General features: G+C 47.1%; 4 protein-coding genes and 1 pseudogene across 17 annotated transcripts; 2 read left to right on the top strand and 3 right to left on the bottom strand.

Moving 5' to 3' along the window:
• Positions 1–42,116: 42,116 nt before the first annotated feature.
• On the top strand, positions 42,117–111,780 carry BCORL1 (BCL6 corepressor like 1). 11 transcript variants are annotated; one of them, XM_084870694.1, is made up of 16 exons: positions 42,782–42,923; positions 43,473–43,551; positions 63,765–63,894; positions 69,448–69,538; positions 69,822–70,127; positions 71,112–73,103; positions 78,675–78,840; positions 80,111–80,191; positions 81,917–82,306; positions 86,470–86,693; positions 92,255–92,476; positions 94,096–94,262; positions 95,436–95,581; positions 104,082–104,159; positions 105,739–105,892; positions 109,408–111,747. In XM_084870694.1, exons 3-16 carry the CDS (start codon positions 63,809–63,811, stop codon positions 109,685–109,687), a joined length of 4,383 nt encoding a protein of 1,460 aa, XP_084726820.1. In that variant the 5' UTR covers positions 42,782–42,923; positions 43,473–43,551; positions 63,765–63,808; the 3' UTR covers positions 109,688–111,747. The 11 variants fall into 11 exon arrangements, with proteins under 11 accessions (XP_084726821.1, XP_084726824.1, XP_084726823.1 ...); XM_084870695.1 differs by lacking the exon at positions 42,782–42,923 and adding an exon at positions 42,117–42,223 and having other exon boundaries at positions 69,822–73,103; positions 109,408–111,779; XM_084870697.1 differs by lacking the exon at positions 42,782–42,923 and adding an exon at positions 42,495–42,539 and having other exon boundaries at positions 69,822–73,103; positions 109,408–111,779.
• A 3,752-nt stretch (positions 111,781–115,532) lies between these two features.
• ELF4 (E74 like ETS transcription factor 4) lies at positions 115,533–165,389 on the bottom strand. 2 transcript variants are annotated; one of them, XM_084870720.1, is made up of 9 exons: positions 165,096–165,389; positions 132,480–132,756; positions 127,508–127,679; positions 126,529–126,621; positions 124,210–124,401; positions 123,279–123,362; positions 123,005–123,197; positions 121,291–121,656; positions 115,533–120,184 (listed from the first exon to the last, which is right to left on the bottom strand). In XM_084870720.1, the coding sequence occupies exons 2-9, from the start codon at positions 132,549–132,551 to the stop codon at positions 119,383–119,385; spliced, it is 1,974 nt and encodes a 657-aa protein (XP_084726846.1). In that variant the 5' UTR covers positions 132,552–132,756; positions 165,096–165,389; the 3' UTR covers positions 115,533–119,382. The 2 variants fall into 2 exon arrangements, with proteins under 2 accessions (XP_084726846.1, XP_084726845.1); XM_084870719.1 differs by lacking the exon at positions 165,096–165,389 and adding an exon at positions 164,812–165,086.
• An 18,570-nt stretch (positions 165,390–183,959) lies between these two features.
• On the bottom strand, positions 183,960–219,419 carry AIFM1 (apoptosis inducing factor mitochondria associated 1). 2 transcript variants are annotated; one of them, XM_084870722.1, is made up of 16 exons: positions 219,211–219,419; positions 210,112–210,242; positions 204,925–205,024; positions 203,900–204,024; positions 203,641–203,771; positions 199,574–199,664; positions 195,999–196,083; positions 194,777–194,853; positions 193,055–193,163; positions 192,172–192,279; positions 191,736–191,824; positions 190,931–191,071; positions 188,353–188,495; positions 186,773–186,897; positions 184,447–184,643; positions 183,960–184,106 (listed from the first exon to the last, which is right to left on the bottom strand). In XM_084870722.1, the coding sequence occupies exons 1-16, from the start codon at positions 219,314–219,316 to the stop codon at positions 184,035–184,037; spliced, it is 1,830 nt and encodes a 609-aa protein (XP_084726848.1). In that variant the 5' UTR covers positions 219,317–219,419; the 3' UTR covers positions 183,960–184,034. The 2 variants fall into 2 exon arrangements, with proteins under 2 accessions (XP_084726848.1, XP_084726847.1); XM_084870721.1 differs by lacking the exon at positions 210,112–210,242 and adding an exon at positions 211,412–211,554 and having other exon boundaries at positions 219,211–219,418.
• Positions 219,420–223,672: 4,253 nt separating this feature from the next.
• RAB33A (RAB33A, member RAS oncogene family) lies at positions 223,673–235,377 on the top strand. The gene is made up of 2 exons (XM_084870754.1): positions 223,673–224,579; positions 234,794–235,377. The coding sequence occupies exons 1-2, from the start codon at positions 224,322–224,324 to the stop codon at positions 235,247–235,249; spliced, it is 714 nt and encodes a 237-aa protein (XP_084726880.1). The 5' UTR covers positions 223,673–224,321; the 3' UTR covers positions 235,250–235,377.
• Positions 235,378–241,047: 5,670 nt separating this feature from the next.
• LOC311614981 (cell division cycle-associated protein 3-like) lies at positions 241,048–242,230 on the bottom strand (annotated as a pseudogene). Its single transcript has one exon. The product of its transcript is annotated as a cell division cycle-associated protein 3-like (transcript).
• Positions 242,231–243,563: the final 1,333 nt, after the last annotated feature.

Raw genomic sequence — 243,563 nt, 5'->3', positions numbered from 1 at the left:
CATTCTTAATGTAATGAGGTTTTACCCATATTTTACAGATGAGGCACGAGAGTTTTCTGAAGCTCTATTCCCTTCCTAACTCAGGGCCAGCTCCTTCGAATTGATTTGATTCAAGCATTAGTCTGCTCTATGACAGTTCACCTGGGCTTCTCAACTCTGAGGAACCTGCCTTCTTTGGGTGACAAGAAATAGATTTATCGACAGGGTCCCTGCAGCCAAGATTCCCAACAAGGAATTGGAGAACCCCTCTCCCCTGATTTCCAAGGAGGTAGCACTATTGTACTTCGCCTGCCTTGAAGGTTGGTGCTTCCAGCCTTTTTAGACCAAGGCGGGGGGGGGGGGGGGGGGGGTGTATTTTTGTGTATTCCAGACCCCTCTGAGAATTAAATGATGAACCCTCCCCAGAAAAATGAACATATACACCATCTTGCGTACAGTTTGCGGAGCTTTACAGGCATTCAGAATCCCTGGGCCAAAAGCTCTCCACCATTGAGTTTTCTTTTGCAATTTCTCCCATCAACAAGCTCCTCTTTTTCCAAGCATACCACTCTCCAAACAGTTTCCAAAATGTTTACATCTCCAATGTAACTAGTCCTGATGCCTTTATTTTATAGACAAGGTTTCAGGGTGGAGATCTCCAGTGTTACACATTGAATTAGTGGCTGAGTAGGCACTAGGACCTCAGACTAACTTTGAAGCCCAAAAGCCACGCCATAAATGTCTATGGAATTCCCGCGGTAGCTGTGGGCTCCTATTACTATTGCTTATCCTCTCAAAAACCAGCCCGGAGCTGGGAATTAAAAATAAGCACGTTCGTGTTTAGAGCCCAGGGGGCATTTTAAAGTTACCCACTGGGTTGATGTTATCAGCGATCTTCTTGCTGGATAGATACCTAAGTCAGTGGCCAGTGGGGGAAGGGGAGATGGGTAACTCCTGCCTCCGTTTAAAACACCATAAACTTCTCTTTAGAGTACAAAGCTGCCACCTCCGTTCCCCCCCCCCCCCCAAATTGAAGCGTCCAATCAAGTGCCCCCAGTAAACGGCCAATCCCCGTGTGCTTTCCCGGGACCCTCCTCAGCTCCCCGTACTCCCCGAAGCCAGGAGTGATGCAAGTGACCCCATCCTTCAAAGGGGAAGGCAGGCGCCAGAACATTTATAAACGACGCCCACTTCCAGCCTTCTAAAGCCCCCAAACGGATTCCACTGTTGTTCGGTGGGGCTTTTTTTTTTTTTTTTCTTCCTCCGAACCTCCGAAGTGTTCTCCCTTCCCATTGGACAAAGCTGCCCCTTGACGCCACCCTGGCTTTGCTTGTTGATTGGTCCATTCTGGATGTGCCCAAGCCTTTTTCCCAGGGTGTGGCCCCCCCCCCGCCCCCAACGGGGCTCTGACCCCTGGCTCCTCCCTTCCCCCCCAAGCCCCCCTCTCTGGTCCGAATGGTATTGCCCTGGCTTCGCTCCCCCACGGCCCAAGCCGCTGCCCTTAGGGCCCCCGGACGGGGCGGGGCACGCTGGGGACGGGCAGAGGGCGGTGGTGGCGCCTTCCTGCCGAGCCCAAGGCCGCCCCCGCTACCCTTCTCCAGCCCTCGCAGGTCCCACTTTCTCCGAGGCAGTCTTCGTCCTGCCTCGGTAGCCCCGTGCCGTCTTCACGGCCCCCACCGTGCTCTTTGGGTCATCCCGCTCAGCAGCGCTAAATCCCTGCCCTCGGCGCTCCCCACACGCCCGTCTGCCTCCGCCCTCAGGTCGTCGCTGCACTCCCTTTCGCAGTGTCTGCTCACCCATACCCTCCCGAGCCTGCTGAAGCCCTGAGCTCCCCTTCCTCGCGGACTGACCATCAGCAGGGGACCCCTCCCTGTGTGTGGCCATTCCTCCCAGCGGCCTCCCCTCCTGTCTGCAGCCAACGTGGTGGAGCACTCCCTGCCACCCCCCAACACCCCCATGGTCCCGTACCCCCGCGATCCCTTCGTGTGCAGTCCCTTCGCGTCCCTAAGCCCCTCCCTCTCAGGCGTCCCTCGGTGCCCCTCCCCTACCCCTGCTAGCCTAAGCCCCTCCCACCCACCCCGTCCTTTTGTCTCCTCTTTGGTCTCTAAGTCCCCCGCCCCTCCCTCCAGCCCTCGCTCCCCGCGAGCGAGCTCTTATCACTCCCAGGTCCCGGAGCCCCGCCCCCGGGCCGCGCCCCGCGGGCCCCCTCCCTCCAGCGGCCCCTTCTCCGCCCCCCGGGCTCCGCCTCCCTCCCCCAACCCCCAGCGCGGCTCGCCTGCCCGCCCTGCGGACCGCCCAGGTTCCCCGCTCGCTCCTCCCGCCGCCGCTGCCGCCGCTGCCGCTCCCTGACCCGCCCTTCCCGGGCCAGCTTTTCGCGCGCCCGCGCTGCCCCCTCCCGCACCCGCGCCCCCTCTGCCCCGATCGCCGGGCCCTCAGGCGGCCCCGCGCGGCGTGCAGCCCGCCTTCGGACAGCCTGGGCACCGCACGGCCACGGGCACCGCGGGGGCCAGCGCACAGCCCGGAATGCGAACCTGGCCCGGGTCGCTCCCTCCCAGCCCGGCCCTTGCAAGCGGCCCGGGACGCAGGCGCCCGTCGGAAGTGTTTGGGGGACGGGCCTCCCGCGCCCAGGCCTGACAGGCGCGCCCTGCGGAGGGACACGGTGACCCGACCTCCGGGGATGACTTTACCCTGAGCCTCCTCCGTGGCTCCCGCCCCAAACCCGTGCCAGAAGCGCAAGGCGCGCAGCTGGGATTCGCAGCTAGCGGAACGGGGTTGGAGGACTGACTATCCCGAAAATGCCACGAGCAGCCTTTGCTTCGGACTCTGCGGCCCAACGAGGCGAGGGCCGGTGACACGCCCCGGCCACCCACGGAGAAAGGGCGAGCCCACGCCGGGCGCCTGAGCCCCCAGCCTCCTGGCCCTGGTCTCCCCACCAGAGGCGCAGAGCGAAGTTGCCTCTGGTCCTTTGTATGGACACGCGCGATCACAAGGCTGGAATTACACCCTCAATCGAGGGTGGGGCGCGGCTCAAGTGGACAGAAAACCCAGACATGTCAATGGGCACTTTTTAAAAAAGCTATTAGAGAATGCCCAGGTTCACCATGTTTCCTCCCCTGAACCTCTCCTCCCAAGCCCTCAGTCAGGCTTACCTATTTACCCACCAGACTGGAAGCTGTTTGAACGGGGCCCAGTTTGTTGCTGCAGCTCACTCAATGGATTCCTTGTGATTGGCAGACAAGTGGATGCATGTGTGAACTGCCCACCTTTGGGATCTGTGTCATTATTGTGTGACTTAAGGTTGTAAACTCGAAAGGGCCACAGCTGGGTCGGGATTACTAGCTCATGCCAGGCACAGCATGATGCCCAAAAGGACCAGCGATCAAAAAAAAAATTTTTTTTTTTAAAGACTGATGTAGCTAATTGTGCAGGAGACAGATGCCTACCTCCTCTTGGTTCCCAGAACCGGCAGTTCTGGAGCTGGAGGTCCTGAGTGAGGAAGAAACTAAGAAGCTGCCTTAGCTCTTTCCCAATCCAGGCCAACTTGCTGGGGCCATATCCCGCTGCACTCACCATCTGAACACAGAGTGATGTGACTTTCTAATACTTGGAATGGGTTTGCAGGGAGCCCTAAACTCCGCACTTTAACTCCCAAGAGTTGGCAACTGGAGCTGAGAGCCAGTGTTAGCTCAGTGTGAAATAAACTGTCCCATGTAAGGATCAAACCTGTAGCTCTTCAACCATTTACCCCAAGGTTGAGCTGCATCCAGTGTGTCAGAGGAATGAGGCTGCAGGCAAAGGGGACCGGTCAACAGCAGTTAACTCCCGTGCTCTTTCCTCCCATTCCACTACTCCTCTGTAACCTGGCCACTCTAGAGTCAGTCCAAGTTCCCTGCCCACCTCACACATCAGCCCCTAACCAGAGAGGTTCTCTCTGTCCTTCCTGAGCCCTCCACTGTCTTCACCCAAGCCAGTCTGCTCTAAATGGACACGGTCAGTGATCCAAGCAGAAACTGAAACAGTAACAATCGGACAGTGTCAAGAGACTTGGGCAGAGATGCCTCGGAGCGCCCAGCCTCCTCCTCTGCCTTGGCACAGATGTTCTTATTGTCCTGGAAAGAAATACGAAATTCCCTCCCCAGGCATTGAGTGGGGACACTCCAGGACTTAGCCCCCAAGGACAGAGTTGCCGACCCAGCACTGCCTCCCTGCGCCCTAATCATTCAGAATGGGACTGTCACCGTGCCTCTCCCCCATCCTAGCTAAGACTGGCCCTCTGGACCATTTGTTCTCCTCACCAAGGAGTTTAAGGGGAGTGGGGCTGGAGCTGCATGAGATTACTAAACTGTTCCTCAGTCCTCTTCAGGTACCGTTAGCACATCAAAATACATATGTGGAAAAAGCTCGCAGTTAACACTGGAAGCAAAACAGTAAACACGGTGTCACTTTGCCAGGTTCAACAGTTTTGTTTTGTTTTGTTTAAATGCTAATGGCCTCAAATGGAGAGCAGCATCCATCAGTTAAATAAACAAGCCATTAGACAGAGACTAGAAGTGTCAACACATGACTAATCTACTAATTGGGAGATCACTAGTGGAGGAGCGAGGCAGCAAAGCACGCTGGAGACTGGAGCAGACTGGTGAAGCACATGGTATGTGGGTGTTGGAGCCAACATGACCTGCATTTGAATCCTGCCTCTCCACCAGTTGTTGGCTGTGTGGCCTTCGGTGAGTTGTTACAGTTTTTACTTCCCCGGGCCTCTGTTTTCAATTCTGTAAAATGGGGACAATAACAGTATCTACAGCACAGGGCTGTTACGGGGATGAATAGATAATATAAGTTCTTAGTACTGAACCTGCCATATCATGTGTTCGATATCTCAACTATTATTGATCTTACTGAAGTACCTGGCACATGGTAGACACTCATAAATGTTAGCAATGAAAATGAAAAAGACGGGTGCCAGATATTAGCCATAAAAAGTGAAGATGAACCCAGACCCCCCGCCCTCCCCCAATACAAGTGACAAAGGGATACTTTGGGTTAGTTAATTCGAAACTTCTTATGACATCCCTTTAACCTGGGATTAGGTCCAGCCCTTAAGGATCACTATCCTGTCCCAGGGTTGCTATATTGTGGGGCCTTCTCTCCTATCACCTGCCTAAGAAGCTTGGCCTTCACAGGCCAAGACCAACCTGGCAGCATCCTGGGCATCCTTCCCCAGCCATCCAGACCCATCCTGTAGAGTAGGGGTGTCGAACTCAATCAGAGAAGGGGCCAAAATCTAAAATCCAGCCTAAATCGCGGGCCGAATGGTTTACTGAACAGTCATAAACTGCCAATGTCATAAACTGACAGCGGAGTGCAGTGATGACAGCGCGATGCGGGCCACATTGCAAGGCCTGGCAGGCTGGATTTGGCCCGCGGGCCTTGTGTTTGACACATGTGCTGTAGAGAGTATTCTGAGCTGTTCTTGATTGTATCCTTCCTGTTGTGTGTGGAGAGAGGTGGGGATGTTAGAATTGAGAGGGGCCAGAGTGAGGAAGAAGGGGGCACAGAGGGGCACACAGGGCCACCAGGATAAATAACTGACCTAGACAAAGTTGTTGGTCTAGGCTTCCTTGCCCATTTCCTTCCCTTTCCTTTTGAAGCCCACTGCGCTTCCTCCCTGTCACCTGCCAAGAAGGATTCTTCCTCTTGATTTGCCAGCCCCGTTCTGCACCGACACGCTCCTCTCCCCTCCTCCCTTACTGTTTGTTCCCAGAGAGTATTGCTCTTATCTGAAAGGTTGGTTAAGTACTGGTTTAGAGAAGTCCCTCTGCATAGGTAAGGAGTTAAGCTAATAGTGGCTTAACGTGCCACCCCCTCTTCAGGTCTTGTAATTGCATAGGAGCCTCTTTAACTTGAAAAAAAAAATCCTCAAGGTACCTGGAAAAGAATGAAAACAGATGGCCGGGGATTTCTGGGCCTTCCAGGCTGAGGTGGCATGTGCAAGAGAAATCGTTTACCCTTCGTTGTCCATCATGTTGTTGTGCCTCCTTTTAAGTTCTGCCTTGAGCTCTTGGGAGTTGAGCAGACTCACCTGACCCCACCAGGGACTCTCCGCTCCAGTTCTACACCTGAAGTACTGCGCCCTCACACACACACACACACACACACACACACACACACACCTTCCCCACACACACACACACACACACTCTTATATCCCAGTAACTAGTTTAGTTAGCAAGCTCCATTCTCCTTCCTCCACATCTCCCAGCTAAGCCCTGACATAGAAACCCTCCTGGCTCTGCACTTAACTAGCAAAAAGCAGGTTAACCTGATAAATTAAGCCCTCAGCACAACTTTTGATTGAATGCTAAGGGGTTAATGCATGCTCCCTCCTGCCACACCCAATTGGACTGCAGTTCTCAAAGCACACCAGTCACGTTCTGTTCCAGAGCCTGTGCTGTTACAACTACTCTCTGAGCCTGGACCACTGTAACCGGGTCCCCCATCCCGTTCTCTGCAGATCAAACTCTCTTTCTCAAAGGAGCTGCTCCTGCCTCCAAGAATATGCCCTCCCCTTCCCCCCACTCCATCCCCACCCCCATCCCCTCCCCCACCCCATGGGTTTACAGCACTTCAAAGTCCCTCTTGGAGGGCCTCCTTGCACATTCGGCCTGGCATAAAAATTAGTTGCAGGCTTTTTTTTTTTCTTTTTTTTTTTTTTTTTTTTTTTTTTTTATCTCCTAAGAAATATACATAACCTTCTTGAGGACAACAAATCCTTTCTCTTCTTTAGTTTGTTTGGGTTCAAATCTACACAAACAAGTAGACCCCATCACTTGAGTCCCACAACTTTGCTACATTTGTTTCAGCTTCATGTTTTTATCTCCCAAACACACAAACAGTGCCTAGCACTGCCTTGAACAGCATTTTCAACAAGGGCACTGGGACTTGGGGGGGGGGGGGCGGGGAATGGTGAGCATTCAGGCTTGTAGGACAGGCTTCTGGGGGTGACATAGGCTGGGGGGATGGGGAACTAATATCAAAAGTTATCCATGCTGAGTAGCTATGATGAGCCAGGTGCTTTTCAATTTATCTCATTTCATCCTCGCCACCTTATGGGACAGGTACTGTTATCCTCATTTCACAGAAGAGGGAATGAGACTTATAGAGGTGAAGGTCTCCCAGATGGGTAATGGCTGAGCAGAGATTTGAATCCAAACCCTGAGCTCTTCTCACTGTGCTATGCAGCCTGCCTCAGAGGGGACCAAACAGGCTGCCACCTGCTCTGCTTCAGTTATAGACAGTACAAGACATGCTTTGTGTGTGTCCCTGCAGAATAGCATACACACACACAAGCATGCACACCCACAGGTTCACAGTAGGACTATAAAATCATTGCACCAGTTTTTGTTTGTGGGGTCAGTCTCCTCATCCTGTAGGTACCCCTTAGTCTTACAAGACTGGAATGGAGGGGAGAAGTGGAAGGGGGCTGAGGGCTGAGCCTGTGGGAAGGAGCAGAAGTTCAGGGAATTGGTGAAGGCTCCACCAAGGTCTCCTGGGACCACGTGGTTTTCAAAGGGGAAACAAAGTCTCTTTCCTCCTACTAGCACAGTACATTCTCTTCAGATCTCTACAATGACCTTGCAGCCGCATCGTCCTCTTCAGCCATGCTACCTCCCTCGACAAACATTGCTCTTTGCAGCCTTTGTTCTGTCACAACACCCCGCACCCCACACTGATTCATGTTGTTCGTCTAGCCTCGGATACCTTCTCCACCACTCTCCATACCTAGATTCTCCAACTCAAGGTTCAAGACTCACTTCCTCCCAGAAGTCTTCTCTGATTCTGACCACTTCTTAACTTTCCCATCTGATACAATTTTTTTTAAAATATATTTTTATTGATTTTAGGGGGAGGGGACATCCATGAGAGAGATTGATGCTTTGCTCTCTGGTCTTGTTCTCTAGTTGTTTCTTTCTTTTTTTATTTCAGAGAGGAAGGCAGAGAGGGACAGAGAGACAGAAACATAAATGATGAGAGAGAATCATTGATCAGTTGCCTTCTACCAGGGATTGAGCTCACAATCTGGTCATGTCCCCCTGACTGAAATTGAACCTGGGACCCTTCATTCCACAGGGAAATGCTTTATCCACTGAGCCAAACCAGCGAGGGCTCTCTAGTTGTTTCTTTAAAGCTATTTCCTGGCCTCTTGAGCTCACAGTTTCTGCTACAAAGAAATAAAGTCTTTATTTTTTTAAAAAAATTATTGATTGCTTTTTCAGACAGAGAGAGGAAAGGGGTGGAGAGGGAGAGACATAAGTTGTTGGTTCCGCTTATTCATGCATTCATTAGTTGCTTTTTATATGTGCTAAGCTTATGGGGCAGACACTCGAACCAATTGAACTACCTGGCCAGAGCAGGAAAGTCTTTCAAAAAAGACATGTGCCAGGCCAGCATGGCTCGGTGGTTGAGCTTCGATCTGACCTATAAGCCAGGATGGTGGTAGGCAAACTGCGACTCTCCAGCCACATGCAGCTCTTTGGCCCCTTGAATGTGGCTCTTCCACAAAATACCACAGCCTGGGCAAGTCTATTTTGAAGAAGTGGCATTAGAAGAAGTTTAAGTTTAAAAAAAATTGGCTCTCAAAAGGAATTTCAGCCCTAACCAGTTTGGCTCAGTGGATAGAGTGTAGGCCTGTGGACTGAAAGGTCCCAGGTTCGATTCCAGTCAAGGGCATGTACCTGGGTTGTGGGCACATACCTAGTGGGGTATGTGCAGGAGGCAGCTAATCCTTGTTTCTCTCTCATCGATGTTTCTACCTCTCTCTTCCTTTCCCTTCCTCTCTGTAAAAAATTTAATAATATACATATATTTTTAAAGGAATTTCAATCGTTGTGCTGTTGATATTTGGCTCTGTTGACTAATGAGTTTGCCAACCACTGAGCCAAGAGGTCACGGTTCAATTCCCAGACAGGGAACAAGCCCCTCCTGGGGGGGTGGCCCTCCGTTGTGGGCTGGATCCCCATTGTGGGACATGCAGGAGGCAGCCAATCAATGACTCTCTTCATTGGTGTTTCTCTCTCTCCGTCTTCCTTACTCTCTGAAATCAATAAAAATATATTTATTTTTTTAAGAAAGCCATGTGGCCGAAACCGGTTTGGCTCAGTTGTAGAGCGTCGGTCTGTGGACTGAAGGGTCCCAGGTTCGATTCTGCTCAAGGGCATGTACCTTGGTTGCAGGCACATCTCCAGTAGGGGGTGTGCAAGAGGCAACTGATCAATGACTCTCTCTCATCGATGTTTCTAACTCTCTATCCCTCTCTCTTCCTCTCTGTAAAAAATCAATAAAATATAAAATTTAAAAAAAAAAGAAAGCCATGTGATTAGCTTCCCTTTTCCTCCCATGTTCCTCTTGCTTCCTCCATGTTGTCTCCTGGGTTTCTAGTTTTGCTGCCACTGACGTCTTTTCTACAAAGATCTGAGATTAAAAAGGAGATTTACATGTTTACCTGGATCTCTTAAACCACAGAAAATTCCTCCTGAAGTTACTCTCCGGGCTTTGCTACTCTTTTTGTCCAAGCATTTATAGAAGGGGAAACAATCTAGTGGGCATGTTAATATATACAACCCTAGCTTCCACTTCCCTCCCCTTTATCTACCTCAGCCCCTCCCCTTTCCTCCTCACCAGTCTCACAATAAACAACACCCCCCTTTAGATAGTTACAGCTAGAAGGAACGGCCCATTTTCCAGATTTGAGGAACAAACAGGGAGGTGTTAGGCAACAATGGTCCACAGGCTCAAGATGAGGCCAACTCATGCCACCAAAGGAATGATTTTCAGTTGGCAAAATGCTGGGCATTGAGGGGTCACCTTAATCTCTGAGCAGTGACAGTTGGGATAGGTCTCCCCTAGTAGGCTACAGAAGATAAAGAGACAAGACTTGAGCCCCCTTCTCACTCCCCACCTCTGAAATTTAAGGGGGGAGGCATATGCTAGCCCTTAAAATGCTTAGGCCAAATGCCCAGTCTTCCAGTGCCTGTCGGTAAAGGCACCAAAATTGATTGTAACTCTCTTAGTGTTCCGTGTATCTTCCTCTCAGCTGATCCTGAACTGAGATGCCTCAAGAATGTTGTCCCTGCTGAAACCGGTTTGGCTCAGTGGATAGAGCCTCGGCCTGTGGACTGAAAGGTTGCGGGCACATCCCCAGTGGGGGATGTGCAAGAGGCAGCTAATCGATGTTTCTCTGTCATCAATGTTTCTAACTCTATCCCTCTTTCTTCCCCTGTAAAAAATCAATAAAATATATATTTTTTAAAAGAATGTTGTTCCTGATTATGTCTTATACATACTCACATATCCAATCCCCCTCCCCCCACACACACACAAACCAGGAAGGCTGTTGCTACCCCAATGTGCAGATAGGGGTAACTGAGGCAGTGAGGGAGACAAGACTGCCCAATTTTCTTGAAGGAAGGGAAATGCCTTTCTATCTTTGGGGACCTCCTTATTCCTGAGGCAATGCCAGTCACCTCCGCTGGGGTTCCCAGCACTGAGGAGTTCTGACAGAGCTTCCAGAAACAGAGGTGAAGAGGGAATGGATGGTCCACTGTTTACTGTCCCCCCAGTTCTTTAAGCAGGCATCAGGGGTCGCATCTTTCCCCCCCCGCCCCCCCCTCCCGCAATCTTTTCTGGTGCTCCTACAGCAGCTCTCAAGACTCCCTGCCCCACTGAAACTGGTTTGGCTCAGTGGATAGAGTGTTGGCCTGCATACTGAAGGGTCCCGGGTTCGATTCCGGTCAAGGGCATGTACCTTGGTTGCGGGTGCGTCCCCAGTGGGTGGTGTGCAGGAGGCAGCTGATGGATGTTTCTCTCTCATCTATGTTTCTAGCTCTCTATTCCTCTCTCTTCCTCTCAGTAAAAAAATCAATAAAATATATATATATATTTTTAAAAAGACTCCCTGCCCCTGTTTCCTAAAGGCCTTTCAAGAACCACCCTATGCCTGGCCACTCTCTCCCCTCAGCTAATTCAGGGACCTAGGATGACTGAACAAACTGAGAGCCCCAAATGGGCACATAGACTAGTGAGAGAGATGTTCCCAAAAAAGCTAGGCTCCCCCCACTTAGAATGTTGGTTCTGAGCATCCTCTATAGGAGCTGTGGACTTGCCCTTCTAGTGAAAAGGTGCCTGTCTGCCTGTAAATTCCAGTTAAACCCTAGTAGCCTGATCAGTCAGGTTCTTGGTTGCAAACCACAGAATCTGATTCTAACTAACCAGCAGAAAAGGACTTTGTTGGAAGGCTGGTGGGGGTCTCACTGTGACTGGAAATTTGAAGAACCTGCTTCAGGAAAAGGATAGGAACCAAGGGAAGCAGGCAGTCAGGACTGGCTCACTCAGGGTGCCTTTATCACACAGAACCCTTCAGAGACTTGCCCCTGCACTTCTGGACGCCTGGTTTCTGAGACCTCCAGGAGTAACTGCTTGTCCCCCTACAGAGCTGTAATACTCAAGTTCCAAAGTCCAGAGGGAGAGCTAGCAAAGGACAGGCAGACCCTGGGCCACATCCCTATGCCCAGTTGTCAGTGGATAGGGAGATTGAATATCTGCCTCCGTGCCTCTCAGGATTCTCTTCAGATTGTCAGGGTGTTTGGATGCTGAACAACCAAACCCCAAAGTGTCCCAATTAAAGTCACTGATGTTACTGGCTATGTACTAGGTGCTGGGCCAACTGCTTTACATATATTGTTTCATTTAATCCTGAAAACAACCCTGTAAGTTGGAAACTATTATTATCCCCACTTTATACAGGAGAAAGCTGAAGATGCCTTTGGTCACACAGCTGGTAAGTAACGGGGGTGGAGCTGAAATTTGGTCCTAGGTCCCTCTGACTCCAGAGTGGAAACGTTTGCTTATCCACTCGGCTCCAGAGTGGTGAAGAATGGCAAACAATAAGGCCATAAGCAACCCAGAAGAAAATAGATGAGTGTTCCTCTGGTCTTGAGAATAGGAAAAATCTTTCTAGACATAAAAGTAAATGAGTAAATGATAAAGGACACAAAAAATATAGACATGGCTATATAAAAATGTCAAACTTCTGCATTTTAACCACCACCCATTTCTCTCACCTCCACAAACACTGGCAACCCCCAATCTGTTCTCTCTTTTTTTTATTGATTAAGGTATTATATATGTGTCCTCACCCCCTTGCTGTCTCTGCCCATTGGTTATGCTTATATGCATGCATATAAGTCTTTTGGTTGATCTCTCCACCTAACCCCCACCCTCCCCTACCTTCCCAATCTGTTCTCTTAATCTATGAGCTTCTTAAAAAGATTCCACATAAAAAGAAATTATATGATATTTGTCTTTGACAAAAAAATCAACTTCTATATTTTAAAAATGATAACACATTAGAAGGCCTAGTAGCAAGGAGTATTTGCAATATATTACCAAGTGTTCATATCTCTGATATGTAAAGAAGACATACAAATCCATAAGAGAAAAAAACATTTCATTAGAAAACTAGACAAAAGACATGAATTGACAATTCACAAAACCAGAAATACTAGTGGCCAATAAACTAGGAAAAACATTCAATATCACTAGAGAAGCACAAATTCAAATATTGAGATATCAATATACAATTTTTTGCCCGTCAAGTTAGCAAATACATATGTAATCTTATTTTGTTTTATTTTATTATTTTTAAATATATATATTTTATTGACTTTTTACAGAGAGGAAGAGAGAGGGATAGAGAGTTAGAAACATCAATGAGAGAGAAACATCGATCAGCTGCCTCCTGCACACCCCCCACCGGGGATGTGCCCACAACCACAGTACATGCCCTTGACTGGAATCTAACCCGGGACCTTACAGTCTGCAGGCCGATGCTCTATCCATTGAGCCAAACTGGTTTCGGCTGTAATCTCTGGGGTTTGGTTGTTCAGCATCCAAACACCCTGACAATCTGAAGAGAATCCTGAGAAGCACGGAGGCAGATATTCAATCTCCCTATCCACTGACAACTGGGCATAGGGATGTGGCCCAGGGTCTGCCTGTCCTTTGCTAGCTCTCCCTCTGGACTTTGGAACTTGAGTATTTCAGCTCTGCAGGGGGACAAGCATGCCTGCTTCCCTTGGTTCCAATCCTTTTCCTGAAGCAGGTTCTTCAAATTTCCAGTCACAGTGAGACCCCCACCAGCCTTCCAACAAAGTCCTTTTCTGCTGGTTAGTTAAATCAGATTCTGTGGTTTGCAACCAAGAACCTGACTGATCAGGCTACTAGGGTTTAACTCTGGAATTTACTTTGGCAGATGGCATGACGTGCTCTTTTCCCCCAAATAATCAGATATCCCCAGAACATTTGTTAAATAACCCATTCTTTTCCCACTGATTTGAAGTGGGTGGCATTTTCCATTGAATGAGCACTAACTCTTGAGACTGTCCCATTTGCTAGAATTCCATACATCTCCTAGAATCCCAGAGAGTTTTTTACTCTCTTCTCCCCAAAGAAAGTGTCATGTTCTAGAACCCCTGAATGCCTGCTTGATACTGACCCCTCTGGGCATCTAAGGATTTCCCTGTCTTGAAGCTTGAAGACTGCATTCAGAAATATGTCTCTGCCTTTAGTTGTCTATTTGACAATTCCAGCCCCAATTTGGAAAATCTCAGGGGGGGTCAAAGAAATGGCCCAAGACAAGTACCCATTCCCACTCCACGTCCCTCACTGGCTCTCTGTAATTCTCATTCTCACCTGTGGCAAGGTGAGAATCAAACTGATTGACCTTCTTCCAGACACGGGAGTTGATCTGACCCTCCCAAGACCTGTCGGTGTCTACAGTGCTCACCTCTTGGCCTACTTTCTGGGTGACATAAAAAAAAAAAAACAAGTTTGTGCCCAGCTGGCATGGATTAGTGGTTGAGCATGGACCTATGAACCAGGAAGCCATGGTTTGATTCCCGGTCAGGGCACATGACTGAGTTGCAGGCTTGATCCCCAGTTTGGGGCGCGCGGGAGCAGCTGATCAATGCTTCTCTCTCATCATTGATGTTTCTATCTTTACTTCCTCTCCGTTCCTCTCTGAAATCAATAATATATTTTAAATACGTTTAAAATAAACAGAATTTATAAAGCAGTGGAGGTGCCATCTCTGGCTGGAAGGATGGAAATGGGATGATGTCCAGAGAATCCTTGAAGAACCGTTAACCCAGGCTTAGCGGGGAGGGAGAGGCAAAGATGCCCAGAGGAAGGAAGAGAGGGTCCTCTGAAATGGAGATTGTGTTGAGTTACAACACAGTACCACAGATCTGAAAATGTCTTAGTTGCCCATGAGTCTATGGAAGGATAGACACTTATGGAAATGGCTAAATAAAAGGACCCATCCTAACCAACGTCTCAGGAAATAACTGGCATTGAATGTGGTGTTGAGGAACAGGTTGTTCCATCATTGTCTTCCCCAAGAACCTGGTATGACAGGGGTGGTCCTGGATAAAAGATAAAGGAAACAAAAAATGAAAAATAAATTGACAAGTTAATAATAATTAAAAAAAAAAAGAATAAAGGAAACAGTAGTCCTAGGAGCTTTTATTCTTTATTTTCCAGCTTTATTGAGATATAATTAACATATAACTTGGGAGCTTTAAAAAGCAACAGAAATCTACACAATGGACTACTATGTGGTCACTAAAATGGTATTTACAAGGACATTTTAATAACATGAAAAATTCTTGCTATAATTTGAAGTAAAAATTTTAAAAGGCAAGCTATACAACATTATATTGAATTGAATCACAAACTGTATGGGAAAAGTGGGTTTTAAAAAAGATTGGAAGGAAATGCACCAAAATGTTAACAAGAGTTTAGTGGGGGTTTTTTTTTGGATGGTAGTTATGTAACAGTACTAAATACATGCAAAATATTAAGGGTCTATTAAATTCCAGATTCTATGCATGGCATTTAAAAAAAACATATGTGTTGATTTGAGAGAGAGACACACACACATCAATGTGTTCCACCTATGTATGCATTTCACTGGCTGATTTTTGTATGTGCCCTGACCAGGGATCGAACCCACAATATTGGCATATAGGGACAATACTCTAACCAACTGAGCTACCTGGCCAGGGCTATGCATGGCATTTCACTTACATAAATTATCACATGTTTACACAATAACAATGTGAGTCAATTACTTCTACTTTACAGGCTAGAATACTGAAGTTCCTGAGGCTAACTAAAATCCATACAGCTCAGAAGTGGCATAATTGGAAATTATTGGTTAAATTTTTTGTTTCTGCTTTTATCTGTTTTCCAAAATTTTGTTTGTTAATCCTCACCTGAGGAAAAGATGGAAACATCAATGTGAGTGAAACATATCGATTGGTTGCCTCCTTCATGCGCCCCACCAGGCATGTGTGCAACCAAGCCATGTGTCCTTGACCAGAATTGAACCGGGGACCCTTTGATTTGCAGGCCAATGCTCTAACCACTGAGCAACCGGCTAGGACTATTTTCCAATATTTTTACAATGAGCCTGGGCCTTTCTGCCTTTATCCATTATCACTTTCTTTATATAATTAATCCTTTTTGGATTAGAACTAAGTGAAGCATTCTCTCCTGCTCCTTAGGGTTTGTAATTGCTTTCTCAGTAGAGCAGGAGCTCCTGGTGTGGAGGCACCCAGTCCCCAGACATGAGCAGAGTGGTATATAGTGATGCTGAATAGATGTTTGTGGAATACAGGACTGAATGAAGGAATAAATGAGGAACAGTCATGAAAAGTTAATTGAAAGAATGTTGCTGTCTTGAATACACAAGGTGTTGGGGGAAGAGACAGTCTTTTTAAAAATATATATATTTTAATTGATTTCAGATTGGAAGGGAGAGGGAGAGAGAGATAGATATATCAGCTGCCTCTTGTAGTCCCCACACTGGGATCCAGCCCACAACCTGGGCATGTGCCCTGACCAGAATAGAACTGTGACCTCCCGGTTCATAGGTCAATGCTCAACCTCTGAGCCACACTGGGCTGGGTGAAGTGATAGCCTTTTAAGAAAAAGCAATTTTTTCTTTTCTTTTTTTATATTTTTATTTCTTTCAGAGAGGAAGGGAGAGGGAGAGAGCAATAGAAATATTAATGATGAGAGAGAATCATTGAGTGGCTGCCTCCTACATGCTCCCTCCTGGGGATGGAGCCAGCAACCTGGGCATGTGCTCTTGACCGGAATCAAACCCAAGACCTTTCAGTCTGCAGGCTGATGCTCTATCCACTAAGCCAAACCAGCTAGGACGGGGCAGCCTTTTTACCAGGATGTTGAGAAGGGTGCCTCTCGGATTCTAACCTTCCTGTGAGACTTGGGTCTCCTTGTCTGATAAATCCAGCCAGCCATACCTCAAGTGATATTCCTAGCCTTAAAGACCCTTCCATGTAATGGTCCTGCCCTCCCAGGTTTGTAACTACCATGCCCCTTCCCCTAATGAAATATCCCTTTGCTTGTCAGCCCGCAAGAATAAGGTGACCAGATGTCCCGCTTTTGGCGGGACAGTCCCGATTTTGAACAATTTGTGCAGCGGCGTTTAATTGGTACTTTTTTATTTATTTATTTATTTATTTATTTTTATTTTTTTTTAAACTATATTTTATTGATTTTGTACAGAGAGGAAGGGAGAGAGATAGAGAGTTAGAAACATCGATGAGAGAGAGTCATCGATCAGCTGCCTCTTGCATACCCCCTACTGGGGATATGCCGGCAACCAAGGTACATGCCCTTGACCGGAATCGAACCCGGGACCTTTCAGTCCCCAAGCCGACGCTCTATCCATTGAGCCAAACCGGTTTCGGCTAATCGGTACTTTTTTAAAACGCCACGGGATGCGGGACAAATTGTTCAAAATCGGGACTGTCCCGCCAAAAGCGGGACGTCTGGTCACCTTATCCAAGAACCACAGTGACTGGAGGAGGGAGGGGCTCAGGTGAGAGAGATGCTGGAATCTCTGAGCACCCTGGTAGCCTTTGTAGATAACAGGGAGTTGACTATATTTTGCCAGCTATAAAGGATGACAGATAAAGGAATTCACGCTTAAAATGCAATAAGTAAGGACCAGCCCATGCGCCTGGCCCACATGGCTCAGTGGTTGAGCATGGACCTATGAACAACGAGGTCACCATTAGATTCCAGGTTGGGGCACATGTCGGGGTTTCAGGCTCAATCCCTAGTGTGGGGTGTACAGGAGACAGATGATCAGCGATTCTCATCATTGATGTTTCTCTCTCTCTCTCCCTCTCCCTTCCTCTCTGAAACCAGGGCGGCCAAGGAACACCTAACCTGCTCACAGGGACCTGGAATCTGGATGTAGAATCCCTTCCCAGTGATGCCAATGTTTGTGATGAGAGGGAAGGGCCAAGCCAAGAAAAACTTCCTGGTGCCCCTGGTCCATGCTTACTGAGTGGCTGACCACCTCCTAACTCTGTGGGGCAAGGGAAAAGGGTACAGGATACGGACTTTGTTTCCTCCTGCCCCCTGTTCCCCAAAGCAAAAAATTGGGCTGAGGAAGCTTTTCATTGAACTGGCAGCACTTTGGAAAATTATAGCAAATTCCCAGTAATGAGCACCAACAAGGGGTCAGCAATAGGGCCTGCCATTAGATAAAGAAAAAGAGCAATGTTCACCATCTACTTTGTTTTAAAACGACAGACTTGCCTTTATAATTATGAGCCAGTGCAGGTTCCTGCTAGAAGAAGCTGGCCAGGGACTCAGGCCTTGTACTCTCCACCTGCACCTGAAACCAGGGACTCCAGAGCTGTCCTTGGGCCTCAAGGCCTTGCTCAAATCCTACTTCCTCCAAGAAGCCTTGTGGTTCCTCGGTCATTTCTCCTTCCTCCAAGTGCCCTGTAACACTCATTAGAGCCCCTTTCAAGATCAGCTCTGTCTGTGACCTCCTCTCCCTCAGTATAAGCCCCAGAAGGGAGGTCATAGCCTTTCATCTATGCTGTCCATCTCAGCAGCTGCCGGTACCTAAGCACAGCGCCCAGCACGGTGAACCCCACATCTGAGCCTCATTTGTTATTACCCAGTGGACTGGACTCACCTTGTCAGGGCCCCAACGCCCAGTGGACTTGGGGTGGGGGCAGCTCTAAGGTCTGGGAGATTCCCGATTTCCAGGCAGGGGGTGCGAGGAGCCCCCTGCGGATAACGGGGAGTTGCCCTTACTTTGCTAGCTACGGAGGAGTATTTACTAGGATCAATTACAGCTGACTTTGTCGGTCAGGGAGTGGAGGAGACGCCAGCTGAGCTGCAGGGGCAAAGTGAGTCAGCGGGGAATAAAGGGTTCCTATGTTGGGCGGACAGGGGTCCCCGGGCCCCGTTTGGTCACGTCCCCCACCCCCCATGTGACACCAGAGAGTTGAGGCAGGAGAGCGTCAGGAAATGGGGGGGAGGGGGGGCGGTGCTGCCCTCCTCCCTCTCGCTCTTCCTTTCTCTTGCTGTCCCTGCTGGCCCCCCTCCTGGGCTCTTTGTCGGTCTGTCTGTTGGCTTTCTCTCAGCCGGCTGTATGGACGCTCACTCGCGCCTCTCTCTCTCTCTCTCTCTCTCTCTCTCTCTCTCTCTCTCTCTCTCTCTCTCTCTCTCTCTCTCTCTCCTCAGCTCACGTGACCATCTGCTCTCAACGGCTCCGATCACCTCTTCCTGAGGCTGCACCTTCGGTTGGTAACAGGAGACACTCGGTGTTGGGGGCAGGATGGGTTTCCTTCCTCCGCGTTTTCCTCCTCGCCTTCTGGGGCAGCTTCTGCCGCACCTCGGGCTCAGCCTCGGCCAGCCGCCCCTCCCGCCCAGCCCAGCCCCTACTGAGCTGATACCTTCCTTCCCCTCCCCCCTGCCAAGGCCTCCCTCCTCCCCTGCCGCCTCTTTAGGGAGGGGGCTTCGGCTCTGGGGACAGACAAAAAGACCTGGACAACTCGGGGGCACCCTGTGAGGCGCCCCACCACGTGGCCCCTCCCTCTGCGGGCGGCGAGCTGCTCCCTCCTCCCCAGCGGGAGGTCTGGGAAGCTGGCGAGGGCGGGGGGGAGGGGGGGGGGCGGCCATAGGCGTAGTTCTTTCGGGGCCCAGATCGCGCCACTTGCTCAGCCTCGGTGCTGAGCCTCCGGGCACCTCCACCTCGAACACCAGGTGCCAGTGAGGCAGCCGCTCAGAGGGCTGAGGCCGTTCTCTTGTTTCCCAGGCTAAGGGGGGAGCCTCGGCCGCCGTCGGAAGGCTCCTGGTCCTGTGGGGGTGACAAGGTCTCCAACCTCAGGGAGCCTGGGTCTGATGGGAGAGACTCAAGTCACCTTCCCCTTTGCAGTACAAACTCAGTTTTGTTTTGTTTTTTTAAAAAGGGGGGGGGGGGGTCCAAAAGTGTGATGAAAGTGCACAGCTGGACAATGCATGTTCGTGAACTTCTGACAGAACCAGATTGCGTTCCTGCCCATCTTGCCCAGCACCAAGTGAGTTGCTGCTTCCCAGTCTACCAGCCCCCAAAGCCGAAATTTGGAGAGAAAAAAAAAGTGAACTCTCCTCTCCTTCCATACCAGGGTAAGGTTCTCAACAAGAGCCATTTAGGATAGGAGCTCTCAAGAAATTGGACACACTGTTTTCAAAACTGTCACTGCAAATGCACACTTAGCTGGTGGCCATAACCAGGGGACTAGCCTGGTTCCAGACACATTGTGAGCCTATGGAGGAGGGACAACTTCCCTGGGCCCCCCAGCTGAGCCCTTAAAACCGTTTCAGGCAATAAAGCCAAATGCCCTCAGGGTGTATTGCCTGTGGCCAGAGCCACACTCGCTGCACCTTTGGCATACCCCAGGCCAATCCTGATAACAAATTATCCAGATTCTGGGAGTGGAGGGGTGCCAAGAGAAATTCCATCTCCCTGTGATCTGAGGGAGGGACTTGGGCTGAAAAATGTTCCAGGCTTGACAGGTACCAGGCGGAACAGTACTTGCTTTCAAAAACATCTAAAAAGAATGGTCACCACAGCTACCATTTACTGAGCACTTACCAAGCGCCATGCACATAGTGCACATCGTATTTAATCCCACTAAGTCTCATGTGGTAGGTAGTATTAGTATCCCTTTGTAGCAGATAAGAAAACTACGGCTCAGAGAAGGTAACTGAAAGAGGACACAGAGCTGGCTAGTGGCAGAACTGAGTTTGGAATCCCAGTCTGGCCATTGCCCAAGTCTACGTCCTCAACTACTATAGTATCCTGCCTCTTTCCCACAGGCAGTGATTCTAAAATTCTCCCCGAAGGAAGGGGAGCAATCATGGGCTAAGTCATATTCTTGCTGGAAATGAGCTATTTACCAAAATGTGGAAGGGTCAACAGGGGCCCAGAGTCATCCTCCTGGCTTTGTAAATGCCACAGACTCTCAACTAAAAGTCCAGACCGTTAGATTCCTAACCTAGCATCCAAAGGACATGTCCTATCTGCCCATCCCCACAGAAGTCATCCCATTTCCGGTCTCTGTTGTTTGTGGGTAGTGTTGAGATTTGCAGGCTGCCTGGCCCTGAGTGAGCTTCTTGGAGACAGCGCTACTGGGGTGGGGGTGGGCTTGATAATGGACCCCCACTGCCCTCCCCCCAGTCCTCCCTGGAGGGAGGACAAATAGGCGCATTGATTTGAAACTCTCCCAGAGGGCATTAGAGTAATGACTCTGGACTGTGTGATGCCTACACCCCCTTTGACCTCCTGACTGACCCCTGCCCTGGGAGGTTCCAAAGGCCACAAATCTCTGTTGCTTGTGGGCCATGTGGTTTGTGGCTGTTTGTAGTTTTGGAAGGGAGGGGGAAATGACAGGGCTAGGGGACACTTCTTCTCACTGTGCTGGGCTTCCCCAGAGAACTAGTAAAGGGGCTGGCAGGGCCCCTTCCAAACCTTGCCAAGACACACTGCAACTACTGATATGGCTCCATCATTTATTTTTGAAAGCAGCAGGGCTCTTGGCTCATTTGCATACATGTTTGCACGGCCTGCTATATTTTGGTTCCAGAGAAGGGCACCAGGGCACAGACCATACAGATTTGTAACTGGGCAGCTCAAGCCTGCCCCTGACTAGGTGAGTTAACCAGCCAGCCACGGATGGCCCTTCACCTTCTGCGTTCTACTTTTGAAATCCCCTCTGAGTGTAGAGTCCAGCGTGAGGATAAGTGGCAATAGTGAGATCTTGCCCTTAAAGGGGTGCTTCTAAGCCAGGTGTGTAGGTGAATAGGTAGATAAGAGCATTTTGACTTAAAAACATCTGGGAGTCTGGACTCTTGATTTCTACTGTTCAACAAAGAAACATTTATTGAGTGTCATCTATGTGCCAAACACTTGTAGGTAGGCACAAGATAACAAACATCAAGATCCTGTCTCCGTTATTGAGGCATTCATAGTCTAGCATGGGTGACAGAAACATAATCAAATAACCTTAGTGCAGTGTGGCATCAGAGAGATGAGAGGATTGCTAAAGCAGCTCTCACCTAGTCAGAGTCTGAAGAGACTTGGTGGGAGAATGTAATTGCTAAATCTGAGTCTTAAGCATAACCTCCCCCCCCCATCTCCAAGCTGTTTTACCTTCTCTAACTGACTCCCTGTGTGAGCTCAGCAAATGTTTAAACTCTCTGGGCTGCCTTCGTTTCTTCACCTTCAAAATGGGAGCAATAATCTGGAAAGTGGGCCCCCGTTATGCCCTACCTCCCGCCTTGCTTGGTCCAACAGCGGCCCCAGAGCGAGAACATAACTTTCAGATTCCTCAGGATCTAAAAGTTACACGCAGGGGCATGGGCCAAAGGGAGGTGCGGGTACAGACGGGGGTAACCTTCTATTCTGACATAACCATCTTTATGTACCAGCATTGGGCGGGGGGGGGGGGGGGGGGAGGCGAGTGGGGCTGCTGGGGCGGAGGCAGTTTAGGGTTAGCAGTCAAGTGTTGCCTGCTTCAGCACCCCCTCACCCCCACCACGCAGTCCATTTTGAAGACGGGCCACTGAGGGGACGGGCTGCCATGCTCCGACCTCCATCCCTCAATGATTGTGATTGCCTTAGTTTCTCTGTGGAGTTAGCATTAGCCCGCACTTGTAAAAAAAAAAAAAAAAAAAAAAAAAAAAATCCTAAATCTGTTCCATCTTTGGGTAGAGATTCACCAGTTCCGTTATGTGCTCCCCACGCAGAGTAAAGGACTTCCTTTTACTTGTCCTCCGCCACCCCCTTAGGGCTCCGGGGTGGTACGGGAGCTTAGGGCCCCATGGGGGCCGAGCCGGCCACGCTGCCCCTCCAGGATTTCCTGCCCTCCGCGCGCCGGCCCGGATCGAACTTCGGCCTCCACCGAAAGCAACTTGGCTTCCCTTTAAAAAGGCACCAACCCCAGGGCCCCGTCCCTGGGGCCGCCCCCGCCCCTCCCCCTTCGCCCCCACCCCGCGAGGCTCCGCCCCGAGCCCTCGGCGTGGGGGCCTCCCCGCCACCTGCCCGCTGCCCATCCCACATACAAAGCGTGACCGCCGGGGACCACGGCCGCGCGCGCTGACAGCGGCCCCGCGCCGCGGCCACCACCGGCAGCTCGCCCGCCCGGGCCGTCGCGCTTACCCAGCATGCACTTCCAGGCCCCAGCTATCTCGGAGCTGCAGCCCCGGGGTCAGAGCGGCCGGAAGAAACAGGAAGTTTGGGACTGTCCTAGGCGTGTGGGCCGGGAGTCCCAAACAGCAGGCCCTGCGCCCGGCGCTACCTCGCCCTTCCCCGCCCCCAACCGCTGGCAGACTTCCCTGGGGTCCGTTTAGGGGCTGGCCGGAGCTCCAGAAATCCAGATGTGTTTGTGGGTCATTCAGGCACGTTCCCAGGGTTCCCTTCGCTGTAGCATCTCCGCGATTTCTGGACGAAAGGGTGGCAGGGGAGGTGTGCCGCCGCCCCGGTGGGGTGGTAGGCCCCTCTTGTGTCCCTGAAGGGGGAGAAAGATGCTAGATTGGGTGGAGGAATAGAGCTGGAAATGAGCCTCTCACAGAGGGCTCTTGGGCAGGTAGGATAGGGGTTGGAGCTTGGTGCTGAGGCCAGGGTTATTGTCTCCCTTCCCCTCCGCCAGTTAACGTGGCTCTAATCTGCCCTCCACATTGCCTAAGGCTGCCCCATTATCCTCAGTAACAATCTCACTAACCAGCACTGCCGTTAATGAAGGACACCGGACAAGTAGAGGGGATGCCTGTTCTCTATTTGCACACCCTTTTCTCCAGGCAGGTAGGGCTGGAATCTCAGTTCCCTTGGCCTCCCTGTCAGTCTCAACAGCTTCCCCAAGATGAGCTAAACCAGTGCCACAGGCAACCACAACTGTCCACACTTGAACCTCTTGCTGGTCTATATCTGAGAGGTGAGGGGTCATGATGGATTCCAGCGGGACGTGTTGATCATCACATGCCACTTAGCTAATCCTTTCTAGCTGTTCAGACAGACCCCTTGTGTGGACATGCTCGTTTTCTCCCATAGCCTCATACTCCCAGCTTACTAAGGATTTCTAAGGTTTCCTGGTGACCTTGACTCAGTTTGCATCTTCCTCGATTTCTGGAGACGACGAAGTGGGGGCAAGCAGAACAAGAATGACTATTTTGGAAGTGGGAAAGTGAAGGTAAAAACTCATTGGCTGTAGAATGATTGTGTGACTGTCACAGACATAGTTTCTGTCTAAGACACCCCCCAGGCAGAATTAATTGGTCTTTCCTCTGTGCTCCCATAGCATAGGATTTATACCTCTATTATCGCATTGTATTGTAATTATTTGTTTCCATGTTTCTCCCCCCTGCTAGACAGTGAGCTCCTGGAGGGCAGAAATGATGCCTTATTTATCTCTGCAGCTCCCTGCACAGATCCTGGCTCACAAAAGGGCTGTTGGATAAACGAACTAGAAGTGGGAGGGATTCGATTAAATGACCTCCAGGATCTCCTTCAGCTCCAATATTCTGTGACGCAATTTACACATGCACCCGTAGGTACACTCACATACATGTAAAGACACAAACAGCAAAAAGACAAGCACCATCATGTCATAGTCCCCGTGTCAGTGTAAGACCGCTCCTTGGAAAGCGAACAGATGTTATATGATGCCAAGTAACTGGCCTTTTGAAAGTTAAATCTCCAAACCTAAACATCTGAAGTGTTGACAGCCAACGTCACAACTGGTTTGGCTGATTTCCCTCCCCACTGCCTTGACTTTTAAAGCAGCCTCAGCCATACATGTAGGAACAGTGAACGTTCCAGCTCAAAGTGCCTTTCGAGATGCTCTGGTACAAGTCTCTCTGTTTCACAGATGAGACAGTCCAAAGACAGACAGGAGCAGAAATGTCAGTCCCGCATTCTCACCACATGGAGCATGCACATGTAGGGCACATGTTTGCGTGCAGACACCTGCTTGGACCTGCGCACATGACTGATGACATGCATAACTATGATTGTATCCCTAAAACATGTGCCACCAAGACACCAAGGCAACCCCTCCCCCAACTTCCCCCCTAGCAAATGAGGATGGCCCCATATCCGTGGGGGTGCTAATCAGGGAAGGGAGTGCAGGGACCACCAGGGCATAGGCAGTCCTTGATAGAATGTGAAGGAAATGGAGCAGCCTACAGGTTTGCAGCTGTCATTTAACGCGCTCGGCTAGCCCAGCTCCCCTCAGCTCGCCTCTGTCTGCAGAGGGCGAGGAGAGGAGACATTCCGGGCTCATTCCAGCGAGCAGTGTGTACGCTGCAGGAGTGGTATGCAAGTAAGCAGCGCGCTTCCAGCTGCTGCCTTACACTCGGAGGACTGACAGGCAACCCCCTCCCCCCAGACAAAACTCTCTCTACCCACCGCTGGCCTCTCTTCACGTGGGCATGATTAAGGCAACCGGGCTGCTGCAAGCCCTTCTCAAAAAAGAGAGAACTGATGGCTTTTTTCCCACGTAGCCTGCCCACTTTTTCTTAGGGGATCTCCTCTCTCAGACCTACCTCTGACTGGAAGAGAGACTGACCCACTTCACATTCCACCCGCCTCTGGTCGCCCCATTATAGAGTGTTCCTCTAGCTCCCCTGGCTGCTTTGCACTAATCATTGGTGCCTAGTCATTGTTCCCCAGGAGGGTCCTCTCTCCCACCTCCACCCCACTTAGCATGAGCATCCCATCCTTGCCTTTGTAAGCATTTTATAGCTTCCAAAGCACTTTCCCACGTGTGTCTTATTTCACCTTTACCACAGTCAGGAGACTGAAGCTCAGAGAAGATAAGCCAAATGCCCAAAGTCACACAGCTAATACTTGGGGTTGAGGCAGCCACACCCCCGTCTCTGACTACAAAGTGCAGGCTTTGCGCATGCTACCAACCTAATGCCCAGTTGATGTCCCAGCCCCCAAAGAGAGGGAGCCTTCTTTCTGCTGCATTTGAACCCCCAGAGTACCTGAGGTAGGACTGGCTCTGCACATGCTGAGGTCTGGGTAGTCAGACAGATGAACCAGCCAGCAAATTCTGCAAGTTCCAGAAAGGGAGAAGCACCAGACTAATATTGTGGTGTACCACCCAGTCTTTCCAGCAGCCCTCACCCCTCATGTCTTCTCTGCCCTTACTAACTCAGAGCAGTGCCAAGGCCAGAGGGGGATACATCCCTATGGTGGGGACTCCAGCTCTCCTCTCCCCCTCTCCTTTGGGTCTTCAGAGTGTACATAGCTCATGAATAAAGTGAATATTGGAATTAGTAAAACACTAGTCAGAGTATTGTCTAGCTCCTTCTTTGCACTAACGGATGGATTGTGCCAATAGAATGCCCCGAGGCCCCAGCCCTTTCATGTGACTTGTTAGAACTGAGGGCACCTCCCACCATTTTATGAGTTTCAGCTGATTTCCTTTGAGGACAGCCCCCACCTCAATCAGACTCCCTCTTGGTACCTGGGTCCCACCCCAACTGTCCTCAGGGACTGGGCCAGCCCTAGGGCAAGCTGGGGCAGGAAGTGGTTGCAATTACACATGCCCGCCCACCCTGCACTGGCTGCCACTGCCTGAGTAACAGTGCTAGCTGAGTTGGCCTGGGATGCCAGGGTGGGGGATGGAAGAGGGCTCTGCTGGGGGATCCTGGGCTGGAATGGAGCTCCTTTCCTGAAGGAAAGGAATTTCCAAGGCTGCGTGAGGCTGGAAGGTTCAATTGACTGCTAATTACATCAAGGGATGAGAGGAAGGGGCCCTGGGTCTCCATCTCTACCCCAGCAAGGCAGCCACTCTGCACTGTCATTTCTTTTCTTTTCTTTTTCCCCCCAAAATATATTTTATTTATTTATTTATTTATTTATTTATTTATTTATTTTTTTTTTTACAGAGAGGAAGAGAGAGGGATAGAGAGTTAGAAACATCAATGAGAGAGAATCATCGATTAGCTGCCTCTTGCACACCCCTTACTGGGGATGTGCCCACAACCAAGGTGCATGCCCTTGACCGGAATTGAACCTGGGACTTTTCAGTTCACAGGCCGATGCTCTATCCACTGAGCCAAACCGGTTTCGGCTGCACCATCATTTCTTTTTAGAAGCCTGGACACTAGCTAAAAGCAGCTTTCCCCTACTGTGTGGGTTCCCTGCCTGCAACTGCTAGGACAATCTGCCTTGACAGCCCCTACCAGGAGAGGACAGGGTTTGACCCTTTGCTGCTGCAAACCAGTAGAGCACAGTGACTTTATAACCTCCACTGCTCCTTAGTTTCTTGGGCATTCCCATGAGGGTAGGCTCTGGACCAGGCAGAGGGTGTGAATGGTGTAGTCACAACCACGGGCTACACAGAGAGGGATGGGGGAGTTTGAGAATGTTTGCGTGGGATGGCTTCAGAACTCTCTGGGGTAAGCTTTCACTGAAAGCACCTTCGGCTCAGAACATTGGGGCTACATTGGAAGAATGGAGGTAGAACAGGACTCAGTGGAGAGACTGGAGAAATGAAGAAGATATGGGGGGAGGGGATGAGTGACATAGTTAACAAAAAGTTCGAGAAAAAAAGTCCGAGGACCCAGGGGTTACAACAAGGCTTCTCTTTGCCTTCACCAGCATCTTCTCCTGCAAGCCCCAGGGTTTTGGTTTTGTTTGCGTCCTACAAAGCCTGCACTTAGCTTCAGAGCCCCATTTTACATCCTACTATAAAAGCTTCACTTCACCCTCCATTCCTTGTCCATTGATACTGCTCTCCTCCTAGGCCAGGCCTGCCCAATTGGCTGAGGTGAGCTGGGGCTAACTTTGGAGCTGCCCAAAGAGGATGGTCTCACCTCCCCATCCCGCCCATTTAGACAGGAGTCAAAGGCTTTTTGACCTAGCTTGGCGGGGGAAGGAGGAGGGGGAAGCTAGTTATAAGCATCCATTTTCCCTGAAACTGGGAAACTATTGTGGGAAATTTAGGGCTCCACAGACAAAGGAGTGTAACGAGGGAAAGAGAAAAGAAAAGAAAAAAAAGTGCAAAAAGACAAACCCATCGTGCTGTCTGTTGCTAGAGGGCTGGAGGAATTCATATATATATATATATTTGATTTTTTACAGAGAGGAAGAGAGAGGGATAGAGAGAAATATTGATGAGAGAGAAACATTGATCAGCTACCTCCTGCACACCCCCCACTGGGGATGTGCCTGAAACCAAGGTATATGCCCTTGACCGGAATCGAACCTGGGACCCTTGAGTTCGCAGGCCAATGCTCTATCCACTGAGGCAAACCAGTTAGGGCAGGAGGGAATCTTTTTTTAAAAAATATATGTATACGTGTTAATTGATTTCAGAGAGGAAGGGAGAAGGAGCGAGAGATAGAAACATCAATGATGAGAAAGAATCATTGATCGGCTGCCTCCCGCACATCTCCCACTGGGAATTAAACTTGCAACCCAGCAACCTTCAACCTTCTGGTCAACCTTCTGGTCGACGCTCAACCACTGAGTCACACTGGCTGGGCTGGAGTGATTCTTAACCCTGTTTAGTCTTGCTTCATTCAATGAAAGAGATCACAATCAGAAAATTGTCTTTGAATATGAAAAATGATGACAGGACACAGGATCAAATAAAGGAAAGGGGATGGAAGTATTTTTGTAAACTATTAAATTCTATACAGGTGTGAGGGATTACTCATATTACTATGCATTACAAATTTTCATTTTGCTCCCATAGATCTGGTTTACTCCATATTCTCCTTAATAGAGGAACATAACACAGCCAGGTTAGCTCTGGGGTATTTGTGGCCGAGTGAAGCATCGTGTGTGTGTGTGTGTGTGTGTGTGTGTGTGTGTGTGTGTGTGTGAGAGAGAGAGAGAGAGAGAGAGAGAGAGAGAGAGAGCGCAATGGGAAGGAGTGATTGGTTAGAACCCCTTCTCTCAACATTTGTCCCCTGGCAAAAATGAGATATAATGAGCAAGGAGAAACTTAAAGGAGAGAAAACCTAACAAATCCCATGGTCAGAGACATCTAGGAGACAAGTCTTGTTTTCTCTGTACCCTCAATACCCAGAACAAGCCAGGTGGCGGGGAGCTCGATCTCCTGATATCTGCCAAAATGAGGGAGGGGCACTCCAACACTTCTGTCTCCACTGCTGCCACCACAGTGCAGATGAGTCTCAGCTCCTTACAGCTGCAGGAGTCACATTCTACCAGCCCAGTCTCCCAAGTGCTGCTATGTCCCTGCAAGTCTGTGGCAGCAAGTCACTATGTCTCTGCCATAGTAAGAGGCCTGGTGCTCAGAGGCCCAGCACACAGCCAAGCCACTCACAGCACACAAGTCACTGCTCTTTGATTCTTCACAAGGCCCTCCAGGCTATAGTAAAGCCTCAGGACCTGTCTGAACACCAATCAACAAACAAATGGGGTCACGGATAGGGAAGCACTTGGTGACCCGCAAAGCCCCATACAAATGTAAGGGATTATTGCATTGTATTGCAAAAAGAGATTCAGATTCTTAGAGGGTTGTGGTTATTTGGATTTTGGCAAACAGGAGTTGACTGTGTTATAAGATGAGCATGTGTGGAAAGTGTCTGCACGTGTGTGTTCAGTGATAAGACCCATAGATAGAAACCTACCTGGCCAAATGGCACAAAGACTCATTTAGACTATGCAAAACCAATATTGGTAAGTTAGCAATAAGTCCCTGGCCCTTTTTCAATATGATTTTTATAGAGGTGCTCTCATCAGTCTCCCCACAACACTATGCCACTCTTATGTCCCTCAGACTTGAGTTCAGTGGAATAAAGCACACAGTGAGCTTGGAGGAGTCTACTTTTGAGACTTTCAGGCTCTGAGAACTTTTCCTGGGAGAAGATTTCAGGCACAGAAAACATGGTCTGTGTAGGTCCTGGCAGGGCACTCCAGACCCATGCCAACTTCCCTCCATTTTCTGTCCCCACAGAGCAGTTCCACATGCCTCCATAATGAACCCTAGAACAAGAGGGCTCCCTTTAAGTTAGTCATTCAATTGACAAGCATGTTTCAAATGCTTTCCCACTGGTGCTGGTGCCAGGCCTTCAGCTAGGCCCTGGGGCTATAAAAATGAAGATCCCTTCATCGCTTACCATTCATTTCTCACCTCTAAAGCAACATGTTTTGTGGCATCTCTTCCCCTTCAAGGCTTTTCTTGATGCTCATTTTATTCTGCTAAGTGAAGCCAGTGCCAATGCTTTTGGATCCAGCATGGTTGTTTGGTCTCTGACTAGGCAGCAAGGGACAGTGCTCAGTATCAAATGGCGCTTTTGGAATTCAAGGAGAAATCAAGATGGTGGCATAGGTAAACATCTGAACTTGCTGCCTCACACAACAACTTCAAAACTACAACTAAAAGACAAAACGGACATCATCCAGAACCACAGGAAGGCTGGCTAAGTGGAAATTCTACAACTAGAAGGGAAGAGAAAAGCACACTGAGACTCAGGGAGCTATAGAAGTAAAGTGCAGAGGTACAGAGGCACATGAGCAGAGAGGGCTGGCAACTAAGTACGTGGCTGGATTTTTCAATCCACAGGGAGACAGAAACTCCCAACTGCTCTGAACTCCAGTTCTGGGCAAGACTCTGGGGACCCAGACTCATACGGGGAGAAACTGGACTGTCTGGCAGCAGGCAGAACTTGAGGACGGCTTTCTCTCATAGGTGCTTGCAGAGATTACCAAGGGACACTGAGACATGGGGGCCTCTTAGGGCAGGGCTGACGGGAAGCCATTGCTGTTTGCTCCACCCTGAGACTCTGCCCCATCCAAGCTGTGTGTATATAAATGGCCTGGTCCTTTGAAATCTAAAATTACCTAACAAACTGCAGCTGAGTCAGAGAGACCCAGAACATCCAAAAGAAAGCCCAAGGCCCCACAGCAGCTTGCATTGCTTCAGAGATGGGCCTCATCTGGTTATCTCCAAACCCCAAACAAAGAAGAGGAATCTGCAGATCTCTCTGTAGCTCCTGCTGAGTGGCCTCAGGAAGAGACTAAATTAGCACCTCCTTGGAGATCCAAGAACCAGTGTACCCAGGGGTCAGAGTAGGACCATCCAGATTACAACTCCTCAGATCCATAAGGGACACACTCAGGGGGCAGACTCAGTGAGAACCAAAGCCCCACTGAAGCAAGTTTTGCCTCATAAGGGGCACAGAAGTTCTCCCATTGTAGACACAGCTGATCCTCACAGCCAATTGGCCTGGAGGTCAGTTCCTCCCAGTGATACCAACAACAATCAAGGCTTAACTACAACAAGATTGCACACACAGCCCACAAAGGTGTGCACCAAGAGTATCCACCTCAGGTAACTGGGGAGGCTGAGCCACTGGGCCCTATAGGACACCTAGCACAAAAGCCACTCTATCAATTCAGGGAAGCAGCCAAAATGTGGAGTCAAATAAACAGGTCACAAATGAAAGAAATGGAGGAAAGCAAATAACTAGATATGGAGTTCAAAACCACAGTTATAAGGTTTTTCAAGAATTTTCTTGAAAAGGCCAATAAATTTAGTGACATCCTTGAGTAAATGAAAAAGGACCAACTAGAAATTAAGCACACACTGACTGAAATAAAAATAATATACAGGGATCCAACAGCAGACTAGAGGATCACAAGAATCAAGTCAAAGATATGAAATACAAAGAAGCAAAAACCACCCAACTGGAAAAGAAAAAAAATTATCCAAAAATATGAAGATAGTATAAGGTGCCTCTGGGACAACCTCAAGCATACCAACATCCGAATTATGGGGTTTCCAGAAGAAGAGAGATGGTTAGATACTGAAAACCTATTTGTAGGAATAATGTTAGAAAACTTCCCCACCTGGTGAAAGAAATAGACTTACAAGTCCAGGAAGCTCACAGAATCACAAACAAAAGGAATCCAAGGAGGACCACACCAAGACACATCATAATTAAAATGCCAGAGCAAAAGACAAAGAGAGAATCTTAGGATCTGCAAGAGAAAAACAGCTAGTTACCTACAAGGGAGCACCCATACAACTGTTAGCTGATTTCTTAACAGAAACTATGCATGCCAGATGGGAGTGGCTAGAAATATTCAAAGTGATGAATAGCAAGAACCTGCAACCAAGATTACTCTACCCAGAAAAGCTATCATTCAGAATTGAAGGTCAGATAAAGAGCAGATAAGAAAAAGCTAAAGGAGTTCATCACCACCAAACCAGTATTATGGTGAAAGGTATTCTTTAAGAAGAGGAAGAAGAAAAAAGTAAAGATAAAAATTATGAACAACAAATACATATCTATCAGCAAGTGAATCTAAAAATCAAGTGAATAAAAAATCTGATGAACAGAATAAACTGGTGAATAATAGAATCAGGGGCATACATAGATTGACAATTCTCAGGCAGAAAGGGGTATTAAGGGTGAGGGAAGAGACTGGACAAAAATCGTACACCTATGGATGGGGACAGTGGTGGGAGTAAGAGCAGAGAATGGGGTGGGCTGGGAACCAAGTAGAGGGGAGCTATGGGCGGGGGGGGGGGGGAGAGGAATAATTATAATAATCTGAACAATCAAGATTTATTTTTATAAAATGGGGCTTTTGGGCATGTGGATCAGGTATCACAAACCTCCAGAGGAGGTTCAAGCGAGCCTGATTCTTTGTGTGTCCACACTCTTGAAAAGTCAGGAGAAAAATCATGTGATCAGGGTTGTGTTGGAACAGCATTCTCATCTCAGGTTCTATCAGAGCATACCCTTGGGTTTGGAAGGCCAGTTTAAGGGCTATCTTATTGGTGGTCCCCAGTACATGACTATGTGCATTCTTTTTTGAAAATATATTTTTATTGATTTCAGAGAGGAAAGGAGAGGAAGAGAGAGATAGAAATATCAATGATGAGAGAAACTCATTGATAGGCTGCCCCCTATACACACCCTACTGGGGATAGAGCTCACAACCCAGGCATGTGCCCTTATCTGGAATTGAATCCAGGACCTTTCAGTCTGCAGGCTGATGCTCTATCTACTGAGCCAAACCAGCTAGGGCAGGTATGTGCATTCTCGATAGAGAAACTCTAGTTAGTTAATTAGAACATTCAGGTAGAATGACTTTCTGGATTTTGGAATTTTCTAATTTATTGAAGGTTCACCTCCAACTCCTTTCTTGTTTGGCTGCTTGGTGTGGAAAATCTAACACTCATGAACCCACTTTCTAGATGGCCAATAGAGTCTATGGAACAACTTGGTGGTATATGTTGGCTGGGTGTCTTGCAATGATTTGCAATCAATGGATCCCAAACTGAGGTTCTTGAACTCATAAAAGACTGGGAGATGGTCTATGAATTACATCTGTTATTTCATAAAGTCTAGTTAAATGTGCCTGCATGAGACTGCTGTGGTTAACTATAACATCAAATGTTTTTGGCTTTGGCTAGAATTAAATGACCTCCATGTGGCTGTCTGAGGCTGATTGGAAGCACTGGTATAGTTTTATATGTATCTGATACATTTTTAAAATTTTATTTATTTCCCTGGATGGTGTTCCTCAGTGGTTGAGTGTTGGCTCTTGCACCGAAGAGTCAATGGGCTGGATTCCTGGTCAAGGGCACAGACCTGGGTTGTAGGTTTAATCCCTGACCCTAGTTGGGGCATATGTGGGAGGTAACCAATTCTCTCTCTCTGTCTCTCTCAATCAATGGGGAAAAGTATCCTCAGGGGAGGATTAACAAAAAAAAAATCTCTATATATAAAAGCCTAAGGGACCAGATGACCGGAAGGTAGCTATGACGTGCACTGACCATCAGGGGGCAGATGTTCAATGCAGGAGCTGCCCCCTGGTGGTCAGTGTGCTCCCATAGCAGGAGCGCTGCTCATTTGACAGATGGGTGCCAGATGCTGGGCTCATGGCTGCCGAGTGCAGCTGCTCTACCGTGGACACTCCCCCTGCATGCCTGATGGGGTATCAGCAGGCACAGTGTGGCTAGGATGTGCAGGAGTGGCGCCCAGCCCAGGCTCAGGCTCCTTCCAGCCACCTGCTGCTTTTCACACTACTTCATGCTATGAGGGATCAGAGTGGACAGAGGGCTAGAGCCCAACAAGCTGACAGGTAAGACCAGGCTGTCATGGAGGTCCACAGATCCCTGCAGGCCAGGCAGAGGGACCCCACTGATGCACAAATCTGTGCATTGGGCCTCTAGTAATAAAAATAAATGAATATGTTATTTATTGATTTTAGAGGGAAGGAGGAAGGAAGGGAGGGATATATTGACTTGTTGTTTCACTTATTTATGCATTTATTGGTTGCTTCTTGTATGTGCCCTGACTGGAGATCAAACCTGCAACCTTGGCATATCAGGATGATACTCTAACATACTTAACTACCTGGCCAGGGCCCATATCTGATATATTTTTAAATAGCAAATTATTACTTGCAAATATATCCTCTTTAAGGAAGATAAGTATTTTGAACACAGAGAGTTAAGAACGTGGATTCTAGAACCAGACTGCTTGGATTCAGATACTGACTTAAAAACTTCCCTGCCAGGAATGGGTAAACAAAATGTGGTACACCTATACGATGGACTATTATCTTTTAAAATATATTTTTATTTATTTCAGAGAGAAAGGGAGAGGTAGAGAGAGATAGAAACATCAATGGTGAGAAAGAACACCAATTAGCTGCTTCCTGCACACCCTCCACCCAGGATCAAGCCCACACCTAGGCATGTGCCCTTGACCGGAATTGAACCTAGGACCCGTCAGTTCACAGGCCAATGCTTCATCCACTGAGCCAAACCAGCTAGAGCTGGAATATTATTCAGCCATAAAAAGGAATGAAGCGCTGATACGTGCTACAATGCAGATGAACTTTGACAATATCATGCTAAGTGAAAGAAGCCAGAAAGAAAAGGCTTCATATCATATCATATCATATCATATCATATCATTTCATATATCATATCAATATTATATTAAATGAAGTATCTGGAATAAGTAAATCCATAGAAACAGAAAGCAGATAGGTGGTTACCAGAGTCTGGAGGAGACGGGAGAAAAGTGAAGCAACTGCTTAACAGGTATAAAGTTTCATTTTAGGATAATGAAAATGTTTTGGAACTAAGTAGGGGTGGTAACTGCACAATGTTGTGAATGTATTAAATTTCACTGAATTATCCAAAATGGTTAATTTTATGTTATGGGAATTTGACCTCAATTAAAAAAAAAACAACTTACTAGCTGGGCAACTTTGGACAATTCACTGAACCTCTCTCTACCTCAATGTCTTTATCTATAAAATGGGAAAATGCTAACATTTACCTTATGGGGTTGTTATGAGGTTTAAATGGATTACTATTTGTAAAATCCTTAGGACAATGTCTGGCACATACTAAATGACATATAACTGTGTGATAAATGGAGTTCATGCCCGGCTAGTGTGGCTTAGTGGTTGAGCATCTATCTATGAACCAGGAGGTCAATGGTTTGATTTCTGGTCAGGGTACGAGCCTGGGTTGCAGGCTTGATCCCCAGTGTGTGGTGTTCAGGCAATCAGTGATTCTCTCTCATCATTGATGTTTCTATCTCTCTCCTCCTCTCCCTTACTCTCTGAAATGAATAAAAATTTAAATAAATAAATAAATGAGGTCCTTGAGGGGAAATAAACATTAAAGCCCTTGGTAGTGAACAGTTTGGGAATCTCTGATGAAGGTGAAAAAGTGCTCAGTATCGCTGAAACTGGTTTGGCTCAGTGGATAGAGCGTTGGCCTGCGGACTAAAAGGTCCCAGGTTCGATTCCAGTCAAGGGCATGTACCTTGGTTGCGGGCACATCCCCAGTAGGGGAGGTGTGCAAGAGGCAGCTGATCGATGATTCTCTCTCATCGATGTTTCTAACTCTCTCTCCTCTCTGTAAAAAAATCAATTATATATATATATATATATATATATATATATATATATATATATATATATATATATATTTTTTTTTTTTTTTAAGTGTTCAGTATCTTTCAAGGTGGAGTCCCCTCTTGTTGCCAATTCCTAGTAGAGATTGCTAGAAATTCAGAGTATGAGGTACCACCCCAGACCTATTCAATAAGACCCTGGGTGGGAGTGTGCCTTGGCATCTGACTTTTAACAAGCTTCCTCCAATTATTCTTCTGTATATTGAGGTTTGAAAAATGTTGGTGTGAGAGTACGTGTACTGAACGCAGAACACTGGCTTCCTGGATTAAAAAAAAAAAAAATCTACATCTTAGTTTTCACCTTGTTTTTTAATCATCTTGTAACTTTTTCCCTGAAACGGGACAGTTATTCCTCTGGAGCCCCTTACAGTTTAACGAGCAAGAACACACACACCAGGATGCATATAAACTCGCATGACTGAAATAAGAATGGTATCTTCACTGAGTTATCTATAGCAGCAAAACTATGTGCTTACTCTATTCTGTTCATGTCGGAAGTGCTATGTTGGGCTGCGTGGAGGACACAGTAAAACATGACCCTTGCCTCTAGATACAAATTCTAAGAGACAAGATGGCTATTGAAAAGGCTAGTTGATTTGAGAAGTGTGGTGTGCCGGGGGAGTGGAGGGTTGGGAGACAGCAAGTTGGGCAGGACGTGAGGGGCCCCAGTTTCCCATTGAATGCCTAGTGTCAATCAGTCCCAAAGTATTCAAGCAGTGCGTGCTGCTCAAAAGCAGCCAGGCAGTGTGGTGGATGCCCCCTTCTATGTTAAGGAGGCAGCCCTCAGATGGGGAAGTAGAGTTAAGGCACAGAGCACAGAAAAGCACTAAGTGCTAAGTTGTGTGCAGTACTTACCCACAGGGCCAAGGATTCACGGGCAAAAGCGTTCTGTGAAATCTCCATGGAGGTGAGGCTTGAAGGACTTGGCCAGGTGGAGGAGAGCTAAAGTGCAGGCACATGGATAGGAGCGAGAATGGTATGCGTGCGTCCTGTGCCAACATCTCTACGCCTACACACAATCATTACCACAGCCATAGGAACACAGCAGCTCCAGGGACTGGAGTCAGGTGAGCACCCCCTTGCCAAAAATATCTCCCTGTTTCTTGATATTATGCCTGTGACTTTTATTTCCGGACTTGAATTAAGCAGGTGCTCCCAAGTTCTGAACTCTTTAAAAAGTTCTCACGTTAAAACAAAATCAAACTGCTATGGGGCATCTACTGGGTGTCAGGCACTGTTTGAAGAGCTTAACGTACAAGAACTCATTTGATCCTTTATTTTGAATTTTATTTTTGTTTAACTCATTTTTATTTTTTAATAATAGTTGACATACATGATTATATTAGTTTCAGGTGTACACCCCAGTGATTAGACATTACATAACTTCCTAAGTGATCATCCTGATAAATCTCGCACCCATCTGGCACCATGCATAGTTATTAGAATATTGTTGACTATATTCCCCATGCTGTGCTTTACATCCCAATGATCATCCATTTGATCCTTATAACATTTTCAGGAGGGGTTTAGCTGCCATTTTATAAATGAGGAAACTGAGGCTTGCAGAGAAGTTAAGTGTCCAAGGTGATATCTCTAGGAAGTGGTGGAGCCAGGATTCAAACCACCATGTGTGTGTAAATTCAGAGACTGTGTGTTTAACCACTAAATGGGAGGGAAAAGGCAAAAAGAGACCAAGATGTAAACTGAGTCTTTAAATGGCAAGAAGGGAAGCCAGGTATCAGTCTCAGCTTCCCCACTATAAAATAAGGGGGTTGGATTAGATCATCCATGCATTCATTCACTTAACAAACATGTGCAGAGGTCCAGGGTGGGGGGCGCTGGGGGAGAGGAAGGAGACTGTGAGAGACAGATGAGAAAGATTGGATCCCTGCCATACAAGGAAGTTAAAATCTAGTTGGGGAGACAGGCAGAGCATAGAAGTGCTAAATAAAGGACCAAGTTCAGTACTGTGGGGGTACCCTGTGGGGAGGAAGTGGGGATCAGGGAAGATAGCATGAAAGAACTGGCTGGAGTAATGATTGAGTGGGATTTCAACAAGCTGAGAAGGACATAGAAAAAGCTGAGGGTGCAATCAAGAAAGCCTCTGCTGGCCAGAGGGCTGGTTGGTTGATAACAGAGGACTTGTGAGGGACATGGGATGAAAGGAGACTGCAACCCAATCAGGGAGGGCCCTGAAAACTAGGTGAAAGCTTATGGACTTGATTTTGTCAGTGAGTAGTCAACGCCAGCTTTTTTTTTTTTTAATATTTTTTATTGATTTTTTACAGAGAAGAAGAGAGAGGGACAGAGAGTTAGAAACATCGATGAGAGAGAAACATCGATCAGCTGCCTCCTGCACACCCCCCACCGGGGATGTGCCCGCAACCAAGGCACATGCCCTTGACCGGAATCGAACCCAGGACCCTTCAGTCCGAAGGCTGATGCTCTATCCACTGAGCCAAACCGGTTTCGGCTCAATGCCAGCTTTTGTTGTTGTTTGTTTGTTAATCCTCACCCGAGGATATTTTTCAATTGCTTTTTAGAAAGAGAGGAAGAGAGAGAAAGACAGAGAGAAACATCATGTGAGAGAAACTCATTGGTTGCTTCCTGCATGCGCCCTGACCAGGGCCTGTGCCCCAGGGAGAAGCCTGCAACCTAGGTACGTGCCCTTGACTGGAATCAAACCCAGACCCTTTAGTCCACAGGCAGATGCTCTTTCACTGAGTCAAACCTACTAGGGCCACTGCCAGTTTTTCAGGAGGGCTTGAAAAATTTTTCTTATAGTCCTCTCTACCTCTACTACTGTCTGCTTGATTCAGAACCTTGTTAAGTGTCTAGGAGTTTTAGCGAAGGTGTGGTTAATCTGGAGAGCTTCTGGGATGATTTTAGCTCCCTTCCTCAATTCCCCCTCCCCTTGGCTATAAAATCTAGAAAGATTGTTGGTTGTTTACAGAGTTAAGTTTAACCAGACATACTGTCTCCCCATCTAGACCTGGGGCTCTGAGAGGGCAGAGACCAGGCCTCCCTCAGCATGCCTCTCCAGCAGCCACCTGCTGCACTAGGGATTGTGCATTTGAAATTTACAAAAAGTGAGTAGAGGCACCAAATTCTTCCCTTCATCTTCTCTCAGGGCATAAAGTGAAACATTAGAGAACACTTAGTGTCTCTAACTCATTGTCAGCTTTTTTTTTTTTTAATATATTTTATTGATTTTGTACAGAGAGGAAGGGAGAGAGATAGAGAGTTAGAAACATCGATGAGAGAGAGTCATCAATCAGCTGCCTCTTGCACACCCCCTACTGGGGATATTCCCGCAACCAAGGTACATGCCCTTGACCGGAATCGAACCTGGGACCCTTCAGTCCCCAAGCCAACGCTCTATCCATTGAGCCAAACCAGTCTTGGCTCATTGTCAGCTTTGATGACCGAGTACCAGCTTCACTCCTTCCCTGAGTACCAGCTTCACTTCTCTCCCCCTCTCTCCCCTGATTCCCTTTCAACTGGGGTGACTTAGAATGAACCCTTTGGCAGTCCTGAGATCCAAACCTGACTTCATCTTCAGCTGATTGGGGTGCAGGAGATGAAGGGACAGCCAGAAGCTTCAAATTTGCTACATTCTGACACTCTAAAAATTTAAGTCACTGGAATATTGTTGCTGTCCTGGGTTGGGTTATCAGATAGAGAACTGAGGCAATTATCCAATAAATTTAATCAGAGGTTGGTTTGGGGCCTAAATTACACTGGGACCCTCCAAATGCCATTTTACTTGGTAAGCTTTGGGAGGGCAGGACCCAGACAGGTGTCACCCTTAGGTATCTGAGCTGTGCCTAGGGAATCTACACTAATGACAATAAATTGTGCACGAGCCCAGTAGTTTAGCGTGTACAAAATTATTTCCCTTTCATTATCTCATTTAACACTCAATGGTGTCCCTGTGAGGAAGGTAGGACAAGTGCAGTGATTTCCATATTTTAGAGTGTGTGTGTGTGTGTGTGGGAAAGACCCAAAACACCTAGCATCAGGCTGGTACTACTCAATTAGGGCTTGGCTGAGGTCCCACTGCTAGTTATACATAAGATAGGACTAGAATCTGGTTCTTAGAACTCCCCAAACAATCTTCTCCATTATACCAATCTTAAGGTGACCAGACATCCCGCTTTTGGCGGGGCAGTCCCGATTTTTAACAATTTGTCCTGCGTCCCATGGTGTTTAAAAAAAAAAGTCCCGATTTTTGGAAAGAATAATTGGGACTTTTTTAAAATGCCGTGGGGCATGGGATAAATTGTTAAAAATTGGGACTGTCCCGCCAAAAGCGGGACGTCTAGTCACCTTAACCAAGCTCCCTCTCCAAGAGTCCAGGCCCAGGCCAGTAGCTGTTACTGATGAGGAAAAACTGCCTGCAAAGGGATATTTTGGCAATAAATGGAGGTGCCATACCACATTGAAAAGAACTATGGATGTGGAGTGAGGACTCCTGTGGTTGAGTCCTAGCTCGAGAGATCACTAGCCACGTGTCCATGAGCAAACCACTCACAGACATTCATAGACTCAGTTTCCTCAATTACAAAATTGAGAGTTGTAGTGAGAAACAAATGAAACAATACAAGTGAAAGGGCTTTGTAAACACTCTGATGGTGTACAAAGGTAAGATATTATTACGTTGATTCCGCTGTGGTTCTAGCCTCAAATAAAATAATCATTAATATCTACATTCTCTACAAGCTTTCCCCACCCTGCTCCTTGGTTTCCCATCGTCTCCTGTAGGGCAGGAAGGGTGGCCCCCAACAGGAAAGGGCTCAGAGAAGCTAGAGCTTCAGTCAGGAAACAACCATCTTGCCCCAACCTTCATTTCACCAGATGAATGATGCAGCCAAATGGTAGGACAGATGCGTGGGAACAAAGGGCTTCAGGATCCATTTCAGCCTCAAAACAAGGAGCAAAGTAGCCCTTAGGCCCTAAGGGCCTTCAGCAGAAATTTAGTACTTACCAGGTTAATTAAAATTAGTGGAGACAACCTTACCCAAATCAAAGCAGAACTGGTGGGGCCTGCATTCTCAGGCTCAATAGAGGTGATTTCCAGCCCCTACCCACACATAATAATGCATTTTTTGTTGATTAGCTTAAACAAATCACTTCCAAAACTTCACTTTTTCTTAGTGCTCCTTAAGGCCACAAACTTTTTAAGGGGTGTGTGTGGGGTGCGCGGCAAGGTGAGAGTTGTCAAGTAAAACAGATGTTCCAAGCTCAATAAAATGACAAGCGTTATGTCCCCATTGCTGGCAAAAGATTTGAGGTTGGTGAGGACAGCAAGTGGGCCTCAGACTGCAGCAAAGCCACTGCAGCCTTAGTGGCTTGCCATCCTCTGCACTACTCTCTCACACACACATCCTTTACTAGTAAACCAGGTGAGGGAGACATACCAGGCAAGTCTCAACTGCCATCTCGAGAAAGTCCTTCCAAAGGAGAGAAGATACCCTATAGCTTAGAGGTGAATCTTTGGGCCTATGACAAAGAAGTGGGGGCAGGGAGGAGGAGGAGGAAGACATTAATCCAGCAGGGTTTCCTTCTAGTCCAAATGACCTTCTGGCTTCCTTCGTATAGATAAGTATATAATAAATTATATCAATATATGTGCACATAAAGATTTTTTTTTTCAAATTCCTGCTATTCATTTCACATTCCGTTTACAAAGCCCTGAACCCTCCTGGAACTGCGGGGCACCTCCCCTAATACCCTGTGGGCTGAGGCGCTGCCTTTGAAGTCCCCTAGCCTGGCTCAGGGTTGGAGCTGCTAAGAAACACCCTAAGAGTGAAAGGAAGTTTGCCGGCAGCTTCGGCACCTTAGCAAGCTGCTCTCCTCGGAGCTATCAGAGTTCCACTGTGGACCACAGGCTTCTCAGCCCTTCAGTCCTGGGGATGGTCTGGGATGTAAACATGTACGAGGATTTATTCCTCCGGCCAGACTCGGAGTCGTTAGGGTAAAGGGTAAGGGTCAAGGGGCTGGGTTTGATGACTGAGGAGCCTGGGAAGAACGGGCAGAAGCCCAGTCCTCTTGGAGCCAGGTTTTCAACCCCAAGTCCTGCAGGCATCCCCCTTTACAGACCTTTCCTCCTCCTCCTTCTTCCTCCCTGGGGCCTCTCACTCCCGCCCCCGCTCCCGAGATGCCTCCACGCCCAGGCCAGGGGCTGCCTTTGGAGGGCGACCTAGGGGGTTTGCAGCCCCGGAGGTTGCCACGAAGGGTGGGCCGCCCCAGAGACGAGAGGCGAGGCAGCAAGCCCCGGCATTTTTCTTCCCCAGCACCTGTCCCACTTCGGCGCGGGGGCTGGGGCTGCTCCCGCGAGCTGCCTCGGTGCCCGAGCGCTGGAGCCGTGCACCGAGGTCGCCGGGGTTAGGGAAGTGGGGGGCCGGGAGAGGGGCGGGGCGTCCGGCGAGGGCGTCCCCCCCCCCCCACGCATGCAAGACCCTAAGCTCCCCCCCGGCTACACTGAATCTCAAGGGAGAGAGAATCGCACATAAAGCACTAGCAAAAACGCTCGATCTCCGACCGGAGCGGCGTTGCTCGCGCCCCCCCCCCCCCTTCCTGGAGCCGGGGGCTGGCAGGGGAAGGTGGCTCTGTTCTTCCCCCGTGGCCAGTGCGGGGTCTGCGGCTGCCTGGCGAGGTTCCGGCTTCCCCGGGGCTGGCAGGGGGAGCCCCGAGAACTGCAGGCCCGCCCCCCCCTTCCTCCTCCTCCTCCTTCCCCTCCTCCCCCACGTGTCCTCCCTGAGCCCAGCGGCCTGATCCCAGCACCCTCGCCCCACCTCCCTCCTCCTCCCGCGTCGCCCGCTTCCCCGGCGGCGTGGAGAAGAGCAAAGTTGCGACAGCGGTTGGGGGCTCTGTCCAGGTAAAGGGGGTGCGGTGGGGGGTGGGGGGACGGTGCGGCCCTGCGGCGGGGGCGGAGGGAAGATAAAGAAACTTGCTTTCCGCGGCCCCCACCCTGCGCGGGTTCGGATCTTGCGTGGACCGAGCCCTCGTGGCGAGACGCGGCAACGGCGCCCGGACCCGGACCGCCCGCCTGGGCCAGATCGGCGGTTGCAGGCAGCGGGCCAGGCCAGCACCCAGGCAAGGGCGGGGTGGGTGACGGTACACCGGACCGAACGGGGGGACTCCGGTGGCCTGGGCGCGGGCCGAATCCGGACCGGGCCGAGTTGGGTGGCGAAGTAGGACGTGGATTCGGGGGCGGGGCGCCGCGGGAGGGGGAAACCAGGCCCGGCCGGACCGGCCTGGGCGTGGGGGTGGGGGGCGAGTTCGGGGCACTTGCTGGGCTCGGGACCGAGCCGTAGGGCGGGGCGGTGCTAAGGGCTGGGCCGGACCCGTGGGGAGAGGGCGAGGGGAGGGGGAGCCGGGGGTGGAGTAGGGGCGTGGAGTTGGGAGCGGGGTCTGGCCTCTGCCGGGGGCGAAGGTAGATCCGCGGGGCCGCCAGCGGAGGGAGGGAGGCCCGCGGCAGCGCAGCGGCGGGGAAGGCCGGCTTCCGCGGAGTTTGTGCCTGGGCTTCTCGGGCTCCCGCCTCCTCAGGCGCACAAATGGGGCGAGGGGACCGACTGGTAAGCAACCGCGAGCGTTAGACGGGGTTCAGCGGCAATTCGGGGAAAATCGAGGAAAAGACACCGTCTGCAGTTATGCCAAACCTCCCACCCACTTCTTAGCATCTGGATTCTGCTCTCAGGGGACCGCATACCCTCCTCGACCCAACCCTCTGACTCTCCCCCCCCCTTCCTTGGCCATCTGACCTCTTAGGGGTATGTGTTTGGGGGTGAACGGTGGCGGGGGGGGGGGGGGGGGAGTGTACTTTCCCTCCCGCCAAGGCAGCCTAGTTCATATCTTATTCCTACATGTAGCGTCACTTCGAGTCGCGTGGACATTAAGGTTTAGATAACCTACTGCCCACTATCCCCTCACCAAGTGATTTGATGGCTTTTAAGGAAAGGGGTGAACCCCTGGATTTCCATGCCCTGGGTGAGGTTTGAGGATTGCGGTTCACCCCCAGCTTATTTCCACTATCAACCGTTTTCCTTATGAGCTATTCCCATGGGAATTCGAACTTGGGTGGGGGGGAAACGGGAGTATTAATATGCTTCTCTATCTCTACACAGGGTCGGCGTGCCAAGGACGTCTAGTCTCAGAGGGAAAGTAGACACCAGTCCAACTCGGGTCGTCCCCACTACTACCTCGGTGAGGGGGGCAACGATAAAAGGGGGATACTGGTGGGCAGGGGCCCATCATAAGGGAACTGGCTGGGTAGTTGCTCCTAGAGGGACCCCGTTTCTTAGCGGGGAGGGAGACAGGAGCCTAAGGTTTCAGAAAAGGGATTCTGGGGAGGGAGATGGGGGTGACGACGAAGGGGGGGGTAGTGGCGGGAAGAAGGGGGAGTCACGCCCTGCCAGCAAGGGGAGCCTCCCTAAGGCCCTTGGGAGAAGAGGACTCAATGCGTCTGCTCTGTGGTGCCCAGCAGGGAAGATCTGGGGTCTCTGGATTTGTACACTGGATCAGGCACCAGTGGCCTGAGAAAGTCAGGTCGGGCTTTAGGTGGAGAGCCCTGGAAGAAAAAGAGAGAACCCTTAGGCCTTGGTGCCCTGATCTTTTCCTTTCCTCAACCTCTCCCTTCGAGGGGCGTCGAGGGTGGGGGCGTGGGGCTCTCGCAGCCCCGCCGATAGAGCTCCTCCGCCTTTCCAGGGAGTCTAGCTCTTTGGCCGGCTTGTTTCAGCCACCGCCGCCTCCCTCTCCAGAATCGGCTCGGCTCGGTCCTCGTAGTGATCCCCTCCTCCTCCCCTCCCCTCCCAGTGTCACCGGGGCTCTTGGCTCTGCCCCCTTCGCGGCTGCCTGCTCCCAGCTTTCGTCCCTCCCTCTCGCTTACTCCCTCGCTTCTCCTCCTCCTCCCGATTCCACCCCCCCGACAGGAGGCATTCTGGGAGTTGTAGTCCCGCTGAGCCTGGGCTGGCGCCGCCCGCGGACCCCACCGGACTCCACTTCCCGTCGAGCCCTGCGACCGGCACCCACTCCACCAGGCTTCGCTCGCACACACAAGACACACACACACCGCTCTCCCCCTCACTCTTTCGCTCGCCGCGGTTGCTGCCAGTGTGTGGCTCTGTCTCTCCTCCGCTTTGCTGAGCCCTCCCTTCTTCCTCTCAGTTCCTAGAGTCCGACCGCCGCCGCCGCCGCGGAGAGAGACGAGAAGGAGGTCGGTGGCGATAAGGGGCGGAGGGGGGCATCAGATCCGGGCAGTAGGAGGCGGGTGGCGGTACCGAAGGGGTAAGAGAGAGCCCGGGTGGCGGCCTGAGCCTCCCCGCGGAGCCGACCGGAGAACAGGTGCGTCTTTTTTCTCTCTCCCCCAACCCCTCCACCCCTTTTGGCTCCCCGGCTTTCTCGTATCCCCCACCCCCTGCTTCTTTCCATCGTAAGCCTTTTCTCAACCCGGTCCCTTCCTCGCCCCGCGGCCGCTCAACTGTCCCCCGGGGGCGCCGTCCTCTTCGTGTCCCCGGACGTAGTGCTCCCTGGAGCTTGCTCTGGTCTCGCCCCTCCCTTCGGGACTGCTCCTCTCCACTTCGTACCCCATTCCTGCCCTCCCCTACCCCCACCTTACCCCTCTCCCTCAGCCAGGTGAGACTTGTTCGCTAGGATTTGAAAGAGTCTTCTTACCGGCTGGGCGGGGGTCTCCATGGAAACGGGGGGTCTGGTCGATCCTAGGGGGGAAACCATTGGTATTACCCCACTCTTCAGAAAAGGAGGTGGAGGCTATCGTTTTGTTAACTACCTGGCCCCAACCCCCAGATCCAGGAATTCGAGGATCGGAAGGGAGGATGGCTAGCAGGGCAGGGCGAGAAAGGTTTTGTGTGTTTTTTTTTTGTGTGTGTGTTTTTTTCGGGGGGGGGGGGTTACTGTCCGTGATGAAGTCTTTAAGAGACCGGGAGAAAATATCCTCCAACCTTAGAGGGGAGGTGCGACGGGTGCTCCTCAGGGCTGCGTTCTCCCCGGTGTTAGGGTGCAGGAATCGTAGGGTAAGGGGTACCCTTCGGTGGCGGCGGGGCCTGGGTTCGGGAGTGGGGAGTGCTGTGATGGGGGCAGGGGCAATTCTCCGAGTCCCTGGAAAAAAAGGCGGGGGATGACTTCGGAGCGCCCTGGCTCCGCTGCCCTCGCTTTGCGGGCGGGGGCTGCCAGGCCGGGCACGGCGGGGAGGGGTCTTACATGGAAGGGGGGGATGAGATGGGGGCAATTCCCATTAGCCAGGGGGGGAAATCCGGCGTGGAAGCTCTCCACCCGCTTCGCGCCAGGCCTGGAGGCAAGTGGTTTGAGAGCGGAGCCCAGGGCTGGAAGGAGGGAGGCTCCAGTTACGGGGCCGGGTTTCGGGATCAGGGGCAATCCCCCAGCCCTTGGAAAAGGAAGGCGAGGGATGGCCGCGAACCCCAGGGTTCCCCCACCCCGGTCCTTAGGGGCGTGAGGAACGGACAGCAGGCCCAGCGGAGCCGGATTCGAACGGATCGCGGCCGGGGCGTGGGGGGGCTTAGCGGTGGGCTTCTGGGGGAGCAGTCCGGCGGCGGGGCGGGCGGGGCGTGGGGCTCCGGCGGGCGGCGGGGCGGGGCCGGGGCGGTGCTGCCGCCGCCGCCGCCGCTGCTCCTCCTGCTGGGGCCGCCGCAGCCGCTGCCGCCGTCGCCGCCGCTGCCGCCGCTGCTCCTGGGCGGGGAACGGAGGCCAAAGGGAGTCCCGTGCCGGGGCAGAGGGCACAGGCGGTGCACGGTGGGGAGGGGGCAGTCCTGGGGGCGGGAGCAGGCAGAGGGGTGGAGCCCCGACGGGGGGCGGTACGAACCAGGACGAAGACGATGAAGAGCCCCGGGGGCCGGTGCGTGGAGAACGAGGTGCTGGGAGAAGGAAGGGGGGGGGGGGGTTGGTCCCGCGACGGGCCTCGTGGGCTTGACTCCTCGAGGTTCTTCTTCGGGACAGAGCCCCGCAGGGGTGCCCATTAGCCCGGGAAGGGATCGAGAGGTGAACTGGACGGTGGAGGGGGCCTTCCTCGCCAGGGTCCCGCCGAGAGGAAGGCTGGGCCAGAGGGACGTCCGGGGCAAGGCTGGGAGGAGCTGGCCGTACCTTGGCTGGGGATTTCGAGTTATGGAGGTGCGGGCGATTGCTGTAGGGAGAGATGTGGTTGGGGGGAAAGGCGGGAGGGAAGCACACTGCAAACCTGCGAGGCCAATAGCACAGGCCAGCGGGGGTGCCCTTCTATTCCGCCCACACTTCCTCCCTCCCCCAGTGGAAGCGCTATGTTTTTTTGTTTTATTGTTTTGAAATCTTAAACGTGGACTGGAGGAGCTGTCTATGTGGTGATACTTATTCATTCTTGGTGTCTGCCAGACTAGTCGGGAGGTAAGGAAGGAGTCTTTTTGGCTAGGATGCATCTAGCTCAGGGTTTGGGACCTCTTTAGGCGAGTATGGGAAGGGGGTCCTGGAACTTGTGTGACAGCTGAATCTCTCAGGGCAGTTTGGAGGTCATCCCTGTGGCACAGTGGTGGTATATGATTGCAGGATTCTTTGCTCAGACTTCTGGGGGTGCATTTGTAGGCTAGCGTTACCCTGGAAGCCCCATGGTTCATTGGGCTTAGAAGACTTTCTCCAAGTCACATAGTTGGAATGTTTTTTTTGGGGAAATGAAGGGGAATGCATTTATTTGGGGTTGGGAGGGGATTCGGTTGATAATAAAATTCCAAGGTTGAAGGGACTTTAAAAGTCATCTGGTTCTCTGTTTGCCTGTCCTATCCTTGAAGGTTAGGATAGGGGGTGGTTCATTTTGGGGGGAGATGGAGGGCAGCACAATGGAGCAGAGTTTAGTTTAGTACCAGAGTACTCAGATTGGATGGTGATTTCACCACATGGTACCAAAGAGGACAGTATATAGGAAGGAAATTTGGAAGATCCCACTGGGGAGTAAATGGGGTAACCCAATCTCGAGAATCACTCAGAGGCTCCAAATAAGAGCAACAGATCGGGGGAGGAACCTGTAAAATTTTGATTAAGAAGCCAAGTTAGTAGGAAAGCCTGGGGGAGCCAGGAGGAGCAGGGAGCTTGGTGACTCATTCAGAGAATCTGAAGGCTGATAGAGTTTCCGAGGGCCATAGCTGTCTTGACTAAGCCATGTGGATATTGATAGGCAGACTCATCTTTTGCTATGACACCTGAGGCAGCTTCCCTTAAGGTAGATGTGAGGCACAACTCAAATGAACTTTTAAGAGGGCTGCCCCTGTTACCAGCTTTGCAGCAAAGGTAGGTATGTTTCTTTTCATTTTGGCTATGAGAAGTCACTGATAGAGGAAGAGGGGGGGACTCAGATGCTTGGGTTAAAGAGACTAGTTCTTTAGAATAGGTAAACAAAGAAAACATAGCAAATTGTTGGGTTAGGGCAGAGGTAAGCTAAGTCCGTGGGAGACTCTTCTATTGGTGTCGGATTGGGCAGAGTGGAGGGCAGTTCCAAAAGAAATGGCAGCGGTACCAAGGGTACTTCTAGATCTGGTGTTGTGATTTACCAGGTGAGTCGAGGGAGGATCCCTTTTTTTTAATTATTGATTTTTTTACAGAGAGGAAGAGAGAAAGATAGACAGTTAGAGGCATCAATGAGAGAGTCACCGATCAGCTGCCTCTTGCACACCCCCCACTGGGGATGTGCCCACAACCAAGGTACATGCCCTTGACTGGAATCGAACCCGGGACTTTTCAGTCTGAAGGCCGACACTCTATCCACTGAGCCAAATTGGTTTTGGCGAGGATCCTTTTTTTTTCTCTCTCAGTGTCATAGACTTTCTTGGGAAGCAAAGGAGGTTCTCTAGGACCCCTTTGCTTTAATCATGCTGCAGTTCACTGCATAGGGGGGGGGCGGAATTTGTAAAGGTGGCAGAGGATCTCATACAACAAATCTGGATAATGGATTTTAGAGAGGTACTTCTTTCAGGGGAACAGAATTATGGGTGAAAAGGACTTGAACACTAGAAAGAAGGGAGGTAAAAACAGTATCTGGAAGAGGGTTGGTTGGGCAGTGAAGGAGGAAGAAAGGTGATCATCGCTGGTCCCATGTGAGGGCCAACCCAGGGAAAAGTAGAACCTTGAACTCTCCAGGGCAGTGTTTTCCAAAGTAAAGCTGGAAGAAACTTTAAGGCTATTTACACTTCCATGCTAGAATCACTAAGGTTGAGGCAAGGGAGAAGAGTGATCTTGGGTAAAAATAGGATTGAGGAGAAACCGACATATACTACCCTGTTTCCCCGAAAATAAGACAGTGTCTTATATTAATTGTTTCTCCCAAAGTTGCGCTAGGTCTTATTTTTGGAGGCTGTCTTATTTTCGGGGAAACACGGTAGTAGGAAGAAATATAAAAATATTTACCCATGAGGAAATAGAGAATCTACAGATAGTGTATGGCTAAAAAATGCAGAATGTGAAAGAAAGACGTGTACTCAGGTGTTCCCTAGTGTCGGAGAAGGTAAAAACTTGCCTTTGGTAGCCGCTACTTTGGGAGGGAGAGCCCAGGAAGCAGAGGTTAGCCGAGATCCATGGCTTATAAGTTTTAGCATTAATTAGAAAAATCTATACAAAATAAGGATACTGAATGGGGGGAGGAATTCATGGTCTTGAATAAGTAGAATGGCCTTGAAGGAAGGAGAAAGTGGAAATACACCAGGTTTTCCAGCCCGCAAGTGGGAGGAATTCTAGATATAGGGCGGTGAAGGATAGAAATTCCAGAGTGAAATAGGATAAAGAACAGTGAACTGAGAGCCCTGGGCCAGAATTTGAGGGTAGGGTGGGGCGTGGAGAAGAGGTGCTAATCAGGAGTTGAACATCTGGAGCGGTTCATTGATTCTAGGCTGAGTTGAGTTTGAGATGGAATAGAAGGGTCACAGGGGATAGGGAGTTGTTTTCCAACATCAACAGCATATGGAATTGAGAGAGGAAGAGTTCATGGTTGAGTTGGGTGGGAAAGTGAGCCCTAGAGTGGAGCAGAAAAAGCTGGGGAAAATGGACATTATTGATAGGATAAAATAGATGGGAGAAGCCACTGAATGATTATGCAGGGAGTAAGGAAGGCTCTAGACCTTTGAGTTTTTTAAAAGAAAGGAAATTTCACTTTGCTGGAGTTCTAGTTAGGTATGACTTGATGCGTGCCAGAATGTTTGGCTATAAGGAAGGCCAAAGAGGAAGGTAATAAGAGGTAATCTACCTTTCTGCCACTAGGATGCTGGTACCGTGTTTTACATAGTCTGATATGCAAACTAGGCTTTGTTAATGCCAGTTTTTGAATGCTCATCCTTAAAATAATATAGAAACCATTCTCTTTCCAAATCTACCCTTTTTTTTAAAAAAATATATTTTTATTGATTTTTTACAGAGAGGAAGGGAGAGAGATAGAGAGCTAGAAACGTCGATGAGAGAGAAACATTGACCAGCTGCCTCTTGCACACCCCCTACTGGGGATGTGCCCGCAACCAATGTACATGCCCCTGACCGGAATCGAACCTGGGACCTTTCAGTCCGCAGACCGACGCTCTACCACTGAGCCAAACCGGCTTCGGCAAATCTACCCTTTCTTACTGTTCATAACTTAAAAGCCGTTTTTTGTTTTTTTTTATTATTATGAAAACTTTCTTATGTGAACTGAAGTTGAATTCTGGTCAAGAATAAGATTTAACTGTTTCTATTCCCACAATTCATAAATTCATATGTGCTGTTCTGTTTCCCTGTTTGTTTTTAAGCAGAAACCCCTCTTTCCCCATAAAACATTTAAAAATAAATAATTGTATAAAAGGTGGCTGCAGGCTGCATGTCAAGGTCATATTTTCCCTGATCAATGAATGGTGATGAAATTGAAATGAGATGATTTATTATTTGTAAAACGTGGCAATTTTCAGACTTATTTGTGAGGCAGGACACATCTCCATTTGGATTTTAAGAAGACCTTAATTAAGCTAACTGTCAGTGAAGAATTGAGAGTACTGATGGGGCAGGCAAAGCTTTGTGTTGCAGACTTCTTTATCTACTGTCTGCGAAGAAACAAAATTTGGTTACCTCATTGCTAAGGTATGCCTAGAAATCTTAGTGTTAGTGCCATTTAAGGGTACAGTTAAGTTTTGTTATAAGGCTGGTGTCCAGGGATAGGAGCACAAACAGTTTTTTTATTTTTCCAAGTTCTTTAGAGAAATGCACTGTACGTTTCCCTAATCCCAGAGAGGAGTCAATTCACTCTTTACGTGGATCCGAGAGGTATTTTATAGTGATGAGGTTTTACTTGGTTTCATTTGGCCGTACCATTCGCAGGTTAGAATTTGACGGTGGTTCTTAAACTTCAGCATGCATCAGAATTACCTGGGGCTTTGGCGACATACAGCCTCAAGTTAGAGTCCTTTCTCTTCTACTTCCTAGCTGGGTGGCAGGAAGCAGGTCACTTAACTTTCTTGAGCCTTGACTTGCTTCTCTATAAAATGGAGATGATAATCCCAACCTCGTAGGGCTATGAGGATTATATGAGATGCTATGTATATAGTACCAAGACCATAGCAGGTGCCCAATAAATGCCATCTATTATTATGTTATAATGTAGTTTTTCTTATTAAATTGTATCCTATGACAATACCTTTTATAGTACACACGCTCCCTTTATATCACGATTCCCCTTGCTCTTTCTCCACATTCCTGCAGTATTAGTACATATTTAGCATTTACAACATGGTAGGAAGAAATAGCTTGGCTCATCACTGCATTATTGCATCCATCTTTGAGGTGAAAGTGGCAGCTTCTTAAACAGCTGTGCTATAACACTGTCCGACATTTCAGGGCAGGAACTGAAGAGTGTATATCCAGTTGAAACTTCACGGGACATTTTGGGCCATGCTAAAAACATGACCCAAGACTAGTCTACTGGGGTGACATTTAAAAAAACCATTGCTTTCTGCAAAGGACTGCTGTGTTTCATTATGACTGGTTGGGCTTTCCAGCTCTCTGACATCTGGAAGTTCTACAAAAGCTGGTATATAGAGCCTGGGCTTGGTATGGCTCTATGAAAAGGATATTCATCAGCAATTTGATGGGAGAGAATAACATCTCAAATAGCTCAGGTATCACCAAACCAAACTTCTGAGCTGGTGGTGGGCTGTAAAATAGCATCCCTCTCTGCTGCCAGAGTGGACTTTGATGCCAACAATCAGCTCTGCCAGTATAAAGGGAAAGTGATAGCAGCTCAGTTTAAAACACATGCGTTAACAAATTACAATTGACCCTTGGACAACGCAGGGGTTAGGGTGGCCCGACCCTGCAGAGTTGAAAATATTTGCGTATAATTTTTTTTTTAATCCTCACCCGAGAATATTTTTCCATTGATTTTTGGGAAGAGTGGAAGAGAGAGGGAAAGACAGAGAGAAACATCGATGTGAGAGAAACACATCGATTGGTTGCCTCCTGCATGCAACCTGACCAGGACCCGGCCTGGGGATGAACCCGCAACCAAGGTACGTGCCCTTGACCAGAATGGAACCTGGGACCCTTTGGTCCGCAGGTTGATGCTTTATTCACTGAGCCAACCCGGCTGGGGCACCCTGGTGCTTTTTATATAGACTTCTTGGTTGCCGTATGACGTAGAGAGGATTTGTTTTTTTTCCAGTGGTTTAGCAAGTATTTATTGAGTACCTATTGTGTGCCTTGTATGTTGCTAGACATTATGGGGAGGGTGATTAAAAGAAGTATAAAATATTGTGCCCTGGCTGGTGTTGCTAAATGGTTAGAGCATCATCTCATATCCTGAAAGGTTGTGGGTTCTATTCCCAGTCAGGGTACATATGTAGGTTGTGTGTTTGATCCCAGGTCAGGAATGTATGAAAAGCAGCCAGTCAATGTTCTCTGTCACACATATATATATATCTCTCTCTCTCCCCCCCCTCTCTCTCACTCCCTCCCTCTTTCTAAAAATCAATAAATATGTCCTTGGGTGAGGATTTTTAAAAATATATAAAATGTTCTTTCTTGCCTTAAGGAACCTATAGACCTGTAGCAGGTTGAGCCAATATTGACAGTTTGAAATTATGTGAGTTAATTGTATGTATGTGTGTGTATTTGTGTGTGTGTGTATGTGTGTGTGTGTGCGCACATGTGTGTACCTTTGAATGAGTAATATATAAAAAATGAGTTGAGCCCATAGCCTGATAATGACCTCTCGAAATATGTATGTAAGAGGTTCAGGAGACTTTTTAAAAAGGCCAAAGTTTGGTGAGGAGGAATCCTCTTTTGATAGAAAATTCCATATCTCGAGTACAGTATGTTGAAATGGAGATACCTGAGGGCCACTGTCATAGTCCAGGGCAGGGAAGATACAGTAGCATCACAAAAGGGACTCAGGTCTCAAATTATAATGGCTCAACTTTGGAGTGTGAAAGATACACAAAATATTTACATGGTCCTACTGTAAGGTGACCAGGCATCCCGCTTTTGGCGGGACAGTCTAGATTTTTGTCCCGCATTGTGGCATTTTAAAAAGTCCCGATTTTTGGAAAGACAAAAAAATCGGGACTTTTTTAAAACACCGCGGGATGCGGGACAAATGGTTAAAGATCGGGACTGTCCCGCCAAAAGCGGGACGTCTGGTCACCTTATTACTGAAGCCCAAGACTGAGGATATCCAACTCTTATTTTTGATTTAGCAGAAATGAGAAGTGCTCAAAAGAGGACTTGTTACTTAGGGTGACATTTTGAGGTGGCTTTGTATTTTTGAAAAGGACTTATTAATTTTGTAGTGATTGCTTAGGTTTCCTTGATATCTGTGACATCTAAAAGTTATACGAAATCTTGTTTAGATTAGGTCTAGTATAAAGATTTGATGAGGTGTTTTCCTTAAATGGAGTAAAACAATTTCCTTGCAGCAGGAAATGGGAGTGAGTACTATTTGAATAATAGGAAAAAAAGTATCATGTCAGTGGGTATAAGAGCTAAACTGACTTGGTAGCATGAAAATATAAATGAGAGATTAAGCTCTAGCTGGTTTGGCTCAGTGGATAGAGTGTCAGCCCTCAGACTGAAGGATCCCGGGCTTGATTCTGATCAAGGGCATGTACCTCTGTTGCAAGCTCAATCCCTGGCCCTGTCAGGGTACTCGTGGGAGGCAATCAATTGATGTGTCTCTCTCACATTGAAGTTTCTCCCCATCTCTCCTCCTTCCTTTCACTCTCTCTGAAAATCAATGGAAAAATATCCTCAGGTGAGGATTAACCTATAAATAATTAAATAAAAGACAGATTAAAACTTCAGTTTTTTTCCTATTTCATTGTTGGAGTAGATTGCCTTTTAAAAAAATACATTTAAAATATTTTTATTGATTTCAGAGAGAAAGGTAGAGGGAGAGAGAAAGAGAAACATCAATGATGAGATAGAATTATTAATTGGCTGCCTCCTGCATGCCCCCGACTGGGGATCAAGCCCACAACCTGGGCATGTGCCCTTGACCGGAATCGAACCCAGAACCCTTCAGTCTGCAGGCTGATGCTCTGTCCACTGAGCTATACCAGCTAGGGCTGGAGTAGATTACCATTGGTCATTTCAAGTGCTTTCATTATTGTCAGTTTTAGGTAGGTACTAATTTATTGCCATTCTGCATACATAGTAAATGGACATAGTGAGGTATGTGAAGGATGGCTGAGAAGTGGGGGCTGAAGATGCCCTCCAACCCTCCCCCCCACACACACACACACATACAGTTTAGGCTGTGGGAACTGGAGTATATCACTCTTCAAGGGTGTTGTTGCTGTGTGAATAGAAGATTCCAAATGAATTTTGGCAATTTTAAACATCAAATTGAACGGGTAGGGATTCTACCCTAGTGAGGAGATTGAAAAAGGTGTGGTTTGGGTTGAAAAAGGTTTGGATCAAAGGAGAGCTCCAGGGCGATTGCAAGCACTGGCCACTACATTGAGATGAATGTGTGGCCTCCCAAGGTGACTACTGGAAGTAACTACATTCATTTAAATGAGTAAGCTCTCATGTGTTGAACAGATAGTCAACATTCCTTTGTTTCCAGTCTCATAAATGTTTATAGACAAGGTTTTTTAAGATTAATTTTTATTTTTTACATACATCTTTATTGATTTCAGAAAAGGGAGAGGGAGAGAGAGATAGGAAGAAACATCAGTGATGAGAGAGAATCATCGATTGGCTGCCCCTGGCATGCCCCATACTGGGGATCTAGTCCACAGTCGGCATGTGCCCTGACTGGGAATCAAACCTTGACCTCCTGGTTCATAGATTCATGCTCAGCCATTGAGCCATGATGGCTGGGATATTTTTATTTTTACAAATTTTTTTGTTGTTGTTTGTTTTATTTTTTTTATTTTTATTGATTTTTTACAGAGAGGAAGGGAAAGAGATAGAGAGCTAGAAACGTCAATGAGAGAGAAACACCGACCAGCTGCCTCTTGCACACCCCCCACTGGGGATGTGCCCACAACCAATGTACATGCGCCTGACCGGAATCGAACTGGGACCCTTCAGTCCGCAGACCGATGCTCTACCACTGAGCCAAACCGATTTTGGCTGTTTTTTATTTATTGATTTGCGTGAGTGAGAGAGAGAGAGCGCGCACAAATAGATTTGTTGTTCCACTTGTCATGCATTCACACATGTGCCCCAACCTGGGATTGAACCCTCAACCCTGGTGTGGTGGGATAATGCTCCAACCATTGAGTAACCTGGCCAGGTAATAGGCAAGATTTTTTAAGATGGAGGTACCCATGCTACAGCTCTGTACAGGCAACTACTTAGCCTTCTCATTAAATTATAGAAATTAATGTATCTGGGGACAGGATACAATGTCGCTTTTAAGACCTATCCCTTGGGATAGAGCCAGTAGATAGCACAAACAAACAAACAAGCAAACAAACAAAACCAGGGAACTAGAAAGTGCTAAAACAGATTGTCAGGCAGAAGGTTGGGATGAACAGTGCAAAGGGCCCATTCCTTCTTTAAATTGTGCAGTAGATTATTTATAGCTGATTGTGTGTGTGTGTGTGTGTGTGTGTGTGTGTGTGTGTATTGGTGTGTGGTGGTGTGGGTTAGTGGAGGGAAGCAAAGTAAAGTGATTGTGTAGGAAAGTATGGTAGGAAAATATGAGGGGATATAGATACTGTGGGGAATGCTGAGGAGAATATTAGAATACTACCCTCATATGGGAAATTAGTAAATTAGAACAGTTTACATTGGAGAATGTCTTCATTAGGGGATGAGGTTTATAATTAAATAGGGAAAACAGGAATGTTAGTCTCCTATTGAATACACATACAAGAAGGCAGTGACAAGAAAGGTAAAATCTGCGGTAGAGGTCCCATATCTTTTTAAAAAATGTTTTAAAATTGAGTTTTAGAAATAGGAAGGGAGAGGGATAGAGAGATTAAAAACATAAATGAGAGAAATAACATCATTTATTAGCTGCCCCCACCCCCACCCCACTGGAGCCCAAAACCTGGGCATGTGCCCTGACTGGGAATCAGACAGGCAACCTCTTGGTTCCTGGGTCTGTGCCCAACCGCTGAGCCACATTGGCCGGGCAGAGCTTCCATATCTAAAGCCAGGTAAAGTTATCCTCGTTTGGGTATGTGTACACTTTCCTACTGAAAACAATAATTCGGACATGTTTTGACCTCTCTCTTAAAGGCACTGTGGTGATTGGGTAGAAGTCGTGGTCTTTTCACTTTAGCCCAAGGGTCTCAATGCCAGTAATCTCTTGGATCTCCTTGGAGTTGTCTTAGATGCCGCTTTCCCCAAAGTGAGGTAACGGGTGGACTCTCCTTTGCTTCTGTGAAGTTTGAATATGAATGCCTCTGTCCAATGGGCGCTTCACCCAGATCTCTGGATTTCTATCCCAGCAATAGGTCCCAAAGTTGGTTTTCTGTACTCATTAGTCATCACTGACCCAACCCTCCTTCTTAAATTGTCGACTGGCCACGCCTGTCCTCTGGAGGACAGATTCAGGGCCAGGCTTCAAGATGAATATTTTCCGGCTCTTATTTTTTAAAGTCATAATTGCTTCCAGGTCACCAGGCAGTGTGAATCAAAGAAACCTGGGGGAGTATTTCCATATTTAGTTTAACTGAGATCTTCTTAACCTTTAGTTTCTAATTTACTGTCTTTTTAAAAATATATTTTTTTATTGATTTCAGAGAGGAATGGAGAGGAAGAAAGAGATGACAGAAATATCAATGATGAGAAAGAATCATTGATTGGCTGCCTCCTGCATGCCCCACATTGGGGATTGAGCACACAACCTGGGTATGTGCCCTGATGGGGAATCGAGCCATGACCTCCTGGTTCATAGATCGATGCTCAACCAGTGAGCTACACAAGCTGGGCTCTAATTTACTATCTTGATGGTAGAATCCAATTATGAATAAATGGACAGATTTCACATTATGTGTTCATGATTCTGGGGAATTTGTCCACTGGACACATACTCTGGTCATTTTCAAGGTTAACTTTTTAATTAAAAAATAATCCTCACCTGAGGATATACTTAATGATTTTAAAAATATATTTTTATTGATTTTTCACAGAGAGGAAGAGAGAGGGACAGAGAGTTAGAAACATTGATGAGAGACATGCCCTTGACCGGAATCGAACCTGGGACCTTTCAGTCCATAGGCCAGCACTCTATCCACTGAGCCAAACCGGTTTTGGCTATACTTATTGGTTTTAGAAAGAGGGAGAAGAAAGGAAGAAGGGAGGAAGAAAAAGAGAAACATCGCTGTGAGACAGAACATCAATTGGTTGCCTTCCCTACAATCCAACCTGCAAACTTTTGGTATTTCAGACAGTACTCCAACCAACTGAGCCACACCAGCCAGGGCTCAAGGTTAACTTTTTAAACAGTTTCTACCTTGGTAAAAAGCATTTGTCATATATAGATGCTCTATTACCTCATTTTGTGTCCTCCTCTTCCTCATATGCATGACGACCATGCTTTGCTTGTAGTTGTGAAATCTGCTCGTTTGGGTATCTTCATTTCAAAACAAAACCAAAAAAGTCTATCCAATTGTAAAATCTTCTTTGATATTTTAGTGCTGTCCATCCCCTGTGACCAACTCCCCTTAACCATGAAATGGGCTCTAATTTGATGTTCTCTCCCTTTTGATAACATAGTCTCTCGAAACTTTTCTAAAATGTCTGTCTTCAGTTCTTCCCCACAGTGTTTCAGTTTGGCCCATGATGGTGAAATATTTTAGGTTCCCCTATTTCATTTTTTCCCCTTTTGGTTGTTATATCCTATGGGCTTCTCTTTTATGCCTTTCACACTTGCCCTTGTCTTCTAGTTTTTTTGTGTTTTTTTCTTCCTTTTGGATTTTTTTTCCCCCCGAAAAGATTTTTTGCTTTATTTTATGGTTTCTCTTTTGTCTGCTCGCTTTCAGCTTCACTGCTATTTTCACTATTTAAAAGTGATTGTCCTCCTATTAGTCCATTTTCTTTTTGGTTTCTCCTGTTTCATAGTTTGGTGGTTATGTCTGGCTACCTCCTTGCTGCTGCCTGCTTGTTGAATTCATTCTCTTGGATCTTATTTGTACCTTCTACTTATGTGTACATGTGCCTTCTAAATAGAAAAGTTTTATTTATTGTTTTTTTTTTTCCTTCCAACTGCACTTAACACTTTGGGTTGCTGGAGCAAGTGCTCTCCTTTGTTCTCACCACGAGTTGAATGTGTCCTTTGAGTGTTCCTCCACAAAGTGGGGCTAAGTCACTGTGGTCCCACTGCCTTCTAAGTTGTGACAGCATTTGATTCTGGGGCCATGCAGCTGTTCGTTTCTTAACAGTTATATATATGGTTGTGACATCTGGGAAAATCCTTTGAGGTATTTCATATCCTTATGCCTGTGCTTCCTGGGTCACATGGGGTTACCAGGTTTCTTCCAAGTTCCTTTTTAAGAATTTCGCCTTTTGCCTTTGATGTGATGGTTCTCATCAGAGAGAGAGAGAGAGAGAGAGAGAGAGAGAGAGAGAGAGAGAGAGCGAGCGCGAGCGCGCGCAAGTGAGAGGTTGGAGCACATACCACACTTGAGTGTAGGTGCTATTAGCAAAAGCAAGTGGTATACGAGTGTGTACACCAGCGGAACCTACCAAGTATGGTGTATCTGTAAGGATTTTCCTTTACTCTCCTCTCTTTAAGAAGTAGTATACAAATTGAGCGGTTAGTGATTTGATTGGACATGCTAGTAAAACAAAACCCTAGGCCTACTGGATTAAAAACTCCAGGGCTGGGACCTACAATTCTTGTGTTTTGAACAAGCACCTCAGTGATCCTGACCTGGGAAACATTGATGTCTGTTAGCCATCTTGACTCCTTCTATCCTGTGTGGGCATTGGCACCATCAGTGCCTCTTTAAAAGTTCCCTTTGCTCATTCTCCAGCTCAGGAAGACCCATTCTTTTCTCCCTGTGCTTTTTTTTTTTTTTTTTTTTTTTAATATATTTTATTGATTTTTTACAGAGAGGAAGAGAGAGAGGGATAGAGAGCTAGAAACATCAATGAGAGAGAATCATCAATCAGCTGCCTCTTGCACAACCCCCACTGGGGATGTGCCCGCAACCAAGGTACATGCCCTGGACCGAAATCGAACCCAGGGTCTTTCAGTTCCCAGGCCGATGCTCTATCCACTGAGCCAAACCGGTTTTGGCCTCCCTATGCTTTCTATCCCTCCATGTCCCTCTCCTGAAAAGGCTACTGTTAGTTAGCAACAGTGGGCTTCATATAGGAAGAGGTGCTGCTCTGACAAAAGCACAATTCAAGAGTGGGAGACCAAGATTTAAACAGATGTTTCATCTTTGAGAGCTTGTGAAAATGGGGTGGCTGCCTCCTGAATACCCTCCCCCCCCACTGGGTATGGAGCCTGCAACCAGGGCATGTGCCCTGACCAGGAATCGAACTGGTGACCTCCTGGTTCCTAGGTTGACACTCAACCACTGAGCTATACCAGGTGGGCCCTATGATTTTTTGGAGAGAGTGGAAGGGAGAGGAAGAGACAGAGAGAGAGAAACATTGATGTGAGAGAGACACATTGGTTGGTTGCCTCCCACAAGCACCCCAGCGACTCTGGAATGATCCTGCAACCAAAGTAGTATGTGCCCTAGACCAGAATCAAACTGAGGACCCTTTAGTTCATGGGCCGACTCTCCAACCACTGAGCAAAACTGGCTAGGGCCAGTATCAGTTTTGATCTCTAGGTAGTCATAAAATGAGTATTGTGTGGTAATTATTTTGGTTTTTACTTGGTTTTCTTTCAGTGGTTGTTATTTTGTTTTTGGGGACAGGAGTCTAAAAACTCCTCTGCTTAGGTGATGATATTTTTATGTTGTTCTGTTTCCAAATTCCAGGATTTTTCCCTCTGATTTCTGTCCCAGGACCTTACATGACTTTTATCTGTTGCCATTAAAACTCGTAGTTCGTGTTGAAATTTATCTTATGTCAAGAATGACCCCTTCCATAACTGGAGTGTTCCAATGCTTCATAGTGAGAAAAGGCGCAAAAAGTACCTGGTGTATCAGCCAATAGGCGGAGCTGTTGTTTCTTAAACTAGGATATTCCAGGACATTCTAAGAAACAGCCAAAACTTGATTGACCAGGATGTTCAGGGAATGGAATCCTGGTGAACTGATGTGAAGCAGTCAATCTATTTGTCATACTCCTTGTTGAAATCTTTCTAAAATTATGTGTTAACCCATATAACTGTCTTAGTAATATTAAAGATAATTTTCAAAAAAGGCAAAATCATGAGTCTCGTACAGATAGAAAAATGAACACGTGTTAAAGATTTTATTTTACTCATTAATCAACAAGGGAATCAGACAGATGTTATAGATGGTTGAATGTAAAAGTCCGGAAAGCACAAATTTTTACGTAGCAAAGGAATTAAGTTGCAAATGGAGGCAAAACTGATTTTTCCACAGTAGGGAGGGAAGTCGATACAAACTCTATGGGACAAGACAGAGTTTGCATATCCTTAAGTTACCTGCAATTTGCAGAGGTACAAAATAGCTTAAAGACAATGAACCAGGATAGAATCTGGCAGCTCCGAAAAGGTGTGTGCTATAGACCATTCATAGGGTTTTCATTGAAGTACAACAGTTTTGTTTTTTTTTTCTGTATGGTAGATACTTTTTTGGGGGTTGATTTTGCTTCTTGTAATTTTTCAGGGTTATCACCTCAATTCTCATCCAGGATTCAGTTCCATGTAACATGCATTTACTAAGTACTTACTATATGTAAGACATTGCAGAGATACTAGAGACAAAAAAGATGGGCAGTATTTTTTCACCTGAAGTAGCTGATTGCCTGGTGGGGGAGACAGACATGCCACTCCCTCAACTAACCACACTGTGGAGGAGAATAAGAATCAGGGCTGCAGTAGTGGTAGGAATGAAATGCTTTGGAACCGGAGAGGGAAGAGTTAACTGACCAGGGGCTGGGGCTGAGGAGATGACATGATGACATTTAAGCTAGGCTTGAAGGTAACAGGGAGGAAGAGGATGTACAGGAGAGACCATTTTAGGGTGAGGAAACAGCAAAGTCCTGAAACTGCATGGCCTGTTCAGGGAAGGGTTAGGATGACAAGGACAGCAGGGAAATGGCAGGATGTGGCAGAGAAGACAGAGATTTGAGGCTAAGCCATGGAGGGTCCTGAATGCTGTGCTAAGAAACACAGGCTTGCTTCTGAAGACAGAGGAAAGCTATTGAAAGCTTTTGAGGAGGGAGGGGATGACGGGATCGAACTGGTGCCTTAGAAGATGAATTGATTGTAGAATCAAGAGATTGAAGACAGAGGGACCAGTTTAGAGGCTATTGTAATATTCTGGGTGAAAGATGATGAGGACCTGTATCCGGGTAGTGGCCAGAGGGGTAGGAGAGGATGGAGATGGCATAATTTAGGCTTGGCTCCTGATTGGATGTGGGCAATAAGAGAGAGAATGAGTTGGAGATGAGGAAGGTGCTGAAATTTCCAGGCTAGGAGATAGTGGTGCTATTGACTAAGAGACGAAACCCGCTGGGCGTGGGGGTGGGGAGCAGATTTATGGGAACAGATAATGAGTTCAGTTTGAGACACATTGAGTTTGAGGGGTTCTGTGGACATCCAATTAACAGCAAGTTGTTGGCAGCTGGAAATTCTGGTCTGGGTCTAAGAAGAGAGGTCAGGGCTACAGGTATAGATCTGGTTGAGTTGCAACTGTGGGAGCTCATGAGCTGAGAGACAAGAAGGGGCGGGGCTGACACACACACACTGAGGGAGAGAGGTGGGGGTAGCGGAGAGCCAGCGGGAGCCAGACAGACTAGAGGAGGATAAGAGAGGAAGACTGCAGGGTGAGATGTGAGGAAGGAGAGTAGGGGATGAAGGAAGAAGGAGGGGAAGTGGGAGGAGAGAGTGGAGCCTGAGGGAAAAAGAGGAAAGTGAGATAAAGGAGGGAAAGGACTAGGGACTTAGAGAGGCAGGAAGGGAGAGGATGTTGGAGGAAAAGGGGATTGTGCCAGAGAGACATAGGAAACAGGGAGAAGGGAAGCGGGGAAGAGGGAGAGAGAGAGAAATTGTTGGGAGAATATGCAGGGCTGGGCGGGGGGCGCGGGGAAGGAAGGAAAGTGATGAAGAATAGAGGGAAATAGAGAGATTTAGGGGGAAAGGAAAAAGATGCGTGGAGGTAGGAAGAGAAAGAGGGAAGGAAGGGGAAAAGATGGGACAGGGTGGTAGAGGTGAGGAGAGAATGAGCATGATAAGGGCCAGATTTCTGGGGTAGAGATAGAGAAGAGCCCGATAGAAGGCAGCAGGCAGAGTCAGAACAGCTAGGAGAGGGCCAACTACAGGGAAAGAGGTGAAGGCATCAGTAGCCTATGCTGCAGAGAAAGGGAGTTAGGAGAGGACCAAGAAGAGAACAAAAGTGTGCAGCTCTGCTCACCCCTCACTGCCTCTTTCCCTTTGCTTACTTCCTGTGTGCCAGACTGGCCTCCTGGCTCTGCCTTGATTTTAGCAGGCAGCCTTAAGCCTTAGGACCTACGCATAGGTTGCTCCCTTTTCCGGAGCAATAGCGGAATGCTCTTCCGCTAGATAGCTGCATGGGTCCCTTTGCTGTTGAAATGTCTTCTTCTCAGTAAGACCTACCCTGATCACCCACTTTCAAGTTGCAGCCCATTCTGCCTTCCACTTCTGACCATCGCCATGCCCTGTTATGCTCCTTCTAACACCACAATACATATAGAATCATTTAATGTGTTTATTGTCTGTCTCATCCCACTAGAATATAAACTCAATGGAGACGGGGTTGTTGGTTAATTGTTGAATCCCCATTACCTAGGACAATGCTGGCACATAGTAGGAGCTCAATAAGTATTTGTTGAATGAATAGTATAATTGTGTTGAATGTGAGCAGTCTCTGAAAATTGTTTAAAGAATGAATTAAACAAATCCCTAATATGACTATGAGTTGCTTCTTTGGAAGTGGAGAATAGCATAAAATTCTGGTCACTGTAGGGTTTTGTTCAATTGAACCTTGCTGAATAAGGCTTTTGGCTAATAAGTCAAGAGTTTAAGGGTCTCAAGATAAGCTTATTGGGTAAATCTCTTTTTTGATGCCTCATTTTCTCTAGAAAGTGATTGGCTGTGTGGTGGTTGTTAACAGTAAGAGAGAGCTGGACATTGGCTGGTGAAGGGGGTGGTATGTCATGGGGGTGACAGACTGAAGGAACAAGGATAGAAATGTGTGGTTCTTGATGGAACATCGTTGTTTACTTCTTTACTTCTTTGTGGTCACAGTACAAGGAGTATTGCATCTGATTGGAGGAAGCTTTAAAGCAGGTTAGATATATGCATCACCTCGGTATAACTCCCAACTTGAAATCAGAATAGAGTATTTTTGAAGGGCTTATAATGAAAGCGTGTGCTTCCTCTGGAGAGCTTAAATTGGCTACGTCACTCAAATACTTCAGTACCCATGGATTAGAATTGACGAGAAAAAGATCCCCAGTAGTCTTTCACTGTTCGCGTATGGGAATGGCCCTCTAATTGTAGTTGGTTAGGCTAAATGTGTGTAGAAAAATATACTGTCATTTCATTTGTCTGAAATAGATTGAATTTCCTTGAACACTCAAGCATATCTGTCTTTATGATAATTTAAAAATCACTCTAGGTGATTAACAGCATCCTCATCTCCATCCTGAAACCTATGGATTCCTGAAAAGCTGGTGCTCCCTCATCTCCATTTGGACCTTAATTTCCCATGGTAGGCTGGCTTATGAGAGAGACTGCTTTAACATCTGGGTGCTATAATTACCTTTATTTAAGTGTTTCCTTGTTAAAGGTGGTTAAGCAGGTGGTTACAAGTTTTGATTTTTGGGGGATTCTTTTTCCTCAGGGGAAGTGGCCACAGCAGGTCCTATCTGGTGGTGAGTGGCTGTCATGATCTCTACAGCACCGCTCTACAGCGGCGTACACAACTGGACCAGTTCTGACCGGATTCGCATGTGCGGTATCAACGAGGAGAGGTGAGGAGGCTGGGAAGGTGGCTGTTGCCGGCTTCCAGTGAGCGGTGCCTACTCACCAGGGGGTTAGCCGCAGCAGGGACTGGGGAGGGACCCTGGGGATGTGGCTGGTAGTCATTTCTCATTTTCCTGAGATAGGACGGGGCTAGGATGTGTGAGTGGCCTGCTGCCTTGCCATCCCTGTTCAGATGAAGGTGAGGATGCCAACAGATAACTTCACCAATTAGTATTTGTCTATACATTAAAAGCTGTCATGTCCTAGCTGGTTTGGCTAAGTGGATAGAGAGTCAGCCTGCGGACTGAAGGGTCCCGGGTTCAATTCAGGTCAAGGGCGCATGCCCAGGTTGCAAGCTCTGTTCCCAGTAGGGGATGTGCAGGAGGCAGCCGATCAATGATTCTCTCATCATTGATGTTTCTCTCTCTCTCCCTCTCCTTTCCTCTCTAAATCAATAAAAATATATATATTTTTAAAAAGAACTGTCAGATGGTGGAATAAGGGAAAGCTCAGGCAATTACAGTTTTTATTTGCTGCATCCATGTTTGGTGCTCAGGAATGCATACGACATTTTTGACCCTTGATATAAGCCTGGAAGAAAGGCAGTTCTATCACTGAGCTTTATACTGGGTACTGTTAGTAGGTGTTCTGCTAACCAGTGCTTTCCTGCCTCACGAAATTAATGATTCACAGTAGGATCCTTATCTTCATATGGGAGATCAAACTGCTTAACGTAGTTTTTATACGAAATTGAGAGTTGGTGGTGCCTGCTGGATCTGGGTGTGTGTTCAGTTTTCTGTACACCAGAATATTTCATTGACTAACCTATGTCATTTTCTGTATGAAGAACACCCAAAGTGGTCTGCAGATTTTATATTTGACTTTCATAACTCTTGGTCAGAGCTGTGTGTGATGGTTATAATGCCTCTCCCATTTTTAGAGAAGGCATGGCTCCCCCATGCTTGCTGGTGTTTCGTGGTTGTTTCAATCTGTCACCTGTTTACAATTGATCACCTAAAACATACCGTAGAACAATATGGCTTTTCCTAAAATTCAAGATCTGACGTTTTCCTTGGATAAATCTTAGAAGTGTGTGAATGGGTATGTGTCTATATGGGGGGAGTGTTGGCAGTTTTGAAGGGAAAAGAAATAGACATCTTTATGTGGATCTTTCTTTTTCTGTTGTTAACTGGAGAAGTGTGTACTTGTCTGAGGTTCCGGTTAGGAGACTAGACCTTTTTTATTTTTTTAAAAAGCCATCAACACCTGGCAGCCTAATGTTCTTTATACTGGGAGCAAATTAGAGGTGGACTTAAAAGGAATTTAATTTTAGAATATGAAAGTCAAGACCAAGGAAAATAAGACAAAATTCTTCTCAGAGATGCATGAGAAAGGTATTTTCCTTTGCATATGAGGTATGGCCTTAGATAATTATTATGGGATGGTCTGGGGAAGGCAGGGTAGTACTATGATTTGTGTAAGTATTCATTGGCAACTAGTTGTAAGTGGTTGAGACTTTGATACAGAGATCTGGACTAGAGCCTTCAAAAATATCAATGTATAAGTTACTTTCCTTCACTGTCCATTCTAAATGCCTTCTGAGAAAGGAGCAGGAAGTGGGCCTCAAACCTGATTTTCCCTCTTTATGGACCTTTCTTGGGATGTTAAATTACCAAATATGCCTAGGAGTTAAGAGGACGTTTTAAGCGTTGTCACTTCTGATCTCATCTACCCTTTATTGTCACCTTTCCACTGCATTCTAGGCCATGCTACAGCTGATTTCCAAAATGTGATCTCACCTTATTTAAAAGCCATTTCTTCAGCCCTTTACAACTTGTGGAACTTAGACATCTTGGGTATAACGCTGCACCTGTGGCTTAACTCTTTTTATTTTAATATATATTTTTATTGATTTCAGAGAGAAAGGGAGAGGGGGAGAGAGGGAGAGATAGAAACATCAATGATGAGAGAGAATCATTGATCAGCTGCCTCCTGCATACCCCACACTGGAGATCGAGCCTGCAACCCCAGCATGTGCGCTGACTGGGAATCAAACCATGATTTCCTGGTTCATAGGTCGACAATCAACCACTGAACCACGTCGGCCGGACTGTGGCTTAACTTTTATTTATTTTTTTATTTATTTTTATTTTTTTAAAATATATTTTATTGATTTTGTACAGAGAGGAAGGGAGAGAGATAGTTAGAAATATCGATGAGAGAGAGTCATCGATCAGTTGCCTCTTGCACACCCCCTACTGGGGACACGCCCGCAACCAAGGTACATGCCCTTGACCGGAATCGAACCCGGGTCCCTTCAGTCCCCAAGCCAACGCTCTATCCATTGAGCTAAACCGGTCCTGGCTGTGGCTTAACTTTTAAAGTTATGTTTGGGAAGCCTGTCCAGCTTCATCAGTTATAGTGATGGCTGCAGGGACAGTGGGCAGGGGCTTTCTCCTGGCCCCAGGTGGTTGACTGTAGTAAAACCTCCAGCTAAAGCTCTCTGCTTGCTTGCTTGCTTCCTTTTTGCACCCATTCATTCCTGCATTCAACAAACATTCATTAAACCCATTGAGAGCAAATGAGTCATCATGAGACATACGTGATGAGTGCTATAGAGAGACAGATACAGGTCCTATGGGAGTCTATGTGCAAGATTGATAAACGTCCTCGGGGAATAAAGGAAGGGAAGGTTTCCCAGAGGCAGTAGCATTGGAATTGGGGTTTTGAGGGATGAGTAGGAGTTTGAGGTGAAGGTTGTTGGCCTTTCCCATGTGGTGTGTTTGGGGAAGACCCTGTGTGGAATGAAGGTGGTCTTGGGATGTGGTGGGACTGAAGCAGGGAATGTCTGCAGGAGCCGGGAGAGTAGGAGCTTGGTGTGTGTCATGTAGTCAGGGAACTATAAAAGACCTGGTCTGACAGGGGTGCTAGCCCTTAATAATTAGGAAAACGGCCTGGAAAGGCTGTGGCCACTTCTGGTTTAAGTTCAACAAAGCCTTGAGCGTAACAGGGTCATCGCTGTTGGGAAGAAATTGCGGGATTGATTTTCAGTCCTGATTGAAGCCTGCTTTGACCCCTGCTCTCTCCTCCTGGCCACCTGAACCCTCCTAACCTTGCCTCGTTGACCCAGCTCTCCGGTTTTCCCTCGCCCCTACAAGCTATTCCTGTCCCAGGTTCTCTCAATGGAGCAATTTAATGTTTGCTTAGCTTTGCACACCCCTCTTCTCAGAGGATTTGAGATGTGGCCTCACGACATTTTCCCAGAGCCTCGGGGGCTGGCACTCAGGCGTGGGATGGCTGGAGTAGCCAGGACTGCTGCTCCTGCTGCCACTGCTGTCTCTGCCTCGTGTCTCTGGGCTGGCAGCTGGGTCTGTACTCTCTGGTGGAGGGCAGGGTTTCTGCTTTCAAGATGATTTGATGCCAGGTGGGAGCTGAGCAAGGGGGAGAGGGGTGTCGAATACATAGCCAGCTCCCCTTTGCATGGTCAGGAGGGGAAATAATATAAATAAATAGCATTTTTCCTCTGCAGTCCTTCATGTGGATTTGGTGAACAGGGGGCACTGCCGCTTAGTTTTCCTTGTCACACACACACCCAAACCATCCTTGGCAAATCTGGTCAGGACACACTTCTCCTCTCATTCCAAGGCTGGAGGATAAGTCTTGTTTTTTGGGTCTCAGGAGTTGATGTCAAAGTATGTTTTCCCTTTTCCTCAGGCCCCCTTCTGGCCCATCCGTAAGACCCCTGACTGCATTTGTAGCCCTTGCTTCTCCTTACTATCATTCCTGTTTGTCACCAACAGTCATTGCCAGCAATGGGACCCTCTCACTTCCACCAGCTTAGCTTAAGGTGACCAGACGTCCCGGTTTTGGAGGGACAGTCCCGATTTTTAACAATTTGTCCTGCGTCCTGCGGCATTTTTAAAAAGTCCCAATTTTTAAAACGCTGAGGGACGCGGGACAAATTGTTAAAAATTGGGTCTAGTCACCTTAGCTTAGCTGCCTTTTAAAGGGAACAGTCCACCCCTGCCCCCCATTGCCACTTCTGGGGTCCTGAAAAGATGGGGAGAGGCTGTAGTGAACCCCTTGCCTTGCCTTTTTGCTTCTCTTGTCCCAGGTATAAGTTTGGAGTCCATCCATGGTGCCCTGTTCTAGTGAAAGGGAGGAAGTAAGCACAGCCTCCTCTTCTCATGGGCTTGACTGCAGGTGCCCACACCGCCCTTTGGCTAGGATGATGGAGAGGCGGGCATTAGCTACTTTGGGAGCTCAGAGTGAGGGCTCCGAAGAAGGGATCCAAAAAATCTAGGCAGTCTACCTCCCCAGAGGCGCATAGAGTTCCAGTCTTTTGCTCCATAGGAACCACAGCGGGCACTTTTGCTGGAGCTTTATTCTTGCACCCGAACCTCCCACTCAGCCCCCCGAACCATGGCTGCTGCTCTGTTGTGTCTTCCCTAGGGCAGGCTGCTGCTCTGTTGTGTCTTCCCTAGGGCAGGCAGTGGTACGCTCTTTCTGTGGTCAAACCACCAAACTTCCAATGGGTGTTTTCTCTTTAACTTCACCTTCCCAGTCTGAACTTCCTTTCTTTTTCTTTTCTTTTTTTTTCTTTTTCTTTTTTTTTTTTTGTCAGGATATACCATTTTCTAAGGTTCTTATCTGAAATGTAGAGAAGATTTTTGAGCAGGTGGGATGGTACAGTTAAGTTTTCCTCCTTTGGGACCCAGGTCTCTGGCCTTGAGCCCTTCTCCCTGTGGTCTACCAATTTGAATTTGGAGTCTGTGGCTTTAAAGGCCTTGCTTTGGGATGGGAGAGAAGGCGGTGGTTCTGGGAGATCAAGGAGAGAGTGGAGAGTTTGCAGGGGAGAAAGGCAGGAGGAAGGGGCTGGCTGGAGTTCCGTGCTACTCTACAGGGTGGGAAGTGGTACCCTGGAGGGAAAGAAATTATACCCTTGAAATGCCCTTCAGCACCCAGTGACCTGGTGGCCTCCAATCAGTATCATTACATGTAATAAGCATGGATCCGCTCTAGGCAACCCCATCGGGTGACTGGGTGATGAGTCATATTTAGAACATGAAACAGTGGAGGTGGTTATTTGTTTTAGGAAAGGATTACCCTTGTGGTACCTTTATAGACTTAAAATAAGATTGCATTTAAGAGAAAAGCCCAGTTTGCATGCCTTTTGACATCTTCCGTGACTCACCTCTCCCCTTTTTGGCAATGCCCAGTAACTCACCTTGATGTTAGGTAAGCTCTGGAGACAAGGAAAGGTGCTGGGGTGACTTTTACACTCTTGATGAGAGCCCTAGAAAACAGCATACACGACCCAAAGAGGGGAATCTATAGACATCAGACCGGGCTCCTTTGCAAGAATTTGCAAAGCTGGGTTGGGAGGCTCTGGTTTATAACCTGGACCCTCCAGTTCCTTGTGTTTTTCGCCAAGTCAGCAAGGGAAGCAAGGCCAGGAAGGTTTATGGGAGCCCAGGCAGGCAGGGGGCATTCTGGGGAAGATGGCCGGAGCCCAAAGACGAGGCCTCATGTTCCTTCTCTGGTTGTGTCTCCCATGCTAGAAGAGCACCTATTTCTGATGAGGAGTCCACGACAGGTGACTGCCAGCACTTTGGATCTCAGGAGTTTTGTGTCAGCAGCAGCTTTTCCAAGGTAAGGGGCCGTGTGGAGCCACATGCCACCCGCCAAAGGGTGGAGCTAAACTGCCCAGGCAATGTGCCCAGCCTGTCGTCCTCAGAAGAGGGGCAGGAAGGGACAGGGTATTTCCCAGGAGCTGCTGTGTGTGAGACAGAAATTGGCCAGCTGCTCTTTGCTTCTACCGAGACCCTGTTGGTCAAGTTGCAAAAAGGACCAGCCATCGCCTTGCCCAGGCCTTGAGATACTTGAGCCCTCCACAGAGAACTACTAAGATGGGCACGTTGCTCTGTCGTTGCAGGTGGAGCTCACAGCAGTTGGAAGTGGCAGCAATGCCCGGGGGGCAGATGCAGATGGCAGTGCAACAGAAAAACTTGGGCACAAGTCAGAAGACAAGCCCAACAGCCCCCAGCCAAAAATGGACTATGCTGGGAATGTGGCAGAGGCCGAGGGCCTTTTGGTTCCCCTGAGTGGCCCGGAAGACGGGCTCAAGCTTCCCCCTACCGACAGCGCCGAGGCCGGTGGTGGCGGCAGCAGCAGGCCCGACTGCTCCTGGATCCCCCTCAGCACGCAAATGAGCAAACAGGTGGACTGCTCGCCTGCTGGGGTAAAGGCTTTGGACTCTCGGCATGGTGTTGGGGAGAAAAATACTTTCATTTTGGCAACTCTGGGAACTGGAGTGCCCGTGGAGGGAACCCTGCCTCTGGTTACCACTAATTTCAGTCCGCTGCCAGCACCCATCTGCCCCCCTGCTCCCAGTTCTGCCTCCGTCCCCCCATCTGTTCCCGATTCATTCCAGGTTCCCCTCTCTGTCCCCGCCCCAGTGCCCCATTCAGGGCTAGTTCCTGTCCAGGTTGCCACTTCGGTCGCAGCTCCTTCCCCTCCCTTAGCACCAGTCCCATCCCTGGCTCAGGCGCCACCATCAGTGCCCACACTCATCTCTGATTCGAACACCCTCTCAGTTTCAGCCTCAGTCTTGGTGCCTGTGCCGGCTTCTGCTCCCCCTTCAGGCCCCGTTTCCCTGCCGGCTCCAACCCCTTCCCCCATGTCAGTCTCAGTTTCAGCTCCTTCGTTGACCTTGATCCAGGCTCCTGTGCCCCCTTCTGCTCCGACCCTGGTCCTTGCGCCGGTCCCTACTCCAGTTCTGGCTCCCATGCCTGCATCCACACCTCCAGCAGCTCCGGGCCCTCCATCAGTGCCCATGGCCACTCCAACCCCATCCTCTGGCCCACCTTCCACCCCTACCCTCATCCCTGCCTTTGCTCCTACACCAGTGCCTGCACCCACCCCAGCCCCAATCTTTACTCCAGCTCCTACACCCATGCCGGCTGCCACGCCAACTGCCATTCCCACGTCTGCGCCCATCCCGGCCTCCTTTAGTTTGAGTAGAGTGTGTTTTCCGGCAGCTCAGGCACCAGCTATGCAAAAAGTCCCTCTGTCTTTTCAGCCAGGGACAGTACTGACACCGAGCCAGCCACTGGTATATATCCCACCTCCGAGCTGTGGGCAGCCACTCAGTGTGGCTACACTGCCAACCACTCTGGGGGTCTCCTCCACTCTTACACTCCCTGTCCTACCATCCTACCTACAGGACAGGTGTATCCCTGGCGTGCTGGCCTCCCCAGAGCTCCGGTCTTACCCATATGCATTTTCTGTAGCCCGGCCTCTGACTTCAGATTCCAAGGTGGTCTCTCTGGAGGTGAACAGGCTTCCGTGTGCTTCCCCATCCAGCAGCACCAGCACCCAGCCTGCGCCTGATGGGGCCCCCGGGCCTTTGGCAGATACTTCCCTCTCTACTGCTTCTGCCAAGGTGCTTCCAACGCCACAGCCTTTGCTGCCAGCCCCCAGTGTGAGCTCAGCCCCACCGCACCCCGCCAAGATGACAGGTGGCACTGAGCAGCAAGCGGAAGGGACTTCCGTGACCTTCTCTCCCCTCAAGTCACCTCCGCAGCTGGAGCGAGAGATGGCTTCTCCATCTGAGTGCAGCGAGATGCCCCTCGACCTCTCGTCTAAGTCCAACCGCCAGAAGCTTCCATTGCCGAACCAACGCAAGACACCCCCCATGCCCGTGCTGACCCCTGTGCACACCAGCAGCAAGGCCCTCCTCTCCACGGTCCTATCTAGGTCTCAGCGTACTACCCAGGCTGCCGGCAGCAACGTCACCTCATGCCTGGGCTCCACTGCCTCGCCCTTCGTCATCTTTCCTGACATAGTGAGGAACGGGGACCCGAGCACCTGGGTGAAGAACTCAACCGCGCTGATCAGCACCATTCCTGGCACCTACGTGGGAGTGGCCAACCCAGTGCCTGCTTCCCTGCTGCTGAACAAAGAGCCCAACCTGGGCCTCAACCGAGACCCCCGCCATCTCCCCAAGCAGGAGCCCATCTCCATCATCGATCAAGGCGAGCCTAAGAGCACCAGTGCCTCCTGTGGCAAGAAGGGAAGCCAGGCTGGGACTGAAGGACAGCCAAGCACAGTCAAACGTTACACCCCAGCCCGCATTGCCCCAGGGCTGCCGGGCTGCCAAAGCAAGGAGCTCTCTCTGTGGAAGCCCACGGGGCCAGCAAATATTTACCCGCGGTGTTCGGTCAATGGGAAGCCCACCAGCACCCAGGTCCTGCCTGTTGGCTGGCCATCATACCACCAAACATCTCTGCTTTCCATTGGCATATCCAGTGCCGGGCAGCTGACCCCCAGTCAGGGGGTGCCCATCAGGCCCGCCAGCGTTGTTTCCGAGTTCTCTGGTGTGTCATCTGTTGGCCCCAGTGAAACCGTGCACGGACTTCCTGAGGGGCAGCCGCGGCCTGGGGGTCCCTTTGCTCCAGAGCAGGACACTGGCACGAAGAACAAAACTTGCCGGATCGCTGCCAAGCCTTATGAAGAACAAGTCAACCCTGTCCTTCTGACTCTCAGCCCTCAGACTGGGACTCTAGCGCTGTCTGTTCAGCCTAGCAGTGGGGACATAAGAGTGAGTCAGGGGCCAGAGGAATCCGAGAGCCACCTCTGCTCTGATGGCACTCCTAAGACAGAAGGCCCCCAGGGGACTTGTGGCCTGAAGCTGGCAGGAGACACAAAACCTAAGAACCAAGTGCTGGCCACCTACATGTCTCATGAGCTGGTCCTGGCCACCCCCCAGAACCTGCGCAAGATGCCTGAGCTGCCTTTGCTACCTCATGACAGCCGCCCTAAGGAACTCATCTTGGACGTGGTCCCAAGTGGCAAGAGGGGCTCCAGCACAGAGCTTCCACAGCTTGGAAGCCAGGTGGACCTGGGGCGGGTGAAAATGGAGAAGGTGGACGGCGATGTGGTCTTCAATTTATCCACCTGCTTCCGGTCGGATGGCCTCCCAGCAACTCCCCAGAGGAGTCAAGTCGAAGTTCGGAGTAAGGCTGCACAGACTCGAGTGAAACAGGAAAGCGTAGGGGTCTTTGCTTGCAAGAACAAGTGGCAGCCAGACTCAGTGGTGACCGATGGGGTGACCGAATCTCTGCCGTCTAAGAAAATGAAATGTGGCAAAGAGAAGGATGGTGAGGAGCAGCAGCCACAGGCAAAGGTCATAGCCCGGAGTTCTCATGGACCCAAGGTGAGTATTGGACTGAGGTTGAGAGTTGAGGGCAGGGCTGACACACCAGTGGCCTGTTTTGTCCTGCAGGTGTCAACCTTGTTTAACCGTGACAGGATTCTTGAGTAGCTCTGTGACCTGAACTGATTGGAAGGCTTGTATAGAGTGAATAATCTGCTGTCCCCTTTCTAAGTCACATTCTCCATATATGGTGCTCTAGCATGGGGAGGGGCTCTATTTTGTAGGATGTGGGAAATGATTTGGTCCCTGAGGTGAGGGAAGCCATTGTCTCAGATGAGGTTGGAAAGCGGAAGAAGGTATTGGCGAGGGAAATCAATAACAGGCCCTTCCCAGCAAAACCATTCTTCCTTTTCCTTTTCCGAGATGACCTCTGGCCTTGAGAACTTAGGGCCGAGGGAGGGAAGGGGGCTTTGACAGATTGTTGTCTCAACCACTTGGGAGCCTGCTCAGGATTTGCTTGGAGTTTAGTGGGGCTAGAGCCAATTTGGCTTCTGGGCTCATACACCAGTTTTCTACCCCCTCCCAATGCTTAGGGTGGTAGTATTGGGGCTCTGCACATTGGAAATTTGGTGTGCAAGGCAAGTGGGCATCTGGGCCTAGATTCTTTTTTTAATATATATTTTTAAATTGATTTCAGGGAAGAAAGGGGAGGGAGAGAGAGATAGAAACATCAATGATGAGAGACAATCATTGATCAGCTGCTTCCTGCATGCCCCACACTGGGGATTGAGCCCCCACAACCTGGGCATGTTCCCTGACCGGGAGTTGAACCATAACCTCCTGGTTCATAGGTCCACGCTTAACCACTGAGCCATGCCGGCCAGGCTGGGCCTGGATTCTTTATTTTTTTTTATTTATTATTATTTTTTTTAATTTATTGATTTTTTTACAGAGAGGGATAGAGAGTTAGAAACATCGATGAGAGAGAAACATCGATCAGCTGCCTCCTGCACACCCCCCACTGGGGATGTGCCTGTAACCAAGGTACATGCCCTTGACCGGAATTGAACCTGGGACCTTTCAGTCCACAGGCTGACGCTCTATCCACTGAGCCAAATCGGTTTCGGCTGGGCCTGGATTCTTAATAGGTTAAGGATGGTTGCAGGGTTCTAGGCAAAAAGGTGGGCCAAGAGGATTCGACTTAAATCCATTGGTGCTCTAGAGGTGATCCAAAGGCCATTGGTGACCCAAGGAGATTCTTGAAGCAGTTGAGGGATAGGGCTCATTCAGAATATGGAGCAATTTGAAGTTATGTTAACAAGCGTTCAGATTGGATGTTGATATACATACATGAATAGATTTGCAGTCAGAGCATCATGAATTTGTTTGTGAAAGGAGCTTTTAGTGTTTTTGGACTATAGAGTGCTTTGAGAAGTGATGAGAGCTATAGAGCCTGTTCCAGAAACATGACTTCAGAATTTTGACAATAATTTCAAGGGGTTCATGGACATACCCCTTCCCAAACCCACCTATGGACTGCAGGTTAAGAACCCTGGGTATAGAATTTGGTTGAGTTTTGCTCAGTGACCTTACAACCACCTCTGTATGGCAGAGACATTCCAAGTAGGAACATAGGACATGACATAGCAGAGCATTTGCTCAGGTAATTGTGATCTGCCCTTAGGGGTAATAATAATAATAATAATAATCCTATATAATAAAAGTGTAGTATGCAAATTGTCCCTTTGACCGGGAGTTGTCGGGAGTTTGACCAGGGGGCAGGGCCGACCAGGGGAAGGGAGAGAGGCCATGGCCAGCAGCCACTAGGGACCCTACCAGTGCACAACTTTTGTGCACTGGGCCTCTAATAATAACAATAATAATAAATCCATGTCATTATTAGTTATTACCATTTGTTGAACTCCTACTATATACTATGAGCTTCCTATATATGTTATCTAACTTAATCTTTAAAATAATAAAATGAGGTAAACACTACACTCATTTTACAGATAAGAAAATAAATAAAACAGACTAAGTGGGTAAGCTACCCAAAGTTACCCAGCTACTAAATGGCAGAGCCAGAATTCAAACTTAGTTCTCATTGGCTCCGAAGTTCACATTCATCTCAGCTATACCATAGTGCTATACCCTCATGCACAGCTGTTTCACTGACCACTTAGCAAGTGTTTGTTGAGGAGCTCCTACATGCCAGTCCCTCCCAAGCAGTGGGGATACATTGTCAGGAGGGAGGTGTAGCATTTTGTTGAGTGTGATCTCTGGAGCCAGGCACAGTGCCTGAGTTTGAATCTTGGCCCTACTTAGCTGAGTGATGTTAGTCAAGTTACTTACGCTCTCTGGCTCTCAGTTTTCTCATCTATACAATGAGACAATTATATTGCCTATTCTAAAAAAAAATAATAGTGCCTACTCATAGGGCTGTGTAAAGATGAAAGGAGATGATGATGTGAAATGTCCAGAATAGGCAGGCCAGTAGAGACAAAAGTAGATCAGTGGTTGCCTCAGGTTGGTGGGGATGGGAATTTGGGGAGTGATGGCTTCATGAGTATCAGGCTTCCATTTGGGGTGATAAAAAGTTCTGGAACTTGATAGCAATGATGGTAACACAACTCTGTGACTGTTAAAAACAATTGAATTATATGGTGTATCTCAACAAATTATATGTCAACAAAGCTGGTCAAAAAAAGATTAAATGAGGTGATATACATAAATGCTAAGAACAATGCCTGGCACATAGTGAGTAAGTGATGGCGGTCACTGTTATTATTGTTAGTATTGCTAACAAAATAGATGTGCTGTCTGCTCTCATGGAGCTTATGTCTTGCAGATGACTCAATGACAGGCGAGGCACTGCCTATTCCTATCTTGGATGGACAGTTCACTGGGCCCACTGACAGATGCAGAGGCCAGAGAGTAAAGTTACAGGATTAGGGGCCTTGAGGCAGTGCTTAGCAATGGCCTTAATGACTTAATAAGTGCCCATTTTTCAGGAGAGCAAATAACTTTGAACTTTCTTTTCTTATATTCCATTTTCCTGAGGGGGGGGGACATTGATAAGCAAACTATGATCAGGAATTAATTTAAAACAGCCCCTCTCAGGGCATGGCCAAGAATCAGAAGAGTCACCTGTATCCAACTCCACCTGCCCCAGGGCCTTGCAGAACCCTGAAGAGCCTTTTGAATCATCAGAAAAGAATGAGTTCTGCTTCATCTGGCTCTGAGTGTATCTGTCTTCTCATTCCTTGTAAAACTTCTTGGGAAAACCTTTCAAAACCCTGCTCACTGGCCGAAACCGGTTTGGCTTAGTGGATAGAGCGTCGGTCTGCGGACTGAAGGGTCCCAGGACCAATTCCGGTCAAGTGCATGTACCTTAGTTGCGGGCACATCCCCTGTGGGTGGGTGGGGTGCAGGAGGCGGCTGATCAATGTTTCTATCTCATTGATGTTTCTAGCTCTCTATCCCTCTCCCTTCCTCTCTGTAAAAAAAAAAAAAAAAAAAAAAATCAATAAAATATATTAAAAAAACAAAACTTCTGGTCACTGGAACGTTCATCTTACATGGTGGCCCCTCCCTCCCAACTTTTTGCCTAAGTTGGAGTACACAATATATTTTTACTCTTAGTGCTGCCCCTGAAGAAGGTACAGACAGACATCCCTTCTATATGTTGTACTCATTGTCTGTTTCAGTAACTAAAAGTTAATGATCTGTACTTGAAAGAGCCAGCTGAAAAACAATATTCAGAAATAAGTAGGACATATTCAGATTTAAATGCATGGAACTCCCCCCCCCTCCCCCCCCCCGTGGTCCCCATCTCCTTTCCTCCTCAATTATTTTCTTCTCCTAACACGTTAGATTGTAGGAACTGGCAGCAAGCAGAGGGAGGAGCTGAACTTGAATATTCAGCTGAATAAGAAGCAGGCGGTGTTCATGGGTTAGTAGGAGTCCCTGGAATTTGATGGGGAATGGCAACTTCCCTGTCCCTGGAGAATTGAGATCCCCATTCCCATGGAAAATGTTCCATCGATAAGATAACTGCCACCCCCTTAGCTGGAGCTAGACAGTGATAACCTTCTAGATGGTGGTGTATAGGTCTGCTTAGGGCAGTGGTTCTCAACCTTTCTAATGCCACGACCCTTTAATACAGTGACCCCCCAACCATAAAATTATTTTCGTTGCTACTTCATAACTGTAATTTTGCTACTGTTCTGAATCGTAATGTAAATATCTGTTTTCTGATGGGCTTAGGCAATCCTGCTAGCGGTTCTCAACCTGTGGGTCTCGACCCACAGGTTGAGAACCGCTGCTGTACAGTCTAAGACCATCGGAAAACACAGATATTTACATCACAACTCATTAACATTAGCAAAATTACAGTTATGAAGTAGCAACAAAAATAATTTTATGGTTGGGGGTCACCATAACATGAGGAACTGTCGCGGCATTAGAAAGGTTGAGAACCACTGGCTTAGGGGGAAAGAACATTCTTCCTATGGCTTGCTTTGTTAAGACATTTTGCTTATTCTGCATTCCCTGGATACAAGATACTGAAAATCCTTACCCTGTCCTATTTCTTATTTGGTGGAATGAAGAGACCTTGGAGTTTGTGAGAATATGTGACTATTAGGCTGAATGTCCTTAAACAGTGCCTGTCTGATGTATTGAACAGGAGGTGTGAGTTCGGTTGAGCAAAACAGTCGAGGACACAAGTAGGGAAATAGAAGAATGAGAGCTAATGCAAAGAGTCCCAGTATGGGAGCCAGGAGCACTGATCTTAGCTGCCACTCTGTCACTGCAAGCGCAAACATGCTAACTTGCCAGGTTTGCCTGGTAAGTGGCAGCCCCTGAGTGAGCATATGCTGTGGGTTATGTGTTGCACTGGACTAATCATTTAACTTACTCTCTTGGAACCTCAGTTAACTTGTCTTTTTAATGGGGATGATTTTAGCTTCCCTCTCAGGGTTGTTGGGAAGATCAAATCAAATAATAAAGAGGAGAGTATTTTGGAAAACTTGAAAGTGCTACAAAGTATAAAGTGGCTTTATGAAACATGCCTTTCATAAGTGTGGGGAGATTTTGGATTGCTCCTGTGTCAGGCTTTTCTATTTGTTTCAGTTGAATTTGTTCTCAGGTATTAATTTGCACGTGAAAATAGATCATTTTTCTTGAGTTGGCCCGCATAGTGAATTATTTTCAATTGTTGGTGTCAATACCATTCACAGTGAAGTTAGGTGAACAATATAGTCACCGAGCTTGCAGAAGAGGCATTTTTGCTTTCTGCCTGTCTCTCTACTGCTTTTTGGATATAGAGAGTACGGGGCCTGATTTTGCACCTTTTAAAATGACTTTGGGTGTTTATTTAGCATGTGAATGCAGACTCTGTAGACATGTTTAAAATGATGGGATGTAGATGTTTATTAGGATTAGCTAGGGCACAGGTTAAAGTACAAAAAATACCCTCCACATCCAGCTGGGGAAGGCAGCCAGTGGTCCCTTCCCCTGGCCCCCACCTGGGATCCATGTGTCAGAATCGGGGCACAGGGCTCAATATTAGGAGAGCTTTCTTAAGAAGGGAAACTGACCTCAGACCTGACCCTCTCTACCTCTCCACAGTGCCGGAAGCCACCTAGTGACTCCCAGGAAGTCACCAAGAAAAGCCCCAAGGGGGCTGCAGATTCAGGAAAAGAGCACAATGGAGTCAGGGTAAAGCACAAGCACCGGAAGCCAACCAAGCCGGAGTCCCAGTCTCCAGGAACACGAACAGATGGCCAAGAGGAAGGTAGGCCCCTGGGTCCTGGCCCTCTGGGCTGGGCTGGGCCACAGAGGAATCCCTCTGCAGGCCGGAAGGAGGGGCTCTGAGACTGACCAAAACGTGAGACTTCCTCACTCTACAAGGAGGATATAATTGACACCTCTGAAATCAAAGGGAAGAGAGGAGGGAGAAGCAGCTTATTTGCCTCACCCTGGTTGCTAGAATAGAATAAGACATAGTCTGAAGGCCGAAAGAGGTGGTTTTCAGACAGGTAAAAGTCAGTTCTGCAACAGAGGAAACAACCCATTACCCTGCAATAGGTCAGGCTCAGAGAAGAAACAGGCTTAATGAGGATTGATACTAAACAGCAGAATGGGGGTCCGTTACACTATTTTCTTTACCTTGGGTGTACCCATTACAAAAAGCTAAAAATGAACAGCTAGCCACCTAGAAGGGTTTAGAGTAGGGGTGTCAAACTCAATCAGAGAAGGGGTCAAAATCTAAAATCCAGCCTAAATCGCGGGCTGAATGGTTTACTGAACAGTCATAAACTGACAATGTCATAAACTGACAGCGGAGTGCAGTGATGACAGCGCGGTGCGGGCCACATTGCAAGGCCTGGCGGGCTGGATTTGGCCCGCGGGCCTTGTGTTTGACACATGTGGTTTAGAGTAATTCTAAACCCTTATTATTTAGGGACACACAAGATGTTTGGGGTGGGGAGGTACTCTGCCACTAATAGTTAACTTGGCACCCTCATCAGAGAGAGAAGCTCAAGTATTCCTGCCCCCAGTAGCCTGTGTTCATGGCCTTGCCCGTCTGACACGGCCTGCCTCTTTTCTAGTCTGTTCTTACATAGCAGCTTCCCTCTGTCCTCCGCTTCCTGCTCCCCTCTTCCTGCCTCGCTCAGTCCTCTAAGATTCACTGAGGTTGCCCTTCTCTGGGACTTGCTCCAGCTCTGTGAGAACTTTGTGGAGGTACAGCAGCCGCAGAGTCGTACAGGCAGCCTGGCCTTCTCCATTCTGGCATGCTGGCGAATCTATTTGATGCCCTGCCTTTTTTTTGGTGTCAGCAGAAATGACCCAACTCCCATGTTTTCAAAACCACCAGGAAATGCTCCTTCTCGAAAAGAGATACGGAGGTGATAGCAGCCTAACGGGAGCTGATAACTGAAACCAGGGAGAACATACACCCTCCCTTGACTTTCTCACCTGAGCCACTCAGGGGGGGCTTCCCAGTCCTTAGACTCTGACTGTGATATTTCTGCCTTCTGCCCCGAAACCACACATCACTTCAGGTTCCTTGGAGAAGAAAGCAAAGAGCAGTTTCCGTGACTTCATCCCTGTGGTTCTGAGCACCCGGACGCGCAGTCAGTCTGGTGAGTGAGTGCGAGGCTGTGGTCCATCTTGGCACTGCCAAGAGAGAGAGAAATCTAGCCAAGTGATTTTGACATTGGCCCAGTTGGAGATTTGGGAATTTGACTCACTGTGCCAAGATGCCCAGCTCCTGGTGGAGACGAGAGAGCCCAGGGTGGGGATGGGTGGGGGGATTGCCCAAGTTGTGAGGGATATTTACTTAGATTTTTTTAGAACAGGGATTTGATATCTCTTGTTGGCAGCCAATGGTAGAAAGAGGAAAGGCCTGAGCCACTTAGGCAAACTGGCTCTACCTCAAGCTTTGGCATCTCATGATTATTGGGGCCAATCTTGGACACAGACATTTAGCCCTATCCCTAACTCTGGTTCACCCAGATTTTTATGCAAAGTGGATAGATTGGGGAAGCAGGGCACAGTGTAAGCTCAGTTATCTGACATTTTATTAACTGACACTTCAGCACATGGAGAGCACAGTGGTAATTGGGACTCATAATGACAGCCTGGAAGCCTCACAAAATCCTTAAGTGTCCTCTGAATCATCGACGAGGGCTTACATTGTTACCAGCCCTGTTTTCACATTAAACACATTCTACTGCATTTGATTCTGTAGAAATTGGTGATCCTGTGTGATCTCTATGGTGATTCTGTATTATCTAGAATATTAGATTAACCAGAACACTTTGTACCCTGCCTGGTTTGTATAATGGCAAGTTTGCTAGATATTTGCTGCCTTTAAGTGGTGTTACTACTTGAAGCTTTGGTCAAGGGCTGCTCTGTTTGCCTCGAACCATTTCTTTCTTCTGCTGACCTCACTTGGCTTTGGAGATGGTTGAGTTAATAGCCAGGCCTTGGGAGAAAGAGGGTGGTGTCTCAGATCTGCTTCTGAGGGAGATGTCAGATCCCCTGTAGTGCTAAACTGGGCCAATTTAGGATTGTACTTTTGTTGTTAGCAGAACCGAAGGAAGGAGTAGGGAGGAAAATGGCCTCTTGGCAAGGTGGCAGAAGAGGGTAGGGAAGAAACCATCATCCTGGGGTGGTGGGGAGAGAAGGGGGAAATGGTTTGCCAGAGGTATAGAACAGCTGCAGCGGGGCAGGGGGAGGTACCAGGAAGAAAGCTCCACCCCTGGACTCCTGCCACTCAATAGAGGTGGGATCAACATAAGGGAAGAGGGACTGGCTGAGGAGCATTTGGGCGGGACTAACCCAGGCCAGCGCCACAGGAAAGGAACTCCTTCTTGCTTCGCTTTTCCTGAGACCCTTCTTTGTGAATACCCAGATCTGCTTCTTTAGGGTGGCTCTGTCAGCGAGATTGGTGGTCACATAGAAAGCAGGGGCAGGGGACCCCTTGCCAGTCTGCCCTCCCTCACTCTCTTCTAAATCCTAATTTCCCAAGGGGCAAGGACCTGTGGCAACATGGATGAGGAAGGGTGTGTAGTTTGGATACTCAATAGTTGTATGATATATTAGACTCTGTAAAGTGCATATGAGTAAATGGTCTCCTTTGAGCCTCAAAACAGTCCCAAAAGATCATTAAGGCAGAGAATAGTAGCCCCGTTTCATAGATGGGAAAACAGAAGTGAAGGAACCTTCCTACAGCATAGTTAATAACTGCCAGAGCCTGAACTTGAATCCAGACCTTCAGATTTCTAATGCAGGGCACTTGCTTCAACACCATACTTTGTCCTTTGAAGAGGTACCTGACCACCTTCTGTATGTCCTGTCTACAGGAAGCATCTGTAGCTCCTTTACTGGAATGGCAGACAGTGACATGGGAAGCCAGGAAGTCTTCCCCACAGAGGAGGAAATGGAGGTGACCCCCATCCCAGCTAAGCGTCGAAAGGTGAGAAAGACCCAACGGGACACCCAGTATCGCAGCCACCATGCCCAGGATAAGACTCTGCTGAGCCAGGGCCGCAGGCATCTGTGGCGAGCCCGAGAAATGCCCTGGAGGACAGAGGCTGCCCGGCAAATGTGGGACACCAATGAGGAGGAGGAGGAAGATGAGGAGGATGGTCTGATGAAGAGGAAGAAACGGAGACGGCAGAAGAACCGAAAATATCAGACTGGGGAGTACCTGACCGAGCAAGAAGAAGAGCAGCGGCGGAAAGGGAGAGCTGGTAAGGCTGGGTAGAGAGTGCTGCCCAGTGAGCTGCTGTCACCCAAGCTACAATGACTTTAGCTTCTGGGCGCCCTCTGGCATCTTGGGGGTTCCCACCTCTGTCTTCTCTACACCTGTAAAGGCCGCTGCACCCATAGAAACCTGGTGCTATGAGCCTCAGCTGCCAGAGGGGTCATTTAAAATTATATATATATTGATTTCAGAGAGGAAGGGAGAGGGAAAGAGAGAGAAATGTCAATGATGAGAGAGAACCATCAATCAGCTGCCTCCTGCACGCTGCCCACTGGGGATCAAACCTGCAACCGGGCATGTGCCCTGACCAGGAATTGAACTCTTGGTTCATAGGTTAATGCTCAACCACTGAGCCATGCTGACTGGGTGAGAGGGTCATTTAAAAAATATATATGTATGTATGTGTGTGTGTATATATATATATATATGTATATATATATATGTGTGTGTGTGTATGTATATATATATATATTCTAGGGGGAAAGGGAGAGAGATAGAAACATCAATGATGAGAGAGAATCATTGATTGGCTGCTTCCTGCATGCCCCCTACTGAGGATTGACACAACCTGGGCATGTGTCCTGAGTTGAACTGTTATTTCCTGGTTCATAGGTCGATGGTCAACCACTGAGCCACACTGACCAGAGTGGGTCATTTAACACTAGTCATTGGTTTTGGCTTAGGGTTGAAATTGAATGAGTTTGGACTAATTTACAGGTGAGCTGAGGATAAATAGGCCCAAGCCCTTCAACTTGTTATAAAAGTTTGAATCTATGGTCAAGGCGACAGGGACATCCTGGCATGGTACAACTCAATACCAGGGAATTCTTTGGTTGGCTTGAGGAAGTTGGGTTTTTGGGGAGGCTGGGCTCTCTTGCCTAGAATCTTGGGTTCAGGGAGGAGGAGGGCATTAATGGACTTTTCTGGGATGTCTCCAGCTCCTAAACTAAAATAAAGTAAAATGGTTTTCTCAACCCAACAGAAGAACTTCAAGTAGAAGTAGACATAACTTTGCTTTCTCCCTTAAAGCCACAAAGGAAGGTTATTAAGAGGCAGGGTGAAGCCCTAGCCATTTTTCTCAGTGGTTAGAACATCGAAAGGTTGTGGGTTTGATTCTGGTCAAGGGCAAGTACCTTGGTTACAGGTTCAATCCCCAGCCCCCGGCCAGGTGCATGCAGGAGGCAACAAATAAATGTGTCTCTTTCACAATGATGTTTCTCTCTGTCTCTCCCCCTCCCTTCCAATCTAAAAATCAATGAGAAAAATATCCTTGGGTGAGGATTAATAAAATAAAACAAAGAGGCAGGGTGAAGCTTTGAGGTGACCGAGGTGGCATTATTTGTTGGACCCAAGGAGAAAAACAGGCTTTATGTGGCCACATCAGATGCTATAATATGTAATCATGAAGGCACAGCCTGTCACCTACCTAATATCAATGTGTTTCACTAAGTACTGTTCAGGATCATTCCTATAATGGATTTCTAGACGAGCAAAATATGCATCTCTGGGCTCCAAAATAATGTCTCTATCTCGCACTCACTCTCTTTCTCTGACCTCTGCCCTTGAAGCAACAATTGATTGTCTCCTGTTATGTATTCATCCCGAGCTGCTGGCAAATATCTGCAGTTTCCTGATTAGCAAAAACTGAATAACCGCATACTGAGCCGGGAGTAGATATTGGGCTTCTTATAATGCAAAGAAGGCTAGACTTCATTTCCAGCTCTGTTTAAATAGAGACATATAAGATACAGATCTCTACACTTATGAGAGTAATTGAGCTAATTTTCATCAACTATGTGAGAAAATGGGGATAGTTTTTCCTTTTTTCTGTCAGAGCCTTAATGGATTGGTCAGGAATGAGTTGTCAAGCTGTTGGCCTCAGCCACTTGTGTTCAGAGGAAGAAGAGATTTTGTAGCACCAGTCTTCTCTAATGAGGACTAGCTTCCTAGAAACTTGGAAACTTCTTACTGAATTTATGGGCTTTTGAAACCAGAAGAACCTCCAAGGGTGCCTGGTCCAGTTTTCCATCCAATACAGAGATCTTCACAGCACTTGGTAGGTAGTCTTTCCTTATAACAGCTCCAGGAGTATGGAGAACACTGCTTAGCAAGGCCTTTTATTTGACTTGGGGGCAGCTCCAATTGTTAGAAAGTAGGTCATTCTCCCTCCATGTGTGTGTCTAAGGGTTTTCAGTTGAGGTTGTTGGCTTTGTCATATGGTCTGGTCATCTTCCTCCAGATCTGGTAGTGACCTTCATGAAGGAATTGCTTGGCAGAGATCTCCTCAAAAAAGCTCTGATCTCTTCTATTACTACTACCCATTTTTCAGGTGGACATCAGAGAGTCAGGCACAGTCCAAACTAGACAGGTTACCTTACTCCTGTCTGAGCTTCATGACCTTTCCTTTGGTTCTGGGCTTGTGTTATTCCCTTCTTGACCTGCAGAAGAGAGAGGAAGAGCTACTCCCACTCCCATACTCACTACCTCCACTCTCCGTGCCTTTGTGTGCTACCAGGAAGCCCTTGCTCCACCACAATTGTATAAACTCCAGAGCCTGCCCTGGTCTTGGTAACGGGGTAGGGACTGCTGCCTCTTCTGTGGCATTGAATGCTGTAATATGGCTTCCCCGTGTTTCCTGAGGTCCTCACAAGGCACGGTCCGTTCCTTCCTCTTTTGCCTCAGCTCAAACTTGTTGCTTTAAAATTCCTGGTTTAGAATATTTTGACCGGAAGTGCCATTACAACCCATCTAGTACAGCCGTTCTTGGACGGGTGTGGGGACCCACTAGTGGGTTGGGACTAGTTGGGAGAAAGTGGTAGTGCGACTGCTGGCCGCCTAAGAGTTTTAGCATAACCTACTCTCAATTCCTCATGTAATGATGGCTCCCACATCTGGATCTGCCCTTGGTGATGCCACATGTGAGAGCACATGGCCAGGTCCAGGGAGGGAATTGAGAACTCTTGGATCTTGGCCACCCCCTTCCCCCCATTTTACAAATTGGTGAAATCAAGGCTGCAGTTACACATTTGACAGACATACTGATCTTGTGCCATGTGCTAGGTAGGCATGATGGTCAGGCCTGTGAGGGAGATAAAGAACACATGGGCATGGCCCCACGTAAAGAGTTTACACTTAAGTAATGTGTTAACGATGCCTTACTCTTTCTAATACTTTATAAAGGGGTTTTGCATTTGTTGCCTCATTTAATTCTTATATTAAGTCCTTTGATGTGGATTATATTCTCCTCATATTACAGGCATAGAAATGAGGCTTGGGGAGATTATGACTTGCCTCTAGCCAGTCACACAGCTAGTGGCGTGGCCAAGCCATGTAACACTAATATTAGCTAAGAGATAAGGGTAAACCCCGTCTATCCCTTCTACATGTGAGGTTTAGGACTGACCTGGGCGCTGAGGCTCTTGGTAATGGGGTTCCCAGTGCCAATCAGGGATCTCCCTGCTCTGGAGCTGGAATGAGTTGTACGAAATTAGGAAGTGCTTTGTTCAGTGAGCTGTGGGTAGAATTAGAAACGTTACCCAGTCTGTTCCAGTAACTTGATTTCCAACCAGGGGGGCAGCAGGTTTCTGTGATTGTCCACCGGTTGAGTCCCAATGGCACTTTCTGATTTTAGGGAGTTTCTGTGGCTTTGGTCTTTCTGTCCTCACAAGAGTGACCAACAGGGCAATCAGGTAGGTAGAGTTGAGGCTCTGAAGGAAGTCTCCCACCATTTACTCCCCACTCTAATATGCTTCATACTTCACTTCAGCAGAGCTTCTAAATTTGTTTTCTCCATTGGAATGAAGAAAAAGGCAAAGGGGATAGGGAGAAAGCTGAAAAGGAAGTTCTGATTTGCTTTGGGCTTTGGGGAAATATTTAAAAATGACCATCATTTTGGGGACAGCCAGATGGGTCTCCCCCTTCTGGCAGGGCTGAGAGTTGTCACCTGCTTATAGAGGATGGACTGACATTGAAATACAGTGTCCATTTGAGAAGCAGTTAGTGGAATTGTCACCACCAATACAGGTAGATAATTACACAGTTATTTCTGAGGTTCTAATCTCCAAATTCCTCTGATTCATGTGGGAGGAAGGCTTGGTTTTCTGTGTTCTATTTCCCTGACATTCATTCTTTCCTGTTTTGTGCCTTCAGAGTTAAAGGCCCGTAAGCAGAAGACTTCCTCCCAAAATTCGGAGCACCACCTCAGGAACAGGAACCTTCTCTTGCCCAACAAAGCCCAAGGGATCTCGGATTCACCAAATGGCTTTCTCCCGAATAACCTGGAGGAGCCAGCCTGCCTTGAAAATTCAGAAAAGCCATCAGGAAAACGAAAGTGCAAGACCAAGCATATGGTAAACGTCTCAGAAGAGGCAAAGGTGTGTTGCTAGCTATGGGGAGTTGTGGAAGAGGGGAGTGGGCTAGGGTTGCAGGCTTTCCAGAAGCTCCTCTGTCAACAGTTCTCTGAGTGAAACAGTGAGTGAGTGAATGAGTGAATGGGAGGATCACATTAACCCATATTTATTAAAGTATTTTAAATTAGTTCTAGAAGCGTTCAGGGGAGGATCTGAAGTTAGAGCTAACTGTAAGCATTTGCAAAGTATAGGGTTTGGTTCATGATGGCTTTTCCTCCACAAGCCTTGGATCGCTTTTGAGTTAAGATTATGGTAGCCTGAATAGCTTGTTAACATCCAATCAAGAAGCTTTTGTCTGTGCTTAACTCAGTGGAAATCAATCAGGGAGATTTCTGAGTCAATCAAGGTAGCAAATGGGAGCAAGGTAGTTGACGTCTAGACAAAGGTTGCTAAAGGGTGGGGCTGAAGGAATTCCACTTGGGTCCCTTTATATCCACCCATCTCCACACTCACTATCCAGTCACAAAGGAGCAGGTAAGTGGGCAGTCATCATATCAGTAGCCAGGCAAACATTCTAGAAACCCTGTTCAAAATTGACATCTCTTTTGGGTCTGATGTTAACAACATGAGTGTTAGGTTCCACATTAAACAATTTGAAAAAATCACACAGTTTTCATCCTGGATGAGCTATACATTTGAGAGAAGTGAAAGTTTGGGTTCAAATGTGTACTTGTACTATGTACTCATCATTGCCAACAACAAAAATGCGCTTATATTATATTAGGCTTTTTATGATGGCTGTGCTTCTTCTTGCTCTTTCCAGCTCCCAAGCAGGGATCCCTGCAGGGCACTGGCAGAAGGGGAGAGACTAGGTTAAGGTGACTAGATGTCCCGCTTTTGGCGGGATGGTTTCGATTTTCAACAATTTGTCCCGCGTCCTGCAGCCTTTTAAAAGGACAAAGTCCCGATTTAACACTGCGGGATGCGGGACAAATTGTTAAAAATCGGGACGTCTGGTCACCTTAAACTAGGTGCTCGTTTCCCCTTTCAAAAAAAAATATTTGGCGAAACCGGTTTGGCTCAGTGGTAGAGCATCGGTCTGCGGACTGAGGGGTCCCGGGTTCGATTCCGGTCAAGGGCATGTACATTGGTTGCGGGCACATCCCCGGTGGGGGGGGTGCAAGAGGCAGATGGTCGATGTTTCTCTCTCACCGACGTTTCTAGCTCTCTGTCTCTCTCCCTTCCTCCTCTCTGTAAAATAGCAATAAAATATATATATTTAAAAATTTTTTGATTTTTTTTTTTTTTTTACAGAGAGGAAGGGAGAGGGATAGAGAGTTAGAAACATCAATGAGAGAGAAACGTCAATCAGCTGCCTTTTGCACACTCTCCACTGAGTATGTGTCCTCAAACAAGGTACATACCCTTGGCAGGAATCTAACCTGGGACCCTTGAGTCTACAGGCAGACGCTCTGTCTACTGAGCCAAACCAGTTAGTGCTTCTTCCCCCTTCTTTCCCATTCTGGAATCTGGTTCCAGCTTAGATGAAGTACTCAGACATATTTCTTTATCTTTAAAAATAGAGATGAGCCTTAGCTGATTTGGCTAAGTGGATAGAGCATTGGCCTTCCGACTGAAGAGTCCCGGGTTTGACTCCTGTCAAGGGCACATGCCCAGGTTGCGGGCTTGGTCCCCAGTAGGGGGTGTGCAGGAGGCAGCCAATCAATGATTCACCATGGATGTTTCTATCTCTCTCTCCCTCTCCATTCCTCTCTGAAATCAATAAATATATATTTAAGAAAAATAGATGATACTCCTTCCATCTCGAAAGGGTATTTAGGGGAACAAAGGAGGAAGTATGTCTGTTAAAGGCTTTCATCATCCTAAAGTGCTTTCCGAGTTGGTGTACATCCTTGAGCTTTAGCCTAGGCAAGAATGAGGGAGACAGCCAAAGCCAGTTTGGCTCAGTGGGTAGAGTGTCAGTCTGCGGACTGAAGTGTTCTGGGCTCAATTCAGGTCAAGGGCACCTACCTTGGTTGCACATGTGAAAGGCAACCAATCGATGTGTCTCTCTCACATCGATGTTTCTATCTGACTCTCCCCCTCCCTTCTACTCTCTAAAAATGAATGGAAAAATATCCTTGGTTGAGGATTAACAAAAACCAAAGAAACAGCCCTAGCTGGTTTGGCTCAGTGGATAGAGCATTGGCCTGCAGATTGAAGTGTCCCAGGTTCGATTACGGCCAAGGGCACATGCCCAGGTTGTGGGCTCAATCCCCAGTACTGGGTGCGCAAGAGGCAGCCAATCAATGATTCTCTCTCATCATCGATGTTTTTTTAAAAATATATTTTATTGATTTTGTACAGAGAGGAAGGGAGAGAGATAGAGAGTTAGAAACATCGATGAGAGAGAGTCATCGATCAGCTGCCTCTTGCACACCCCCTACTGGGGATATGCCCGCAACCAAGGTACATGCCCTTGACCGGAATCGAACCCGGGACCTTTCAGTCCCCAAGCCGATGCTCTATCCATTGAGCCAAACCAGTCTCAGCGACATCATTGATTTTTTTCTCTCTCCCTCTCTCTCCCTTCCTCTCTGAAATCAAGAAATATTAAAACAAAAAAAAACAAAGAAACAAACAAAAAGAATGAAGGGTCAGAATTACGGAGTAGCAAGGGAGCAGTGATCATTCCCTGCAATTCCCAGAGGGATGTCAGGGGTGCGAGTTGGTGGGGGGTGGGCAGTAAAGTCAGGTCTGTGCTGAGTGCTCCATTCACATAATGGCTTTCAATTCTCACAGAGACTCTTGGAGGTAGGTGGTGCTGTCTTCTTTATAACTAGGAAATTGAGGCTCTTGGAAGTTAAGGGACTTGTGCAAGGTTACTTTGGGGTCCTAAGTGACAGTTGGATCTTGAGGCAGGCCAGGCTGCCCCCTGGAGCCCCACCCCATACCCCACCCACCCTGCTCTTTACATATGCCTCCACCCTGTGAATGGATGGCTGTTCCCTCTATCCAGGAGTCACTGGGGGAGGGGACGGCCAGGGAGGGAAACACTGCAACTCTGAGCAGTTCTGACAAAAGGTGAGAGACATCCTCCCTTCTCCCAGCTCTTCCAGCATTGAGATGGCCTTGTCACACACAAAGGTGACCAGCTGCCTGGCATACTGGAGCACACGCTGTCTGCTTATTCTGCTTGGCGGTGTGTCCACTGAAATGTTCCTCCCAGAGAGCTTTTGTCCCTTCACAGGGCCTCCCTTTTCCCCTCCCACCTTTCTTTCTCCCCCAGTCACTACCACCTACTCCAGTTGCCCCCATGGCACAGGGCTTTGTAGTGGGAAACAAGGTGGTGGGTGGTGGTGGGGGACACGCCTGCAACACTGAAGCTGGGGCATTGGCCATAGGCGGCTTCTCACAGGGGATCCGAGCCAGGATGGAAGGGGGAGGGAAGATGACTCTCATTTACTCTTGTTCCTCCCCCTCTAAGGCAGCCTTCTTTGTCTCTGGCAACTCTGGCCCCTAAAAGGAGAGTTACCCTTTGGCTCCTAGCTTTGCTTAGCAAAAACTTGGGCCCTTTACCCAGCATCCTCCAGTACTGCCATTATACACCACTGTCCTCCTGGCAGCATTCTATACTCAGAGCTAGTGCCTTCCTGCTAGTGATTGTATCTCTCTGCCTCTTTGGGAAGGGGATGGATAGTGGCTCATGTTGTTTTGGGATTTACCAGAGGGAAAAAATGCCCTGGCCCTCCTTTCCTGGCTTCATGTCTTTCTAGGCAACTTTTCTGGCTGTCCAAGGCTTGGCAGGTGGCTCAAGTCAACAAATATTTGTTGCAACTATGTGCCCAGCCCTGAGTTAAATGCTATAAGGAACAAAAGAGATGACAGTATAAACCCTGCTTTCAAGGAGCTTAAAACTTAGCAGGGGAGGCCAGACTTGCCCAAAACATGAGGAAAGGAAATTAAAACAGTCAAACATCAGGCACCAGGTTATGTGATTCAGACTAGGTCTTCTGGGTATGCAGAGGAAGTGGGGACCAGAGTGTTGTAGAATGTTGTAGAATGTTGTAGAAAACAGGATTTAAGTGAGACCTTGATGCTCTGAGAGATTTGGATACACAGGGATGTATTATTTACTGTGGATTAACAGATTACTCTAAAACTTAGTGTGATGATAGACATACATTATCTCACACAGTTTCTGGGGATAAGGAATTCAGAAGCAACCTAGCTGGATTTGTGGGGTCTCATAAGTTTATAGTCAAAGTATCAGCCATGGATGCATTCATCTGAAGGCTTGATTGGGGCTGGGGTTTCCAGGGTGGCTCCCTCACATGGCTGGCAAGTTGATATTAGTTCTTGGCAGAAGGTGTCCTGTCCTTGCCCCCATGGGTTTCTCCAAAGGGCTGCTGGAGTGTCCTTATGATATGGCACTGGCTTCCCCCCAGAGCGAGTGTTCCAAAAGAGAGCAAGGCAGAAACCACATTGTCTTTTAGGACCAAGCCTTGGAGGTCACATATCATCATCTGAGCAATCTATTGGTTACACAAGGTTAGTCCTATCCAGTGTGGGAGGAGGCTATGCAATAGCATGACTATTAGCAAGTGGAGATTGTCAGGGGCCATCTTGGAGCCTGATGAGGGCACAGTCTGGCCTCTGCCTCCCAATGTTCATGTCCCTCCCACGTGCCAGACACACACCCCTGGCATGGGCCTTTCCCAAGGCCCCTCAAAGTCTCCACTAACTATGGCATCAGCTTAAATTTAAAAGCTCATCATCTAACTGAGGTCCAGGCTCAGATGAGGCTTCCTGGGTCTGGTTCATTGAATGCAGCTCCTGGAGCACAGTTCTTCTCAATATGAAGACCCCCTGAACTAAGGAGATAAGTTACTTGTCTCCATAGATGCAATACACCATGGTGGGACAGGCGTGGGAACTTACTCTAGACATTCCAGTTCAAATGGGAGGAAAGAGGAGACACATGGGAGCCATTCATGAAGTAAGGACTCTTAATGTTTTGTGAGCACCCACCCTGTGCATTGTTCTGGAGCCTCTCTAGTTTATGATTTCAAAGACCCTTCAGAGGAGGGGGGAGCAGAGAGTTTGGGCTTTGCAGCTAGTAGATGACAGAGGCAGAATTCAAACCCAGATCTGCCTGAATCCCAAGCCTGAGGCCTTCCAGCACTCCAGGTGGGCCTGAGTGTGGCCTGGGGAGGAGTGTGGTGGAAGATGGGGAAAGCCTGGTGAAGGTTGGATATCGGGGAAGGTTTTTGCAATAAGAGAGAAGGCTTTCACAGCTGTCCCTCTTTAGTCAGTCAGTTGTCTCCACTAATCTTTACTCTCAGAGTTTGCTTCTGCTTATAGAGATGATGTCTAAAAACCTCTATGAATGGAGAGTGAGACAGGTTACAGAAGGCATGCAGAGTACTTGAGAGAAGCTGAGATATCCTATCAGTCTCTGATGTCCAACCCCTTCGTCCTTCCTTGGTTTGTGTGGTTGAGGATGTGAGCCCCTTGGCATCTGCTCTCTGGGGAGAAGTGAATGGGAACCTGTGCTGACCCAGGACTGCACCGCTGCTTTCCAGGGCAAAGGACGTTGGAACCAGCAGAAGACACGATTTCCCAAGTCTCCCGCCTCAGCGAAAGCCACGGAACTGTGCACACCCTCGAAGTGCCGAAGTGCCAGCCTAGAGGAGGCCTCAGAGTCCCCAGCAGCCCTGCAGATTCCCCCAGAGGCACGTCGGCTCATAGTGAACAAAAATGCGGGTGAGACCCTCCTGCAACGGGCGGCACGTCTTGGCTATAAGGTAAGGAACATCCTGCGCAGGATACAATTGCACTAGCACCTGGAGAAACCCTCCCATTGGCTCTTCTGTGGCCTGGGCAGGGCTTTGTTTGGGGCTTGAACCTGGCTGGCCTCTTGTTGTGAATGCAAGCTTATTTGAGTGGCAATTTAAAATGAACATAATTGAAATGTTAACACACAATGGTGTGCGATACATTTCTAGGCCAGAAATGGTTCTGAGGGGGTTATGTTTTTTTGAATGACTTTGTGCAGTGGCTCCCGCACTCAGAGAGGAAGAGGAATGATCACAGAGTAGCCCCTGCTTCTTTTAGGTTTCTGATGCCTCTAACCAACTCTTTTAAAATATCTTTTTTATTGATTTCAGAGAGGAAGGCAGGAGAGAAAAATAGAAACATCAATCATGAGAGTCATTGATCAGCTGCCCCCTGCATGCCCCCTACTGGGGACTGAGCCCGCAACCCAGGCATAAACCCTGACTGGGAATCGAACCATGACCTCCTGGTTCATAGGTTGATGCTCAGTCACTGAGCTATGCATGCCAGGTTATAACCAACTCATTGAATGACAATTGCACTCCCAGAGTCTCACTGGCAAGCTACCATCTTTCCTGAGCACCTAGTGTAGGGGTCTGGAGAACTGCCAAGGACGATCTAAAGAAAAAACTAGGAGTGACCCCTGCCCTCAAGATTAATTTTCTTTAACCTCCTGCCAAACCTCAAACAGGAAACTGCAGGAGAACTAACCAGGACAGGGCCAGAGCAGTAGGGTAGCCTGTTACAGGAAGGAGACAGGGGTGGTCTGAGGCCCGGGAGAGAGGTGAACATTTGCAGTGGTTCCTCTTGCTCCCTGGGACACAAGCAGGAGGCAGCACCCCTGAGGCAGCATCCGCAACGCAGGCACACGTGCTCATGTGCACGCTTGCTTACTCAATCGCCCATCCTGTGAGCTAGCCGTCAATCAGTATGGCTGAGCAGGCCATTTGCACCAGGGCCTGGGAGGGTTGATAATGGACCCCTGGGAGCTCCTATGGCCTCTTTCCTCAGTAGGAGGCTTGCCTCTCCCCTTCCTCACCAGCTTCAGCCCAGACTAGTTAAGGTGCTTCTGGGCCAGGAGTTCTGCTTCTGGTCCTGTCATCTCAGCCCAGGGAAGCTAATAATTACTACATGGACAGATGATCACACTGGATAGTACTCAGAACAGTCTTTTTTGTTGTTGTTAATCTTCACTGGAGGATATTTTTCCAATTAATTTTTAGAGAGCATGGAAGGGAGGGGAGAGACACAGAGAGAAAAACATCAATGTCAGAGAGACACATATATTGGTTGCCTCCCACACGTACCCTGACCAGGGCCGGTGATTGAGCCTGCAACAGAGGTGCGTGCCCTTGATCAGAATCGAATCCAGGACCCTTCAGTCCATGAGCTGACACTCTACCCACTGAGCCAATCTGACTAGGGCAAGGCTAACTTTGACAAAGGAGTTTGAGACTCGCCTGTTGGTCCCCAGAATAAAGAGCAGGCTCTGAGACTCTCCCAGACATTTGGAGAGCTTCGAATTTAACAGGGGTGGTTTCAAGAATTAAGCCACTTTTTGCTCATGGAGCTCTCCTTGTCCCCACAGGATGTTGTTCTCTACTGTCTCCAGAAAGACAGCGAGGATGTGAACCACCGCGACAACGCTGGCTACACAGCCCTGCATGAGGCCTGCTCCCGGGGCTGGACCGATATTCTGAACATCCTGCTGGAACATGGGGCCAATGTGAACTGCAGTGCGCAGGATGGCACCAGGCATGCTCCCCCCCCACTCCCCCCACTCCCACCCTCCCCCAGCTCAGTTCCAGTCTAGACCTATGCGGCACGCCAGGCTGCGAGTTGCACAGAGGCCTTGTCAGGAGGGGTTTCAGGGAGAGATCTGCAGACTGTAGGAGAGACTGGGTTAGGGCAGGGATGGATGTGTTCCCAGCAGGCCAGTCCACAACATTTACCAAGGGGAGACTGAGGTTGTCTAGGGATCACCCCATCAGATGCAGCTTCACCAGGAAGACTGCTCAGGCTTTCCGCAAACCATCCTGGGGGTGTGCCTGTCTCAGGCAGAGTCTCAGGCTTCAGGCACCAGGGTAACATACAGATTTGATTCTTTTTTTATGGCTATACTTTTATTTATTTATTTATTTATTTATTTATTTATTTTTCCTCACCTGAGAGTATTTTTCCATTGAATTTTAGAAAAAGTGGAAGGGAGGGGGAGATACAGAGAGAGACACACACATCGATGTGAGAGAGACACATCAATTGGTTGCCTCCCACATGAACCCCCAAGGGATCGAGCCTGCAACCCAGGTACATGCCCTTGACCAGAGTTGAGCCAGAGACCCTTTAGTCTGCAGGCTGACACTCTGTCCCCTGAGCTAAACCAGTTAGGGCCTGATCTGATTCTTGGTTGATCTCTATACCCTTTCTAAAAAGACACCTTATAGAAATTACACCCATTCTCTTCTGCTCTATCAGAGGGCTTACTTCCTGGCAAAATTGAAACACGAGCCACATACCAAGTGGGGGGACTTGAGTCAAAGGACTCCGGCTCTACTTAGCCACCACCTGGTGTGTGGAGCTGTTCTGCTCATCCCTGTTCATGGGCATTCATTGGGTCCTTCTGTTCATAACCTTAAGCATCTGCTTTAGGTTTATCCTCAGTCAGGGTCCATTCTCTCCAACCCCAGAAGTACCATAGAGACAATATCAAGATATGGGAGGAACGTAAGAGAGAGAAATGGGAGGGAGGAGGAGCACAGGGAGAGATGTTGTGGGGGGTGTAGGCCAGAGATAATTCCTCTGCTCTAAGTCTTATCCACATTGTACTGGGTCATCTCATTTTACTTCTCCCTGACAAGGCCGCCTGAGGTCTAGACACCCAGGTTCCCACTTGGGCCCTATTGTCCTCACCCTGTATCACCTCCACAGGCCAGTTCATGACGCAGTAGTCAACGACAACCTGGAGACCATCTGGCTCTTGCTGTCCTATGGGGCTGACCCGACACTGGCTACCTACTCGGGGCAGACAGCCATGAAGCTGGCCAGCAGCGATACCATGAAGCGCTTTCTCAGCGGTAAGCACGGCCCAGACTTGAAGCCAGCATCCTGGAGGCTGGCTTCTGAGTCTTGAATTCCTGAGGTGATAGTCTTCATCTCCCTCCATCTCAAACAGCTCCCATGAGGGTCGTCAGCTCTTTTCACAGGCTTTCTTTCAAGCATCTCAGAAATCTCTATATACTTTAAAAAGCCCAAAGGCCCATTTCCTCTTATCCTTGTGCTGTGAATGTCCACATTGAATGCATCCTCTTCAGGACCCTGCTAGCCTGCGGGGACCCATTTTCTAGCGAGGCATGTAGGACAGGCCTTCCTATGGGACAGCAGCCTCACTAACAGATTTAATTGGAAAAATATAGTGACCTCTGCGTTGAATGGGATATCAGTTGCAAAGAAGTGGCACAGCGTTTTGTTTCTGGTTTTGCATTTTCTCCTGTTGGTGATCAGAGTAGAACCCTTGGGACCCTTCCTGACACTATTTCTCACAGCCCTTGCCTGTGGTAACTGTGTTGTCCCCTCCCCCCCGCCCCATTCCTTTCTCATCTTCCCTCACCTAACCCCTGTGGAAAAGTGTCTGGTGTTCAGGCCTATGGCAAGGGCCACAAGCCAACAGGCGTTCGTTTTCTCATGAGCAGATGGCAGCTGTTTGTCTGCAGTTAGATAGCTTATAGTGAGTTGGGCAGCAGGAGGAAGATAAGGAGGGAAGTCTAGCTTGGGCATGCTCAGTGGGAATCTCCTCAGACTTGACCTTTAAAGGAAGAAACCCTGCCTCCTCAATGACATCACAGCATGGCCCTCCCTCTAGCAGTTACTTCCTCAGACTGCCTGAGTGACAGACAGACAGACAGCTATATCACTCACCCTCCTCGGAGGTGCTGATGTTTGTGGTAGACCCCCTCTGGGATTGGAAGCCCACAGGACCAAGGTCACTCCTGGTTAGTCTCCCTTCCTCTCCCCGCCCTTACACAACACATGCCCCAGAGAGACAGTTCCGAGCTCCCAACCAGGGGCTCATTTGTTTATCGAACAAAGGTTAACTAGGTAGCTGATGATGGAGGAAGCAACAAAGGAACCAGAACTGAAGATCTTCATGGAAGGAAGACTAGATAGGAAGAGCCACATAGATTAAGGTGACCAGACGTCCCGCTTTTGGTGGACAGTCCCGATTTTTAACAATTTGTTCCGTGTCCCGAGGCGTTTTAAAAAAAAGTCCAAAAGATTTAAAAGAATCTTTCCAAAAATCGGGACTTTTTTAAAACTCCGCGGGACGTGGGACAAATTGTTAAAAATTGGGACATCTGATCATCTTAACCTGGATGCTAATGAAAGCTGGAGGGGGATGATGGAATGCCACTGAGGGAGGCCTTGAGTTCTGCTCAGCCAGCCTCCATTCCATTCCCAGTTAAGTCAACTACACCCTGCAGCTGCTGATCACCTTGTACAGGCCTCAGGCCTCACAGCTGAACCCAGCCTCTCTCTGGCTCAGGGAAGGACTGACTTTTCCTTTCCCCCAGCTCTGGCAGCCCAGGCCCCTGTCATCAAGGGGCAGAGGCACTTTGTGATGGCCATTCAGTCCTTTGTCCTGGGCCAATGATGACTCCTATTCTCTTAGCTCAGGGGTCCTCAAACTTTTTAAAGTGGGGGCCAGATCACGGTCCCTCAGAGAGCTGGAGGGCCGGACTATATGAACTACTAATTCCTACTGTAACACCTCGGCTGCGCTCACTGCCCAAAAAACCTGGCGGGCAGGATCAGACTCCTCTGCGGGCCGCATGTGGCCCGCGGGCCATAGTTTGAAGACCCCTGCCTTAGCTGAACCATTCCCAGAGTGCAGGGCTCGGGGCAAGCATTCTGTGGCCTCCTCCCACTTACCATACCCTACATGTACTCTCTTACATGCACACATGTGGAGGTGTCTACACACCACTCAGTTTCTAGGAAAAGCTGGCACAGGTGACCAGAGCATCTCAACTTGATAAACATACTGCATGAAGCTGTGTCTCTAATCAATAGCTCTAATCCAGGGCCTCTGCGGTCTAGAGACTGAGGGTCTTGGGGCCTTCTGGATCCACATAAAGCTATCTCTGACCACCTGAGTTACCAGATGAACTCTTTTTAAAAAATATGTATGTATATTTATTGATTTCAGAGAGGAAGGAAGACGGAGAGAGAGAAATATCAATGATGAGAGAGAATCATGATCAGCTGCCTCCTGCACGCCCCCCACTGAGCCTGTAACCCAGGCATGTACCCTGACCGGGAATCAAACTGTTAGCTCCTGGTTCATAGGTCAACACTCAACCACTGAACCATACTGGCAGGGCGGCAGATGAACTCTTTACTTCTCTGACCCTTCTCCAAAATCCCAAAGGAATTTGAATGTTGAAATTATTTTAAGTGGTTAAGAAATTAGAAATAAATACATTTTCTCCTCTTCTTCTCATTTCTATGAGAAATAGGTAGCCTTTTGATGCCTCCTGAAATTAACTCGAATACCAGTCCCTGCTACAGAAGCGAGAGAATACTTAATTCCTGCACTTAACTAGCTTGTCCAGGTCGAGCACCTTCATTCAAATATATTTTTAATATATTTTATTGATTTTTTTACAGAGAGGAAGGGAGAGGGATAGAGAGTTAGAAACATCGATGGGAGAGAAATATCGATCAGCTGCCTCTTGCACACCTCCTACTGGAAATGTGCCCACAACCAAGGTACATGCCCTTGACTGGAATCGAACCTGGGACCCTTCAGTCCGCAGGCCGAGGCTCTATCCACTGAGCCAAACCAGTTAGGACCCTTTATTCAAATCTTGATATTGTTTCTCAACATTATGGGATGGAGCTGTAGCTTCATAATGGGGTCCAGGAGCTGAAGGGAATGTTAAAACTGAGCCACATCTTTTCCATGCAAAAATCAAGCAGCGTTAAAGGGAGATGTCTGTCTGGCTGAAGGAGAAAGTGTGAGCAAGCCTGTAGGCCAGGACCTTAGCCGGACACCCCAGGAAGGCAGGCACTGAAAATCAGTGGCTTTCTGGAGGGGCGGGGAGAGACGGACTTGGGTCCAAAGGCTGTTTAGGGGGGATGCGAGAATAATATTCAGGGTCTTTTTTAAAAATCCAGGTACAGTTCACTTAACAACTATTTGGCACTTAATATATTCATAATGTTGTGCAACCATCCTCAGGCGATTTTTAAAATATATATATTTTATTGATTTTTTACAGAGAGGAAGGGAGAGGGATAGAGAGTTAGAAACATCCATGAGAGAGAATCATCGATCAGCTGCCTCCTGCACACAACCTACTGGGGATGTGCCCACAACCAAGGTACGTGCCCTTGACCAGAATTGAACTTGGGACCTTTCAGCCTGCAGGCTGACGCTCTATCCACTGAGCCAAATCGGTTTCGGCCATCAGGCGATTTTTTGGTTCCTTACACTGAGTGTTTCTCTTTTTGTGTTCTGGTATCCCTCTTTCCCAGAGCCCACGAAGCTACTGGGTAGAGTGGTACAGTGGCTCTAGGAAGCACCATGAGGCTGGAGGTTGGAGAGGCAGTTCCCTCCATCCCCCTACTTCCCATTCCCTCTGCCTGGATGCATTTGGGTGGACCTATGGATTTTTCTTTTACCTTTCCTGTCTGGCTGAAGTATTTTCAAAGCTTTTTGCTTTTCTCTCCAAGCATTTGCCTGATCAGACTCTCCATAGGTTGTCTTCTTCCTCCCTTGGTGGGGATCTCACTGGGCAGAAAATGAGGGAGAATTCCAATAGGGTGCAAAGGGCTCGAAGCCGGAAAGGTGAGCAAGAGCATCAGGCTTGCGCCTTATGCAGAGCTTTCCTCATTCTGTGCAAGGCCCTTGTTCAGGAGGAGTCTGGGAATCAAATCCTCTTTTAAATACGCAAAGGAATATTACTATTTACAGGTATCTGTAGTGAATCCTTTCGTAAAGCAGGTTGGTATTCATCTAGGTTATAAGTGTGGATTTCCTGTATTGGGTTGGCTTAGAGCGAGGCCCATTTCTCCTGAGCTCATGATGTAGTGTCATTCCTTCATGCGTTTATTCATCCATGCACTTAGTGATCACCTGTTAAATTTCAGATACAGTGCTGGATACTGGAGGCCAGATAGTGAGCCTTTTCTCTTACAGCCTGGAGCTTTGAGCACCAAGCCATCCAACCCCCTTCCAAAGGCCTTTGGAAGACCTCCTCCTTGGATCATATGACAGGCAGGCACGTGACTGATTTGCCTTTGACCCTTTGAAGGGAAGAATAATATCCAAGCTAGCCAAGGGAAAACGGGCTCATTTTTCCTCCTTTGTTGGAAAGAATGTGGGAGGTGGGGGCATTGTTGCCATTTGGTTTGGGGCATTGGAGGAAGTATCAGGACTGCTTTTCCTTCCACTGATGGAAGGGTTAGCCATTTACCACTTGAGGTCACTGAATCACAGGTTTTTGTTTTTCCTGCCAAAGACCTCTGCTGTATGACCTCATGTTGAAGACCGCTTGTTTTTTGTTTTTCTCCCCTTTCATGTCCCTCAGCTGGCAACTTGGTTGGAGGAGATGGGGAGGGGTCTGTTGGGACCTTGGGAAATAGAGAATCTCTGATTGCCATGGTGACTTAAAACACTGAGTACTTAAAACAATTTTTTTAATCAAGGCAAAATTCACATAAAATTAACCTTTAAAAGTAAACAAGTCAGTGGCATTTAGTGCATTCACAATGTTGAGAGGCACTACCTCTTTCTCATTCCAAGACATTTTCATCACCCCCAAGATGAAACCCCGTGCCCCATTAATCAGTTGCTTTCATTTCCCTCTCTCCCCCGCCTTTGGCAACCACCTATCTACTTTCTGTCTCTATGGATTTGCTCATTCTGGACATTTCATATAAACAGAATTATATAGTATTGGGCCTTTTGTGTCTGACTTCTTTCATGGAGTAACATGTTTTGAAGGCCCATCATATATGTGGTAGCATGTTTCAGTACTTCATTTCTTTTAAGGTTGAATAATATCCTATTGTATGGATGTACCACATTTTCTTTACTCATGCATCAGTTGACTCACATTTGGGTTGTGTCCACCGTTTGGCCATTGTGACTAGAGCTGCTGTAAATGTGCACGTTACAAGCATTTGTTTGCATACCAGTTTTCAGCTTTTTTGTTATATACCTAGGAACAGAATTGCTGGACTGAGGGTATTTTTAAAAACTATGTTTTTATTTATATTTTAGAGAGAGAGGATGGGTGATGGATAGAGAGATAGAAATATCAACATCAATCAGCTTTCCCCTGCTTGCTCCCCACTGGGGATAGAGCCCGTAATGCTGGCATGTGCCCTGATCAGGAATCGAACCGTGACCTTCTGGTTCATAAGTCGACGCTCAACCACTGAGCCATGCCAGCCCAGCTGGACTGGGGGTATTTTTTCAGGAAAGAATAAGAGTAAATGACTGAAAGTTCTGGGAGGGGGCAAGGAAAAGGAAAGTCAGTCTTCATCCTGATTGTATGTGAAGACCTGTGAGGAAATGTGACTCAAAAGCTGCACCTTTGAGCAAGCCTGTAGTTTCTTCCTGTGTTCCACTCCTGGGCCTGTTCGGACTTTTGCATCTTTGTTAACTTTGGCCATCTCAAAGAGGGGAATTCACCTGAAAATGACAAATATTTTCTGTTAGTGAGGAGAATTAGAGGAATGTGCCAGTGGGCTCTGAAGGACTATGTTCCTAGGACTCCTCTCTGAAGTTTCCAGAGAGGAGTCCTAGGAATGTGGTGACCTCGGGCTGCTTTGATGGAGCCCTCCTGTGACCTCTTGGTGGGGACAGCAGTCATATGAATGCATAGGTTTCAGTATGCTGGTTAAGCAAGCACATTACTTTATACTCTGTACTCTTGCCTTGTGGTAATTTCTCCCTCCCTGACTTTATTTTATTTTATTTATTTATTTATTTTTATTATTATTATTATTATTTTGGGGGGGTTAATCCTCGCCCGAGGATATTTTTCTGTTGATTTTTAGAGAGAGTGAAAGAGAGGGGGAGAGACACATGGATTGGTTTCCTCCTGCACACACCCTGGCCAGGGTTGGGGATTGAGCCTGCAACTGAGGTACATGCCCTTGACTGGAATTGAACCTGGGATCCTTCAGTCCGCAGGCCAACGCTCTATCCACTGAGCCAAACTGGCTAGGGCTCCCTCCCTTCCTTTCTTTCCCATATATTATGTTCTTACTATGTTCTAGGCACCTGGGCTTAGATACCAAGGAGACAGCGATGAACAAGACAGATGTGGTTCCTGTCTTTATGATGTCATCCCTGTATCTCCTAGCACACCTAGCACAGGGCTAGGCACAGAACAGATGCCTGCCTAGCTGACCATTGCTTTAGGAAGAAATTACTGTCAACTCTCAAGTGACAGGGTACAGAAGAGCACATAAGCTGGCATTTGTGACCTCAGAATTGTTTCTTAGAATGAACAAAAGATCTAATATACTTGACTAAAGGTTTTCCATTCTGGCTGCTCAGCCATTACTTTGAAAGCTTCTCTCTGGCTGCCTTTTCCTACTGGAAAAAACCCTTTATCTCCTAGAACGCTACTAAAAAAGGACTCCTTTCATCAGGTCACAACAGCTAAGAGGTATTTTTGCTGATATGATATGTGAAGATAAAGGTAGGTTGGAATGGGTAGGACCTTCCATCAGGGGAAAATAGCTCTGCTTCTTTAAGAGTGGCTGCCTGCTCCCTTCCTCCTGGGATTTCATTTTCAAGGGGCACCTTCCCCTCATCTGTGCCCTGTGGACCCTCCCGTCCTGTCGCCCATGTGTCCCTTAAGGGCTGGTGGCATCCATACACAGCTAAATCAGCTTGCCAATTGCACGAGGTGGCGTATTGGTAACCGCAGGGCCATGTGCCCACAGATGACACAATTGAATTTGTCATTAAAGACCTGCTGTTTGTCCACGTGGGGCTGAAAATTGAAACAGTTCCACTAGATGAAGCGTAGCTAGGAAACAAGGAGGCTAAGTGGTGACCTGATGTCTGTCCTCAGATCAAGTAAGCAAAAGGTGGTTTACAATTTTTTTGTGGTAAAGTACTTACAACACAATTCATTACCCTAATAATTTGAAAGTGTACAACTGAGTGGTATTAAGTGTAGTCACAGTGTTGTACAAACATCACCACTATCGAGTGTCAGAACTTTCTCATCACCCCTAAAGGAAACCCCGTACCCATTAGGCAGTCACTGCCTGTTCCCTCCCAACCACCAATCTGCTTTTGTCTCTCTAAATGTGCCTGTTCTGGATATTTCATATACATGGAACCATAAGATATATGGCCTTTTGTGTCTGGCTTACTTCACTTAGTATGGTGTTTTCAAATTTCATCCAAATTGGAGCATGTATTAGCACTTCATTCCTCCCTGTGGCTGAATAATAGTCCATTGTATGGATATACCAATTTGCTTATACCTTTATCAGCTAAATGACATTTGGGTTGTTTCCACTTTGGAGCTATTGTAAATAGAGCTGCTGTGAGCATTTGGGTGTTAGTTTTTGTTTGAACACCCATGTGAAAGGTTTTTGTGAGGATAAACTTGGCCATCTACTAGATTTTTTTTAATTTTGTTTGGTTGTTTTGCTTTTTTGTTAATCCTCACCCAAGAATAGTTTTCCATTTATTTTTTGAGAGTGGAAGGGAGGAAGAGAGACACACAGAAACATCGATGTCAGAGAGACACATCGATTGGTTGCCTCCCACACGGGTCCCTGACCAGGGCAGGGGATCCAGCCTGCAACTGAAGTACGGGCCCTTCACCCCTTGGCCTTCAGTCCACAGGCCGACAAAGTGGCTAGGGCTCCTAGATGGTTTTCAAAGATGAAACAGGAGTTGTGCTTCCTTATCTTAGTTTGAATTGGGGAGATCATGATTTAGATAAATAAACATTATGACCAGCAGGGAATTAAAGCCCTGGGATAGGTCTAGGATTCTGCTGGCAGAGTAATTGCCCTGCAGCATTTAAAGCAGGGATCTGAGACCTAAATGCCTTCAGGCTGATCCTATAAAAGAGCAGAGCAGGCTGGGTGGGGACTATTGAATTGGACAGCAGCACTGGTCACCTCTCCCTCCAGCCAACTGTTGACATACAGGAATGTGGATTCAGTGTTGCCAGATCTTCTAATATTTTTTTTTCAAGAGAAGTTGGAAATCTGGGTTTTTTTGTGTTTTTTTTGAGTGAAAGCTCTCAGTTTTAAAATGACGGACAATAATAATAGTAATTATTATTATTGTTGTTGTTGTTTGTTTAAAACACTGGGCCAACCCCCAGGTGGTCAGTGGGCTAGATTTGGCTCCTGGATGCTGGCTTGAAACTTGTGATTGACAGCCAGAAGGAGATCGCTCTCTCATCACTCCTAACCCCTCTCGTAGTCCTCTCCTTCTCCTATGTGCCTAGGCCCATGTGTACGTACTTTGCTTCAGATTCTTTATTCTGCCTACCCTCCTTGTCTCACTGCCTTCTCTTTTATCAGATCACCTTTCGGATCTTCAGGGCCGTGCAGAGGGTGATCCTGGTGTATCCTGGGACTTCTACAGCAGCTCCGTATTGGGTAAGTTTGTGGTGAGATTCTCCCTCCACCCCCATCCCTATCTATGGCTCAGCGATGCGGGATTTGCTTTGTATTTCACTAATTCTTCTTAAAGGCCAGAGTGACCCTGTGGAAATCGCCTTTCTTCCCCTGTTACTGTTAGGAGCTTATAGACCTTTCAGCCCGAACTCTAGTGCTTGCCTCCCCCAGACTCAGAACTCATTGGCCTAAACTAGGCGATACTGCTTATTTGGAAAAAGCTATCATTAGCCCCCTACCACCCCCACCCTGTGTATTTCTTTTTCTCTGCCCTTGTTTTGTCCTAACCCAGCCAGGAGCACCACCCCCATGCACATTGTCACCTTTTGTGGTATTGCTCGCACTCAAGAGATACCCAGCCCCTCATCTGGCAGCTGCCGCTCCCTCCCTTCCCTGGCCCCACAGTGTGTACAGTTTCTGAGATAGCTGCCATCTCCCGAGCCCTTAGCCTTCTGGCCCAAGCTTTCCTCTCTGAGAAGAGCAGCCAGTCTTTGTCTGTGTCAATCATCTATCATTCACGTCAGGCCAGGGGCTGCGGACTGAGGGAGGCACCAGCTAAGCTTCAGGGAAGCCGGAGCAGGAGAAAGTGGGGACAGAGTGAAAAACACTATACCCAAACACATGTCTGGGTAAGGGAGCTGGCCGAGCCCCCTCTGGGATTTTAGAGATTCCAGCAGGCAGTTGGGGTGGTTTTGGAAAACGGGGGGGAAAGTGAAGAACAGATGTTTTTACCTTGCCTTTGATCGTGATGGTATCTTCAGACTTTCATCTCCAGCAGTGGAGCAGCTCATCCTTTCCATCACCTTGCTTTTTTCCAAATGAAAGGTGGAGTAGTATAATGAATCTCTGGCCTCAAAAGATTACTATCTTCCAGTGCTGGAACTTTCGTGTGCCGCGGCATTATGGAACCTTGGCTCTAGCCAGGGGTCTGTAGGCTTGTTGTTTATCGTCTTATCACCCACCTTCATACCCCTTTGTCTTTTTGTTGTTGTTGTTGTTAATGCTCACCCAAGGATATTTTTCAATTGATTTTTTAGAGAGAATTGAAGGGTGGGGGATAGACAGAGAGAGAGAAACGCATTGACTGATTGCCTTCCGTACATATCCTGACCCGGACTAGGCCAGGGATAGAGCCTGCAACCAAGGTACATGCCCTTGACTGGAATCAACCCGAGAACCTTCAGTCCTCAGGTTCCAACCAGTGAGCCAAATCGGCTAGGGCTGTCTTTTGGGTTTTTTTTTTAATCCTCACCCGAGGGTATGTTTCCATTGATTTTTAGAGAGAGACAAAGGGAGAGGGAGAGAGAAAAACACTGATGTGAGAGAGAAACATCCATCAGTTGCTTCCTATTTGTGCCCCGGCTAGGGATCAAACCTATCTTAATCTGGGCATGTGCCCTGACTGGGAATCAAATCCGAGACCTTTCTGCGCATGGGATGAAGCTCCAACCAACCCAGACACATCAACCAGGGCCATACCCCTTTGTGTTGTTGGAACATTTCTGTTCTTCGGTTTTGTGCATCTAGCTAAATCCCAATTCCCCGTGTGCTGTCCTTACAGATGAAAAAGAAGGGTTTGCCTGTGACCTCCTACATAATCCCCCTGGGAGTTCTGATCAGGAAGGAGATGATGTCGAAAAGGATGACTTTATGTTTGAGCTCTCAGATAAGCCTCTTCTCCCTTGCTACAACCTCCAAGTGTCAGTGTCCCACGGGTAAGTGTCTGAGAGACATATGGGGACTGAGCGCCAGGATCCTGGCAACCCCTGGTCTGCCTTCCTTGGAGGGTGGAATTCTCCAGAAAGAAGCTGAGACCTAGAGACAAATGCTGCAACATGGGAAACATAATATATGACTAAGACCATCCTCACTTTCCGGCCCAGATTGGTTACATGTTCGCAACAGAGGCTGGGCTGTAAGCTCTCCATTCGCTGAGTGTGTTTATTTCCCAAACCCCAAATCTAGATTCACTCTCTGAAGTTTTGTGCTGTTCCCTGGGTGAAAGAGATGATCTAGGAGATATTTGGACTGATGAACTATTAGAATCTCTGGGACATTTTTGTGGTTTCTAGGGACAGCCACACAGAATATTTGAAATCGAGAGTCTAGGAAAGGACAGAACATATGGTTGCCATAGGTATGGGGCCACTGGGGTCCTTCAGTAATCCCCAGGCTGCTTTCTGACATCCTTAATGCTGGGGAAAGGATGGCATCAGTGCCGTCATCTCAGATTAACATGTATTTTATAACAGGGATCAGCCGTCGTCGGAGACTAGAATTTACCTGGCACTTAGTATTAGACTGAACCCAATTTAATCTCTATTTGATGATTCGGAAGGCTGTTGGACAGCCTACAGGGCCACGGTTCTTATCAGGTTCACCGTCCAGCAGCGTGTGGCAGTGCTGGTTAGGATGATGAAGGAAGAATTGTCCTTTTTTTCTTCGTTTTCACCACGTATTTCACTCTGGTCTCTTCTTCACATATTTCAAACACCTTTGCAAACACTTTCAAGGATACTTTTCCTTTGATATCTATTGTTAAAATATCAGATCCCTTTTTTAAGTGAAAACCCACGGTAGGAGGTAGGAGTGGACAGTGGGTCAGGAATCCTTCAAGCGAGCCCCTCCGTTGAGGACTCCAACCATTCCAGCGCAGATTCTTTGCACCCCTTCCCCCATGGCCAGATAAGAATAAAAATAGCCTATATGATGACACTGGTAGGGATCAAGTTTCAGGGGCTTTTGGTCCTTATTCTTCTGGGCATAAGCTGATCCCTGAGGGCGGGGCTGGGCCACTGGGATATAGTATTGCACAGTTAATTAATTCCTCCAAAGTATTCAGCACCTCCTTCTCTGAAACAGGATCTTGGGCCAGGCAGTAAAAGGACCAGGGCAGTGTGCTCTAGGTGTGGACAGAACGCAAGCAACCTGGGCGGCACGCCACTCGACAAACAGGGTGGCAGGGAGGTTGTTTTGTTCAAGAGCTTGGTGTGGGTAATGCCGGTTTTCCTGACGTTCCATCTTCCAGCGCCTCTTCTGAATCTGCCCTTCCCCACAGCTGCAGCACGATGTGAAATTTTGTTTTTCAAGAAGTAGGGGGTTATGGAACAGTGACTTGCCAAGGCGCTGTGGGGTTCAGAAGTACCTTCTGCATCATCAAAACAAACCTGAATTCTGATCACTAGCATCAGTGTTCTAGGGGGATTGCCATTCTTTTTAAAAAATATATTTTTATTGATTCCAGAGAGGGAGGGAGAAGGAGAGAGAGATAGAAACATCAATGGTGAGAGAGAATCATTGATCAGCTGCCTCCTGCGCATCCACAACCCAGGCATGTGCCCTGATTGGGAATCAAACCGTGACCTCCTGGTTCATAGTCATTGCTCAACCATTGAGCCACACTAGCTGGGCTGGGTTTTCCATTCTTTACTGATCCATGTATATGGTATTTATAGTCCCTTTCTCTTAACTCAGAGCATCCCATTCCCTGGTTGTGTAAGATGACAATTCTCACTCATTTGGAAGACATGTTGCATTTTAGGGATAAGAATTGTGGGTCTTGGTAGAAGTTTTAGGCACTATGTAGAACCTTCAATTCCATAAACATGTCTTAAGCAGTTGCACCTTTCCAAAATGGGCTCCATTATAAATAGTACAATAGGAGTATGAACCAAGTGCCAGAGACTGTGGAGGGTGGGACAGGCAAGCAGCTACATTGGTGGAAGGCTTAACAGGTAATATGGCGTCTGATCTGGGCCAGAGAGGAAAGTAGGAGGGAGGGTGTGGCATGAGCAAAGGCACTGAGACACACAAGTTTCAGAAGTTCAGAAAGCAGGGCTAGTCCTTCCCCAAATGACTGGCACTTGGGTGAGGGATACTGTGTGTGTGTGTGTGTGTGTGTGTGTGTGTGTGTGTGTGTGTGTGTGTTGGGTGGTGATTGGCCTGAAGAGGTTGAATAGGGTCATGATGCTTGGAAGGTCTTGCAGAATGTCACGCCAAAGAATTTAAAGGATTTTTTTTTTAAGATTTATTTTATTGATTTTTTACAGAGAGGAAGTGAGAGGGATAGAGAGTTAGGAACATCGATGAGAGAGAAACATCAATCAGCTGCCTCCTGCACACCTCCTACTGGGGATGTGCCCGCAACCAAGGTGCACGCCCTTGACCAGAATCAAACCTGGGACCCTTCAATCCACAGGCCAATGCTCTATCCACTGAGCCAAACCAGTTATGGCGATTTTGATGATTTTTTTTTTTCTGAAGACACTGGGGGTCCATTGAAAGCTGTTTAGGGAACGAGTGAGCAGGTCAGATATTTTAAAGAAAACTAATAGTATCAGAGGGTCCAGTGAGGGTTGGAGGGCAGAAACGTGACTCTTGGCAGCAAGGAAACCAGCTAGGAGGCTGATATAATATGTAATATAGCCCAAGCCAAAAGTGGCGAAGGCTGGCCGTGGGACAGTGAAATGACAAGAAGGGAAAGCCCTGGACGCAGGGACCGCTGACATGGGGCTGCGGCATTTCTTCCCGGTTCAGTCCATGCCAGCGGCTGGCCTGTGACCGGTCTCTCCCGCGCCCCACTCAGCTGTCTCCAGGCTGCCACCCAGCCGGCTGTGCTCGGTGAAGGCCGCCTGGCTGTAACGTGAGCTCCGGCCCCACAGAAACGACAGTGCACTGGAGGAAAAAAAAAAAAAAAAACTTGTCTAATGCATTCCAGAGCCAAAGAGAAATGCCTTTTGGATTACCTGCAGTTTCGGCCGTTCTCCATGGCCCCCCTCTGGTGGGGAAGATCTTGGAGAACGAGGAGGCCGAGGAAGCCGGAGTGCAAACAGGGAAGAGGAACCAATGGGGCTGCAAGGGTCCGTGGCGAGGAGAACTGGTCCCCGCAGATGGTCAGCTCTGGGACGTGGTGCCGGTGAAGGCCTAGGGGAGCCTGCTAAGGGTTTTCGGCTCCAGAAGGCCCTTTCTCTCCTGCTCCCACTTTTTGGGAGAGGTCAGTCATGGGTTGAGTGCTCGCCATTTAGCTGAAAAGCCGGGCCTGTCCGTGGAGCGGGCAGGAGAAAATGTTTGCCTCAGCTACACCCAAGGAGCCTCTGGTTTAGTGGTGAGCGGAGGGCTGGGGCGGGGGGTAGCCAGATGGGCAGCCTTCCTGAGCCTTCCAGAGTGTTCCCTGCACGCCCACCACTTCCCCTCCACCCCCTTCCCTAACTGCCATCCTTGCCTTTTGCAGGCCCTGCAACTGGTTTCTCTTTACTGACGTCCTGAAGAGGCTGAAGCTTTCCTCCAGGATCTTCCAGGCCCGCTTCCCGCACTTTGAAATTATCACCTTGCCCAAGGCTGAGTTCTACAGGCAGGTGGCCTCCAGTCAGCTGCTGACCCCTGCCGAGAGGCCCGGAGCCATGGACGAGTGCCCCCCGGGCTCCTCTGAGACTGTGGAGCTGGTGCGGTATGAGCCCGAGATCCTTCGGCTCCTGGGGTCCGAGGTGGAGTTCCACCCCTGGAACAGTTGATGGGGAAAGCAGCTCCTCCCTTTTCTTCTTTCTCCTCCCAAGTTCACCCTTCCCCACCGCCCGTGTTTTCCCCCCACCCAGCACCAGACTGCAGAATGAGGCAATAATCCGGACCAACAAGAAGCCGCCTTACCAACGCCAGCGTTAGTGACTGGATCTTTTTTGAGGAGGGCGTTACAATTAGTTCTCATCTCCCCCGTCATGGTTCTTGTCGTGTGGTTGATGACGGGGGCGGCAAGGCAAACTCCACGTCTGAGGACAAGAGGTCCCCAGGGCGGTGGGAAGTGGCACCAGGGTCCCTTGGCCTGGCCTCCTTGTATATGACTTAAGACCAAACCTGGGCCCCGGGTGGCCTTGGCCTGTCGGGAGGAGAAAGGAGAAAAGCCTAAATCTCTGAGCGCCCCTTCCATTCCCCTGTGTTCTTCTGTCTTCCATAGTATTTATTTTATTAGTATTTAATTTGTTTTTCATTGGTTTCTGATAAGTCTGTATCACTGTGATAATTTGAGATAACTTGTATTGAGGGACTTTCTTCACCTCCTTTCTTTGTTTTTCTGTCGATAAGCTCTGGAGCTGCTCCCCGCTTCCTCCCTCTGACAGAGTTACTCCCAGGGTCGTCCCCCCCAACACCACTACTGGGGAGGGTTGGAGAGGGCTGGGAGCCATCCGCTTGTGACTAATGGTGGCTGGTGCTGGCCCAGGGCTGGGGGTTTGGGGGTAAATCCTGAGGCTTTGGTGCTCCCCCGCCCCCAGTTTTTTTTCTCTGTTTCCTCGCCCTCTACCCTTTGCAGCAAGCAGCCTCCCTACCTTGATGTTGGTGTTTACTGGGGAAGAGACAGCATCGTGGGAGGGGGAGGGGTTGATGAGAATTGAGAGGGTCTGAAGGATGAGGTCACCTCCTGTGTTTTCTTCACTGCTCCCCTCAGAGCGCACAATATGGGTGTGTTCCTGCAGCTACGCCCCTTGCACCCCCAGCCGCCCACCCCTGTGTGCTCTTACCCCCTGTGGATACTGAGCCTCTCTGCTCCCAACCCTTTCCCCCCGCCCCCCATCTCTCTCCATCACCAGGCTCGCTGGACCCCTTCCTCTCTCTTTTTCCTCCTCCCTCTGCCCCCTATTCTACTTTGGAATCTGCAGAGGGCTCTGGGGTTGACTGCCAGATGTGAAGTCAGGCCCCAGCTGTTTCCTAGGTGAGGGCAGAAGACTGGTTCCGGGCAGGCCCCGGGGCTGAGTGAGCGGCCTCCAGCACTGGGCGTGTTCAGGGAGAGAGAGGGATGAGCTGGGGCTGCTTCCCTGTCCCCACCCACACCCCCACCCCCACCCCCACCCCCACCCCGGCGTGGAACTCTTTCCCACTCTTGTTCTTATTTTTCTACCAATTGCTATTTTTCCGAACAATCCTTGTAGAGAGTATGTGCCATCCAAAGGCAGGAGGGCCCAGCTGCGGCCAGCTCTGGTTGGAGATGGTACAGTTTTATTGTACAGGTGCTAAAACAACAACAACAAAAGAAGAAAATGGAAAAAAAAAAAAAAAAAAAAAAAAAACCTCAAAAAAAAAAAGACAAAAAAAAGCCAGTTTGAGGATGGGGACAATCTGTTCTCTGGAGCCTCCTGACCCATTCAGGAGCATTGGTGGTTATTTTCTTTGTATTGTGTTTGTTCTTTGTTCCCAGGGGAGGGCCTCAGCCCCCTTCTGTAGGACTGCTCCCCACTCCCGTCAAACTGCCCCGTTGGTTTTGAAGTTGTTCTCCCTTTTAAAACAAAACGACAACAAAAAATATATCTATATATATATAAAGTTGAGGGGTTTTGGGTTTTAATTTTTCTGTTCTGTTGGGGTTCATGGTATTTTGTGGTTTGTTTTGTTTGCCTTTACTTTTTTGCATTTGGGTGTATATTCTGGCTGACCTTTATGTTTCATTTTAAGCAACTGGCTGTGGAGTCAAAAACACTTGCATACTGAAAAACCCGTGTCAGGGCTTCTGTCTCCTGTCTCTCTTTACTCTCTGCATTGGCTTCTCCGTGTCTGAAGAAGATGGGCATCGTGGGGAGGACAGAGGGGAAATCCCTGATCCTGCTTTGCAGTTCTGGGTCCTTCAAAGGACAACTAAGCAGGGCAGGTTGGAGTGGCTAGTGAACATTTATGTCACTGGGTCTGGATAAGGAAAGGGAAGGGAAAGGGAGGGGAGCGGAGGGGAGGGGAGGGGAAGAGACGGGAGGGAAGGAGAAGGGAGGGAAGAAGGGGAGGGGAGGGGAGTGAAGGAGAAGGGGAGGGGAGGAGAGGGGAGGGGAAGGGAGGGGAGGAAAAGGGAGGGAAGGGGGGGGAGGGGAGGGAAGAGACAAGTTCTGGGGTACTGGCTGATGGGGAGAATTGATCACCTCCATTGATTGAAGGTGTGTTTGTGTGCTCAGGCTTCTGAGTGCATATGTATGTGTGTGCATGTATATGCATGTTGGAGGGAAGAATACTCTTTTTTTAAAAAAAACAAAAACATTTTATTGATTTTTTACAGGGAGGAAGAGAGAGGGTTAGAGAGTTAGAAACATCCATGAGAGAGAATCATCGATCAGCTGCCTCCTGGGGATGTGCCCGCAACCAAAGTACATGCCCTTGACCGGAATCGAACCTGGGATCCTTCAGTCCAAAGGCCGACTCTCTATCCACTGAGCCAAAACCGTTTCGGCCCATTTTTTTAAAATAAAATATATTTTATTGATTTTTTACAGAGAGGAGGGGAAAGGGACAGAGAATCAGAAACATCGATGAGAGAGAATCATCGATCAGCTGCCTCCTGCACACCCCCTACTGGGGATGTGCCTGCAACCAAGGTACATGCCCTTGACCAGAATCGAACAGGACCTTTCAGTCCATAGGCCAACACTCTATCCACTGAGCCAAACCGGTTTCAGCAAGAATACTCTTTGAGGTGGCTGTGAGGAATGGTCCTCTCTCACTCAAGGAAATCACCTGCCTCCTGCTTCTTTCCTGCCCTGGACCACCCACGTTGGTGTCTGACTGCAGAGCCTTAACCACAGCCCTCACTGTTGGGCCAGTGTCCTGGCTGCCCACCCACATAGCACAGACCTTCCGAGGTTCTGTTTGCCTAAGATCCAGCTGTTATGGGGGCAAGATGCTCCGCTTGCCTGGATGCCCTGGGTTTTATAACTTTTCTCCCCACTTCTGAAAAACAGTGGTGGAAGCCAAGGAGCACAGCTTGGACTTCTGCCTTAGGTGGTACGGAACCGTGGGGAACTTTAAGCTGGGTAGTGACAGTGCTTTGTTTTTGTTTTAATAAACTGCTAAAAAAAAAAAAATGTGTTGAAGGTGGGGCAGGTAGAGAGAGGAATAGGAAACTGCGTGAGATTCCCCCCAAGAAAAAGATGAAGGGAGAGTGGTGGGGGTTGCACAGGATTTCCTTTTACGATAGGAAGCAGATGCTGTGGCAAAGTCAGAATGGCCCGAAGGAATAGTGGTTTGGGGAGTTATGGACAGCTACAGGCATTTGGGTTTGGTTATGTGGGTGCTCACACCCCGTTGGTCCCCCGGAGAAAGGAGGCAGCTAAAAGTGGAACCCGTTTATTTCTTTTCTCAATTTTGGGTTCCTTTCCCCAGACATTTCCTGAGTCCTCTCTCTGCCCTTCTGCCCAGGTTAGGAAGATCAGAGTAGGAGGTATGGACGATGATATGAGATCTGCATCCCTGGTGGAAATCGGGGCAAAGACGGTGGCCTCTTATGAAATGACCTCCTAATCCTTTCAGTGTGGTCTAGGGCCGTGGTCCGCAAACTGCGCTCACAAGCCACATGTGGCTCTTTGGCCCCTTGAGTGTGGCTCTTGCACAAAATACCACGGCCTGGGCAAGTCTATTTTGAAGAAGTGGCCTTAGAAGCAATTTAAGTTTTAAAAAATTGGCTCTCAAAAGAAATTTCAGTCGTTGTACTGTTGGTATTTGGCTCTGTTGACTAATGAGTTTGCCGACCACTGCTCTGGGGGAAGGGCCATCTTCACCACTTACCACCTAGGTTGGTTAACCTTGGGCGAGAGCCTAATGTTTCCGAGCCTTAGTTGCTCCATCTGCCAAATGGGGCTCAATTTACCGACTAGGGAAGAGAGTCCTATTGAGTAAACATGGCTGCTGAGCTCGAAGTTAGTTCCTCCCACACACTCAGGTCATGAACCTACAGTTAATGACGTTCTTACCAGACTTCCTCTTTGGGGTGAGGGGTTGAAACGGAGGTCCTATTCAAGGGTCCAAGGGTCCCTATTCTGGGAGAAAAGAACCATCCACTGTGTCTGCATCCCTATTTGGGTGGCTGGAAGGGGTGGGGTTGGATTGGGTAGTAAACCCCTGCCCCACCCTTATTCTAATCTCCAACGGGAAAGCTCATTAGGTATTTCTCTTGTGTCCTATCCCCTAAAATGTACGCGCGCATGGTGTGTGTGTGTGTGTGTGTGTGTGTGTGTGTGTGTGTGAGGGAGGATGGGGTCTGCCTTCTTAGCTATGGAGGGCTGAGGTTGGGGGGGGGGGCGTACAGTGCTCTGGCTTTCTGCACCCCGGACGGGCCGGGCCAGGCCTCCACGTGTTCCCCTAGAACACGGATTTCCACCTGGGGACGGGGTGGGGGGCTGGCTAGCCTACAGCGTCGGGCTACTGGGCGCAGATACATCCCCGGGCTCATTTAGCGGGAGGTCGGGGCCCTCTGTTGCTAAGCCCATGTAGCGGGCTCCCTGCCCTGATCGCTTTCTGACTTTAAGGTGGAAAGCGGCGCTGCGTGAAAGTGTAGTTAAAGACAGGCTATGGAGGGGAGGGGAGCCAGGCCGGGAACACTCGCGCCCCGGCCAGGAGAGCGTGGCAACTGGGCTGTTGGGCCCGCCTCATGCTCACCTGCTCGTCAGGGAGGCTGGGGGGAGGGGGCGGGACCATGGCACAGCCAGCCAATGGGAGGAAGGCATTCCACCGATCAAGCGCTTCATTTCCCTTGGAAAGTGGAGGGAGGGGACAGGAGCCAGGGAAAGTTTGAAGCTACCCAGCCATGGAAGGCCTTGGCGGGGTGTCAGAGTCACACCGGGATAGTTGGGGGCGCAGGGTCAAGACAGAGACTAAGAGATGCCAGCTCTGACCGCCTCTGCCGGGAGCCGCAGGCCCCGCTCCTGCTGCCTCTCCCCTGGGTTCCTTGGGGCCACCAGCCCACTGTCCTCGGCTGGACAGCGCCCCCTGCTGGACTTAGGCCCCCACGTCCGGTGTGCCAGGGACAGGCTCTGGGAGGCTGCAACGGCCTGGGCCTCCCAGCCCTGGGAGCTGCCTGGAGAGGAATAAGCTCACTCGCCTCAAATCCAGCAACTTTGGAGCTGGGGGCAGTGGCATATTTAAAAATATGCGATGGGGTCAGGAAGACCTGTGCTCGTGAGAATAACTTCTTGCCCTGCCCCTCTCACTGGGCTCGACCTTTCTGTCACTCAGTCCCACTCCGGAATGAGGAAATGAGCGTGAGGCTGTCCCAGGAAGGGGCAGCAGCTAAGGGCAGGAGTTCAGAGTTGCCCACAACACCTGGAGACAGCAAGGCACAGCTGGAAGCAGCCTTGGGCTCCTTGTGGCCACAGACCCAGGCAAAGAAAGCAGATGCCTACAGTGTTACATGAGTAAAAAAAAGCTGTGGTAGCCCCCAAGTACGGGCTGTCCTCTCTCCCCTCTTGCCTGCCACAGCATAGGGCTGCAATCCCCATGGTGATATAGAGGACTCATTCATTCTTTCAATGAACATTTATTGAGCACCTACTGTGTGCCAGGCACCGTGCTAGGCGCTGGGAATACATCAGTGACTAACACACAGTCCCTGAGGAGCTCACAGTCTATTGGAGGGGAAACAAACATATAACTAAGGACCTACATGCGCTAAGTGCTACAGTAAGAGGTATATATAATACAAAGTGCTGTGGGAGCCCAAAGTGGGGAGTAATACATCAGCTGCTGGGGGCGAGAAACGAGTCTCTTGACTCCATTAACCTATCACATAGGCAGGGATGTTCTTGCCACACAACCCTCATTAAAAGAAGCCTGTCTTCTGGTTCTCCTCTAGCCCTCTCCCATAACTCTATCAGCACAGGTTAGTTTATCACATTAGCTAATTTAACGCTTTGAGTTAGGAAAGAAACTGACAGGGAAGTTTCTTTAGGGTTAGGGGACATTCAAAGTAGTAACAACTCTTGAATGTAGAGGCTGGGGGTGGGGAGGCCACGAGGGCACTGAGCCAGGGACTGCGGGCCCTGGGCAGTGGAGCACCTGGGTGAGGGCTTGTGCAAAGGGGAGGTCAGCGTTACCCACCTCACAGTTTGGTCCCCATCACTCACCAGCTCACTCAGTAACCGTTTGCTGATGCTCACTACATGCTTCTTATGTAGTGTGCCCTGCTGTGTGGGGGCTACATACCCCCGCCCCTCAGAAAGCAACACACTAATGGGGGTGATGAAATAAGTCCAGGTCCTTGAAGACTTAAGTAACAGTTTGTGATTATAACAAAGGAGATGTCACAGGCTGTTTGTGATCAGTTGCCAAAAAAGTGGAAATTGCTACGTTAAAAACAAACAAACAAACAAAAAACTGCGGGAAGGCAGCTTCCAGGAACTGAGTTTCGAAGGATGGAGAGCATTCGGTTGGTGCTAGCGGGATGGATGGAGCATTCTGGTTAAGTAGAACCAGGTAAAGCAAGAACACAGAAGTGGGAAACTTGAACACAGAAGTGGGAAACTTAAACGTGTCCAAAGGCCAGCGAGTGTATCAGTTTGGCCGGAGCAATACGTTGGGGGTGGGGGAAGCAATGTGAAAAATGGGAAGTCAGATGGGACCCGATGGTTAAGGACCTTGCTGGAAGGTCAAGGACTTGGGACCTTGTCTGAAGACAGGGCTGATGCTACGCTCAAAATGCTTTTGGAGCTACTGCCCTGAGTCTTAAAGTGTCCCCCTAACCCCTCCTCCAGGACCCCCGACTGCCTCGTAAGTCAGCAAATAAAAAGGTTAATGCCCAGCTGCCTGGAATGGATAAGAGCTTATCCTGAGTCGCACCCTGTAGGCAATGAGGAGCCCCTGAAAGCTTCCTAGCTAGAAGATCAGAATTGGCGCCCTGGCAGCTTGGAGGGGACAGGGCAGGTCACAGTGAGGCTCTGGAAGAGTCTGGGGCTGGAGGGGATTAAGCTCTGGGTAGTCTGAGGCTCTGGGAATGTGGCAGAAAGGTCCGATTTGAGAGACATATTAAATGGCACTGGACTTCAGGAGAAGTGGGAAGGGACAGGGTCAAGTGAAGGCGACCTTCAGATGGCTCTGAAATGTCAAATTTAGAAAGTCAGAAAGATGGTGGCACCATGAACAGAAATAGGCAAGACATGACAGCTTTTTTTTTCCTTTTTCTTGGAAAGGTTTTGTGTGCCTATGTGGGAGCTTTCAAAATTGACTTTTGGGAGGGGGGGTACCTTTGAGGACCTGGCAGGCATCTGGGTGGAAATGTCCAACAGACCCCTGGGCACGGGAGCCAGGAGCTGAGGAGAGACATGGGGGCTGTGGCTCTCGATGTTGGACTCATCCTCGAAATGCTGATTCAGAGCTGAGAGGATGGATGGGACCCTGGGGGACGCCTATACCGAAAGCGGTAGATCCGGAGCCAGCATTGCACAGAGAACAGGGGACAGGGGGCAGAGTTGAGGCCGGCTAGTTCGGAAGGTGACGGGAAGAAATGTGACATGCTGTGAGGGCTCACAGGGACCAAGAAATGTGAACACATTTGGTGTCACCATGAAAATATCAGTGACCTTCAGATGATGAGTTCTATGGAGTTGGTGAGTGAGAGAGGGCCACCCCTAACCCATGCAGTGTCTTTATACAAAAAAAAAAAAAAAGAAAAAAAAAAAAGAAAAGGAAAGAAAGAAACTTTCTCAAAATGCTTTACTTTCCACCATCAGGAAATTGTCATAATAAACGGATTTATTTTTTTTTTAAAAAAGGCACTTTAATGCCAAGTGCTGGAGATGTGTAATAAATACACCTGCACAACCGTATATAGTTTCCCCACCCCCCAGGGGAAAACAAGAATAAAGTGAGAGGATGAGAGCGGGCTTGGCAGTGACCGGAAGGAGAGCGAGAAGAGCAACCTGGGGAGGTAGTTAGATCGAGTGGATGGTTTTGCACCGAGGACATAGCAAAGGTCCTGAGGCACTGATTCACATTAACCAAATTCACCAGATAACAATTGTTTCCAAGGCTGACAGGTCTTAGCTTTGCCCTCCACATTTGGCAGGAGAGAGACAAGCTAATGCACAGGAGGGAGCGTGAGGAGATCCGGCCTTCGGCAGAGGAGTTGACTTTAAGAATCAGTTGCCATTTAGAAAGAGGAAAGCAGGAAGCCAGAAGCCATGGAGAGACAAAAGTGCCAAGGGGGCTCACGTCTCCTGGCTCCCGTCTCCTTGGGGAAGAAGGAATCGGGGTCAGGAGTGGAAGTTGGAGAAGAGGGGTGAAAGTCCATGTGAACATCTGCTGTAGCCACGGTGGGGGCGGGTGGGTTGGCAAACTTAACGAGATGAGTAGAAGACTGGCTGGCTGCGCGGCAGGCACATATGATCAGTGATGGAGGCAGATCCAATTGACATTGCTAACACAACTATCCCCACCATGCCTGGCGGCAGGAAAATATCTGGAGCAAAATTAATTAAGAGGGAACCCAGAATTCGGGGTGTAGGCCAGGCACAAAGCCTGGTCTTACAGCCCCGGCCCTCGGTACAGACATTCAATTAATTCAGCTCTGCCTGGGGACTCTGCTGGGTCTGACCCTGGAGGGGCACTCTACCCCCCTCTAACCTTTCAACACAGCGGTCAAGGTTCCAAGCATGCTGGCAAGTGACTGATGGGCCATGAGGCCACATCCAGGAAGAAAGCCTCAGTCTAGAGTGGGGGGCTGTTCCCCAGGGCTGAGTTCCCTCTCTTTATGCTTTTATCCCGTGTGGCCTTCTCCTGTCCTTTAGAATTGCGTTTGCTCCAATGCATACACCAATGGGAGCTCTTCTATCCAAACCTGCTCCAGCTCTGTGACATCTCTCCAGATTTGGGGGACCCAGCCTGCACCCCCATAGTCTCAGAACAAATGAGTCTTGGTTTGTACAAAGGGGACTAGGGAATGTTTTTCCTTAAAACAAATCCTCATCTCTGCGGCTGATGAGTGCGCGGAGACACATGTTCTTGAAGACCTCACGGCTTCACCCTCGTCCTCTCCAAAGAAACGAAGATACAGTCCCATAAGTACACACGAATACATACTGGGATATTCACATATGGGATAGTCACTTCCCCGCTGAGGGAACATGGATGGTGAAATACAGCCAGGCGAACATGAATCTTCCCACGAAGTTCCTGCTCCCGCCCTGGCCACCAACTTCTCAGGAGGTTATCCCTTCATCATTGCACCATCCCATTTCCCTGGCAAGAGCATATCCCCTAGTGCTCTTGAAGGCTATGGTCTGATTCCAGGAATGCTCAAACTGGGCATAGATTGATCATGTGACCTCAGGCAGAGGTGAGGGATGGGGGAGTCTGGTATATTGACATTCCACCAAAATGGAAGGGCAGGCGAGCTACTTGTTAGTCTGCTAGAGGCAGTCCATATGAAAATGCTGCTCAGCTTTGCCTGGTGGGTCACACTTCCCCAACCCTCTGTTTATATGTTGTGGGGCTCCGTTTTAATGAGCGAAGTGGGGTTGAATGGGAAGGGGGCTGGGGTTGGGGATCTAGTCAGCACGGTCCCAGATGTGGTCACACTAGGCTCAGCCATCACCAGGGACCCTGAGCCTGAGGAGAGCTCAAGTTCAGCCACCGGGGTCAGCCCAACAGTGGGGCGGCTGGGAGGAGAGAAAGTCTGGTTTCCCAGAAGACTCAGATTGTGGGAGCCCCTTGAAACCACATGGGTTGGAAGTGGCTGAAGGTGAGCCTGATCCCTCAGAAGCTCCCTCAGGGTCTCTTCAGGAACCAGCAGCCCCTCCATGGGGGCCCCAGTCACCATGCCCTGCACATATGAGTTGGGTCTCAGCGACCCATCCTTGACCCCAGGGGCTGCTGTGGCACTGGAAGTCCGGATGAAGGCAGCAATGACAGTCCCCGGGGGCTGAGAGCTGGGGCCTGCTACTCCAGCCCCTGCAACAGAGCCTGCCGTTGGATTGGTCGAACGGTTGGCCCCGGCCAGAAGTTGGGGGAGGCCACTGAGAATCAGTGGGGTCCCCGGTGCTGCCACCTGGCCCTCCTGAAAGCTGGCATTTAGGGGGAAAGAGGCCTGCAAAGTGAAGGTGTCCTTGAAGGTCGAAGCAGGTGGAACACTCTGGAGAACGAGCTGGGTTGAAGCAGTAGTACTGGCAGGAGGGCCATTGGTGAGCACTGTAGTCAGGGGGATCGTCTGCAGGGTCAAGGCCGAGGCTGACCCCACAGGGGCCACTCCTAGGTGGATGTTGCCAGGCACTGACGAAGCGCTGAGAAGAAACAGAAAACAGATTTGGTTCAGGCAGCAGGCACCTCCCAACTGGCTAGAAAGGAGGCCACAGGAGGAAAGGAGTCAAAGGTGTTTTGTTTTTGTTTCCGTTAACACTGAGTGCTTAGTCAGGGACACTAAAAATGACTGACATTCGCTATTTCTCTCTATCTTCAAAATACCCCAAGGGCTGCCTGGCCACTGTGGCTCAGTGGATGAGTGAATCAGGAGGTCAGGGTTTAATTCCCAGTCAGGGCACATGCCCGGGTTTCAGGCTCGATCCCCCGGATCCTGCAGGAGGCAGCTTATCAATGATTCTCTCTCATCACTGAGGTTACTCTCTCTTGCTCTCCTTTTCTGAAATCAATAAAAAAAAAAAAAAAAAAGAAAGAAAGAAAAGAAACAAAACAAAAATAGCCCACGAGTTGAATAAGATTAATAATTGGATCTTAGAAACAGCTCAAAGAAACTGGGCCACAGAGAGGTTATGTCACTTGCCCTAGGTCACACAGCTAATAGGAGGGACTCTCATCTAGGCTTTCTGACTCCAGAGCCCGTGTCCTCGCTGCTCCACTCTACCACCTTCTCTTCTTACAAGTGCATCTCAGTGACTCATGCCAGCGGAGTGAGAGCCACACACTAGTACACACAACTCAGACAAAGCCCAACCTTTGCAGGGAAAATTGGAAGCACTTCGCATGGGCAAGAGGTATCAAGAGCTTTCCATGTGCGCCTGAGGAAAGCAGATGGGTGTCCCTGTAACGTTCTCTGTTTGTTGCCTCCTTTTTGGAGTGGAGGAGGCTTAGGGAGAGAGGCCCAGATGTGGAGGCCCCTGCTGGTTGTTTGGGGAGCCCTCTGGGGTAACAGGAATAGCCCCAGCTGGTGACACATGTCCCCCTGGTCAAGAGCTGTCTTTGCCATCACTTTAGTGTGTGAGCTCAGGCAAATTGCTTTTCCTTTCTTGACCAAGTGCCCTACTGGCTTCTCAGGGGTCCTGCCAGGGTCCCATGAAGCTAGACCCACAGCAGAGCTTTGCAAGAAGTTGAAAACTGCTCCCCACAGCACAAGGAACTATGGAAAGACTCATGACAATGTGGGTGCCCTTACCTCACAGCTTTGGTGAGTTTGGCCTGGCCCTCTGGTGGAGAGACCAGCACGGTGGAGGTAGTGGGAATCTCCTCATCTGGAGACAGGCCCAATTCCAGACTTGCAGATGACTGCAGACAGACCTGCTGAACCTTCGGCTTCTCCCAGGGAGGGCTGCCCTTGCCCTGGGGAGCGGCTCTGGATGAGACCCTGGAGCTGGCTCGCCGGGTAGTGCTGGTGGAGGTGGAGGCCTTAGGGGATGCCTCTGCCACTTCGCTTTTCTCGTCCTCGTCTTCAATCACCACTAAATCCTTGGGCATCTCTTTAAACTGGTACACCAGCCTCTGCCCTTCCACTTTGGCAAGGATGCCCCTTTGGTAGTAATATCTGGGGGAAAGGGTTGAGGAGTTAGCCAGGGGCATACCACCCTCAGGGCAGGGCAAACATGAGGAGGAGCCTGGCCAGGAAGCAGATGGGAGCTCAAGGACAAGGGTAGTTGGAAGGCCAACACTTGGATTTGGAAGAATTTTATGACATTTCTGAGATCTCCTGAGGACGCAACGTGTCCATAAAAAGGGGTTTCAAATGCCAACCTCCATCCTGTGTTGGAGCAGAGGACAGGGGGTGAGTGAAGAACAAGAGAGGATGGATGGATGATGTGAGGTTCAGCAGTTTTCCAGTCTGAGACACCAGCTGTGGGTAACTCTGGTCCGTCTCCCTAGATCTCTGGCTTGAAGAATGTGAAGGAATACCTTGACCTAGCTGGTTTGGCTCAGTGGATAGAGCATCAGCCTGCTCTATCCTGGAGGGTCCTGGGCTTGATTCTGATCAAGGGCACATGCCCGGGTTGCAGGCTCGATCCCGTGTGGGGCCTGCAGGAGGCAGCCAATCAATGATTCTCTCTCATCATTGATGTTTCTTATCTCTCTCCCTCTCCCTTCCTCTCTGAAAATCAATAAAAATACTTTTTTTTTTTTAAAAGGAAGACCTTCTTGCCCTAGTTGGTTTGGCTCAGTGGATAGAGCGTCAGCCTGCGGACTCAAGGGTCTCAGGTTCAATTCTGGTCAAGGGCATATACCTTGGTTGCGGGCAGATCCCCAGTAGGGGATGTGCAGGAGGCATCTGATCGATGTTTCTCTCTCATTGATGTTTCTAGCTCTCTATCCCTCTCCCTTCCTCTCTGTAAAAAAAAAATCAATAAAATATATATATTTTTTTAAAATTAAAAATCCTATATAATAAAAGGCTAATATGCAAATCAACCAAATGGGGGGATGACTGGGTCGCTATTATGCACACTGGCAACCAGGGGGCAGACGCTCAATGCAGTTGCTGCCCCCTGGTGGTCAGTGTGCCAGAAGCTGGTCTCATAGCTGGTGAATGCAGCAGCGGAGGTGGGCCTAAGCTGGCAGTTGGACGTTTCCGAGGGTTCCCGGATGGCAAGAGGGCTCAGGCCGGGCTTAGAGACCCCCTGAGTGCAAGAATTTCGTGCACCAGGCCTCTAGTAAATAAATAAAAGGAAGAATTTCTTGGGGATGGGATGCCATAAAATGCTCTTCTAACAAGAAAGAAAAGGCTAGGACAGAGCTGCAAGAGGAAGGAATTGTTCCTTCCAGAGGGGGCCTGGGAGTGGCTTAGGGCAAGCAGATGGGAACATTAGGAAACCCTATAGCAAGAGGGCCTCCTTGCACATGAGGAAGAGCGTTGTAATTCTTCCAGGGCAGGGACCTCCTACCTTAGAGCCCTCCCCATTGTCTCATAATTCATGTCAGGCTTGTTCTTCTGCTTCCCCCAGAGCTTTGACACAGCTTTGGAGTCCACCAGCTTGAAGATGCCTTTCTCTCTCTGGGTCCACTTGATGTACTTGGGGCAGGTGTTCCTGTCTTGCAGAAGTGCCAGGAGGAACTCCCACAAATAGATGGTGTTGCCTGAAAAGGACTAGGTGGTGAGGGGTGGCCCAGGCACCCAGGCTCCCTTTCCACCCCTGCTCCCCTGACTCCCAGCCATACCTTTGCCATCCTTCGATTTCTTCCGAATGGGGATGCTGGGGTCAGTGACAGGCGAGGTACTGCGGTTGCCCTTTGTCTTCCGGACTGAGGAGAAGGGGAGAGCAGGGTGAGGCTGAGACCATGGCAAGTGCTGCAGGCCAGGCTCCCAAGAGGGAGGGCCTGGAGCTTATCAAGTTGGGTGTGACAAGGCAGACAAGGGAGAGCCCAGGATCTTTCTCCTTGGCCACAGCTCCCAGTATGTGCACCTGCCCAATGGGCCACCCTCATTTTCAGGCCCCAGAACAGCATTACAATGTGGGGCAATGAGTCACCTTTAGATCAGAATCCACCTAGGCTAAGTTTTAAAATGAAAAGGCAGCCTAAAGGTGTGACTGTTCTGCAGGTGAGTACACCACTGGGGTTTTGGTTGCCATGATGACGAGGCAGTCTCAACCAGCCATCACCCAAGTAAATCAATAACACAGGGCTTGGGAAAGCCCAAAGTCCTCTCCCATATATGGTCTTGGCTGCATGAGCTCTCAGAAGGAAGATAAGAACACAAAGCACACAGCAGAGGCCCCCAGGGGGCCAGGGACTGGCCATGGGGGCCAGGCCTGGTGTTTGAACACCCAGCCTGGGATCTTATGCATTGGGATCATCGGCACTTCTGGAAGAGTTTACATCTATGCTGGGCAGACAGGAATGGGCTGGGAGATGTCAGGCTATGGGAGGACCAGGTTTTACTTTATGTAAAGGAGGCCTTTCCATCCACCACTGCCATACCAGTGAGCTGACTTCTTAATGTGTCTGTGGGCCTCCACACATTCTGCCCCTCTCTTACCACCCACTCCTTGAAGTCCCTCTCTCTCTCTCTCTCTCTCTCTCTCTCTCTCTCTCACACACACACACACACACACACACACACACACACACAACTTTCTCTCTCTCTTACTTCTCTTCTTTGATTTCCCAGTCTTCTTGGCACTTTCCTCTTTGGAGACCTGCTCCTCCAGGGACTGCCCCTCCTGGTCACCAGTGTTACCAGCGCTGTTCAGGGCATTGGGCTCAGAGACAGGAAACAGGTAGTTGGGCAGAGTGGCGGCTGGCGCAGGGTCTGAGTCCGGAAGCATTTCGGAGGTGCTGACTACAAAAGAAAGGCCAGTGCAGGGTAGGAGCGTGCTCTCCCAGCGCTCCAGAGAAGGATGGGCTCCCGGGGAAAGAGCAGAGGTGCTGTTCCCCTGAGCCCCAAACACGGGAGACACCTGAAAATACCTCATGGATCTCACACCATGAGGAGAACAAACATCTGTAGACCTGTGAGCATGAACCAGCCCCAATGACGGCTGCCACATTTTGAGCCCACTGCTGTTGGGAAGTTCCAGGCGACTCCCAGGATAAAGGGCCACCTTGACTTAGTCATTGACTTATTTTTACAACTGAAGGGGGCCTTAGAAACCCGTTAGCCCGATTCCTCTGCTTTCCTGATGAGGAAACTGAGACTCACACATGGCAGGGCACATGCCCAAGGTCACAGTAAGATGATGCCTGGTACATGTAGCCACTCTGTAACCGTCTGTTGAATCCTGAGTGAATATTAGTGACAGAGTCGGGATCAGAAATGCTGGGACTCTTAACATGCAGCTTCAGGGCTTTCTTTCTCATGGTGTCTCCCAGAGCCCCCTGTGGAGTCAGGGGAAATGCCTGAGGGAGTCCTGGAGGAAAAGCCTCCCTTGGGGGCCTTCTGGGGAGGGATGGCCAACCTCCAATATCAGGAAAGGAATGAGAAGGTACCGAACCCTGTACGTTATAAAATAAGCCACACCCTGCTTAGTCTTCCTCGGAGCCCAGCAAGAGAGTGGGGGGGTGGGCACCTGAAAAGTGACCCTGGCCAATAGTACTCAACCGTAAAAAGCAAGTAGATTCTGACACAGGCTACAACATGGGCAGGCCTTGAGGACATTCTGCTCAGTGAAATAATCCAGTAGTGCCTGGCTGGCGTGGTTCAGTGGTTGAGCGTCAACCTATGAACCAGGAGGTCACGGTTCAATTCTTGGTCAGGGCACATGCCTGGGCTGTGGGCTCAATCCCTGGTAGAAGTCATGCAGGAGGCAGCGGATCAATGGTTCTCTCTCATCACTGATGTTCTATCTCTCCCTCTCCCTTCCTCTGAAGTAAATAAAAATATATTTTTTTAAAAGAAAGAAGCCAGTCTCTGAAAGACAAATACTATAAAATCCCACTTATCTGAAGTACCTAGACTATTCAAATTCATAGACAGAGAGTAGAATGGTAGTTGCCAGGGGCTGGGGGGAGGAAGAGGGGGAGTTGTTTAATGGGTAGAAAGTTTCCGGTTTTCAAGGTGAAGAGTTCTGGAGATGGATGGTGATGATGGCTGCACAACAATACAAAGGAACATAATACCAGTGAGCAGTACACTGAAAAATGGCTAAGGTCATCAATTTTATGTATATTTTATCACAATTTAAAAATTGGGGGAGCCCTAGCTGGCTTGGCTCAGTGGATAGAGCGTCGGCCTTCAGACTGAAGGGTCCCAGGTTCAATTTCTGTCAAGGGCACATACCTCAGTTGTAGACTTGATCCCTGGCCTGGGTTTGGGAGTGGTCATGAGGCAACCAATCCATGTGTCTCTCTCACACAAATGTTTATTTCTCTCTGTGACTTTTCCCCTCCCTTCCACTCTCTAAAATCAATGGAAAAATAGCCTCTGGTAAAAAAGGAAAAATATCCTGTGGAGAGGATCATCAACAATAAAATGGGGAGGGTCACCCTGGCCACCTTTCCTTGTCGGTGGTGCCCTCCAGCCCCCTCCCATTCCAGTCACAGCTCAAGAGTAAGTTTATGTGTATGTTGTTGGGGGTCGGTACATATGCCTGCATCCACATGTGTCTGAGAATCCAACACATGGACATGATCTTTTAATTGATTTATTTTCTGTTTTGTTTTTAGTTCTCACCGAATATATTTTTCCATTGATTTTTAGAGAGAGTAGAAGAGAGAGGGAAAGACAGAGAGAAACATCAATGTGGGAGAAACACATCAATTCATTGCCTCCTGCATGCACCCTGACCAGGGCCCGTCCCAGGGAGGAGCCTGCAACCGAGCTACATGCCCTTGACCAGAATTGAACCCGGGACCCTTCGGTCTGCAGGTTGACGCTCTATCCACTGAGGCAAACCAGCTAGGGCTAGATGTGATCTTTTTAAATACCATTTGTGTTGCCTTGAGTAAAGGCACCAAGGTTCATACTTACAGATCTGCTTCTCATCCAGGATGTTGTTGGGAGACTCAACATTGAGCAAGACTTCAGTGGTTGACATGGTTTGTGAGGTTGCTTCATTTTCATCTGGTTTCAGGTTCCATGATAAGGAGGGAGAAAAAAAGTTCTCTTAGGTACAAGATCGGGGGTACAGCTATAACCAGGGCCAGCCCAGAGAATAGTGAAAAGGAGCCAAAGGATAGCCGGAGAGGGACCGTGCACCTCCCAGCCTAGTCCTCCACCTTCTCTCTACACCCACCCCAGCTATCTCCACTCCTAACTGTCCTCCTCCATCTCAAAAGATCATGAATCCACCTAGCTAGCATGGCTCAGTGGTTGAGCATCAACCTATGAACCAGGAGGTCACGGTTCAATTCCTGGTTCAGGGCACATGCCTGGGTTACAGACTCAATCCCCATTAGGGGGTGTGCAGGAGGCAGTTGATCAATGGTTCTCTCTCATCACTGATGTTTCTATCTCTCCCTCCCTTCCTCTCTGAAATGGATAAAAAATGTGTGTTTTTTTAAAGATCATGAATCTAGCCGAAACCAGTTTGGCTCAGTGGATAGAGCGTCGCCCTGCGGACCAAAAGGTCCCAGGTTCAATTCCGATCAAGGGCATGTACCTTGGTTGCGGGCACATCCCCAGTGGGGGGTGTGCAAGAGGCAGCTGATCGATGATTCTCTCCCATCGATATTTCTAACTATCTGTCCCTCTCTGTCCCTCTCTCTTCCTCTCTGTAAAAAAATCAATAAAATATATTTTTAAAAATTCATGAATCTATTTACATGACTTCCTCCTCTATGAAGTTGTACTACCTTTTGTTTGTCTTAACTGCCCCATCTAATTTCCAACTGTTGGGAGCCTTGCCTTTGCTGTATGTGTCACTATAAGCCATTGTGTGTGGGCTACTGTTCCCTGAAGACAGACCCCTTTGTCCTCCACAAATTCCCTGCCCAGGAAGGGGACAGACCTGCCACCATGAAACTGCCCTCCAGTATCTGATCCTGTGTCATGCACAAGGTCCTGTCCGTTATGATGCCGTTGTGACCGTCTTCTAGCTCCAGTCCTGAATACAGATGCAGTAATTCGGGGTAGGGTACCTGCTCCACGATCACAGCGGGGAATACTGAGGGGTCTTCCAGCTGTGGAGAAGAGAGAGATCTGGTTCACGACCCACTCACCTCTTCCAGGAAGCCCTCCTACTAGAATCTGGCCCTTCTTGCAATTCCGAATTCTTAGAACCTTCAAGAGCCGTCCTTTGTATTAGACGACATTGCTTTGGGTCTGACCTCACTAGATGATGAATTTTTAATTAATAGCAATGGGCTGGCTCTGTACCACCTGCATTCAACCAAAGGCAGACAGCTTTCATTGGCTCTAGTTATAGGTTAATCCAAGGATTAGTCAATGGCAAGGACGAGAGGCTCTATGTATAGTCAGGTGAAGGACTCAGCCTATAGTCAGGGTTGGGTACCCAGGGTTAGGGGCTCAGATTGTGGACATCTTAGGGCTCAGTCTGTGGCAATGAAGATGAAAGAACAGAGGCATTAGGAAGAAAGGTAAGGGCTCAGTCAATTTCCAGTTTGATTCAATGGGCGCATGGGGACATTGTTCATGTTAAGGGGGGACCAAGAGAAGGAGGGACAGGTTTTTGGAGAAATATAAGGTGGGAAGTGTCTGAATATGGTTAGCTTGAGGTACCCTAGAGATATTTAAAATGGAGATCCCTCTCAGGGAGTAAAAAATATGTGTCCAAGAACTCAACAGGGTTGTCGCTAAATCCCTTGGAGTGGACAAAAATGATCAGGATGAGAATTTGACCCCTGGAAGACATAGGTGTTCTAAAACCAAACAAATCTAAATAAAAAAGGAGTGTGATCGCAACTGTTTGGTGTTTGTTGTTGTTTTTGCAACTGTGGTTTGTTTGTTTTTTTTAATTATGTTTGGAAGGAAATATACCAGAATGTTCATAATGATTATATTTAAGTTGTGGGACTTTGGATGGTTTTCCCCCCATTCTTTATAATTTTCTGTATTTTTCAAATTTTCTTTCATGGGACTATTAGTTAATTCTTTCTTCATGGAAAAAGAATGAGAATACTCAGTTCTGCCTAATGTGTCTGAAGGTTCCAGAAGAACAAAAGTTAATAAAATGCTTTTTGGTTTGGCTACTGGGCAGTCACCCAGGCTAATCCAGCTTCAGGAGAGTGCTGGAGTCCCAAGGCACATTACAATGGATCGCAGAGAGGACAGAGTGAGGCAGGCAGTGGGGTGTAGTGACTAAGGCCATAAAGTTAAGAGCTGTCTGTCCAATATGGTAGTCACTAGCCACAGGTGACTATTTAAATATAAATGCAAAATTTTCAAGATAAAAGATCAGTTCTTCAGTTGTGCTGGCCATAGTTCAAGTGCTCCATAGCCATATGGGACTAGTGGCCCCATACTGAATAACACAAATATAGAATACTTCTAGCATCTCAGAATATTCTATTGGATTGTGCTGGTCTAGAGCCAGACTGCCTGGGTATGAAACCAAGCTCTACTACTTACTAGCAGGGTGACCTTGGGCAAGTTACCTAGCTTTTCTGTGCATTGGTTTCCTCATTTATAAAATTTGGATGATCATATTATTGACCCCAAAGGTTATCTAAACAAATCAATATGCCTAAAGCACTTAGAACAAGGAATGGTGTAGGTTCTCATTGTTTTATGTATCAGGAGCTTCTAGGAGACTGGCAACATTTTATTTCTCAACCTGAGTGGTGAGTTCATGGGTGTTTATTTTATAGTTATTCTTTAAATAGATATACACATATGTATGTGATTTATGCACCTTTTTGTATTCTTGATACAAACATTTTTTGCAATAAATGCAGGAAATATTTTTCCTGCCCAGCTGGTGTAGCTCAGTAGTTGAGTGTTGACCTATGAACAAGATCATGATTGGATTCCCAGTAAGGCACATGCCTGGGTTGTGGGCTCCGTTCCCAGTGTGGGCCATGAAGGAGGCAGCTGATCAATGATTCTCTCTCAATAAAACTATACTATTTAATAAAGAGAGAATATGCTAATTGACCTTCATGCCGTCACAAAGATGGCAGTTCCCACAGCCAATAAGGAGGGAATATGCTAATTGACTGCCCCGCCCTCAAAGAGGGCAGTGCCCACAGCCACAAGATGGCGGCACCCAGTCCCCTCAGCCTTGCTGGGGGGCAGGCGCATGGCAAGGCCGGGCCAACCCCCAGGCAGACCTGCCTTTGGAGTCCCCCAGTCCCCTCAGCCCCCAGCTGCCCAGGGCCATCCCAAGGCATAGGAAAGCCTACAATGGTAGCTGTCCAGCTGCCTAGAGCCGGCCTGAGGTGCAGGCAAGCCTTGGATGGCAGCTGCCCGAGGCTCAGGTAACCAGGGCTGGCCAAGGCTTGCACTGCTGGCTGCAGCAGCAGCAGAGGTATGATGGGGCGTTGCCTTCCCCTGATCTCTGCTCACCTCCCACCCCTAAGGGCTCCCTTACTGTGAGAGGGGGCAGGCCAGGCTGAGGGACCCTCCTATGCACTGGGCCTCTAGTATTTTAAAAGATTGTTTCCTAAAATTAGTGAGAGAAAGGAGGTGAGAAAGTAAACAGAGAGGGTGGAGCCTACGCTGGGGAGAAGAAAGGCACAAAGAAGGTGGTATTTTGAAGGAAGTGGGCAGAAGACAGGCATGTGAGGTTTCTTTTAGGATTGGGGAGACCTGCCTATGTTATAAGTTGAGAAGGAAGGTCTGGGAGATCTGAAATATATAAAGAGAAAGAGAGGAGTTGATCAATGGTTTGAGGGAAGCAGGAGAAAGGAGAGTAAGTACAGGGCCAGGATTACTCTTGGAAGGGACAGGGACACTTCTTTCTCCCAGGCCAGTGAAAAGGAAATAAGAACAGTGATGTTGCCGAAACCGGTTTGGCTCAGTGGATGGAGTGTCGGCCTGTGGACTGAGGGGTCCCAGGTTCGATTCCGGTCAAGGGCATGTACACTGGTTGCTGGCACATCCCCAGTGAGGGGTGTGCAGGAGGCAGCTGGTCGATGTTTCTCTCTCATCGATGTTTCTAGCTCTCTATCCCTCTCCTTCCTCTCTGTAAAAAAAAATCAATAAAATATATTTTCAAAAAAAAGAAGAACAGTGATGTTGTCACCCCTAACTGGTTTGGCTCAGTGGATAGAGCATCGGCCTGCGGACTGAAGGGTCCCAAGTTTGATTCCAGTCAAAGACACATGCCTGTGGGGGGCATGTAAGAGGCAGCCGATCAATGATTCTCATCATTGATGTGCTTATCTTTCTCTCCCTCTCCCCTTCTCTCTAAAATCAATAAAAATATATATTAAAAAAAAGAACAGTGAATTTGTCAACAAAATGGGGTAATGGAAGGAAACCAAGAGCTTCCTTGGCTTTGAGCTTCTCTGTGGATTGGAGGAGAATCTGTCTGCTGAGGGTGCAGGGGCTTGTGTGGGGCTGGAAGGTATGGTGTTGGGAGTGTCTATGAACAGCCCCTATGAAGAACAGAAACAGCTGCTGATCAGACTAGAAACAAGTAAAAAATGACTTGTAGTATTGAGAACCCAGGTAAGGTTAGAGTTTCTTGCTTTCTCCTCTAGGCACTTCAGGGTTGTTCAATAAAACTGAGCAGCTTGCCGAAACCGGTTTGGCTCAGTGGATAGAGCATCGGCCTGGGGACTGAAAGGTCCCAGGTTCGATTCTGGTCAAGGACATGTACCTTGGTTGTGGGCACATCCCCAGTAGGGGGTGTGCAAGAGGCAGCTGATCGGTGATTCTCTCTCATCGATGTTTCTAACTCTCTATCCCTCTCTCTTCCTCTCTGTTAAAAATCAATAAAATATATATATTTTTAAAAACTGAGCAACTTGGATAAGGCCCCACTGGACAGAAAGTTTAATATGCTAAAAGTCCACTAGGGGGCAGCCTTTTGTAGTTAGCTAGAGATTGCACAAAGTTCTCCATCTTCACAAGGATTTAGGATAGAGGGCATCAGAATTAGGCTGAGGTGCCCTTAGAGGTGATCCAGGTGGCTATCCCCGTGGTGAAGATGGGGAGATGGCAGCCAGATACAGTAGGGGACAGGCTTTGCATAGGTACACTGAGGCCAAACTAGGATCAGAGCCCAGGACTCCTGGCTCCTACTCTTCCATTCCTTCCATTGTAGCTGGCTGCCAGTGTGTGAAAAGAGGTGAGTGTATGGTGGCGAGTGTGCCAGGACACTATCTGATAGGTACAGCTAAATGTCCGGAAAACGGTTTAACCCCCCTGCGGGGCAAGGTACAGAATGGTGGGGACTCGGGTGCCAGAAGTCTGTCCTATTTTCCAACTTCCTGCAACCTTAAGATTCCACTTCCAGTGTATCCTGAATTTTAAATCGAGGCTGAAAAGATGGTTATGGAAGAAGGGTTCATCAACCAGGCTTGAGCCGTGAGCCTGGAGATGCCAGGGGTTGGACTCTGCCCTGCGGTTCCAGCTGGCAGTGCTCACTCCTGCTATGTGGTTGTCCCAGCAACTTTGTCACTGTGACCCTGGGGTGACGGGAAGTGGCTGAAAAAGCATAGGCAGGTCAGTTCACAGCTGTGCATACGGCACACGTTGCTGACCTGCCAACAGCTCAGCTGGTGTACTTAGCAGCTGCTTGGCTGACTTAGTGACTGCATGCGCCCTGTAATTGCACGTGGGCAACCAGCTCGCCAAATGACCACCCCATGGTTACTGACTGGCTTCATGAGTGGCTAGCTGGCACAGTCTGGCTGACAAGCGGGCCTAGTGCCCTGAACCTAGTAGGTGCTTGATCAATATTTGCTGACTGGCTAGCCGGCCAACCAGCTGGCGCGCTGGCTGTCTGGCTGCCTGTCTGTGTCTATCTGATCATCTGCACTGGCTGACCGGGCTCCGTGCTCCGGGGGCTGTACCTGGTGTATATCATCCATCCCGTTGCTTGCAAACTCGAAGATCAGGTCACTGGGCTGCAGGGTTATAGCCATGCTGTTCTCTCAACGCTGACAGCAGAATCCGCAGGGCCCTCTGGAGCCGCGGGGTTTTCTTGACGAAGAGATGCTGCTCAGGTACCTTGGAGCTTAGAGCCTCCACTCAAGCCGCAGGAGAATAGAGGTGTAGAGAGCTGGAGGACGTGGTGGCCTAAGCCAAGTTCAAGGCTGCATGCTGGGCTGGGCCGACCGCAGGAGTGACCTAGAGAGAAGGGAGAGGTGGGGGCACTGAATAAATCACCTTCCTTGAGTTCCGTTCCCAGGGTGGACTGCCAGGAGGGGATGGCTAAGGGGGAAGGAGAAGAAGGGGGAAGGAGAAGAAAGGAGGCAGGTAATAGAAGAGGGGGAAGGAAGGTAACTGAGTCACCTCCAGTGGGAAGTGGCCAAGCCTCAGTGCCCATCTAAGTCACCAGCATTTGCACCTGAGCGGGCCCTGACGTATGGCAGCCTCCCTCCCTCCCCTCCCCCACTCCTCTGGAGGTGACAGAGAGAGGGACTTTGATCGCTCTCCACCCTGCACATTAGTCCCCAGGGTGTGGCCACAGGGAAAACCAGGGCTTTGTGGCTGGGGCGATGGCATGAAAAAGGCCAAAAATTCCTTTGGCTCAGGAAAGACTCCCGTGCGAGGGGTGTGGGTCAGGACACATGGGTGTAAAGGGTGCTCTTCCAGATGCTGCCTGACTCAGTTTACCTTGGGAGTGGAGGTCGCTTAGCTCTGAAGGTCAGAATCTACAGAGGAAGAAGTGTCTTGCTGTGAGGTTTGTATAGTTCGCCTGACCCTGCTTGTGGGGATGGGACTCAGACATGGCCATGCCTCCAAAGAGCCTGGGGACAGGGACAGCTGGGCCCCAAGATCTGCCCACTCATCACCACTCCACCACCACCCCGATAGCCTCTGTGCTGGCTGTGGGCTTGCGTTCTTGGTTCAGCTTTGCTTTCAGTTTCAAGACTGAACTGTCACCCTGGGAACTTGTGAGGAGAGCCCTGGCTGGAGGAGGGGCCCGAAGAACCTGGCCCAACCTCCAGGGCCGGTTCGGGGGGCCCTCCCTTTCCAGGAAATCTGTCTGCTGTAGTTTGCACGTCTCTCCTCTCCTTGAATGCCTCACAATCTGTACCTCAGGCATTCACATGGCACCAGGGCCTCCAATTGTTTCCTGTGCTTGCTATGCTTGTGCTTGCTGTCTGCGGTCCCACCCAGGCCTGCCTTTTAGAGGCTCGCTCCTGCTCCCAAGTCCCTCCTGTCCATCTGCGCTGCTCCGCCAGACCCGAACAGTTAGGCTTCTCCACTTGCAGGGGCTACATCTCTGGCCCTCAGTGTTCTGTTTTTAGTGACATTAGTGTGTGCGTGTGCTGGGTCTAAAACAGCCTGGTTCAACCATGAGCTGGGGCCACGCACCATAGCGGGAATGACTCCTTTGGCAGTGCCAAGGATGGCAAAACCTTCTCCTGAAAGGAAAGAAATGAGGAACTTCAGAGAGGGGCAAAGGGGAGGAAAGGGTGGGGGACCACGGATGACCTCCCTGATGACAGCTCTCCCCCACAGGAGACACCCAGGCCTCTCCCACTTCCTTTCCGTTAGCCCACAGGGCTGGCTCCGCCTTCTCCCCACCCCCAGGCTCATCCCCACACCTTTTCACCCCCCCAAAAAAAGACTCTGAGAAGTCACTCAACTCAAGCCGTCAGGTTTACGTTTCCCTTTGGGTGCACGAGAGACTGGTGCCTGTCAGTTTGAGCTTCACCCCTTCCTCTCCCCACCACCCCCACCAGGTCCTGTACGTGACCAGTCTCCTGAGGCCCGAGAAGCCTCCCAGGGCCATTTATGCTTGAAAGGTCTGTCTCCCCCACCCAGAGTGCCCAAGGCCCACATTCCGCAGCTCCAGGCCTCCCACAGGCCAGGCCGGCTGTCTGTCCCCAGGAAGCATTCTCAAACTAATCAAATGAAAGGCTATCACTTTCACCTAATCCCACTTTGTCTAAACACGAAACTTCTGAAACTCCTGTGTCTGATCCCCCCCTCCCTTCCCCGCTAAGGGCCTGAGGCCTCCCCACCGAAGTGGGCCTTCAGGTTTGCTCATCCCTTTGGCTTCTCTTCACGTTTGCCAGCTCAATGCCCCTTATCTCAGCCTGTGGAACCTCTGTGTGCCTTCCTTACAACCCCGTTAGTCAGTGGCTTCCTTGAAGGCGGGAACCACTGTGTTGATCATCGATGAAACCTTAGCAGCCTTGCACTGTGCTTGGCATGGAGCAGACACTCAATTCTTGTTTGTGGAATGAATGAATGAATGAATGAACGAACGAATGGTACTGGTCATTCCGTACAAGTGAGCTGTGTTTTCTGGGCAATAAAATATATCTGTTTGTGCACTGGGTGTGGTGTGAGTGTCACCCTCTGGCTTACATAAGAATGAGAGGAATGTGTGCACTCTGTATGTATAATATCTGTATATTTTTACATTGTCATTTACAACAAGAGTTGGCTGCATGTGTGCAAACATGGTAGATATGTATGTGTGCAGGGCATGCGCATGTGTCCTAACTGTGGGGACATGTGGGTGAGAACTGTGTCAAAGGCCATCAGGACAGCAAGCTCAGTCATCAGGGGGGTGAGCTGCTACCACCACTACCCCCTATGCTTTCCAGGGAGAGAATATCTGCAGAATATGTATGTGGCCATGGGTTCTTGGGGTGAGCCCCCTAAGGTCCACTCCACTAGGGAGGAGGTGGGAGAGGGGACGCAGCACAAGGAGGGGAGGTTTGAAATAAAAGAGACTAATCCAGCCGAAACCGGTTTGGCTCAGTGGTAGAGCGTCGGTCTGCAGACTGAAAGGTCCCAGGTTCGATTCCGGTCAGGGGCATGTACGTTGGTTGCAGGCACATCCCCGGTTTGGGGTGTGCAAGAGGCAGCTGGTCGATGTTCTTCTCTCATTGACGTTTCTAGCTCTCTATCTCTCTCCCTTCCTCTCTGTAAAAAATCAATAAAATATATATATATATATATATATATATATATATATATATATATATATATATATATATATTTAAAGAGAGAGACTAATCCAGTTGTCTCCCTTGTGTCCAGATGTCCAAGTCTCTAAATCAAAGACTTGGTCGGTACAGATCCCGCTGGCCCAGGCCTGTGAGTATTGGGAGGCCGCACACATCACCCACAGCTCATACCGGTGTCTCCTTCCGCCTGAGCTCCAGCCTGAAGCCGAAGTGAAGGGTGTAGGGGGCAAGCAGCTGCCCCATTTGGCCTACTCTGTTGGCCGAGGCTAAAATCACTCTCCCCCGACCCCCACCACCGTGGAACCTTCCAGTCCAGAAACTCTCATTTCTCTCCCCTTAGATGTTTGAGGATTTGAAAGTGAGAGGTGGAGAGGGGCTCATTTGCATGCTCGCTCACTCTCCCCGGCAGAGGCCTGAACCGCCTCCCCAAGTCCCTCAAAATAACCTCCCTCTCCCAGGAACCTGAAACCAAAGAAGCCACCACCACAGAAGGCCCGCCCTGCTGGAGACCAGAGAGGCCCACACCGGGGGCTCCCTTCACCAGGGTCCTCAGAGAGGCACCGAGACACTGAGATGCAGATTCAACGGATCAGAGCCCTGGGCACTGTCTTGCCAGCGAGTAAGGGGCTAGGGGGGTGCATAGAGGCACTTAACTCAAGGAATTGAGGCACCCGGGAACCCTTAGTAACCGGTGGTGAATTCCCCCCACCCCGCCCCGTCACTGTTTCAGTCGATTCAGCTCCCAGGGTGTTAAGAGCTCCACCCCCTTGACTCCCTTGGAGGCCACTGCAGGATCCCTGGCTCCCAGGGCCCGTCCTGCTTAGGCTAAAAGCAAAGCCTCTGTGAGAGCCCATGGCCCTGGGCGCTGCGTGGGAGTGTGTGAGCCACCGGAGGGAGGGCGCCCAAGGCTCAGGCCTGCAAAGGCACACCTCTGGCTCTCTGTGGTTCTGACTGTATTTCAAAACCAAAATAGCAAAATAGAAGTGGTTTGGGCCGCTCCTGCGTCACCACAACTGCGCAGCGGTACAGACGTAAAAGACCCTTTCTGGGCCTGTCACTGGGCCACGTCAAGCAGAGCTCAGCACCCACCCATCTGGGCCTCCTCCACAGGAAACGGCCCCTCTGTGAAAGCCACGTCCACAGTCTCCGTGGAGCGAGTTTAAATCTACCCCCGTTCAGCCGAGCCAATGGCTCTCACCGAACCGCTAGCAACACCCGTGGCATTTTCACACACGCCAGGAAACATGGGGGCCAGATGGTCAGCCGGGCCACAAAGCAGACTTCTCCTCCAGCTCCTTGTCCCCTCCGAGCCAGCTCTCGCTCCTAAAAATTCCCGGTCCTCCATGAAACCTTTCTGGAATTCTCTGGAAAGGAAGTGACAATTTCCTTCATGCCATTTCCCACTGCCTCAGCACTCCTCCCCAACAACCACAAACAAAATGGAAACTACTCCAGGAACAGCTGTACCCTCCACTGAAAAACAGCACCCTCCCAGTAGTCATCCAGCAACGAATTTGCATGCTGTATCACATGACCAGGGGCACATATTTAAGAGACGGAGGGCCAGAGTCAGGGATCTGATCTCTAGCCCTGGATGGAGGGGAGGTAACCCTTCCCCAGGGTTCCCGCACGGCCTTGACTCACATAGCCAGCTGAACTCTCCCTTTTTTTAAAATATATTTTTACAGAGAGGAAGAGAGAGGGATAGAGAGTTAGAAACATTGATGAGAGAGAATCATTGATCAGCTGCCTCTTGCACACCCCCTACTGGGGATGTGCCCTCAACCAAGGTACATGCCTTTGACCAGAATCGAACCTGGGACCTTTCAGTCCACAGGCCGAGGCTCTATCCACTGAGCCAAACCGGTTTCGGCTGAACTCTCCTTGAGCAAATGCCCAGCGAAGGGGCCTGAGCCACAGCTATTTTGTCAGCTCCTTCTCCTCTTTTCCTTCCCTTCCACCACCGCCTACGTTTGAGATGAAATCAGGAAGAGGGAGAGAGAAAAATGTTTTGCAAGCTCTGTTGGTTGGGGTTTCTCTGTGCTTATTTATAAGAAACCCAGTTTCCGTCCTTGACCCTCGGTCACTGCCTGCTCCCAGCGTAGGGCTTGTGACAACTCTGGTGGTGAGGCGGACCCGGAGCCCTTTCTCAGCTCGTTTTGTCCCTACCTTCCCGGGCCCTAAGCTGTCCCAGGGGAGGAGCAGTTAGGGCTGCAGGAGGTAGCAGACCACGGGTAGAGAGATGTCCCCTGATCTTTCTCAAGGACATCCAGCAGCCTGCCCACACTATGTGGTGTGCCCTGCCCAGGTTGAGGGAGGAGCACAGAAGCCTTCTCCTGGCTGCATTTCCCCCCGCCCCCCAATGTGTGACACTGGAAAAGTCAGCCATCTTTCTGTGGTATCTTGTCATCCTTAGAGTGGGTGAGGGCTGAAAGTAATTCAGGCTTAGCAGATGCTCGCCAGGAAGTCTCGGGTGAATGAAGATGGTGGTGGGAAAGCACTTTGAAAATTTTAAAAAAACACTCATCCGGGATGATGAGTTTCAGGGGACCGTCTGAAAGCCAGGGGGAACTGGGCACCCCATGAAGCCCCCCAGAAGTCCCCCCATTGGCTCCAGCACACAGACAGGATGGGGCTGGAGGCTTCTAGTTGTTGGTGTGGAAAGGGGCTGGCTCTTCGCCTGCATTGGGGGCCCCACAGGGAGGGGCAGGCTGCTGCGGTTGGAGGAATGCTCCGAGTTCCCCGTCCTTACCACCTTCACCCCACCCCAGCCCTCTGGGTTGTGGTTATGTGGCAAGAAGAGCACAGAAGCCCAATAGGGGAGGAGGGGCCGGGGGAGGGTGACTGACAAAGGGAACCTATTTCCCCAGCTGCCTCGACTGCCAGGGGCTTTGCCTGAGACAGCCCAAAGAGCACCCCCTGGAGGTGCCTGCGGCCACCACATCCTCCTCCCCAGTGCTCCAGGGCCAGGGAGGAGGCAGAGGGGCACTAACCTTTCCTGTGAAGGACAAGCTAGTGGCAGGGAAAGCACACTGCAGGAAAGGAGGCAAAGCCATGTCTGGGACCGAAACCGGTTTGGCTCAGTGGAAAGAGCGTCGGCCTGTTGACTGAAAGGTCCCGGGTTCGATTCTGGTCAAGGGCATGTACCTTGGTTGTGAGTACATCCCCAGTAGGGGGTGTGCAAGAGGCAGCTGATCGATGATTCTATCTCATCGATGTTTCTAACTCTCTATCCCTCTCTCTTCCTCTCTGTAAAAAATCAATAATATATATATATATATATTTTTAAAAAGCCATGTCTGGGGCAGCTACTGAACCCCAGTATGAGGAACCCCAGAAGTCCCAGCAGATCCTAAAGGCATGGGATTCCAGCAAAACCATCCAGCTTTGCCTTGGGGGGTAGGCAGACCCTCTTCCTCTCCTGTCCAATGGGGCCATCTACCCAGCTCCAGGCATGGCCGTGAAAGGCCACTAAGTTAATGTTATGCCCCAAACATGTTTTTCAATTTCCCGGCCTGATTTGTGTCTTTTTTGGCATGGCCACTCATGAAGTATTCAGCATGTCTTTCCCTAGAAGGACAGGAAGACAGGGAAATGGGAAATGATGGGATGAAATGAAAACAGAGGGAAGACATAACCAACAACCATCAAACTACGGCAGAGAGAGGAAACCAGCTTGACTATTGGGAGGAAAGACTGGCTGGGGAGTCAGGGGAATGAGCTGAAGAAGTGCACAGGCCCGAGGTCCACCAGGCAGCAGAATGTGAAAATATGGAAAGCAACTGGGAGTTACGGTGGATTCTTGAGCTAGGGAGGGGTACAAAGCAAGCAGTTCTTTAAGGTTTGGCTTGATGTCTGAGTGGAGGGAAGGGAGACTAGGTGAAGCAGCTGGAATCCAGGAGGGGAATCTCAGAATCGGTCCGAGGAGAAACATGTCAAAGTATGGGGTAATACAGTAGTTGAATCGACTCCAAGTCATATAATCTGTTTTCGCTGTAAGAATTTGGAGATATGAAGTGGCAGAGCCAGGAAATATGGCAAGAAGATGAGTCCAGCTTAGACGTTTTGAAGTTGGGATTATCTCAGAAAACCCAGGATTAAAGGTGGAAAACAGAGGACCCAGGGAGTCATTGTGCTAAACACACACACACATACACACACACACACACACACACTGCAAGAGGGGCCTCAATAGGAATTCAGTGGCCAAAGGAGCAGGCCTGGCCTGGCGAGGCTGGTGATCTGGACAGAGCACTATGGGAGCAAGTGGCATGCACTGAATGAAAGGGGCCTTCGAATGGCACAAACCTCGAATCCCCCACCTCAGCCCCAGCAAAGCTGGCTTTCTTCCTTGGGGGCAGGGTGGGGAGGGAGGGAGAGAACAAAAACACTGACCAGAGACTAATTAAATCGGTTACTGGGTTTTTCAGAAACTGGGGTAATCTGTGACTCAGCAACACAGGACATTAAAGTGAGATAACTTTTATTGAAGGGACAGTGTTCTTTGTCAAGGCTCTTGCCAGCTCATGTCCTAGAAATTAAGGCGGAGGCTCCTTGCTCAGATCTGGGACTCCCCCGAGCAGGAGGGGCCGGGCCGGGTTCAAGTTTGCTGCTGGCTTCTAGGGCCCAACCATATGTCCCCTCCACCCCTGGCCACATCCAGGGGGGAAATGCCAGGAAGGATGAGGTGGAAAGATGGCCTATTGCCGGGAAGGGGAGAAGTGATGGGAAGACAGGGAGGGCAGCCTCAGCTGTGATGTCACCATGAGCTCCCAGAGTGGCTCCTCCCCCTCCCCACACTGCTGGAAGCCTTTCCTTGACCCAGAAACCCAGGATATCAAAGGTAAAAGGGACCTCAGAGATAATCGCATCCATCCCTCCTATCATCCAATGATGGACACCAAGTTCTTGAGGGAGAAGTGGCTCGCTGAAGGTCACAGAGCTAGTGGCTGTGACTTCCAGAAGACCTTTCTTCCTCCCCTCTTCATTGTTTCTCGGCATCCTCAAGCAAGCCAACCCTTTCCTTTGGTGAGGACAAACAGAGGCCAATGACCCAGGGCTTGCAAGTAACAATGAGGCCGCGCATGTGCAGAACACATCGAACTTTCACAGAGACTTCCACACCTCCATGCCTTTGCTCACACAGTCCCCTGTGCCTGGTGTGTCCTTCCCCAATGTCTGTGGCTCCAGTTCCCACGGGGTGTTCAAGATTTGAAGCAAATGCCTCACCTGCTTCCGTCCCACCTAGTACATTCTCTCCCCCTCCTCTTCCTCCTCCTAACACCTTAGCCTGACTTCTTAGACAAGCTTAGGTGTCAAAAACTCTGGTCTACATCCCAAATCCAGTCTGTTTTTGTATGGCCCATTCGCTAATGGTTTTTGCACTTTTTAAGATTAGGCGAAAAATCAAAAGAAGAATATTTCATGCCACATGAGAATTATACTGAAGCTCCAATTCCAGTGTCCACAGATAAAGTCTTTAAAAACTATATTTTTATTGATTTCAGAGAGGAAGAGGGAGAAACATTAATGAGAGAGAATCATTAATCGGCTGCCTCCTACACGACCCACACTGGGGATCAAGCCTGCATCCTGGGCATGTGGCCCAACTGGGAATCGATCCGTGACCTCCTGGTTCATAGGTCAACATCTGACCACTGAGCAACACAGGCTGGGCCACAAGTAAAGTTTTACTGGAACACAGCTCTGCACATTTTTTAAGGGCCTGAATGTTTTGTGTTTTTTTAATTTAAAGTATTAAAGAAATATCCCCCCCCCCATGCTCATTTATTCACACATTGTCTGTGGCAGTTTTTACATTATAAGTTAACTTGTTGTGACAGAGTTTGTGTGGGCTACACAGGCTAAAAATATTTACTACCTGGTCCTTCGAAGGAAAAGCTCACTGAGTCCTGGACTAACGGCTTTCACTCCCCTTCAGTGTGAATAGATTAATCAAGTCACAGAGATTTCAGAGGTGCCTGGAGATGGGTGTGAAACTCCAAATACAAATTTGGCAACTTCTCGTCAGGAAAAAAAGTCTTGGCCCTGCCAATGGTGTGACCTTGAGCGAGCCACTTCTGTTCTGTGGGCCTCTTGTTTCCTAAACGGCACAATGAGGGGATTGGACTGGATGGTCTGAGGCCCTTTCTAGAGTCAGCAGTCTGTTTTATTTATAACTCACACAGTTTCAAGCAAGCACGGTCCTGATCATTTTGTCTCACAAGAGCTTACAGAAGGATCGCCTGCCCAGCTACGGGTTTTCTGCTGCCAGTGTGGGCCTCCTGGTTCCATACCCACCTGCCCTGCTCCACCCCTTCCTTTTGGCTGACCAGTCTGCCCTTCTCTCAGAATTGCTCTCCCTACAAAAGATGACCTCCTCTGAGAGAGCTCCCCTCCAATCTGGTGGGCCAAGAGCCTCCATTTTCTTTGTAGCGGGAGAGACTGGGAAAGAAGGGCTCTCTCTCAGCTCTTCCCTGCCTCCCAGGGCCCACAGCAACAGGCGGGAGGTAGGGCCGGCTCTCACCACACCCCTGCTCTGCCAGAGGAAACAGCCCCTCTCTGCCACTTCCTGTCCCAGGGGTTTCAGCAGTTTCCCCTTCAGGGCCTGCTGGCCCTCTCAGCCCCGCCCTTGCCCCACGCAGGTCAGAGAGTACAGGGAGGGGAGGAGCCTTTAGGGGAGAGTGGGGAGGATCCTACACAGGAAGGCTGAGGAGACAGCTGTCTACGCTAGAGGACGGCCCTCCCCCCCCCAAGCAGCTCTTCGGCCAGCCTGTTTGGGCTGGGGGAGACTAGACAGTGACTGCCGAGGTCTGTCCATCTGGGCTGAAGACCAGCCCTGGGTAGCTTTGAATGGAAGAAGCAGGGCAGGTAGAAGCAAGAGCCTGAGGAAAGTGACCAGCAATGGGGGTTAATTTGGAGGAGCAGGTGACACTGAAATCAATATCACTTCCTAAGTTTGCATAATTCTGTCCCTAGCATCAGTGGACAGAGGCAACAATGGAGAACAAAGCATTATATATGGGTCAACACTTGTGGCATTGCCCGGCCAGCGTGGCTCAGTGGTTGAGCATCAACCTATGAACCAGGAGACCAGGGTTCGATTCCCAGTCAGGGCACATGCCTGGGATGTGGGCTTGGTCCCTAGTGGGGGGCATGCAGGAGGCAGCTGATTGATGATTCTGTCTCATCATTGGTGTTGTTTTTGTTTTTTTTTTATCTCTCTGAATTCAATAAAAAATAAATTTTTAAAAAGACTTGTGACATTTTCTGGGTGATGGAACAGAAAGCTGCTTATCACAGTCAGCTAAGGCTGACTTGGTGTGATGGCTTCCACTTATAAATATCTCCCAGATGCCCTTGCAAGGTGGGGATCCTAGCAGTGGGGCCGTGTGCCTGTGAGGAACCCTGGGCAGGTGACTGGCTCTGACAGGCCTTCCCAAGGCATTGGGTCAGAGGAGCAGTAGCAGCTCAAGGCCCTGGACCTCTGCCCAGTTGCCAGTCCTCCTGTGGACAGGTTAGAAATCCATGATGATGGTTCTAGAAGCCTTGATGCCTGAGATGGGGGCCTAGTAGTGGGTAGACACCATCACCCCGGTCCCCCTGTGGTAACATTGTTCCATGAGCTTCAAGTAGTGAGAGAAGCTAAGGGGAACCCTGCCCCTAGAAATGATGATTTTCCAACAAAAAAATATGGATGGGAAGATGGTCTTGATACCTCTCTGAGAGGTCGTCCTCTTGTGCCGTTAGCCAAGAGCCCTGCCCAGCCAGGCCTCCTGTCAAAACAGCAGAATCACACTTTTCCCTCTCCCTACTCCCTCCACAACCTCAGGGCAAATAGGACCCAGCGCCCCACTGATAGGGCTCTATAACCCCAAGGGGAGTGTCTGCTCCACACAATCCTGTTTCTCTACCCCTGGCAGTTGTAGTAAATATGCTTCACAACTAGCATTCAGGAAGTCAAGGAAGCCTCAGAGACAACATCTGGATGTGCACCTCGGTTCCTGCCAGCTCCTCCCAACATCTGCAGTGCAAACCAAAGGCCAAGATTTGGTTACAAGCCCAACTCGGCTGCTGACACGTGTTTGCAAAGCACCTCTAGCTCAGATGGAACCTCACCCTGTGTACTGAAAGGTTACCGGTTTGATTCTGGGTTACGACATGGGTCATGGCACAGGTCATGGCAAGTACCTGGGTTGCAAATTCAATCCCTAGTCGGGGCATGTGTGGAAGGCAACCAACTGATATTTCTTTCTAATCTCTCTCTCTCTCTCTCTCTCTCTCTCTCTCTCTCTCTCTCTCTCTCTCCACCCTCCTCTCCCTAAGCACGGCCTTAGGTGAGGATTGAAAAAATAATAATAAATAACATTTAAGAGAAAAAAGAAAGAAAGAAAGCACATCTAGACTTGGTGGAGGGGGTGGAACCACCTGAGATCAGTGCCAACTCAAGGCAAGTGCTTTCAAGGCTGGCACCCATCTGAGCTAGTGCTGAGCCAGGGATGGCAGGTATGGCCACTGTGGCCTCTGCCATGGGCCCTTTGAGGGAGGGACAGAGGGGCAGGCGTATGTACTTGTTTAAACATGAGCAAGATTTTCTTTTGCGCCTTCTGATATCACTTCCAGCTCTCCTCTCTGCTTCTGGGGAAGGGGGGGGCAAACAGTAAAAATTATAGGGTGACAGGGTGGAGCAGAGGGACTTACTTTTATTGGGTACGAGCTGTGGGGCTGGTCTCACGCCAGGCATTTTACTACGTGGGTTCTGTCCTTTAATTCTTACCACAAAGTAGTTGGTCAGTGGCAGAGCTGGGGTTTGAACCCATGTTTATTTCCAAATATTTTGCCCTTTGAACTTTGTTTTCAGTGAAATCTCTTTTGGTAATAATCCTGCCTTAGTAGTTCCATCTAAGATACAGAAGTGAGGCTCAGAAAAAATTAGGTAAACATGATCAAGGTCACACTGTCCATTAGGAATGACGGCAGAATCCAGCCAACGTCGCTCAGTGGTTAAGCATCGACATAGGAACCAGGAGGTGACAGTTCGATTCCCAGTCAGGGCATATACCGGGTTGCGGGCATGATCCCCAGTGTGGGGTGTGCAGGAGGCAGCCAATCAATGATTCTCTCTTATAATTAACGTTTCCATCTCTCTCTCCCTCTCCCTTCTTCTCTGAAATCAATTTTAAAAAACAAAATAAAAAGAATGACCGCAGAACTCAAACCCAGACCTATGTAACCTTCATCTCAAAGTCCATGCTTTTCTCACTGCCCCATGCTGGGGAGCATTTGTTCTGACCCATAGCTCAGGCGTTGCTCACAACGCCCAACTTTGAAGGCTCAGAGCCTATATGATGTCCCTTGACAAAAGCTTCCCAAGCCATGTCCCATCCCCTTGGGGCCTCAATCTCAACAAAAGCTCCATATGATAAGCAAATTCTAATTTCCTGGGCCAAGTCTGTACCCAAACGGTGACAAGTTGAGCTCCTGTGGCCAGCTGTGGAGGAAGGGGATTGTGGAGCTTCCAGCTCTGGTATGAAGGAAACTGATGTGATTCCTGTACCTCAAGGGCCTACTGTTTCCAGAGAGTTCCTGGCTCCAGAGTGGCCATGGCGTAGTCCCTGCCCCATAAATATACACTTGCTTTCAGCTGACATATATGTAAGTCTGAGTTCTTATCTCAGGGTGTTGGTTCACATGCTCATTCAAATAGTTATGGAAATTCAGACCTGAGCACCTCCAGGGCTTACTATTGGGTCCACTCTATTCTTCTCTATGGCGAGGGTCTTTTCGTATCTAAATTCTCAGTAAGCTGGGTTAGCCCATCTGCCTGAAGACTATCACTGGGGTTTCCCCCCTCCCCCTCAAAAAACAAACAAAACACAACAACAACCAACAAAAAGCAACACACACCTCAATAGCAAACAGCTCTTCAAAACTGAGGCCCAGTGGTGGTGTGGAAATGGAGAGTGACCGCTAATGGGTATAGTTTCTGTATGGGGTGATAAAAATATCCTAAAATGGATCGTGGTGGTGAATATACAACTCTGTGACTATACTAAAAGCCACTGAATGGTGTACTATAATTAGGTGAATTATATGCAATTGAACTATATCTAATAAAGCTGTAATAAAAAAAAAAAGCAAAGACAAAAAACAAGACCCAGAGTGGGGTAGCAGCTCACTCAAGGCCACACACAAGTTGACGTGATGGAGCAGCTCAGGCCGGACTCCAGGTCTTCTGAATTTTGTCTCTGGGGCTCTCTCCTTCTATGAGCCTTGCCATAATCCTACGCAAGGATAACTGCTGAGGTTGAGCGATTGTGAAGGCAGGGCCAGCACTGTGCTTGAGGGTTGGCAGCTGGACCTAAAGCAACAGGGTAGGCAGTGGAAAATGCTCTAGGCTTTAACTAAGGTCTGCCATGAGTGTGGCCAGGCCCCTCTCTGGATGCCAGTGTCCGCATGTGGAGAGTAAAGCAGATTAGTTTGGTGATCCCTTGCAAAAGGCTCTATCAGCTCTGAGATGCTAATTATAAAAGCACTTCAGGATGGAATTGAATGGCATGTCAGCTATATAGTTTCGGAGGGCTGCAGGCAGCCCTGGTCTCAATCACATGTTCCAGTCAATGCTCCTCACTGCTAGTGATGGCCAGGACCCTCCTGGGGAAGTCAGAGTCTCTCACGCAATTCTACGGCTGCCTTTCATTTTGCTGTTTTTTGTTAATCCTCACTTGAGGATATATTTTCCATTGATTTTTAGAGAAAGTGAAAGGGGGAGGGGAGAGAGAGAGAGAGAGAGAGAGAGAGAGGAAGATTGGTTGCATCTCTCATGCGCCCCAACCAAAACTGGGGGTCAAACCTGCAACTCACTCATGGACATGCCCTGGAATCGAACCCCTGACCCTTCGGTGCATGGGCAGATGCTCTAACTATGGGGGGGTAGGGCTCTACCGCTGCCTTTCTCCATGGGGGGTAGCTTAGTCCTGATTTCCTTGGAGCAGTACTAAGCGGGAGAATCACCTCTAATAGAGACCCATTGATCTCGTCCTTTAGAGACGTCAGGAACCGGGTTCTTGGCCAGGAGCCCAGGCAGCCCCACCTTGTGCTGAGCTTGCCTCTGCGGTGGAGGGAGTGATCACTGATGGCCACTGGTCTAGCCCCCACTGGACAGGATGTTTCCACATCAAGCCCCACTTCCTGCAGCTAGGCCGGGCCTCCGGTTCCCTCCTTCTCCTGCCATCTGGTCGCCTGCCCTCTGCCCCCTCCCCTGGCTGGGTGTTTACAGGCTGCCTTATCAGCCTGGGGAATCTGGGCCTCACCCAGCCGGCTGCCCCGCCCCGCCAGCCTGCCCAGGGCACTACCTGCTGTGGTTTCGTCACTACAGACACTGTAATCTGGAGAGGCCCCCTCCTGTACAGGCAGGGGGGTGGGGTGAATGAAGGCTCACTACTGAAACCTGAAAGTTCATAGTGCTTTATGTACCTTGCCACCCAAGCTGGAGGACAGCATGCTTTGTTCTCTCTATATTGTCTCTGTCTGCAGGCTATTGGGACAAGAATGAGGTGTTTAGGTTGCTGGGGCGGCTCTCTGGCCTGGAGTGCTTCCTTGGCTCTTTTGTTTTCAGCCACTACGAGGTGAGGGGGAGGGCAGCGCTAGGCTGGAAGGCTAAACGTGGGGTGGAATGAGGGGCTGCAGGCTGAGTGTGCTCGGGGAGGAAAAGCTGGGGAGTCCTTGGCCATGGCCCCCACCAATCCATGCCCAGTCTTCAGAACCTCGCGGGTCCCACGCTGTCTCCATCCCGCCCTAGGATCTGCACAGCCACCCAAAGGCTGAGGCCAGAGCTAACTACTGAGCGAGTTCAACAACTTTCTTCCAGAACACAAGGCTTCGATTTGAACCAAGGCGGGGGAGGGAACTGGGGACAGTAGGCAAATGAACACGCTGCAGGTGATGGATTTCCCTCCCAGCACTTGGGCTAAGATCCTGATAGTTCAAGTTCTGACCTGTCCACAGGCAGGTCCCATAGGGACAGGGCCTGCCTGCTAAAGCTTGACAGGCCCCAGCGCAGGAATGGAAGCCACTGCCCAAAGCAGGCGCATCTTCCAGGGGCTTTCATTTTGTCCACTGATAAATCAATTAAAATACAGTTAGGGCCGGAACCGGTTTGGCTCAATGGATAGAGCGTTGGCCTGCGGACTGAAAGGTCCCAGGTTCGATTCCCGGTCAGGGGCATGTACCTTGGTTGCGGGCACATCCCCAGTAGGGGGTGTGCAAGAGGCAGCTGATCGATGATTCTCTCTCATCGATGTTTCTAACTCTCTATCCCTCTCTCTTCCTCTCTGTAAAAAATCAATAAAATATAAAAAATAAAATAAAATAAAATACAGTTAGGCAGTAGATTGCAGCATTCTCACTTAAAATGTCTTCCTTCAGAGAAATCTGATGAGACTGCGTCCTTCGAGTTGCAAAGCGTCCAATTCAATAGTTTGGGGCCCTTGGATAGGAAAGTTTGGAAAAAGTCTGCTCAGACAATTTTGCCATTAATGGGCTATGTAACCACAGGCATGCTATGTCACATGGCTCTCACAGCCTTGGGTTCCCCTCCTCCCTCTCCACCATAGATCTCATGCACCCAGAGTTCCTCTCAAGCTTACTGACTCTAGTTGCAATCAGGGCTTCCACAGGTCTCCATCTCATTTCCCACCTCTCAGATATATAAACCACTTAATGTTCATGTGTTAATGGGTTAATGTGTCACCTCTCTCCTCAACACAATTTCATTAGAAAAGGCCATCTGGAGTTGCCTTGCTTTAGCCTAAGGTGTGGCTCCCGGGCAACAGTGGAGCAGACCTGTGGACGGTGAGTCAGGGGTGTCTCTCCATGGCTCCGCCTCTAGTGCGGAAAGCCCACTTGCCTGGGTGTGAGGAAGATTAAGTTCCAGTCATGGCCCTGCCCCTCCCTAGCTCCTCCCTCAGCCTTTGAGCTGGCGCCAACTCCTACTCCAGGGCACACATTTAGATCTATGGCTGTGGCCACACCGGGCAGAGCTTTAGAGTCCAAACTCATCTGCTTGGTTTCCAAAGGTCTTTCACAGTCTGACCCCACCCTACCTACTCAGCCTTGTTTCCCATGATTTCCCAACTCAAGCCTGGGCTTCAAGCCCAGTGGTCTCCTCATGGTCCCCTGAGGGAACATTCCAGGCTCATTCACAGAGTTTCTCAGGCCTGCCATGCCCTTGCTGCTCTGTTTTGCTTAATCAAATAGTGCCCATCCAGCAAGGTCCCAACCAAGCTCCCCAAACCAATGGAACGGATCACACCCTGATAACTAGAGTCCACACCCATGGAGCCCCATTTTCTAAACCCCCATAGCCCTTAAATCCCACCACAAGATCGCTTAATCCCACAGGTTTTGAACTGCTTTTTAATTCTTGCGTATGTCTTCTTTCCCAAACAGGCAGTAAAATCTGTGGGATTAAAGCCTATCTCATCTTCTGACTTGAACACAGGTCTGGACATACATGAACTAAGTCCATGTAAATTCTTCGGCTAAGTAAGAACTCTAGAAAACAGACTCTAGGTTCTGATAGATGCAGTCTGGGGATAGGACTAGAGTTAGGGGGCAGTGATCTCCAGGCCTGTTAGGGAAAACACATACCAGCTAGAGTAATTGATTCCTAGCAGCATCGAGAAGGCAGTTAATGATCAATCAGGTCATCATTAAAGCATGATCCTTTTGTATAAAACCATTGTTTCGACCCCAGGGATATTGGGTTCTGGTCTGATCACTAGACCCTTGGGATAGACTTCATAATGCCGGATCCATTTTAAGAGCTAAAATGATTCAAGAGAATGGTGTGTGAGGATAACTATATGAGGGAAACCTTTTTTAAAAAAGAGGCCTTTTGTCTTCTAGACAGATAAGGTCGAAAGGAACTGGCATCTATAAAATGATGTATGGAGCAGATAATCATGGACCGTTCACCAAACATGGGTTGTTCTTCTACTCTGGTTGGTGGGATTGTAAATTAGTGCAGCCACTATGGAAAACAGTATGGATATTCCTCAAAAAATTAAAAATGGAGCTGCCATAGGACCCAGCAATTCCACTTCTGGGTATTTATGCAAAGAAAAAAAACTAATTTGAAAGATATATTCATTATTTTGCTAGTAATAATAATAATAACCAAGATATGGAAGTGCATGCACGCACGTACGCATGCGCGTGCACGCTCAGGCGCGCGCGCACTCACACACACACACACACACACACACACACAGAATGGAATATTGTTCAGCAATAAAAAATAATGAAATCTTGCTATTTGTAACAACATGGGTGGAACTAGAAGGTACAGTAAGTGAAAAAAGGCAGACAAATACTGTATAGTTTCACTTATATGTGGAATTTAAAAAAAAACAAACTCAACAAATTGATATAACAGAAACAGACATATAGATATAAAGAACGAGCCAAAGGGGAGGAGAGTAAGGAAATGGGAATAAGACATAAATAATTTAAAAAATTAAAAGATAAAAGGGTGTCTGGAGCAAGATATATAACTATAATTTAGAACACATCCAATCAGTTATTTACAGATATAATATTCAGATATTTACAAAAGGTCATATATATTACTTTGGTGTATTACAAAAAATGGGTTGTAAGTGAAAGGCAAATAAATAGTCCTATTTTTCAAATGCATAGTAAAGTTAAGGAACTTTTTTTTTTTTTTTTTTTTTTTTTTTAGCTGAAGCATACCAATGAAAAGATTAAGGATCTTCTAAAATGACAGTAACATCATGTTCATCCATGATTATAAAATAAGATCACAAAAGCACAGCCAAGTGTAGCTGTTGCAGTTATTAATGTAAACAGGATAAATTCAAGTATAAAAAAGAGATGATATTGACAATCTAATTCTCAAATTCATATGAAATTTTAAATGACTTTAAATAGGCAAAACATCTTTGAAAAAGAACAGAATAGAAGGGCAAATGCTACCTGATATAAGAATAACTATAAAGCTACAGTAATCAAAACAATTATTATTGGCATAAAGATAAACAAATAGATCAATCAATGAAACAGAATATAGAGCCCTAGCCGGTTTGGCTCAGTGGATAAAGCATTGGCCCACAGAATGAATGGTCCCAGGTATGATTCCAGTCAAGGGCATGTACATAGGTTGTAGGCTCAATCCCTGGCCCTGGCCTGGATGCATGTGGGAGGCAACCAATCAAAGTATCTCTCTCACATCAATGTTTCTCTCTCTCTCCCCTCCCTTTCACTATCTCTAGAAATCAATGGAAAAACATCCTTGGATGCGAATTAACAACAACAACAACAAAATAAACAGAATATAGAGTCCAGAAATAAGCCCACATATATAAGGACAACTGCAGTAGAATAATGATAGTGTTTCCAACAAATGGTACTGGAAAAACTGGAAATCTATATGTAAAAAAAATGAATTTGGATCCACACTTCTCACTATACAGAAAAATTAACTTGAAATGGATCAAAAACCAAAATGTAAGGTCTAAAATTATAAAACTTTTCAAATAAAACAGGCAAAATATTTGTCCACCAAAACACTATTAGAATGGATAGACGAATTCAGCAAAGTAGCAGGATACAAAATTAATATTCATGAGTTGGTTGCATTTTTATATACCAATAACTAATTATTAAAAAGAGAAATGAAGAAAACAATCATATTTAAAATTAAATAAAATAAATAAAAACCTGGGAATAAATTTAACCGAGAAGTAAAAGAACTGCCCTCGGAAAAATTTGAAGCATGAAGTAAGAAAGTGAAGATATAAATAAATGGAAGCATATACCATGTTCATGGATAGGAAGAATAAACATAATTGAAATGTCCATATTGCCCAAAGCATCTAAAGATTTAGTGCAAACCCTGTCAAAATGCCAATGGCATTTTTTTTTAAAAAAAAACTAGAACAAGTAATTATAAAATTTATGGAACCAGCCCTAGATGTTTTGACTTAATGGATAGAGCATCAGCATGCCTGGGTTGTGGGTTCAATCCCCAGTAGGGGGCATGCAGGAGGCAGCCTATCAATTATTTTCATCATGGATATTTCTATCTCTTTCCCCCTCTCCCTTCCTCTCTGAAATCAATATATACTAGAGGCCCAATGCACGAAATTTATGCAAGGGGCTCGACCCTCACAGACCTGGCTGCTGCCACCCTCCAGGGGCAATTGATCACGGAGCCTCCTCACCCCCACTGATTACCCCACAGAGAGTGGTGGCAGCCTGGCTGCCTCAGCCCCGGCAGTGCCCAGGCTGCCTCACAGACCCTTGGCCTTGCCCACTGGTCATTCCAGAAGGTCTTTTCGATGTCCGGTCTAATTAGCATATTAGCTCTTTATTATATAGAATATATATATACATATATATATAAATTTATGGAACCACAAAAGACCCTGGAAGCCATAGCAATCTTGAGAAAGAAGAAAAAAATTGAAGGTATTACACTATCTGATGTTAAACTATACTACAAAGCTATAATAATCAAAACAGCATGGTACTGGCACAAAAATAGATGCATACAATAGAGAGCCCAGAAATAAAATCATGTCTTTATGGTCAATTAATATTTGAGGAAGGAGGCAAGAATATACAATTAGGTCAATAAATGGTATTAGAAAAATTGGACAGATACATGCAAAAAATGAAAATAGATAATCTTCTTGCACCATGTACAAGAATAAAATCAACATGGATTAAAGACCTAAATGTAAAACTTGATACCATAAAAATCCTAGAAGAAAACATAGGCAGTAAAATCTCTGACATTTCTAGTAGCAATATTTTTTAATATATTGCCTTGGACAAGGGAAACAAAAGAAAAATAAACAAATGGTACTACATCAAACTAAAAATTTTTGCATAGCAAAGGAACCATCAACAAAATGAAAAGACAACCTACTGAACAGGAGAAAATATTCACCAATGATATATGCAATAAGTTAATATTCCAAAATTTTAAAGAACTCATACAAACAACACCAAGAAAACAAACGATCCAATTAAAAAATAGGCAGAGGATCTGAATACACATTTTTTTTCATAGTAAACATACAGATGGCCAATAGACATGTGAAAAGCTAACATCACTAATCATCAGAGAAATGCAAATTAAAACCACAATGAGATATCACCTCACACATATTTTTTATATTTTTTTTATTGGTTTCAGAGAGGAAGGGAGAAAGAGAGATAGAAACACCAATGATAAGATAGAACCATCGATTGGCTGCTTCCTGCACGCCCCCCACTGGAGATCTAGCTTGCAAGCTCGCAACCTGGACATGTGCCCTTGACAGGAATCAAACCCAGGACCCTTCAGTCCACAGGCCAATGCTCTATCTAATGAACCAAACCAGCCAGGGCTAAAAATATATATATATTTTTAAAGTAGTGGTATATGCCCTGGCCAGTGAAGCTCAGTTGGTTGGGAGTTGTCCTATGCACTGAGAGGTTGCTGGTTTGATTCCTGGTCAGGCCACATACCTAGGTTGCAGGCTTGATCCCCAGCAGGGGGCACCAGGAGGCAGCCAATGGATGTTGTGCTCTCACAATGATGTTTCTTTGTTCTCCCTTCCTCTCTCTCTAAAAATAAATAAACTTTAAAAAAAGTGCTGTTATATATATAACGAAATATCATTCAGCCCTAAAAAGGAATGACATCTTACCATTTGGGGCAACATAGATGGATCTAGAGGCTATTTTATGCTAAATGAAATAAGACAGAGACCAACAAATATAATTTCACTTATATGCGGAATCTAAAGAACAAAAACATGAACAAACAAAACAGAAACAAACTCAGATACAGAGAACAAATTGATGGCTGCCTGAGCGAAGAGAGCTTGGGGAGATGGTGAAAAAGGTAAAGGGATTAAAAAGTGCAAATTGGTAGTTACAAAAGAGTCAGGGGGATGTAAAGCACAGCATAGGGAATATAGTCAATAATATTGTAATAACTATGTATGGTGCCAGGTGGGTACTAGATTTATGGGTGATCACTTAGTAAAAAAAAAAAAAAAAAATATATATATATATATATATATATATATATATATATATATATATATATACATACACACACACACACACACACACACACAATGAGTAGCCAGATTATTATGATCTCTGAACGCATAATAAACTGGCCACTCAGTGTATATGCAAATTGTCCCCTCAACCAGGAGTTCAACCAGCAGGCAGGCTGGCCAACTGCCCATATACCCTTCCCCTGGCCAGGCTGGCCAGACCCCTACCCATGCATGAATTCATGCACAGGGCCTCTAATATATATATATATATATATATATATATATATATATATATATATCCTAATAAAAGAGAAACATGCAAATCAACAATCACTCCGCTATGCTCACAGCCAATCAGAGCAAGTATGCAAATTAACCCAACAAAGATGGAGGTTAATTTGTATATGTAGGCATGGAGCAGCCAAGAGGGGCATGATGCTTGCTATGAGGGGAAGGGGGGTGGCGGAGGGAGCTACAGGAGCTGTGCTCCAGATAGAAGCAGGGACGTGCCAGCTCCCAGGCAGCTGGGTGTGAAGCCAGGGGAAGGAAGGCCTATCCTTGCACGAATATCATGCAATTGGCCTCTAGTGTATTATACACACACACAGACACATACACACACACATACTGAGTGGCCAGATTATTATGCGTTCAGAGATCATAATAATCTGACCACTCAGAGTGTGTGTGTGTGTGTGTGTGTGTGTGTGTGTGTGTGTATCCACTATGCTGTACACCTGAAACTAATATATAATAATATTGAATATCAACTGTAATTGAAAAACTTTTTAAAGTTAAGAAATTTGTGACCTAGGGCTAAGGTGAAGAATTCTTAGATACAACACCAAAAGCATGATCCATAAAAGTAAATTGATTAGTTGGATTTTATCAAAATTAAAATCGTCCACTCTTCAGAAGACACTATGAAGAGAATGAAAAGATGAGGTATAGTCTTGGAGAAAATTTTTGCAAAGCATGTATCTGATAAAGGTCTTATATCCAGAATATATAAAGAACTCTCAAAATTCAAATACTATATATATATATATATATATATATATATATATATATATATATCTCAATTTCCAAATGGGCAAAAGATTTGAACGGACACCTTACCAAAGATATACATGGGTGACAAGATATGTACATGAAAAGATGCTCAACATTCTCAGTCATTAGGGAAATACAAAATAAAACCACAACGAGATACCACTGCATACCTGTTAGAATGGCTAAAACTAACAGACTGCCCACACCAAGTTTTGGAGACAATATGGAGCAATTGCAAATCTCATATACTGCTGGTAGGAATGTAAAATAGTACAGCCACTTTGTAAAACAGTTTCACAGTTCCTTAAAAGGTTAAACCTATAGCCCAGCTGGTGTGGCTCAGTAGTTGAGCGTCAACCTATGAACCAAAAGGTCACCAGTTCAATTCTCTGTCAGGGCTTCAGCTCTAGTTTGGGGTGGGGGCGGTGCAGGAGGCAGCTGATTGATTGATGTTTCTATCTACCTCTCTATCCCTCTCTTTTCCTCTTTCTCTAAAATCAATAAAATATTTAAATTACCTTTTAAAAAAGTTAAATCCACAAATACTGTATGATTCAGCCATTAAACTCCTAGGTACATAACCAAGAGAAAAAAGAAAAAAAAAATATTTATATATATATATATATATATATATATATATATATATATATATATAGCCACACAAAGACTTGTACACAGATGTTCATAGTAGCTTTGTTTGTATCACCAAAACTGGGGCGGGGGGTGGGGGGCATGAAATGTCCAACTGATGCATAAAGAAACAATGGAATGCTGCTTAGCAGTAAAAAGGAATGAAATACTAATGTATATAACAATATGCTGGAGGGTAGAAGCCACACAAAATGAGAGTACCTGCTATATTATTTCATTTATATAAAACGTCAGAGCAGTGGTTCTCAACCTAATGCCACGACCCTTTAATACAGCTCCTCATGTTGTGGTGACCCCCAACCATAAAATTATTTTCGATGCTACTTCATAACCGTAATTTTGCTACTGTTATGAATCATAATGTAAATATCTGTGTTTTCTGATGGTCTTAGGAGACCCACAGGTTGAGAACCGCTGCTGTAGAGAATGCAAGCTATTACAATGAGTAGTAAATAAGCCCTATAGCTGTAGTGCACAGTATAGAGAATATGGGGCAACAATAATGTATTATAATCATCAAACTTGCTAGAGACTTGATCTCAATAACTCCAATCACTAAAAAGAAAGGATAATTATGTAAAGTGATAGAAGTGCTATCACAACAGCAACCATATTCTAATATATGAATGTATCAAATAAACATTTGTACACCTTAAATTTATACAATATTATATGGCAAGTATATTTCAATTAAAAAAGAAAATGCAGCCGAAACTGGTTTGGCTCAGTGAATAGAGCATCGGCCTGCGGACTGAAGGGTCCCGGGTTCGATTCTGGTCAAGGGCATGTACCTTGGTTGCGGGCACATTCCTAGTAGGGGGTGTGCAAGAGGCAGCTGATCAATGATTCTCTCTCATCAATGTTTCTAACTCTCTATCCCTCTCTCTTCCTCTCTGTAAAAAATCAATAAAATATATATTTTTAAAATAAATAAATAAAAAAGAAAAAGAAAAAGAAAAAAAGAAAATGCATACTAATCGATAGAGACAGAAAGGAGATAAGTGCTCAGGATTAGAACAAGGGCTGGCAAAGGTACACAAAAAAAACTTTCAGGGGTAATGGTTTCATGAGTATCTACATATGTCAAATATTATCAAATTGCGCACTTTACTTATGTGCAGTTTCCTGTATGTCAACATTATCTCAATAAAGCTATTAAATAAAAAGTTCCATCCCCCAGATGGATATAATAACAACAGCAGTCTTTAATTTTACTAAGTCCCTTCACTATGTAACATAATTAAATTACTATGTAATTTAACCATGTAGAATTTTATTCAATAACAGCAGTAGAGACAAAAAGCAGCAAAAGCACCAATGCTCTCCTAGAAAGCACATTCTTCGGTGGCACCAGTAGAGACAAATTCTGAACTTTGGAACTTACTGGGTGTGCTGATTCTATTGGGTCTGTGCTGTTTTATCTTTTGTTCACTTTCATGCCAGTGTTATTGTCCCACCTAGCCTGGAATATCCTTATAGCAGTCAATGCTCTCATTCCTATTTTGAAAATCCATTGGACTTCTCACCTCCAGGAAGCTTTCCTCAATGAAGCTGAGGATGGAGAAGAATGACCTTCCTCTAACCATGATCTCCACCATCACCCACCCAATCTACAAATCTTAAAGTGCCACAGGCTAGTTGGCACTTCGGCTCCCGCCTGATGAGGGTACATGCATCTGCATTGCTACAGCTCTAGATTTGGGTTTAGATCCTTCAGAGCAGGGGGCAGGACTTGTGTGTGAGTGCATGCATGTATGCGTGCATACGTGCATGTGTATTAAGATTAGCATGGCGCCAAGAGAGTGGTCGCCTAACGAGGCAGGTGTTTTCTGTTTCTAAGAGAATCAGCAAAGCTGAACTAGTCTCTCTTATCCACTGAGGGCATTATGGGAAAAAGATGAATTATCTCTTAAATGAATGTCTAAGTACCTGCTTGTTATCAGGTCATCAGGAATTTGGAGAGATTAAGACTAATTGCCCACTCTCCCATCCCCCAAGGCCTAGCAATTCTAAACTGAGGGGCTGGACCAAGTGAAGTGGTTTCAGGGGTGGTCCAAGGGCGATCCAGTTTGTCCTGGGCCTCCTTGTCCTGTGGGTAGCCACAGGCTCCTCAAGCAAACAACTCATTTGATAGCAGATGGAACCTCCAAGTTACTTTGTGGGAGGCCTTTGAAACTGGAATGGCCCAGCCCCCTAGGAAGTCTTCTGGGCAAAGGCAGTGCCCAAGTTCTAACCCCAGGCCTCTGGGCATTGGTCAAGGATGGACCCAATATCTATTCTAGCAAAAGGAGGGAGAAGTGGTCAGTGTTGGCCAGTGGGCTCCCAGAATTCTACATTCATTAGTGTCAAAACAACAAACTGATGATTGCTAAATACTTGCTAGGGGTGGAATGTGAGGCCTGCTCTCAAAGGAATTAACTTACTCTGATTTTTCCAGTGAATGATACCCAAGATAAAAGTGGTGAAGAACTGACAATGGCAATGTTTTTTAAAATATATATTTTTATTGATTTCAGAGAGGAAGGGAGAGGGAGAGAGACAGAAACATTAATGATGAGAAAAAATTAGTGACCAGCTGGCTCCTGCACGCCCCACACCTGGGATTCAGCCCGCAACCCGGGAATGTGCTCTGACCAGGAATCGAACCCTGACTTCCTGTTTCAAAGGTCGACGCTCAACCACTGAGCCATGCCCGCTGGGCTGAAGATGGCAATGTTAATGAAATATTGAAGACAAGTTTCAGTCTACACACACACACACACACACACACACACACACACACACCTTTCACATGGCCTCCTTATCCCTTGTAATGGGAGTGTTAACAAAAAGTTAGCAGGAAGATCTGGAAAATGGTTTTAGGACTGCATATGGCAAACCCCCTGGCACTGCCAGAGAAGCAGTTGATCTCTGGAGCCTGGCAAAGTCAAGCGTGTGTTGAAAGGGAAATAATAACAGCAACAATAATAATAGCTACAGGGATAATAACAGCTAGCACATATTGGCAGGTTAGTGTGTGCAAGACACCATGCTGAGTGCTTTACATGCATTATCTCCTTTAACCCCGACTCCAACCCTGTGAGGTGGGCACTGAGACCCAAGGTGGTCCACAGTCACATGGCCAGTAAGTGGTAGGTCTAGGATATGAAGGCAGAGAGCCTGTGTTCTTTTCTGACTCTAGACAGTATGCTTCTTTTTTTTAAAAAAAAAATGTTTTTATTGATTTCAGAGAGGAAGAGAGAGGGAGAGAGAGAGAAACATCAATGATGAGAGAGAACCACTGATCAGCTGCCTCCTGCACGCCCCACACTGGAGATCAAGCCCGAAACCTAGGCATGTGCCCTGACTGGGAATCAAACCATGACCTCCTGGTTCATAGGTTGATGCTCAACCACTGAGCCATGTCAGCTGGGTGATAATATACTTGGAGAAGGATTTTGGGATAGACTAGGGGAGGAAACGAAGCTTCAGGAAGGGCAGGTGAGGCAGGGAGTGCTAGCACTGGAACAAGAAAGTGATCCACTAAGAAAGTGAACCTCCAATGGATTTCATGTAAGGTGCCTTATGTCTCCTCCTTTTAATCTTATGTATAAAATAAGGTGTGAAACTGCCATTCTCTGGAGCATTTTCTCAATTTGTTGAGAAATTCTTCCTGGAAATTGTCATCAGTTTGGCTTAAATAAACGCATAAAACTTCTTTACAGGTTTTCCCTGGTCAGTGTGGCTCAGTTGGGCATTACCCCATACACCAAAAAGTTGCCAGGTTTGATTCCTGGCAGGGCACATGGCTCAGTTTCAGGCTTGGTCCCCAGTGGGAGGTGTGCAGTAGGCAGCCAATCGATGTTTCACTCCACATTGATGTTTTTTCCTTTCTCTCCCTCTCCCTTCCTCTCTCTCTAAAAATCAATTAAAATATTTTTTAAATTTCTCTACAGGTTTGGATAATTCTTACATTGGAGTGGAGCCGAAACTGGTTTGGCTCAGCGGATAGAGCATTGGCCTGCGAACTGAAGGGTCCCAGGTTCGATTCCAGTTAAGGGCATGTACCATACCTTGGTTGTGGGCACATCCCCAGAGGGGGCTGTGCAAGAGGCAGCTGATCGATGATTCTCTCTCATTGATGTTTCTGATTCTCTGTCCCTCTCCCTTCCTCTCTGTAAAAAAATCAATAAAATATATTTTATTTTTTAAAAAATGGGCCGAAACGGGTTTGGCTCAGTGGATAGAGCGTCAGCCTTCGGACTGAAGGATCCCAGGTTCGATTCCGGTCAAGGGCATGTATCTTGGTTGCGGGCACATCCCCAGTAGGGGTTGTGCAGGAGGCAGCTGATCAATGATTCTCTCTCATCGATGTTTCTAACTCTCTATCCCTCTCTCTTCCTCTCTGTAAAAAATCAATAAAATATATTTTTAAAAAGGGGGGGGGGAGTGGAGTTTGCCACCTCAAAATATGCCTCTTTGGGGTTTTGGTTCTTTTATACTGGTTAATTTGAAGAAAGGTCAGACTTGGGAGAAGCTCTGAAAAACCAGTAGAAGCTACAGTTTGTGAAGAACATTTACATTTGTAGGAGAAGCCTCCATTTGTAAGAAAGTCTCCCTGTCCGTACCAGGCCTGCCTTTACTGCCAATGAAGAAGGCAGGGTCTTAAGCCTGCATACCAATCTTATCCTTGTTTGCTGTGCTCCTCGTAACCTCCCGTAACTGACTGTCCACCTTCAACATCTCTTTTGTCTTTAGTGTTTAAGGTGATGTCTTCTAACATTTTGGTGAATCACTGTGTTCCAGGAAGCGTACATGTTATTAAACTTTAATTCTTTTTCTCTGACAGAGGAGGAAGAGGAGGAGAAGGGAACCTAAGAAAAAGTTTGCTCAACCTGGGCGAGCTGCTTAGTCTCTGGCTCCATGTTGGTCTGTCTGAGAAATGTTCTGGCGCTTTCCCTTGAAGACCCTCTGCTTGAAACATCTTTCCTTGCTGCCCCACCCTCCTCCTTACCCTGGGAGCAGGCTGGGGGTCTCTTTGCAAAGAAACTCACCTTGGGATACAATTTCTTGTCCAAGAAGTCAGGGGCTGAAATGTGCTGGGGAGGGGACAGAAATGGAGGGCAGTGAAAGAGGAAAAATGATGTGTGAGGGGAGGGGCATGTAAGTGTCTGGGTGTTTATATCCAATTCAACCCACCAAGGGCAAAGTTCTCCTCTATGCCCAGCCATGGGAGACACAGAAGCGGCAGAACAAATATGTGGCTAACACTTGCCCTTGCTCAGTGGTCTGAGTGGACATGTGGGAATCTCCAGACCCTTTGGTTCCTAGATGAATGAGAAAATGAAAATCACTGTCCCCCACCTGAGCCCTTGGGCTTCCAGAGAACTCCCAGGAACCTAGGCTAATTCTTACATTGACAAAGGGGAGTGGAGCCCAAACCGGTTTGGCTCAGTGGATAGAGCGTTGGCCTGCGAACTGAAGGGTCCCGGGTTCGATTCCAGTTAAGGACTTGTACCTTGGTTGTGGGCACATCCCCAGTGGGGGGTATGCGGGAGGCGGCTGATCGATGTTTCTCTCTCATTGAACAGCCTGTGGCATGTCAATTTTCCTGTTCCTTTGGTGCCCCCTATATCTCTTTTCCCCTCTCTTCTCACCAGGGCCTGTGTGTGTGTGTGTGTGTGTGTGTGTGTGTGTGTATGCATCTGGGGAGGGGTGGTGTCAAAATGAAATCCCCTCAGCGTGGGTGGCAGGGAGGCCTGGCCATCCTTTGTATCTTATCAATACAGGTCGGGCTCCTGGACTGAGCCAGGCACTTTATACCCCCTAGAGTGGCGACAGGGGTCTGCGCTGAGCCACCCACACTGAATGACCTGGTCTTTTGTGTAGCATGCACTTACCAAACAATTACCCAGGCTTCCAAGGTCAGTCCGCGGCCAGGGAATAGAGAGGAAGGCGTCTTTTCTCTCCTTTCTGCCTAGTCAAATCTCCCTGCGCCGCCCCACCCCCCTCAAGGTCTAGCTTGAGGCTCATCGGTCACAAAGCCTCCCCTCCCTCCTCCAGCTGCAGTTGACCTCAGAGCCCTGGCTGCCTCTGGCCCTTGCTCCGAGGAGCACAATTAGCACCTGACTGTCGCTAGTCTGGCTGCTTGTCCCAGCCTCTGATTGTTTCGGGTGTCTTAGTCATCTCTCCCCCACTGCCTCCTTGGCGCACCCCTCACCCCACAGCACCTAGCACAGGTTGGACACACAGTAGGTGTTAATAAATGTCTGTTGAATCGAAGCTCAGCAGCCCCTATGAAGTCAGAACCCTCATAAGGTCCCCGACCAGCAGTTCCTTGGCAACCAGCGCTGGGGCCCTGGGTTACAGGGCATTAGTGGCAAGGCCAGGATTACAGGCCATGAAAGGCTCAGCGGCCAGAGATTTGCAGGCAGGTTGGTGTTGATGAGAAAGGCCCCTCACGCCTAGGAAAGCGCCCATGGGATTCTGGGTACTGTGGATGAGTTTCCTTTCTCCCCTGCAGAACTAGTTTTCAGTCTGAGAACCACAAAGGGAGTAAATTGGCAGCGAAGCCAGAAACCTTTTTGCAGTTTAGAAATCCCAGAGAGATAACCAAGCCTGGGTTGGGGTCAGGCCCAAGCCCGAGAAGATGAGGCTGTTCAAGGCCCTTCCCAGCTCATGGGGGAACCTACAGGAGGAGCAAGGGGCGTGACAGGCATGGACCCTGCCAGTCCTTGGGTTAAGGGGTGTTTGGGGGTAGCCCTAAATAATGTCAGCCTGCACTCAAACCCAACAAATGATACCACTGAATGTTTGCCACCTGCAGCCCATGTGGGAACCAGGTCTCCCTTTCCCTGTCATTCACCCAAATTCCAGGACAGGCCTGGGGTGGGGGTGGGGCATCCAGACCACAACCCAGCCATGGTCCCTAGGCAAAGGGGTACCTAGCTCCCAGCATGGGCTCAAGGATTTCAGTCTGACGTTGACTTACAGTTATTTATATAGATGACCCAGCCACTCCCTCCACCCCTCCCACATCCCCCACCCAGAGGCCCCACCAGCGGTGAGTGGTGTTCTCTTCACTACATTTTCCTCGCTGCCACCGGTGCCTGGTCCTGGGACTAGCTCTCAGCAAATGTTTTGCTGAGTTGCATCTGAGCTTTAGGCACTGTACTGTTCTGATAATCCCGTACAACCTGGTGAGGTGGATCTCATTAGACAGATGAGGAAACTGAGGTACATGACTGACTGTGATCACATGGCTAGTAAATAAGAAAGCTAGCCGAAACCGGTTTGGCTCAGTGGATAGAGCGTCGGCCTGCGGACTGAAAGGTCCAGGGTTCGATTCCGGTCAAGGGCATGTACATTGGTTGCAGGCACTTCCCCAGTGGGGGGTGTGCAGGAGGCAGCTGAACAATGTTTCTCTCTCATCAATGTTTCTAACTCTCTATCCCTCTCTCTTCCTCTCTATAAAAAATCAATAAAATATATTTTTTTTTAAAAAAAAGAAAGCTAGATTAAACTCAGACAGTTTGGTTCTAGGGATTGGAGGGAAAATGAAAATGTTGGGAGGGCGCTGAGGACCAGGGCCAAACATAGGAGCGGGTATTTCTCTGGAAAACCAGCCTCCGTTTGGCTGCGGTTTCAGGGGACAAAATCCCTGAGTTTTTCAGGTTGGGGTACTTTGCACATCCTTTCAATCGGGCCCATGAACAACAGACTACGGCACCCTCGTTTTTTAGGTCCCAATAGAGGACAGAGGAAACAGAAGCCAGTGTGCCACCGCTTAGCCTGGAGCGGGAGGAGGGTGGGTTTCGGGCCCCCAGCCTGTCCATGGGTGGGCGCCAGTTCCTGAGCAACCACCGAGCAAACAGTGCAGCAGTGGGAGGAATGCCAGACATAGTTGCAAACAAGCCACTCCTTAGGCTCACAGTGGAGGCTGGGTGAGAGTGGCAACGTGGAGCCTGCTCAACGCCCCTTCCCCCCCACACACAAGAAATCCCAGCCTTTGAACCCGGGCTCAGAGACAACCACATGCAAGGCAGCCTCTTCCTCACACAGCAGCGGGCCCTAGGAAGTCTCCAGATTAATTCAGCGCCAAGATAACTCCCCGCTAAGCTGTTTCTGCTCCGAGTCCACTGAATTAATGGTAGAAAGCGCCTTATAACCGGCCAAACCCTGTGTAACTAACTGTGAGGAGGGGTTTGCATTCCTGCTGGGCATACGTGTTCCCTGGGCATTTTCGGGGCCAAAGGGGAGAGCTAGATCTGCTCCCTCCATCCCCCTCCCACCTGGCACTCGGGCCAGGGGTCAGCTCTTAGGGGGTGAGTCCCTGATGGGCGTGCCCACCAGCTGTTGGGGCCGAGCAGCGGTGGCTCGGGCCCTAGGGTGGTGACCTCACTTCCGTTCCTACCTCCCCACCTCCCCAGCACTCCTCCCATTTGAGGCCCCACCAGGCAAAAATCGAGAAGTCCAAGGTTAACTGTTCCTCCCCATTTTAAGAGCTAATTAAAATGATTAGCCACAATGAACTGTCAAACATTAACCAGAAGAAGCTGCAGGACCAGACAGGCCTCAATCTTGGGCAGAGGGATGGGGGGCAGGAATCAAAAGGCCATCAAATCCCATGGTCGGTCGGGGTGTGTTGGTGGTGGGAGCAGCCAGGGGGAACGCGGCTGAACCAGGTGCCAAGGGGTCAGGAGGTGATTCTGGTCAGAACTGCACTGCCCCTGAACTCGGGCGGGAGAAAAGGGCGGCAGAGTTGGGGTGCCCTGGAGGGACCAGGAATTCACAAAACCACTGCCGCTTCAGCAGTCTCCAAAAGCAGGGCGCTGTGGGCAGGGGATCCCGCGCTGGGTGGCGGCGGAGTCCCCTGGCCGGCAGCAGAAGGAGGAACTGAGAGGCGGGAGAGCCCGGGAGAGCGGGAACGCGGGAGAGGGAAGGCTCGCACGCAAACTCCGGCCCCCACCCCCACCCCCACCCCCGCCAAGCCAAGAAGTCTCTATTTTGGCGATCCAATTATTCGTGTGTGTGTGTGTGTGTGTGTGTGTGTGTGTGTGTGTGTATTTTACCCTTAGGGCGTCTGGCCCCAGAAGCCCTATGGGCCGCTGAATCAATCTAACAGCCCCCGCCACGGACCCGCCCAACCTCCTGCCCTCAGACACCCAGCTTTTGGGGGGCCTGTTGTGGAGATCGGTCCGGTCCAGGGACCCGGGCTGCCCAAAGCGCAGGAAAAAATGATCCCCACACCCTCCCTAACCCCGCCTGCGGGAATCCATTCCGATTCTAACCTGGGATCGGACCCTGGGTTCCACAAACTCACACGCGGCGGGGCGAGGCAAGGGCGGGACTCGACACGATGCGGCTCTACCCCCCCTTCCCTGGGCCCCCACCCCGACGCTCGGGGCCCCGGGGCTCTGGATCCCGCCCTCGGACAAACTTTTCGAAGTCTCCGAAGGCTCCAAGGACCGGTGCCATCGACGTACCTGAGCTGAAGTGGGCTCGGTCGCCGAGCCGCGATCGGTCGCCGGGTTTCCCTCCCCGCTCCGGGGGCCGAGATCGCGAGTCCCCAGCCCGGCCAGCCCGCCCTCTCCCAGGAGAAGCCGGGCTGGGCAAGTGGCGCCGGGATCTCGGCGCCGGCGAAAGGAGAAGTGGAAGTTGAGCGCAGCGCCTGGTCGGTTCCCCCGGCCGCTGGGGCCCGCGTCCGCCTCCCTCTCCCCTCCTCTCCTCCGGGTCCGCCTGCCCCCGCGGCCCCGCGCCCGTGACTCACCTCGGCGCGGGGGCAGGCTGGTCCGGGCGGGCTGGGCGCTGGGCTCTCCCACACGTCGCGCCGCCAATGGCAAGTTAGAGGGCGAGATGCAAATACCAGGTGAACCCACGGCGCCCCTGAGGGAACGGCTCCGGGGGGCAGGGGGGACGCGGGAGGGTCCAGGCGGCCGGTGGGGGCGCCCGGGGAGGGGGCGCGAGCCGGCGGAGACCTGCGCTGAGACAACCGGGCGAAAGGGGAAATTGCACCAGAGCCACACACGTCCCCTCAGGCGGCGGCTGGGGCGGGCGCGAAGGAGGCTGGGTGGGAGGGAGGGAAGAGCTGGAGGGAGGGACCGACGGGAGGGACCGCGGGCGGGCGGGCGGGGTGAGGGAGGGAGCGAGGGAGGGAGGAGGCGTGGTGGTGGAAACAGCGCCCCTCCACCCCCGGCCCCGCCGCTGTCGCCAGCACGGCAGGAGGAGCCCTGCCAGGGGCCCGCGAGGCCTCTCCTTCCCCTCCCGGCTCGCAGGCCCCTAGGGGACGGCGAGGTCAGGGCTCCCCCGGAGAGCACAGCTCGAGCTCTGCCCTGGCCCGGGCGGGAAGCCCCCACACAGTACCTCCGAGCCAGCGAACTCTGTTCCCCGGGGACTCTGGATGGCTCTATCCAGCCCCCTTGGCCTGTACACTCCACTTGCTCGACGCCTTTGGCCAGAGCCCTGAACTCAAGATTATTGAGCTCCTCTTGTGTGCGGACCCGGCGGGAGGGCGGGGTGAACCGGTGATGAGGCCAGGAGATGCCCAAAGAATACAATTCATGAACAAATTCCAAACGCCACAGCCAGGGAATCTCTGGCCAAATGCATCCTGCGCTGGGGATGACTGGAGAGTTTGGGGGACTTCTGAGAGAAGGCAAGCCTAGAGCTCCTGGTGGAAGAGGTCAGAAGAATATGTGTGGGGGAAGGGCGGGGGAGAGACGTGCAGGGCAGCCCATGGCAAGTACAAAAACAGTCCGAGTTGGGGTGCTGGGAAAAAACTCATGCTCCCTCTGGTCCAAAGCCAGGCTGCTCTGTTTGAGACATCCACTTGAACCCCCGTTTCCTCTTCTCCTCCCTTACCTTCTCCTCTGACCTGCCTCAGCCTCCACACAAGCCTCCCAACCATGTCCTACAGCCAGGAGGCTCTAGGAGGGAGGCGCTGACAAATGTCCCTCCTTATGACTCTACATAGTCTGGATGAGGCTGCCAATAGAGCTTGAACCCTGGCATCTCCTTGGAAGAAAGCAACAAGGCTGAAAGGGCCCCAGGGGCAGGAGGGGCCTCTGAGGGGGGCAGGGGTAGCCAAAGGCCCGCAGCTCAGAGACCTGCTCAGCCACCAACATCTGCCTGCTTCCTGTGGGGAAAGATGGTCCTTGGACAGTGCTGGTGGGTGACTCCCGTGAAGGCAGCTGCCAATGATAGGTTTCCAGGGAAAGCCCTCAGGGCTGCACTGGGGCACTGGCCCTTGAGACCTCTTGACTACCTAGAGCCAAATCCCTGAAATAAGCGCCAACAGCAAGTTTCCACTTTTTTCTTTTCTTTTTTAAACATAATTTTTATTGATTTCAGAGAGGAAGTGAGAGGGAGAGAGAATCATTGATTGGCTGCCTCCTGCGTGGCCCACACTGGGGATGGAGCCTGAATTCGGGATGTTCCCTGATGAGGCATCAAACTGTGACCTCCTGGCTCATAGGTCGACACTCAACCACTGAGCCACACTGGCCTGGTACTTTTTTTTTCTTTTCTAAGTGGGCACACTTTCCCCAGGATAGGGGGTAGTATTCCAGATCCTAGAGATACTCAGGTCTCTGCTGGCCTCTTGTCTATGAGGTTCTACTATCAAAATTGTGGTAGGTCCCAGCTGTCCCTTAAGTCCCCTTTATCTTGGCCTTGAAACTCACTAGTGGATACACACACACTTTCCCATTTTACTAAGACTTCAGCGGTCTTTAACCACTAACCTGGGTACCTACTCCAGCTGTATGTCTTTAGGCAAGTCAATAACTCTCTAAACCTCATTTTCCTTATTTTTATTTTTTTATTTTTTAAATATATTTTATTGATTTTTTACAGAGAGGAAAAGAGAGTGATAGAGAGTTAGAAACATCGATGAGAGAGAATCATCGATCAGCTGCCTCTTGCACACTCCCTACTGGGGATGTGCCCCCAACCAAGGTACATGCCCTTGACCGGAATCGAACCTGGGACCTTTCAGTCCACAGGCCGATGCTCTATCCACTGAGCCAAACCGGTTTCGGCTCCTTATTTTTAAAATTGGCGATAAGAACCTACCTCAGTCCCCAAAACTGGTACCACTGTCTTCTTGGGGCATATATTAGCTTTATCTCTTTCTGTATTTTATATAAATGAAATGTTATGCTATAAATGTCTTCTTGTCTGGCTTCTTTTGACAAACAATTTGTGAGATTGTTGCAGATAGTCGCAGATCATTCATTCTTGTATTGTATAAAGTTTGGGACTATATCACAGCGTATTTATTCATTTTGCTGTTTAGGGACATTTGAAATTTTTTGAGTTAGGGATTATTAAAAATACTGTTGCTGTGCCCTGCTGGCATGGCTCAGTGGTTGAGGGTCTATCTATATGAATGAGGAGGTCATGGTTTGATTCCAGGTCAGGGCACAGTGGGGGTCGTGTCCAATTCTCTCTCATCATCAATGTTTCAATTTCCCTCTCCCTTCCTCGCTGAAATCAATAAAATAAAATAAAAAATTTTTTAAATACTGTTGCTGTGAGAGGGTAAAAAAAATGACCTATGACACAAGGCTGTGATGAGGATTGAGTGAGGTAACCTATGTCTATGGCAGTGCCTGGTGCCTAGTAAGCCCTCAATAAAAGTTGGCTACCTTCAGTATCATCTTTATCGTAATTTTGCTTTTCATTCCCAAGCTCTCAGGGTGAGAGAGTGGAGAGGTCTGACAGTGCCAGGCCAGAAGCTTTGGAGGACTAATGGTGGAGCCCTCCTATGAGTGTTTGTGGTTTAACCCAAGGCTGAAGGCTCAAGACACAGAAAAGCCAAAGCAGAGGCCTTCCTCTTGGGAAGGGTGGGGAGAGAGGACAGCACTGTCCTGACCAGCTCAGGACAGTGACCTGATGCCTACTAGAGACCTGGAGCCCAGGGCCTGTGGGAATCCCATAAGTTCCTACCTTCCCCAGCCACTCAGAACTAAGCACAGCCCCATGATCTGGGAGTTGTACCCAAAGCAAACCTACCCCCTTGATGAAACTTTGTGCCAACCTCACCCCGGGGAGCCATGGGCCATCTGAATGACCTTTGTGGCTCCAGGTCAGCCGGGCTGCCCTTCTCAATGACCTTGTTGCTGTTTCCCAGCCTGCCAGCCCTTCCCCACCTGGCTCCCTGCTCTTCAACTTACCCATCGGGTGAGCTGCAGCCAGGCGGGGCCAGCAAGCTGAGATCACCGCTCCTGATGACAGCCATGCTGTCTCTGCCAATGGCTCATTCCCTGACTTGGCAGGAATTCCCCTTCTCGAGTTGCCCACGGATGCCCAGGCCGCGCCATCCAACGTGCACTCTCAGCCTCTTTCCTTCCAGCCCTGTTTCTCCCTTATTCTCTAACACTTACTCGGTCCTTTCTGGCCCCAGAACCTGGATCATTCCAGGATTAGAGGGGCCTCTTGGCCGCCCATAGCCTGCGGAGGGACACCTCCCCACTTCTCCGCTCAACTTGCCTTTCCACTTTGGCAACTTTCTCAGCCCCCCTCTGTCCCCTCTTTGAAGTAGTGCCTGACAGCCTGTGTTCTTCTACAGATCGCCCCAGGTTCTTTGGAGACGAGGTTGCTTCCCCCACCCTGAGCCCCTTAGCTCCAACACATTCCATCCAAACCGTGGCCAGAACAAACTACCACACGGTCCCAGCTTCTGTGGCCATGGCCCTTACTTTCCACCGCAGACATGCTAGAAAAGCTGCCTATCGAGCAGATTTTCAGATTGAAAAGCATATAAAAAACCAGGAGAGAAGTTATAGTTTAAAAGGAGCCCTCCCGCCGAAACCGGTTTGGCTCAGTGGATAGAGCATCGGCCTGTGGACTGAAAGGTCCCAGGTTCGATTCCAGTCAAGGGCATGTACCTTGGTTGCGGGCACATCCCCAGTAAGGGGTGTGCAAGAGGCAGCTGATCAATGATTCTCTCTCATCGATGTTTCTAACTCTCCCTCTCCCTTCCTCTCTGTAAAAAATCAATAAAATACATTAAAAAAAAAAAAAAGGAGCCCTCCCACCTGTAAAGTTGAGAAGGCCCCTATAATTCTGTCTATCCAGCCAGCAATCGTGCCTGTACTAATATGTTCAGTAACTCATGGTTTGCCTCTATTGGGTTTATATGACAAGGCCCTAGCTAGATCCAATGATAGCTAGAAAGCTCTAAGTCCCAGGTTGTGGCTGGACATATAAGGAATGTTTGTTCAAAGAAAAGATTTTTGAGCCCGGCCAGTGTGGCTCAGTGGTTGAGTGTCGACCTTTGGACCAGGAGGTCACCGTTCAATTCCCAGTCAGGGCACATACCCAAGTTTCAGGCTTGATCCTTAGTGTGGGGAAGCCGATCAATGATTCTCTCTCATCATTGATGTTTCTGACTCTCCCTTCTCCCTTCCTCTCTGAAAGCAATAAAAATATATATTTTTTTTAAAAAAGGTAAGAAAAAGATTGTTGAGTAAGTAGTTGCAAAACAGAAAAAGTCCCTGGGATAGCTTATACGAAGTGCTCCCTCCTGGGATGATGGTCTGTTGCCCTGGCCCATATTTGGGGGTAACGCCGGTGGGGATGTGCCTGGGCCAAGCACAGGCATACAGATGGAAGGATGAGGTTGGGAGCAACTTCCCAGACCATAACTTTCATCTGGCCTGCCACCTTCATTGGTCAGAGCTCTTGGAAAGCCACTTGCTCTTTCGACGGAACCCTGCTCTCACTGAAATGGAGAGTTATACCTTTGCTCTCCAGGCCTTTGCAGGGACTGGCCCTGGCACCATGAGAACCCCTACAAAACTTCAGAGAACTGCTGGGTTCAACTTCTTGGAATGCTGGAGGTAGCTCAGGGGCCTGCCTGGAGGGAGATGACAGCCCTGGCATAGGAAGTGTCTTGTGCAGGCCTAGTGTAAGGTGACCAGATGGCTCACTTTTGGCCGGACAGTCCTGATTTTTAACAATTTTTCCCACGTCCCTCGACATTTTAAAAAAGTCCCGATTTTTTCAGAATCGAAGGCCAGATAAAGAGCTTCACAAATAAAAAAAAGCTAAAGGAGTTCATCACTGCCAAACCAGAATTATATGAATTGCTGAAGGGGGTTCTTTAGGAAGAGGAAGAAAATAAAGACAAAAATTATGAACAACAAATATGTAACTTTCAACAAGTGAATCTAAAAACCAAGGCAATTAAAAAATCTGATGAACAATATTAACTGTTGAATATAATAGAATCAGAGGTATGGAAGGGGAGTGGACTGACAATTCTGGGGGAAAAGGGAAGTGGGGGGGGTGCAGGAAGAGACTGAACATAAACTGTGCACCTATGGATGAGGACAATGATGGGTGGGGAAAGAACAGAGGGTGGGGTGGGAACCTGGTGGAGGGGAGCAATGGAGGAGGGAAAAATGAGGAACATTTGTAATAATATGAACAATAAAGATTTATTTAAAAAATAAAAAATAAAATATTAAAAAAAAGTCCCGATTTTTGGAAAGATTTGGGACAAATTGTTAAAAATCAGGACTGTCCCGCCAAAAGCGGGACATCTGGTCACCTTAGCCTAGTGGGCTTTATTTTTTTGACGGGGGAGGACAGATTCAGTACCCTTTCAGGCCCCCTCTGCAAAAAAATAAATAAATAAATAAAATAAGGCAGAAGTGGTTTGGGGCAGAGTTAAGCAAATGAGAGCCAGCCCCCTGGCGTCTCTAATCCCACTGGTCCCTAATCGCTGTCAGGGAGCCAGGGCTCAGCCTGGAAAAGTCCCTGGGAGCAGAGCAGAGGATAGGAGCCTGCTCTGGGGCACCTATCAGAGGCAGCAAAACATTCAGTTTTCAAGCTACTCTCCGGTGGAGCCAGAGTTGTGGGCCCCTCAACCCCCGGGACCTGCTGGCCCAACACCCATCTTGTGCGGCAGGTGGCTTCACTGTGCCACCAGACCCTGCAGAGATGCCAAATGACGCTCAAAAGGTGTTTCCCCTCATTATCCACAGGAAAAAACAAGTGGTTGCTGCTGGGCCAAAGGATTGGGATGGGGAGCAGAGGGACAGCAACACCTGCAGGCCTTCTGTGGGTTCTTGGGGGGCAGGGACACAAGCTGGGTGTTCCCTCTTCAGACGGAGAAGAGGCTCAGGGGAGCGGAGAGGGCTCCAGTGACATTGGGTTGAGGCACTACACATTATCTACAAGGAATAGCGGCCCCTGGAGTTGGGCAGGATGGTGGCAGTAAGAATGGCCACAAGAGAGTTGGGAAGGGGTGTTTGACTGGAAAGAAAGATCAGACAGCACTGGGATACCACAGTGGGGGCAGGGCGCTTGACTCCAAATCCTGGGAACCGGATGAGGTGGGATAGTGGGGAGAGGCTCTGAGGGGGTCTCCTCAGCTCCTCATGTCACCCTTCCTCACATCCTGCCGAGGGGTGGCTCCAGGCTGAGGTTTGTACCAGGAGGGAGATGATTCTGCTTTTTCTGGATTGCCCCATCCCACAGGGAGGCAAGAACAAGCCTGAGACATGCGCTAGACAGAGGCCCAAGGGGAATGAAGCCACTCCTCAGTTTCCTTGCCCTGCCCCCACGCCAGGGGTCCAGGGTTGTTGTTGTTGAATCCAGAAAAATACAACATCTAATGTCTATAAAGGTGCAGTATGAGTCATTTCATGGAATGTCTAGGCCCCTTCTCTGGCAGCAAACAAACTTTCCAGCCCTCTTTTGAGGAAGCCATCCAACTCCGCTGCTGCTCGTGGTGTGTGAGCCGTTGTGTGTGGGGCTGTGTGTGGGACGGGTATCTGTAGGGCCTTGCCTGCCTCTGTGTGTGTCCGTTGTGGGTCTCTAAGATGCGAATGAGAGCATAACCCTGGTCCGAGGTGGTGTGTGTGTGTGTGTGTGTGTGTGTGTGTGTGTGTGGCGTGCGCTTGCGCACTCACAAGGGCCAATTCTTGGATATGAGTCCCCCTCTCGCGTTTGTAAGGCAGTATGGTATGTGAGCCTGTGTGTCTGAGGGTGTCTACGTGTACATTTTTTCCTCCTTGCTGCCAAATTATCTTCCCATCTCTCCCCTCAAGAAGCGAAGGGCTGGCTGAGGGAAGCTAGCAGTCCAAAGGGGGGCAGCTGGAGAGGGGAGTGGGGTTGGAGGGAAACCAAAGCAATTCCACTAGTCGGAGGAAAGTGTCAGCCAAGGATGAAACTGAAACCGAGGCAGCAGCAGCTCGAAGGCACCAGCACCCTGGGATCGTCCTGGGCTTCGGTTCCTCCCACTCCCCCGCCCCCCCCGCAGCCGGCTGGGGAGATTAGTCAGCCTAAAATTCCCACCCTGCAGCCTCCACTTGAGGCGGAGGCTTGGAGGCCCCGGCCAGCCTAGAAATTGGCCAGTGGCTAGCACGTGACCCCACGAGCTCCCATTATCACATTAACACAAATTAGTATATCAGATCCTGTCCCAGTCACCTAGTGGGGCGTGGAGCCAGGCTGGAGAGAGAGGCCAACACGCAGGCCCTACTCCAGGACAAGCCAGCCTGAGGGCATCAAAAGAGGGGGCAGGCTGAGAACTGGGGCAAGTCAGGTTGGGGACAGAGAGAGGGGACAGGGACTTCGAGATTCGATAGGATCCTTTTCTCAGGACTTGCTCTGGGAGGAGACACCTTGGGGAAGGGGTTAGTGAGTTAGAAAGGAGGGGGTTTCCAGGAATAGCTGGGCACCGCCCTGTAGGAAGGAGGCCCGGGCTCTGAGGTCTGGGCAGGAGACAGACGGTATTTCTCCTGGCACACACTGAAACCTGGGAACGTTTAGGATCCTTGGGCTCTTTTTTTTTTTTTTTACCCTTTTCCTCTTCTTTATGGAAAATCCTTAGATAACTTTCTCAGATGGCTTTGGACATCCTGAAAACAGGGAGAAGAAGTATCCAGAACAACACTAGTACATGCCATAGCTTGTGTAGCTTGGTACAGAAAAAAGGAGACTTACTTTGTACACATGTAAAGTTGTGTCGTGGGAATAGCCACTGGAGCCTCTGAAAAGGGTGAGACTGGAACCCCAACAACTTTTATTTTCAGCTTAAAAGTGTCTGACCACAGGTTATTTCTGTGCCCCAATACATGTTCACTAAACAGCCACCACACAATCATGAACCAGCACGAGGTCAGCAGCATCATGACTTCCAGAGCTCAGGGCCTGCAAGGAGGTAGGACGCAAAGTTTTATCTACCAAAGCTAAGACTGCAAGTTTGAGCCCTAAATGGGCCTCTTAGCTTTTTGCTTTTTTCTTTTTTCTTTGTGGCTGCTGACTACCGGATTGACAAGCCTGGAATCCTTAACCATTGCCCTACATCCAGCCCCAGGCTGAGTCCCAACCCCTCAATAAGGCTAAACCCTGGTCCCAGACTGTATGGCAGCACCAGCCAGTCTATCCCTGTGCGGGAGATGCATTCTGGATTTCAAGGGTGCCAGGCTAGGGAGTGGCCGTTCGGGAGAGCCCACCCCCAACGCCCAAGACGCGACTCAAAGTTTCCATTCTACTGCCCGCGGGTCAAGAGCGCCGGCAACGGAGAGGAACGACATTCTGAAACCGCAGTCCCTTTGCTGAAGGTGAGCTGGCCTGAGAGAGTGGACTATTAGAAGGGGCAGGAGCCGGCCCCAAGCTTGGCGCTAGCGCAGCAGGTAGGCTCTCTGGATCTCCAACCACGTAGGGGGAGCGCCGGCCCCCCGGCACAGAGGGGGTTCTGGCGGCCCCTCCTGCCTTTGCGTGGCCACCCCCTATCTCTGTTGCTTGCCTTCCAAAGCCCAGATCCCAGAGGGCTGAGCTCGGACGGGCGCCCAGGGCGCCTCAGTAGCACCACCTGCAGGCGAGCTGGCGCAGTGCGGCGCCTGGGGCCCAGGAGGAAGGAGGAGGAGAGAGGAGAGGTCAGCTCCCCCACCAGAGTCTTCCCGGCTGCGCGTACCTTCCCTCGCTGCCCCAGCCCCCCAGAAGGCCTGGCTAGCCCCGAGCCTGTCCAGCCACAGGCTGCCGGCGACCCCGACCTTGCATTCCTGTTGCTTGGCTCCCAGCGGCCTCTTGCCGCGGGCGCCTCTTCCCAGGAAGTAGTGAAGTCACACTGAACCGGATTCGCTGACTCATGAGAATTCCCCCTCCCGCCCCCCCTCAACACACACACCTTGAAACTTCCCTTGGATCCTTTCTTTCCAGCTCCCGCCCATCCCCCCGCTTCCTCCTGTCCCCTCAGGGCAGCTCCCGGCTCCTAGGAAAGACCCAGTGGAGAACTCCATGCTTCTGTCACAACCAGGCCACTGTGCACTGTTCTGGAAATGTCAGGCAGGGCACTGCATATTCCCAACTATCAGCAGAGCTCCCGCTAAGGTATCCTTTTTTCTTCTTCTTCTTTTTTTTTTTTTTAATATATATATTTTATTGAATTTTTTACAGAAAGGAAGGGAGAGGGATAGAGAGCTAGAAACATGAATGAGAGAGAAACATCGACCAGCTGCCTCCTGCCCAGCCCCTACTGGGGATGTGCCTGTAACCAATGTGCATGCCCTTGACCAGAATGGAACCTGGGACCTTTCAGTCCACAGACTGCTGCTCTATCCACTGAGTCAAACCGGTTTTGGCCTGCTAAGACATCCTTTTGCAATTATTCTCCTCCCACAGGGAATATCTGCTGAGAGGAGGGCATCTGGGGATTTCCTTCCCTCCTCAGAGCTTTCGAACTGACTGGGAAGCTGACAGCTCTTCTTTGGAACCAACTCTTCCAAGGAACAGGGCAGCATGCAAGCTTGTGCCACCATGGGGACAAGTATAGACTGCCCTGAGCCTTGAGCTGCCCGGGACCTTTGCATTAAGTCAAGCTGATCACCTGATAGGTCGCCATGGCCCTTCCTCTTAGAGCTCGGTGCTGGGTGGGTCCAGGTTGAGATGGAGGTAACATTGAAGCCAACGATTTTCTGTTTTCAACCCCCCATCCTACTGTGCCCCTAGTTTGAGGACTTCCACTGGCGTGGGAGACCAGAATCCCACACTCCTTGCTTGGTATACTAGTCTCAACAAGGTGGCTCAGGGTCTTAGGCCAGGGCTGGGGAAGGCTTCAAGCTGAAGGAGCTCTGCTGCTCTCCTCTGAAATACCCAAAACTCCCTTTTCCCTCCAGAGGGCAGGGGTCCTAATGCATCTTTCCCACCCAGCAAATCATGGTATTGGGTGAAGTTTCCTTTCGTCTGTACTGTAAGAGCCAAGAGCCAGGTGCCGCTGAAGCTTGCAAGCTTCCCAGCTCACTTGTCTCCGCACTTCCAAGCTGGACTCTGTCAAGGCCATGGCCAATGTCGAAATGTCCATAGACTAAGAGCAAAGGGGGTGAACAGGCTGGTCTTGGGGCTTTTATGGCATGAGGGGGAGGGGTTCTGAGTTCTCCTCTGGGCATAAAGTTGAGAGCTGCCCTGGGTTATGGTGGCTGTCCAACCACCAGCTCTGCAGGGTATAGTTGTCAGGAATTTGAGCCATTAAATGGTTGGGTAGAGATGTATGTGCTAGGATTATGGCCGAAAATAATCCCACTATAGAGCCTTCTTGGGGAAATTCTGAGCTGGAAGCCAGCTTTTTGAAGGGGCTAAAGGATGCTACCTTTCATGGAGCCATTTGTGAGGCTGTCATGCACCCCAGGGAGAGCAAACAAGGCAATGGTGCAATTTCTAGGGGTCCTAGGTCTAGATGTAACTTGCTAAAGAAGAATCATAAGCTACAAACAAACATGAAACCAAACTTGTAAATCTAGTTGAGACAAAGGGACAGCAGAGGCAAGGTGGAAAGATGTTTGTCTAGGGCTTTGGGTCCCATTAGCATTTGCTCTCAACTTTAGAGATCAAAGGCAACTGAGTCCATGGAAAGATGAAGAAAGCCCGTACCTAGGAGACTTTGCAGTACACAGGAGGTTAGAGCTGAGGGTGGAGAGATGATCTAGTGTGTTCCCCTCATTTTACAGATGAGGATGCCCGGATTTAGGAAAGTGGCTGCCTGGTTTCTCCAGGAGTGAACGGTAGAGCCAAGCAAGACTCAAACCCAGAAGAGTGTTCCTAGAGATGAGAGAGAAGACACGAACGTTAGAATGGAGGGAGAACCATCACTTGGTCGGTGAAAGAAAAGCCTATACCGTGTTTCCCCGAAAATAAGACATCCTCCGAAAATAAGACCTACTTACAGGTTTCCTTCTGAGTGAAACATAAGGCATCCCCCCGAAAATAAGCCCCCCCGCAGGCTAAACATGAGAGATTTGGTCCACTGATTCTGAAAGAAATAGTCACAAGAAATTCACCAGGAAATTCAGGAATTGGATTGTTATGATGATGTTCCAGAAGATTGTCATTGAATAAATGAGTAAATTCTTGATACTGTAAGATTCACAGTTTGTCTGGTTTGTGTTGACAACTACCGTACTACCATACCTTATACAGGTAATAAATTTCCTTTATTTTCATTTAACAATAAATGTGTACCGTATTCTTCTTCATGGAAAAATAACACATCCCCTGAAAATAAGACCTAGCGCATCTTTGGGAGCAAAAATTAATATAAGACACTGTCTTATTTTCGGGGAAACAGGGTAGATGCCCTGGCTGGGTGATTCAGTTGGTTGAAGCATCGTCCCATGCACCGAAAGCTTTTGGGTTCAATCCTCACTCAGGGCAAGTATGTAATTCAGGGGTCCTCAAACTTTTTAAAGTGGGGGCCAGATCACGGTCCCTCAGAGAGCTGGAGGGCTGGACTATATGAACTACTAATTCCTACTGTAACACCTTGGCTGCGCTCACTGCCCAAAAAACCTGGCAGGCAGGATCAGACTCCCCTGGGGGCTGCATGTGGCCCGCGGGCCATAGTTTGAAGACCCCTGATTGTAATTGATGTTTCTGTCTTACATTGATGTTTCCTCCCACCCCGCCATTCCTCTCTCTCCCTCTTCCTCCCCCTTCTCTGAAATCAATACAAACATATCCTCAGGATTACAAAAAAGAAAAGCCTAAACTAGGTTAGAAGCAGAATTACAAAGCAATCTGAAGAGTAAAGAAATTCCAATCTGAACTCACACACCATACCCCCAGCACTTAACATTGCACTGATGGCTCCCCTTGACCTGTGTCCACTACTAGGTTATAAAGCCAGAGAGCAGGGAGTGTATTACTCATGTTTTTTTCTTTTTTGAATTTCTGTGCATTTATTTGAGCCAACCTGTGGACATATGCCAGGAAGCAGAACCTCACCGAATTGAGATAATGCTCACTTACTCATGCTATCTCCAGGGACTATTACACCATGGCATGCAGTAGCTGCGCAGTAAATGTTTGCTAGCTGACCAACAAATACACTTATTCATGTATGTATGTATTCATTAATTCAACACCCACATTAGGTGCTCCTCCAGAAGCATTTATGTGTTTTGCTACAAATGACAAGATATCATAGGTGGGAACCTGCCTGGGAAGCCAGGCACCTCTGTCCCAGACATGACTCTTGAGCTTTCCCCAACACAGACCTTGGGGACTCTACTGGGATGAGGCAAGATCTTCAGGAAAGTCCAAAACTAGCCAAAATTCACAGGGGTCTCTGCTTTGTAGTGGGCTAGGGAAGATATTTTGGCTCTTTGTCCCTAAGTTGTCAGTGCCCATCTGTCAGAGACCACTAGGATATGCTTAGGGTTGAAAAAGTTGGGTTTATGTTTACTGTAGTGAGGGGTATTGCACACCATGGGGAACTATGGGTTATCTCAGGAAGAGGGTGCTAGAAAGGACTTAATAGGATTTGAGCTGGCCTGGGTGATTTGGGGGGAGTTTAAGGAAGCTGGGCTTTGCTCTGGATTGGATGCCAACAGGAAGCAGGTAAATTCAAAGATTGGGTATTGAATTAATAAATTCTTTAAAAAATATAATTTTATTGATTTCAGAGAGGGAGGGAGGGAGAGAGAGAGAGAGAGAGAGAGAGAGAGAGAGAGAGAGAGAGAGAGAGAGAGAGAGAGAGAGAGATCAGTGATGAGAGAGAATCATTGATCGACTGTCTTCTGTATGCATCACACGGGGGATCAAGCCCACAATCCGGGCATGTGCCCTGACTGGGAATCGAACCATGACCTCCTGGTTCATAGTTCAAACCACTGAGCAACACTGGCTTGGCTAAATAAATCATCCGTTAAGAGGGCAGACTATAGTGGAGCTATTGCTAAAACTGGTAAGGAAGCAGCAGTCACTCAGATTAGCCAGGAAAGCGGAGAGTGTATTTGATCATTTCTGTGGTTTGGGCAATGTTCATGTTTTTGTCTGTGTTTACACATGATTATGGAGTAGTTTTGTTTTTGTCTAGGTCCACCATGGTCAGAGCAGCCTTGTTAGATGCTAATGTCATGAATCTGTTTATGTTTAGTAGAACACCCAGGACCAACGTGAGTGCCAGGCCAGTTTGTAGCAACACCAAAGCCTAGCCTGCAGTCCCAGGTCAGCTTCTGGATGTCAGGGCCTGCCTTTCTCTTTTTCAAAACGTTCCTTTTTGAGATGATCCCTGTTTTGGCAGTTCAGTATCTAAATATTTAGACCCTCCCTGTACTCTGACCTAGTCACACCCATTTGTAGAACCAGCCAGTCAGGGGAACGTCATTACTGGCTTGGGCTGTGTGTCTCTGTGTGTGGTTTTGTGTACGTGTGAGTCTGCGCCCGCCAGAAGTTCCCTGATAAGATGGGAAAGCTGCCAGTGGCAGTCCTGCTTCACCTCTGGGCCCACAGGACTTCCCTCTGCTTAGAGAGCAAGGCACTGGGACTGAGTCCCAATGATCTCTAGGGCAACAAGGGTGCCCAGCTTTAGGCGGAGTCAGGGAAGGACAGGGGATACTGCCAAACTTGAGAGGAGCGGGAAAGGGAAGGGGTAGTGGAAGGGAGGGGAGGGTTCCTTTGTATAAACGGGTCTCTAGAGGAGCTGATTTTCCTTCAAGGAAGCAGTCTGCAGTAGGTCACTGTGGATACCCCACCCCTATCCTTTTCTGCTTTCAGTCTCTCGTCTCCAAAACAGGCCCAGTTAATTAAAACAACTACAGAGAAGTCACATATGTTGATCTCATCCTCCACACAGAGGCTTACTCTGACATCTTTCCAATCAAACACACGTCCTTCTCTCTCTCTGTCTCGGGTCCTTCTCTTCAGCTGAAGTAAGAGGACATCTGCTGTGCCCTATAGGTGGCCAGACAAAGGCTAGTACCATCATGAAGAGGTGCCGAGGTGCCACATGACAGCATTTGTAAAACAGCAGAGAAAAGCAAGGCTAAAATCAAGTGTGTGGGTTCCAAACGCTCGATATTTTGGCAGAGCCCCAACTGTTCTTTGCAGGGTGTGACTAGCCCTGTTCTGCACTGTGCTGTGGCCCAGCTAATTACAGACTGGCTATTGAGGGCCAGACCTCAACTGGCACTGCTCGTCTGTACAGTCAGAAATCGTTCCCTGTGATCCTTGGGGTAAAGTGGCAAGTCATAAAGGGTGAAGTGATGGGGGTCTGATAACTTGGATTACAGAGAACGGGGACTATAAGGCAGAGGCTTGTCTTTGTTTCTTTTAAAATATATATATATATATCAGAGGAAGGGAGAGAGAGAAATATCAATGATGAGCCCTAACTGGTTTGGCTTAGTGGATAGGGCATCGGCCTGTGGACTGAAGGGTCCCAGGTTCCATTCTGGTCAAGGGCACATTCCCAGGTTTCAGGCTCGATCCCCAGTGGGGGGCGTGCAGGAGGCAGCCAATCAATGATTATCTCTCATTGTTGTTTCACTCTCCCTCTTTGTTCCTCTCTGAAATCAATAAAAATATTAAAAAAAAAAAATAGCCGAAACCGGTTTGGCTCAGTGGTAGAGCATCCGTCTGCGGACTGAAAGGTCCCAGGTTCGATTCCGGTCAAGGGCATGTACCTTGGTTGCGGGCACATCCCCGGTGGGGGGTGTGCAGGAGGCGGCTGGTCGATGTTTCTCTCTCATCGACTTTTCTAACTCTCTATCTCTCTCCCTTCCTCTGTAAAAAATCAATAAAAATATACTTTAAAAAAATATTAAAAAAAATAAATATCAACGATGAGAGAATCATTGATCGGCTGCCTCCTGCACGCCTCACACAGGGGATCTAGCCTGCAATCTCAGGCATGTGCCCTGACCGGGAATCAAACTGGGACCTCCTGGTTCATAGGTTTACACTCAATCACTGATTCACACTGTCTGGGAGGCTCATTTTGTTTGTTTTTAATTGATTTTTAGAGAGAAGGGAAGGGGGAGGGAGAGAGAGGGGAACAGTGATATGAAACATTGATTGGCTGTCTCCCACATGTCCCCGCTGCTGGGGATCTAGTTGCAACGCAGGCATGTGCCCTGATCAGGAATCAAACTGGCAACCTTTTGGTGCACAGCACAATGCCCAACCAACTGAGCCACACCAGCCAGGGCAGAGGCCCGTTTTTACAGTAAGCCCTGTTATCTAGCACCATCCAACCAAGCAACCAAGTACTTGCTCAGCATTTGTCAGTTTGTTTGTTTGTTTTGTGTGTGTGTGTGTGTGTGTGTGTGTGTGTGTGTGTTGGGGGGGGGCAGTTACCCCTATCTTGAAAAAAAGTCTCTGCTCTGGGCTTGCTTACAATCAATTTAGGCAGTGACCACTAGTAATGCAGAAAATGACTTAAAGAACAATCAAATCCAAAGGCAGTAAGTGCAGTTGGAGTTCAGAGATGAAATCACTCATGGACACTAGTCCAACTATTACCACGACAGCAAAGTGGGATTTCATTTGGGCCTTGAAAGATGAGCAGGATCTGGATAAGTAAAAGGGAATAGGGATGGTGTTCCAGATGTGAAGAGCATGAACAAAAGTTTAAAGGTGGCGATAAACCAGATGTGTATATGTGCATGCACATGTGTGTATGAAGTCATGGGAGAGAAGCCTGGACAAGGCAAAGTGGGCTGAGGTCAGGAGCACAATGGAAGACTTTGAACTCGATGGGGTTGGTGACAGGGAGTCACTGTACTAGTATGTTCTTCAACAAGGGAGACGTGACTGACTGATGCTTTAGGAAGTGATATAGCAGCAGTTGACTAAGGATGGATGCTCTGGTTGACCTCCATTTTTGGTGTGTCCACAGTACTTTGTCTTTCTATGAACACATGTCACTATCTTATACTCCTGCATTTACGTTTGCCTTCCTCACTGACATTAGGAGTTTCTTAAGTGGCCATGTTTTCTTTCTTTTCCTCTGCTGACATCCTCCTGTCTCATAGTAAACAGTCAATGAACACTGATTAGATGAATAGATCATTTCATTTTACAAACTGAATTATGACATTCCATGTAAGGATCATAATTTTCAAAGAATTACACTAAATTACACATAATGCTAAAACAAGGTAAATCACAATTTGATCTTTTAAAAAAAAAATGATTTGTGAAACACTTCAGGAACTTAAGAGTGTTCTACCATCATCTTTGTAAGCAACAATTATTATTGTATAATGAGCCCTGTCTCACAGGATACTAGGCGAGCTTCCCACTGATGGATTTGGAAATGTCATGTCAGGCTATATTTCACCAAACCTGTGTGTGTGTGTGTGTGTGTGTGTGTGTGTGTGTGTGTGTAGTAAAAATTGTTCTAGTGCAGTTCATTTATAAAGTGGACATTGGTCCATTCTATTGTTCAAAGGGGATTTCATTGTAGCTACAACTCCTGGTAAACAAACTCAATATTTTAAAAAATCCAGAGTGATCATAATTTTCTCAACCAAAAGATTCACATTGGCCTGGCTGGCGAGATTCAGTGGTTGAGTGTCAAGCTATGAACCCAGGAGGTCAGGGTTCAATTCTAGTCAGGGCACATGCTTGGGTTGTGGGCTCGATTCCCACTGTGAGGCCTGCAGGAGGCAGCCTATCAATGATTCTCATTATTGATTTCTCTCTCTCTTCCTTTCTTAAATCAAATATATATATATATATATATTTAAAAGATTCACATTGGACTCCTGAAAGTGGTAAAAATTTTCTTGATTTAAATAAAATTTGATTTTTTAAAATCCTCACCTGAGGACATCTTTCCATTGATTTTGAGAGAGAGTGGAAGGAAGGAGACATGAGAGAAAAACATGAGACACACACATAGATTGGTTGTCTCCCATGCCCACCCTGACCAGGGCCAGGGATTGAGCCTGCAACCAAGATATGTACTCTTGACCAGAATCAAACCCGGGAATTTTTTACTCCATGGGCTGACACTCTATCCACTGAGCCATACTGGCTGGGGTATATTTTATTTTTATTTTATATATATTTTGATTTTGTACAGAGAGGAAGGGAGATAAGAGAGTTAGAAACATCAATGAGAGAGAGTCATTGATCAGCTGCCTCTTGCACACCCCCTACTGGAGATATGCCCGCAACCAAGGTATATGCCCTTGACCGGAATCGAACCCGGGTCCCTTCAGTCCCCAAGCCGACTCTCTATCCATTGAGCCAAACCGGTTTCGGCTATTTGATTTTTAAAAGTAAATTGAAATGCAAAAAAAAAAAAATGAGTTGACTTAGGAAACTCTTCTATTCCCAGAAAACCATCTATAAAGTGAGGTATGCCTACAAGCCTATTTAGATAAAAGGGAGTAGGAGAGGGCAGATTTCTAGTTTGGGGGAAGAGTAGGTGGAGTCGTCAAGAGATCATGATCCCTCAAGGAGTTAGTCTCCAGGTTTAGCCATGAAGTACTAGGTCTCTGAACCCTTGTCTCTGTTTGCAGTAAATGTCCTTTCTGCCTTCCTCCTTGATCCCCTGCAGGACCCATGCAGTTCTGGGAGGGTGGTGATAGTACACATAGGTGTTTTTCCAGGTAGAGTCTATTCCATATGTTTGTGTTCGCTCCTTCAACAATGATTTTCTAAGTACCTATGTGAGCCACTCTAGTACTAAGCTCTGGAGATATAACCAAGATCAAAATATTAAAGCCATGATTTCATCTCCCAGGAAGTGACAGACCAGCAGGGAGACATAAGAAAGGAACAGGCTTGGAAGGGTCAGGAAAGTCTTTAAAAAATAATTTTACTGAATTCAGAGAGGAAGTGAGAGGGCGAGATAGAAATATCAATGATGAGAGAGAATCATTGATGGGCTGCCTCTTGCATGCCCCACACTGGGGATTGAGCCTGTAACCCAGGCCATGTGCCCTGACCAGGAATCAAACTGTGACCTCCTGGTTCACAGGTTGACACTCAACCATTGAGCACGCTGGCCAGGTAAGGGAAGCCTTCATAGAGACCAGGACCTTCCCCAGAGGGAAAAGGAGTCCAACACTGTGGGCAGACCACAGCTGGTACACAGAGAGAGGTCTGGAGGGGTGAGAGAGAAGCTTAGGGAACTGAAAGGAGTTTAGAGCATGAAGCAGGGAATACAAGGCTGAGAAAAATCATGCTTATTAGTAGCTCCAATTTGCTTGTTCTGATAGGCATGGCTTTCCTCCCTTCACCTACCCACTCCGTTGCAAAGAAAGCAGAATTTAATTTAGAAGAATCAGGTTTTATTTAGTGATGCGAACATTAAGAATATGCCTACATTGCTGAAATATTCACAAAAGACATGACCATTCACACTCATACACACAGAGGAAATCTGAATAAAAAAAAATGCTCCTTTATTCATCCAAACTGCTGTCAGGGACAGCAAAGTGCTTGCTTATTCCACTGGAAGGCTTCAGTCTTCGTGAATGTTGAATAGTTTAGCTACTTCATTTAGATCTTCATGTTGCTCACCGTCCTTAATGATCTGAGGGAGAGGAACAGGGGGTCACTACCATTCCATGTGCAATCTGGCCGGGCTGCACAATGGGGCAGCATGGGCCAGTCCCCAATCCCACTGGGAGGGAGTTGTGGAAACAGCTTTCTACCAACCCTAAATGAGTATGTACCAACTCTGGGGCCACCCAGCCAGATCCCAAGTGAAATAGAAGCATTGCTGAGCCAAGGCTGTATCTTTGTTCTGCTCAGGTACAATCTGACTTGGGTGGCTGGTCAAATGGTACCTGACCAGGGCACCCGATGAAGTCATAGGAGCATATTCCGGCTGCTCCTCCCGTCTTTCTCTATGAGCTATGAAAGGCACTTACCTTCCTTGCTATCGGCATTCGGTTGAAGATGTTCCACAGCACGATCCCCACCACCACTTTGTCCCTGAGGTAGAAGATAACACCTTTCCCGTAGTCTTCCCCTTCGACAGGGACCTGGGGCACGCCAGGGTTGCTTGGGAGAACAGGGATTTCTGTGGCCTCTGACTCTGTCTCACTCTCTGATCGAATACCAGTTCCTGTGGCCAATCCCCAAAACAAAAAACAAACAAAACAAAAACAGTTATATGAGTTTGGAAAATTCTAGAGGTATCTTTTGACACCTGCTTTAAGCTGCTTTAGATGATTTGTTTCTCTATGCCCTCTCATAAACACTGCCCTTTTTCAGCCCCTCTTCATTATCAAAGGCAACGAAAGCTCTTCTTGGTCAGCTCTTGGGCATTGCATCAGTCTGATCCAAAACTTTCCTCCTTTCCCTTCCCTTCCCATCTCATTTTATTTTATTAAATATATCTTTTATTGATTTCAGAAAGTAAGGGAGAGACAGAGAAACATCAATGATGAGAGAGAATCATTGATCAGCTGCTTCCTGCACTCCCCACACTGGGAATCGAGCCTGCAACCCAGGCATGTGCCCTGACCAGGAATCAAATCGTGATCTGCTAAGTCATAGGTTGATGCTCAACCACTGAGCCACTGGGCTCATTTTAAGTTTATACTATGGATATTTCCTGGTATCTGGATTTCTTCAAATTGCAAAAGACTTGCTCTTGTCCTCTGAGAAACATTCTAGAGTTGCATGGTCCAGTACAGAAGCCACATATAGCTATTCTAATTAAAATTAATCAAGTTTCAAAATATGTTAATTAAAATTCAGTTTATTTGCAGTAGCCACACTTCAAGTGCTAAACAGCCACCTGTGTCTAGTGGCTAATGTATTAGAGCAGAGACAGACGATGCTATCAGAATGAAAAGGTCTACTGTACAGTGCCACTATGAAGACAGTCTAGCCAAAGCAGAAGGCATTTCCATATGGAAAAACCACTGTGGAGGTGTTTCCTCCTGGTGCGAGTGGGGTGGGACAGGGGGTGGCATGGGGAGGGGGTACCTTGTCTTCTGAGAATAACCAGGTTCTAAGTAATATTGACCAGTGGACAGAATAGTGACCTGGAGTTGAAAAGTCCTCGGGTCCCTCTCCTGGATCCACTTCCCAGGAGAGGTCAGAATTAAGGAGTGGGTATATGTAATCAACTTGGATTACACAGAAAAAGGACCGACATCCTATATAATAAAAGTCTAATATGCAAATTGACCAAATGGCTGAATGACCTGCAGAGCAACCAATTGGTGGGGGGCAGGGCCCACAGTGGGTGGCATCACAAGTGGGAGGGCCCACAAGTGGGGGCCCTCCAATCGCCCCACTGGTCACCCCGCAGAGGGAGGCAATTGGTGGCAGCAGTGGTGGTGGAGCCAGCGAGCTGGTGGCACCAGAACAGCCAAGATGGGTGCCAGCAGGGGTCCCCCAATCGCCCTGGTAGTCGCCCCACAGATCGTCCCTGATCATCAGCCAGGCCTAGGGACCCTACCTGTGCATGAATTTTGTGCACCGGGCCTCTAGTATACATATAATGTCTTGTTTTCTCCTGCTTAAAGAGCAACTTGTCCTTGAAACACCTCTGACAAGAGTACATGGAGGTTAAATAACTTCAGCCAGGGTCATGAAAGGGAGAGAGAATAGGCCTAGAAGCTAATGAAAGATGTGTGGGGGAGAAAAATTCATTCCAAGAGAGTTGCCTCCCATCTAAAGAAAACCTGGCATTAAGATCTGATAAATGGAATTAGAGGCAGCTCAAGAATTACTCAGCCCAGTTCCCACTACCCAGGGTCCATGGAGAATAGCAGGCCCTAAACAACAACAACAACAAAAAACAAAATAAAAAAACGAAACAAAAACATCTAACAAGTTTAGGTTTCCTTTATTAGGCAGGTCTTCCTATTCCCTAGAGACAAACTAAACAACAGAGTAGCTGAGAGAGCCACTGTCCAGAGTCTAGGATGGAGACCTACAATATCTATGCCTATGCATTGACCAGGATACCTGATTTTCCCATCTCAAACCACTAAAGAGTGGGAAAACTTTTGGTTTGGTTTATTTATTTAAAATATATTTTTATTGATTTCAGAGAGGAAGAAGAGGGAAAGAGAGATGACTGAAACATCAATGATGAGAGAGAATAACTGATTGGCTGCCTTCTGCATGCCCCCTACTGGGCATGTGCCCTAAGTGGAAATCAAACCATGACCTCTTGGTTCATAGGTCAATGCTCAATCACTGTGCTGTGCTGAGAGAAGTGGTTGGCTTCCTTACCTGACTGCTCTGTGGCAGATTTCGGGTTATCTTGTGCAGATGCTTTTGCAAAGACACCAACCGTGGGCAAACTACTGTCCACAAGACCAATAGCTTCATAGCCAACATCAGGGCCCAAGTCACTCCTAAGGAAGAAGAGAGAAGAGGTTGCTCTGTGATGGACTGTAAAGAATTACACCATAGGACATTTTTCTCTAATGACACCACACTTTTATGCCAACCAAGGAACTTGGTGTGTGTGGCAACAAGAGAAACACCAAATTGATCTGTCTCCTGCTAGGGCACTTGGGTAGAGCACAAGCACTTGAGAACAATTGTGAAAAAGCATGGTTCTCCCAAACTTTTATTTTCCTTAAGAAGCCATTATACATATCACATATCCATACAACATTCTACACTTTCTTCAATTTAGTCATGCTTTTATCCCATACCACATTTGGGGAATGATGGGTTCCCCTCATTTACTATTCACTATCTTTCTTTAACTTATCCTAAAACTATCTTTTAGAAGTTTTAAAGAGTGATCCATATTTATGGAATTCGGAATCAGGGATATTTTATGATTTCATTAACTGACAATTTTCCATTTTAGCCTTCATTTTTTAAGGCCAGAATGCTTTCTATAAAGGAGTACCTTCACCTAGTTGGTCATTTTAATTGTTCTTGGAAAGTTTCCCTATCACCATTGTACTGTTCTTAATATGCTAGGAACATCACAGAATATTTGCAGCATAGACACACCATGTGCGTAATCATCTAGGGTGCTTGAGCTATTCTGTTTCTGGTCCTCTACATTTTGTTATCTTTTTGGCCACAGAAGCTCATTGGACTGGTGTCTTCAGGGAACAGTCTATAATGACTTCTTGCTTTCTGTTCCTGGGACTTAGCTGACAATTGTATAGCTGTGGACTATTTTTTTTCCTAACTGCATTATCTTATGTGTATTGACCCTGAAATCCATCTATTATGTTTTTGTTGCCCACTCAGAAAACTGTGTGTGATCATCCTAAAATGTATTCTCCTCAGCTGAGAATTTCCCTTATAGGTTTCTGAAACCCTGACGTTTTTTAAGTAACCCATCTTTCAAATCAACAAGATGAGAGTGTGCCAAACAGGGCCTGCCCCAGTACTCAGGAATGTCCATTGGTAAGTTTTTGCTACCCAGAGAACTGACTATTTACGCCTGACTTTGAACTCTTGGTGTTAAGGGTTACAGATGAGTAGGCTGCCTTTTTGTTCAGCCTGTTAGGTGCAATAGGGTTACCAGCAAAGAAAAAATTAAAATATACTGTTGTCTATACCTAAACAGTACACTTTTGTACCACCTACTATAACTTGAATTCTGAGTTATTTTAATAGGAAGTGCCAATGCCCTCTCCATTCATTCACCTCGTCTAAGCTATGCCAAATGGGACCCTTTTACCAGAAGGCTGATCTGGAGTAAAATGTGTGGACATGAGAAGGAATCTCCCCAACCCATCCCACACAAAGCTAACTGACCCACAAGGAAACCAATCCATAACTCTGGTTCCATTAATTCTGTTCTAACCAATTGAGTCCTTAAGGCACAGAACTATTACCAGAACATTGACTGATGCCAGTATGGCTTAGCAGCTCCAGTCATATTTTCTCCAGCCAATCTTCCGCTCACAACAGCATGATCATGGTGCTCTACTCGCCTCCTACCTAATTTTATATCATAGAAGCATGCAGCATCTCCTGCCTTTGGAGAAAAATACATTACATGAGCACATGATTAAAAAAGAAAAAGCAAGTTAAAGACAGAAAATAAACTTTTGGAGTTCAAAAATGCTTGTGACATCAACTAATTAATACTTCCATCTACAAGCCAGAATCATATATACACTATCGAAAGTATCTGAGTTTGGCTCAGTGGTAGAGCATCGGTCTATGGACTGAAAGGTCCCAGGTTCGATTCCAGGCAAGGGCATGTACCTTGGTTGCGGGCACATCCCCAGTGGAGGGGGTGCAAGAGGCAGCTGGTCGATGTTTCTCTCTCATCGACGTTTCTAGCTCTCCATCTCTCTCCCTTCCTCTCTGTAAAATATCAATAAAGTATATTAAAAAAAAACAGGAACTATTTTTTAAAAAAGTATCTGAGATTCCATTTTAAAAAAATATTTTATGTTTCTACAAAGCTAACTTAAACCTTCTATGTCTAGCTCATACCTATTTCTTCTTATTCTGCGCTTAACAGAGACAGAATATTTAATAACCACGATTTGCAGAATATTCTTTCCTATGTGTGGAAACCAGTTTTTTAGATGTAACTGCCTCTTACCTAGAAATCTTTTTGAAGATTTTTTTTGTTATTTGGTATTCACCCATTCATTCATTCAACAAATATTTATGGAATATTTCTTCTGTACAAAGCATTATACTGTCTGGGTTGCTGAGACAAACCTGGCAGGGACTTTGCCCACAAGGAGTGTATAACCTAGTTGAGGAAGGTACAGCATTGCTACTCACAATGCAAACAAGAAATGTGCCATGTGAGAGATACAAATCAAGTGAGCTCAGTGTTTCACGGACGAAGAACCCTTGGCTGGAGGTAAACGAGGCCAGTTTCATAAAGCAGGTGGTATAACCCTTTGCTCACTTTTGTGGCTATTCAGATTTCCCCAAAGACTTCCCTAAAACTCAACACGTGAAGCACATGTGTCAAACACAAGGCCCGCGGGCCAAATCCAGCCCGCCAGGCCTTGCAATGTGGCCCGCACTGCACTGTCATCACTGCACTCCGCTGTCAGTTTATGACATTGTCAGTTTATGACTGTTCAGTAAACCATTCGGCCCACGATTTAGGCTGGATTTTAGATTTTGGCCCCTTCTCTGATTGAGTTTGACACCCCTAAGTCATGAAGCATCGATCAGACTGTCAAACCTCAGAGGGAAGGTAGGGGAGGGTGGGGGTAAGGGGGAGAGATCAACCAAAGGACTTGTATGCATGCATATAAGCCTAACCAGTGGTCATGGACAACAGGAAGGTGGGGGCATGCACGAGGAGGGGTTTGGGATGGGAATGGGGGGATGAGGACAAATATGTGATACCGTAATCAATAAAGAAATAAAAAAATCAACACATGGGCAATAGTGCAATAAATTATGAAATCCTCTTAATGGAATATTATGCAGTCATTAATCTGTTTACAAAATCTGAAGCAATATGGAAAATACATGAAAATCTTAAGTGAAAAATAAAAGAATACAAATATTCATACATAGTATGCTCGCCATGACCGTCTAAGACAAAGGACAAAAAAAACACAACAAAAAAAACCCCCAAAAAAACTATGCACAAGAAAATGAAGGGAAGGAAATACACACAGACACACACACACACACAGACACACACACTACATGGTGGGGATGGGCTAGAAGAGGTCAATGGGGAAAAAAGGGGGGTCATATGTAACACTTTTAACAATGAAGATTTAAAAATAAATAAAAAAGAGAATAAACAAACAAAACCTATACAACACAAATAGCGGTTGCTATAGGTGATTTCTTTCTCCCTTTCTCCTACTTGTTTGTCTTCCACATTTAGTGTTTTTCTTTTATAACAAGTTAAAAAACACCTTTAATATTCCTATGTCCTTCACTGCAGAGTCCAGAATCAAACACAATGCATTTGTAATGATTTAACAATGGGGAAATTACCTAATGGTTCCTACACACTATAGTCTTGTTTGTGTCACAACAGATTTTTAAAAACAGCTAAAAATAGTTCTCAAGGAAAACGAAATTGGAGTAATTTTCCTTTCTAGAAAATGTCATCAAATTGCCTCATTCTCTATTCCCTGGACTCATGTTCAGGCAAAGGGAACAGCAGATCACTCTGAGAGCCATGCACACGCCCGCCAGGGTAATGCCAATGGCTGCTGCCAACAGCACCGGAAGAGCTCTAGTTCTGTAGGCATGCACACTGCTCATTTCTTTCTCCACTAGTTTGCAGCATGAGACCATACCTGTTCTTGTAAAGCAAGCAGTGCATAAATATCTGTTCTCTACTCTTGGCCTCCAAAGACTCCAATCCTATTGTGGTAAGCTACTAAGGAGCTTTAGCACCCCATCGGGCAGACTTGCTCCTAGGCTGGGGACAAGGAACCATGCCTGGTCTCGCTGTAGCGTACTTACCACCCAAATGTTAGAGCGTGCTTGGAGCTCTGCATTTACCCGGAAGCCACCGAAATCTGAGTCTATTTCTAGTCCACCAGTCTTAGCCAACTCAACATTGGGCTCTAGGCCCACAGCTGCCACTATGTGGTCAGTTTCTACCTGAGGGAAAAAAGAAATAATTTGGTCAGTTACCACAGTTTCCATGTATAGCAACTGCATGTGATTCATTAAGAATTGGGGGTTTACAAAAAAAATCATTGGTTAACTCTGATAAGCAGATTTTTTATACATATGTATATTTTTTAAATTGATTTCAGAGAGGGAGAGAAAGAGATAAAAACATCAATGATGAGAGAGAATCATTGATTGGCTGCCTCCTGCATGCCCCAAACTTGAGGATTGAACCCACAACTCAGGCTTGTGCCCTGACCAGGAATTAAACCATGAACTCCTGGTTCATAGGTCAATGCTCAACTACTGAGCCATGCCGGCTGGGCTCTGGGAAACAGATTTTAAGTTCTACTTCATAAAGTACCCCTGCCCACATACCCCATATCACTTGAAGAGAAATCTGCCACCCTAGTCAGATCTCAGACATTTGTAATGTGATAGGAAGGGGCAATGGGAAAGTGGGTCACAGGTGTTTACTCTGGCTCTCACCATTCTTATTTTAATGCATGGCCAGTTCATTCAGAAAAAATCATGACAGTTTAGTGGTGGCTGCCAAGAAAACTAATCTGCTGGTATCAAATGAAGGAGTCAGAATGAAGAAAGGGGAGGGAAGGCCTAGAAGTCTTCTGGCAGCCTGTCTCCCACTCCTTACCTTCCGGCCATCTTTCAGCTTGATGAGTAACCTGCCACCGCTGACTCCAACTGATTGCACAATGGCGTTGGGCAGCACCTTCACCCCCTCTGTGAAGGCAAACAAAACCTGACGTTGAGCCGGTGAGCCTACCAACTTTATGAAGATCAGGGAAACAGACTAGAGGGAAGCACAATGTCACAAAACCAGTAATCATCAGTATGCAGGCAGCCTTGGAGAGCCGCAAAAAAACTATACTCGCAGTTCATTTCCAGCACTTCCAGGAATTTGGTGCATCAGATTCGAACCTACATGAACTTGGCTGACTGGAGAATGGAAGAAACATTTCATCTGCCTGGTGATATGGTTTATGCCAAAGGGGTTCCCAAAGAAGCAAACACTGCATTAGGCCTGAATCAAAGGAAAGGGTGGCAGCGTATGGCAAGAGTCCCTCTACCTCGTCTGACTTTTTCCATGGTCCAGTTGCTGAGGTATTCGGGGAGGATCTTTCCCATATTTCCTTTCTCAGGGAAGAGTTGAATCACTTCGGTGCCGGAGGCCTGAGCTGGGAAAAAGAAAAAGAGTAGGTTTAGCAGGAGGCAAAAGCCAGCCCTAAGACTGGAAGAGAAGTAAAGGACCAATAGGCAGGCGGCCATTTAGTACAGAAAAGACAATGTTCTGACTCGGGCCAGAGCTCCCATATGTGGGGCACTGGGGCACGAGGGCATTCACAAAGCAAATACAACAGATGCCAGAACTGCTGTCCCTGGATGTGACTACATACTCTCAACTCACGCACTTGCACCCAGGCTCACACAAGTGCCTTGGGACCTCTGAATAGAGAGCACTCCCCTGAGAATATGCGCTGATTTCACACAGCTTAAGAAAAACGGTTGCCATGAAACATTCAAGCCAGGACTCGCAGATATATCATGCTGGGAACCACCATGTGTCTGAAGGAAGTTTTTTACTTTTACTGGGAGCAGCAGTTCAAAGATATGTACACCTCTGCAGTTTACACTGCTCTTACCATCTTAATAACTCACTTTGCTTAGTATTTTATTTCTAAGGAATCTTGGCCTGGAGGCTAGAGGAAAGGAAAGAAAACGCTGCTGATCAGTTGCTCAAATGGCAGCTTTGTGGTTACTAAAAGATTCCCTCATCAGAACTGGTCTCAGGATTAGTCTCTGAACTAGTCCCAGAACTAGCTTTTCACCATATAAAGCTCAGTCAAACACTTTTGACTGATCCAGGCAAATGCATATCTGGAATTTATGAAAGCCCCCAAAAGCATGTGATATCAGACCAGAGAAGAAAATCGAGGTCACCCCAATACTCACCTTTTCTGCCAAGAGCACAGGCCAGTTCACTACCAAGGAAGCCCCCACCGATAATTGTAATCGACTTGACTTCCCGGGAAATCTTCTCTAAGGTTCTAAAGTCTCCAATCTGCAGGATCACACCAGTTTAGTTCATTGATTTCCCAAAGGGCATAGGATGATAATACCCGGACATATTTTATGCTAAATCTTTGACAACAGTAATTTGCACATAAAATCTCCTTGTATAAAGTGGCTCAATTATAGCCCATTTGCTATTTTTCAGCATTAAAGTAGTGTTCTTATTGTAATACTTTAATATCAAAGAATTACATCGCTTATGGGGGGCATTGACTTCTAATATAAGTAAAGCCTGGAAATAGGTTTTGTAGCTGAAATGCCTAAGTTTGAAATCTAACTTAGCCATTTATTGCCCAAGTCACCTCACCAAGCTACTTACCCTTCTATGCTTCAGTTACATCTACTATAAAATGAAGAAAATAACTGTAACAGTTGATTTTATGAGAAAAAATAGATGACATGTAAATAAAGCACTTCCTAAGAGAAAACTGCATCCATATAAAATGCTTGACAGAAGATAATTATTGAATTATTGTTTTTTTATTTGAATGATCAGAATAGGAAACCCCAAAGAGGATAGGTGACTTTCTCAAGGCCACACACTTGTTAGTGTCCTTTTTTTAATAATTGGAAGATGAGTTTGTTTTTTTAAATATGTTTTTATTGATTTTTTAGCGAGAGAGGAAGGGAGAGGGAAAGATAGAGATATTAATGAGAGATAATCGGCTGCCTCAAGCACATCCCCTACTGGAGATGGAGCCCGAAATTGGGCATTTGCCCTGAGCTGGAATCCAACGGATGACCTCTTGGTTCATGGGTTGACATTCAATCACTGAACCACACCAGCTGGGCTTGTTCGTGTTCTTTAACTATCTATGTCACATTTCAGAATAGCCCATGTTATTGATGTATATTTCTTTCTCCAGTGTCACACTCGATCTGACAAAAGTGGTTCTCAACTGGGGGCAGTTTTGCCCCTTCACCCCAGGAGACATTTGGCAATGTCTGGAGATATTTTTGGCTATCACAACTGGGTGGGGAGGTGCTGCTTTTAGCTAGTGGGTAGAGTCCAGGGACATTGCTAAACATCCTACAATGCACAGGACAGCCCCGCTCAGCAATTATCCAGCTTAAAATGTCAGCAGTGCAAAGGCTGACAAACCTTATTCTGCCCAGAACTTCAAGGACAGTACAAATCTTTTAAAACATCCATCGGAGTGGCTGGAAATTTTCAGCAGTTTTCATAAAGCAAAGCAGTGATAAAAAGCAAACCCTCTTTCCTTCTTCACTTAGGTACTCAGAAACCTTTCTCTCCAAAATCTTCACTATTGAGCTTGCAATGAAAGATGCCAAGAGGCTCTAAGGAGTTCCAATGACTCAAATGCATCAGGAAAAAACAACGATGGAAGGGCTGCCGGAAGGAACTATAGCAAGCAATAAAAAAACACCAAATGTATTTTTCTCCTAGGAGCTTAAAACCCTTGAGTGAGTTATTTGAGGTGCAGAGAGAGGAAGTGACTTGCTCAAGGCCAAATAATCAGCCTGTAGAAGAGCCATAGAGAGAACTCGAATCTCCCAGTTCCTGGGTGGGTACTTGGGAACCACAGGATAATGCTGCCTCTTTAAAATCGACACACCGAAAGCACTAAAGCAGACAATTACCTTTCTGAAAAGTGTTGTTCTACTCTTCACCTCTGCTCCAGCCCTATCAATGGCAGAAAGAGTTCTTGGAGTGCCTCCTGGAAATAAGAGGAAAACCCAATAAGCAGGAGCTAGCCCACATGACCTCCCACAAAGGTTTGTGCTGTGATGTGTGTGCTCCTGCTGGTACCAGGGCAGCACAACTGGACAGGAGGCTTTGTTATTGCAGCTCCGCTCACAGCAGGCTTTTATTTATTTCCTTTGAGAAGCAGATTTAAGATTGTCTCTTCAAAGGGCCCCGCCCTCCTTGCAGATGGTCACAAGGCCTAACTTTTTGCTTCCCCTTTCTCCTCCACTAGTTTCTCACCAGATAACATAGCTACCTTTGTTTAAGCAACTGCTTTGGTCTTCTCTCTCTCTCTCTCTCTCTCTCTCTCTCTCTCTCTCTCTTTTTAAAAATATATTTTATTGATTTTGAACAGAGAGGAAGGGAGAGAGATAAGAGAGTTAGAAACATCGATGAGAGAGAGTCATTGATCAGCTTCCTCTTGCACAACCCCTACTGGGGATATGCCCACAACCAAGGTACATGCCCTTGACCGGAATCGAACCTGGGACCCTTCAGTCCCCAAGCCGATGCTCTATCCATTGAGCCAAACCAGTTTCGGCTTGGTCTCCTCTCTTGATTTCTTTCTTTTTAATATATTTTTATTGATTTCAGAGAAGAAGGGAGAGGGAGACAGAGATTGAAACATCAATGATGAGAGAGAATCATTGATCGGCTGCCTCCTGCATGCCCCACATAGGGGATCTGGGATCAAACCAGCCAAAATCCGGGCATGTGCCCTGGCCAGGAACCACAACCTCCTGGTTCAAAGGTTGACGCTCAACCACTGAGCCATGCCAGCTGGGCCCCTCTCTTGATTTCTGATTAGAATGGGCAGTGAAGCCACAAAGCTATATCACTTTCAGGGTAGAGGGCACAGTGCAGGGGCTAAGCAGGGAGAGAGAGAAAAAGCAATCCTCTTTAATACACATCCATGTATTTTGGGGAAAGAACAGCAAGGACAATCTAGAAATGCTGCTGATGTGATGCCAATAGTTAGCTGGACTCTGTACCAAGATAAGGATACCCACTTCAGAGAGTCTGGGTTTTGGTTTTCTTAAGATTAAGTAATACCTTCTATACTAAAACTTGAATGAGCTATATATCAGAGAAGAAAATCATCTCTAGAATTCTCACCTGTTGCAATCAAGCACTTTTCATAGGTTATCTGAGAGCCATCATTAAGTTTCGCCGTGTTGCCTCTCACATCTAGATGTACTACCTGGTACAGTCATAAAGACACACAAAAAGATATAAGGATAAATTAGCTTTAAAACATTTTTATTGAGATATAATTCACTTAACATAAAATTCACCATTTTAAAGAGGTTATTAGTACATTCACAGGGCTGTGCAGCCATCAGCACTATAATTCCAGATCAATTCCATTACTCCAAAAAGTAACCCTGTACCTTTCAGCCATCAGGCCTAATGGGAAGAATTAGTTCTTGACCTAAGTTGATCAACCCTTAAGAAACCATTTCTGGATAATCATTCGGCACCAGGTTCTGGTACCCAGTTTCTTCAGGTGGCTCTTATTCCCTAAGCACCCAACCTTAGAGCAAGTCCCTACAGTCTCAAAGTTCCTGCTCAATTTGTAGAGATGAGAAACAGGGACAGACTTATCTGTTTGGTGCTTTTGAACCCTGACTCAACTCTCCTACATCGTATTCATTTTTACACGATGCTTTGTACAACTTCTAACCCTCAGTAAAACTTAGCTGCTTCCCAAGACTGCTCCTTCCTCCCACACTCCTCCCATCACAAGCCCAGGAGGGGTGTTGGCTGCTGCTGCTTCCAAATCCTGCTTCCTCATCCCCGTCTGAGGGACAACTACCTACAAATCACTGTTATCCGGCTACGTCACAGCCACTCCTCCTCATTCACTGAAGACCTGCAAACGTGGCTCATACTTTTCCTGAGTCACATCCAGAATCTTGTTGTTATCCCTTATCCTCTACTTCTACCTCAGATATCCCACTCTTTGGTCACAATTTTCCATCCTTCCAGTTTTCTCTCAGTCCCATTATCATCTATAGTTGCTTTCAATTTTTTCTGCCCAGCAATCTATTCCATCCCACTGTTCTTTTGCCAGCACCCTTAATTCCCTTGAACCCTATTCCATCTTAAGGTGAAAAGCTTGAGCTTTGGAGTCATAGAGACTGGGGTTCTTATTAGTGGTGAGACAATTCATTCAAGACATATTTATTAGGCACCTACTATATGTCAGGCATTGTGCTAAGTGCTGGGGATACAATGGTGAGAAAGATACCTTACCTACCTTCAGAGGGTATTAGAAAAGCAGATAATTTAACAAATTCTATAATCAAGTATGAGAAATCAAGTGAGAAATGCTCTGATAAGGAAAGTACAGACAGTGCTAGGAACATAATACAGGTACACCCAATCAAGTTTTCTGGAGGCAATGATATACACTGAGATCAGATGGAGAGTAACTTCTTTAGCAGTTAAGCTTCTTCTTCAATCCCACCCCACTCCTCAACCTTCATACTGATCACTCTCACAAAACCACATGGTAGCCTAATTTATTGCAAAAACAAGTGAAGACATTAGATATGACTTTTCTCAGCTTCCCTCTTCCCAACCCCCAAATAAAAACCTTAGTTCCTTTCTTCCAGCTTCCAGGATGAGGTGTCTTTTTTAAAAAAATATATATTTTATTGATTTTTTTTACAGAGAGGAAGAGAGAGGGAAAGAGAGTTAGAAACATCAATGAGAGAGAATCATCGATCAGCTGCCTCTTGCACACCCCCTACTGGGGATGTGCCCACAACCAAAGTACATGGCCTTGACCAGAATCGAACCCAGGACCTTTCAGTCCGCAGGCCAACGCTATATCCATTGAGCCAAACCGGTTTCGGCTAGGATGAGATGTCTTTTTTGTTATCTTTCTGTGCCTTTCCCTCCCAGAATCTTCCCCTTTCAGTTACCCACTCATTACCCTACCTCTCCTGACATCTTGGATCTTCAGCCCATTAACATGCTTAAGTCTGACCCATCCTGAGTCTCACTTTTGATTCTAGGTCCTCCTCAAGTCTGTCCAATTGCCACCACTCTTTTCTCATTTAAATCTTTTGAAAGAGTAGTTTATCAACTGTTTCCTAATTTCCCAATGACATCTGTGCCACTAAATCAAATGAGTCATTTCATAATTCTTACCAGATTCCTTTGCTGCAGTAACACTGTGGATCACGTCTTCCTCCTTGAAACTCTCAACTTCAGCCAGTCCTGGGCTCTCCTCATACTGCCCATTAACTTCTTTCCTAGTCTCCTTAGTGGACTCTTCTTCTTAAACCTGCTTCCTACAAGTTGGGATCCCAGGATTCCATCCCCACCATACTCCTCATACTCCTCTTCTGACTATAGAACTTCTCCATGGGAGACCTCACTCACTCTCATGGTTACAATTTCTACATGTATGTGGATAATGCTTGAATCTCTGAGCCCAGACCTCTCCCCTGAACGTCACAGTCATAGATCCACTCTCACATAACCACCTTGTATTCTGGACTTGTACTTTCTGCTCTGTCGGTACCTAGCTGCTTATGTTTCCCTACATTGAACATATTTTTTCATACCCTTGTGCCTTTCCTTATGCTGTTCCTTTTTACTTGAATGCTCTTCACTTCACTCTAATCTTGTGAATACCTCTTCATTCCACAGAGTCCCCATTCTGTAAGACTTTCTCCTCCAGGAAGCCTTCCCTGAAACCATCACTATACTGGGCATGCTTCCTAGTAATTCCTACAATATACTGTGCATCTTTTAAAAATTCTTCACCCAAGAATATGTTTCCATTGATTTTGAGAGAGAGAGAGAGAGAGAGAGAGAGAGAGAGAGAGAGAGAGAGACTGACTGATTGGCCAGGGCTACTGTGCATATTTTTTCTCATTCTACATCTTGTTTTGATTATCTGTTTATATTTCTGCCTAATACTGTTAGCCCCTAGAGGGCAAGGGCCTGTGTGTTATTTACACATAGGGGATGTATAATATATAAATAATGTCTCAAACATATACCCATCTTCTCTGCCTAATGTTCCTTTACAGAAGTGGGCCTGTCCCTACCACAGGTCCCTCCACTTGTGCTCTGATCTCATCTATTGAGCTTTGCTCCTGATAATCATTCCATTTGTAGGGGAACACCACCCTTAGTTTAAAAATGCACTCTAATACTTCCCGTCAACAAAAGTGAAACATAGCACAAACATACCACCCTGTGCCCCACTAATACCTCTAATAACTGCTCCCGTTACTCAAGCGCTTACCTTTGTAAAGGCTGACAATATTTTCCATGCTGAAGTTATGCCTCAATTATTTTACTACCCTGAATACACATTTGCCATTTTCTTATCATCAATAACCCCAAATAAATGTTAGTGTGGAGAAATAAGAAGAAAGGACAGAGATGCACATCAGGAGAGGGAACAACTTCGGGGTCATGGTCCTCAATGATTTGAACTTCCTCAGAAAGGTCAGTTGGCATGCTACTCTAGGTTCTGGTGCTTTCCCCAAGAAGACACACTAAGCATTGTAAACTGGCACTATTAATCCTAAAATGACTCAATCCTTCTTTGATAAACTACAAGGGCAGGACAGAAAAAAATGATACTGGGAATACAAGTCACCATACTCGTTGCCCACACAGGCACATATGTGGAACCTGACAACGGAAGCAGTCCACTTGCTCACCTTCTTCCCAGTGAGGACAGCCACACCACCATTCTCAATGTGAGGCAGGTCCTGAGCAGAGACGTAGAAAGAAGGCGGCTGGAAATATATGCTGTGCGGAGAAAAGGGAGAAGATGTTATAAGCACCTGGAACTGCTATCAACTTCCCCCACAAATTTAATAAAATTGTTTCCATCATGAAAAACTTTTAGGAACATTTTCCAATATAAGTCTCCAGGGCCACTAAATCTTGGTTGTGACTTACATATACAGAGGTATTTTAAATCAGTGGTTGTCAACTGGGGGCGATTTTGCCCCTTCCCTGGGGCATTTGGTAATATCTGAAGACATTTTTGGCTACAACAGCTTGTGGGGGAGGAATGCTACTAGTATCCAGTGGGTAGAGGCCAGGGATGTTGTTGAACATCCAATCGCCACAGACCACCCTTACAACAAATAATTACTCAACCCCAAATGTCAACAGTACGAAGGCTGAGAAACACTGTTCTGTATTTAGGTTCATTTCAAAATTAGAATAAGAGGTATTCTCTAGGCACACATTCACCCAATGAGCTGTGCAGATGGCACTGGTCTATGGTCTAGTTCCTGAGATTATTTGCCTCAAACAGTAGACAGTAATTATGAGATATTAATTAGGGATGGCTAAGATAATTGGAATTAGGGGAGAATCCAAGATGGCTGCTCGGGTAGGCAACTAGCCGCAGCCGCACACAACAATTTTAATAAAATACAACTAAAATATAAAATGGACATTACCCAGAACTACAGGAAAGTCGACTGACTGGAAATCCTACAACAAGAAGCAAGGAGAAAACCAGAAGGAAGCACGGAGGAGCTGTAAAAGCCTAAGGTACAGAGACACGCGGCGCGTGCGGAGAGGACGGAGCCGGAGAGGAGGGAGGCCGAGTGCCTGGCGGGCGTTCCCAAGCGGGAAGGAGAGAAAACTCCGACTGTGCTGGGCCCCTGACTGCTCTGAACCCCAGTTCTAGGCCAGACCCCGGGGACTCAGGCTCAGCCATAGGGAGCTGGGCTGTAAGTCGGAACCCCGGGGTAGCGGAGAAAGGAGGTCCCGGAGGCGCGCACACTGTCCCCAGAGAAGGGACGGTCGGCTGTGCCGCGGGATTGCCCTGGCCGGAAGGAGACAGGGGCTCCAGACTGCTGTGAACGCCACCTCCAACTCCACTTCCAACTGAACTGAACCCCAATACCGGGCTCATTGGGAGAGAGCATAGACTGTTTGGCAGCAGGCGAAAATCGAGGGCACCTTTCTCTCAGAGGCGCCGGCAGCGAGCACTGAAGGACCCGCATAGGGCGGGGCTGACGGAAGCCAAAGCTGCAGGCTCCACCCTGAAACCCCGTCCCATCTGTAACTGCGAAATGCGACAACAAAATAGATCACAAACGAAAGAAATGGAGGACAAAAAGCGTCTGGATATAGAGTTCAAATCTACGCTTATAAGGTTTTTCAAGAATTTCCTAGAAAAGATGGATAAGGCCTATGAGGATATGAAAAGAGACCATCAAGAAATGATAAGGGAACAACAAGAAATAAAGAATACATTGTCTGAAATAAAAAATATTCTACAGAGTCCTAAAAACAGAAGGGAAGATCGCAAGAATCAAGTCAAAGATTTGGAACATAAAGAGCCAGAAGACACTCCTCCACAGAAGCTAGAAGGCAAGAGAATCCAGAAAATTGAAGATAATGTAAGAAACCTCTGGGACAACTTCAAGCGAACCAACATCAGAATTATGGCGGTTCCAGAAGATGAGAGAGAGCAAGATATCGAAAACATACTGAAAGAAATAGTGACAGAAAACTTCCCCCACCTGGTGAAAGAATTTGACTTACAAGTCCAGGAAGTGCACAGAACTCCAAACAAAAGGAATCCAAAGAGGACCACACCGAGACACATCATTATTAAAATTCCAAGAGCAAAAGATAAAGAGAGAATATTAAAAGAAGCAAGAGCAAAGAAGGTAGTAACTTATAAAGGAGCACCTATACGATTGTCAGCTGACTTCTCAACAGAAACCATGCAGGCCAGAAGGGAATGGCAAGAAATATTCAAGGTGATGAATAGCAAGAACCTACAGCCAAAAATAAGCTACCCAGCGAAGCTATCACTCAGAATCGAAGGCCAGATAAAGAGCTTCACTAATAAAAAAAAGCTAAAGGAGTTCATCACCACCAAACCAGAATTATATGAATTGCTGAAGGGGGTTCTTTCAGAAGAGAAAGTAAACAAAGATAAAAATTATGAACAACAAATACGTAATTATCAACAAGTGAATCTAAAAACCAAGGAAATTAAAAAAATCTGATGAACAATATTAACTGTTGAATATAATAGAATCAGAGGTATGGAAGGGGAGTGAACTGACGATTCTTGGGGAAAAGGGGAGAGGGGGGCGTGGGAAGAGACTGAACATAAACTGTGCACCTATGGATGAGGACAATGGGGAGAGGGGAAAGGGCAGAGGGTGGGGTGGGAACCTGGTGGAGGAGAGCAATGGTGGGGGAGGGGGGGAAGGAACATTTGTAATAATATGAAAAATAAAAACTTATTAAAAAAAAAAAGATAATTGGAATTATACATTCTGCTTGAGAAAGGAACATTATAGTGGGGGTGATGGAGTTGGTAGCTTTATAAAATGAAATCCAATATCAAAGGGATCATTAATGAGAAAAAAAATGGGACCCCAAAATACTGCATGGTACTTGAATAAAGAGATCCAAGCCATCCTAAAGGAAAAGGGTTGGCCCAGCCAGAAGGATTCAGTGGTTGAGCATAGACCTATGAACCAGGAGGTCATGGTTTGATTCCCAGTCAGGGCACATGCCCAGGTTGCAGGCTTGGTCCCCAGTTTGGGGTGTGTAGGAGGCAGCCAATCAATGATTCTCTTTCATGACTGATATTTCTATTTGCCTCCCTCTCCCTTCCTCTCTCAAATCAATAAAAATATAGTTTACAAAAATAAAAGGAAAAGGCTTGGACCTGCATTTCTAAGACTCTCGTGTAAACATTTTAATAAAGAGGTTCTTCTCTACCATGTGCCTCCTCTATCCCCACAAGCTAGGGTGTTAAAGAAAGTGCCATAAAACAGTGTCCTTTCTTGTGCATTTATGGGACATGCTTAAGGCAAGTGTAAGGAAGTGACAATAAAGGCCAAGCTAATCATCCCTGAAGAAGTCTAACATAAAAGTCCTAGAAATAGGAGCCATAAAGACAGAAGAGAAACAGTCCAGAGATGGAAGATGCTGACGACGCCTTGCTATACTAGCCAGTCAGCAGCTGTGCATTGCTGCAGGTTACCCAGGCCAAACCAGAGAGAATCAGACCTGCATCACCACCATTTGTCCACCATCCAGAGCTGAAATATCATTGTTGACAAGTAAACATAAGGAACTGTTTGACATTGAAATTGGGACTCAAAAGAACTGTTGGCCCAGAAAAAAACTCACTATAGACTGATTCATTTGCCTCTCAGCATAACCATTATTGCTATTGCTTGTTTCATTTTCGGTTCTTATAAGTGTATTTCTAGTATCACATGAGCTCACTCATCTAAGGGAAATGGCGAACATAGACTGATGAACAAGAACAGCATCAATCAGACTGTCAAACCTCAGAGGGAAGGTAGGGTAGGGTGGAGATAATGGGGAGAGATCAACCAAAGGACTTATATGCATGCATATGAGCCTAACCAGTGGTCACGGACAACAGGGAGGAGGGTCATGCGTGGGGAGGGGTTTGGGATGGGACTGGGGGGGATGAGGACAAATATGTGATACCTTAATAAAGAAATAAAAAAAAAGAAATAGGAGCACTATTGCTTCAGAGGCCAACATTTACCTCCAATTGTTGGTAGATCTGATAACAGAATCCAGGAATCTTGCCACTGCAACCTGCTATCCCTAAGCTGCACCAAGTGCATACCAGAGAGGACTGTGGTGTGCAGTCATGCCATCCATCCTATGCACTGTTTTCACACAAAATCCCAACTTACTCCCTGTTTTTTAATTGAAGTTGCTAGTCGGGCCCATTTTATATAAGTGAACACACCTTCTCTCTTTTCCATTCCACTGCCTGAATCGCAGTGTCTTTGTGACATTTGGATCATCTGAATACCACAGCTCTTTTGAAAGAGGAGGTCGCATGTATGGCAGCTCAGGATCTTCAGATACAATCAGTACCTTTAGACAGAAAATAATGATACTTAATCAGAACCAAGTCATTTAATAGGCAGATATCAAAGTGTTCACATTGACTAAGTGCTTGCAGAATATCCTCTCTGTGACAGACAAAACAATACGTGCCTTACCCTGGCCCCAGGATCCCGAGCCCGGATGGATCTGGCTGCAGCAAAAGCAGCAGTGCCTCCACCAATGAGCAGGAATGGAACATGACTTGGTACCCTGACTTGAGCAACCGACTCTCCTTCTGGAGCTGTAGGCAACAGACCAGACACGGTGAATTTTCTTAAAGTCTTAGATGATTCCTCGCCACTTTAAAATCACCTTGCACTTGTCTCAATCCTTTACATAAAGCTGGCAAAACACTGTATCTACGATTATCTTAACAATTTCTCAGCATACTGATTGGACAGGAAAAGCAATTATTCCCTTCATTTCCTAAGTGGAAAATGCCCAAAAAAGAATTGAATGATTTGGCCAATGTCATTCATTGATTAAGTCTGTCAGAACTAGAACCGAGCTTAGATATTGAGCAATTTATAGAACACCCAGGAGGTTAATTGGGGATTCTTATACAGTGTTCAAGAATAAGGTGTTATATACAAAAGCAATGTAAATCACCCACCCAGGGTTACGGGGCTTATTAAAGGATTAAAACATTTCTCTCTGAAAAAAGCAAGCCAGTCGTGTGTGATAGAAGTACTGGCCATGGCTACATGCTTTAGAAAAACAAATACATCTTTAACAACTCAAAACTCCAAAAACTCAAGGGAACAAAACAGACCTAAAATAATTTTTGCATCGAGAAAAAGGCCTTTAGCTCTTTTCTAATAAACTTCCTCTCTAAGCTTGCTTTTTTAATATAAAGCTTGACTTTTAAGTATAATATAAAAAAAAAAAAACACTCCCAGAAAAACAAGGGAAAAAGCACACACACAAAAAAGAAAAACAACCAATCATGATCCTCACTAACTTTCTTCTCAAACATAAATTCCAAATATTTTAACAAATCGCTGTCAGGTGTGGGATAATACCATAGATTCTGGAAGCTTACAATCTCTCAGCATCATCGTGTCAACAAGATAACTACAAAGCACAGAATCAAACTGTTTACAACTTTCCCTTCATATATTGAGCGTCAAAGCATACTTACCAGATAATGCGGCCCTCTTCTGTTTCTCTTCTGGTGTCAGCCCTAATCCTGAAATTCTTTCATTATATCTTTTTTGGTCACTTTTTATAACCTTGTAGGCCTGTAGATCCAAACACGGAAAAAATTTATTTCATAACAGAACTAGCTCATACCATCAGCAGTTTCATTATTTTCCAATTAAATGAGAAGCTTTTGTCTACCTAAGGTAAGTTCTTCTATGTGAAAGTCACTAAGGCAACTTTATTTTCTTAAGAAATAAAAAATATTGAATGTGTACAAACTTGGTGTGTAAAGAATACAGGTTAAGCAGATGACATTTTTCCAGTTTCAAATTTCCTTAGGGTGTATCTATGTGAAGAATTTTCCTCAGACTGTATTTAATTCTGAAGGTATGAAGGAATAAGAAAAACATTTTTTAGAAGAATAAAGTGTTAGGAAGGACTGAACTTTATAAAAGGGATTTTGGACTTTGTTGGATACTAGCTGTGAAACCAATCTATATGGGTAGGTAGCCAGGACACACGTTTCCCTGGGAGGTGTCCTGAGTTTTGTCCCTGAAACTGACCGCAGTATCCTAGTCTGATAGAGTAACAAATCTTTCCCTCAATGGTCTGTCCTATCACTCAGATGTTCATTAAAGGTCAAACACCTTGCTTAAATACCAGTAGTATTTCAAATATACTATTTTCTCTACGTTTTCAAATTAAAGAAGGGTACTTTAGCATTATGACTAGCTGTTTTTTACATACAGCATCAGAACTTATTGGGGGGGAAATTAAAAAGCAGTAGGCAAGAATGACTTGTTTTTAATTAGAATACTTTTTGCTCTTTTGTACCCCACAGGGACAAGACAGGAATTTAAATGATGCTATGTCGCCGAAACCGGTTTGGCTCAGTGGTAGAGCGTAGGTCTGCGGACTGAAAGGTCCCAGGTTCGATTCCGGTCAGAGGCATGTACATTGGTTGCAGACACATCCCCGGTAGGGGGTGTGCAAGAGGCAGCTGGTCGATGTTTCTCTCTCATCGACGTTTCTAGCTCTCTAGCTCTCTCCCTTCTTCTCTGTAAAAAAATCAAAATATATTAAAAAAAAATAAATGATGCTATGTCAATTGGAATCCCAGACTATTAATTAATTGGAGGATAAAGTATAGAAAATCAGAGGGATTAAAATAAAACATGCTTTAAGAATATTTCTGCCCTAGCTGGTCTGGCTCAATGGATAGAGCGTCAGCCTGTGGATTGAAGGGTCCCAGGTTCGATTCTGGCCACGGTCACATGCCTGGGTTGTGGGCTCGGAACCCATTAGGGGGCGTGCAGGAGGCAGCCAATCAATGTTTCTCTCTCATCATTGATGTTTCTATCTCTCTCTCCCTCTTCCTTCTTCTCTAAAATCAATAAAATATATATTTAAAAAAAGAATATTTCTATGAGCCCTCACAGAGCAGCTCATCAGGTAACGTGCGACAATAAAGAACCTGGCCCCTGAGACCTCAACATTTATCAGCCTGGAAGCGTCCAACATATGATAAGGACGATTAAAAAATTGAGTACTGTATGTTGAAAGGCAATGGTTATACCTTGAATTTTCCACTAAGTTCATCCAAATGAATTCAGCTAACATTAATTAAGAAAGTTTATTTTTATAAATATATTTTTATTGATTTCAGATAGGAAGGCAGAGAGATAGAAACATCAATGATGAGAGAAAATCATTGATTGGCTGCCTCTAGCACACCCCCTACTAGGGATTGAGCCCACAACTCGGAATCCAACTGTGACCTCCTGTTCATAGGCCAACACTCAACCACTGAGCCATACCGGCTGGGCTAGAAGTGTCTTTTTCTTTTTTAATTTTGGAATCAGATACTATATATATATATATATATATATATATATATATATATATATATCTCCAGTATTTACCCATACTCTAAATACACACACATATATCTATATGTATGTGTGTGTAACATTTGTTTTAAGAAAGAGACTTTTACCTAAAAAGATGGCTTAAGCTGGTCAACATGAGTGAACAGAGAAATAAGCTGAGGTTATGTTCATAATCAGAGGGATATCCAAAAATAGGCTAGGCCCTCTCACACCTCCTAATAACATCACACATGAGAGGAAGAATAGACCAAGAAATGTCTTGAGTCTTAGTGGGGAAAGGACAAGAATGAGATTTGTCATATATTTATAACCACATATATTTATATATTTAGCTTTTAAGTAAAATGTTCTGATATAAAAACAAGTTTGCAGACATACTAAATATAAATTTACCTTTCCTCCAAGTGTTTCTGTATTTTCAGTTTGAACAGATTTTTAAATAGTGATGTGAATACATGTAAGGTTAAGAAAAACTACAAATTTATGAAAAACATTAGTGGGCCGGTTGCTCAGTGGTTAGTGTTGGCCTTCTGATCAAATGGTCTTGGTTTCAATTCCCAGTCAAGAGCACATACCTCAGTTGCAAGTTTCATAGCGTGTGCACAAGGCAACCAACGATCTGTCGCTCTCACGTCCATGTTTTTCTCTCTCTCTCTCCCTTCCCCCCCTTCTCTCCTCCTCCACCCTCCTTTCCACTTTCTTTAGCAATCAGTAGAAAAATATCCTCCAGTGAGGATTAAAAAGCAAAAGAAAAATACTGGTGGAAACAACTTTTGAAAGCAGATGAATATGGTGGCATTTAGTCAACTTAAAGGAATTTGAAAGGAAACAGGTCATTTTCTCAGAGGGGACGTGATCCTATCAGTTGAACACGGGCATGCGGCCCAAATACTAAATCTCATTAAGTATTCTAAAGGCCACTTAACTCTGCTCACTGACAAATAACAGGACTAAGATTAGGGGATTTGCCTGTGGTCCTATAGAAAGTCACTAGCAACAGAGGGAGACTCTGCTCACATACACAAGGATTAGGTTTTTCTGTTTTCGATCTAAGTTGAAGTGTTCAAATCAGTGTTTTTCAAACAGGGGTTGAAGCTCATTAATGGGCTATAAAATCAATTTAGTAGATTATGAACAGCATGAAAAAAACACACAAACACACATAGAAGAGAAACTACTGAAGTATATTACAACTAGTATTATTTCAAAAATTTTGTTTTACATATTTATAGTTGTATAATGGTTGCAAGATAAAATTTATTTCTTCTTGTGGATTGTGGTAAAAAAGAAATTAAAAAGCTGCTAGTTTAAAGTATAGGCCCCTGGCAAACATTTCAGAAAACTTGTTCTTAGTGCTGCTCCCTTATTTTGGGAGGGTGGAGTGTCTGTGTGGGGGGAAGGTAAAGGGATCCACAATCAGGAATTATAGTATTTAAACTTTAATTAGGAGCATGTTGTCATATGAGAAACATTATGGACAGAATGCTTGTATCCCTCTCAACTTCATATGTTGAAGCTCTAACTTCCCATGTGATAATATTTGGAGATGGGACTTTGGGGAGGTGATAAAGATTAAATGAGGTCATTAAAAGTGGGGCCCTAATCCCGTAGGGCTGGTGAAAGGGAAGAGAGAGCTCAAATTCTCTCTTCCCCGTGTGAGGACCCAGGAGGGGGCAAGCCAGGAAAGCGCTGTCAGAACCTGACCATGCTGGCACCCTGATTTTGGACTTTTGGCATCCAAATTGTGAGAGAATAAAATTCTCTTTAAAAAAAATTTTTTTTTATTTATTTCAGAGAAAAGGGGAAAGGGAAATGTAGAAACATCAATGATGAGAGAGAATCATTAATTGGCTGCCTCCTGTACACCCCTTACTGGGGATCAAGCCTGCAACCCTGGCATGTGCCCTGACTGGGAATCAGGAATCAAACGGTGACCTCCTGGTTCACAGGTCGACACTCAACCACTGAGCCACGTCGGCTGGGTGAGAATAAATTTCTGTTATGTAAGCTACTGAGTCTGTGGTACTTTGTTATGGCAGTCATCGCAGACTAATACAAACACTAAACTTATAGCCATAGGTCATCAAGTCTGAACTCTGATTTCAAGTTAACTATTCTCTTTTAGACTAATCAATTTCAGAGAAAAAAAAAATCTAAGCCACCTCAGGTCACATTTTAAATGATTTAAAACCTAATATGAAACTCTACAAACTAAAACCAAAAACAACTCTACGAACTAGATAATGGCTATAGGTAGACAAAAGCTTATCATTTAACCTGAAACCATTATAATATGGTAGCTTTATTATTACCAGTGTTGGATAAACACAGAGGGCAAAGAGGCATTTAACTGAATGGCTTAAGAGGCACTGGTGCTTCGTAGATACTTTGAAGGCAGGAGAAAGCAACAGTGACTGGCCCGATCTTGTGGCCTGGGGTCAAGAGATTTGCCTGGCCAGCTCTGTGGAAGCCATCCAACTCTGGTACAGCAACATAAGCCAGCGGTTTAATAGGTTTAAATTTTATAAACATATCAGATGCAAACACTTTAAATCTATTTTTGAATGAATGGATGGAACCGACAGGAAAAGTTGAGAGAACTATGGAATGGGAAAGTTCAGACTCAGAGGGTGATATCTGAATTATAAATGAGAGGCACTTAAGAAAGAAATCTATAGGAATATGTTAGCTTATACCACTTCAGCCACTAGTTTGACCAAATTAGATATTACAAAAGGGACACTTCCAAATGAATTTGCTTTGAAATAGAAGCTGGGGGTGAATGGGGAGGATTTCTCTGGCTTTTTGGACTTCCTCAGAAGCATTCGATAAAATGCCTTTTATCAATAAAAGTAGGGTTAATTGATTGTTTGGCAAAAAACACATAATTTTACCTAAAATAATTCAAAATGGATGCTGTTCATGTTATCTTTACTTGCTTAGTCAATGTTTACTCTTTGAGTCTGTCTTGGTTAGGTATGCAGCACTAGAGCACAATATAATTTAGCATGATAGAAATAATTACGATATAAAATTAGCAACAATTTTAAAGAAAGGGTTGGTGATGAGTATTTGTAATACTCATTAAATGTATGGCTTTGGACATATCTAGTTGGACTTCAACAGTTTGAAGAATGAGATATGAGGACTCCCTAGTGACTGACAATGTCCCTTTAACAAAGACCTAGAAAGCACATGCTGTGAAAACGTCATTGTGTTCTAATGGATCAAGTTCTCATTAGTGCCGTGGTCTCACCCACCCTACCCCAAGATATATTTTAGTGTAAGCATCTTACATAATAAACTCCTGCCCCAGTGACTGTTGCTCCTACAATTAAGAAGTATACTAGTCTGCTGCCATCTTTCCCAGAAGCACCTGCAGACGCTAGTGATCTAGAAGGGGATCCTAGGTGATGACACTGCACAACTGTAGGTAAAGATAAGGCCAAGAAAGAAACAAAAGGAGATAGAAAAAAGAACTAAGTATTAATGAAGAAATCTTCAACACAAAGGCAGGGATGCATTTTTGGTTACCCTGTGCTAAAAAAAGGAAATGGAGGAGAATGCATATTTCCTCAAAGTCTGTTATCTGACAGAGCTCACCTACTTTTCACTCCAATTTGACTCACAACTTGCAAGAGCCACCTACTTTTCTCGTGCATTTGGAAGTCAGGTTAGGGAATGACAAGCTAGATACATTCAAATAATTTTCACGTCTCTTTTAGTAACCTAGTGATCAAGAAGCAAGATAAGTTCACTGTCTTACCAATGTAGAAAGACCTAAAATTGTAATGGCGTCCAACCATTTGCTCTCAATAAGTAAAGCAAACAGCTTCCTTCAATCGAGGTTGTTACTAGGTGTTATCTAAGTTGGTTCCCTCAACTTTATGTGATCCAACTTTAGACTGACCTGCTTAATCACAGTAAATCCTGCCAAGTTAAAAAAAAAAGTACATCATAATTCCTTGGTGACCAATTAAGCTGATCAGAGTTCATTCAAGGAGATGGAATTGTGCTATAACTCGTAGCAGTGAAAACTATTTCTCACCTCACACAAACTCCATTCTAAAATTGGAGATACTAGGGCTAAGCCTATGATTTAGTCTTTGGTGAGATTCAGGAATAGTTTTCCTATTAGGAACGCTTACTATTTGAATTGAAGGCTGTTTTTGTTTTTAATGTCTATCCCAAGCTGAGGAAAAATAAAACATTTGACAAATGGGTCAAAATCAAATATTGTGCTAAGGAGCTGCAATGAATTTTGTCCTTATTCACAGGTTAGCGTGTCACATCCAAGAGCAAAGGTACAAGTTTTTTGGTACTTGGTCAAACCTAAGAAAAGACAGTGGCTTTCAAGTAAAGGATAAAAAGACAAGTGAAAAGAGCAAAGATAATCAACATGAGATTATATTTCAGTCATTCCCAAATTGACCCTCATAGGATATTAGACAGGAGGCACATTAAAGAAGGCCTCCTGGAAATTTTTTCAAAAGGAGAAAGGGTGATTAGTTGCAAACATTTTAAAGCAGAGTACTATTGAGGCTATTAATGGGAACTGTTTGGCAGCTTCTTTACACAAGCCACTTTTCTACTTACATATGCACCAGCACCTATTGTTGATAAGCCCACAAAAAGGACTAACACATTTTTATCGATTTTGCCCCCTGATGCACCAGAGCTAGCCATTTGTCTTGTCATCTGGAGTTCTAGAGGAACATGCCATCGCTGGAACAAGTTGCCTAAGGAACACAATTTATTAAAGACACACACACATAAAAATAAAATAGTTAATACATGTTTATGACTAAATGTCAATGCATTGTACAAGTCAGGACTTATTGCCCACTGGCTGCATGACGTTGACTGTTCAATGACCAAGAAAAAAAACCCCACCAAAATTGTATACAAATACGACAGATATCAGAATGCATACTCATAAAGTGGTTAGAGTTGTTAAGAATGCTGTCCAGGGAGGAAATTTACAGTCTCCAGAAAAGATAATGAAAAACATATGGGCAATTCATCAAATACTTCCCTCGTTACTTCTTCACCATAAATGAAGTAAACACAGGGAGTTGACTGGATAGATATAAAAAGTTAACTACAGGCTACCTGGAGCATTATAACAACCACTGAAGGAAAAATCTAAACAGCTGCCGCAAGCCTTGCACAAAATAAAACCCTGCCACGCAATCTAAACAAGACACAGCTCAGTCTTTGCATAAAAGGTAATACACCTTGGAAAACAGGAATGTTAACACTCAGAAGAAAACCAGGAAAAAAAACTGAATAATTTTGGCTATGAAGTATTTTTTTAGAATGACAAAATTTAAAATATCCACCAATTACTTCTGAGTCCTCTGAAATAATATGAAGTTTATGCTGATGTAAAACTTAGTGCAGCTATGGAATGACCTGGTGATCATAACAACTTTCACACACTAAAATGTAAGAATCTGGTACATTTCTTTCTCCATGAAGATGCTGGCATTTTCAGATGAAGGAGTCTCAGAACCTTCTATGCTTATGATATTCCTTGTTTTAACTATTAACCTAGAGCAGTGATTCACATATTTTCTCTGTAAAGAACCAGATAGTATATATATATTTTCAGACTTGGGGCCCATACGGTGTCTGCTGCAACTGTTCAATTCTGCTGATGTTGAACAAAAACAACCGCAGACAATATATAAATAAATTAATGTGACTGTGTCCCAATAAAACTTAATTAATGGACACTAAAATGTGAATTTTAAATCATTTCCACGTGTCCCTAAATAGCCTATTTCACATTTTTCTTTAGCCATTGAAAAAAATATAGCCGAAGCAGGTTTGGCTCAGTGGTAGAGCGTTAGTCTGCGGACTGAAAGGTCCCAGGTTCGATTCCGGCCAAGGGCATGTACATTGGTTGTGGGCACATCCCCGGTAGGGAGTGTGCAAGAGGCAGCTGGTCGATGTTTCTCCCTCATCGACGTTTCTAACTCTCTATCTCTCTCCCTTCCTCTCTGTAAAAAATCAATAAAATATATTAAAAAAATAAAAAATAAAAAATGAAAAAAAACATCTTAGCTCAAGGGGTGGTACAAAAGCATCTGTGTTTGGGCTATGGGCTGTAGTTTGCCATCCTGATCTAGAATAGTGATACCAAAACTTGCATCAGAATCCCCTGGAGAGTTTGTTAAAACACAGGTGGATAGACCCAATCCCAGAGTTTCTGTGTCAGATCTGGGATGGGGCTCACGAATTTGCATTTCTCAAAAGTTCTCAGGTGACGTTGCAGGTCTGCACTTTAAGACCATTGTTTCTGATCTGACCAGGCTTTAAAAGACAAGCAGGATGGGCACTGGTGGTAGTATTCCATATGTACTTACAGAGATCAGAAATAGGAAGCTGTCCCCCTTCCTTTCACAATGTCAGGACACTGCTCTCTCTTACCTGAAATCCTTGGGAACATGTGCAATCCAGAACGTTAGAAAAAAAGGTTTTTAGTTCTAAGAGTATAGGTCCATAGTCTCTTATCTATAATTCAGAAATCAAAATAGACTGACAAATCCAGTTTTTATAACTCACTGGCCAGTAAAACCTGATGTGAGAGTCTCCTTGGAATCTTTTGTTTATCCCACTCAGTATGATTGGTCATAGACACATGAATATGTGTGACTGTGGGTTGCTGAGTGCTACTATATGGCATATGCACTATATACTTAAGACCAAACAATTCTTTGGGGGAGATAAATTCATGTAAAAATGTTTTTTCTGATTTTCTTCTGAGCTTTAACATTTCTGTCTTCCAAGACACTTCACCTTTCACGCAAGACTGAGCTTTGTCTTGGTTAGATTGTGTGGCAGAGTTTTATTTCATGCAAGGTTTGAGGCAGCTGTTTATTAATTTTCTTACCTGCTTTAGAATCCTTCATTGCCATGTGAAAAAAAAGGTTTATATTTGGAAAGAACAAATCATGAAAATAAAATCATGTACAAGGGTGGAGAAGCGTATCTCAATCTGAGTAAGCTTTTGATTTTCAAAAGTCGATAAGAATGATGAAACATAAGTAGAAACTAACAACTCTCAGAGGTTAGCAAATGAAACTGGGTAGGAAAAGTTAAGTTTAATTCAATGAATTAAAAGTTTAGTTCAATTTCAATGAGTTTTGTCCCTCACCCTACCCTACGTTTGGTTGCTGAAAAATTTTTTTAAGTTCCATAGATTCCTCTACAGTGTTTCCCAAACTTTTGACATATGTGTACCCCTTCTATAATTTTCGTAACGCTGAGTACCCCTCGAACTCATGAGAACGTAGAATTAGGAGCAGCTAAGCACGGTGCAGTGCATATTCCCACCAAACTCTTCCCGTACCTCTGGGGGTACGCATACCACACTTTGGGAAAGAAGATCTTAAATTCAGAAATGATAACTTTATCTATAATAATAAAAGGGTAATATGCTAATTAGAGCAGACATCTTCTGGACGTCCTTCCTGATGAAGCTGGGGCAGGAGAGAAGCCAGCCAGCATCTCGGGTACCTGCAGGCGGCTTGAGAGAAGCCAGCCCAGGTCCCAGGGGCCTGCAGGTGGCTGAAGGAGGGAAACCTGGGTCCCAGGTGCCAGAGGGAAGCTAGTGAAGGCAGCAGGGAGCAGGCAGGTCTACTTTTGAATGAATTTTCATGCATCAGGCCTCTAGTTTTAATATAACAGTAATGTGTTTATTCTGGTTTTGTTTGCTTTTCTCAAACTGATAAAACCAAGAGTGTAGATTTGGGAATGTTCTGCAGTTTTTACCTCAATATGCCCCCAAAAAGGACATTTCTAAGTAAACTAATTTTTTAAAAAGTTAATTGGTTAACATTTAAACTACTGCTTGAAAAAACAAACTACTGCTTGAAAAGAAACACAATACAACACTATTGGCATTAACAAACCAACTTTTTACATACCAACAAGTGACTTTAATTTTGTAAAAGATGGTAAGTATTGTATCGATGTTGATATTTCCCACCAGTTTTCTTTTACCCATGAAATTACACCTACACTTCTCCCCACCCCTAGTGCTTCAAAATTTTAGGAAATTTTATATCACGACTGAAACATGCCTTTTCACTTGTCTTACTGATGTGGGAAAGCCAAATTACTCCTTGATTTCTCATTATTGCACCAGTCTACTTGTTTTAGATTTTCTTCAGTCAGACCACAAATACAGAGGTAGCACTTTCTTTCTCACACTTAGGATTCAATTCTTTTATTTAATACATTTATATATTATAATGATTGCCATTGTAGTGATAGTTAACGCCTCTATCATATCACATTATAATTTCTTTTTTATTGGTTGGAATAATTAAGGTCTAGTCTTTTAGCTAGCCTATAATTAAAATATGATACTATTATCTATATTCATCATACTGTGCAAGGATTCACTTCCTGAATAAATGTTACACAGAGCAGCAGTGTCCAACAGATGTTCATTATTTGTTGAATTAATGAAGGAACGAACTAGAAATTCTTCCCAATTTTAGTGATAAGGAATAAACATTTTAAAGGATTCTTTGCAAAGAAGTTTTAGCCAGATCCTACTTACTTCAGGTTGCTTAATAATAAATCAGTAACCTCAAAATCACAGGCTAGCATTAGAATACTACCTAAATCATCACCGAGTTCATTTCTGTGGATTTCAAAATCTCCTGTTTATCCATACTCCTGGGAAGCCTTTTTTAGAAATACATCCACACAATTGAGGCACCTATGAATCTCAAATAAAGAGGTCTATATGCTCTTGAGTCTTATCTTTGAATGTCAAAGAAAACGGATTTTTCTCTGATATGGATAAAACAAGCAGGACAAGTCTAGATGATCTATTCATTGTAGCTAGGCCCCTCTTCATAAGGAATCCAACAGCTATTTACCTTTATCAGTCTCTGTTGCTGTTTTTTTTTTGTTTGTTTATTTGTGTTTTGAATCCTTTGATGGAATTTTAGAAGAATCAGAATATAAAAGTGATAGTAGAGTGTGAACCACTCTGAAGAAAGGCCAGAGGAAAAATGATTCAGATGACAAGAAAAAAAAAGAAAGAAAATTGAACTGTTCTTCAAAGTTAAGCCCTTTAAAATAACTAGAGTTCAATCACTGAGAATTTATCATGTCAGAGAATGTACAAAGTGTGAGGACAAAAAAAACAAATAGTACATGATCCCTGACCTTGGGTAGAACATAGTGTAGGAAGGGAGAATGACTGCAACTATTCTATCAGAAAATGGGTTTGATACAAATCATAGGAGACTCAAGGACACTCAGTCAATTTTATTAATCCTTAGGTCAGTGGAAGAGAAGGAAAAGAATCATTATTCATTCAAAATTATATTTCCCAAATTTGCCTGATCATATTAATTACATCAAGGGGTAAAATACTAGAGGCCTGGTGCACAAAATTCGTGCATGGGTGGGGTCCCTAAGCCTGGCTGGTGATCAGGGCCTATCAAGGCCTTCCAGCTACCGGCCCGGGCCTTCCTTCATTCCACGCCACCTCCTGGTGGTCAGTGCATGTCACAGCGAGCCACCATTCTCCCAGTCTCCTGGTCAAACTCCCAAGGGGGCAATCTGCATATTAAGCATATATATATTGTAAATTCCCAGGCCTCTCGCCTGAAATTCTCATTTGGTAGGTTTGGGGTCCATCCTCCCCTCAATTTAAATGACCATGCAACTTTGGAATGATCATATTACAACGGTAGCAATTCCCTTAAATATTAGAAAATATATTAACTGGTTGCAGAAAAGGCTGACTTGCCATAGATTTTCTTCTGCAAAGCTTTGCTTCAGCAGAAAGAGTGGGGAAAGGCTCATCTTCTAGGCTTCAAAAGAAAGCATCATTTGGCAGTGTCCAGGAAGTCTGGTTACTTACACAAGAGAAGTTCAATTTCTTTTTTATTTATTTTATTTTTTTTAGAGAGAGGAGATGGGGGGAGAGAGAGAGAGAGAGAGAGAGAGAGAGAGAGAGAGAGAGAGAGAGAGAGAGAGAGAGAGAGAAATCGATGTGAGAAATATCAATCGGCTGCCTCCCATAAGTGCCACAGCTGGGGATTGAACCCGCAGCCTGGGAATGTGCCTGACCAGGAATGGAACTGGCCACCCTTTGGTGCAGAGAATGAAGACGCTCAACCAACTGAGCCACACCAGCTAGGGCCCACTTTCCTTTTTAAGGAGGTGAGAAGGATTCCGAGTAGAGGAAAATGTTCAAACATTTGACCCCTCCGGTCAGGGATCGGTGATCAGTTTGATCACATGGGCAGCACAATGTTTGTTGACCAAATAAAAATACTACAGAACAGAAAATATCCATTTCCTAACCTATCTGCTCCTCCTGGGTGCCGAATGCAGACATACTGGTAAAGTGGTGACTATTAATTACCTTCAATCATTTTTGGAAAGAAGCAGAACATCCAAAATAAACAAATGGTACCAATTATAGATTTAAAGGGGGAAAAAAGGCAACATAAAATGAAAATGAACCCGACAATGGTGACAGATGTGGAGGTAGATTTAAAGTTTGCTAACATCCTGGCAAAGAATTGAAGGGGAAAAAGGGAAAAGGGGAGGAGGAAATGGCATATAAAAAAAACAATGTCTCTTCCCCACCTATGTAAAAACATGGCAGATACAACTATGTGAAAAAGACATTAGATTAAAAGCAGTCTGTAATGAAGCCACAAAGCATGGTAAATTTGTAAAATGACAATCATACTTTTTGAAATTGTAACCTCAGCCCCATCTATTTCTAAAGGCATATGATGTTATATTCTGGTGCTTGGCCAAAAGACAAAAAATAAGCGTATACAAAGAGATGGATGGATATGTCAAGAAGTCAGAATATATATTCTACAGCAGAGCACCTTCATATAAAGTTATTCAATGGAGAAAAATATTTTGAGTCTGTAATTTTTCAGTACTAGTTCTAATATCACCAACCACCTTCAAATATATAACTTTGGAAATCCATATTTAATTGCTGAGAACTTTTGGTCAGACTTCAGAATGCTGGTAAATGTTTGAGTTTTAAGCAAAATAAGTGCACAAAGTTAGAAAGGCCAGTGTGGATGAAAAGCTTCAGCTTACCAAAATTTCTGTGCGACTTGCATAGAGCAACCTCATTTCATTGCACAAACCCATACATACAGATGACATCACAGACAGGATGTTAGTTTAAAAGCCAAGGTAGAGGTTTTTTAAGTTCCAAGGGCAATATGCCTTAGGACATATCTCAGATACACACCCATCAGGAAACATTTTCTTGAAGCACAGCAACTGGAAAAACTTTTCAAATGTACCTTTCCAAATATAACAATATAAAAGAAGCATTTTCCACTTTTTATTTTTAAATCACCCAGAAGGTGGTTGCATGTTTGAAAGGCCTCAAGGATAACTTCTGACATTACACATGTGAGTGTCCTAAATGGTCAATCAAAAATTATTGATGTAAAAATAAACACACACCTCCTACAGATAGATAATTCTTTCATGAAATTGTGCTAACTGAAAATCAGCAGGCACAAAACATGCTCAGATAAATTCAGAGATATCTGATGCACAACGGGCTAAAGAGCAGAGAGAGTTGAAGCAAGAGTTTAGGGGCCTAGAAACTGGCAAACTATCCTTTACCCTGCCTATTAATTAAGTACATGACCTTGGGCAAGAAAATTTCACCTCTCCATGCCTCGGTTTATTATCTATAAAATGAATGGGTTGAACTTTACCACAGAATCCCTTCCAGCTCTAAAATTTGATGAGACAACTTCATGGAGGGCAAACACAATGCGCTCTGCAAACTCACTCTTGGAAGCATTAAAGACCACCAAGAATTACACTGACGAGACACCTCAAATTAATTAATGGGTCAGCTCTCCTGGTGTTCTGGAGCACAACTCACTCACTCCTTACTTGCAATACACTGTGTTTCACAGATTACTCAAATCTACGAATCTCATCTGGGGCTCAGGAGGTAGTGCAGATAATATCCTGATTTACAGAAGAAACTAAGGCGTGGGGCTTAAATGTTTTATTTAAAGTCTCACAGTCGTAAATGACTGTCTACTTGACTTCATTGTCTAAAAAATGTGGACGAGGGGTGGCCCGGAGGTGGCACTGGATAACACTAGACATTATCATTAAACAGCAAATCCTCTCAGGAAAAGGCCTCGAGCCAATTACTGGGTTCAATTCCCTTGAAGGTCAGGTACGCACACATGGCAAAACTAATGGAACCCGCCAACTTGAAATTCACGCGACTGTGAGCCTATTAAGTTTATCCCGGGGTGGGGGCGGGAAGAGCTGCGAGGCTTTGGGAGTCTAAGCAGCCCAGGCCCTAGAACTATGGAGGTGGGGGTTGCCCGGTACGGGTCAGTCACCTGGAAGCCGGTTCCTTTGCTTCGGGCCTCGGACGCACACTGTCCGCACCAAGGGCGCCAGCTTCTGCTTCAAAGCACGCGCTGCCAGGCTTCCACACCGGTACATTTCAGCGGCCGCTCCTCGGGACCTCCTCCTTCCTTTCTTCTCACGCACTTACCGGTCAAACACCCTCGGCTCCGGCCCACTCCCCCCTCCGCTGCGCGCGCACACGCACTCCACGCAGGCTCCGCCTTCCAGCTCCGGCTGGGCATTGGACAGTTCGGCAGGCTCGCTAGCGCCCGGGAAGGGGAAGCGCTACCGGAGACCCACTGCGCAGGCGTAATACTCAGCGCCGCATTGTGATTGGCCCGCACGGGAGAGAAGGTTTGCGCATGCGCCTAGTTTCTCCCAAGCTCCCAAAGTCCTCCCCGGCCTTGACTGTAAGTTTCCACGGATTGGGAACAGTGAGTTCAGGTGAGCGAGTTCAGAGAGCCGCCCAGGCTGAGACCTGTGGGGCCGCTTGGCGGGCTTTTGAGGAAAATGATAATAGCACCGCACAAAGCATGGCGCCAGCGCTGTATTTTGTTCTTTTGTTTTAGACAACAAGCTATTAAGGTGACCAGACGTCCCGCTTTTGACGGGACAGTCCCGAATTTTAACAATTTGTCCCGTGTCTCACGGCGTTTAAAAAAAAAAAAAAAAGTCCAAAAATTTAAAAGAATCTTTCCAAAAATTGGGACTTTTTTAAAAAGCCGCGAGACGCGGGACAAATTGTTAAAAATCGGGACTGTCCCGCCAAAAGCGGGACGTCCGGTTACCTAGTAACTAGGTACTAAGCCTTCGGGATTTTCTGGCTTGACTCCACTTCCAGACTTAACATATAGGCCCGAGCTGGGTCTCTTGGCTTCCCAGTTTTAGTTGCTGGCGCTTTCTAACCTCTGCTTCTAGGGCAAGCATTCATTCCGCTCTGTCTTGCCCCATATCGCTTTTATGTTATGCAATTCTGATTCCTAGATGCTGTATCAGGTGCTGCGGATGGTCTCCTGTCAATCTGTGCTTGAAAGCAGGATGCTGGCAAAGCGTTCATGCTTCAGACACTCTGTGAGAGAATTCCTAAACAGCACTTTTAGAGTTTGGGGGGAGGGGTTAGGTGTTTCGACTCTACAAAATGTAAGCTAAATTGGAAATAAAATTTTGGCTGTATGCAAAACATAACATGTCTTTTCTCAGAGTTTTGTGTTACATATTCATTTAAAAAGTATTTATTGAGCACTTGCCACTTGGCTATTACTATGAAGGGGGATCTAGAGGCTTATGAAAAGTATAGGAAGTGGTCACTGTATAGTTGGGGAGATGACATATACTGGATATATATTATATATTATATTATATTATATTATATCATATATACATTTATACATATATATGGTGTAGTGCCAGAGCAAGAGAAAAGACTATGGGATGGAATAGCTAAGGAAGGACTTCACGTAAGAAATATTACTTGGGCCTGTCTTCAAGAATGAGTAGTAAAATTTAAACAGTGGATGAGGAAGAATATTTCTGATGGTGAATACACTGGGACCTAAGGAAATATTTTTAGTGTTTATGCAGTCTGCCCCAGATTGAATCCTGGCTCTGCCACTTGGGCATGTCACTTAGCTATGCCTCACTTTCCTTGTCTACCAATCACACAGATTTGATATGAAGATTACATGAGAAAGCTCCATGCTATTTAAATTAAAAGGCTTGTAGGTATAAAGTGAACACAAACCAGTACATTTTCAGGCAACAATGGCAGGAGTATATACTAGGAAGTTAATAAGGATAGGTTAATAAGGTAGGGTCAGATTTGAACGAGCCAAATAGTTTGTCCCTAATCTTGTAGGTGATGACATTATTATTTTTTTTTTAAGTAAAATAGGGATAGAGGGTGAAATTTCAAAGGCATTGTTTTAGAAAGTTTAACTCAGGAAGCAGCTTTACTGGGTGAAAATGATCCAGAGTTCCCTTACTCATTTTTATTTTATTTTTTAAATATATTTTATTGATTTTTTACAGAGAGGAAGAGAGAGGGATAGAGAGTTAGAAACATCGATGAGAGAGAATCAACGATCAACTGCCTCCTGCACACCCCCCACTGGGGATGTGCCCGCAACCAACAAGGCACATGCCCCTGACTGTAATCAAACCCGGGACCCCTCAGGCAGGCTGACACTCTTATCCACTTAGCCAAACCGGTTTAGGCTTCCCTTACTCATTTAGAATAATATTCAGGAGGGAAGGAGAGTGAGGAGGGTGGGAAATCAACCAAAGAATATATATATACATATATGCCTAGCCTTTGGACACAGACAATAGTAGTGGGGTGAAGGCCTGGGGCAGGGTGCGGGGGCAGAGTAGGAGGCAAAAGTGGGGAAAATGAGGGATAATAGAGTCAACAAAAATAGAAACAAACAAAATATAGAATAATGGGTGTTCAGAAGTACAAGAATAGGTGACTTTTTCGATTTTAAAATTGATTTTTAGAGAGAGGGGCAGGAGAGAGAGAGAGAGAGAGAGAGAGAGAGAGAGAGAGAGAGAGAGAGAAGAAACATTTATATAAGAGCAAAACATCCATCAACATCCATGGGCTGCCCCCCCCTCCTCCACCCACACCCCACGGGAGAAGGAGACAGGCTCCTGCATTCAAACCAGCAACCCCTGGGTGCACAGGTCGACACCCAAGCAACCCAGCCTCACGGGCCAGGGCTACTGTTCTGTAGATAATGATCACCAGATTTAGCTTCAAATACAGAGAAGAATGCTGCTGGAAACTATTACCTAGACATCAGCAAAAAAAAAAAAAAAAAAAAAAAAAAAAAAATGATGATAGCTATTCACACTATAGAATGGGAACTGATAGCCGAAACAGGTTTGGCTCAGTGGATAGAATGTCAGCCTGCGGACTGAAGAGTCCCGGGTTCGATTCCAGTCAAGGGCAGTACTCTGGTTGTGGGCACATCCCCAGTGGGGGGTGTGCAGGAGTCAGCTGGTTGATGTTTCTCATTGATGTTTCTAGCTCTCTATCTCTCTTCCTTCCTCTCTGTAAGAAATCAATAAAATATATTTTAAAAAATCAAAAAAATAAAATAAAATGGGAACTGATATTCATAATGATGACCTTGGTTTAGCCAACAAAGATTAAGTTCTTCCTGAGATGGTTTTAATATTGAATAGCATAATCTATGCTTTTAGACATGGGTGACCCACATATATGTGTAAAGAGTTAGCTACAACTATATCTGCTAACTCAGCTAAAAAGCTTGTTAACTAGAAGACCCTATCTTCCTAGCCATTTTAAGTAACCTGGACTTGGCTGAGCAGTTGCATTACAGACCTATCACTGATGCACTGGATTGTTTTTTCTTTCTTTTTTAAAAATTGTTTTTCTCATATTGGGATGGATTTAGTCACGTTTGTGTCTTTTGCAGCACAGCCTTACATACAAATAAGATGGCAGCTCATGTGTGCTGCTGGAATCCCTGACCTTGATGGCATTAGCAAATAGCTCATGTGGGTGCTATTGGCATATGTCAATCTTACTCCTATGAAATATGTGGGAGGATGGATAAAACCTTAAAAGCAAACATAAAAGGGGTGCAATTTATTGTATGTAAATTATATCCCAGCAAAGTTAATTTCAAACAAATTCTGAACCTGGAGTCACTGATGTATGATGTATGATGATGTATGATGATGCTTAGTAAGCTTTGGGAAGCTGCCCCCTGATACCGTAAGAAAGTTCTGTTCATTTATCATCTTGCAAGCATAATCTAGGCTTCTGGCAAATTAGAACCGACCACTTTCTTCTACATTCAGTTGTAGAGGGGTGAACCCTCCTGGGGGTTTTCAATTCCTTCTGACACTCCACCATTCTAGAAGGACTTATGAGATCGTATGGAGAGCCCAGGAATGCAAGACACTATGAGCTTTATGTCTGGTCCCAAGATCCCTCCACCTGGGCCTGAAATGGTTAGTCCCCTGAACAAAGTCCCTTGTGCTGGAGCTGCCACCACTAGCTTCCCCCCTCCCCTACTCCCGGTTTGGCCCTCTCCCACGGCGGGCCTTCCCCATTGGCCAGACAAACACAACCGACTGCGGCAGCCAATGGGAGCCACTCTCCTGAACATTCAGAGGATGGGTGCTTGTGGTGTGATGAGGGGGAGGTTGGCGCCTGGCACGCGCCCCTCTACATCTGGCAAGTCTGTGACAGAAACAGTAACACCCCCTACACACGCATACCAGTGTCCCCCGGCTCCCTCCTCTCAGCTGCTCGGGTCTCCGCTACCCAAGGCTTGTCTTGGCAGCGCCCTCCCAGGCTCCTCCTCCTCGGGGCTCGGCAGTGCACCTGCTTCCTCAATAATAGAGCATCTCTTTATCCCAAGGCTTGGGAAGGGGCGACGGAGGCAAGCATGGCTCAGCTGGCCACCGCTCCCTAGGTGAAAGAGGAGTCTCCGCCCCGCTCAGTAAAGTAATGTTGCTCCAAGGCCAAAGTGCTCCAGAGATGCCTTAGAGGGCAGCTTTGTCCCTCCCCAGCTGTGCTCCCTGCCCGCTGACCCCTGCGCGCTTCAAGAAATTGGGGGGTGGGGAAGCCTGAGATCTATAAGCTAAATGGGGGCGAGGAGAAGGGAAGACCACCCCGGAGGGGTGTGCGCCCCTCTCCCCACCCCCCTTGCCTCGTAGGCTTCCTCCCTGCGGTGTGTCCTTGGGGATGGGCAAGGGAGGATCCTAGTCTAAGGCGCGGCTGAGGCACTGGCTGAAGCAGAAAGCTCCAGGCTTGCAGTCTCTCTTTTATGTCTCCCTTCCCTGCCTGGCTTTTGTGTTGGTGCTTCGGAAATGTGAGGAGGGCGAGCTGGAGGAGGAGGAGGGGGACCTAGGTTGAGGGCACCCCCTGCACGCGCGCGTGCGCGCACGGTGCCGGCGCACGCACACACACGCGGACACTCACGGACACGCGCGGGCACACACACACACACACACACACACACACACACACAAAGCTCGCTCGCTTCGAGCGCTCTAACGTGGCCGTTTTCTTTGTGTGGAGCCCTCGAGGGGGGTTGGGGCCCCAGTTTGGTCCCGTCCTGGGGAGATGGCGCAGCCCATCCTGGGCCACGGGAGCCTGCAACCTGCCTCCACTGCTGGGCTGGCATCCCTGGAGCTCGACTCGTCCCTGGACCAGTACGTGCAGATCCGCATCTTCAAAATCATCGTGATAGGGGACTCCAACGTGGGTAAGACCTGCTTGACCTTCCGCTTCTGCGGAGGGACCTTCCCAGACAAGACCGAAGCCACCATCGGCGTGGACTTCAGGGAGAAGACCGTGGAAATCGAGGGCGAGAAGATCAAGGTGATCTAGCCGGTCGGGTCCAGGATGGGTGGGCTCTGGGAGGGGTCCTTGCCCGGGACTTGGATCTGGTGGTTGTGAAGTCTCAGATGCATGGCTGTGTCGCTGTTTGCTGAGCCCAAGACCCTGGGCACCTCCTCATCCCCCCCTTTCCTCTCTCAGCTGCCGGGTTGGGTTCCAACCTCACCCGTTTTGGGCAGGGGCAGGCTGGAGTGGGTGCATTCATGCCCTCTGCCCCTACCTGACAGCTCCTGCCAGGAAAAGCGTGTGTGATCCCATCCTTGACCCTGCGCCAGGAGCAGCGGCACCTGTGGGCAGAGGGAGGCAGGAGGGAATCGGTCCTGGTGTGGGATGGATCCCAAAGCACTTTACATATCTTGAGGTCTCTTCTACCTCTTGGGTGCCAATAGGCTGCAAAACCCCACTTTGGTTAAGGCATTGGAGGGGAGGACAGGATGGAAATCCATAGAAAATGACCGTTGATGGTTAACGTTGGGGCTGAAACGGAATAGGGGTGTAGTGGGGTGGTTTTGGCACAAAGTCATGAACGCTTTGAAAGACATTGAGACAGGGTCACTCACCAGCCCTTCCTAAGAGACAAAACGACTTCTTTTGGAACAGACCTCAAATGCTATCTTCTGTATTTGTCGCTATTCGCCATTGCTCATTGTGTTGGTATTGTCTTCAGCAGGCCTTTGTAAGAATGCAGAGCAACTTATCTGAGGGTCAGCGGAAGTGTCTTGGTCCTCCCTTCTCGGTAGTTTATGAAGTAGGCTAAGTACGGATATTTTTGTCTGACCATTTGTACTCACGTTTGGTTCAGAAAAAGGTGGAAACTCAATAGAACAAGAATAGTTCAATGTGCAGAGGCTAGTGGGAGGGAGACATGGCAAGGGCAGCTTCATGTGTCAGGGGAGTACAAAGGGGGCAGGTCCATGGGTAGGAAAGTCACCTCCAAAGACACTGTGCACTAAAGACCAACTCCACTAGACATAGCTGACCTTTTCTTGAGCTTCCGGTCAGACCCTGTCAGGTAAAGGTAAAAAGCTCCCTCCTGCACAGAGTGATATGGAGAGAAGGGCTTAGCAACGGGGGGAAATGATAGAAAACAAAAACAAAAAAACATTGTAAACTCTGCAAGACTCTTGACTTCTTGGTTTTAATAATGAACATGTTTTAAAATGGCTTCAGAAACCAGGCCAACATGCTACGTGTGTCAGGAAGATGGACAGCCCAGTATTGATAAGGGAGCACTCTCCAGAACAACTGAGTCCCAGGATCAGGAATAGAGGACAATGTTTTGAAATAGTGATCGTTTTCAGCCCTTGCATTTTTGGAGGAATTATTACATTTATTTTTTAAAGTCGAAGTAGGTATCAGTCTTTCTCCTTTCCCAGGGCTTTATGTTGATGGTTTAGGACTTTCTCTAAGGTGTCTAACTTCTTTCATGTAACGCTGTAAGATTCTGTAATTTCTAAAGCATGCCTTAACAATCCAAAGTGGAAATATACTTATGTATGTGCTCTTGGACCCTTAAGACCCTTACAATGTAATGCTACTTCCTGTTTAAAATCAAGTGTCACATTGAGCCAAACAACTCTCTGGATTTAAGAGAGGGGAAAGAAGCCCACCTGAAATTTACATAGAGAAAAAAAGGAAGTGTTTGGGAGCGTGGGGGAGAAGAGAGGAGGAAACTAGAAAGTGTAAAATGGGAGGTTGAAAATGAGTGGAAGAGGGTCACCACCCAATGCCCTTGGGGAAATTTTTTAAAAGTTTCCTTCCCTTATAACAGCCCAATACTTTGCCAAACTGGATTTTACAGTCTCTGCCAAAGATTCTGGACTTTTTCCCCAGGGGCAGAGCCTGTGACAGTGTGACTCACTAGAAAAGTGCTCAGTAGTGCTCAATACAGGCTTTTTAGGGAAAGATGATATTTCAAGAGGGTGAAACCTTGTGACACTTCTGAAGGAGCTCTCTGAGGGCGGATTCTGAGGGATCTCAAGGTGGGGCGTGGGAGTGGGGAGATGCTGACCTTGCCTCATCTAAAGCCTCAGGGCCAAAGCCAGCAGGTGAAGACCAGCTTGTCCGTGGGAAGGTGGCCGAGCATGGCAGCGAGCACATGATCTCGAAGGAGATTTGGCCCCACACTCCAGCTGGCCTGGAGTTTCTCAAGGAACAAGTAACAAAACCACACTAGGAGGTGGCTGCCAAAGGCTTCTCCCTTTGGGGGAGAGGGAAGAGTCCTGTGTGCCAGGCTGAAGTGGCCCTAGACCACAGCCTGCAATAGAAGGCTGTCAGGCTATAAAACACCAGCTCTCAAAGGAGACTGGGAAAGAGGGCTCAGTGAGCTCTTCTCAGTCCAAGAGTAGGGTGTGGTCTCTCCTGGGCTGCTTCCCTGTGCCCTAGGGTAGAACATACTGTCAACCCCTGTAGGGGGTGACTGACTCAGCACGTTTGGGACTACTCTCTTAATTACCAGGGCCATTCCTTAGGCTTTGAAACCCAATTTGGTGTCTCCAGTCAATGTGTCTTTACACCCTCCCAATCACAACATTTATAATCCAATGTTTCCTAGTTAACATGAGCATCAAGAAAAGCCTCCAATAAGTAAATAATAATAATAATAATAATAATAATAATAATAAACTCCTGCTTTGTGAATAAATGAAGAGCTCAGACTGGATACTCTACATACACTACCATATTTGACCTTCACAGCAGACCTATGAAATTAAGACTTATTATCATTCCTGTATATAGATAAGGAGATCAAAGTTAGAGAGATTAAATAACTTGCCCAAAGGCATATGGATCTGAGCTTCAGTCTTTGACCCTTGAATCTAACTAAGCACTAATGTGACCTAGATTCAGAGCCCAGGCTCTCTACCACCACACTTTACCCTCAGGGGCAATATCTGGCCTGGGGGAGCGTGCACAGGGGAAAGTGGCTTCCCTCGAAGCAGCCTGGTAGTCTTTTGTAGGCCAGGGGTCCAGAGTTATAGTCCCAGGACCCAGGATCCTTCAAGTTGTCTCCTTTAACTGCACCCCAGACACTGAGCTGAGTACCTAGGTTTTTCTTTGTTTTTTGTTTTTTGTTTTTAAGGCAGGGAGGAGATATCTGATTCTCCTATAGGTTTTTTAAAAAAATATATATTTTATTGATTTTTTACAGAGAGGAAGAGAGAGGGATAGAGAGTTAGAGACATCGATGAGAGAGAATCATCAATCAGCTGCCTCTTGCACACTCCCTACAGGGGATGTGCCCGAAACCAAGGTACATGCCTTTGACCGGAATCGAACCTGGAACCTTTCAGTCTGCAGATCGATGCTTTATCCACTGAGCCAAACCAGTTTCGGCTAGGTTTTACTTTTTGTACCTTGTCTGTCTCACCCTAGCCGTGAGAATCAAGGAATGTTCAGAGATGGAAGAGACCTTAAGGAATCTTTAACCCAACATCCTCATTTTCCAGATAGGAAACTGAGGCTCAGAGAGGGAAAGTGACATGCCTAAGATCACACAGGGCCAGGCCTACAACTCAGGTCTCCTAATTTCCCTTCTGGTGATTTTTTCAATATAAATGCCTGCTTTAGGCTTGTGCCGCTGTCCAGGCAGCCTATGCAGTCACCTGTGACAGGGATACAGAGACACATCATATGGGAAAGCTGACAGTCCTTCCTGACATCAACCTTGGTGGAGGCATGTCCCAACCTCCAAAGAAAGAGTGGAGCTTCCCATAATGACCATTATGGATCTGTCTCCTTTAGCTAAATCTTATTGAGCCTGTCTCAGATTAGAAGCGCTGGAAAAATGCCAAATAGGAGTGAGTGAGGGGTGGGATGAAGGAGGTATTAGAGAGGAGACTCAGAACTAATTTTGGAGCCATTCTTTGTAAATTCTCATGGGAGCACCCCCTCCTCCTTAGTTTGGTTCCTTACACCTAGCGCCCCCTCAGCCCTAGCCCTGTAGACCAGGCAAACTGCAGGTTAGGTATGGTTGTGGGCAGGCGCCAACCAGGACTGTGGATATCTCTTTCTCTGCTGATCACTTAGAAAAATCACCTTCCTGTGTTACATTATCAAGTGGATGAAGGCTGAGCTAAGTGTTCCCTCTGAAGCTGCCTGCAGTCAGAATGACATCATGCCTTCCTTGGGGCTTCTGAGCTTCTGTCTTCTGCCAGTGAGCTTAATGGTTAATTACCTATCAGTGTGTGTTTCTCTGTCTGCCTTGTTTCCTTGCTTTCTGTGCATTAGTTCCTCTTTGTCTCTGTCCTTCTTTGCCAATCGCTGGGGCAGCCTTGTGTGTGTATCTTAGACGTAGATGGGACAGTCTAGCTAATTAAAAAAATATTTGTTTTAAACTATTCCCGTCAGCCACTCCGGCACCCTCTGAAGGTTACAGATGCATTTTTCTCCACTTTTCCACATCTACACTCCCCTGCTGGCCTCCAACAAAAGGACATTCATGCCTCATCTATACAAAGATGCCAGATATGTTCCCTAGGGAAAAGAAATATTCGTGTCAGCTATGAGCATGCGCAGGGAGTGGAGGACTTGCTGAAGCTTGCTCAGTAAAATGAGGAAAAAGGCTAGATTTATTGTTGGTAGCTCCCCAGGATGTACCTCTCGACCCTTCTCCAACATCCCTGTTATATTGAGCCTACCCCCAACTACCCATAGCAGGTTCTGGCATTCCTCTCTCCTCCCCTCCCCCCCACCTGCCTGTGCCTTGGCTCTATCTCATTGTCAAGAAGCCAAGCTTTTTGGGCTTTTCAGGATGAGAACCAACGGGTCCAAGGAGCAGCTACTAGGGAAGGGCTGATGGGCCGTCTGAGTCAATAGCAACAACTAACATATGCAGAGCACTTTATGTTTTGCAAAAGCTCTTTTTCGTGTGGTATTTCATTTGCCTACTCGTTTATTTAGCTACTAAGTGAAGGAGCTAGGAGCCAGGTCTCTCAGTTCCAAAACTACTGCTGTCAATTGCTTGTCGGGCCAGACTCGATGGTGGAGGTTTGGGGCCAGGGTGGAAGGGAGAGTGTGTATTAGGCACTGTGCCACGTGCTTACAAGTAATGCTAATCCTCACAGCATCACTACAAGATTCCTGTGGTTATCTTCAGTTTCCAGGGGAGGACACTGAAGATAAACTAAGTTACTTGCCTAAGGACACCTAACTAGTAGTATGTGATTGGGCTGAGATTTGCATCCAAGTTTGTTTGACTCCATTACTCCCCACTGATCCTTGGAGAGAAAATCTGGAGGAGCATGTATGTGGCCAAGGGGCATGTATGTGGCTAAGGGGCAGTTGTCCCCTCAGGGTCACCATGTGGATACAGTGCCCACAGGAAATGAAGGATGGATGAGAGGATTGCCAGCTGCAAAAGAGGAAGGAGGTGCCAGGGGCTTATACCAGTAAGGATGTTGAGAAGAATAGGAACATCAAACTTCCAAACAAAAATGAGGTCATTTGTGTGTCCAGTGAGCCTGACTACTGTGCTCTTCCTTTGTGATGGCTTTTCTGATTTTTCTGCCGTGAGCAGCCTGCTTCTTGGCTCACTTCCCACCACAAACAGGGCTTCATAGAGATTAGAGTGGGGTTTATATAGAATGAGAGCAGTGCCTCCAGTTCAAATTCCGAGTCTCCAAATAAAAACTTCAAGGCTCCCTGTAACATTGAAAAGGCAGAGTTGGTCTCCAGCAGAGAGGGCCCTCCCTGTAGTTCCGGCAGCTTGGGTGGTGTACACAATTTTGAAGCAAAAATAAAAAAATTAAAAAAAAATCACACACTCCCACCCCTGTTCTTGCTAGTGTCAGGTATTTTTAGAGTCCTGAGCTCATGGTGGTAAAGCATCTGCCACATGCCTGAAGGCTGGTAGGGATTCAGCCTTACTCAGAGGCAAGAGTTAGAGATCAGGGTGTTCTTGTGCTATACCCGAACTCTTCCCACTGACCTCCATTCCTTTCCTGGCCTGCTCTCGCTTTCTTCCTGCTCAGAGTACCACAGCAGTGGAAGAAATGAAAATCTTTTCTGGTTCTGCATGCCAAAGCAAATCAGTCTTCAAGGACTTATGTTTTTTGCATAATCAGGGTTGAATGTTGTTTCTGAATTCGCCTTGGCAGATACCTAGGATGCCAGACTGCTTGTACTTTTGGTAGCTCAGGCCAAAACTGCTTGTTGATAATGCTGACAGTTCGACAACAACCATATTGATAAGTGATTGGATGCAGAAAAAAAACAGCTTACCGTTTAGCCAGAGAGATGCCAAGAGCAATGATGAAACATCTAGAGAACAAATAAATATATTCTGAATGGCGTGGTATGGACTCAAAGGGCACTAGAAATGCCTAGGAAATAGAATTGAAGAGCTGGAGAAGATTTTAGGAAGAAGGTGGAGATATGAACCGAGCCTTTGAAGAATGAGCAAGGTCTAGGTAGAGTAATGAGGGGGCAACTGATTCTGTAGGGAAGTGTGAACTAGCAGGACCAAAGGTACAGAGGGAATGAACCAGGGGTAGCTGAGTAGTTTGAAAAGAGGTTGAGTGAGGTAAAATTACGGCAGACAAAACTTTCTATTTGATGCCACATGCAGAAGAAGCCTAACATAATTTCTTAATGAGATGGATGACATGCTGAAAAAGCAGAGATTCAAGAAGGCTTGTTTGAAAGTAGTATGAGGAAGCACGGGTATAGAGACATCTAGAATCCAAAGACTTAACTGTAGTCCAAAAGTGAGGAGAGAAGGGTCTGTCCTAGGGAAATGAAAATCAAAATACAAGAGTGAGTGAATCTGCCCTGGTTGGTGTGCCTCAGTGGTTATAAAGTCAGCCTGCACAACACAGAATCGAGGGTTGGATTCCAGGTCAAGGGCACATACCTGGGTTGCATGTTCACTCCTCATCCCCTGTTGGGGCAATTGCGGGAGGCAACCGATTGATGTGTCCCTCCTCTCACATCAATGTCTGTCTCTCTCTCTCTCTCTCTCTCTCTCTCTCTCTCTCTCTCTCTCTCTCTTTCTCTCTCTCTCTCCTCCCACTCTGTGCAAAGCAATGGGGAAAATATCCTCAGGTGAGGATAGCAACAACAAAATAGAATGGGTGAATCTGAAGGTCATGTCAAAGGCATGTAATGGCCATGCCCATAGAGGGAATGAAGGGGAGCCTAGACAATGAAAATTGATGTTCAGAATGATGACTCTGGGGCCCTGTTAAGATCTTCATTCAGCAAGGAGATTCAATTATATTTACTAGATTATACTGACTGACCAATAACTCCAAATAAAGGCTATACTTTGTTTTAAGAACCATAATAGTCAATTAGAGACCATAATCAAATTTTCTTTGATAACTGAGAATAGTATAGGGCCTTGGGACCATCATCCTGTGTATGAATCTCTTGTCCAAGACTTTGGATGTATAAAGAGAAATAGATTGGGCAGAATGTGTGTCGACTCCAGAGTATCCCTTGGGAGTTGTGTCCTGGTATATTTTATATCAGCATTTTTGCTTCATAATTTGGCCTTTATCCCAAAAGGTGAGATACGGAAGAAAAATCCAGTGAGCTAAATTACCATTTACATAACAAAGAAGTGGACTGAAATTGAGCTAAAAGCTGAAATTTAAACACTAACTTTGTTTTCTTTAAAAAGCCATCAAAACCTCTCCCAACAAAACCCAAAACAAAGTGATGAATACAGTAAAAAATTTGGAAAGTACAGCAACAAAAAAGAACTAAATAAATATTATCTATAGTCTCACTGCCCTTAAATGATCATTAATGTTCTGGTATATACACTTCCAGTCTTTCCTATGCATATGACTATACTTATTTTTTTTAATTGGGACCATAGCATATGAAAAGTTTCATGTCCTGCTTTCACTTATATTTTGTGCACACTTCCTCCATCATTTATTCTTTGAAAACATTTTTAATGGCTGCATAATAACCCACAGTATACATATATACATAAACTTTAGCTATTCCTTTCTTACTGAGCATTTAGACTGTTTCCTGTTTTGTTTTGTTTTTAATATCTTTATTGATTTCAGAGAGGAAGAGAGAGAGAGATAGAAACATCAATGATGAGAGAGAATCATTTATCGGCTGCCTCTTACATGCCCCACACTGGGAATTGAATCCACAACCTGGCCATGTGCCCGGACCAAGAATTGAACTGTGACTTCTTGGTTCATAGGTCGATGCTCAACCAGTGAGCCATGATAGCTGGGCCTATTTTATTTATTTATTATTCTTTTTTAATCCTCACCCGACGATATTTTTTTCCATTGATATTTAGACAGAGTGGAAGGTAGGGAGGAGGGTGGTGAGAGAGACACATCGATTGGTTGCCTCCTGTATGTGCCCTGACCAGGGCCTGGGATCGAACCCACAATACTTAGGCCTGCGGGCTCATGCTATAACCACTGAACAACCTGCCAGAGCTATTTCCTGTTTTTAAAAAAGTATAAATAACATGGTGATTAAGACTTTTGTACAAAATTTTGACCACGTATCTATTATTTCTTTTGTATAGATGATTGGAAGTGAGATTATAGGCTCAAAGAGTTTTTAACATTTTTAAGGTTCTTGATAATTTTGACAAATTGCCCACAGAAAAGTTGATTAATGTACATCCCAGTTTTTCAACTAAAAATCTTAAGGATTTTCAACTAAAAATCTTAAGAGAAACTTTATAAATCCTGAAAGGAACTTCTCTCTCCCTCCCTCTCTCTCTCTCTCTCTCTCTCTCTCTCTCTCTCTCTCTATATATATATATATATATATATATATATATATATATATATATATATATATATACTAGAAGCCTGGTGCACAAAATTCATGCATGGCGGGGAGGGAGGATGTCCCTCAGCCCCGTCTGCACCCTCTCCAATCTGGGACCCCTCAAGGGATGTCCGACTGCCTGTTTAGGCCCAATCCCGATGGGCAGTCGTGCATCCGTTTTACAATCTAAGATTGCTGGCTCCCAACAGCTCACCTGCCTGCCAACCTGATCACCACCTAACCACTTCCCTGCCAGCCTGATCCATGCCTAAGTGCTCCTAACTGCCCTCCCCTGCAGGCCTGGTTGCCCCCAAATGCTCTCCCCTGCAGACCTGCTCTCCCCTCAACTGCCCTCCCCAGCTGGCCTGGTCACCCATAACTGCCCTCCCTTGTTGGCCTGGTCATCCCTAATTGCCCTTCCCTGTAGGCCTGCCCCCCCCAACTGCCTTCCCCTGCAGGCCTGGTCCCTCCCAACTGCCCTTCTCTGCCTGCCCCGTTACCCCTAACTGCCCTCCCTGCTGGCTTGATTGGCCACAACTGCCCTCCCCTACTGGCCATCTTGTAGTGCCATCTTGTGTCCACATGGGGGCAGCCATCTTTGATCACATGGGGGCGGCCATCTTGTGTGTTGGAGTGATGGTCAATTTGCATATTACACTTTTGTTAGATAGGACTAGAGGCCCAGTGCATGAAATTCATGCACAGGTAGGGTTCCTAGACCTGGCCAGCAATTAGGGCCCATCTGTGAGGTAACCAGTGGGGCAATCGGGAGGGGGGGGGCCACTGGCCCTGCCCCCTCCCACTGCTGCTGGTCACCTCCCTCTGTGGGGAGACTGGCAAGGCAATTGGGGGGGCCCCTCCTTGGCTAGCCTGGGGTCTGCGGGCTGGGGGCAGCTCTTGTGTTGAGTGTCTGTCCCCTGATGATTAGTGTGCATCATTGGGAGTGATTGTTCCTCCAGTCGTTCTGCTGTTTGGTCAATTTGCATATTCAGCTTTTATTATATAGGATAAAAAGGCTAATATGCAAAGTGTCCCCTTGGGAGTTTGACTGGGAGACTGGGAATTTGATCACTTGCTTCGATGTGTGCTGACCACTAGGGGGTGGGGAGGCACAGAACAAGGTGGGTAACCAGCAGTGGCAGTGGGGTGGGGCACCGAGGGAGCAAGAAAAGGAGGAAGTGGAGAGGCGGGGAAGTGGAAAGGAGGGGAAACTGATCAGCCCTGATCGCAGGCCAGGCCTAGGGACCCTACCTGTGCATGAATTTCATGCACTGGGCCTCTAGTACTTTCATAAGTCCATCCTGCCAATCTGTCAAAGAACTACTTTCAGTGTTAGGGCTTGTCACCTCAGCTCTATAATGTCACAGAACCATGTTTTCTCCTGTCTATTCATGTTTCCTTTCCTGACTCCAAACATGGGTTTTTATACCTTTCAGGTTCAAGTGTGGGACACAGCAGGTCAGGAACGCTTCCGCAAAAGCATGGTCGAGCATTACTACCGCAATGTGCATGCAGTGGTGTTTGTCTATGACGTCACCAAGATGACATCCTTCACCAACCTCAAAATGTGGATCCAAGAATGCAATGGGCATGCTGTGCCCCCGCTAGTACCGAAAGTGCTTGTGGGCAACAAGTGTGACTTGAGGGAACAGATCCAGGTGCCCTCCAATTTAGCCCTGAAATTTGCCGATGCCCACAACATGCTCTTGTTTGAGACATCGGCCAAGGACCCCAAAGAGAGCCAGAACGTGGAGTCAATTTTCATGTGCCTGGCTTGCCGATTGAAGGCACAGAAATCACTGCTCTATCGTGATGCTGAGAGGCAGCAGGGGAAGGTGCAGAAACTGGAGTTCCCACATGAGGCTAACAGCAAAACTTCCTGTCCCTGTTGAAACCAAATAATGTAAATACAAGCTCAGTCATCACTAGTTTTTTCTTTCCCTTTTTTCCGTGTCTGCATAACGCTGACACCTGCTTGTTTCCATAGAAATTGATATTAAAATAAAATTTGTATAGATTATCATATGTCTTCATGTCTTGCTTTCCTCTGAGAAGACATTTCTGATTGTGATGAGTAGAAGAGGCAGCTTGCCCCACTGGAATAGTATGTCTGTGCCAAGACATACTCCCTAGCAGCTTTCTATGCTGCCTGAAGATCTCATCATCTGAGTCACTTCTTCAGAACTAATTCATTGTCTCACTGAGTGTCATCAGTGGACAGAAACACCCAGAAGGGGTGGTATACAGCCCAGATATGGTTTCTTGAGTGCCAGTGCAGGCAGCAGGACATATAAGACTTGAAAAATGTTTACTCACCAGTATTTCCTAGGTTCCCTAGAGGAGGCTTCTCTCTCCTTATTTCCCAAAGTTTAAAAATAAAAAGTATAGGTTGCCCAATGGGCACAACTGCTTCCAAAGTAATTAGGGTCTTCTTCCCACGTTCTACTAAGCAGTCTCTAACACCAAAAGTGTTTCTTCCCCCCTTTCTTAGAGAAGACAGGGCTCAAGCAAACAAATGTCTATTATGCCCCCAGATCTTTGCTGTGTGCTATGGAGCAAACATAACAAGAGGAGGATTCATCCCCTATGTTCAAAGACACTTTGATCTAGTTGCGGGAACATTGTACATACTGAAACTACTTGGGAACGAAAATTAGACAACTTTATCACCAAGGGCATGGTTGTGTTATGGGAATTGAGAGTGTTATGTACTCAACATTAGTGGGGCCACTGAAAAAGAATCGTACTTATTTTCTATGTTGAATAAAGCGTAACGTTTGGATTGGTAAAGAGGTGAGGAATGGGCAAAAGTCAGGAAGCAATAATGACCTTGGGGGTTGAACTAGGAGTGTGGCTCACTGACAGCTGAGCAATCTTAGTGGGAGAGCCCAGCATGGGGAAGCCTGCACATCAAGCCAGATAGTTTGTTGCCTTTTAAGCCAAGAGGGGGTGGAGGGTGGTGACTACAGTAGGAGTCCTGTAGGAATTTTTTATATGGCTGGTCCTAGGTATGTGAAAGTCCCTTGTCCACTTGTTAGAATACCTAAATGGCTATAAAGGCATTTCTATAATAGCTTCGGGTAGATCTCTTTACTTGGGGGGATGCTCCTTAATGTGTCTCTATTGTCAGAAGCCTGTGGAGAGAGAATCCTAGGCAGCCCCTTAGCATGTTTCTCTGGTAGGTGATTTCTCTGGTAGATGAAGACAGGTCTGCCCCTTGCCCCTTGCCAGCAAAGAGTAGGTACATCCCAGATGCACTTCCCACCCAAACAAATAGCCTGTTTGGTCTTTCCAGAATGATTGTCCCTACAACTCTCTTTCTCCTATTTGGCTAATTCCCCATCCCACTTCCATCTCCACCCAGCTTCGGTCTCAGCCTAGCCCCCAGGCTGGTTCTCATTACTTGGCTTATGCCTGGATCCCAGTCTTTGGGGTCTTCTTAGTATCTCAGTGAGGGTTGTTTTCTTCCTAGTTGTTCCCTTAATGCCCAGCCCTTGAATCTCACCCAAGGGGCTGGACTGTCTGTTGGTGAACTGTCTGCTGAAACCCTCACAGCTATACTTCTCCCCACGGAATACACTAGGGACTTGTCTCAGAATTTAGATGCTGACTCCTTGCCCAGGACACGAACTCCCGTTGTTGTGTTACTTGGCTCTTATGACCTGCCTGCAGAGCTAGGCCACCTCTCAGGAGCTGAATGTATACTTGTCCGTTCTAATGGGTACATTTCAGTCTGGGTTCTGGCCTGTCTTGGACAGGGCACCTTTGTGCTGTGACAGGGTCAAGATGACAACATTTCAAGTCCTCTAACCAGGACTGTCACTTTTAGACCTGAATTACCTCTGACATCTTTCAGCAAACATATACTGGGCACTTACTATGTGCCACTGTTCTAAGCCCTAGGGGTACTTAAATCAACAAAATAAAGTCCTGCTTTCTTCAAGGAGACAGACACTAGGGTGGCTGAGCAAGAAAGGGAGAGAATGTGGAAGATTAGGCAAAGAAGTAGGTAATGCCAGGTTTAAGTTTTATTTAAATGCAGTGAGAAGCCAGTGCAAGGTTTAAGTATCAACTAGACTTAGTTGCACTAAATTAGAATTGAGACATATAAATGAGATAATTTGAGAGGGTAATAAGGACTCTAAGGGCCATAATGGTAATTAGAGAATGAAGAAGGTGGCGGGAGGGCTACATATTAAGTAGAGTGGTCACAAAAAGCATCTCTGAAGAGATAACATTTAAACTGAGGCCTGAATGAAGACCTGCAAGAGGGTAACGCCTCTACTTCTCATAGCATCTCCAAGAGAAATAGACACCCCTTCCTAGGTGTCTCCTCTATGTGGGCTGCAAGTGTGCAACTTCCAAGCTGGCTGTTCCTTACCTTTGGTCCTGCCAAGGCTCTGGTAGGTTTGCTGTGAATAGCGGGCACCCACCAATCTTACCTGCTTCTATTCTCTGTGTCTCATCTGCTTGAACCTGTCTTTTCCTGCAGTATGACAGTATTCTTCCTCAGGTGCCTGGGGATAGCCAAGAGGCCCCAGGACTCCCCACTGTGGCCCCAGGGATCCCAAGAATCTCAGGGCTCTGCTCACTCTCCCTGCCCCAGAACATCCTGCTATTACCCACACAGTGGCATTCAGGCCCCCCTCAGATTGAGCAAGAGGACTTGGGAATGGGCTGTACCCAGGGTGCACCCAGAGGAAAGGAACTCCTGAGGCCAGAGAACCATGACACCCTTGATGCTATGAAGATGCTGAGGGGTAAGGGTATTCAAGGGAATCATGGTGCTTCCGGGTTCCTCATTCAGCTTTGTTAGGTCTCTGGAAGAATCCATGTTGGCCAAAAGCTCTTGTCTATAGCTCCCCTTCTCTTTACAGACCGGTATCCTTGAGTCTTCATTGGTGCTACAGAGACAGGACCCGGATAAATAACTACTAACAATTGAATGCCTATTATGTGCCAGGCCCAGTGCTAAAGCATGTTACATTTGTTCACTAGCTCATTTAATGCTTCTTCGACCCCATTAGGTAGGAATGATGATTTCCATTTTACAGATAGGAATATGGATGCACTGAAAGATTTAATGGCTTGTCCAGGGTAGTAATTGATGAAGCAAGATCTGTCTTACTACACGACTAGGATCTTTGTATGATATCGTCCTGTCTTTCCAGCTAGTTCTAAGTTGTAGGACCCTTTAAGGGATTACAGGTTGACTCAGACTAGTCCTCTGACCCATGGGGTTAGGTGAGTATGACATTCAATATACAAGACTGGGACATTCCTCCTCAAATGGGATGTCCCTGACCAGCTACCTACAAGAAGCCCAAGTGGCTGACAGAAGTGACAGCTCTAGACCAAAGGAGTTCCTAAAATGTCCTTGCCTTGAACAATAGCTGGGAACCATACAGCCAGCAGACTCTGCTGCTCAGCCTTAGGGACTATAGGATCTTGTCATTGTCCCCCCTATCCCTTAGTACCTGTGCATTTGCTCAGGTTCCCAGATTCAGACTGTGGACTTGCTCTGGCCAAACTCAGTGCAGCTGAGAACTATCTTAGCGGGATCCTTTAGTTAGTGAGCCCAAAACCAGATGCTATTCTGAGCACCACCAGCTAGAGCAGTGCCTGGGAGGGAGACACAGCCCAGAACAGCTGGAGAAGCCCACCCCGCATTGAAGTTGATTGCAGCCCATCCTGAGTATGTGTGGGGTGAGGATGGAGAATGTGGAGACCTGCTGAGAGCCCCCTCAATAGCAAGGCTCAGCTTCTCCAGCAACTTTGAGTGGCAGATGTAAAAAGAGGGCAGCTATTCTCCTGTAACACCTGAAGGGACAGAGTTGCTGCCTTAGCTTAGAGATCTCCTTCCACTCACTGTCCCTCATTCCCTCACTAGGAGGGGTCTTGTTTTCTATGGAAGGAATGGCCAACGCTTTCCTGGTTTCAAACCTTGTTCTGACTCCAAGTCTCCTTGGTTGTCAATGCCCCTAAGGGCAGGCACTGGAGTAGCAGGACTGAGATAGGGGTCCCTAGGTAAGTAGTTCCCCAATGCTGATTCACAGCCGACAGCATGAAGTCAGTTGGCAACTTGTTAAAGTACAGCCGAAAACCGGTTTGGCTCAGTGGATAGAGTGTCGGCCTGCGGACTGAAAGGTCCTGGGTTCGATTCTGGTCAAGGGCATGTACCTTGGTAGTGGGCACATCCCCAGTAGGGAGTGTGCAGGAGGCAGCTGATCGATGATTCTCTCTCATTGATGTCTCTAACTCTCTATCCTTCTCTCTTCCTCTCTGTTAAAAAAAAAAAATCAATAAAATATATTTAAAAAAATAAAGTACAGATTTCTGGAGCATGAGCCCTGAACACTCTGATCTACTATATACTAGATCTGGGGGCAGGGCCCAAGAATTTGTATTTTTAAAATGTTCATAGTTGATTATAATGTACCCCCAGGTCTGTCTCTGTCTCTGTGTCTCCACCCCCTCTTTCTCTGCCCCTATCTCAAGCCAATACATTTTTAAAAATTAAAAAATAAGAAACTACCATTCCTGAGCCACAGTTTCAAAACTAGCGGTCTAGGAAACTATGAAACCCCAGCCTGGTAAGGCAGATACTTTTTAGAGAAATAAAACGGTTCCTTCCAGTCACGCCAAATGTCTTAGGCCATTCATCTAAAAACTAGTAAGCAAGAGTCTCTTAACCATGAGAGACAAGCGAAGAACTAAGCAGAATATAAACACCTCTACACTACGAGAACAACTCTGGACACTAGACACAAGATTGGTAATTCAATAGATTGCATGTCTGCTGTGCGCCCTCTGCTGGTAGAAAAGGGTGTTTCCCAGTAGGAGTTTTTCTGATTTGTACTATTTCCTGGGATGGAAGGCCATACAGAAGGAGCTAATCCTGTCCCAGTCTGGGCATTTAGACACCTGGAATTAGAAGGGTTACTACTCTAAAACCAAATCTCTTTATTGAGGTATAAGTAATATATAAAAAGTGAGCATACTTAATGTATACAGTTTGATGAGTTTGCACATATGCATACACCTGTGAAACCATCACCACAATCAGGATTATAAACATACCAGTATCCATCACTTCCAAACATTTTTTTATACCACCCCCTTTTTGAAAAAGATCTTTAAATTTATTATTATTATTTTTTTTTAGAGAGGGGGGGGGAAGGAGAGAGAGAGAGAGAAACACCAATGTGAGAGAATAACATCAATTGAGTGCCTCTTGCACGCCCCCTACAGGGGATCAAGCCTGCAACCTGGGTATGTGCCCTGACCAGGAATTGAACTGGCAACCCTTCAGTACAGAAGACAATGCCTAATTGAGCCACATCAGCCAGGGCCACCCCTTTTTTTTATGATAAGAACTTAAAATGATGAGAAATATGCCAAAGAATAAAATAATACTATACATAAATTTTTATTTACTATATTTATAAATTGTATTTATGTTGAAATTTTTAAAAATATATTACAATACTAAAAAAAAGAACTTAAAATGTGTTGAGGATAGATCTCATGTTTAAGGCTACTCTTATAAGCTACTGATGTCCAATCACTGGGGCTTTACTCTCTCTCCCAAGGGCAATCTGTGAACAGGGCAGCAGGGAGGGAAGGGGACATTGAGAAGCACTTCACCTGCCCAGGGAGGTAGATTTTGAAGTTGGGTAGGTAAGCAGCCCTGGAGTCTTAAGAGAGACCATTGTGGGTAAAGGAAGATTCCAAGCCATGAAGCAGTTGAATTAGAGAGAAGGACCTCATGGCCTGAACTGACTCTGTGCTTGGTACTTAACCCCTTCCCCAGTGATAAAGTATGTACTGTAACCCACCACATTTACTTTTTTTTTTTTAAATCACTTCCTTTAATATACAAGAAACACAAAATACACAAAGAAAGCTATCAGTTCCAGAGCTGGTAGTTTAGGGGAAGTCGAAGAAAATGAGTCTTTCCAGTCTCCCAGGAAAAGAAGGGGCGGGAGGACTCAGAATATCGCTAGACCCTGGTGAACCCAGGGTTGGGGCCACCCATGGCCTAGTTCTCTACCAACGCAAAGTGCTGGTTATCCTTGTCACAGTCCTGACCTTGCTCCCACGCTTGTCCTCCGCTTCCCAGAAGTCATCCAGTTCCCAGAATGGCCCTTTCCCTGACGTTTTCACTCAGGGAAGAAGGCCGCTTACCCCTCTCCCTTTACCTGTCGTAGTGTCAGAGTCCCAGGGGAGTAGCCATCCTGCGGGGAGATCTCCCTAGTGCCTTGCCCTTGGTTTCCATCTATTTCGCTTAGAACTTAAAGATCTAGGCGTCTCAGGGTCTCTCATGGGCTGTCCTGTTTCTTCCTCAGAAAACAGCTGCTTGGAGGGGAGCTCAGTCTGGCTTCCATGAGGCATCTGGTCCTCAAGGGAACACTGGGTGCCCAGAGGCAAGTCCACGTCAGAAGATGAAGGTAACTCTAGAACAGGATCTGGGGGAAGATTTGATTTGGGGGCTTCTGCCTCAAATTCTTCACTCAGCTCTTTCACCAGTAGGGTTGTGAGCTCTCCACTGCTGGTCTTCACAGGTGCCCATGCAATGCCAAGGGTAGGAGAGCGGGGATCTGAGTCCTGGGCCTGGTTAGGATCCTCCAGCTGTTCTCCTGATGCTAGGGGTGCTAGGTTTGGCTGTGGAGAGCTCTCCACCTGGATGGGAGTGCGCATAATGCCGGCACTGGGTGAACTCAGGTCCGCCACTCGAGCCAGAAGCTTGTTGTGCAGTGGAGGCAGCACCAGAGTGACTGGAACGTTCTTGGCTAAGCCCATCTCAATCTGGAGGAAAAGGGTAGGGCAGGGCCCAGCCCAGGGGGAGGAGAGTATGCCGGGGCCCAACTCCACTTTGGCACACAACAGCTGCAGCCTCAATTAAAGCTGAGTTTCAAACCTCCCGCCCACATTTACTTTTATTTATTTATTTATTTTAAATATTTTTTTTTATTGATTTTTCACAGAGAGGAAGAGAGAGTTAGAAACATTGATGTGAGAGAATCATCGATCAGCTGCCTCTTGCACATCCCCCACTGGGGATGTGCCCGCAACCAAGGTACATGCCCTTGCCCGGAATCGAACCAGGGACCTTTCAGTCTGCAGGCCAACGCTCTATCCACTGAGCCAAACCGGTCCCGGCCACATTTACTTTTAAAGTATCAGGTGAAGGCAGGGGTACAAAAGTTGGGCTGCTTGATCCTTACCCTCCAATACCAGGTGGAAACCTCAATGCTTCAGATAAAGGGAAGGGGGTACCCCCAGGTATTTGGGTCATGCTTGTCCTTCCAGGGAGATCATTAGAATGGGAGGATATCAGACCTAGCCTAGTTTTCAACCTCTATACCTCCAACTGAAGTAATGACGCTGAAAGGCAGCTCACATTTATTGTTGATTATGCACTGCTATGTCCTCTGTTATATGCTTATGATGGACTATCTATCATGCTTACTCCTCATAATAACCTCTGAGACACAGAATGATCACAGCAGCTTGCCTATGGTCATACCGCCGGCCAGTGTTAAAGCAGACATAATCCAGGTCTAACTGGAGAGCTAGGACCACAATGCTAACTTAGTTTTCTCTAATTCTCTCAAGCTTGAGAGGAGGATGTACTCTTGGGCTTGAAACTAAGTGCTCCACCTCTGCTGCATTCAGGACTAAGTAGCAGATTTGCTGGCAGCTGATGCTAGATGTGAGGGCTTAGGCTGATAAAATCACTATTAGCTCAGATGCAAGCTGAACCTGGGGATTGGCCCCTGAGAAGCAAACCGTCCTCCTAGGAGGACACCAGAAAGAAACACATACAGAAGACCATTCACGTTTTTCCTGATCATTCAGTTTTAAAAATAAAGCTGTGTTGAATATATTTTTCTTTTAAATTATTCAGAACTGAGGTAATTTGGCCATAAAACCACTTGAAAGTCATAAGAGAACTAAATTAACTTTTAAAAATTCCTTCAAATTGTGGTCTTTAGTGCATTTGATTTAATCAACAGACACAGACAATTGGTTAAATAGCCTAGTTTTCTAAGCTTGATATATTTACTAATTTATTTAAGGATTCTTATGCTCTGAGACTCTGAAGATTTTCTAGAGAGAAATATACCATTATATTGTGAATATTTTATTAGGAAAAATAAATGTGTACAACTTAAAACATTCCTTCTATTCTAATGTTATAAA

The sequence above is a fragment of the Pipistrellus hanaki genome (assembly GCF_964339955.1).
Source record: "Pipistrellus hanaki genome assembly, chromosome: X".
NCBI lineage: Eukaryota > Metazoa > Chordata > Mammalia > Chiroptera > Vespertilionidae > Pipistrellus > Pipistrellus hanaki.
This window is presented reverse-complemented; position numbering and strand designations above follow the sequence as displayed.

Excerpts from the sequence above, each read along its gene's own strand:
- RAB33A (XM_084870754.1), top strand. The coding sequence starts at position 224,322 with ATGGCGCAGCCCATCCTGGGCCACGGGAGCCTGCAACCTGCCTCCACT. Across the intron at positions 224,580-234,793 it reads TCGAGGGCGAGAAGATCAAG|GTTCAAGTGTGGGACACAGC; the intron begins GTGATCTAGCCG and ends TATACCTTTCAG.
- AIFM1 (XM_084870721.1), bottom strand. The coding sequence starts at position 219,316 with ATGTACCGGTGTGGAAGCCTGGCAGCGCGTGCTTTGAAGCAGAAGCTG. Across the intron at positions 192,280-193,054 it reads CTGTGCTCTTGGCAGAAAAG|CTCAGGCCTCCGGCACCGAA; the intron begins GTGAGTATTGGG and ends TCTTTTTCCCAG. Across the intron at positions 188,496-190,930 it reads CACGCTCTAACATTTGGGTG|GCAGGAGATGCTGCATGCTT; the intron begins GTAAGTACGCTA and ends TTTTCTCCAAAG.
- BCORL1 (XM_084870698.1), top strand. The coding sequence starts at position 63,809 with ATGATCTCTACAGCACCGCTCTACAGCGGCGTACACAACTGGACCAGT. Across the intron at positions 63,895-69,447 it reads TGCGGTATCAACGAGGAGAG|AAGAGCACCTATTTCTGATG; the intron begins GTGAGGAGGCTG and ends CTCCCATGCTAG. Across the intron at positions 105,893-109,407 it reads CAAGTGTCAGTGTCCCACGG|GCCCTGCAACTGGTTTCTCT; the intron begins GTAAGTGTCTGA and ends TGCCTTTTGCAG.
- ELF4 (XM_084870720.1), bottom strand. The coding sequence starts at position 132,551 with ATGGCTATAACCCTGCAGCCCAGTGACCTGATCTTCGAGTTTGCAAGC. Across the intron at positions 123,363-124,209 it reads TGGGAAATCAAAGAAGAGAA|TCCGGAAGACAAAGGGCAAC; the intron begins GTAAGAGAGAGA and ends CCTTCTCCTCAG. Across the intron at positions 120,185-121,290 it reads AAACTCACCAAAGCTGTGAG|CGCTTCGTCAGTGCCTGGCA; the intron begins GTAAGGGCACCC and ends GTTTCTTCTCAG.